Below are 222111 nucleotides of genomic sequence, written 5' to 3' on the forward strand. Positions count from 1 at the left end.
CTAACATAGTCTAAAGTACAGCCACAATTTTGCTGAAAGGTGAGACTAGATAAAGAATTTGCTAGTAATTTTTACTTTTCCTGCACTACCCTAAAGAGTTCAACAGGAGCCATAGTTGCTGGCCATGTTTATTTGTCCTTTTCTTTGAACAGGATAACTAAAGATACCGACAGTATTCAATAAAATAAAATAGATGAAACAAATTCTAAGAGACTCCAATACCACATGCTATATTTAACCTAATTTTATTCATGCTTGCCTTGGGATGGGGAACAGATCATTCAGTAAAAACATACAGTAAAAACAAAATATGTCTTATCATGTACAACTTTTAAACTACAATAATGATGTACCTTAATTACTTCCATGCACACAAGTCTAACATTACAATTTGTTTTGTTTAAAAATAAACACAGTTAAGACTTCTAGGAGCATTTTATAATAAAGTAATTCCTAATGTTTCTTTGTAGATAGATCAAGCACCTCCAAAATACAAATTCCTATACACAGTGAGCGCTTTACTTAAAATGAATACGAAAGTAAATTAAGTACGTGGACAGCCTTAGGATGAGCCGACATTATATATTCAGCTAAGTAGGCAACAAACCATAGTGCCAAATGGAAAAAGTGTATTTGCAAATAAATTTCAAAAACTAAGTCAACTTTTTATAATTAAATACAGAAAATATACTGATTTTCTAAAATAAATAAGATGTGATGTAGTAACACTTCACTATAAAGAATGCATACCAGAACATTTATAAACGGTGCGTGAATCTTATTAATAGTTTACTACAATAAACGCTGGCTAAATAGAAGTGCATGTGTGAAGCACTATGGATGGTATATGTTTTGCCACATACTTTTGTTACCTTGAGGTAGATAACACATGTGTACCAAATTCGGCATTCATTTTCAGTTGCTGCTGGTATCATGTGTTTTAAGAAATGTGTACAGTATGAAAAACTTGAAAATACTCATGAATGAAAAATGTTTTAGGAAAAAAATAGATATTTTCATGCAATTATGTACAGTCTCACTGTGTAAATTTCAAGGCAAGATTTTTGTTTCCTGTAAAACAGATCATTGTTCTATGAGAGAATGTTTTTTACTTGTCTTAGTGCATTTCTTTTGTCTCCTCCTGCATTGCATTATTTTGCTCTATTCTTTATTTTTGTGTGCAAACGACATGCCAGTTAAAATGAAAACCATCTCACATGTAGAAAAAAAGTCTGGATTTTAAAAACCAAGAACTAATAAAATCCTTTCTAAATGACACCATATGATTCAAGTAAAAAAATGACTTAAACACTAGTAATAAAAAAGACAAAACACATTTCATGAAGAATACAAAGAGAAATGTCTGCTGAGTGTTTTAGTTCAGATGTTTCAGAATGCTGCTGTATGTCTTATGAGGAATCTGAGGGGAAGATTTCATAGCAGAAGGTGTTAAGGTGGCCTGGATTGACTTCAGTGGGGACCCAACTGGACTGTGAAACTGCGGGATGCCTATGGATTCGAGCTGCTTGTTAAAGAGGAACTCCCCACTGTTGTTCAGAAATCCTTCCTCATGTCCTCTCTCCCCAAGCTTCCCATCCTCTACTGGCTCAGTTTCTAGCATTTCGGTATCTTCTTTCCTGCTAAAGAACTTGTCCAGGTAACTGGTATAAGTGTTTTCCTTCTCAATTTGTTCATCCTTCCTTACCTCACAACAAAACTGATTTATAAGAAAACAGTCCTCCCCACCACCCACAAACTGGCTATCCCAAGAAGACTGGTACAAGGCTTCTAACTGAGCCAAATTTGCCATGCCTTTTTCCTGTTTTTCTCGGCTTACTGACTTTGATATCAAACTTTTCAATTCTAGTTGGGACACTGAGCTATTCAAGTCATTCAATTTATCAACAACATCAGTAGGTTCATGTTGTGAACTAAGTTGAATAGTTCCTGCAATAAAGGAATCAAAGTCAAATCCCTGATTCTTTTCCCTTTCTTTTTCAGCCAGTTGCTGTGATGCTTCCTCTAGAGCTATCTGGGCTTTAACCAATCCATTCCTTTCACATTTGGACTTGCCTTTCTTATCAGACTTTTCTTTGCTTTGTTCTTTCCAATTGGAAAGATCTATGATAAGCTTGGGTTCATAATAATGGTTAACTTCACTCTCTCTCCAAACTAAGTTATCTAAATAAGATGATGACCTTGTTTTGTAGTTACAAGTATGGCTACACTCCAGATCACAATATTTGTTTTCATGATGATCTGGGTACTGCCAACAAGGCTCGGTAGAGTAATTCGTATCGAAAGCAGGATCCTCCAAATACTTCTCACGATCTCCATCCAAATATTTTCGAGGATCGACTTGTACTTCTTCTTCATCAGTGACATCAGACAGAGCTCTTGGGTCAAGCTGAACTTCATCAATATCAAAGTTGTTATGTATAGGCCAATCATGCTCTGAAAATTGGCAATCGTGGTACCTGAAAAAAATGAATACATTACTATTAGTGCAGGGGTATGATTTCATTTTCAAATTCACTGAGTGCCTTTTAGGGGAAAGCACTCTGCTAGGTCTATGCAGGGATAACAGGAGTGTAACTCCTAACTTTAATGGATAGGTAAGATCTATTACTACATAAAGTAATAAAAGGCAATTTTGGTAATTACCAATGAAGCCTATGATTATAACAAAATTCTGAGCCCTCCATTTTTAAATTTAAGATGAAATACCATTTTACAATTATTCCATCTTTTCTTTATTTTTCATCCACCTCAAATACAGCTATAGATAAACATCTGAGTGACTGGCATGTCTATGGTTCAAGTCCAACAGTTTCATACACAGAAAAAACACTCTGTGGCCACAAAATGAATGTCTCTAATCTTAATCAGGTCTCTTACAGATTTTCACTGTACTGGTACCAAGTCAGACTAGAAAAAAAGGAAGGCTTCCTAGCACTCATAATGAATAGAAAAAAACCTCTCCATGTATAAGCACTACCAAATACGGTATCCTCTTACTGACATATCACAGTGAGGTGACCATTCATGCCCAACTAGCAGCAGACTGGGAGACACACACAAATGGTTGGGGGATGGGGAAGAGAGACTAGGAAAGATATTAGAAGACATCTGGTTATGTACCTACTATACACAGGTAGTAGAAATGTTCATGTGGACAAAATGGTCATTGGCAGAGGTGTGTAAACATACAAATACCTGAACATTTTAGGAGGAAAATGCAATGACTTCACAAACTAATTTAATGATTTTTCTTTTAAACAAAGAAATATATGAAATTTTAAAGTTTTACGACTGTCATTAGTGACTTAACACCTAGTGGCTAAATATCAAAATTATCTGAAGATTTTAAACAACATCGATCCATTATTATATGCTACAACCTTACTGTGAAGCAAAATTATACCTAAATTTCTCCAGAAATTTAGAAATCCTAAAAGAAAGCGGAGGGAAAAAAATTTTTAACTCAAATGTATGATATTACCCATTTTGATATTTGATACTATTCAAAATAGAAAAGTCCCTTATACTGGACCTATGTTAACTGAAGTTTTTTTTTAAAATTTTTTAGTGTTTATTATTTATTTTTGAAAGAGACAGAGAAAGACAGAGTATGAGCAGGGGGAGGGGCAGAGAGAGGGAGACACAGAATCCGAAGCAGGTTCTAGGCTCTGAGCTGTCAGCACAGAGCCCAACATGGGGCTCAAACTCACAAACCGTGAGATCATGACCCAAGCTGAAGTTGGATGCTTAACCAACTGAGCCACCCAGATTTCCCCCGAAAGTTAATTTTATGTCATCAGGAAAACAGATTTGAATAGCATATACCATGAATCAAAATAATTGCTATCCTAAGATACAAGAGATTATATGTAAAGATTTGAGACATTATGCAGATACCTTACTGGATTAAGGTTGAGTCTTGTCATCCAACATCTTAAATAGTAACTATTAATATTTAAATTACATAAAGGCTATTCAAAGATATTAAGTTTAGCAGAAACCCCAAGGGACCATCACTAATTATTTTTTTTAATTTATTTATTGTGAGAGAGCGAGCAAGCAAGGGAGGGGCAGACAGAGAGAATCCCAAGCCAACTCTGTACTGTCAGCACAGAGCCCCACACGGGGCTCAAACTTTCAAACTGTGAGATCATGACCTGAGCCAAAATCAGGAGTTTGACACTGAACTGACTGAGCCACCCATCCAGGCGCCCCCCATCAGTAAATTTTTAAGAGATCTACATTGTCTTACCATAATTTAAAAATAAAACTCACATAATAAGTGGGCTGTGATCATATAGTAATTAGTACACTGTTGTGAAAATATAATAAATTGTATTTTTCTACCTTAGCATCAATTTACCTTTCCCAGTTATAAATGTGACTATGAGTTTCATCCATAAGCAAAATATCATCAACTTCATCTTCAATATGAAAAGGATGACTGGAAATTGGCTCATCCATTGGAAAAGAATATATGCTCATGTAAGGATGAGAAAGCGCTTCCTCTGCAGTCAACCGATCCATTGGGCTAAATGTCAGAATTTGTTCCAGGAAATCCAGTGCTGCAAAAGAAAGAGATAAAACACCTTAACTGTACTGGAGGTCTGCCAACCAATGTAGAGGATAAAAGGGATTATACAATTAAAAGGTAAATTAATTTATCAGTGAAATAAAACTGATTTACAGATTAAAAGGATACCTATTCAATAATCTTAATAAATATTTGAAATGTACCCCAATCTCCTATTATGCTCAGTTACAAAAAAAAAAAAGAATATATTAAGTTGAATCATCTGAAACTTCTATTTTTGTCAGTCAAAAATGGGCAAATGACAGCAATTTCATATGGTTCAACCTAATACTATAGGTCGTAATCTCAGCTCTGCAACTCACAAGCTTAACTGAATTACTCCCTAGCTGTCAAGAGCTAGACAGATTACTTAAACTTGAACTTCAGTTTCTTCATGTATAAAATGGGTATATTGACAGATATCTTATAAGGTATAAAAATTAAATGTAAAGCATAGTGTCTAGTGCTTAATAAAAAACACTTTCCCCTTTCCTTCCCTTATCTCACTGACTAGCTGCTGTACTAATTTGTTGATCTCTGTCTCACATCAATCACTGGGCCTTCCGAAGCTGCTAACTCAGCCTGAACCACACTGTCACCAGCCTGAAGGTTGCCCTTACACCACCACACACTTGTATGCCTTATGATTTATACCAATCTTCAACTTTGAGTGATTTCCCCCATCTACTTTCTCTGCTCCCTAGCCGTACAGGCCTGATGAAAGCTATATGCAAAATCACACCCACGGCTCACTACAAATTCATACTGTGGAACTGCAATTTGGCCTTTGCTATTGCTCAGCAATGTTCCACACCATCTCTTTACACTATCATTCTCAACAGATAAACCCACTTCACATTTACCTCAATCCCTAGTTCTTCACTATGGCCTGTCACACACCCTTGTATCTTTACCTCTGTCTCTAAGGAAAAGATAATTCTTCCATTTTCAATTCCCGATTTCTCATTAATGTAAACAATAGCTGATTTTTTACAGCCTTTTATATTTTACAAAGTGTTTTCATATACATTATCTCATTCAATACTCAATCACTCCAATAAAGACTATAGAAACTAAGACTCACTGCTATTCAGGCCCTGCAGTGGCCCAGTGCTGAGGCCTCTTCCTCTCCTCTCCCTTATCCTCCTCTTATCATATTACCCTAATCTAGGAAGTCATTTCACAATACATCAAGCTGTTCTTGGTTGTCTTGCAAAAGAGTCCATCTTAATTAGCCCAGGGACCATGTGTCACAAGGCAAGAGAGACGCTAAGGCACAGTTATGAAGGGCTGACCCAGCACAATCACCATTCTCAGAAGGGAAATACATATCCCAATACACAAGGGGAATATACTCAAATCCCTAGCATTTGGGAACACCTAGCAGCAGGTGGAAAGAGGAAGAGATAACAAAGAAACTAGCTAGGCTGAGCTCCCAAGTGCATGCAATATACACATACATAGACTATTTCCATAATTACAGAAAGTTCTATTGGACAGCACTGCTCTAAAGGAAATAAATCTATTTGCTATGATGGTGTTGAAGTGTGCTAAGACATAAAAAAAATTTTGATGTGAGAAAGCAAAAGGGAGGATGAGAGATAAGTATAGGGGGAAATGAAAAAAAGATTATTTCACTGAAAGATGAAGACCACTAGGGTTCTGGGGTGCCTGGGTGGCTCAGTCGGTTAAGCGTCCGACTTCGGCTCAGGTCATGATCTCGTGGTCGGTGAGTTAGAGCCCCGCGTCGGGCTCTGTGCTGATAGCTCAGAGCCTGGAGCCTGTTTCGGATTCTGTGTCTCCCTCTCTCTCTGACCCTCCCCCATTCATGCTCTGTCTCTCTCTGTCTCAAAAATAAATAAACAGTAAAAAAAAAATTAAAAAAAAAAAGACCACTAGGGTTCTTAATTGTCTTCATTATTACATGTTAATTCATATGTACTTAATCTTGTTTGGCTTTTTCCTCTGAAGATCATGAACAGAGTGGGAGAAAAGAACATGTATTTCTTATGAAGTCCCCATTGCCTCAGAATGTGCTCTGTTCCAAAAATAAAACTCCAATGTTAATCTTGATTAAGAAGAAACTGGTGTAGAGCACATCTACACAACATATCTTTAGTTTCAGGAAATTTAAAAACTCTGCACTGCACTTGTATGTAAGCATAGTTCCGCTACTTGTGAATACCAAGGATCTTTGGCTGATGGTTAATTAACCCATTATGAAAGACATACATTCAATGCATTATGAATAAATCCCAGCCATCAGGCAAATATTCAAGTTGATTTACAATCAACTAAGACATGGTCCTGACCCTAATGAGGGTAGGGGAAATACAAGATTCAAGTTTGGCTAGCCTGCAAATGCTTCAACAGCAATGTCCTACATTATTACTAGCTTGCCTCTTTGGATAAGACACAGCAATAGCGACAACGGATCAAAGCCAATCAAGGTTATTCCTGAGCAATGTCTCTCAACCTGGCTGAGTGGGGCCACACCTGTAGAGGGCTTTAAAAACAGACACCTGCTCTACTCCCCACCTTACCTCCGGATTCTGACCAAACAGTCTGCATTTTTAAGAAGCTCCCACTTGGGACACCTGGGTGGCTCAGTCAGTTGAGCATCGGACTCTTGATTTCAGCTCAGGTCATGCTCCCTGGGTCGTAGCATCAAGCTGAGTACAGAGTCTGCTTCAGATGCTCTCCCTCTCTCCTGCTGCCCCTGTCCCCATCTTGTGTTCTCATTCTCGTTCACTCTCTCTCTCAAAAAAAAATTCTCCCACAGAGGATTCTGAGGCACAGTCCAATGCTACGTGACTACTGTTCAGTTACGAAAAAGGGTGTCATGACATGGCTACAAGGTCAGGAGCAAGACAGCGCACTGGAATCTGAATGTGAAGATAAGACTTGAAGACTGGTTAGGAATGTAGAACTATTGAAAAGGAAGCCTACAAAACCTGCTGAAATTAAATACAGCTGCTTCCTCATTACTTAGGCATTTACTATATAGGTTCTAAGCACAAGTGAAGAAAACAAAATGTCATTATGATATCCCCATCCAGTGCCTATTTCTCAAAACACTTGCTACTTTAAAACACTTTGATACACACTAACCCAAACCACATATAGTGATCAGAGTGGGTAACATGAATAATGGATATGTAATTAAGAGAAACAACTATATATCCCTAACTTGATTCATGAGAGAACTATACGATACTGACATCGATGTATCTTAATATGATAATTCTTAAAAATATAAGACACAATCAACTTTTAAGAAAGATTTTCCTTATGTCCAATGCTCATCCTTAAAAAAATGTTATCCTGGGGCACCTGGCTGGCTCAGTCAATACAGCATGCAACTCTTGATCTGGGGGTTGAGTTCGAGCCCCACATTGGGTGCAGAGATTATTTAAAAATAAAATTTTAAAAAAATTATCTTACTACAGGTAACCACTACAAGAGTTAAAGACTTTTGTATATTATTTATATCAACAAATCCTGAAGACATGTAACTCTTTTTTGAAACATAAAATTATTGTGTTAATGGTCAACAAAGTTTTGATTCTAAGTTCCTACCCCTTTCAAGCTTGCACAAATTCTCATATTTAGCACCTAATATTCCTAACACGAACCTGCAAACTCTAATGTAATGTGTTTGCTCATATGGAGTTTTGCTCTTTCCTCTACTTCCTTGCCCAGAAGCCTTTGCTTTCTCCCAACTCAATTCACTTTCATATGTAAATAACATGCATATTCATACCCAACTGATCATATAACCCTCACAGAACATTTTAGCTTAATGAGGGACAGTGTTTCTAGATGCTCACCTATGCCAGAGAATCAGAGGCGCAAGCTAAAAAAGTAGATGGAGTTAGAACCAGGAGAGGGGTTCAGTTTATTCAATCTGAAAAATTATTCAGAGGAACAAAGAAAGATATCCCTCTTTAAGAGTCAGGGAAAGGGAAAGTAAGTGTTGAAATTTTAGATATATCTTAATGTCTAAAGACTTTTTGCATGCATGCATGTGCACAAGTGTCCACGCACATGCACACACATACACACACACACCCCATTACATGATGGTTACTCTTGAGTAACAATACCTTCTCGACTAATTCCTGGAAGCAGCTGAGTTAAAGGTTTGTGTGGCTCAGTCATGTCATTTCTAATGTAAACTGGAATTACGCTGAGAAGCTCCTGACGATCTTCCTCATGTACTACAGGAATAGATTCTAAAATCAGCTGCATCTGTTCAAGTTCATGTGCACCTGAAATTAGATAAACATCAAATACAATATAAACATATTCCTCAAGGCTTACTTATTTGCAAAAGACATTCTAAAGTTATAGGAAACTAACTTAAATACTGTAATGACCACTGGGAGGAAAACGGTTTTAACTGAATCCTTAATCAGCATGTTTCTTTACTTTGAATACCATCAATCTACTCAAAAAGCAGATCTATTCCAATTTCAGCTCACTGACATATTTACTTTTGGCTGCTTTGTTGCCATAAGAAACTGACACTTTATGTTTAGCCTTAAATTAAGGCATCATAAAGTAGTGAAGAAAGCAATGAACTGGGATTCAGACACATGGATTCTAGTTGTGGCTGTATCGCTAATTAACTGGCTATACCTCTGGGCATACTTAGGATGATAAAGGCTTCATTTCATCACCAGTAAAATGGATGGCTGGACCAGATCTGCACAACAAGAAGTTTTATAGTTATAGGTTACGCTCAGGTAGCCATTTCAGAACCAGTATTAAAGAAATAAAAGCGGGAAGAGGTGCCTGGGTGGCTCAGCAGGTTGGGTGCCCAACTTTGGCTCAGGTCAGATCATGATCTCACAGTTTGTGAGTTCTACCCCGTGTCCAGATCTGTGCTGACGGCTCAGAACCTGGAGCCTGGAGCGTTTCAGATTTTTTGCCTCCCTCTCTCTCTGCCCTTCCCCCACTCACACTCTGTCTCTCTCTCTCTCTCTCAAAAATAAATAAGCATTAAAAAACTAAATAAATAAAAGGGGGAACTTTAAGCTAAATGGTGACTAAAGAAAACCATTCAGTTTGCCTTTCCACGAATTTCTAGAATCCATTCAATCTCCCAAATTTTTCTTGGGGTTCCTACTATGAGCAAGGTACTTTAAAATACAGCTATGAGGGCACCTGGGTGGCTCAGTCAGTTAAGTGGCTGACTTGGGCTCAGGTCATGATATCACCGGTTTGTGAATTTGAGCCCCATGTTAGGCTCTTTGCTGCCAGTTCAGAGCCTGGAGCCTGCTTTGGATGCTGTGTCTCCCTTGCTTTCTTCCCCTCCCCAACTCACAATCTGTCTCTCTCAAAAATAAACATTAAAAAAAAAAAAGTTAAAAGAAATACACCTATGAAACAAAAAAGACCAAACCTCTGTCTTCACGGAGCTTACAATCTAGTGGAGAAAAACAGATAATAACTCTGTCAACATTTATGTCAAATGCCATGAAGAAAAATAGAGTAAGCAGGGAGGATAAATAGCAGTGTTAGGGGCAGGATTATTAATTTATGCAGGATGACCAAGGAAGGCCTCCTTCCTTGGAAATGCTGAAAATTAAAGAAGTTGGAGAACACACCATGCATTCATATGGAGGAAAGGAGTTACAGAAAGATGGGGAAAGGCCCAAAGGCCCATAAGAGACAGAGGGCTTGTCCAAGAAACAACAGTTAAGTGTAGCTGAAACAGAATGGCTGCAGGGAATAGAAGATAAAGTCAGAATGGTACCAGAACACAAAGGGTATGTTTTATCCTGAATTTGATATGGAGACATTACAGAATTTCAAGTAGAAAAATGGCATGTTTTGATTTATGTTTTCAGAGAAATACCATGGCTACTATGTGGTAATTAGGCTACAGACAGCAAATATTAAAGCAGGAAAGACAGTTAAAAATCCTGCAATAGACCAGGAGAGACACAGTGGTTGACTGAACCAAAGGGAGGTGGGAAGCTAATAGAGATAATAACAAGCAGTTAGATTCTGAATATATTTCAAAGGAAGAGTCCATAGACTCTGTACTGACCAAAGTGAAAAATGAAGCCAAGATGTTTGCCTTGGCAACTAAAAAGTGGATCTGGTTTACACAGATGAGGAAGACAGCAGAAAAAGAAAGGAGGGAGAAATACCAGTTCAGTTTTGGATAGGTTAAATATGAGATGCTATTAGACATTTCAGTGGGTGTCTTTTATTGCTCTGTTCATTTGAGGCCTCTATCTAATAAACATCTCCCTCATGCTGCTTTTGTTGAATGGCTCACAAATTTACCAATAAAGGAGAAGAGAATTAAAACTGGATCTTTCAAATTATTTTACATATAATTCTCATTAACTGTTTAAAGTTTACATGGGTGTAAGATCAAAATATTGTTATTTAAAGGTGTTGTTTAATCCAATTATTTTTATTGCTATACTTGAACAATTCTGAATATGCTGAATGAATAATCAATATAGCATTAAGTTCTGACCCCATTTCAAATGACTTAGAGCATGATATAACAATTATAAACAAGCTAGTTTTCCTGATAAAATATTCATTATTGTGGCAGCATTAAAATATGTCCACAAATTTGGGTGCCTGGCTGGCTCAATCATTAGACCATGCAACTTTTGATCTCAGGATCCTGAGTTCAAGCCCCTCATTATGTGTAGAATCCACTTTATTTTATACTGTTTTCACGTTTATTTTTGAGAGAGAAAGATACTGAATGTGAGTGGAGGAGGAGCAGAGAGACGGGTAGATGCAGAATCTGAAGCAGGATCCAGGCTCTGAGCTGTCAGCACAGAGCCCAATGCAGGGCTCGAACTCATTAACTATGAGATCAGGACCCGAGCCAAAGTCAAACACTTAACCGACTGAGCCATGCAGGTGCCCTGTAGAACCCACTTAAAAAAAAAAATGTCCACAAATTTTTTGGTACTCTTCCCTTCAAAAGGTGGAATCCAACTTCCCTCCCTTTGAGTGTGAGGTATACTTAGATGACTTATTTCTAATGCATAAAATAAAGCTGAAATGACAGTGTGTCACTTTTGAGTCTAGGTCACAAAAAGACATGCTGCATTTAGGGTCAGCTGGTTTTTGACAAGAGGGCCAAAATAATTCAATCAGAAAGAATAATGTTTTCAGCAAATGGTGCTGGAATAACTGGATATCTACATCCAAAATAATAAAGTTAAATCCTACCTCACACCATATACAAAAATGAGCCCAGAATGGATCACAGACCTAAATTCAAAAACTAAAACTATAAAATTCTTAGGGCTCAGGCAATAATTTCATATATATGACACCAAAAGCAAAAGTGACAAAAGAAAAAAAATAGATAAAATAGACCTCATCAGAACTAAAATCTTTTGTTTCCAAAGACACCATCTAGAATGTAAAAAGAGAACCTGTGGAATGGGAGAAAATATATTCAAATCATTTTTCTGATTCAATGATTTGTATCCAGAATATATAAAGAACTCTTATACCTCAAATATAAAATACAAACAACCCAATTTAAAAATATGCAATGGAGGGGCACCTGGGTGGCTCAGTCGGTTAAGTGTCCAACTTCAGCTCAGGTCATGATCTCATGGTTCATGGGTTTGAGCCCCACGTTGGGCTCTGTGCCGACAGCTCAGAGCTTGGAACCTACTTTGGATTCTGTGTCTCCCTCTCTCTCTGCCCCTTCCCCTTCTCATGCTCATGCTCTCTCTCTCTCCAAACATAAACATTAAATAATTAAAAAACAAAAATATGCAATGGATCTAGATAGTTCTCCAAAAATGACACATTGTCAATAAACACACACTCAACATTATTAGTCATTAGGTAAATGCAAATCAAAACCACAATAAGATACTACTTCATATTCAAAAAGAATATAAGACAGACTACATTTTAATTAATGTTGGTGAGAATGTGGAAAAATAGAACCCTCATACACTGCTGGTGGGAATGTAAAGTGTTACAACCACTTTGGAAAATGGTCTAGCATTTCTTCAAAAAGTTAAACATAGAGTTATCATATGACACAGTAATTCTACTCTTAAGTATATACAAATCCAACAGAATGGAAAACATAAAACTACACAAAAACTGTTCACTGATGCACATGGTAGCATCATTAACAATAACCAAGAAGGACAAATAACCCAAATTTCCATAAACTGCTGAATGTATAACCAAAGTGTGGCACATACACAGAGTGGAATTATTTAGCCACAAGAAGAGGACATACTAATACATGTTATAACATGGATGAACCTCCAAAATATTACATTAAGTGAAAGAAGTCAGTCACAAGGCCACTTGTTATATAACTTATTTACATGAAATACCCAGAACAGGCAAATCTACAGAGAAATAAAGTAGCTTAGTGTTTGCCAGGAGCTAGAAGAAGGGGGAAATGGAAAGTAACTGCTAATGGTTACAGGCTATCTTTTAGGGGGGACAAAAATGTTCCAAAATTAGACAGTTATACAATCCTGTGAATATGCTACAAAATACTGAACTGTATATCTTAAATGGGTGAAGTGTATGGCATGTGAATTACATACTGACAGGACTTTTTTTTTTTTTTTTTTTAAGATACAGAAGCTTTCTCCTTGCTCTCTTTTGGATCATTCATTCTGGGGGAAGCCAGCTTCATGAATCCAACATAATGAAGACATTCAAGCAATCCTATAGAGAAGACCATATGATGACAAACTGAGGCCTCCTAATAAGTCATGCGAGTAAGCTATCTACAAGTGGATCTTCCTGCCCCAGTCAAGCCTTCAGATGACTGCAGACCTAACCAACACCTTGACTAAACAAATCTGAATTAGAACCACCCAGTGAAGTCACCTCCCAATTCCTGACACATACAAAGTATGAGATAATAAATGTTTGTTGTTTAAGCAACTACATTTTGAGACAGTTGGTCATACAGCAACAAATAATACAGTAATTATTTTACATGTTGGAAGGTACTTGAATATCAGGAATATAACCTCCAATTACAGTATTGTTTCTAGGAAAAGATTCAATCCACTCAAGCATTTAGTTTCCAGGAATAACTGGTATTTTCTCAGTTTTCTAAATTGAAATTCAATCACTATCAGACATATCAGAAGAAATTTCAGATAAATTTAGGGGGAAAACTACAAATGATTGGTCAATGTTACGTAAGCTGAGTAGTGCAAATGTCAGCATTAAAAGAGAAAAGGGCATTTAGTCATACCATCCTTTCTTCAATAGTGTTCTCCTATGCACCCTTATCTTTCTTTTAGTAATCCTTCTTTTGTAAGCAGACCCTGCCCTTTCTTCTGCTCTTAGCATAATCTGGGAGTGGTGGGAGGGCCACTCTAAGTAAGACTGGTTAGAGAGAAAAACAATAATGTCCAAAGAGAGAAAAGACCTAAATCACCATCATGTCAGTTCTCTAACTAAAAAATCTTCAGTACCTTACTACTTCCTGGTTTTCCAAATGGAATTCTTCTGCCTACTTTCTAAGTATTCTGGCCCCATCTTAACTAGACATAGATACCTTCATTATTTGACACCTTGCTTCCATCCAACTTTTTGCACCAATTCTTGCATGTACACAATTTCTGTCATCAAACTTTTCTCACTGATTCAGGCTCATACCCTCATTTACATTACCACTTTTTTCTTTCTCTTCCTCTCACCAAAATTCTTCACTATTTCTATGTAGTGAAAAATCTCATAGCATCAAACTCAGCAAAAAATTCCTTGTTTCTGAAAGGTCAAAGGAGTCAAGCAACAGGACATGGCAGTTCAGGCAACAGGGATGATAGTGGACAAACAATTACTGGGTTTTCAACAATAGCTAAAAATTTTGACTACGAGTGACAAAAACAGACAGCATTATACAACTCAGGTATCATTTACCACAGATTACCAACAAGTATTATAAATCTAAAAATACAACATTATGTTTGGGGTGCCTGGGTGGCTCAGTTGGTTAAGCATCTAACTCTTGATTTTGGCTCAGGTTTCTCATGGTTCATGGGATGGAGTCCCACATGGGTCTCTGCACTGACAGGGTGGAGCCTGCTTGGGATTCTCTCCCAGCCCCACCTCCCGTCCCTCCCTTGCTCACACTATCTCTTTCAAAAAAACAGACATTTTACAAAAAAACACACAACATTATGTTTAAGATAAATACAAAAGAACACTAAAATTCTGACTGTATTTGCTGTGTGAACAATTCAGTGAATATATGAATAAGTTTTTTAAATTTTTTAAATATTAAAAACACCATTTTCTCTCTTAATATTCCAGACTACAATTGTTTTAAATCTTATGTAATTCTTGCTTCATAGATACATGCAAAATTATTTCTCTTTTGGATAATTTTCCATATATTTTAAAATCTCTAACCTGCAAAGAGGGTTTTACCAGTCAGCATTTCAGCAAAGATGCAGCCTGCAGCCCACATATCAATGGCTTTAGTATAATTATTAGGAGAAAGTAAAAGACGTGGAGACCTGTACCATTTAGTAACCAATCCTTCAGAAAGATGACCCTGAAAAAGAAACAAAAACATAGTTCAGTTTTTTTCTTTAGCTGAAGAACAGTACAAAACTTGAATCCCTGAACTTAAAAACGAAACAAAACAAAAAACAATAAAAACGAATTGTGAGATCCTAACAAAATACAGTTGGTTTCTGTATTTTTAAGGCGCTTATACTTTTCTGGCTAAATAGGAGCTTAAACTCCCCCTGGGATTATATAATCTATAAGATGATGTTCACATGAAGTCTGCTAACCAAAATATACTGTAAGAATTTAGTGCTGATTCTAGGTCACACTTTCAAAACATGTTTCAAAAGAGGAGCTATTTTTCACTTCAGGTCTTAATTAAGGAGCAGGCATGTTTCAAATCAATGAGGGAAAGGTAGAGAAGAACACCAAAGGTGCTACTTCTAAACTAATGCCAAGCTCCTTACTAACAACCCAGGGGACTGGCTCTACTACATATCCCACTCTTAACCAATTTTGCTACTTTACATTTATAAAGCATTTAACAAAAACAGTTATACATATATTGTGTTACTTCATCCTCAAAACAACCTTGAAAAATTATGAAGGTAGATGTTAACTAGGGGTTCTTTATAACCAAAGCAGCTCCACTTTAATATTTTAAAGATCAGGATCCCACAGATAATTTCATTTGAAAACTAAAAGACCAAAGTTCAACTCAGAAAATACTAACTTCTTCTATGAAGGCAAAAGGTTACCTAAAGTACAGTTACTATGAATCCCTTTAGCTATTCTTACTTCCCATTTTATCTTCATGCAAATTTAGATAGCAAACTAAATTAAGTGTGCCTAAATAAGGCATAACAGAATACTAGAGACTCAAAGGGACACAAGACATAAAAGTTCAAATAGCATCCCCTCTTAACTTCAGATAGAACCACAATTCTGCCCTACACACTTAAGAATATATCCCACTTTTAAATAAGGGAGAGTTTCAGTTATAATAAATAACCATACACTTTTAAGAATTTTTATGTAATTAGGATCCCACTCCACCTTCCTTTTAAACACAGATTCTGACTGAAAGATCTGTATCAGAAAAAAAAAGGTACCATGTAAAGTTTAACACAGTTAAGGAAAAACATCTGTCATAATATAAAAGAAAATACAAGACCTATTCCTGATGATACACATCAGTTTAAAGATCTGTCTCAGCTGGCTTTGCACCTACCTTATGGGAATAATGGGGATCCATGATCCGTGCAAGACCAAAGTCACCTATCTTCAGCACCAAGTCTTCAGTATTAATGAAAAGATTAGCTGGTTTGAGATCTCTGTGCAGTACGTTTGCAGAGTGAATATATTTGAGCCCACGTAGCAGCTGATACATGAAAAGTCTGGCATGCTCTTCCAGTAAAGGGCCCTGCTCCAGCACATTGGCCAAGTCTGTCTCCATATACTCCTGAACAATGTAAACACTGTTCAGTTCGGTAAGAGAGCCCACATCGTCTGTTAACTGGCTTCCACTAGGACCAAGAATTTCAAACACTTTCACAATGTTATCATGGTCAAGTCTTCTAATAATTTTGATTTCACGTAGAGCATGTTTGACACTTTGGGGATCAGTAAGGACAATTTTCTTGATGGCTACTCTTTTGTCACAGTCATTGTCTACAGCAGAAAAAACCAAGCCATTGCCTCCACAACCCAATGGTTTTAAGTCCATATACCTAGAGCCCAGATCAAAACCATGAATGTTCATGAGACTTTCAAATTTCTCTGCCATTTTGAAACCTCTACTATTGCCTTTTCCTTTCGAATTGTTGAACTTGTGTAAACAAGGAAGAAAACTGACATCAAAAGGAAAGATCTTTCAAAAAAGGAAAAGAAAAATAATTTTGCTTCCACAGCAAGATGATTTCTTGATGTTCATTGCATATGCCAACCAGGCCCGTTGAGTTCCCCTTAGATTTAAAGCTCAAAAAGCTCTACTCATATTGAGAATTAAAAAGATTGCAGTACTCATAGTTCAAGAAAGGGGCAGCAACTCTGCAGACATTTACAGAAAACACTCAAGAAACTCAAACGGAATGAAATGACATACTATGCACTCAGATTTACTGTGCTAAACGATTTAACATTTAACAAAAATGTGAATAAATATGCACACAACAGGCTTCTATGAACATTCTCCTCACAGTGCAGATACATTCAGTGTTGGACTGGTCCTGAGCAGCATCATTCTAAGGTGCTGGTAAGCACTATTTCCGTTTTGCCTCTTTTCTTCCTTTGTTGCTGTGTATTTCAACAGGAAGCCCTGGTGGCTGTTGGTTAACAGAAGATGTCTTTTGTTAGTGATCAGGTGGCTCCAGCTCACCACAATCACAATCAAAGCTACCGTCCATCTTACTCTGATACAACCTAGAGGATGAGAAAAAAGAAGGAAAGAGTCACCATTGCAGGAAATGCTCTTCTTACACCTTTGTTAAATGACACGAACTGAGCATTTAGCTATAAACAACTACTGGTACATTGAACTTATTTATTTATAGTCACCAAATGGAAAGATAACCCTCAATCAAAAATAGCTATCCATGTTGTAAGCAATTCACATGTACTAGCTCCGACTCTAGATCCCACCATACTAGATACTTTATAGTATTTAGTCATTAGGTTGTATCATTTCTTAAATGCCAATGAATGAAGGAAGGTTCATAATTGTTTTACAGAGCTCTTTAGAACTTTTTGAGGACAACATTAGTAACATTTCCCTAAAACAAACAAAAAAACATAATGAGCCTGCAATGTGTTAGTCTTTGTTAAAAAACATGTTTACTTATTAACTATGCCAATGGATATCAAATAAACAAAAATCTAATAGTACAAATAAGAAATCTGCAGAGCATGCTCTTCAGTTTACAAAAGAGTGAACCTGAACAGTGAATAAACCAATAAAGGTGTTTAACTCTACCGGTAATTAGAAAAATCAAATTATTCGAGAAGAAAACATTTCAGATTAGAAAAACATTTTTAAGAGTTTGCTAATATCAAATCTGAGGAGGAATGTGGAAAAACAAGGACTTTCATACAATATTGGTGAGTTTAAATGAGTAAAAGAATGAGAAAGAGCACTTTGGAATAAATAAATATGTATATGAATAAGTAGCATACCTAGGATTTGGTAATTTTTCTTCAAAAAACATTCCCTAGAGAAATACTTGCAAATGAAAAAATGCCCACTTTTTTTTGTAGTGGCAAAATATTAAAAACAGCCTAAACTTTCAACAATTGGAGAATAAATGAACTATATTCATATAGGGAACCACTATATAATAGTAAAAATGAATAGATGGTTGAAATCGCCATACACTCAATTTAAAAAAGCAAACTCAAGATAGAAACGGACATGCTGAAACCAGTTATTTCAGGTTCATAAACAGGCACAATGTTACTTTATATATCTATGTCTATATAGATATAAATACAGATATATGGCAAATGTATTAAAAACATGATTGGTAAGTAACAAATTCATGATAATCATTACTTTGAGCAATGAGAGAAGGGATTACCATCAGGGTGGGGTTACACAGTACGCTAAAACTACATCTTTAATTCTTTTTTAAAAAGATGTATGGAGGCATGACAAATTATTAAGAATTTAATAGAACTGGGAGGTATGTATGTGAAGAGCTCATATAGTGGGGGAAGACTGGCTGACAAATAAGCAAAACACAGATGTCAGATGGCAATAACTGATGTAAAGAAAATAAAAGAGAAAGGGCACAGGGAGAGTGGTTAGGGAATGTCTCTAGTGAGGTGATATTGACAGCAAAGCCCCAAAGCAGGTGGGCCTCAGGGGTGCTGTGTGGGAGTAACTGTTGTGGACAGAAGGGCTAGCACATCAAAGCCCCTGAGGGTGAGTATGTGTCTCCTGTCCGAGACACAACCAGGTGGCCAATGTAGTAGCTCATTTAACGCATGTAATACAGGCTAACTCTTATATGGAAAGGCTTGTTGTTGCTGCTTTTTGATCTAATAGCTGGCAAAGGTGTACGTACAGTGTTGTTTTCTGAATGGGTCTGAAGAAATTGGAAGTGGGACAAGTGCAATATTCATTTATTCAAAGGGCTAATCATTTAAAGGCAATGACAAACATGAAATAAAGCAGTCCATTCTGAACTTGAATTATGTGACAACTTTCAATCACCTTCAGCTGTGGCTTAAGAGAACTGCTAGCACTCTCAAACACAGAGCTGTTTCACAGTAGTGAAGCTTTTGTACAATAGGGAATCTGCCTTTATTTCCTGCCTTCTTCATATTGCCACATACCTCACATGTGGAAATACAAGATTCTGAAAAATATAAGGTACAGCTACTTGCCACAATCTGAGCAAACCACTTTCAAGAAATCCACAAACATTATAACTGTGTGAAAGAGAAACTGATGATACTGATAACTCAGAGTCTAGATAAAGAATCCTTATGGCAACAATTTCACAAAAATTGATGTTTACTATCACTGAGTTCTTTTAATAAATATGAGCACTTCTTGTATCTGATTAATGTTGTCAACAACATTAATAGCCTAACAGCTTTGTTTTACTCTAACAGAGATAGTTTCTTCTCTTTGCAAGCTTTTGTCTGCTTCTCAGAAATCAAGGAAAAAAACAAACAAGCAGACTCCGAACGATTCTGTACCTTACCAGTTTGTGCAAAACATTTTAAAGTCTACAAACAAACTTTTGAATTAAAGAATGTTTCAATTTTTAAAAGGCTTTAATTAATACTATCTCCCCTTCCCCTCAATTTTTTCTAGTTGTATACATCTTGGTACTTCCAATTCTCTACCAAATATCCTTTAAAAAACAGTACTTTTTAAATTTATTTTTTAGAAAAAGGGAGAAAGAGAGCACATGTGAGTGACAAAGACAAACAGAATCTTAAGCAGGCTGCTCAGCCCACAGCCTGACACAGGGCTCAATCCTACCACCCTGGGATCATGACCTGAGCCAAAATCAAGGGTTGGACCTTCAACCGACTGAGCCACCCAGGAGCCCCTAAAAAAAGTATTTTTTTAAGGCGCCAATATTTCTGAAATTTTACATTTCCAGTCTCCACCCGAAACAGAATGTTTGTTTCATACTTATCTTCTTGCCCTTGTGTAGACAATTCCTTAAAGCTCAACTTTTAAGTTTTCTATAAATGTACATTTTAAACTCAGTTCTACAGACTTGACATACAGAAAAATCTCTAAGCACTCTCTTAAGCTTCTAGTTCACTAGTAGAGCAATCATAGTCAAGCGCAAATAAGTTAGCTTTGCTAAAAGTGACACCGCTATTATTGGACAGAATAGCACTATAAGAGGAACTGCAGCCAGATGACTGGAGAGTCATGAGAACGCCAAGATCTCCACTCAAGGCCTCCACCCACATCTGCTCCCTTTAAATCGTAGTCAGACCCAGAAGCATCACAGACCAAAAACTACAAGAATGACAATGCCTTTTCAGATATCTGTGACTGGTCAGCTCTTACAGGGGTAGACAGTGGGTAAAAAATCATATTGGGGAAGGCAAGGACTTGTAACCAACCTGAGAATCACAGAGTCCTCATTACAGATTCAGCTGATGACTATACTGAAAGACTTGAACAGACTTTACAGAAATATGAGACCATTCTAGTGAAAGAAAGGAATGTTAATCACCAAAACTATAATTCTACAGTGAGGATTACACTAATAAAAAAAAATGGGGGGGGGGGGCGGGTAAAGCTATTCTTGCCCAGTGATCTACCTCACTGCTCTGTACTAGTCTTTAAAATCCTTCAATATCCATTGGACCAAAAGCTATTGGAGCAGGTTTTCATCCAGGAGCTTGGAAAGTAAGCCCACCTTAATCAGTAAGTTGGAGATAACGCTATACTTCTGCAAGATAAAGTGGATCCACTAAATGTTTCCAATTCATTCATGCTCCTTTCAGCAAGTATTTACTAATTATATGCTATGTACCTGTGAATATACTAGGTACTGGGGGTAAAATAGTAAGTAAAAACAGACTTGTGCCTTGACCTCATGGGATTTACAGTATGATTGGAAACAAACAATAAACTAATAAAAGGAAAAAAGAGAAAGGCAAAAGGGGACAAGTGGTACCAAGGAATGGTACAGGATGCTGAGAACCTGCACAATGGGGGATCTGACCTAATAAAGGAGATCTGGATATATGCCTCTGGAAGCCACAAAAAGGCAGAGTCCTCCCATGCTCACTCTTAGTGACCATGAATACAGTTTCCTCCTTATCACCCTGATACAAATCCTGATGTCTCCAACTACCTCCATCTTATAGGTCAATCATGGAGTTCTTTGGCCTGAATAAAAGCATGCAGTTACAACTTAACTGGACCAGCAGATTACTGCTCAGAGCACCCTCCATCCATATCAACAATCTCTAGAAATGTCCTATTTATTCCATTTCCTCTACCATCTTTCATGTTTAACTTCATAAAAGTAAAGTTCAAGGCCTAGACTCAGGAAAAGATACATATTCCTTCTTCATTTCCACATACTTCAAGGGAGGAAAAGGAAAACTAAGATGGGACAGTAAGTAACTTAAAATAAACTTTCCCAGCATCCTTCTAATTTCTCTACCTCCAAATGTTACCCACTCCTACCAAACCCAGTGCTGATACTGTGTTGCCTGGAGAGGGATCCTTAATTAATTTAAATTTTAATTAACATTAGCCAATGTTTTGTTTTGAACAACTAGGTAAATAAAATGAATTACAAGGAATGATTTATAAGAATAAAGATGGCTTAAAGCATAAGAGACTCTTAAAAACTGAGAACAAACTGAGGGTTGATGGGGGTGGGAGGGAGGGGAGGGTGGGTGATGGGTACTGAGGAGGGCACCTTTTGGGATGAACACTGGGTGTTGTATGGAAACCAATTTGACAATAAATTTTATATATTAAAAAAAAAAGAATAAAGATGGCTTTATGCTTTACCTTTGGTCTTCAGTGATCCACCATATAACAGAAGTAAGTCTTCTATGTAGCCTAGTTTGGGTACCAGCTTCCTACATTTATGACAGTTCCCTGAAACTGCATTGGCCACACAGATCTCCTCAAGCACTCCTTTCTTCCCTTAATCATCCTGCTTTCTGTCACTTAGCCTACCGCCAAGCAAGAGAAATACAGGCAATGTGAGTCAAGCCTAAGAATATTCAGTAAACTTATAAAATGACAAAGAAAGAAATAAAACAGTTAAATAAATAACTTCACTCTGCCCCATCTTCCCATTCTATAGAAACTGGATTTTCCTTCCCTTCCTATATTAAGAACTTGGCCCCCTATCAGAAAAGAAGTCTGGATGTGCAAAGCAAGTTTGAGGTGAGAGACTTAAACATATAAAGGTTACTTATCTGGTTTTCTCTTCCATCTTCCACTCTACTGCGTATCAGGTTAAACGTTGACATGGGTCATCTGGCCTGATCACATGCACTGACAACTCTCCACCTCCCCCTCCTCAATGCCTCTTGCCTACTTTGCTCCTCTCTAGGGTCAAGTGAGTAACTTGAGTTACCTGGAATCCAGCCAACCTCACATCTCCTCAGCCAAAACCTAGCTGCTTTTGGAGAGAAGGGAAAGGTTGAGCTCTATTTACATTCACCTAGGACTATCTCTTAACCCTGGCACAGAGAGGTGTTGTCATAGCAAATTCATCCTCCCCTAAGATCATGTCTCAAGCTCTCATCAAAGCTACTAAGTTTCTAGGGCAGAAAAGGCCAAAGGTTACAGCTTAACTGCTTGTTCATATTCATTGACAATGCCCTTGCTCCTGATGTAGGGGAGCCCTAAGAGTTACCAGGGATCCCTCTCAAGATATGGAACTCAAGGAGGCTCATTGTGCAAACTAATGTCAATGAATGATCTTAGCCTTCTGGGGTGGGACGAAGGACCTTAAAACTAAAACACCAAAGCCTAACAGGCCTTGCCTACTATCAATATCTGCTGTAGAAGCAAACTTACAAAGTCAAAGATAGAGGCTTACTTGGCTTCAAAGTATCCGATTTTTTAACAACTCTTCTACTCCCAGCTTCTGTTCTTAAATTGTCTGATCCTTTGCCTGAATATACTTTAAGAATTTGCATTTGCCTTTAACTATTTAAAAAGCCATTATAAAATAAATGCCATTATGTTTATTTAGGTGCTTATCTCTACTTGCTATTTATTCTAGGGTATCCATATTAGAATATAAAAACACAGACCAGATAACTTGGTCAAAGAATCTATCAAGACCCTTCCAACTCTAAGTCTATGATCTGTGAAAGTACATACAACAGGTCTTTTACTTACCTGGTCTTTGTTCCCAAGCACTTCTTATGGTGGTATGCCCAGAATGGGGGAAATGTGATTGAAACTGCTATATACTAAACATTAAACAAATACAATCCTTTCTACAAATTTATGGCTGGAAACTTAAAAATAATTATAATAACCCTTCATCCCCTCTCCTATCTTTCTCTTGCCTGAGACCTCATTTCTAAGACTAATGTTAAGGCAACACCAGAGCAAATATATAAGCAGGAGACAAGTGGGCAGCCTCCTCCTTCAAGTGCCTTTGGCCATATGAGGATTCCAACCAGATGAAAATTAATATAAATATCTGTAGTCAACATAGGTTAGATTACTGTACACTAACAGAAAATCCCCAACATCTCATTGACTTACAACAGAAGTTTTAAGTCATGCTCATGCAACAAGTCCAACGTAGCTGTCATCCAAGTTGCTGAAGGAACTACCAGCTCTGCCACTGCCACTCGATGGTGCCAGAAGGAAACAGAATGTGGGAATACCTCACGGGTCTAAAGCTTCCATCCAAAAATGACACATTTCACTTCTGCTCACATTTTACTGATCAAGGCAGGTCACATGGTCAAACCTGCTTCAAGGGAGTGGGGAAATGCAATCCCAACATAGTCCCAGGAGCAGATAACCAAGATGTTTTGAACAGCTTTGACTGAAATAGTTTTAATTCTACCATCCATTACATTTTTATTCAACAAAACCTTACTGCATGCTTACCATATGACAGACATTGTTTTAGGCATTAAGATATAGCAGGGATCAAAATAGTTTAAAAAAACAAACACCCTGACTTCATGGAGCACATACTCCTAGATCATTGTAGTAGACTCCTCCCTAGCCCACTAACATTTCTTCCCCCCTCTCTTTTCTAATAGTATTCTCCTTCCCTTGTCTTAGGCCATCCTTGCCCAATCTAATCTCATCTCTACTCTTCAGATCCCTCTACACTTCCAGGGCACCGTTCCCCTCCCCTTTGTTGCATGTAGCTCTTTTTTAAAATAAAAGGTTTGAGATTCAGTTGCTTTATTAATACTTTCTGAGCATAGTACCTGGTACCTGTAGGCATTTTAAAAACTATACTGAGTGAATTAAGGTAAATATCAAATTGTATTTGACAGTAAGAAGTTTTGGAGAAGATAAGCTCTATCCTCAATTTTTTCAGAATCAGATCATACTCTGACCTACCACAGGGGAACATCAGTGATGACTCCTAGATCTGGTACTTTCCTTTCCAGGCATTCCCCCCAGGAGCCTCACCCTATGGTAAACACACAGGTTTATCAACATGTGAAACAAGCTCACTCAGACTGAAAACAAAAACAAAAACCTTCAGCTTTGTTATAGTGCCTTTTTTGTTGTCGAGGTAGTAAGAAGGGGTTGTACCACAGAAATAGTGTCTTGTATTAGTAGACAAGCAGGATTCTATAGAAAGCCATTAGCCCATGTGATAGCAAGTAGGTATCATGAAGATATGGGAGACCTTGACATTATTCTGATTATTCTTCAGTTCATCCTAGCATGCTCTATGGCATTTAACATCAAAGCTTTCCAGACTGCACATCAAACATAACTGCTGTCATTTTTCAGCTAACCCTGGTGAGGGTATGAAGAAGGCCATGCAAAACACTTTTGGACTCTCATCAAATGGACAGAACCACATACTTCATTGGAGAATAATACCCAATTTTAAAAAAAAATGAATCAGAATGGCATGTAACTTTCCTGGAATATCCTTCCTGGTTTGTTTCTCATTTTCTCCAAGGCTGAACAAGCTTACAAGATTAAAAAGCACAGTGTAAGTTTCCTGTCAGATTCACACTAACGTTTGGCACTACTGAAAAATTCCTGTCTGGGTTCACTAAGCCCATATTAAAAGGGGGTAAAAAATGAATTAAAGAGATCTGACATCTAGTTCAGGATTCAAGGCTAAATTAGCTGTGTATCAAAGTAGTCCACATTTCTAGGCCTCAGTTCCTCATCAGGAAAATGATGTAGCTAAACTACATGACTACTACAGCCTCTTCCAGTTCTAAAATTTTATAATTTTTTTAAGTTTATTTATGTTTTTTGAGAGACAGTGTGAGTGGGGGAGGGGCAGAGAAAGGGAGAGAGAAAATCCCAATCAGGCTCTGTGCTGCCAGTGCAAAGCCCAATGCAGGGCGCGAACCCATGAAACCGTGATATCATTCCTTGAGCCAAAATCAAGAGCTGGATAATTAACCAACTGAGCCACCCAGGTACATCAAAAGTTTTATAATTTTAAAGAAAGGTTCAGGATTTCCACTTCTGATTAGAATGCAGAAAATTACAAGACTCTATTACTCTCACCCTATAAACCACAATAAGCTGGATAAGCTACAATATTGCAGTTTTTAAAAAAACTCAACAGGAAATCTAAAGATGCAAAGAAATCTAAATTCTAAAAAAAATTTTTTAATATTTATTTTTGACACAGAGAGAGAGAGAGAGAGAGAGAGAGAGAGAGAGAGAGCGCGCGCGCGGACGCACGCGCACGAGCGCGCGGACGCACGCACACAAGCAGGGGGAGGGGCAAAGAGAGACACAGAATCCAAAGCAAGCTCCAGACTCTGAGATGTTAGCACACAGCCTAACACAGGACTCGAACCCACGAATTGTGAGATCATGACGTGAGCTGAAGTAGGTCGCTTAACTGACTGAGCCATCCAGGTGCCCCAAAGAAATCTAAATAAATTCTAGAAAACATTAAGCCCTTCATAAAAGAAGGACCATGGCATAACTATTCTCATTCCTGGCAAAGTAAATAATTTACCACTAACAAAACTGAGAAGAAACCAACCAAATTTATAACCAACTTTAATAGCTACATGTGGTTTCAGCAAACAGATCAGAATTCAGAGGAGGCCCAGCTTCAAGTCCCACCCGCCAACTCTTCCCCACAGGTCCTCACTGAGAACAAAAATCTGAGGGTAAGGCAGGAAAGATGAGAGAGAATCTCATGAAGCATATGGGCCTCCAACACATTCAAGGCAGGTGCCCTCTGAGGGCGGTGGCAAGGGACAAGTCAGGAAGCAATGCATTCTGAGTATAAGGCAGATGTTCTTCCTAAAGCAAATAAACAGGGCAAAAACACAAAGTACAGAAAACCTGAAGTGGTACCAGAAAGCAAAGAAATGTCCAAGCAGTCCCACAAGCTAACAGCTAGGCTGAACAGATTCAGAAAGCTGACAGGGTAGAAATATATGAAGAGATAGTCAACAAAGACTTTCCAAAACTGACAAAAGACACCTACTCACAGACTCAACAACTCAATGCAAGACAAGCAGGATAAATATAAAGAAATTCATACCTAGGCAGATCATAGCCAAATTGTTGAAAATGGAGGAGGGAAAAAAAAAAAAAAGAGCTCCTCTTAAAAGCAACCAGGTAAAAAAGAGTTAAATATATTAAGAGAAGAATGAATAGGATGGCTGATTTATCACTAGAAATGATGAAAGCCAGAAGACAACCTAACGTCATCTTTCAAGTGCCAAAAAAAAAAAAAAAAAAGGAAATATTAACCCAGAATTCTGTATCTAGGGAAATACATTTCAAAAGTGAAGATGAAATACAGACATTTTCAAAGAGACAAAAGTGACAAGAATTGGTCTCCCTCAGACTTTTGCTAAAGAAATGCTAAAAGTTCTTGGGCTCAAGGAAAATGACAACAAATGGAAGCTGCAGAAAGGAACAAAATCTCCAGAAAGGGTAAATAACTGGAGAATATAAAAAATCTTAAAACAAAACAAAAAACATCTACATGTTTAAATGTCTTTAAGAGATTACTGATTATTTAAAGCAAAAATAATAATGTATCATGGGGTTTACAGCACATGTAGAAATAAATTTTAAGGGGCGCCTGGGTGGTTAAGCGTCCGACTTCAGCTCAGGTCACGATCTCGCGGTCCGTGAGTTTGAGCCCCGCGTCAGGCTCTGGGCTGATGGCTCAGAGCCTGGAGCCTGTTTCCGATTCTGTGTCTCCCTCTCTCTCTGCCCCTCCCCCGTTCATGCTCTGTCTCTCTCTGTCCCAAAAATAAATACACGTTGAAAAAAAAATTAAAAAAAAAAAGAAATAAATTTTAAGACAAGAGCACAAAGTGCTGGAAAGGGGTGAACTGAATCATGCAATTCTAAGGTTTACAGAATTGGTGAAATAATTTATAATATTTTAAAAAGACTGTGATGACTAGTAAAAGGCTCACAGGTTATCCTTAAACACCTTCTTCCTTTTTGGTCATTATGTTTACTTAATAACATGTCCATCAATGGAGAGTAAAAGGAAGGGAAAAAAGGAAAACTAAATAAATCAACAACTGCAAGTAATGACTTAGTTTGTCAAGAGGTTCTTTTATACTTTTACATCAATCATAATATAAACCAATACATTAAACATTACAGATTCATTGGTAATTCCGAAAGAAATGGAAATTAACCATGTTAATCAAGATATACATATTTTCATTGAAATAACAAACTTGATTAAGAATGTATTATGTGGCAACTATTGTCCTGGACATATACTCTTATACTAAATCCTAACAAGGCTGTAAAATGGATTTTATGATCTTTATTTCAGACAATTTAAATAATGCATTCAACATCACACATCAATGAAAGAGCCATGATTTGAATCTCAGGTTGCAAACTAAAGCCCATGACCTTCTCTCAAATAATAATGCATTTTTTTTTTTTTTATTGACCAGTAAACACTCCCCCACCTCTTACAGAGTACAATATATTTCCTACAGACAGGACACTCTTCTGTATAACCAAAAAGTAATCAAGATCAGGAAATTAACACTGGTATAATACTACTACCAAATACTCAGATCCCATTTAAGTTTCTGCAATTATACCAATAATGTACTTGAGAGCTAAAGGACCCAGGCCAGAATCACATGTTACATTGACAACACAATCTTTAATGTAGTTTTCCCTTTTAGAAGCTTAAAGGAATCAAACATTTTCTATAGTCCACAAAAATTTAATTTACTGAGTACCTGGCATGTGTCAGGCACTATTTGATGGTACAGTGCATATTAAGACAGTTAAGGTTCTTCTACTTCCAAAGAGTTTACAATCTAGTTTACAATCTAGTGAGGACAGATTAACAAAGAAATAACATAACTCCAGATTTATCTAAGTGCTATGATTGAGTGTCTGGGAAATGGCCATCTAAGAAGCTGAAATCTAAATGAGACGGTACCAGCATTGCTATGAGATGGGAGCAGAGCATTCCAAGCAGAGAAAACAGCAAATACAACCTAAAGAAGGAAAGAACGTGGTATTTTGGAGGAAAGGATGGCAGTGTAGCCACAGCATCCTGAGCAAAGAGAGGGGGTAGTGATGTGGAGTTAAAACTAGACAAGTAGAAAAATAACACATGAGGCTCTGAATTTTACAGTAAGCACAAAGGAAAGCTATGAAGGATTTAAGCAGACGACTGGCACAGTTTCATTTACATTTTAAAAAGATGAATTCTGGCCACTGGTAGGAGAATGGACTGAAGATAATAGAGTGAAAGTAGAACCAGCTAAAAGCTATTTTCAGTAGGCCAAGTGAGATGATGGTGGCTAAAACTAGGATGGTAGCAATCAAGATGTAAAATAGGAGAGAGGTTCAAACAATATTCTGGAGACTAAGAGAACCTGGTGATGGATTAGATATGGGGGATAAGGGAAAGAGGACTTAAGGACAACACCTAGGTGCCAATTACTGAGATGGGGAAGACTGGAAGAAGAATAATATGGGAAAAAGTTCTATTTTGGATATGTTAAGCCTATTTACATAGTGTCTGTTTAGGTAACTGAGTGGTAGTATCAGGTACACACTGGATAATGTCTGGAGCTCAGGTGAGAAGTCTAAATGTAAATCTGAGAATTATCCACGGTAGACAGTACTTAAATTGAATGAGTCGACCAGCTGGGGAAAGAATTTAGAAAGCGTTGGGGGAGGCCCAGAACTAAACTCTGGGATATGCCAATATGTGGACGCAGGTAGAGGACAGAAGCCTGTAAAAAATTTTAACAAGGTGTGAGGTAGCAGAAAAACAAGAATATATGTCTCATAAGCTAAGAAAAGCAGGTGAATATGCAGAAAACAGTAGTCAACTATATTGAATTCTATTACAAGATCCAGTAAGATGAATTTGGTAAATCAAAAGTCACTGGTATCTTGATTAGAGCAATTTCATGGGGTTGAGATGGTGACACAGGCCAGTCTAGAGCAGGCTGAGGAGCAAAGAGGAGAGAGCACACAAAGACAACCCTTGAAATTTTGCTTCGAAGACAATCAGAGAAATGAGAAATTAGACAGTAGCTAGAGGAGAATGTGCAATCAATCAGGAGAGGGTATGTAACATTCTATAGACATACTGTTCAATATGGTAGCCAATCAGCCACATATGGCTACTGAACAAATGAAATATGGTTAGAAGGCTGAGAAACTGATTGTTTTTCCTCAATAAATTTTTATTTAAATAGCCACATGTGGCCAGTGGCTACCACATTAAATAGTTCAGAGCACATTTATGTACTAATAAAGACGACCCAGTAGAAAGGGAAAAATTCATGATACAACCAAGAGATGAGTCCTTAAGAAGTCAAGAGAAGGAAAGCAGAGCTCAAGTGGAAGAATCTACAAGGGATATGACACGAGTGAAGCAAAGCATGAAGTTACAGCAACCAGTAGAAACCAGTAAAATCTAAAATTACAGTATGCCTTAAGCCTGGCTGAAATCTTAAGCATAAGACTAAATTACAGAAGGCCATAAAAGCTAACCAGGAGGTCTTAGGAAGGCAATTTGTATTTACTAAGTATGTATTAAGCACGAGGCATTTTCTAAGTGACAAATTATTTCTGCTACTCAGAACTAGTACCTTGCAAATCTTATTTTACAAACAAAAGTACTGATACTCTGAGAGAGAAAGCAACTTCACTGAAATCATATACATAGTAAATGTGAAGATCTGGACACTGGCCAGTCTGATTTACTTTAGGGTTAATTCTTCCCTGTGCCTAATGTGCGAAGTTAAGAATCAATCAATGTTTCTGCACCTGGAAATAACATAAAAAATGGCAGGGGTGCCTAGGTGGCTCAGTCGGTTAAGCATCTGACTCTTTATTTTGGCTCAAGGTATGATCTCGTGGCTTCTGAGTTCAAGCCCCATATTGGGCACTCAGCTGTCAGTGCATGAACCCCTTTCAGACCCTCTGTCACCCTCTCTCTCTGCCTCTCCCCCACTTTCTTGCACTCGTGCTCTCTCTCTCTCTCAAAAATAAATAAAACATTTTTTAAAAATGGCAGATCAATCTGGCAGCTATCAACAAGTGCCAACAAGGCTGGAGGTACTAGACCAGAGGCAAAAACTATCCCCTCGATACTATCTACAAGATAATTAAGGCACATTTATTTAACAACTATTTTTAATTTTTTAATGTTTATTTTATTATTTTTGAGCAAGAGAGACAGGGTGTGACCGGGAGAGGGGCAGAGAGAGAGGCACAGAATCCAAAGTAGGCTCCAGGCTCTGAGCTGTCAGCACAGAGCCCGATGCTGGGCTCAAACTCAGAACCGTAAGATCCTGACCTGAGCCGAAGTCAGACACTTAACTGACTGAGCCACCCAGACGCCCCTTTAATTTTTTTAATCTGAGTGAAAATATCTTTATTAAGACAAACAGGAAAACATACATTCTTGCAACTTACATTACTAAACACAACAGTATCAATCAGAAAACTGGCAGTACTTTATATTAACTACTAAAATCATATCTGGGTATAATGGAAAAGCAAGCAGTTAGAAACCATCTTTCCAATTTGTAAATGAAGAAGGAAATTATTTTTTAATATTTATTTATTTTGAGAGGGTGAGCGAGTGGTGTGGTGGGGGAGGCAGACAGGGAGAGAATCCCAAGCAGGCTCCATGCTGCCAGCGCACAGCGCAGGGCTCAACCTCAGGAACAGTGAGATCATGACCTGAACTGAAATCAAGAATTGGCTGCTTAACCAAGTGAGCCATCCAGGTGCCCCAAGAAGGAAATTATTAAACTGAGCCTAATCAGTTATTAAATTACACCTTAGATTATTTTAAATTTGGTACAGGCAAAAATCATCTAGATCTGCACTGTCCAATATGGTAGCCACTAGCTACACACAGCTATTTAAATATAATTAAAACAGGGGCACCTGGGTGGCTCAGTCGGTTGAGTGTCCGACTTCGGCTCAGGTCATGATCTCATAGTTCGTGAGTTCAAGCCCCGTGCTGACAGCTCAGAGCCTGGAGCCTGCTCCAGATTCTGTGTCTCCCTCTCTCTCCACCCCTCCCCTGTCTGCTTTGTCTCTCTTTCTCTCTCAAAAATAAACATTAAAAATAAATAAATAAAATTAAGTTAAACATTCAGTTCCTCAGGTGCACTAGGCATCATGAAGTGCTCAACAGTTACATGTGGCTAGTGGCTACCTCACTGGACAACAAAGAATACAACACTTCCATCATCACAGAAAGTTCTATTGAACAGTGATCAATTAGAGCTTCAATTTCCCTTTTGACTTTTTTCAGGAGACCCAATAAAAGGAGCAACTCAGAAAACCTGAATTTTCCAAATCAGTCACTAACCAGTTAAGCAACTAAATATACATCATTTAGCAGAGCTTCTAGAAATGAGTGTGCATTTGAATCACCTAAGAGTCCTGTGAAAATGTAGATTCTAATTCAGTAGGTCTTGGGATGGGGTGGAGAACTCTGCACTAACAAATTTCTGGGTGATGTTAATACTGCTGGTTCAGAAATAACACTTTGAGTACTAAGATGTTAGTTCTCTCTGGGCCTCGGGTTCCTCAGCTATCCTGTACCTCGGTAAGATAATGGCCATGACTCTTCTGTAAACGCTAATATTTTATAGTTGATACAGAATTAAATGCAGAGATTTCATTCTCAGCAGAGGAAATTTCTTCCCTGAAGTATTCTAACAAACAACTTTTGTGCTACCATTTTTTCCCATGAAATGACATACTAACTTTAAATGAAAATCAATGGAAAAATCTGATTTGCTATATAAATGTTCAATCTCTGTACACTTTTAAATCCTTAAATAGATTTAAAGGGCTGACATGTATGAAAGACAAACCTTTTAAGAACCATCAGCGGGGCACACTATTTTCTAAATACACAGCTTATGGAAGAAAAAACTTGATGCTGGACTCAGCCCATACACTGTTACCTTAAAAGCATCAGCTCCACATGAAAAGCCAACTCCCTGGGAAAAGCCATTAACTACAATAACATTATGTTGTTTTGTTTTTGTAAAGTTTCAGTCAGGTCTCTGAGCAATAATACTGACCAAAATCCCCATACCACTAGCAAGCTACAGAGTAATGTTAACAGCCCACAAAACAGGCTGAAGGAGCTGACACAGGGCAGCCAACAATGCCACAAAGAACTTATTTTGAGACATCTATTTTAACAGGAGTCCTAGAGTAACACATGGTTCAAATGGGCAATGCGAACAAGGAACTGGACCGCAGAGGTGTGACTCACCGTTTCATAAGGATCTCATGGAAAGGAGACAGGCTAAGGTATCCAGTTTGTTCATAAATTCTGAATTATGAATGACAGGTAATTACCTATACTCTTAAAAAGATAATACTGGGGGGCGGGGGGAGCGCAGTCAATTAAGCATCTTACTCTTGATCTCAGCTCAGGTCATGATCTCATGTGAGTTTGAGCCCCACATCGGGCTCTGTGCTGACAGCACAGAGCCTGCTTAGGATTCGGTCTCTCCTGCTCTCTCTGCCCTGCCCCTGCTTGTGCACCCACTTGTTCTCTCAAAATAAATAAATATACTTAAAAAAAATTTTTTTAAACCTGGAAATACATGTTCAACCTCTAGGTGATAGGATGTTTTGAAAGAAAATATATGATACTTTTACATTTGTATTTTTATACTTCCTTTAGTGGGAAATACAAAGTTTAAATTAAACTTCATTAAACTTCTGTATAAATCATGGAAGGATCTTCCAAAATCTTTCCAAAGATTTAATTCACATTAACAATACACCTTACTACCTGCAAAACTCTTCAAATAAATCACTTTGAGAAGAAAACCTAGGGGATGGGGAGTTTTTCTTATCACTTTTAAAACAAACTGCTATTCTCCTCAATCTTTTTTTCCTCCCTCAGTCTTATTTTAAGCCAACCTGCTAAATGGTGGCTTTAAAAACTCTGTCAAAATATCTCGTTACCAAATTTCAGTTTGAGTCCTAAATTTGGAACCTTACATTCTGCTGGTCTTTAAAAAAAAGACTGATGAGGGGTGCCTGGCTGGCTCAGTCAGTGGAGCATGGGACTCCTGACCTCAGGGTTGTGAATTCGAGCCCCATGTTGGGTGTAGAGACTACTTAAAAATTAAAAATAATTAAAAATAAACTTGGGGGGAAAAAGCACTGATGAAAAAGTGCCTATAACAACACCTTCTTCAAGTTGTCTTTATTAAAACAGAAAATTCATGTAGATCAGGAGAAAGCACTATGTATAATTATATCAGAGTGAAATGCTCATGTTCAGAGCTATATCCGATTAATATTTCTGCACCTTTACATTTATTTAAACTAATTTCTAGATATTAAAGATAACTTTTAAATTACCAATGAGAACATAAGGTTAATTTCTACCCATACCACAAAAGTTCTGTTTTTAAATAATCCTTAACAAATCTCTCAATAAGGGAAGAACTGCTGGTATCAAACGTTTAATCGTAGCAACTGACCAGCAATTAATTTTACCTCTCAACAAATGTTACAAAATTCCACCTGTAGGTTATATGACCTTCTTTTAAAATGCAATTTAAGAAGCCATTACTCTTAGAGAAACTGTGGCTCCTCTTGAGAGAATTATGATGTGGACAGAAACATTTTAGCCCTATCATTTAAAAAAATACAGTGTATAAAAAAAAAAAGGGCCACGTAGCAGTCCGTGGGCAGTATGAGTCATCATCCAACTCAAAACTTGCCACACTTCTAAGCTTCCTCCTACCAGACCCCATCCCCTTCAGTAATGTACCCTGAGTCAGCAAACCTTACTATTTTGTCAGTTATGAATTCTCACGATGCTTAAATGAACTTATGCAAAACACTGCAACACATTTAGTACTAACACTTGTCATGAGAACATGTGCTGTTTCTATCGCAAAATTAACTCATCTTCAAAATCAATCTTCTTCAGATTCTTTCTTAATCACAAAAAGTAGCCAAACACTACATTTAATCCTCTTTTGCAAGTAAATGAACTCCAAAATATGGTCATATATAAAGGTTTTTATAAACAATTCCCTATTTCCCAGAGTTTGTTTTTTTTTGCTTAACAGTAACATCTAAATAATAAAACATGTCCTGCTCAAATCTGGCATATTTCCTAGATGACTACAATTACTGAATTTAGAACACCAATAAGCAATTTTACAAGTTTCACCAGGCAATTCTTACTAAGTGATGTAACATATATATGTGAAAGGACTTTACACTCCTTGGCACACTGCAAGCAAACCCTTCATAAACGTGTTTGAACAACGACTTGTTAGAGAGGTTAGAAATTCTTCCACCCAGTTCAAAATTACTTTTCACACATTAAAACCTGACATTTCCAAGAAGAAACTCTAGAAGCCGTTCCTTTTCAGGGCCAGGCCCTGTTTGGACCCTACATTCTTACTGTCAGATTACTCTTTCCATCTCAGTTTCCCAACGCTTAAGAGAGAATATATCCAATCAGAACTTTAAAACAGAACAAGGCTAGAAGAAACAAGCAATCAGAAAATTACTCTGAAGCTGTCTGAGCTCCATTTTGTCCCCCGTTAATTTTTTTTCCCTTGACAAATCATCTTGCATCGTTAAAAAAGTTAATACTGACTTTTAAGAGCATTTTTAGCACTTAAGAAAACAACATGAATTGCAAACGCAATAAAGCTTCTAATTCCACCACTTTATTGGATCTTTGCCAATGAGCAAGCAAAAGATAAATAAAACAGGAAAGGAATCAAAAAGATCCTGCTTCACAGAGCTCCCACCTAACACCTGAACCAGTTGAGTCTCGCTAAGCCAAGGAACAAAGGAGGCTAGAAGACCTTTACTTTTCAACGCACCTCACTAAATCAGATAAAAACGCACAGCCAAGTGAAGAGGCCCTTTTTAGTGAACTGACAAAACAAGTTTCCATTTGGGTACTTTCACAGACCAATGCTCCAAGTCCCGAACGCAGCTAAGGAAAGGCTGCAGTAGGGCGGGGGGGGGGGGGGGGGGGGCAGAAAAGAAATTAGGAATTCCGACTCGGACAAGTTTTCTGTACCTCATTTACAGCTACAACTCAAAACTTAGGCAGAAGACTTCGGGGCTCTGAGACCAGCCGGGTGAGTGGTGCGCGCTACGCAATTCGCCGAGTCCACTGGAGACTTTGCCCGGCCGGAGTCAGCTGAGGCCGAGTCACCGGAGTGGGATGGGGGAGGAGACGCGGGAGCATTTCGAAGGCAGCGTGCCAAGAAGGCGAGACTCCGCGCCACCTCACGCTCCCCGGGCCGCCCATCCCGGCCGCCGCCCCTCGCCCGCCGCCCGGGGCGGGCTTCGAACCCGCGGAGCCCGGCGCGGGTGGCGGTGCCGCAGCGGAGCAGCGGGGCCCCGGGGCCGGCGGGCGCGGCCGGGCCCGGCAGCCGGCGAGGGGCGTGCCGGGTGGGAGGGGCGCGCCGGCCGCTCTGCCGGCCCCACGCGGGGACCCCGGCCCGCCGCCCGCCGGCTCGCGCGGGGACGCGCCGGCCAGGCCCGAGCGGGCGGGCCGGCGGGCGGGAGGGCCGGAGACGGAACAAAAGCGCCTTTGTTGAGCGGCGGCCGCCGGAGGGTCACACACAATGGAGGAAGGAGCCGGCTCCGCCGCCGCCGGCGGGCCCGCCGCGGCGCCCTCCAGAGCCGCCCCGCCGGCGCGCCCCGCACACGTACACACACACACTCACGGGACTTCTCCGGCTCATCGAGGGAGTGCGGGGCCCGCGGACAGCCCCCAGTGTCGGCTCAGGTCTCCGGCTGTGCTGGCGGCAGCGGCGTCTCCGAGGCTCTCGCTTTGCCGCAGTCGCCGCCATGTAACCCCGACCCGCGAGAGAGGGCGAGGGAGAGGGGGCGGGGTATCCATGAGCCACGCCCCCTCGCGTCACAGGCTCACTCCACGGGTTCCCCCGCCCCCGCTCGGCCCCGAGCGCCTGCACGCGCCGGAATTTCCAACGCTGGTGACTGGGTTCCGCGCGCTGCGGGGGCGGCGGGAGAGGCACGCGGTGTCATCAGCCACCTCAGGTGGACTGGGCTGGGCCGGGGGCTGGGTGGGAGGTGGGCAGACGGGCCCTCTGTGCTCTGCCCTTGCCACATCACTATAGCACAAAGTGACCAAACTCCTTGCTAATGTTTATTTGCTCACCTACTACGGGCAAGCCACTGGGCCATCCCAGAGGAGTGAGCCTAAGCCCGTGTGCTTAGGGATGGGCCGGGAAACAAGAAAGCCTGGGCCTGAAGACAGGTTGGCTAGAAGGTAGCCTGAGTACGAGGCCAACGCTGTTAGCGGCTAAAAGCTAAGAAGGTCATTAATTCTGCCTGAGGGTATGGAGGAGGGCTTCTAAGTGAGGTCGCCACGGGTGATCTTTCATCTGGACCAGAAGGAGCAGATATAACCAGAGAAGGCTCAGCTGGATCTGAAGGAGATATAACCAGAGGAGACGAGGGGGAGGGTGTTGTTGCGTTGGGAACAGCGAGAGAGCTAAAACAGGAAGGAGAGCACCTGGCTTGTTGCTGAGCTGGGACTAGGCCTGAATCAGAATTTGGGAAGGGGTGTACTGTGAGATGTAGTGGGAAATGTAGATTGGTGCCTTCTTGGGACTACTTGGATGAAAGCAAACTTAATTTTATTTACCACGACTTATTTGGTCCAAGGAGCGAGCCTTTCCAGCATTTATGGGAAATTTATGTAGTTATTTATCAATTTAGAGACACGGGTCAGCACATTTTTTCAATGACTTAATAATTCCTGGTGAGAACCAAACGTTTGGTAGCCCCTTAACCATTATTATGCCCATCTTCAAGCTTGAGGCAAATAACCACTTTAAATATCACATAGTAGATTGAAGTTAAGTGGTTGGGATAGAGCTGGTGTGTTCTATATGTTTTATATTTAAAACAGTATCATCTGAGTACCAGGTGTGAAGAGGTTGAGTAGATAAAACCAAGAGAAAGGGGGAGCCTGTTTCCAACCGCAAGATTTTGTGGATGCAGTCTCTCTGCAACAAGAGCTCCTTAGGTGTGACCATTACACATCCCTCCTGCCCCCGCAATAGGATACCCTCAGATCCCTGAGACACCCTTCCTTCCTTGTCCATCAATGTTTGATCACCAGCAGTAGATAGGAGGAAAACAAATAAATACTGCTTTTCCCTTGAGAGCTTGTAATGTAGTGTCAACTCCTGACTTCCAGCAAAGACAACCAAAAGAACCTGTTGATCAAAGCCAAGTTTATTGCTTACAACAGTAAGTGATACCACTATGTTGACAGTCTTAGCATCTCAAAAAGGGACGTCATGTGTAGAATAGTTCTAAGATTCAGGGCATCTGGTTTAAGACAAGTCTTTTCAATGAAAGCATGATTGAGACTGGACTGAATTTATAATATCATTCAGGACGATTACAGGGAGGGGAGAGTTTTGAAGGGAGCCTAGAAGAGTAAACAATTGTTTGACAAATCCAAGAGTAATCTGTTGAGGAGCAGGCTGTTTATCCTGACGAAGGCTAGGTCAGTCAATAGTCTGTTGTTCAGATAAATGGACTTTGAGGAAGTTCCTGAAACTGCAGTTAAGTTATTTGCAACTTCATCTTCTTGGGCAAGAATTTCTTGGAATTGAAGTCAAGTTTCTGTGAATGGTGGAGTTGTAAAGTCACGTTAATGTCATCGGTCTTCGTTCTCAATCCTATTGTGTGGCTGTAAATAGTTTCAGTTCTCAGTAGTTTTTAAAACTGAAGGCTATGATCCAGTAGTGAGTAGTGAAGTGATTTTGGTGGATTATGACTTGCATTTTTTCTTGTGGAAATAGAATAAAAAACTAGAGAGCATTGCCCATAATAAAGGGTAAATACTGTTTTGTGAAACTTATGTTTCCGTTATCTACTATATTTCAACAAATATGAAATGTCATTAATCATGACATGCCATTATTTTATGTACTATTAAGAAAGTGAAAACAACACAAATAAGTGAAAACTCTTATCAAAATATGATACTCTATTGCTGCATCCTGGTTTTAGAAATATTAACACAGAAGACCTATTTTCTTTTAATTGTTATTTTTGAGAGAGACAAAACACGAGCCGGGGAGGGGCAGAGAGCGAGGGAGACACAGAATCTGTAGCAGGCTCCAGGCTCTGAGCTGTCAGCACAGAGCCGACATGGGGCTAGAACCCATGAACCGTGACATCATGACCTGAGCCAAAGTCAGACACTCAACTGACTGAGCCACCCAGGCTCCCCTAGAAGACTTATTTCTTAAAATTGATGAAATAAAGTATATATAAATGAGCCAATTGGATAACAGTGTAAAATGTATTTCTACTTATCTCTCATTATTGCTATGAACTATGCTGTTGTCAAAAGAGTCTGAAAGCCACTGTTGTAGTGGAGTCATGCAGGAGAGGATCGAGTAAGTACACCATAAAGCAGCATGAGATGATTACTTCCAGAACAGAAATGCAAATTACCTGCTCTTATTGGAAAGAACAGTTAATGAGGACATCAGGAAAGCTTCAACTGGAAGAGGGAATATCTGAGCCTGGGCTTGATTCCATCAGGAAGGATCAGGGAAAACATTTCTGAATGAGAGAGCAAAATGTACAAAGGCATGAATGTGCCAGGCACACTTTGGAAGTAGAAAAAATCTGACAGGCCTAGGGGAATGAAGACAAGTTAGCACCAGACTGAGAAGGCCTTGATTGGATGCCAAAACTTTTGGATTTATGTTAAAGGCAGTAGGAGAGGCATTTAAATGATACAACTAGTACTTTAGAAAGGTAATTCTGCCATAAATGGGAAAGGTGGGTTAGATGAACAAGAAATTAGAGACAGGGAGAAGGTAGGAGAATCTATTGCTTTTTCTGCCCTGCATCCTTAATCTGGTAACAATACTCTGATGCCCTCTAAGAGCCACTCTTTACTGGGTAAGTCAGAATTCTGTCACAGTGACGGAAAACCCAATCCAAACTCTGGTTTAAACAGAGAAAAAGAAAGAGAATTTGTCTCTAGTGGGCACAGAAAGGGAATGACGATACAAGCGATAGTCTTGGGGCAGAATCAGCGGGAGTTGGTGAATGCTTAAATGAGTGAAGGGTAAGTTTCTAGTCACCCAGTTGCCCTCACTTCACCTGTTTGGATTTAAATTCCCTCATTAGACTACTTGTTTTACCTTTTTCCAACTCAATTACTATCTTCCTATTAAGATAAACTGCCAGTATCATGATTTCTAAGACGGAGGGCAAAACAGATTTTAAAAATACAGACCACTAAGCTTGATGCCAAACCCTGGAAATTTCCTAATATAAATCACAGAACACAGTGTGTTAGGGAAAATGTAACTATTAGTAGGAGTCATGGAGTCTTTTCAAGTAAATCATTACAAAGAAATACCACTTCCTTTCTTGATAGGATTATTACATTATTGAACAAATGTGTTGGTCATTTCAAAAAGTCAAGATACCTTTAGGTTGGGATGAGAGGATATGGGTTTATATTATTGCAGAGAAACGTTGATTGGAAGAATGCTGATTAATGGAGTGACACAAATCTTGAAGCCTTGCGTTCTCAAAAACAGCAATACACATTTTTCTTCCCCTTTTGCCCAGTCCTGAGTAATGTTTTTGTCAATGTTTTGAATTAAGATACTTAGCAAATTTAAGAACTCAGATCAGAATATGATAGACGACAGAATAATTATTCAAAATCATGGTTTTTACAGAAAGAGATGACATTTAACTGTAGTAAATATAAAGTATAGCTTCTTTGTTCAGAAAAGTCATTTGGAAAGGACCAAGACTTGGGAGATTCAGCTTGACTTGATAATATAGGGGTAAGTTACAGATACTCATGCGGTATGAGCAATCATAAAAAAATAATAATGACATAATGTAAATTGTGTTAAAGTGATACAGCCAGCATTCAAATCACAGGGGTATCAGACCTATGCTGTTGAGCTCAGAATTTCTGAACTTTTTGTGTTCAAATATAGATATCACATAAAAAGAACTACCATACATAACAAATTAGGATTCTTTCAGAAGAGACATCCAAGAAAAGTGTGGAAATCTTATACTCTGAAAAACAGATGAGGGAATTGGGTCTATTTAACCTGCAGAAAAGAGATCTGCTAAAGGGTTGTTATGCAGAGGAAAGAGTAGATGTGTTTCATGTTGCTTTGGAGTTCAGATCTAAACCATCAGGAGGGCTATTTCCAAGAGGAAAATTTTGGCTCAGTATAAGAAAGGACAGTTTTGGATATTGGAACTGAACCATAGTGGACAGGACTTCCTGGTGGAAGTGCGGTGCTACATTGCTGGAAGCATTCAATCAGAAAACAATGGCCACCTGTCAGGGTGCTATAAAAGGAAATGAGGAAGGAGGGGCCTGCAGAGAGGTGTAACATCCAAGGTCTTCTCTAACTTGAAGCTTCTATGTATCTATGTTTATACTCTTAATTTAAAATGATTGCTCTCTTAGACATGGTTTCTAAAAGAACACATTGTAATTTGATTTGTAAATAACTTTCCACTGAAGAAATGCATTGCCAAGTACAGTTGATTCTTTGTTCATGGTAGCTTTGTTCTATAAAGTCACCAAGAACACTGAATTAGTGACTGCTGAGCCATTGCTTCTAGGGGAAATAACAGGATTAGGATCCTGCAAAACTCTGGTCTCAACATTTTTGCCAATCAGTCATTGTATAATTTTGTTTTCTGTGTGTTTCTATTTAAAGACACCTAATTTAATATATATTGTTGATTCTTTAACATTAAACTCATGGCCAAAAGCACTATAACTCATGCTAAATGAAGATTATCTAACATATAATCTCTGAAAGGCATATTACACCTTTCTTATACTTAGGGACACTAGCCAGCACATCAGTATTATTATTAAGGACCATTTTAAACAGCTAAATCACCACCACCAACAACAACAACAAAGCAAAAAAATATGGCACTAAATAGACCACAGAAAAGACACTTGCTTATAGTATGAGAGTTGATACAAGAAGGTAGACTACTGCCTTGTTCAACCTCTATGGAAACGTAGACGTAGGGCAACAAATTTTTCACCACTCTTTGCATAACCACAAATGACTGAAAATGCTGAGTATTGATTTTGCTTTTCTTGTGTTCTTAGTGGATTGGCATCTGGTTTACAGTGTACAGTCTTTGGGACAAATAAATTGAAGCAAGTAGTCAAGTTTGCAAACAGAATCTGCGAGTAACGAGAATTGACTATAGTTAAAAATTATGAAGAAACTGTCTTCAGTCAAAATCCATTAAAACTGTATGTAAAGTTCATTAAGAGGCAGATCAGTTGAATGCTTTTATGAGGTGGGAGACACCTATAAATGAAAATCAAAGATCCTACATTTAACTTGATGGGACAACAAAGGGCTTACCCCTTGGGAGAATGGTAATAGCATCATTTGTCAAATTCCTACCAAGTAGCCTGTTTCGGGTAAACACTTTATAAACATTATATCATTCTCTTAGGCTATGATAAATGGGATTTTGTAGAAAAGCTGCAGTAAGTAAGCTACGTAAATTTTTTTAGATAAAGCCAGGCTTTCTGTGCAATAAAATTACTTTCTGAAACAAAAATTTGTACACTTCTTCAATAAGGGTTATGTAACTAAACATTTAAGTGTACTGGGAAATACCTATTGGAGTAATTTTGAGAATAATCTGAGCTTCTGCCACATAACCACTGTAAATAGAAAGAATAGACATGATTTCCTTCTGCCCATCCACAGGGACTGATAAATATTTTCAACTGTGGGGACAAAGCAGCTTTCACTGTACAAGGTCATTCCCTTCCCTTTTGCATTCCAAAATAGACAAGCTATCTGTCACTTGGGAAAGAAGGTAATTACTATCTGTAACTCTAAGTAAACTTGTGTGGAAGATTTGTTTACATTCAGCATTCTGAGTACTCAAGTTATCAACTAGTATGTAGTATGATTTAGTAGGTCTGCCTTCCACAATCCCATCTCCCACCTTCTGTTTGACAAATATTTTGCCAGCCGGCAGTTGCCACTACTCAGACACCCTCCCCTGAAAATGTTATCATCCCTATAGATCCAGACCCACCTCCGGGGTCTTGACTGAAGCCATCACCATCTCTAACAATACCCTAGGTATGGTGTCCTGAAACAAAAATAGCGAGGCCCTCAGGAGGCCTAAGATCCATCTGCCCACCCTGGGTGGCTCTATCTTTGTGAATGCCCGTGTTAGGCTGCCAGAGGCCTCTCCCCACCTCCCCCAACCTCACCCCCACGCCTCCCATACTCAGGGTGTTATACAGGACCCCACATTCAGAAAGACCATGCTTGTTTTAATACTCTACTGTTGCCATCTTGAAATTCCTAATAATTTTATCCTCCTTTTCTTAGTTTTTTATTTTTTGAGAGAGGGAGAGAGAGTACACACATGTGTGTGTGTGAGCTGGAGAGGGGCAGGGAGAGAGAGTGAGAGAGAGAATCCCAGGCAGGCTCCTTGCTGGCAGTATAGAGCAGGTCTCAGGGTTTTATCTCACAAATCAAATTGTGAGATTGTGACCTGAGCCAAAATCAAGAGTCAGATGCTTAACTGACTGGGCCACCCAGGCGCTCCAGCTAATAATCTTATCTTTGAACTTCTGTTTTATAGTGCAATTGATGGGACAATGGAGCATGCATGTGAGTAAGAGAAGCAATATGCACGTCCACTGTCCCTTGCTGCCCCATTCACAGAGAGCATTCTCCATGCCCCACAAGCACAGAATACTCATGGACCCACACTGTGCTGGAGTTCAGTGAAACAAAGCCAGTGAGTACAGGGGGTGTTATGCCCACAGCTGAGTAAGTGGAGGGGGCTGATAGCTCCAAAAGGCCATGCTTTCCATTGAAACCAGAACTTGCTTTGAAACCAGAAAGAAGGCAATGGCATTCTAAGAAACACAAAAGACCAAGGAACCCTATTGTACCCTCTCTTGTGTTTCTTCCCTGTATTAGCCAACCACTTATGCTGAAAACATTTCCTTTTCCTTTCAGTCCTTTCTTCCTCCTCATGAAGGCAAAGGTAGACAGTCCTGGCAGAATGTGTATCAAGAAGTGAAATAATAATGGTTAAGTTAGTTTTCTGCGGTGTTCCACTGCTTTGGCAAGAACAAAATATATATGCATGTACGAGCTACGAAACAAATTGTGTCATTTTGGTGACTTCACATAGGAGTTAAATGCTCTTATATTTTAAACTGGCATTGTTTGTGGCAATATAAAAATTAATTATGAAATCCATGCTAATAACAAAATATTTCCTTACTTAGCACGATATTAAACAGTTATAATAAACTGTCTATCTAAATTTAAAACACCAGGACAAGTCGAGAGAGACCAGAAGGAAGGAAAAAACCTTTATGTTTTAGTACCTTTAGCTGCATTTGTTTTTTTTCTTTTTGAACAAGGGGCCCCAGAAATTATATATCTGGCTTTGATACAAAAGAATGCTGGCAGCCCTACCCTGAAAAAGGTGGGTTGGGGAAAGACTCCCTACCTAATGCCACTCCCCTCACTGGTGGGCTTAGGGCAGGAGAGGTGAGAGACTATCTGTGCCAGGTGGATAAGACATTCCAGTCTGCCACAGAGCCCAGCCACCCACACTAGGAGCTGCACTTCCTGTAGTAAATACACTGGCTTCATTACTCATGGAGGTAGGAAGTGGGGGAGGAAGGAAGACCTTGTTCAGCTGCTGGGGCCCATTTTCCCCATGGAAACAATGCCATGGTGTCCATTCTTCTCACAGAGTGGCATATGTGCTAAGTGGGCTCCTATGAGTGGGCCTGAGAACCTAACCCAGGTTTGTCACATTGTTTCTCTGAGGAAAGTGCATTTTCAGTTTCAAACAACCAAGTTAGAAATCAACTTTGGGGAACACATCTTGGTCATACAGGAGCTGTCTGTACCTTCCTCGCTCAGAAATGCTAACCACAGACAAGGATGGTGTCTGTCAAAACCTAGGTAAGCATTAAAGAGGAGGTTTATATTAAAAGTAAGAACTTCACTTTATCCTCTTGGTGGGATGAGGAGTCCAGTCCTTCAGATGTGTAGCTTGAAGAAGTTGATTGTAGGTTCACCAGGGATGATTGGTCTCTGGCAACCAACACACGCCTACCAAACCCAAGAGACTGTGTACTGCAAACCAGATGCCAATCTACTAAGAACTCGAGAAAAACTGTGCTCAGTTGGACTAAAGATCTGTCTAGTCTGGTATTCTCTAATGATGGTTGTGAACCTCTGTTCTATTCATTGTGAACTCTAGTGTTGAGCAGAGGCCCTGAATTTAATGTTCTCTCAATAAATGTTGAAACTGAAGTAGGGTGCCTGGCTGGCTCAGTCGGTAGAGCATGTGACTCTTTTTTTTTTTTTAATTTTTTTTTTCAACGTTTTATTTATTTTTGGGACAGAGAGAGACAGAGCATGAACGGGGGAGGGGCAGAGAGAGAGGGAGACACAGAATCGGAAACAGGCTCCAGGCTCTGAGCCATCAGCCCAGAGCCCGACGCGGGGCTCGAACTCCCGGACCGCCAGATCGGGACCTGGCTGAAGTCGGACACCTAACCGACTGCGCCACCCAGGCGCCCCTAGAGCATGTGACTCTTAATGTCAGGGTCATAAGTTCAAGTCCCACATTGGCCATGGAGCCTACTTTAAAAAAAAATTGGGGTACCTGGGTGGCTCAGTCGGTTAAGCTTCCGACTCTTGATTTCAACTCAGGTCATGATCTCATGGTTCATGGGTTGGAGCCCTGTGTTGGACTCTGCACTCACAGTATGGAGCCTGCTTGGGATTCTCTGTCACTCCCTCTCTCTCTGCCCCTCCCCTGCCTCCCTCTCCCTCTCTCTCAAAATAAATAAATAAATGTCAAAAAAAAATTATAAACAACACAGATGTTTAAAAAAAAGAAAATGAAGTATTTTTTAATATTGTAATTGCTCTCTATGACATAAAATTCAGAAAGGTAAGGATTTCCTCCAAATATCCACTTATTTAATAAAATTTTTAAAGCAACTTTCTTCTCAGGGAATCTGATTATTTTAGTTCCCCTTTATTACAACCTTATATATCTACTAGGCTCTTTTTTTAAGGGTTTGGGGCAGAATTAGGTGCATGATTCCAGGTATTCATTATCATTATGTCAAATGTAGGATAAAACAATGTTTCCAGTTTTATTTTCCACATTCTTAGCAACAAGAGCTAGCATCATTCTATATGACTTTAGGAAACAGTCAACAATAACTCATGGTTCTCTTTCTTTCTTTCTTTTTTTCAGTAGGCTCCATGCCCAACATGGGCTTGAACTCCTGACCCTGAGATCAAGAGTCTCAGGCTTTACCAACTGGGCCAGCCAGGTGCCCCTGGCCTTTCTTGAAAATAAAGCATAGCTCCTTTCTTGTGGCTCCTTTCTTGAAATAAAGCATAGCTCCAAGCTCATCTTCTTTTAAGTATGCTTCAGATTAACAATCCTAAATACATTATTCAAAATTAGTACAGGATGAAACTCATTTGTCACACTTATGTCCACTCACATAGCTTTGTGCAATTTATCTTTTCTTCAGTTTAGATCCATCTGCTTGGTGTTTACTACCCCAGAGAGCTTCAGGACATCTCAGCCCAGTGACTTTTTTTTATATGAGTCTGCTTCCAAGCAGTCCCTAAAAGTCTTAAATAAGAGAAGTCTTCCAGCAGTAATTCATGGGGGTTCCACTCTGAAATCAGAAGAATCCATCTGGTATCCTGCACTGACAGTAGATAGGAGACCTAGGGACTGGTCCCAATTCTGCCACTTATTAGTTGTTAGACTACAGGCAAATCATTTAATCTTATTATTTTTTAAAGTAGGCTTTACACCCTACATGGGGTTTGAACTCATGACGCTGAGATCAAGGCCTGAGCTGAGATTAAGAGTCAGACGCTTAGCTGACTGAACCACCCAGGTGCCCCTAATCTTATTTTTTTAATGCTGTAAATAACACGTGCCTCACCTCCCTCCCAGGATTGTTCCAAGGATTACCTGAGACTGTGTCTGTGAAAGCACTCTGAAAATGCTAAACAACTGCATAAATAAGGGGTGTCATTAACATCATCATTCAGTAGCTCACCTGGTTAAAACATGGTTTCCTGAAGGTAAGCCAGCTCTCTCTCCTTTCATTCAATCCATCCCACAGAGGTTCTTCTAGTGCCTATTTTATCCAAGATAGAACTTTTCCCCCACTTTCTTGGTAACTTGGGTAGGATTTCTTTTCCAATGTTTATTGTGTAAATTGGTAGACATTTTTTAAAAAGTGCAATGTCCACTCCGTGCTTATTTCTGTCTCAAAGAGATGTGGTCAAATAGTGAAGCAGGAGACACGCTTGAGCATGCTGCTGCAAAGGTGGAAGGCCAGAGCACAATCCCTACCCGCATCTCCCCCCAGAAAGCAGTCTTCTGCTACCCTCAGGCTAGGAGAGACAGAAAGGAAAGCCTAGAGGGGGTGCAGCAAAGCGGTCAGTGAAGAGAACATGAGGAGTAACTGTATACAACCTCTCAGATCCCAACGATCAGTATTATAATAAATAGATTTACTTACATGAAAGCAGCTTAAAGCAAATCTCCTTTAATTTAGCCTGTGGTCCATTCAGCAAAGAAACATTTCTTCCATTTTTAGAAGCTTCTGATGGAGATTTATAGATACTGTTTCCAGAGGAAAAATAAAAGGCAAGTGATTCTCGGGGAAGAGAGGAAAAACACAAAATTTTTAAATGATTTAGCTGTACAGCAGGTTATGAAGGAAGGAAAAGGAAGAGATTAAAATGGTTCTTTCCCTCCTCCTTCTGTGACTCAGAGATTCATCCTAAAAATAATTTTCATTCCAGTTTGGGGAAGCTGAGCAAAGACTCACGTCTCCACATTCCAAGTTCCATGATGGCCTTGGAGAGGGAGGGAACCAAAGGAAGAGGAAAATGGGAAACAGTAACTATTAAAGGTAATCTGGAAAAGACTTTATCTACTCAGAAGAGGTGAGGTGAAATTAAAGGCCAGGCTAGCTGTAATGAAGCAAGCATTTTCTGTTCTTGCCCTAGTCTGAGGTATGTCGTGTCAGCAAGGATGAAGCCTCAACTTGCCTTTCAGCCTTATTTCCTACCAGCTCTTCTGGTGATCAGTGTTTTACTCATTCAAATGAATTTTTGTCTTCTAACATCATTCCCCTTTCTTGTTTTTTTTTAATTTTTATTTTTTAACTTTATTATTATTTTTTTTTTAGGTATAATTGGTCATTCCTCTTTCTTTGTATCAGCAGCAGAAGGTTCTTGTTTAGGTGTTTCTTTAGTCACATTTAATTGATATTAGTATGTTCATTTTAAAAAGAGATTTTTATTTTTAAGGTATTTCGCACTTACAGAAAAGTTGTTCACGTAGCACACTGAACTCTTTTTTTTTGTTTGTTTTAACCTGAACAATTGGAGAGTAACCTGACATGATACCTGTGGCAGATAGCAAGATGCATTGACCAGATGCCCTTCAAGGAAGGACTTGTTGCCCAGCCTTGGAGACTGTAGTCGGCACACAGCTGTCAACTTGCATTTCCTTCAGGGTTTGCCTCATCTGCAGAGAGCCATCTTGCCCAAGGAGATGCCCCTTTCCCAGGTGGCCCAAATCCAATGACTGATAATGGCAAGGATAGAAAGGCCTGGCTATTTTGGCCCTGTGCAAGACAACTTCAATGGCCATTTCCGCTCGAGAGCTCCCAGTGGGGTTAGCTGAGGCTATCAGCCTGCAGCTCAGATCAACTTCTACCTTTCCCCACTCCTGTTTGCTTCCCCTCCTATCCACAGATGTTGATCCCAAGAGCTCTCCCTAATAATTATCCTGAAGACTAAAGTCTGCCTCAGAGTGTGTTCCTAAAACACCCAAACTACTACTCAGCCAGGAGAGGTCTGAGAAAGCAGACAATAAAATGGAGTTTTGGATCTGCATCGCTCACCACTCACCTGGTAGGAAGACCTCGTCACTGGTGATAGATGGAGGTCAGACAGTGACTGGCACAAGGTGGCAGCCCAGTTATTAAGATTTTCACCAGCAATGAATTGGGGTGGTATGCCAGTGAAAGAGAATGTATTAGCTTTTGTACTGTGTGGAGGAGATAGTAACTACAAGGGGATTGAATGGTTATTGTGTAGCTCTACTGAAGCTCTAGGTAAAGAAATGAAAAAGCTGAGAAAGTGACTAGCAGACAGCTGAAAGCCAAGTGTGAGAACTAGAAGGTCTCTTTCATAGCAAGTAAAGAGGCTTTCATAACCTGCGTTGGAGAGAACCAGAGCGAGCTAAACCGTTATGTAACCAAGAGCCAAAGGTTAAACTACCAAGTAAACTAGGTCGCCTATGCTAGAGATGCTGCTGTGGTTGAGAAGGAGTGAGACCCTGGCACATGGAATAGGGACATCTAAGCTGATGCCCCCCAAAATCTTGAATTCCCAGATTTCTCTTGATCCTCAGAGCCTGAGGAAGTGAGCTACCCTTCCCTATTAAAAGCTGCACATTCCCTTTTATTGAGAAAATAATGCCAAGGCCTCTCTCTGCAAGACAACATGTGACTCCTCAGTATCTGCCCCCACCTCCCCTCCTGTCCACTAAATCTATAACTAGGGTCACGTGGCAGCATAACCCAGCTGGGGACATGCTAGGCCTGAGAAGCAAGCAAAGAAACTAGACCCCAAAGGAGCAAAAAGATCTAACCAGCATGGGCTGCAGGAGGTGGCGGGAATCCACATGGGACTAGATTCTGAGGATACTTGATCAAAGGGGATAGAGCATGAGATTAGATAACAATTTGTGTGTGCTCTCCCAAAGTCAAAGATTTACACTCTGATGTAAATCTTACTTGCCAGTAAAATGGCTTCTGTGAAGCATGGTAAAAGTGATGGCCCATGCTGAGTGAGATCAAAATACCATAAATGTCTTGGCAGGTGGGAGAGGAAAGAATTAAAATGCTAAGAGAAATTAAAAAATAATAAAACATCTAGGAGTGAATTTAACAAGACTTGTACACTGAAGTAAAAAGGGGGGGATAAATTTAATAAGACCTATACACTGGAGAGTACAAAACCTTGTTGAAATAAATTAAAGAAGACCTAAATAAATGGAAAGATATTCCATGTTCTTTTATTGGAAGACTTACTGTTGTTTCAATGCTAATAACCTCCAAATTGATTTATAGATTCAATGCAATCCCTATCAAAATTCTGCCTGGATTTTTTTTTCTTTCTTTTTTTTTTTTTTAAAGTAACAGATCTTAAAATTCATATAGAAATGCTAGGGACCCTGAATAGCTAAAACAGTCTTTGAAAAGATCAAAGTAGAGTACTCAACTCCTAATTTCAAAACTTACTACAAAACTATTGTAACCAAAACAGCATGGTACTGGCATAATGATAAACATAGCATAAGAGAATAGAACTCAGAGTCCACAAACAAGCCTACATGTTTATGTGCAATGGATATTCAGCAAGAGTTCCAAAACAATTATTGAGGAAAGAATAGTTTTTTAAACAAATGGTTCTAGAGCAACTAGACATCCCTATGCAAAAGAATGAGGTGGGACCGTTATCTCACACAGTGCACAAAAATTAACTCAAAATGAACTATAGATCTAAATGTATAAAGCTCTTAGAAAAAAATTAAGTAAATTTTTGTGACCTTGGATTAGGCAACAGTTTCTTAGACATGACATCAAAAACATAGCCAACCAAAGGTAATTTGGTAATTTGGGCTTCGTCAAAATTGAAAGCTTTTGTGGTTCAAAGAATACCAGCAGGAAAGTGAAAGGACAGCCCACAGAATAGGAGAAATTATTTGCAAATAATATATCTGATGAGACTCTAATATCTAGATATCTGTATCTATATGTATGTATCTATCTCTTTATTCAATAATAAGAGAAATAACCCAATTTTAAAATGAGCAAAGACTTTTAAGGGGGGCCTGGGTGGGCTCAGTCAGTTAAGCATCCGACTTCAGCTCAGGTCATGATCTCATGATTTGTGGGTTGGAACCCCATGTTGGGCTCTTTGCTGACAGCTGAGAGCCTGGAGCCTGCTTCAGATTCTGTGTCTCCCTCTCTCTCTCTCTGCCCCTCCCCTGCTCACATTCTGAGATACCATTTAGCACCAATAGAAAGACTGTAATAAAAAAAAAAAGGGAAAATAACAAATGTTGGTGAGGATGTAGGGAAATCGGAGCCCTCATATGTTGCTGGTAGAAATGTAAAATGATGCAGCAAATTGAGAAAACAGTGTGATAGCTGCTGAAATAGTTAAACATAAGGTTACCATTTGACCCAGGAATTCCATACCTAGGTATATACCGGAGAGAATTGAAACATATGTCTGCACAAAATTTGTATCCAAATATCTATAGCAGCATTATTTACAATAGCCAAAAAGTGAAAACAACTCAATCTCCATCAACTGATGAACAGATAAATAAAATATGCTATATCTGTACTATGGAATACTAGTCAGTTATAAGAAGAAGTGGGACTCTGATACATGTTACAACATGGATAAACTTTGAAAACATTATGCTAAGTGGAAGAAGGCAGACATAAAAGGCCACATATTGTATGATTCCATTCATATGGCATGTTCAGAAGAGGCAAATCCACAGTGATAAAGTAAATTAGTGGTTGCCAGGAGCTGTTGGTAGGAGAGAATAAGGAGTGATTGCTGACTGGCACAGGGTTACGTTTTGGTGTGAAAAAAATATTCTAAAATTGATTGTTGTAATGGCTGTACAGCCTTGTGAACATACTAAAAACCACTTCAAAATGGGGAATTTTATGTATAGTTTGTGTTACCTCAATTTTTTAAAAAGGGTTCAGGGAAGTAGGAGTGCTGGTGTGGCCACATTATGTAAGATCAGAAAACCCACCAGATGACTGTTCCACAGGAGGACCTGGAGAATACAGTGTCTACCAAAGCAAAGAAGAATGTGTTCATAAACAGCACTAGAATCACTGTGAAGTCTAGTGGTGGCTTGCTTTTGAAGGCTGGACTTATGGTAGGGGAAGCTGTTACAAAACTGATCTCCTCATTAGCAAGGGAGATCATATAACCCAGAAATGATTGAGCCAGGTGGCATCACGCGACTGTCAGAAATCATGTGGATGCAATTAGGATAATGAGTGGCAAGATCAAAGTGGCAACCATGAGCACCTGACCTACAGAGAGTTATGGAGATAGTTAATAAAACATGGTGTCACTTGCTAGAAAATAGATGGGCAGCCAATAAGGGTACTACTCCTTCTGTATAAGCAAAAGAAAACAGAGGGTGAAGGGAATGGAATATTTGGGAGCAAAGTTCTTATATACTGTTGAAATTAAATTCATATAAAGATGTTAATTGTAATACCCCAAGGAACCACCAAGAAAACAACTCAAAATATACATATGTACTAAATAGGAAACGATGAGAGAATTAAAATGGTACATTGGAAAACATCTTTTTAGCACAATAGAAGGCAATAATATATGAAGGAATAAAAAAGACATGGCATATAGAAAAGAACGCTAAGTGGCAGATGGGCAGATATAAATCCCTCATGTATAGAAGGACTCAGCCAGTTGATTTTGCCTCTGTTACTGACCACACTATTGCTGGCACAATGGATACGTGAATGAAGTAGCCATGGTGGCAGAGACTGAGGCTATTCTTGGCCCGATAGCATGGGTTCCCACTTCTCAGGGCTCATCTAGCTATTGCCACTGCTAAATGTCCAACTTGACAACAAGAGATCAATGCTGACTTCCTGATAGAGCACCAATCTTCAAGGAGACCAACTAAGCAATTGGTGGCAAGTTGACTACTTTGGGACCTTTCCACCTTGAAAGGGCCAGTAGTTCATCCTGCTAGGATGAAGACATATTCTGGGTAAGGGTTTAAATGTCTTATCTTCAGGCTTCGCCCTGGGCTTACACAATGTTTGATGCACCAGCAGAGGACCTCCCATAACATTGTATCAGATCTAGGAACCCAACCTACAGCACAAAAGGTGTGAGAGTGAACTCATGACAATGTTATCTACTGGTTGTTATCACTTATTTTAGCACTCCAAAGCTTCCAGCCTTGTAGAGCATCGGAAAGCCTTGCTGAAGGCACAGCTGAAGTATTAGCTTGGTTGAAATGCTATGAGTGCCATCTTCCAGGATACATTAAACCTATTGAATAAAAGATCTTTATGTGGTGCTGTAACCCCAGCAGGAAAAATACATGGGTCTATGAGACAAAATATGGAATTAGGAGTGGTCTTGCTTATCATCACTCCCAATGGCCCCGTGGGGAATTTATGCTTCCTGTTCCTGCTAGTCTGTATTCTGCAGGTTCAGAGGACCTGGTTCCTAAAAGGAGAATATTTCTACCAAATGGTACAGCAAGAGTCACTTTGATTTACTAGCTAAAACTGCTGCCTGGGTACTTTGGGTTCCTACTATTCAGGAATAATTGGGCTGTAAGTAGAGGAACAATCTTGGCAGGGGTATTAACCCTGACCATCAGAAGGAGTTAGGTAAGGTTGCTGTTATACAGTAAGGGTAGGAAAAATTATTTTAGCATTGAGACCATGTATCTGAATGCTTCCTGTTAGTCCCTTGCACAGTTACAATGGTAAATGAATAATGCAGCAAGGACATGGCAGTTAGGAACTCAGACCTCTCTGGGATGAGAATCTAGATCATGCCCCCAGGTAAGCCACTAAGACTAAGAGAAGTGCTAGCTGAGAGTGAGAGGGATTTAGAAAGGATGGTCAAGGAGGGAGGCTGTAAGTTTCAATGAGAGCCCTGAGACCAGCTACAGCAGGGCTATAGCTTGTCCTACAAACCTTCCTCTTCTAAGTCTCCCCAAGAGGAGAGGCTCATCAGAAACCTGGAGAAGCTACTCTTCAACAAAAATGAGGTGGATCCAAGAGCAGCACAGGGAATGAACATGGAGATGAGCCCCTGAGATTTCTCTTTGCAAGACTTCTTGTCCCGGCTCCCTGGAGGACTGTCAGCAGGCAGCCTTCAGTTCCCAGCTCCTGCTGCTGCAGACAGTTGCTTTATCAAAGCTCAGGCCCTTTGGGGCTAGGCCATAGCCAATTCTTGATCCAGGTCTGGGTTTAAAGCCCAGCCCTTTCAGCCTGGTTTGGGACAGTAATGAAGGGTCATTTCAGCTCCAGAGCTCCTCATGGGGTTAATTAAGGCTGCTGGGCCTTCCTTATATGCAGCTTGCTTTTTCCTTCTGTCTAAGCCTGTTTCTAAGCCTGACACCCTTCCACAGGTATCAATACCAAAGGCACTCCCTAATAAACATCCTGGACACTAAAGTCTGACTCAGAGTCTTCTTCCTGCAAAGCCTAAACTGTGAAAATGCCTTGTCATCTCAAATGTGTTTCTTACTAATGAGAACTTTCATCTAGATCGCCCAGTAGAACTATCAAAATCAGGAATTTAACATTGATATATGAACATCCGTTCAAATGTCGTCAGTGGTCCCAATAATATCCTTCTTAGAGGAAAAGGATCTTGTCCAGAAATTATGCATTGTATTTAGTTGTCTCTTTAATCTTCTTCAATCTTGAATAGCTTCCTCGTCTTTACTTTCATGACCTTGACACTCTGTAAGATTACAGGCCTTTTTTTTTTTTTTTTTTAAGAATATCCCTCAATTTGAGTTTGTCAACTGTTTTTCAAGATTACATTCAGGTTAAGCATCATTGGCAGAACTAGTAGAGGAGTGATGCCATGTTCTCGTCATTGCATCCTGTAGGTTGGCACATGACTCTACTTTGTCCCATCACTGATGATGTGGACTTGATTAAGGTGATGTCTGCCAGGCTTATCCACTGTAAAGCCACCCTTTTCCACATTATAATTTACTATTTTGCAGGGAAGTATTTTAAGGCTATAAAAACATCCCATTCTTCATTAAATTTCCTATATATTCTTTTATATATACCCATATTGGTTATGGAATCCTTATTTTATTCAATGACTTATAATCCATTATGGTTATTATTTTGACACTGAGACTGTTACATATTTGGCCAGCGGGAGCCCTTTCTGGTTTGCTTCTTTATCCTTTTGACATACCTCCATTATTCTTTTTGCACTTCCTTGCTTGCTGCACAAGATAGTCCAAGCTTATTTTGTACTTTCTCTGCCCCAGTCCTAGAATCAGCCATTTCTTCATGGAGCTCTGGTTCCCTTTGGTGAAACTAAGGGCATTTAGAAACTAAGATCTCAACATTAGGTGTGCTCATTGCTATTGAGGTATCACTGTTCTCAAGCCCTTTCAATGGACAGAACTAGGGTCTATCTGAAATACATGAATGGATGTACATAAATACACATGTATATAAACATATACACATTTCTATAAACACATTTGCATCTGTATGTATATACCTATACATATTCAAAATCATGAGTTCACAATGATACCTCCAGTTCCAATTTAACACCAACTAATTCATTCTAGTGTTTCACACTTCATATATTTAACTACTGTCTCTACCAGTAAGAAACCTCACTCTCATTATCCTGAATATGATTACTTATTTAATTAATCCCTCTGCACATAAGCAACCTCCTGTGATTGCTCCTTTCCCTAGTGTGGACATGCTCTTCACCCTGCACCGGGCTACTGCTCCACCCAGATACCCACCACATCTTGCTTGGGCTCCAATGCCCCAAGACGACCATCAGGATGAGGTCGTCTTCCTCACCCTGATCTGACTCTGACACCTGTGCCAGGTGGCCTTCCTTCATGAATGCCCTTTCACCCAGCTGGATCTCTGCACACACTAGGCCTCCTCTCTTCCACTCCCCTTCCCTTGTACTATCTTACTGCCATTGAACTCCAACATCTGGCACCAGGCTGCCCCTCTGCAGGGACTCCATTCCTACTCTGCTCATGACATACTCTGATGTCCCCCCTCCTTATGGGAATGCCCTCCTCATCCCAGCTAGGTCACTCCCTTCACAGATGCCCTTCTCACCCCTCCTGGGTTCTGACACTTATACCAGGCTGCCCTCTTACCCAGATGCCCTCCTTACACCTCTTGACTACCATGACTCCACACCCCTACCAAAGACATCCACCCTGCTTGGCCCATGTAATGACTTTTGAATTGTTTTATGGAGGAAGAAGAAGAAAAGAGAGTGGGAAAATGGAGGAAGAAGCGACAAAACATTAGTTCATCTTTTTTTTTTTAAGTTAATTTATTTATTTTGAGAGAGGGAGAGAGAATGAATCCCAAGCAGGCTCCGTGCTCAGCAGAGCCTGACTCAGGGCTCCATCTCAGGACTGTGAGATCATGACCTGAGGGGAAATAGAGTCAGAGGCTTGACCAACTGAGCCACTCCGGGGCCCCTCAGTCATCTTTTGGTTAACTTTTAATAAAATAATTTTTCTGAGATTCACTTCCATTTTAGTTTTTGGCTAGATCTATTTCTGCCATCATGTCTGTTAAATTTATATTTGTCAGGAAAGCCAAAGCTGCCTGCTTAGTGCATTCCTTATCTATGATACCTACCATCTACCAGAAATATTATGGTTCACACAGGCCAATACATAACTGAAAGTCCTCCTCTCTCACCATTCTTTTCAGTGGGGTTTTCAGGATAATATACAGTTACGGGCATTTATATTTGGGGGTAAGGGCATCTTGCTTCAATACTTTCAACTTTTCCCTGATTTCCTTTTTTCCTCTTCCTAGCAGTACTCCATTAAGCTTGCTAGGTTGATTTAAATGGAACCTCAGTTGCTTTAACTTTGTGCTATACTTTTTCTCATAGGAAGGCATTTCAAATGTCCTAAAGCTACATGTACCCCAGATCCCAGTAAGAATGGATTATTTACCTCTCTTCAAATGTGTTCCAAGCTGTCCTACCTGTGTTTTTATTCATGCTGGGGCTCCCACCTGGTCCATCATCTCATTGCTTCTCCAAAGTCAAAACCCTACATCCTGCAAGGTACACTTCACACACTACCTCCCACCAAAGCCTTTGGCACTATCCTCAGTCCGGGACCTCCACAGAGCTCTGTATGCATCTGTGATGTGTATCCTTTTCTGACATGTTCTTTTTTGAAAAATATTTATTTATTTTTGGGAAGAAAGCAAGCTGGGGGAAGGGCACAGAGAGAGGGACAGAGGATCCGAAGCCGGCTCTGTGCTGACAGGCTGACAGCAGTGATCCTGATGCAGGGCTCGAGCTCACGAACTGTGAGATCATGACCCAAGTTTAAGTTGGACACTTAACCAACTGAGCCACCCAGGCTCCCCTTTTCTGACATATTCTAATTATCATTCTTAGGAGACCAGAAGCTACCTCCTTAGATACAGGTACCATTAATTTTTTGTATCTTTACCCCATGGAGGCCTTACATGCAGTAGAAGCTCTACATATGTTTAATTGAAACCTAATAAGGGTTTGTGTATTTTATATTATTTTTTCTTTGCATAGTGCAGTCTTCAAAACAATTAAACTTCCTAGTAGCCCTTTCTGGCATGAGACCTAAATTTTCCACCTTACAGAAGAGAAAGATGTTTACTTTTATCATCCAAAGAAGAAAATGAAGCTGTTCATCTTTTTTTCCAACATGATGCAATAGGTGGCATTAGTATATCAAGAGATAAAATCTACTCTCAAAGCAAATTCATATTTGCCTACGGACACCTGTATTTTTATCCTGCCCAAATAGCACTCTAAGTTTTGAAGTTATTAAATACTGACATTGTCTCTAGAACATATGCATTTACTTTGCATAGTGAATAAAATTATATTTTCACCTGCAGAGAGATGGCCCCAATTCCTCACTCCCCATAGGAATTATGTAACTACAGTAGAAGACCGACCTGCTTCTTTTGTGTTGGTCTTAGCCTGGATTCTCATAATCTGTTCCAAAGTAGGGCATTATCAAAAATCTACTTTGTCCCATTTTTTTTCTCCATTTAACTGTTTATTGCAAGGGCAATCCTTAGATTGTAAACACTTTGACTCAGAGGTGTCTTCTAACTCTTTTGCATTCTTGTGTGTGTGTTAATGGCACAGTATATATCTGCAATGAATCATTTCACCGAATTACTCTTAGGGTGCTTTCTTCCCTAGGCTATCACTACAGATCTCACTATGTTAAATAGTCAAAATATGAACTTTCGGTGTTTTTCTCCTCATGCTTGATCCTCCTGGTTTTAGATCTCGTGTTCATCCCTACTGGTCTGATAGATATGGCACCAAGATTTTAGAGTTGGCAGCTTGAAAAATTTTAAGCTCCTCTTTCTACATCATGCCACGAAATGGCAAAAACTTGAAGAAAGAAGTGTTGGGGTCCATGAGGAGATCTCCTGTATACTAATAGAACTCTTGCTGACAGATACCTGTGGTAGGCTGAATCATGGTGCCCCAGAAAGACATCTATGCCCTAATCCCTGGATTGTGTGAATGTTACCTTATATGGCAAACAAGGACTTTGTAGCTGTGATTAAAGATTGTGAGATGAAAAGATTATTCTAGATAATCAGGGTGGACCCTACATACAATTTCATGTATCCTTTGAATAGGAAGACAGAGGGAGATTTGACATACAGAAAAGAGAAGGTAATGTGACCATGGAGGCAGAGATTGGAGTGATGGGATCACAAGTCAAGGAGTGTTGCCAGCCACTGGAAACTCAAAGAGGTAAGAAACCCATTGTCTTTATAGTCTCCAGAGGGAGCACAGTCCTGCTGTCACCTTTATTTAACCCAGTGAAATTGATGAACCTCTGGCCTCCAGAAATAGGAAAGAATAAATTTCTGTTGTTTTAAGACACCAAGTTTGTGCCCACCAGAAACTAATACTTAAAGACTTGGAGGGTGGGGAGCATAAAGAATAAACACAAACTCCATCCTTAAGTATCTATGAATTAAATAGAAGCAGTTTGTAAAATATTATGACCCAATGTGTGGTAAAATGCAAAGATAAATGCCAAAGTCAGGAAGTACTGGAGAAATTCAGAAAAGTGAGTAATCTTTAGTGAGGAGCTAGAGTAGATTAGGGGCGTTTTACTGCATAGGTAGATTGTGAAAGTAGGCCCTTGTACAAAAGGAGAAGACTTTAGATTTAATCCCCTGGACACTGGGAATTCAGTAACAAATTCTCTCCTCATTTTCTTTCTTTTTGCGTTAGGAAAGTAATCTAGGCTTCTCTTAAAACATTTCATAGACATAAAAATTTGAATGTAAGATTCCCTTGTAATTCCAGTACTCCCAGAAAAAAGCTTTGCTAACAAGTTGGTATATATTCTCCCAGATTTTTTTCTGCACATATAGTAATAGGTTTATGTAATTATTGCCAAAATGGGATCATGCTATAAATATTCTTTTGCAACCAGCCATTAAAAATTTTTGAACAAAATAAAAAGGAAAATCATATTTTAAGATGATTAACCTTTTGGCAACACTCATGTAGATCTCCCTAATCTGTCCTAATTACAGTATGTACTGTACTGAGGGGAGAAATGGAAACAAAGGAAGAGTAGCTAAAGGTTGTTAAAATAATCCGGGTAAATCAGGGTAGGGTCTTTGGCAATAACTGATAAAGTAAGGGATTGGAAATTTTTCTAGTAAGGGTCAGGAAATATATGTATGTATTTCAAGATCTTGGGCCACATAAATAAAAACTAATTTCTCCTTTTTACCTTTGAGAGAGGGAAAAAAATAAAAGATTCCACTTACCCACATTTGAAGGTAGCCATGCTCTCTGATTGTAGTAATAGCAATCCTAAAGGGAAGAAATTGCTCTCTAAGCAGTGATGGCAGGGCTAAGTATTTTATATACATTGATGTCTTTTCAGATTATGAAAGCATTACATAATTATGACAACATGGAAAAAATTGAAAAGTAAAACAAAAAATAAAATTACCCAGAATTCCATCATTCCATTATAACCACTGTGTGGTTTTTGGCTTATTTCCTTTCAGACATTTTCCTGTGTAAAGGAATATATATGTGTATGTGTATGTATATATATACATATGAATATATATGAATATGTATATAAATACATACACATACACACACACACACATATATATGAAATTGAGATAATACTAGATACTGCTTTGTGACATGCAGTTTTTACCTGACAATGTGTCATAAGCATTTTCCCATGTATTTCAATATTCTTTTAAAAACCTTTGTTTCTCAAATTGGCATTTTGGTGGTGGTGGTGGTGGTTGCAACAGTGATACAATTTCATTATGAAAACTGGAAACAAACACAGCCAAATGTGAGGTGGAATATGAACACCTTCTCATAATGTCACGTCCCAGAAGTATAGAGATCTGGTGGAACATACTCATGCTGGCTCATTGAGCTAATTGTGTGCTTCTTTCCCAAATCCATGTTCCATAACTATAGCTTGAAGTCAGTCATGGCAGGAATATTTATGCCATGGAAGTTGGCAAACATCAGTTATCAAGGCTTTTTGTCCTGGAGTGCTGGATGTTAAACTTTTACCATTACATCACTGTGTGTATCTTCCTAGACATTTAGTGTATATTTAAATATTTGTTTACATAAACATAGATGATTACCATAATAAGGTTAACTCATACATCAACTCAAATAGTTACAATTTGTGTGTGTGTGAGTGTGTGTGTGTGTGGTGAGAATACTTAACATTTATTCTCTTAGCAACTTTTAAATATACAATTCAATATATTTTTCAAAGATTTTATTTTAAGTAATCTCTGCACCCAACTTGGGGATTGAACTCACAATCCCAAGATTAAGAGTCGCATGCTCTACCAACTGAACCAGTCAGATGCCCCTACAATTCAATATTTTTAACTATAGTTACCGTGCTGTACATTACATCCCTAGGACTTACTCATCTTATAACTGGAAGTTTGTACCTTTTGACCCCCTTCACCCATTCTGTCCCTTTTACTACCCCCGCCCCCAGACCCTGGCAGCCATAAACTCGTTTTTTTTTTTCCTATGAGCTCGTTTTTTTGTTTTTTTTTAAGATTCCATATATAAGGAAGATCATACAGTATTTGTCTTTCTCTGTCTGACTTATTTCAACTTTGTATAATATTCTTAAGTTTCATCCATGTTGGGCATGGCAAAATTCCCTTCTTTTTATGGCTGAATAATATTCCACTGTGTATTTACCACACTTTCTATATCCATTCATCTGCCGAGGGACACAGGGTTTTTTCCATGTCTTGGCTATTATAAATTCTGCTGCAGTGTATATGGGGGGGCAAATATCCCTTTGAGATAGTGATTTCATTTCCTTTGGATATATACCCACAAATGGAAATGCTGGATCCTATACTAGTTCTATTTTTAATTTGGGGGGAACCCCCACACTGTAAAAAACATCCCATTTTCTAACCAGCTTTGGCAATCTAATAATATATAATGTTCCTCTCTTCAATACATGTTCATCTACCTAATCCGTGCTACTTAGTATTTCACTGTATGACTGCATTATAATTTATTTGAACAATCCTCCACTGATGGGTGTTTTGAGTGGTTACAATTTCTGACTATTATAAACAAACTTTCAGTGAACATTTTGTCCATATATATTTGCATATCTGTCAAATTATTTTCTCACGATAAATACCTAGACATGGAAATGTTGAATCAAAGAGTATACCCATTTACAATTTAAATAGACGATACCAAATTGCCCTTTCAAGAGGCTGTCTTATTTTTCTGCTACCTTCACCAGTATATGACAATGCACTGATACATATAATTTAAGTGATTGCATAGGATTTCAGTTTATGGATGTCTGATAACTTGTTTGATCCATTCCCTACTATGATGTTCCCAATATTTCTCATTTCTATGAACAATGCTATAATAAATACCCTTGTACATCTTCATGTGAATCTCTTATTTTCTCAAGATAAAGTCTTTGATATGGAATTACAGAGTCAAAGGTAAGAAATTTTTATGACATTTTATCATTTTGTCATTTTGACATTATCAGATTCAGGTCAGTATTTGGAATTTAAAGTGGTGTTTAAGAATTTACTTGATGCTAAATAGAAATGAATACTTTTTTTTAAGTTTATTTAATTATTTTGAGATAGAGAGAGAACGAGCAGGGGAGGGGCAGAAAGAAAGGGGGACAGAGGATCCAAAGCAGGCTCTGTGCGGACAGCAGAGAGCCCGACACAGGGCTCAGGCCCATGAACCATGAGATCAGGACTTGAGCCGAAGTCTGCCGCTTAACTGACTGAGCCACCCAGGTGCCCCAGAAAAGAATACTTCTTTTTTTGTTTTTTCAGTATATGAAGTTTATTGTCAAATTGGTTTCCATACAACACCCAGTGCTCATCCCAAAAGGTGCCCTCCTCAATACCTATCACCCACCCTCCCCTCCCTCCCACCCCCCATCAACCCTCAGTTTGTTCTCAGTTTTTAAGAGTCTCTTATGCTTTGGCTCTCTCCCACTCTAACCTCTTTTTTTTTTTTCCTTCCCCTCCCCCATGGGTTTCTGTTAAGTGTCTCAGGATCCACCTAAGAGTGAAACCATATGGTATCTGTCTTTCTCTGTATGGCTTATTTCACTTAGCATCACACTCTCCAGTTCCATCCATGTTGCTACAAAGGGCCATATTTCATTCTTTCTCATTGCCACATAGTACTCCATTGTGTATATAAACCACAATTTCTTTATCCATTCATCAGTTGATGGACATTTAGGCTCTTTCCATAATTTGGCTATTGTTGAGAGTGCTGCTATAAACATTGGGGTACAAGTGCTCCTATGCATCAGTACTCTTATATCCCTTGGGTAAATTCCTAGCAGTGCTATTGCTGGGTCATAGGATAGGTCTATTTTTAATTTTTTGAGGAACCTCCACATTGTTTTCCAGAGTGGCTGCACCAATTTGCATTCCCACCAACAGTGCAAGAGGGTTCCCGTTTCTCCACATCCTCTCCAGCATCTATAGTCTCCTGATGTGTTCATTTTGGCCACTCTGACTGGCGTGAGGTGATATCTGAGTGTGGTTTTGATTTGTATTTCCCTGATGAGGAGCGACGTTGAGCATCTAGAAAAGAATACTTCTAATGACTGCTATTCTTTTTGGAAACAGTATCTCGTGGCTCTTGAATAACCTTTACATTATTTTCCCTTTAGTTTCTTCTTTGGTATTTTAGACCCAGGATTCTATCCTATTTCTCCTTCTAAATTTTGTTCCTGTGTAAAATGTCAGATAGAAAGTATATACATATGTGTTTATGTACTGGAAATGAAAGGTATCCATATATCAGTATGAATCACTATTAACCTAAAATGTCACACCCATTTACAGGATTAACCCTGCCTGTCATTTCCTCAATGAGTAAGGAAATAAACTTCAGTCAAGGAGATAAAGTCTTTCCTGGACTCTAAGAAAATTTCATCTTATGGAGGCTAAGAAAAAAATTAAAATTTGCTACTTAATTCAAATGTATGACTTTAACAATAGATACATAATAATCAGGTACAAAAAAAAAAATATTTTCTTGGTGTTTACCAGTCAGTCTTAAGAGAAAACAAGAGAAACCAAATGGTTTCTTCTAAGTTTTGTTAAAGGAAGTGTTTTTATTATTATCTAAAGTTAGTGTTTTTCAAATCTCTTCTCTCCTTCACACCACCCTCACTCCCCAAGTCAATTTTTTTGCTAAGGAAAAACTGATGGGGGTGGGGGTGTGCGCGCGTGCTGCTGGTTTTGCTGATGAATGAGGTCTCTCCAGGGTATACCATCACCATCTTGTGGCCTTCTGCCATATTACCACTAAGGGTTTTAATACGGGAATGCTTTTTTTTTTTTTTTTTTTTTTTGCAATTGCAAGCGTGAAACACAGTGTAGCAATCTCTTTGTAGCAATCCCTCTGTGGATAAGATAAAATACGTTGAGCGCCAGAGCGAGGAGTTGCCACCCTTACAGGGAGATGATATCGCTGCACTTATGCTGATGATTCTAAAACAACCAACTGAATAAGGAAATCTAGTGAAGAGATTTTATTAGAGTAGCTTTACTGTAAAGTGACATTTTTCAGTTTTGCTTTGGGTTTGAGCCGAATTTGTTTTACTGCTTCCTTTGTAAAAATATTTGTAAAAATATCGGTTGGCAGGGCAGTTTGTAAATCTAATTTTTTGTCTGTCTCTTTGGTTCTAACGTTGGGAGGGCGTTCCCACTTTTGTCTCAATATTCCCCCACCTTAGTACTATTTTATTATGTTCTTTTATAAAAATGTGTTGTTTTTTCTCCTTTCCCTTTGTCTCTTTCATCTGTTTTTTCTTCTTTTTTTTCCTGCCTCATACTTCCCATTTTGTTCCTTTGGTATCCTTGCTACGTATCACTTTACTTAGCTTCCTCCATTAACACCCACAAGCACAGCGCCCCGCCTCCCCTTTCTGCGGCCTCCCCTTTCTTTGTTCCTTCTAATTCCTTCCCTGGGTGGTTGATGTTCCGGCTCTTTTAGTGTCTACTACACCGACGTCCTGTGCTGGCTGGGTAGGTCTTTTAAGGACATAGCTCCCTGGTAACCCTCAGGCTTCAGAGAGAAACCTAAATGCTACCTATTCAAGGAAGCCACTCTCTAAACCTAACCCTAGATTCAAGAGGATAAGTTTCAAAAGGACAACCTTTGCTTCAGTGCTAAGAAATGGTTCTTTACCTGACTCATTACTTCTTTTATTTTTTTTTCCTCAAGTGCAACTTTTCATAGGAAGTGTGCTGAGACATTTTCCAAGCCCATGTTTGCTGTCCAAACTCTCATTTGCATAGGGAACAATTATCAACTAGTGTTTTGCAGTTGACACTTGGATCTAAAGTAAGTTCGTTTAAAGACAGTGAGAGGAAAAACAATAAAGATGGTGAAAGGAAAGAGATTTGAGAAAAGGGTTTCCTATCATTTTGGAAAGCAGCTTAAATTTTATTATGAGATGTAGATTTCTGTCTTTTTCTTGACAGCCTGAAAACTCTCCCATGAGGTAATTAGGTTTACATTAAAAAACTTTTAGGGGCGCCTGGGTGGCTTGGTCGGTTAAGGGTCCGACTTCGGCTCAGGTCATGATCTCGCGGCCCGTGAGTTCGAGCCCCGCGTCGGGCTCTGTGCTGACCGCTCAGAGCCTGCAGCCTGTTTCGGATTCTGTGTCTCCCTCTCTCTCTGATCCTCCCCTGTTCATGCTCTGTCTCTCTCTGTCTCAAAAATAAATAAACGTTAAAAAAATTAAAAAAAAAAGAAAAAACTTTTATAAATAAATTTATTTAGTTATTTTATTTTGAGAGACAGAGAGAGAGAGAGAGAAAAAAAAACATGTGAGTGGGGGAGGGGCAGAGACAGAGGGAGAGAGAATCCCAAACAAGCTTCACACTGTCAGCACTGAACCGGATTTGGGGCTCTATCTCACTAACTGTGGTAGGGCATCTAGGGCTTGATGCAGTAAACTGTGAGATCATGATGTGAACCAAAGTTGCTCCTCAAATAACTTCTATCACTCCAACTGAGTAAACAGAGCTTCTATTAAAAAGTTACTTGAGGGGCACCTGGGTGGCTCAGTCATTTAAGCATCTGCCTTCAGCCCAGGTCATGATCTTGGGGTTCGTGGGTTCTAGTCCCTTTCCAACTCTCTTCTGTCAGCGCAGAGCCCCTTGGGATCCTCTGCCTCACTTTCTCTCTGCCCCTCCCCTGCTCATGCATGCACCTACTCTATGTCTCAAAAATAAACATTTAAAAAAAAAATTACTCCAGGCCCACTGTGGATTATGACAATAACAACTGTCATTTATTAGTCTAAGAACCCAATTGAGCCCTGGGTCGGCTCTGTGCTGATGGCTCCGAGCCTGGAGCATGCTTCGGAATCTGTGTCTCCCTCTCTCTCTTCCCCTCCCCTGCTCACACTCTGTCTCTCTCAAAAATAAATAAGCATAAAAAAAATTTATTAGTCTAAGAACCCAAGATTTACTTATTCTTCAGAATCTGAAGACTTCTATAGTCATAGGATTCTGGATGCCAACGCAGTAAAAAAAACATAGTTGAATAAAGAATGTACTCCCTAAAGAAAAATTTTCCCCAATTATTCTAAAACTAATGCATGTTTATTGTAGGAGACTTGGAAAACATAGAAAAGAATAAAATACACTAGTCCCCTTATCTGCCTCCCAGTGAATGCTATATATATATATATGCTATATATATATAAATATGCTATATATAAATATATATACACTATGTTTTTTCCTGTACATATATCTATGATAAAGTTTAACATAGAAATTAGCCACAATAAGAGATGAACAAAATAACTAATAGCTAGCATTATTAGTAACTGTAGAATTCAAATATGAAGTTTTGTTTCATGCTTTTTTATTATTTATGACAGTTTTTTCCTGCAGGATGACTATTTGTAATCTTTAGCTTGTTTACTCGTTTTGCTGTTTTGGTTTCTGATCTGTCATGTTAATTAATATAGAATTTTGTGTGTGCGTATAGATTCTAAAACAAGTCTCACTCTTCTGACAACAATAAAAAAGGTTAATACAAAAGAAATAACTAATAGAACCATTATAGCAATGTAGTGTAATAAAAGTTATGTGCGTATGGCCTCTCTCTCGAGTATCTTACTGTGCTGTACTCATTCTTCCTGTTGCAATGCTGTGAGATGACAAAATGCCTTCATGGTGAGATGAAGTGAGGTAAAGGATGTAGGCACTGTGACTTAGTGTTGGGCTACTCGTTACCTTTGGAGGACGCGTTAGGAGGGAGATCATTTACTTTTGGATGCGGTGACTTGACTGTGGGTACCTGAAACCTTGGGAAGTGAAACCAAGGAGAGGAGGGGACTGCTGTAAAATAAAAACCTGAGCATCCTGAGTTAACGAAGCAGTATTGACGTTTTGGTATCTATCTTCTTACTATTAAATTTAATTGAATTTTGAACACAGTCACTGGGTATAAAACTCAAATGTGTCAGGAAGTACACAGTGAGTGAGGTTTTTCTTCTCTTCCCTCCTCCAGTCCCCTAGCTCCTTTCCTTGGTTTCCAGCTTTTGTTGCAGTCTTCCAGAGACAGTATATCCATTTATATGGTACACACACACATTTCAAATGTGATGGTAGCTTTATATACACCATGTTCAGAATGTTTTTCCCCCGGAACTCATGTGTCTTGGAACTTTCCATATCAAATGGTAAACTATTCCTCACTAAAATTATGACTGTGTGTGACATTTTAAAAGTCAAATAGTACTACTACACTTAAAATACTCAGTGTTTACATAACTATGACCAAGCAAGTCTTATTAGCTTTGTAACCTAGGGAAAAACCACTTAGGTTCTCTGTGTTTCCTTCAGGTTCCTTATGTATAATATAGGAATATATTAGGAAAGAATAAGTTAGTTCTGGCCCAGAAGCCCTTAGCCACAATTCTGAAATCCAAAAGCTCTAAAATAAAAAGTACATAGCGTTTGGTAGCAAATGCTGCCGGGAACTGACCTAAAGCTATTTAAAGTTTTATCACTCTTAGTTTGGATTTTTGTACATTTTGCCGTAGAAATTTAATTTTGATTTGGGATATATCGTCTTCAGACCTAATTAGATGTGTTGAGGAATAAATATATATGTGCTGTATTCCCTTTCTAAAATCTGGGAAAATATCCGAATCTTGAAACATATGTGGCTCTAAGAGTTTTGGATAAAGGACAATGGATCCATATAAAAAGCACTGATAACAGCTCCTAGCAGGTGTAGGTATTATGTGTTATCTCTTATTATTACCAGCTGAGCCACATAGCATTCTGTAGCCTTTGGAGGGCTACATTTCCTATTTCCTTGGAGGTAATAATTTCCTTGGTTTTCTGTTTGCTTAGTTTTTTTTTTTTTAATTTAAGTGTTTATTTATTTTTGAGAGAGAGAGAGACAGAGTGCAAGAAGGGGAGGGCCAGAGAGAGAAGGAGACACAGAATCTGAAGCAGGCTCCGGGCTCTGAGCCGTCAGCACAGAGCCCGACACAGGGCTCAAACCCACGAACTGTGAGATCACGACCTGAGCTGAAGTCAGACGCTTAACTGACTGAGACACCCTGGCTCTCCTCTGTTTGCTTAGTTTTAATGTGTCAGGTACAAATTTTTTTATACTCTAATTACAGGAAAATACCCATTCAAAATATTCAAACACATCAGATATGAATATACAAAACTAAGTGTATATATTTATGAATTTATTAGTATATTCTTTTATTGTGTCTCATCTTCCACCAAAATGCAAGTTTCTGAGAACAGATGCTTGGTCTATTTTGTGTTCTGTTGTATCTCCCGTGCCCACAATAGTTTCTGGCTTGGAGAAGGCACTTAAATCCCTATTGGATGAGTGACTGCAGCAGGTATGCCATTAGCTGTGTGTCCTTCTCAGACTGCTCTCTCTGGGAGCCTTCTGTGCTCTTGCTCCATTCTGGACCAGCAGCCTTTTAGGATCATAGGGATTCCTTTTGCGTCTTTCCAATCTTGGGGTTCCTTTTCCTCTAAAGCTTTTCTCTTCCTTGGTTTAGTTCTTCATTTTGGTGGGTCACATTTCATAGACTGTCAAGTACTTTAGTAACTCTTCCAATTGCTATTGCTATATAACAAACTACCTCAAAACTTGTGGCATTCTGCCACAACACCCACTCATTGTTTTCTGGGTTCTGTGAGATAAGAATTTCAGAAAGTCTCAGCTGGGCATTTGTGACCTGGGGTCTCTGACTGAGCTTGTCTTCAGATGGAGCTGGAACCACAGGAGGTTTACAGCAGCTGAAGGTTGGTTAGATATTTCTCTCTCTCTCTTTTCAGATATCTCTTTTTATGTAGTTGAGGACCTCTCCATTTGGTCTGTGTGTCTAGTTTGGGCATCTTCATGGTATGGCAGCCTTAGGTCTCCTTATATAGATGCTGGCTTACACAGAATATTATTATTCTTTCCTTGTACTTAATGATAGGTTGGTTGGATACAGAATTCTAGAATGAACCATTTTCCTTAAGGATTTTGTTTTCTAACTTTCAGAATTGTTGTTGATAAATCCATTGTTAATTCCAGATCTTTTAAAGTTTTTATTTAATTTAATTTTTTTTTTTTTGAGAGAGAGAGGGAGAGAATGTGAGTGGGGGAGAGGAGGCGGGCTGAGGGGGGAGAGAGAGAATCTTAAGCAGGCTCCGCGTTCACTTCAGAACCCAATGAATGGCTCAATCCCACAACCCTGGGATCAGGACTGAGCCAAAATCAAGAGTCAGACTCTCAAATGACTGAGCCACTTAGGTGCCCCAATTCCAGATCCTTTCTACGTCAGCTGGTTTTTCTCTCTCTAGAAGCTTTTAAAATGTTCTCTTTATCCATAGTGTTCTGAAACTTCGTGTGAATCAGGGAATAGATTTAAGTAAAATAACATAAGTTTTGCTTGGTTGAATTTTACGTTCTGCTCAATTTTATGTTTCGAAAAATGCGTTCCTTCCCATTACTTCAATAGTCTAGCTTGAATCAACCTGTCTTAGTCTACTTGGACAGCTTTGATAAAATACCATAGACTAGGCAGCTCATACATAACTATATACACATATATAACTATATATACATAATTTGTTTCTTACTGTTCTGGAGGTTGGGGGGCCTAAGATCAAAGTGCCAGGATGACAGCATTCTGGTAAGGGTCCTCTTCCTTCTTCCTGGTTCACAGCCAGGACTTTCTTGCTGTGTCCTCCCATGTTGGAAACGGCTAGGGAGTTCTGTAATATCTCTTTTATAAGAATTTGAATTCTATTCGTGTGGGCTCCACCCTCATGACCTAATCACTTCCCAAACTTCCCGCCTTCTAGTATCATTACTTTGGCATTGGGATTTCAGTATGAATTTTGAGGGGACACAGACATTTAGAACATAGTACTAAGAAACCTTTCCTGGGGCGCCTGGGTGGCGCAGTCGGTTAAGCGTCTGACTTCAGCCAGGTCACAATCTTGCGGTCCGTGAGTTCGAGCCCCACATCAGGCTCTGGGCTGATGGCTCAGAGCCTGGAGCCTGTTTCCGATTCTGTGTCTCCCTCTCTCTCTGCCCCTCCCCCGTTCATGCTCTGTCTCTCTCTGTCCCAAAAATAAATAAACGTTGAAAAAAAAATTAAAAAAAAAAAAAAAAAGAAACCTTTCCTGACAGACTGCCATTCATGTTGGTCATTTTCTGGCTTTCCATTCTTCAGGACCTGTATATAGTTTATAATTTACTTCTGAAACTTAAATTCTTCAGATGTTTTACACTATTTTCCCTCAAACTTGTGTATACACACACACACACACACACACACACACACACACGTTGCATATACCATGTTTGCTATTATTTTTATATCCGTATACCACCCATTGCAGAGATCCAATTCAGCAAAGAATCTAATAAAGGCAGACTATAAGTGAGTGCTCCATAGCTTCCAAGAAATGAGCTGCCCCATTGTTGACTCATGGCTAGGGACAGAAACTGCAGGACTTCTCTCTTCCTCTCTAGTTCAGACCAAACGGTTCTTTTTATTTTATTTATTTATTTCTAATGTTTATTTATTCTTCAGAGAGAGACAGAGCATGAGTGAGAGAGGGGCAGAGAGAGAAAGGGAGACACAGAATCTGAAGCAGGCTCCAGGCTCTGAGCGCTCAGCACAGACCCTGACACCGGGCTTGAACTCACAAACTATGAGATCATGGTCTGAGCCCAAGTCGGACGCTTAATGGACTGAGCCACTCAGGTGCCCCATCAGCCTGTTCCTTTTAAAGGTTAGCTCCGGGGCACCTGGGTGGCTCAGTTGGTTAAGCTTCCAGACTCTAAGGTCAAGCCCCTCTCTGGCTGCGTGCTGGGCATGAAGACTGCTTAAGATTCTCTCTCCCCATAATGCGTCTGGGTGGCTCAGTCAGTTAAGCCTCTGACTCAGGTCATGATTTCATAGTTCATGGGATTGAGCCCATGATGGGATTTTCTGTCTCCCTCTCTCTGCCTCTCCCCTGCTTGCTCTCTCTCTCTCTCTCAAACTAACTAAATGAACATTACAAAAAGAGGGGGCACCTGGGTGGCTGTTGGTTAACTGACTTCGACTCAGGTTCATGAGTTTGAGCCCCACATTGGGCTCTCGGCTGTCGGTGCGAAGCTGGCTTGGGATCCTCTGTCTCCCTCTCTCTCTGCCTCTAGCTCTTGCTCTCTCAAAAATAATAAAACATTAAAAAAAAAAAAAAAGATTCTTTCTTCCTCTCCCTCTGCCCCTCCCTCACTGCTGCTTATGCTCCTGGGCTTCTCTCCCTCTCTTTCTCTTATACTGTTTCAACTTGATGTGAACATAGAGTTTATAAATCTTAAAGGTATTCTTGTTATTTTGTAAAAATACTTGTAATAATACAGTAACTGTGCTGTGTTATATAATCAGTCTAGTTGAACCTCTCTGGAGATATTGTGGGTGTATCAAAGGTCACAATTCTGAGGATCTATCTTCACCTTATGAAGGCAGAAAATGAGGAAAAAGAGACAACCTCTCAAAAATTTGGTAACAAGGTAAAGCTGCTCTGTAGTTGTTTTATTTAATCACACATTTGATAGATAAAATTCTCCATCCCTGTGAGCAAATCAAGAGATAATCTTAACACCCAAAATTAAATGAATCAAACACAGGGACACCTGGGTGGTTCAGTTGGTTAAGCATCTGACTCTTGATTTCGGCTCAGGTAATGATCTCATGGTTCATGGGTTTGAGCCCCATGTCAGGCTCACACTGACACTGCAGAGCCTGCTTAGGATTCTCTCTCTCCCTCTCTCTGCCCCTCCCCCACACATGTGAGCATGCTCTCTCAAAATAACTAAATAAAGTAAAAAAAAAAAAAAGTTTTGAAAACACAAACCCAATAGGACGAACTTCTCTGAAGTGAAAAGATCATCTTAAATACTCTAAACATCAATGAAAGTGACCTGGGTATAACCTCAGGCAAGCAGTACATCAATGATTGTGATTGATTTGGCTGAAATCTAGTTGAATGTATTGTATTTTGTATGAGGAAAGGCAATGAATAGAACAATGATCAGTATAAAGTAGAACAAAAACAAAAAAAGTAAAAAGCCAGAAGTTATTTGTTTTGCATTTTTATGCAAATGAAATCAACACAAAGTCTATTTATTAGTCACGAATATAGGCACTGTAATTCAAGACTGAATAAGTGCACTTTTCAAAGATAGTACTCTGAATGAAAATGAATCACAAATCGAATACTTATTTTTCCAGTATACCCAAAAGTTTTAAAGTGATTCCATCTACCTAGTCTTACACTTTCCATTTTAAACACAACAGTTCTAGAATTGATACCATATCCACTTGAACTCTGTCAGGCACTCTTATCTGTAACAAAAACATATCTCATAATCTCCAAATTAAAAATCCATATCGCTTGTCCAAGATCAAAACCCTTATGAGACAAAACCCTTATCTGAACTAAATCAGGTAATAATTTAGCACAAGATGTACATTTTTTTAAAAAACCAAAATATAAGCTTTCTAAAAAAAGACCTAGTCTGTAACATATTCAAGTCATTCTTTCTTTAAGCTTCAGTGAAGCAAGAGGGTTTACCTAGCAGTAACCTATTATGAAAATTCTTACTGTCTGATTTTATAATGTACAATTATAGCCACATTTCCTACCAAAATAAAACTTTTTGTCAGCAAAATGAACACAGTGGAACCCTCTGAATAGTGTTTTTCCAGTTGCATGCTGTAATCCACTAGTAAATCATGAAAGCAATTTAGTGGGTTCACTGCTTGCTGGCATTAAAACCAAAACAAAACAAAAGCTGAAATAGAATAAAGGAGAGTAGGAAATCTCAGGCAGCATCTTAGTGGTAAAGAAGTATTGTTTTGTGAAATATTTCATTTTATACAGTAAGTGTATAGTGGGTTAGGATGTAAAATTTGTTTGAGATACACTGCTCTGAAACTGTAGTTGTCAAAAAGCGGTCCGAAGAAAACCCTTTCAAGGGGTCTGAGAGGTCCTGTCTGTATGAGGCTAGATTTTCTTCACATGCCTTCAACCAAAACATTTCTCAGTAGACTGAATGTAGAAGCAGGTATGAGAATTAAGCTGTCTTCTAAGCCAGGCATTAAAGATCTTTTCAAACTGTAAAACAATTCCACTCTTCCAATTTTTTGGTTTTGAAAAGACTACAGTCATTTAAAATTTTAAAATACTATTTATGTTAACCTGTTATTTACACATTTTGAATTTAAATTTAATATTTGAATTGCTTTAATTGCTAATACGTTAAATAGCAACATATACAACCTACACGAAATGCTCTATGGAGTTCTCAACAATTTGGGAACCGCTCGCCAATCTGAAACAAAGGACTTCAGGCCTGATTCGTGGCAGGTTTAACTCGGTCTAGGCCCTTCCGCCCAGCGACTCAAGAACCGCCCACGCCGCGGACACCCAGACGGGAGACGCCCCACCCTCTGTGAGAGTGCTCGCAAATAGGAACGGATATCGACTAAAGGGCGGGACTTATGCTCACAGTGGACATGGGAGAGTCATTGAGCAGGCAAATACCAGGTCACAGAAGGGAAGGAGGCTTTCAGCGAATCTTTGCGACACTGTCGCGTTTCGTTGGTTCCCTGCCGTAAAGACAGCCGCGGAGGCGCCCCCAGCAGAGGCAGTGGCGGACGTGCGGGTCGATGGCGGATATGGAGGATCTCTTCGGGAGCGACGCTGATAGCGATGCTGAGCGTAAAGGTGGGATCGGTTGGGCTTCAGGGGAGCGGTGCGTGTAGGGGCTTCTGCTGCAGGAGCCCGAAGGCGGTAAGGTTCCGGGTCTGCGAACCCTGAGGTGTTACGGACCAGTAGTGGCGCTTCCTCCACGCTTGCCTCAGCGCCCCCTGCACTCCTGGCGGTACCAGCCTCCCTGGGCGGGAATCGGAGAGACGAACACGGAGTGTGAGGCTCGGGGTTCTTGGTGTCCGTGGAGCATGCGGTGCTTGGGAGCCGGTGGGGTAAAGGCGCGGGGCAGAGGTGGCGGCGCAGGAGAGCCTGCGCGGCCCGGGTAAGAACCTGGGGGTCCTGCTCCGTCCTGTTTTGCACAAGTGAGCGCAGAGTAAGATCTGTTTGTGAATGAACGGATAGTAGGTGCTCAGGAATATGGGTATGAGATGGACGAATTTGCAGAGGGGCTCAGAAAGCCCTCTTGATTGAAATCAGAGTGGCGTGATGCGGAGTTTGAGATGTCTGGGTGAGGAGGACTGGCAGGATACAGGGGTAGAGCTTTACATAGGCGTTATGCACCGGAGACGATGTGTCTTGTGAGAACCTGTGCAGAAACTGGAATTTCTTGAGTCTGTGGTATTAGATTGAGAGCATATGGGATCTGTGTTTGGAGAGGAGAAAGGACTTGTTGATTAAATGAATGATTAGTGGTGCATGGAAGTACTTCTGGCACAAGGACTGTGGATGTTTGAGTTTGAAATATGAATAAGAGTTATTTGAAGTGACAAGGGCCCCAAGACCAAGTTCAGAATTCTTGAAAGCCCCCAGGCTCAAAGTAACGTTATCTACTTTTTTTCCTTAGCAAAATGCATTATTGTTGTGGTTCTTTTTTTCTCTAACTCCAGTTTATTTATATTTTTGAGTGTAGTGAAGTGAGCACCAAGTGGAAATCTAGTGTGAGGGCTCCACTGAGATGGGTATTCAGGAGGTTCCAGTTGGGATGAGTCTGGAAATATAGAGTCCTGTATACTAACTCTTGTTCCATTACCTTTGCTGGTGTTTTCTTTTCCCCCCTTATTTTTACTTTTTTGTATCCCATTTACCTTTCAAGGCACAGTTCTATGTGAACTTTCCCATGACTCACTGTCATGAAGTTGTTCATTCATTCAATAAGTATTAATTGATCCCCTATTATGTTCTAGCTACTTTGGTGGGTGTCAGGGACAGAATGATGAAAAGGTTGTCTCCCCGACCCGTAGGCTTATGTGGATGCTTAATACATATTTGTAAGTAGTTGGATAGAAAGAAACAATAGTTTAGTAAGATGTATCCTGCATTGCTTTCCTGTTGCTAACCCAGTGTATGGAGAAGTGATGTGTGGAGATGGTTGCTTTTCTGGGCTTCATGTTTTACTTTTGTGTGAGTCTGTTGCTGCTTTCTTCCACGTTATGGTTAGATAATAGGACACTGTAGGATTGACTTACAAATCTGTCCTTGAAGATTGCTTTGGTCTTGAAGGTAGTATGGATGTGACAGGGCAATTCCTGTGAAGCCTAGCATATTTCATTAGACAGTTGTGGAAAATAACTACACCTGACAAATATCTTGCCGTAACAATGGGTAAAATCTCTACCTAGGCTCAACATTTCTTTTATGTATAATTGTGTCAGGTGTCTTATTTCTTTTAACAGTGTTTTGTAGCTTTAATTGTAAAAATCTTGCACCTCCTGAGTTCAATTTACTCCTAAGTATTTTAGTCTTTTGAATACTATCTCAGGTGAAGTTGTTATCTTAATTTCATTTTTGAATTGTTCATTGGTAGTGTATAGAAATATAACTGATTTTTGTATGTGTATCTTCTATCTTGCAACCTTGCTGACTCTACTAGCTGTAATTAGTTTTTTGTGCGTGCATTCTTTAGGATTTTCTACATAAGAGATCTTGTCATGTGCAAATATAGTTTCACCTCTTTTGCAATTTGGATGTTTTTATTTCTTTTTCTTGCCTAATTGCCGCAGCTACAACTTTCTGTACAATGTTGTATCCAAGTGGTAAGAATGGATATGCTAGTCGGGAGAAAGCATCCGTGCCATCACAATTACATATATTAGCTGTGGGTTTTTGTAGATGCCCTTTTTCAGGTTGAGAAAATTCCCTTTTATCCCTAGTTTGTTGAGTAGTTTTATCACGAAAGGGTGTTGGATTTTGTCAAATGTCTTTTCTCCATCAATTAAAATGCTCACTTTTGGGGGCACCTGGGTGGCTCAGTTGGTTAAGCATCTGACTTTGGCTTAGGTCATGATCTCATGGTGTGTTGGTTCTAGCCCCACATAGGGCTCTGTGCTCACAGCTCAGGGCCTGGAACCTGCTTTGGATTCTCCGTCTCCTTCTCTCTCTCTCTCTGCCTCTCCCTCGCCTGTGCTCTCTCTCAAAAATAAACATTTTTTAAAAATGCTCACTTTTCTTGGGGTGCCTGGGTGGCTTAGTTGGTTGAGCATCTGACTCTTGATTTCTGCTCAGGTCATGATCCCAGGGTTGTGGGATTAAGCCCCATGTTGGGCTCTGTGCTGAGCCTGCTTAAGATATTCTCTCTCTCTCTCTCTCTCTCTCTCCCCCGCTCTCTCCCCTTCTCTCCTTCTGCCGGTCTCTCCCCTGCTTGGGCTTGCTCCTTCTTTCTCTCTAAAATTAAAAAAAAAAAAAAAAAAAGCTTACTTTGCTTTATTTGGTTAATATGGTCACAATAATCTTGAACCACCATTTATTCCTAGGATAGCTCCCACTTTGTCATATCCTTTTAATATGCTGTTGGGTTCAGTTTGCTAGTATTTTGTTTAGTATTTTTGCATTTGTATTCATAAGGCTTATTGGTCTGTAGTTTTCTTTATTCATGACATCTTTGGTTTTGGTAGCAGGATAATGCTGGCCTCATAGAATGGATTAGGAACTGTTCCCTTTGCTTCAAAGAGTTTGAGAAGAATAAGCATTAATTCTTTAAACATTTGATAGGATTCATGAGTGAAGCCATCTTCTGGTCCTGGGTGTTTGTTGGTTTTTTTTTTTTTTTTTTTTTTTTTTAATTTTTCTAATATTTATTTTTGAGACAGAGATAGAGTGTGAGTGGGGAAGGGGTAGAGAGAGAGGGAGACACAGAATCCGCAGCAGGCTCCAGGTTCTGAGCTGTCAGCACAGAGCCCAACGTGGGGCTCAAACTCACAAACTGTGAGATCATGACCTGAGCCAAAGTTGGACGCTCAACTGAATGAGCCACCCAGGCGCCCCTGTTGGATTTATTTTTTATTTTTTCCCCAGTAAGCTCTATGCCCATCATGGGGCTTGAACTCACGACTTTGAGATCAAGATTCAGACACTCTACCTACTGAGCCAGCCAGGCTCCCCTGAGATTTCTCTTTTTTTTTTTTAATTTTAAAAAAAATGTTTATTTCTGAGAGAGAGAGACAGAGTATGAGCAGGGGAGGGACAGAGAGAGAGAGGGAGACACAGAATCTGAAGCAGGCTCCAAGCTCTGAGCTGTCAGCACAGAACCCAGTGTGGGGCTCAAACTCATGAACTGCGAGATCATGACCTGAGCCCAAATTGGATGTTTGACTGAGCCACGCAGATGCCCCGAGATTTCTCTTTTTTTTAATGTAGGTGTTTACAGCTACAGATTTCCCTTTCAGCACTGCTTTCTCTACATCCCTTACCTTTTGGCATCCTGTATTTTCATTTTCATTCATCGGAAAATATTTGTAATTTCCTTTGTGATTTCTTCTTTGAGCCCGTGATTGTTTGAGTGCATTGTTTAATATGCACTTGTGAATTTTCGAGATTTGCCTCTGTTACTGAATTCATTTTCATTCCATTGTTGTCAGTAAAGATACTTCACGTGTTTTCAACCTTCTTAAATGTACTGAAATTTGTTTTGGATCGTAACATATGCTCTAACCTGGAGAATGTTTAGTGTACACTTGGGAAGAATGATGGTAGTGGAGTGTTCTATTGATGTCTATATGTGTGGTTGGTTTCTAGTATTATTTAAGTTCTCTGTTTCCTCATTGATCTTCTGCCTAGTTCTGGCTGTTATTGTAAGTGGACTATTGAAGTTTCCAACTGTTGTTTTTGGACTATTTCTCCCTTCAGTTCTGTCAGTTTTTGTTTTTAGGTGCATATATGTTTACAACTATTATATCTTCATGTCAGATGGGCCCTTTTATTTCGTAATGTCCTTTTTTATCTTGTAACAATTTTGTCTTAAGATTTATTTTGTTTAATATTAGTATAACCACTATAGCTCTCTTTTCGTTTCTATTTACATGGAGTATCTTTTTCCATACTTTCACTTTCAACCTATTTGAGTATGCGGTTGCTGATGCATAGGGGCACTTGTACCCCAGTGTTTATAGCGGCACTTTCAACAATTATGGAAAGAGCCTAAATGTCTATCAACTGATGAATGGATAAAGAAGATGTGGTTTATACAATGGAATACTACTTGTCAATGAGAAAGAATGAAATACGGCCTTTTGTAGCAACGTGGATGGAACTGGAGAGTGTTATGCTAAGTGAAATAACTCATACAGGGAAAGACAGATACCATATGTTTTCACTCTTATGTGGATCCTGAAAAACTTAACAGAAGACCATGGGGGAGGCGGAGGGGGAAAAAGTTACAGAGAGGCAAGGAGGCACACCATAAGACTCTTAAAAACTGAGTATAAACTGAGGGTTGATGTGGGGGTGGGAGGGAGGGGAAAGTGGGTGATGGGCATTGAGGAGGGCACCTGTTGGGATGAGCACTGGGTGTTGTATAGAAACCAATTTGGTAATAAATTTCATATTAAAAAAATAATAAAGTGAGACTCTTACAGATAATTTGCAAAAAAGTAAAAAATTAAACAAATAGAAATTCATTTTGCCAATTCCTGCCTTTTCATTGGAGAAGTTAATCATTTCTGTTTAAAATAATTATTGATAAGGAAGCACTTTTGCCATTTTGCTATTTGTTTTCTATATGTCATATCTTTTTTGTTCCTCAATTTGTATATTGTTCTCCCCCCCTTTTTTTAAAGTTTTTATTTATTTATTTTGAGAGGGGAGGGAGGGGCAGAGAGAGGGAGACAGAGGATCCAAAGCAGGCTCCATGCCATCAGTGTAGAGCCTGATGTGGGGCTCAGTCCCAGAAACTGTGAGACCATGACCTGAGCCAAAATCAAGATTGGAGGCTTACCTGACTGAGCCGCCCAGGCGCCCAGTCTCTTTTTTTAAGACTGATTTTCTTTTAGGGTACTATTGATTTCCTTCTTGTTTATTTTTCTGTATAGTTTTTAGTTTTTTTCTTAGCGGTTATTCTGGTGATTACAGTTAACATCTTGAATTATAATAATCTAGTTTGGATTAATATCAACTTAATTTTAGCAGTACAGGCACATTTTTTTCTACATAGTTCATCCTCTCTTGCCTTTGTTGTTATTGTCACAAATTACATCGTTATACATTGACTTCCCAGTGATGTGGTTTTATAATTACTGTTTTATGTTACTGTGTTTGAAATCTAATCAAGAAAGGAGTTCCTAGAAATACATTGATGTTAACTTTTATAATTACCTATTGAGTTTCCTTATTCTTTATTTCCTCACGTGGATTCAAACTGCTGTCATTTCATTTAAGCTGGACAGGCTTCGTTTAGGAGGCAGGCCTAGTAGCAATAAACTCTGTTTTTGTTTGTCTGGGAATGTCTCAGTTTTGCCAGTTTTTTATTGATGTGAAATTCATATAAAATTAACCATTTTTTAAATTTTTTTTAAAGTTTATTTATTTTGAGAGACAGAGGGAGAGTGTAGGTGGGGGAGGGGCAGAGAGACAGAGGGGTACAGAGGATCCAAAGAGTTCGATGTGGGGCTCAAACTCATGAACTGTTAGATCATGACCCGAACCTAAGTCAGAAGCTTAACTGACTGAACCACCCAGGTGCCCCTAAAATTAATGGTTTTAAAGTGAGCAATTGGGTATTTAGCACCTTTACAATGTTTCCATCTTTTGGCTGTTTGAGTAGTGCTGCTGTGAACTGTATTTAAGTTTATTTATTTATTTTTGAGAAAGAGCGAGCAAGTGCACAAGTTGGGGAGGGATAAGGAGAGGGGGCAGAAGATCCAAAGCAGGCTCTAGGCTCAGCTGTCGTTGCAGGGCCGGATGATACCGGAACTCAAACTCACAAACCATGTGATCATGACCTGACCTGAAGTCAGGCACTTACTGACTGAGCCACCCAGGTGCCCCTGCTATGAACATTTGTGTACAAGTATTTGCCTGTTTTCAATTCTTTTGAGTATATACATAGGGGTGGAATTGCTGAGTCATATGGTAATTCTTTGTTTAACTTTTGAGGAATTACACCATTTTCCAGAGGGACCAGACCATTTTACATTACTACCAGCAATATTCGAGGGTTTCATTTTTTTTCACATCCTCAGTAACACTTACTGTACATTTTTCTTTTTTTTTAATGTATCCATCTCTGTTGGTGTCAAGTGGTATCTCATTGCGAATTCAATTTGCATTTCCTAATGGCTAATGATGTGGAATAGACTTCTCATGTGCTCATTGGCCATTGGTATGTATAACTTTGGACAAATGTCATTTCAAGTCCTTTGTCCACTTTTTAATTGTGTAGTCTTTTGTTGAGTAGTAAACATTGTTTATGTATCTGGATATCTGGGTACTAGACACTTAGCAGATACATGGTTTGCAAATATTTTGTCCTATTCTTTTTGTTGTTTTTTCAGTTTCTTGATAATGTCTTTTGTATAGAAGTTTTTCTTTTTGAAGAAGTCTGATTTCTGTATTTTTTTCTTCTGTCACTTCTATCATGCTTTCATTCTGAAGTCTAGTTTTGCTGGGAATATAATTCTTGGTTGACAGTCTTTGTTCCAGTATTTTGGATATGTTAATCCACTGCCTTCTCGTTTCCATGGTTTCTGACAAGAAATCATTGTTATCGAGAATTCCTTGTGTGGAACAAATTGCTTCTCTTGCTGCTTTCAGCATTCTTTTTTTTTGCCTTTGTCTTTAACTGTTTGATAATGCCGTGTGTAGGTGTGGATCTCTAATTTTATCCTATTTGGCATTCACTAAGTTTCTTGAATGTCTTTGATCACATTTGGGATGTGTTTGACCATTATTTCTTCAAATAATCTTTCTGCCCTTTCTTCTTCTGGGACTCCCATTATGTATATGTTGGTACACTTGATGGTATCCCACAAATCTTTTAGATTTTATTTTTCTTAATTTTTTTCTCTTCTGTTCCTCACTTAATCTTCATTGACTTCTTCTAAAGTTTACTGATTCTGCCTTCTTCCTGCTTACATCTGTTCTTTAGCTCCCTAATGAATTTTCACTTCATTTATTGTATTTTTCAACTCCAGAATTTCTTTTTGGCTCTTTTTAAATAATATGTTTAAAAAAAATCTGTCTTTTTATTGATATTCTCTATTTGGTAAAACATCATTTTCATTGTCTGGGCTTCTTCTGGGATAGTTTCTAGCCTTTTTTCATACATATGGGCCATACTTCCTTGGTTCTTTGTATTTCTTTATAGTTTTTTGTTGATAACTTGTCATTTTGAGTATTATAATGTGGTAACTCAAGAAATCAAATTCTCTCCCTTCCTCAGGATTTGTTGTTGCTGTTTGTTGCAGTAGTTATTGTTTAGTGATTCTTTTGAACTAGGTTAGTAAAGCCCACAATCTTTGTTGTGTGTGGCCACTAAAATCTCTGCCCTTTAACATAATGGTCAGCTTGTGATTAGACAGAGATATCCTTAAATGCCTAGAACCAAAAACAAAAAAACAAAATAAGACAAAACAAAAAAAAACCTCCCAGTCTTTGCAGTTGGGTCTCTGTGTTGGGCAGGCTTTCAACTCTCAACCCGGCAGTTTACAACCTGTTTTTGCCTTCATCTTTTGCTTTAACCACAGAACCTGAAGGTCAACTGGAAGTGAGAGCTTAGTACCCTCTAAATTATTTCCTGGGCATGTGCACAGCCCTGGGCAAGTATGTGGCCTTCCAGATCTCTAGGAATATATGAGAGCTTGTAAAAGCCCTTACTCCCTGAATGATGTAATTCTCCAGCCTTTCCTCTTAATTACTTGCCCCAAAGCTTCTTAATTACTTGCCACAACTACTATCCATTATCCCAGGCAGTGGCAACTAATACATTTGCCTGTAAATGTTTTTGGCAAACATTCCCAGGTAACTGCCTTTGAGAGACTTCTAAGTGAGATAAAGTCAGCCCTTTGAGCCAGTCCAGTGATCCACCAGGCAGATCAAAACTAACAACCATGATTCTTTGTGAATGAGGTCCCTTCTGCTCCCTTTAGTAGTGGTCCACGTACCAGAAATTTGGGCTATCTTTAAGGCATTATTGAGCTGGGGAGTTGGGGTTGGAGTTGGAGTGGAGCAACAGGATAAATTAAAACATAAAGTTTTATTGGAGTTCACCTGGTTTTTCTTGTTAAGCATTCCCCTGGTTGCTGCAGCTTTTGGTTAGTTTCCTGAGTAGAGAGAAAATTGATTCTGATGGTTTTTGACATGTTTTCTCATTCCTTTTATGTTGGGATTGACTTTTGGTGCTCTTTACCTTGCCTTTTTCACTGACATCATTCTGTGTTTATATGATCTCATAGATTCGGATTCTGGATCAGACTCGGATTCTGATCAAGAGAATGTTGCTTCTGGCAGTAATGCCTCTGGAAGTGAAAGTGAGCAAGATGAAAGAGGTGATTCAGGAAAGCCAAGTAATAAGGAACTGTTTGGAGATGACAGTGAGGATGAGGGAGCTTCACATCACAGTGGGAGTGATAATCACTCTGAAAGATCAGACAATAGGTCAGAAGCTTCTGAGCGTTCTGACCATGAAGACAATGACCCCTCAGATGTAGATCAGCACAGTGGATCAGAAGCTCATAATGATGATGAAGATGAAGGTCATAGATCAGATGGAGGGAGCCATCATTCAGAAGCAGAAGGTTCTGAAAAAGCACATTCAGATGATGAAAAATGGGACAGAGAAGATAAAAGCGACCAGTCAGATGATGAAAAGATACAAAATTCCGATGATGAAGAGAGGGCACAAGGATCTGATGAAGATAAGCTGCAGAATTCTGATGATGATGAGAAAATGCAAAACACAGATGATGAGGACAGGCCTCAGCTTTCAGATGATGAGAGACAACTGTCAGAAGAGGAGAAGGCTAATTCTGATGATGAACGGCCAGCAGCTTCTGATAATGATGATGAGAAACAGAATTCTGATGATGAAGAACGGCCACAGATGTCTGATGAGGAGAAAATGCAAAATTCTGATGATGAAAGGCCACAGGCCTCAGATGAAGAACACAGGCATTCAGATGATGAAGAGGAACAGGACCAGAAATCAGGTAATGCATTTATGAGAACCAAAATGGTTTAGTAGAAGCGTCCATATACAGCAGTGGTGCAGTATCCATGCCCACCTTTAGTACCTGTTTTTCTCTTCTGTTCCTCCATTTCAGCCCTTTCTAAGTATACGTTTTGCTTTAAATTTTTCCCCCTAATAATCCATTTATTTTTATCTACCATCATTTGTTAATTGATAATAGATCAAGAAAAAAAAGAGGACAGTCTTCAGGAAAGATATATGGTGCTTAAGTAGCTAGGTAATGAATGGAGTTGGTTCCATTTCTGTGGGTAACTGAGAAGCATGCCTCAGGTGAGAATAGATTTGCCTGGGGAAAAAAAGCAATGCCATTGAAAATCTCCATAGGGTAGTTGTACTGACTTGTAAATCTCATACTCCAGCTCAAGGTTTTTGAGATCCAAAATTTGATCATCCAGAGGTAATTAGGCTCCAAGGAGTTCATTCAAACTAGTCACTTATACTGATAGTATAAGAAACTAGTTTATAAACATTGAGTTGCAAAATTATTGATTTTGAGAGGATCAGTTATTTCTCTCTTGTCATTGTATACTTGCCGTTGGGGAAAATCGACATTGGATACCAAATGGTAATATCAGGAGGTTGCCTGGGGAGTATAACATCCAGAAGATGAAAACGTGGCTGGATGATCTCAGTGAGCTATGGTAGCTTGACACATGCATCCTCTAGAGAGATGTGCTTGGGTCAGAATACTTATTTCTTAAAGCTGCAGGAAACACATAGCCTAACTTTGGCTACTGACTCCCTTTTATAATAGTTATGTACACTGTTCTTCTCAAGTTAACACATTCTTCGTATAGAATATTGAAATTTGGAGATCTTGTTTCTTTGCATTGTAAAAGTCACTTTGGTTAGGTTAGAATTCTTAAGTAATACCTAGATTGTTTCATTTCCATAGGTGATTGATTATACTCACATATTGATCCTGTCATCTTAGCTTAGATATGGGGGAGAGGGCCTTTAATCCTCTAATACATACTCACAGGATAGCATTCAAGACCACATTTTGGCATTATTTAGGAGGAGGCCAAAGAATTTCGAGAGATGGATAAAGGTCTGTCTAGACTACAGGACTGCAATAAGTATTCAATAACTAGTTTTGGGTAGAGTTATTTGTACTGGTAGCAGAATCATTAAAGTTCATGCATTACTTCCCCAATAATAGCAGATTAACCTAAGGCTAGGGTTATGGTGGGGAATCTTATAGCTGGTTATTCTGCTTAACTCTTAACTAGATCGACGTGGTTTTCTTCAAGTTGACAATTAGGGAAATAGTTGTACCATCCAGAGATAGTGACATACAGTTGACTCTTGAGCAACATGGGTTTGAACTCTGTGGGTCTCCTTATATGCAAGTTTTTCATTAAATATAGTACATTATTATAAATGTATTTTATGATTTTCTTAATATTTTTTTTCTAGCTTTGTTGTAAGAATACAGAGTGTGTAACATACCAAATATGTGTTAACTGTTTATGTTGTCAGGAAGGCTTCCAGTCAACAATAGGGTATCAGTACTTGTTTTGGGGGAGTCAGACATTATTTGTGGATTTTTGACTGTGTTGTGTGTGGGGGGGGGGGGCAGTGTCCCTAACCTCCATATTGTTCAACTGTATTTGTCTCTTCCATTGATTGCAATGTTTTTACCTCTGTTTTTCTTTTTTTGTAATGAGTCCTATATAAATTTGGTCATAAGTTTCAGTACCACTTTTTTCATTCTATCAGGTTTTTCTGCTTATAGAAAATAATGTTCCTTGAATTAATTTTATTTTTAAATTAACTACAGGTTGTATGTGTATGTACAGTTCTAGTAGTGTTAACACATAAATATCTTTGTGTAACATCCCACAGTTAGGACGCAGAACAGTTCTGTTAACCTAAAAAACTCCCTCATTCTGTCCCTTTTGTAGTCACATCCTTTCTCCACCACTGTCCCCTGACAATTACTGATCTGTTTTCTCACTGCACTTTTGTCTTTGGGAGAATGTCATTAGTAAAATGGAATCAGATGTAGTATGTAGCCTTTTTTTCTTTAATTTAGACTTCTTTCACCTAGCAGGATGCATTTGAGATTTATCTAAATTGTTAACATGTATCAGTAGTTCATTCTTATTTATTACTGAGTAGTTTTCCATTGTATGGGTACACCACAGTTTGTTTATCCCCAGTGTTGCTTTTAAAGCACAGAATTCAAAGTTAAGATATGACTGTGATTATGAAGAACTTCTAATTCTACCCTTACAGAGTCTGCAAGGGGCAGTGACAGTGAAGATGAAGTTTTACGTATGAAACGCAAGAATGCAATTGCCTCTGATTCAGAAGCAGATAGTGACACTGAGGTACCAAAAGGTATTCCAGTTACTTCTTTTATATATATATATTTCTGTCTCTCTCTCTTCATTTAACTGTAGTGCGCTGTCGACTCTGGACATTTACCCCAGACTGCAAGATCCATGGAAAAGAGTGTGGATACACTTAGTGTACACAGGGAAGTTGTACAGATATGAGAAATCATTTATGCTTAATCAGTTGGAGAAGAACCTGTTGCTGCTGCTTTTTTTCTTCTTTTTTTTTTTAACCTAAGCCCTATGCCCAGTGTGGGGCTTGAACACATGACCCTGAGATCAAGCATCGCATGCTCTACTGATAGAGCCAGCCCCACCCCTCTGCTTCTTCATTTATAGTTAGATAAATCTGTTGTTAGGAGGCTGAGGCTCTGATTGAGGTGGCAACGTCCATTTCTTTAGTTTGAATACTGATAGTTTCAGGACAACTAGTTCTTAATTCCTTAGTAGGTTAATAACACAAGAAGGACTTGATTCTTTAAAGCTATGGGTTAGATGAAGAAGCCATAAAAACCCAGGATTAAGTAAGGTAGGTTTGTTAAAAGGATAAAAGATCTGCCTGTTCATCTCTATGGGTGACTGTTTCAAATGGCAGATTGCTGTACAATACAGATGTTAGTGTAAAAGTTTCCACAAACATAAATTTGATAGTTTCATTACACACAACCATTGTGCTAAATGGTAATTAGGCATTAATGTTAAATAGCTTATATAAATTATTGTAAGTAACACTATAAGTAAAGCAAATAGAGGGTCAACTAGAGAGAAAAGGAGAGAGCTGGCAGAACAGGAAGTTGTGGGATTTACTTAAAGATCTTTGGATCTGTAGCTAGTGGTTATGTGCCTGGACTTTGGAATCAGATGATCCAAGTTAGAATCTCTGTGGCTCCAGTTTCCAGCTGTATGAAGTTTGGTCAAATCAGTTATTTACTACCCTTCAGTTTTCTGATCTGTAAAAGGGAGATGATGCTAGCTGTCTTAGAGGGTTGGTATCAGAATTTGATATATTCATTCTTTTATTTAGCTCGGTTGTTTATTGAGAACCTACTGTGTACTAGTACTGTTCTGGGTGCTGGGAATGTAGCAATGATCAACATTCTGGTAGGGTCAGGGTAGGTTAGGGAGACTGATAATGACACGAAGTAAATTAAACATACACTATGTCAGATGGTGTTAAGAACTAGGAAGAAAATGAATCAGAAGGTACATGAGTTGGGTGGTATTTCATTTTGATTTTATCATACAGATGAACTTGGCAGAACCTGGACCTTCCTTGCCTCCCTTTTTTTTTTTTTTTTTTTAATTTTAATTGTTATGGCTTTATTTTTTAGAGCTGTTTGTGTTTTAGAGCAGTTTAGGGTTCCCTCTGGAATTGGGGGAAGATACAGAGATTTCCCACATACCTCCTGCCCTCACACATGCATAATCTACCTCATTATCAGCATCCCCCACCAGAGCGGTACATGTATTACAATTGATGAACCTACACTGATACGTCATTATCCAAAGCCCATAGTTTATATTACGGTTCACTCTGGTTCACTCTTGGTGTTGTACATTTTGTGTGTTTGGACAAATGTGAGTGACCTGTATCCATCATTATGGTATCATATCGAGGAGTTAGTTTCACTGTCCTAAAACCCCTCATGTTCTACCTATTCATCTCTCCTTGCACCTAACGTCTGGCAATTGCTGATCTTTTTATTGATTCCATAGTTTTGCCTTTTCCAGAATGTCATATAATTGGAGTTATATAGAACGTAGCCTTTTCTGATTGGCTTCTTTTACTTAGTAATGTGCATTTCCTCCATGTCTTTTATGGCTTGACCGCTTACTTTTTTTTTTTTTTTAGGACTGAGTAATATTCCTTTGGATGTATCAGTTTATCCATTCACCTACTGAAGGACATCTTGGTTACTTCCAAGTTTTGGCAAATATGAATAAAGCTGCTGTAAACATTTGTTTGCAGGTTTTAGTGTGGACATAAGTTTGCAACTCCTTTGGGTAAATACCAAGGAGCATGATTGTTAGAGCATATGGTGAGAGTTTATTTAGCTTTCTAAGAAACTGCCAGGCTGTCTTCTAAAGTAGCTGTCGCATTTGCATTCCTGTGAACAATGATTGAGAGTTCCTGTTGCTCCACATTTTTGCCAGCATTTAGTGTTGTCAGTGTTCTGGATTGGGGCCATTCTAGTGTGTTGCCTCTCCTTTTTTTCCAGGGCTTTTTTTCTCCCCTTTGTCTCAGTAGCTCTCTCTCATGGTTTTATTGTAGACTATATCATTGCCAATGATTGTAACTGCTCTATAATCTCAGTTTCAAGCAGTCTACTTTCTGACCACCCTCCTATCTTTCTTTCACCCCCTCCTCTACCTTTTGTTTATTGGCTTATTACAGATTATTGTTGTTGTTTTACCAAATTTAGCTGAAGTTCTGCCTCTGATGAGAGGGGCCTGGATAGACAGGGGCCTGCATTTTTAAAACTTGAGGGACTGTGTAGAGCATAGGCCTGTATTGAGGGCTTGAGCCCCAAATGTGAGTATCTAGACTGTAGGAGGACATTTGGGCTCCTGGAGAATAAAGGAAAACAGAAGAACAGGTTGCAGAAAATGAAGGGAAAATAAATGTTTCCTCTACAGCCTTGCCTTTCCCTGAATTTGCCCCCTTCCCCCTCCATAGGTACTCTGGTCACATCTTTGAGAGCCAGGTTCAGAGTTGTGTTTGTGTAGTTTTCCTGGTGCCTGGTCCAGAAACCTTGGGACTATGTGGAAGGGATAACTTTGAAGAACTTTTGTAAGGTATATTAATACTGTGAATTTTTCCTCTATATTACAGATAACAGTGGAACCATGGATCTATTTGGAGGTGCAGATGATATATCTTCAGGAAGTGATGGTGAAGATAAACCACCTACTCCAGGACAGCCTGTTGTAAGTAAAATTGCCAGGGTGAACTGTGCCCTTATTGAAGGCTAAGTAAATGTTTCAGAGATTCAGGATCTCTTTTATGCTGAGAAGAGGAAGTTGCTAACTCTTTTGCAATATAAAAGTACAATGAACAGATGACTTTCTTAGTTATGTAGGGAACACATGTTTATAAAGGGGAGTAGGAGTAACCACCCTGGTACATTCATCCGCGGGAATGCCATTCAGCAATGAAAAGGTTGAAGTATTGATACACACAAGAACTTGGATGAAAGTCCAGGGTATGCAGTGTGAGAAAAAGCCAATCCCAAAAAGTTATGCACTCTATGATTCCACTTACATAGTATTCTTGAAATGACAAACTTACAGAAATGGAGAAGAGCTTAGTGGTTGCCTGAGATTTAGAAGGGATGAGGGTAAGGACAAAGTGGATGTAGCTATAAAAAGGTGATATGAATCTTTGTAATGATGGAAATGTTCTGTATTGATTATATCAAGGTCAATCTCCTGGTTGCCATATAGTTTTTACAAAGTGTTACCACGGGGGAAACTGGATATAAACAAAAAGTAAGTGCCTGGCATGAGGTTGGTGCCATGCTGTAAGAGAGGAGACTGCAGCGATCTGTGACTGGAAAAACTGATTTAAATGTCTTTCTTGTTCATGCCAAGAAGTGTGTACTGTTGATAATCTTCTCTCATTTTAATTGAAAGAGTGACTCCTGTTGGTGAATATGTGGAAGACAGATTTATCACAAAAGAGTTTTTTGTGTTTTTTTTAAGACGTCTTTTCTTACATTGATGCTTCCGAACTGATCTTGTTTCCCTTGCAGTTTTTGGTGGGGGCTGAATGGGTAGGGATGGGGACTGAGGGCTGTTTTAGCTCCAGAGTCCCAATACCCTTCTTGTCTACCTAAGTCATTAAAGTGTGGAAGTTGAGCTAGGCTAGACCATTTCTAAGGTTCTATCAAGCTCTAAAATTCTGTTTCTTTTACTAGGATGAAAATGGATTGCCTCAGGATCAACAGGAGGAGGAGCCAATTCCTGAGACCAGAATAGAAGTAGAAATACCCAAAGTAAACACTGATTTAGGAAATGACTTGTATTTTGTTAAACTGCCCAACTTTCTCAGTGTAGAGCCCAGGTAAGGGGATCAGTTAAAAGCGTTTCTTAAAAAAAAAAAAGAAAGAAAAGAGGCATTTCTAGATGTTGGATAGAAATATGTGGAATGTTGATATTTTTCTGATTTTACATTAGTTGGCTAATCACAAAATGGAATATCGATCATGTGTCTCTGAAAAAATAAGCATATCTTGTGATAGAAAAAGTATGGACTGATGTTAAAGGAGACTTTTAATGTTTGTTTTTAGCAGTTGATATGTTCTTATGAGTTAATAGAAATTGCAAGCCTTTGGGTGTTTTTCAACTAGTACAGCCCTGAAAAAGCTGAAATTGGGAGTGGTGGAATGTGCTAGAGATACTAAACGTGTCCACTTTAGCTGCCATTGTGGATGTAGAAAAACTAATGGTTTGGGACAGTTAAACAGTGTTGATGGATATTATTCACTAAGTAACATATAAGCTTGGTTCATTTTTTTTTTCCCTAGTAAAATGATGTAGAAAGCTAGAGCAGGTATGCCCTGTTCTTTGGAAGACATATAAAAGTAAAGAACATTTTGAATATTTAGCCTTGCTTTTCAAGCAGTATGTATTAGCACCAAATTTCAAGAAGGGGCAGTAATTTGAATACTTCCTTGAAATTGAACATGAAGGTATTTATTTGACCATTATGATTTTTCATTATATTATGATTTTTAGTATAATGGAGTATGTTAATAGAGATGTTATTAGATAGCTGTAATGTTCCTTATAAAATATAATTAATAACTTTATTTTAAAAACAATTTGTAGACCTTTTGATCCTCAGTATTACGAAGATGAATTTGAAGATGAGGAAATGCTAGACGAAGAAGGTCGAACCAGGTTAAAATTAAAGGTACTTTTCCATGTTTTACTCATTTAGTTTTTCCTTTTCTAAAGTAAAACCTGGGGATATTCACTTGAGACTTGAGCTTTTCAGAATAATTTATGTTTTATGAATTTATGTTTTATGTATATATATGAAATATATAGCTTCTTCTCTGTAAAGGTGGCACTTTTCCATCATTGTTTTCACTCTTGTATGTTTTTGATGCTTAAATTAATTAGCTTCTTCCTTCAAAGTAAGTAGCATTGTGGTTTGGTGGTTAGAATGACTACCTCCATATGTACTGTGGGTTAAGTTCTAGCAACTTCCTGCAGGAGGACGTCCTTCAGGCTCTTTGATCTATGGATAAATAAATCATATACAAAAAGAATTTATTACTAATACCTTCTGGTTACTCTTGTTGACTATTAGGAGAGATTTTTATTATGCTACATTCCTATTAATGTTTCTCTTTGATATACTTTTTCTCTCCACGGAGGGCCTCTAATCTTTAATCAAGGAGGGTGTAATTTAAGCAGATCCTTTAAAGTTGAGTTGTACCAAAGAATTAGAAGCAGTTGAACTTACAGTACTGTCACTGGAGCTATCCTTTTTTAATTCATAAATCCAAAAGACTACCTATGTAAATACCTCATTTTTCAGTGGATATTGCATATGCTGTTAGAATGGTAAGTGGCAGTCCGGCATTCTTAGAATTCAGGGGCTGAATTTTTACAATAATTCCATCTCTTCAAGTGTAATAAATCTACAGGCATCTAAAGAACCTTATACAAGTTATTTCTATCCAAAATGCATGGACTTCCAGAGCTTTTCAGTGAGATTTCACCAGTCCTTTTTTTTTTTTTTTTAATTCCTTCCTCTTAATGGAAATATAAATCAAATGAGAAAGAAAATGGAAATAGACACCAATAACTTGCTCCAGGTCGCACAATTAATAGGTATAGTTTTTAGACTGTTACTTATTTACTTACTTTGCTGTCCTTTTTCTTGCCTCTTCCCTTCTCCCATTAGCTCATCTGTTAATATTTTTCCTTTGAGATTGTGTATCTATTGATACAAGGTTAGGACTATGAATTTTTCATGCTTGTTTTAGTGCCTCTAACATTATTTTACCACTTTTCATTATTTCTCATCATTTATATAAATTAATGTGGTAGTTTGTTATTAACTCCTTATTGATTTTTTGCATTTCCCCTTCTATTAGGGTACAGCAAATACCAACATATCTATTTTCAGGCCATAGAGTGTCAGACTCCAGTATAGGCATCAAAGATTATAAATGAGTATTTTACTCTAAAACTTTGAGGCTTAGAGTACAAAAGGTTGGTGTGTAACTATTTTTTAATGGTGCATGATGGAAAATAATCCTGGATGCTTTCTTTTTTGCTACATTATTTTTTCAAATATTTATTCAAATTTCAGTTAGTTAACATACAGTGCAATATTGGTTTTAGGAGTAGAATTCAGTGATTCATCATTTACAAATAACACCCAGTGCTCATCACAAGCGCCCTCCATCACCCATCTAGCTCATCCGTCACCCCCCTCCCACCATCAACCCTCAGTTTGTTTGCTGTCTTATTTATTTATTTAAATTCTCTTTAAATCCAATTTAGCATATAGTATAATAATTTCAGGAATAGAATATAGTGATTGATCATTACATATAATACCCAGTACTCATATCAACAAGTGCCAAGTGCCCTCGTTAATGCCCATCACCCATTTAGCCTGTCCCCCCACCCAGTACTCCTCCAGCAACCCTTAGTTCTATTTAAGAGTCTCTTATAGTTCACCTCCCTCCCTCTTTTTATCTTATTTTTCCTTCCCTTCCCCTGTGTTCATCTGTTTTGTTTCTTAAATTCCACATATGAGTGAAATCATATCATATTTGGGGCACCTGGGTGGCTTAGTCATTTAAGCGGCAGACTTCAGCTCAGGTCATGATCTTGTGGTTTGTGGGTTCAAACCCCACATTGGGCTCTGTGCTGACAGCTCAGAGTCTGGAGCCTGCTTCAGATTCTGTGTCTCCCTGTGTCTCTGCCCCTCCCTCTCTCGTGCTCACTCTGTCTCTCTCCCTCTCTCTCTCAAAAAAAAAAAAAAAAAAAAAAAATTAAAAAAAAAAGGGTAAGACTCATATCTAAATATTAAAAGAAATCATATTTATTTCTCTCTTATTCCACTTAGCATAATACACTCTAGTTTCATCCATGTTGCAAATGGGAAGATTTCATTCTTTTTGATTGCCAAGTAATATTCCAGTGTGTGTGTGTGTGTGTGTGTGTGTGTGGTGCGCGCGCGCACACGTGTGCACATGCACGTGTGTGTGCATGTGTGTACACCACATTTCCTGTATCCATTCATCAGTCTATGGCCATTTGGGCTCTTTCCATAATTTGGTTGTTGTTCATTGTGCTGCTGTAAACATTGGGGTGTATTTGCCCCTTCAAATCAGCATTTTTTTTTATCCTTTGGATAAATCCTTAGTAGTGCAATTGCTGGGTTGTAAAGTAGTTCTATTTTAAATTTTTTGAGGATCCTCATACTGTTTTCCAGAGTGGCTGCACCAGTTTGCGTTCCCACCAACAGTGCAAAAGTGTTCCCCTTTCTCTGCATCCTTGCCAACCTTTGTTGTTTCCCGAGTTGTTAATTTTTCCCATTCTGACAGGTATGAGGTGGTACCTCATTGTGGTTTTGATTTGTATTTCCCTGATGATGAGTGATGTTGAGCATTTTTTCATGTGTCGGTTGGCTGTCTGGCTGTCATCTTTGGAGAAGTGTCTGTTCATGTCTTTTGCCCATTTCTTCCCTGGATTAATTTGTTTTTTGGGTGTTGAGTTTGACAAGTTCTTTATAGATTTTGAATACTAAACCTTTATCTGATATGTGATTTGCAAATATCTTCTCCCATTCTGTCGGTTACCTTTTAGTTTTGGTGATTATTTTGTTCTCTTTTTAAAAGTCTCTTACCTATTTTGACTGCTGTTGAAATAAAGAGGTCATGAAACCCAGAAAAAAAAAAAAATAATCTTTTGTGGTTTTTTCCCTCTCTCTCTCTCCTCTTTCCTCTTTTTTGTTTATTAAATTTCACATGTCAGAGAAATAGGGTATTTGTCTTTGTCTGACTTCACTTAGCATAATACGCTCTAACTTCATTCACATCATTGCAAGTGGCAGTATTTCATTCTTTTTGATGGCTGAGTATATTCCATTGTAGATACATACATACACACACACACACACACACACACACACACACACACAACATCTTTATTCATCAGTTGATGGACATTTGGACTCTTTCCATAGTTTGGCTATTGTTGATAATGCTGCTATAAAGATCAGATAATGCTGCTAAAAAGATCAGGATGCATGTATCCCTTTCACTCTGTAATTTTGTATCTTTTGGGTAAATACCTAGTAGGGCAAATTGCTGGGTCATAGCGTACTTCTATTGTTAACTTTAAAAAATTTTTTTTTTCTGTTTATTTTTGAGAGATAGAGCATGTGTGAGTGGGGGATGGGCAGAGAGAGGGAGACAGAGGATCCAAAGTGGGCTCCATGCTGACAGCAGAAAGCCTAGGAAGGGGCTTGAACTCAGGAACTGTGAGATCACGACCTGAGCCAAAGTCAGATGCTTAACCAACTGAGCCACCCAGATGCCTCTATTTTTAATTTTTTGAGGAGCCTCCATACTGTTCTCCAGAGTGGCAATACCAGTTTGAATTCCTACCAACAGTGCAAAAGGGTTCCCTGTTCTCCACATCCTCGCCAATACCTGTTGTTTCTCGTGTTGTTAATTTTAGCCATTCTTACAGGTGTGAGGTGGTATCTCATTGTGGTTTTGATTTGTATTTCCCTCATGATGAGTGATGTTGAACATCTTTTCATGTGTCTGTTAGCCATCTGGATGTCGTTTTTGGAAAAATGTCTATTCATGTCTTCTGACCATTTCTTCACTGGGTTATTTGTTTCTTGGGTGTTTGATAAGTTCTTTATAGATTTTGGATACTAACCCTTTATTTGATACATTTGCAAATATCTTCTCCCATTCCATGGGTGCTTTTTTAGTTTTGTTGACTGCCTCCTTTGCTGTGCAGAAGCTTTTTATCTTGATGAAGTTCCAATAGTTCATTTTTGCTTTTGTTTCCCTTGCCTCCAGTGACTGTCTATTAATAAGAAGTTGCTACAGCTGAGATCAAAGAGGTTGTTGCCTTTCTTCTCCTCTAGGATTTCTATGGTTTCCTGTCTCACATTTAGGTGTTTCATTCATTTTGAATTTATTTTTGTGCATGGTATAAGAAAGTTGGACCCTTTGTTTCTTGAGTGATGTTCTGGAGACTAGCCTGAACATTTTTAAAGAGTTGGTTGGTGGTGTAATGCTTCAAAGAACAGGAATTGGGGTGGGGTGTCTGACTGGCTTACTCGGAAGAGTGTGCGACTCTTGATTTTGGGGTTGTGGCTTTGAGCCCTGTGTTGGGTATAGAGATTACTAAAAAAAAAATAACCTTAAAATAAAGAATAAGGAACCAGGTATGGTTTATATATTTCTATGAGGTCATCCATCTTTAAAGGTATTTTACTGTGTTTTTCATCCTGATAGGGTAGGACCTAGCAGTGTATTCTATCATAGCTTCATTCTAATTTGAATCACCTTCTATAATAGAAAACATTTTTCACAATGGCTTCTCAGTTAATAATGGCCCATATATGTGTGTATGTTTTTTTGTTTGAGAGGGAGGGTAGGAATAGGGATAGATTGTTTTGTTTTTATGTCTTTATTAAGGAAATTTTTGAACACATTACAAATATAATGAGAACTGTATAATGAACTCTGATGTAACCATCACTCGGTGGTTGGACAATTTTGTTTCATCTGTATTCCTTACCCCACCTTACCCAGACTTTTAAACAATCTCAGATATGTCATTGTATTTAATTCATGAATATTGAGTTCTTTCATCAGCCCACTTCGTAGTTGTTTTAAGTTTATTTATTTTTTAATGTTTATTTATTTTTGAAGGAGAGAGAGAGCATGAATCGGGGAGGGGCAGAGAGAGAGGGAAACACAATTTGAAGCAGGATCCGGGCTCTGGGTTATCCCATAGAGCCCGATGCAGGGCTCGAACTCACAAGCTGCAAGATCATAACCTGAGCCGAAGTCAGACGCCCAACTGATTGAGCCACCCAGGCGCCCCAGGTTTATTTTTTTAGTAATCTCTACACCAACCTGGGGCTCGAACTCATGGCCCCAAGATCAAGGGTCGCTTGCTCTTCCGATTGAGCCGGCCAGGCACCCCCATAGTTGTTTATATAGAGAAGAATAAAAAGGAAAGTGGAAAAACTGGAAGGGAACCATTAGGACCGTGTTGCAAAGACAGTCACAGCTAACAGTGGACATCCAGAAAGTCTAAGTGGGAACGGGAGCAGCTGCTTTTCAGGTTGATGGTGAGGGAATAGGCATAGGGAAGCATGGGCTTAGATCAGTTTTCAAAATACAGACTTCTTTTTGTTGCCATCTTGATTCATATTCTCTTTATCTTTGTGAGTATGTGTTTTTAAATTTTTTCACTCTCATTTCAGTGGCTTTCCAGGATGCAGCAGTGATAAACTACATGCATTTAATGTGCTATGATTTCCTGGTAGTCCCGTTGAGTTTAATTTCAATAGCAGTGGTTTTCATTTTAGGAAGCTCTTGAATATTTTCCACATCTGCCTGCCATTTCCCCTACATGCATCTAAACCTGCTCAAAAACTAGGGTTTTAATCTTTCCAGGATGCTGCTTTTTCCTTACCCATATTTAGGGAGCTTCTCTATTTCCCTAGGTTTTTGGTCCCATATTTATTTGGTTTTTTAGCTGTGTGAAAGAACCTGCTTTATACAGGGAGCTTCAGGTCTAAATTGCTACCTTCTGTGGCCTCAAGTCTTTATCTCTTGTCCCGATAGCTCTTATTGTATCTTAACACATCCAGGGTTATGACAGACTTAGCATTAGCTCAAATGCTCTGGCATTCAGTCCCCTTTGTGATTCCAGCTCTAGGAGTTGAGAAATTCACTTAAGCTAATTGTTTTTCCTGTTGATAACGTATCCAGCATCTCTAGGTGATTAAAACAAAAGGGTTTCAATGTTGTCTGTTTTTCTGTCACTATGTGTGTATGCTTATTCTACAATTCTATGTCTCTTGAGGAGAAAGGAAGCAGAAAGTACAGTACTCTAAGGCACTTGTGTTTTAAAACAGGTAGAAAATACTATAAGATGGAGGACACGCCGGGATGAGGAAGGAAATGAAATTAAAGAAAGCAATGCTCGGATAGTCAAGTGGTCAGATGGAAGGTGAGTCCGAAACACTTAGAATGCGACTAGGAGGGATCAGACTTTAGAATAAAACTTTATTTTTTGGATACCTCGTATTAAAGAATTTCCATTGCTAAGCCTTGGCATTGCACAGAAATCCTGAGAGAAATAAATAGGTAGTTGAAGGTTGAGGGGGCTAGTGAAACACATTAAAAGTAGGCCAAAGATGTGATCGTCCTTGCTGGCTATAGTATGGTTGTATGGAAATGTTAGACCAGCTCCCCTCCCCATTGCATGCTGCTCAGAATAAGATGATGTGTCAGAAAAGCTACCTTCCACTGGGAAAGTAGTAGAGGCTGAGTAAATGTCATGGTATGTTTAAAGGCTGAGTAAAAGTCATAGTATGTTTTCCTTCGGAACGTACTTCGTTGGTAAACATGAAAACAACATGTTTTGCTTCTTTGTAGGTTGTTTTTCACATCATCCTGGCTTCTTTACTCTTTCCTTCTGAAAGTAGCAGTTGTATCACATTTTAAGTAAAATAAAATCGTAGAATGAAAGCTTTATGACTTTAATATATGAAGTGTTTCTTCTTTTCAGCATGTCTCTGCATTTAGGCAACGAAGTGTTTGATGTTTACAAAGCTCCACTGCAGGGAGATCACAACCATCTTTTTATAAGACAAGGTACTGGTCTACAGGGACAAGCTGTTTTTAAAACCAAACTCACATTCAGGTAACTATTATCAACTATAATATTTATTATGGTAAAAGCAGTGAATATAGATATTGTCCAAATTACTTGACTCCTGATTGAATATAACCTTCTGTATAGTTCACCAAAGACCAAGGTCTGAGTCTCAACTCTGAAGATTCAAACGCTATTTTGTCAGGTACACTAAAAGTTGCTCTTTCACAGGGAAGCAAGTCATGCTAATCGAACTTAGAGGAGACTGTTATGTAAATCAGAATGTTAATTTATTCCAGTGGTTACTATAGCTTCCAGGGGGTCTAGAATACTTGCTGGTCAGTGTCTTTTTTTTTCCCCCCAATAAAATTGATCTGGAAGACTAACTGATAACTGGAGGTTGGTAGTGTACATGTGGTCAGAGGAAAGGCAACGAGTTGGGCATCAAGGCTGGGGTCCTCCTGTTCTTTAGGCTGCTGTGTCCAGACCACTCTGGGGGTGTGTCCTCCATGCAGCCCAGAGTACTCAGGTCAGCTGGTGAGAGCATTCCCCTTCTTTAGACTGTGTAGGCACTACGGTGAAATGTTCGCATTTTTCTTTTCTTGATTCTAAGCAGATCATCTCCTTGGGTAATGTTTATCTTTAGAGAGGACACAATAATCTTGATTGCGACTTAGCTTTTTGAAAACTGCAATGGTCAAAAGTCTAGGCTTCAGAATCAGACCTATATTTCAGTTCCATTTCCACATATGCAACCTTGTGCAATTTTCTCAACTTCTCTGCCTCAATTTCCTAATACATAAAATCATTATTTTCATAGAGTAGCTGTGACAGTGAAATCATATAACTTGTAAAACACAAAGCACTGTGCTCAGCAAATCTCATTGAGTTTATGTATTTACGGATTCTGGAGGGTGATAATGCCTTGTCAAGCCTTTTTTACTCCAGCTTTTGTTTCTTACTTTCTTTTGAGATAAGAATGTTTCAGTGAGCCACAGAATGGAGAAATTTTGGAATCCTCTCACCTGGCGTGTGCAGCTTAGTGTCCCTGCCTATTTTTCCCTAGAAGATAAGAATGGTTTCTGGTCTGTTGTTTTTGTGATGTTGATGTGACTGGCTCACAGATGTATTTGGTAAACAGGCATTTTTGTTCATTTCTTGCAGACCTCACTCTACAGACAGCGCCACACATAGGAAGATGACCCTGTCACTTGCAGATAGATGTTCAAAGACACAGAAGATTAGAATCTTACCAATGGCTGGTCGTGATCCTGAGTGCCAGCGCACTGAAATGATTAAGGTACTTTTTTGCTAAGCTCTATCCTGGGATTTTGGGTACAGGCATACCTCAGAGAGACTGCAGGTTTGGTTCCAGACCTCTGCAATAAAGCAAATCAAATCGTTTTTTTTTGTTTCCCAGTGCATGTAAAAATTATGTTTACATCATATTGTAGTCTATTTAAAAACAATTTTTTAATGTTTATTTATTTTTGGGAGAGAGAGAGAGAGACAGAGCATGAACAGGGGAGGGACAGAGATAGAGGGAGACACAGAATCCAAAGCAGGCTCCAGGCTCTGAGCTGACAGCACAGAGCCTGATGCGGGGCTTGAACTCACGAACTGTGAGATCATGACCTGAGCTGAAGTCAGATGCTTAACTGAGTCACCCAGTCGCGCCCCCCCCCCCGCCTTTTTTAAATCTTTTTATATCCTACTGTAGTCTATTAAATGTGCAATAGCATTATACCTACAAAAATATGTAGATAACTTAAACATATTTTTTGCTAAAATATGCAAACCATCATCTAAACTTTTTAGCAAGTCATAACCACTCATCAGAGATCACCATAACAAATATAATAATGAAAAAGTTTGAAATGTTGCAAGAATTACCAAAATGTGACACAGAAACACAAGGTGAGCAAATAAATGCCGTAAGAAAAATTATGCCTATAGACTTGTTCAGCACAGGGTTGCCGTAAACCTTCAAAGTGCAATAAAATGAGGTATAGCTATATATTAAGAATAGTATTTCCCAAAACTTTGTTTCTCATCTCTTCTTTGAGTACCTTTTTTTCTTTCCAGCTGACATGAACAGGAAGCTGGATCAATTTCCTAAGCATTTGGCAAACAAGAGTGATGTGGTGATGGTCATAAAACAGACACAAGGGTTTGGGTTTTCTCTGACCAGGTCCTCAGGGTTTAGTAACAAACTGATCACTGAAAGGATCTGAACTTTTGCATATAATTTCAAAGATGATTTAGTGAATCGATGTCAAAAGTTAGAGGAAATGCCAGAGATGTAGTCTAAAATAGAATAATAATAGAGCAGAAGTTTAAGTGGGAATATGCCTCAAGGAGAATCAAGCAGAGTAGCTGGTGGTTTTTAAGGTCCGTTTATAATGTTCTACCTACTAGGTTTTCAAATCCAGTTAGCTACAAAGTCAATTCTGGGGCATTGTTTGTAAACGATGGGAGTATAATGCTTGTATTAACCCCTGTGGCCTTTTGTGCAGCGCTTGCTTTAAGAAGCCGAATGCAGCAGTATAGTTTCATGCTTTCTCTTCTCTATCTTCTCTGATATCTGCTAGATCTCTCCCATTGCCCTTCCTGCTTCGTGTGGTTTTGTTCCTTGGTGCACCAGGGCACAGTGAGGCTAAGACACTCTGGTTGCCTCAGGGCCTTTCTTACCGATCTCATTATCAGACTCCTGTCAGACTCTGCTGATGATCTGGCCCTGGGCCCCTTATATTTTGTTCAAGGAGGCAGGTTAACTAAACCAGATTCATAGCAGTGCCTAACCTAATGGGGTGTAGGTACACTGGCTTTGGGGCCTGACTTCTTGCTCCACTACCCCACCTTTTCTGCTCAAGCCAACGCAGCTGGAGGAACCTTCAGACTCTAGTCTCAGCATGATTAGAAGAGCCCTCTGGATTACCTTACAAGATCCCCCCTAACCGTCTTCCACTTCCCCAGTTTCCATGAAAATGCACAAGGAATGAACTGGTTGGTTCTTAATCCCTGTTATACTGAATACAATAGTACAACCTTAATGAAAAATTTGCTGCATAGAATGTTTACCAACATATAGTTGTATGCAGTAATATAGAGCAATTAAATTAGAAATTCAAAGAAATGCCATAATCTCTCATATTGTGTCTCTGTCTTGTGAACACCAGTGTGTGGATCGCCAGGCAGAGAAGGGTGTGAAGGGTGTGAAAGTTCTACTTTGGGGCTCAGGGACCCTCCCCTGCCAGCACCTCCCCATCCTGTCATCAGGAGCGACGGGGAGCTCTCTGGGGTGAGGGGCCCTGACAGGAATATCTGAGCACCGTTGTAGTTTGATGGAGCCTGAGCAAGTTGGGTTGTCTGTCTCAGGGATTAACAGAAACGGCCGCCCTCAGGCGTCCACTGGGCAAGGATGAGGTTCTTCAGGCTGGTTGCTGCTCTCCAGACTCTGACTGACGGGCAGCACAAGGGGACGCTGCAGCTCCCAGGGCCGTGCCTGTGCCAGTTCTGATTGGCCGCTGGTGCGAGAGAGCCCTCGGCCTCTTCACCCTGTGTTACCTTCACGCCTTAGAACTAAAGAGAGTGATCGCTGTGTGGTAACAGGTATAGAATGGAGACAACTAGGTGTTATCCTGGGCTGGGCATTCACATTCTTTAGAGTAAAAGTAGTTTCAGGTGGGCAGTAAACTAGTTCATTTTTCAAAGTTCACTATTTTATTTGCTTCTTTACAGAAAGAAGAAGAACGTTTGAGGGCTTCTATTCGTAGGGAGTCTCAGCAGCGCCGAATGAGAGAGAAGCAGCACCAGCGGGGACTGAGTGCTAGTTACCTAGAACCTGATCGATATGACGAGGAGGAGGAAGGCGAGGAGTCCATCAGCTTGGCTGCCATTAAAAACCGATATAAAGGGGGCATTCGAGGTGAGTGTGCAGAAGTTAAATTTCATAATTTCAGGGTTCAGGAACTTATCTTTGCATTTGGCCTACTCTGAATGCCCAGTCACTGGACATTTCATCTTTAAGGAATCCGTGGAATGAGTGATACATTTCAAGAGTTACTAAACCAGACATTGCAGAATTCTTCCAGGTGAACCTGAAGGGGTGGGAACTGCTGCCTTGTTCTTACTGAAGGAACAGAGACTTTGAGAGGTCGAGTAACTTGCCCAAAGATGCATAGTTAGTAAGTGGACGGTTCTTGAACCAGGCTCATCTGACTTCTGGGGCATCTGTCTCAGTCCCAGTACTGCATCCAGAGATTTCCCCACAGCCCACGGCAAGGCAAGCTGCTGGAAAGCAGACTGAACCCGAGGTAGAAGACTTGGCCTGGGTTCCCGACCTGCGCCGGCTCTAGTCTCGCTTCTGCCACTCTTCTGTTGGATTGATGACTTCTCAAAAGTTACAATACCTACCTTCTATTAACCTCGTTAGGAAAAAGCCAACCTATTAATAATAGTATTTACAATAGGAGGTTTTGAGAATTGAATGATGTAATACATACACAGTACTTTGCCCAGCACCTGGCACATTCAAGTACTAAAGAGATGAAACCTAAAACCATTGTTGTTATTCTTACTAGTCGTCAGCTTTAGGCAAATGACTTCATATCTCTGAATATCGTGTTCCCTTTCTGTAAAATGAGACTCTAATCCCCCCCTAGGTTAGCCCGAGAGAGCTTTGGGAACCACTGTACAATGTAAGATACACCGTGGGTGACCATACATCCTAGTTTTGTCCTTATTGAGTGACAGATTTTAAGAGCACTAAAATTTCCCCTCTGTCATCCTATAAAACACCTTTTTCCTTTCCTTGCAGTGATTGCATTTGTTCTGGTGAGCTATTTCATCCTTCTTTCCTACCTATTAATTATTTTGGGACTAGAGTACAGAGGCGATTTTTTTGTTAGTGCTAATTTCCCACAAAAAAGATTAGTTACAGAAATAAACCACATGAATACTAAATAAAAACAAAAAAATTGAGGATGCTTTCGGTTCACCAGAGATTGAAAACCTACCTGACAAGTTCATTAGCATTCAGTTCAGTTCCAGGGTAGGCTCTGGGTTCTCAGACAAGGGGATTGGTCTAAAGTCAGCTGCTCTTGATTCCATCCTGAGGTTCACCTGGGCTGGGGCATTAGCGCAGACTGTTACTCCTCTCCATCTCCCTTTGAAATGGCCATCTGGCAACAAATGGTCTTCTCAGGACCAGGACTCCATCCCTTGATTTGATTTTCAAAGCTTATTTTGGAATTTAGTTATCTCCCAGGAAAGAATGACTCAGGTGTCCATAGGTTATTCTGGAAGAATAATAGTGTTTGTGTCTTTAGTGATCTTGCACACAGCTTTTTTAATACTTAATAGTGGTCAGATGAACCATTCTTGTATTATGAGAGGATAAGTGCTTCATTTCAACATATTAAATCTTACATTTATTTTTAAATCCAAAAAATTTTAATGATTTGTTTCTTGCAAAAATATACAAAAGGAATGAAAGATATTCTTCAGAAGAACTCAGAAATGAACAAATCACTGTCTGAAAATCACTCACAAATCATTCCTTTGCTTTCAGAGGAACGAGCCAGAATCTATTCATCAGACAGTGATGAGGGATCAGAAGAAGACAAGGCTCAAAGATTACTCAAAGCAAAAAAACTGACCAGTGATGAGGTAAAACCAAATTTGTTCAATTGTAGGGCGTTACCCTGTATGCTTGAGTCCACTACTGGAATGAAGAAGAACTCACAGCCCAGAAACACAGATGTGTCTGTACACTTCACTGAGAAATAAATGTAGTGACAGGACCAGGAGTGACCCAGAGGGTCTGAGCCCTGTGATCAGGTGCATGTTGGAAGGTGGCTCAGAGAGGAAGACCCCTCGCTGATGTTGAAGAAAGTGTTAGCTTGTGGGGCACATCAGCCAGGCGGGCATTCTAGGTGGATGAAAAGGCCTGTGAGAAAGTGTGCGGGGCCCTGAGATGGCAAGGCTTGACTAGAAACTAGATATCATTCAGTGTGGGTAGATCAGAAGGTTTATTTATCTCTTCTTTCTTTTGTCTATTTTCAGTATATTTTTAAAAATTTTAATTTTTTAATTTACATCCAAGTTAGTTAGCATATAGTGCAACAATGATTTCAGGAGTAGATTCCTTAATTCCTCTTACCCATTTAGCCCATCCCCCCTCCCACAACCCCTCCAGTAACCCTCTGTTTGTTCTCCATATTTAAGAGTCTCATGTTTTGTCCCTTCCCTGTTTTTATATTATTTTTCCTTCCCTTCCCTTATGTTCATCTGTTTTGTATCTTAAAGTCCTCATATGAGTGAAGTCATATGATGTTTGTTTTTCTCTAATTTCACTTAGCATAATACCTTCTAGTTCCATCCATGTAGCTGCAGATAGCAAGATTTCATTCTTTGTGATTGCCGAGTAATACTCCATATCTTCTCCATATATATACCACATCTTCTTTATCCATTCATCCATCGATGGGCATTTGGGCTCTTTCCATACTTTGGCTATTGTTGATAGTGCTGCTATAAACATGGGGGTGCATGTGTCCCTTCGAAACAGCACATCTGTATCCCTTTGTATGTGTATCTGTATCCATACAGATGGATACAGCACATCTGTATCCATCAGTATCCCTTGGATAAATACCTAGTAGTGCAGTTGTTGGGTCATAAAGTAGTTCTATGTTTAATTTTTTGAGGAACCTCCATACTGTTTTCCAGAGTGGCTGCACCAGCTTGCATTCCCACCAGCAGTGCAAAAGAGATGCTCTTTCTCCGCATCCTCGCCAACATCTGTTGTTGCCTGAGTTGTTAATGTTAGCCATTCAGACAGGTGTGAGGTGGTATCTCCTTGTGGTTTTGTTTTGTATTTCCCTGATGATGAGTGATGTTGAGCATTTTTTCATGTGTTGGTTGGCCATCTGGCTATCATCTTTGGAGAAGTGTCTATTCATGTCTTTTGCCCATTTCTTCACTGGATTATTTGTGCTTTGGGTGTTGAGTTTGACAAGTTCTTTATCAGTTTTGGATATTAACCCTTTATCTGATATGTCATTTGCGAATATCTTCTCCCATTCTGTCAGTTACCTTTTTGTTTTGCTGAGTGTTTCCTTTGCTGTGCAGAAGCTTTTTATTTTGATGAGGTCTCAATAGTTCACTTTTGGTTTTGTTTCTCTTGCGTCTGAAGACGTGTTGAGTAAGAAGTTGCTGTGGCCAAGGTCAAAGAGGTTTTTGCCTGCTTTCTTCTCAAGGATTTGATGGCTTCCTGTCCTACATTTAGGTCTTTCACCCATTTTGAGTTTACTTTTGTGTATGGTGTAAGAAAGTAGTTTAGGTAGGGGCACCTGGGTGGCTCAGTCAGTTGAGCATCCAATTTCGGCTCAGGTCATGATCTCGCGGCCTGTGAGTTGAATGAAGCCCCACATCGGGCTCTGTGCTGACAGCTCGGAGCCTGGAGCCTGCTTCAGATTCTGTGTCTCCATCTCTCTCCCTCCCCCGCTCATGCTCTGTCTCTCTCTGTCTCTCTCTGTCAAAAATAAATAAATATTTTTAAAAATTAAAAAAAAAAAAGAAAGTGGTTTAGGTTTATTTTTCTGCATGTCGCTGTCCAGTTTTCTCAGCACCACACGCTGAAGAGACTGTCTTTATTCCATTGGGTATTCTCTTTTGCTTTGTCAAAGATTAGTTGGCTATACATTTTTTTTAATTAATGGAAACAGTTCTTATGGCAGGAAACCCTCTTTTCTTTTTCTTTAGATGAAGTACTATTTGAATAGTATTGAATAGTTCAATAAATTAAATTTCTATTGAAATAATAATTATTGCAAAGTAATTTTAAAATATCTTAATTCATACTTTTAACAGTAACCTTTTCAAATTGTAAGAGTACAGGTGCTGAAAATTTTAAGTCTTTTTTTGAGATATAAGTGACAGGTAACATTAGTTTTAGGTATTGTACAATACAGTGATTCAATCAGTACACGTATGTATTGCAAAATGTTCACTATAGTAAGTTTAGTTAACATTTATTACCACACATAGTTAACAAATTTTTGTTCTTGTGATGAGAACTTTTAAGGTCTGTGCTTTAGCAACTCTCAAATATATAATACTGCATTGTTAAGTAGAGTCACCATGCTGTACATTCCATCCCCAGGACTTCTTTTAGCTGAGCCTTTTTAGATCTTTATCATTGGTGTTTTTGAATTGTACTGAGGTATCTATTTGGTTTTTACTTTTTCTTTATCCTTTTTTTTTTAAGTGTATTTATTTTGAGAGAGAGAGAGAAGGGCAGAGGCAGAGAGAGAGAGCAGGCTCTGTTGACAGCATGGACCCAACTGCTGGTTCAACTTCACTAACTGTGAGATCATGACCTGAGCCAAAATCGAGAGTCGGATGCTCAATTGACTGGACCACCCAGTGGCCCCTCCTTTTATTTTTCTGATTGGGATTTGTTCTGAATGTGAATTCATCATCAGTACTGAAAATTTCTCAGTCATCAATTCTTCTGTACTTTTCTTGCTGTCCTTTCTTTCTGAAGCCCTGATTAAATGCATTGTTTAAATTAAATTAAATGCATTTAAATTAAATTAAATGCATGTTACTCCTGTGTCCTCCACAACCCTCAAACCATCTTTCATGTTTCCCGTGTCTTCGTCTCTGCACTCTGGGGCATCTCTTCAGAGCTGCCTTCTAGTTCACTACATCTCAAGTTGTTAATCTCTGTCACTCAGGTTTTAACTTAGTTGTTTTAGTTTTCATCTGTAGAAGTTTAGTGTCTTTCTCAAATTGACTGTTGTAAAAACTCCTTCCCCAACTTGTATTTCCAATTTCTCCTTTTTATGTCTTAAAATGTTTTAAAGCTGTATATAGTCTTTTATGTCTGATAATTCCAGTGTCTGAAATCTTTTGTGTGTAATTTTATTGCCTATTTTCTGGCTCTATTTCTTGATGACTGACTTCTCTCATGTATTCTGTGATTAAATGATTGATTTACTTAGCTCAGCTCGATGGGAATTTTGAGGCCTAGATTGATGGGTTCCTACAAAGATGATTTAGATTTGCCTCTTCCAGGTGCATTGAGTATCAGCTACCTGGGATCCCTTTAACCTATACTCTTGGAACTAGGTCTTTTTAGATTACCTGAAAGTATGAATTCTGACTTCATGTTATGAATTTTCTTAGAATCAGTTAATTAATTTTTCTGTTTATTTTTTAATAATGACAGATATTATGTGATGGGATCATTCTGTGAAAGCAGCTTTCTCATACTACTTGGGTCTAGGTTATTTTTTTTCCTCCAAAATCCTGTTCATTCTTCAAAGAATTCAATTACATATAACCTTGTGAAAATTGAGAATGCCAGGTTTTTCTTTTATTTTTTTATGTTATTACTTTTTTAATGTTTGTTTATTTTTGAGAGACAGCACAAGGTGGGGGAGGAGCACAGAGAGAGGGAGACACAGAATCCGAAGCAGGCTCCAGACTCCTAGCTGTCAGCACATAGCCTGAAGCAGGGCTCGAACTCATGAGCCGTGAGATCATGACCTGAGCCAAAGTTGGATGCTTAACTGACTGAGCTACCCAGGCACCTCTAGATAGAGGATCTCAATGATGCTTTTCCAGTGTGTTGCATTGTTGGCAAACGGGAATCCTCATCTAAGCAGATGCTGTTTTATTTCCTGGCAAGCAGAAACTGTGAATGAAAATTGAGAATTGCCATGGAACTTCTGTTTATTTCTAGTATTCTCAGAAATGAGATTATTAAATGTGATCCATGAAATAGCCTTCTTTTAGGCTGGGAAAACCTGTAACTGCCTGACTTAAAAATGCCTCTTGTGAATGCCTCCTGGCTGTCTGTTACAGGAACTGCCCTCTACCTCCCTTGTCCACATACTCTCTGTTAGGTGTCTTCCTATATCCCTCCCTTCCCCTTTTGTGACAACAAATTATTTCCTCTGCCTGGACCTCCCATCCCCTGGCCACTTTGTCCTCACTACCCCAGCTCAAGTTCTGGCTGTGGATTACAGTCAGGGGGAGGAGTAAGGCTCACACGTGCTCTAGGTCCCTCTCCCTGTTTGCGCACCAAACCCCATGCCGATGCCATGAGCCTGGGTGTGTCTTTGAAATGCAGGGGGATCTGCAGATTCTAAGTTCCCAGGGAATTGCCATTATCAGCAGAGGATATGGGGGAGAGGGCACGAGTCTGGATTGGAATGAACTGGACTGTAGAATCTTGGCCACTTCCACGGCCTTGAACAAGTCATCTCACGTTTCTGCATCTGTTCCCTCATCTCTGCAACGGGATTTATGTTTGCTGCTTGCATGGTTGTTGTAAGACCATAACATACGAAAGTGGATAGCACAGTGACATGTAGTATTTGAATAGGAAACATTAGTTTCCTTCCCCAACAGGGTCAGAGTTACAAAAAAAGAGAAAAATAGCTTTTTCCCCTCCCTTATTTTTGGAAGTGGTTACAACTTGAGAAACCCTAAATAACTTGAAAGGTAGAAAAATGGGTAAGAGGAGAACCTGTGGAAAAGGGACAAACCCAAGTGGAAAGAAACACAAAGACAGTGGAAGAGAAAGGATTACAGCCTGTTCTTAGCCTTCTCTTCAGATGGAGCAGGTGACCTGCTGAGAAGGATTAGAGTATGGTACCCAGTGGTCTGGTTCCTCTCCCTGCTTCTCTCATGGAACCTTCATTCTCCACATTGGCATCCCTGCCTCACCTGTTAGAGGCCCTTGCCCTCTGTCTATGGGACCCTAGGTGACTTGGAACAGCATAGCTCCAGCTGCCTCTCTTTTGTAGGATTTCCTGTGATTGGGATTAGGAGTATATTTTCCCAGAAGCCTTTGACATTCTTGGTGTTGGTCTCATACTTTCAGACACTTTTTTTTTTAATTTTTATTTAATTTATTTTTTTAATTTACATCCAAGTTAGCATATAGTGCAACAATGATTTCAGGAGTAGATTCCTTAATGCCTCTTACCCATTTAGCCCATCCCCCCTCCCAATAACCCTCTGTTTGTTCTCCATATTTAAGAGTCTCTTATGTTTTTGTCCCCCTCCCTGTTTTTATATTATTTTTGCTTCCCTTCCTTTATGTTTATCTGTTTTGTATCTTAAAGTCCTCATATGAGTGAAGTCATATGATATTTGTCTTTCTCTGACTAATTTCACTTAGCATAATCCCCTCTAGTTCCATCCACATAGTTGCAAATGGCAAGATTTCATTCTTTTTGATTGCCAGGTAATACTCCATTGTGTATGTATGTATGTATATATATGTGTGTATATGTGTATATATGTATATATATATGTATATATGTGTATATATACACACACACACACCACATCTTCTTTATCCATTCATCCATCTATGGACATTTGGGCTCTTTCCATACTTTGGCTATTGTTGATAGTGTTGCTATAAACATTGGGGTGCATGTGTCTCTTCAAAACAGCACACCTGTGTCCCTTCGATGAATACCTAGTAGTGCAGTTGCTGGGTCATAGAGTAGTTCTATTTTTAATTTTTTGAGGAACCTCCATACTATTTTCCAGAGTGGCTGCACCAGCTTGCATTGCCACCAACAATGCAAAAGAGATCCTCTTTCTCTGCATCTTCGCCAACATCTGTTGTTGCCTGAGTTGTTAATGTTAGCCATTCAGACAGGTGTGAGGTGGTATCTCGTTGTGGTTTTGATTTATATTTCCTGGATGATGAGTGATATTGAGCATTTTTTTGTGTGTGTGTCAGTTGGCCATCTGGATGTCTTCCTTGGAGAAGTATCTATTCATGTCTTTTGCCCATTTCTTCCCTGGATTATTTGTTTTTTGGGTGTTGAGTTTGATAAGTTCTTTATCGATTTTGGATATTAACCCTTTATCTGATATGTCATTTGCGAATATCTTCTCCCATTCTGTCGGTTGCCTTTTTGTTTTGCTGTTTCCTTTGCTGTGCAGAAGCTTTTTATTTTGATGAGGTCTCAATAGTTCATTTTTGCTTTTGTTTCTCTTGCGTCTGAAGACGTGTTGAGTAAGAAGTTGCTGTGGCCAAGGTCAAAGAGGTTTTTGCCTGCTTTCTTCTCAAGGATTTTGATGGCTTCCTATCTTACATGTAGGACTTTCATCCATTTTGAGTTTATTTTTGTGTATGGTGTAAGAAAGTGGTCCAGGTTGATTCTTCTGCATGTCGCTGTCCAGTGTTCCCAGCACCACTTGCTGAAGAGACTGTCTTTATTCCGTTGAATAGTCTTTCCTACTTTGTCAAAGATGAGTTGGCCCTATGTTTGTGGGTCCACTTCTGGGTTCTGTATTCTGTTCCATTGATCTGAGTGTCTGTTCTTGTGCCAGTACCATACTGCCTTGATGATTACAGCTTAGTAATACAGTTGAAGTCTGTAAGACACTCTTACTTATGTATATTCTTAGATATGTTTTTGGTTAAATAAACTCTGAGAGCTGGTTTATTAGTGTGAAAAAAATTAGCCTTAAAAACACTTAGTAATTATAATTAGTCTTGAAGATAAATTGTTGGAAGACAGCTTCTTCAAAACGATGGGCAGCCTGTTGTTGTGTCTGTATGGACTTGCACTTATAGCTGTGGCAGCAAACCTCGTTTCAGTGTGACGAGTAGTTTTGTCATTTGCGTGTATACATGGCGCAGGGGTTTTCTGTAGCTTGGGTCAGTGTGGCAGAGTCCCACGTGTTTACCATTCACTGGCCTTTTGCAACCTCAGCCTCAGAATATTCACTCTGTTTCATCTTTGAGGAAGCTAGTTAAGCAATTCTGGAGTGTCATATTCTGGATAACTTAGCTATTGATATATTTGAATTCTATCTGTAAAAATTGTTTTTAGATAACTTCCTGAATTGTTTCTATTAGAACATCATACATAATTTTTAATATTTTTTTTAATTTACTTTTTTTAAGTTTATTTATTTTGAGAGAGAGAGCACATGCAAGCAGGGTAGGGGCAGAAAGAGGGAGAGAGAGAGTGTGCACTCGAGGGAGGGACAGAGAGGGAGAGAGAGAATCCCAAGCAGGCTCTTCACTGTCAGCACAGAGCCCATCACAAGGCTCGATCCCACAAACCGTGAGATCCTGACCTGAGCCGAAATCCAGAGTCAAACACTTAACCTACTGAGCCACCCAGGTGTCCCAGCATTGTAAATGATTTTAAGTAATGCAAACTTGTGTAATAAGCTTTTAATTCAAATATTTTTAAAAATACCTTTATGATGTGAGTTTTTAGTATATCCAAAACAAATCATTAGTTTACAAAATTGATGGTCATTAAAATACTGAATTTTAGGTAATGAAGAGGTGAACTGCTGAGGAAGCAGAGAAAAGTTTAATCACCAGATCATTGTAAAAATATACAACAGGACAAGTGGCTATACAGGCAGACTTCTTTGGGAGAGCCTTGATCCTTTCCAGGGCAAACCTAGTTTCCAGTTTTCTGCATGCCCTTCTCCATGTACAAGGCCTTCCTTCCAAGAGATTGGTGATAATTGCTTAGCTCTTCCTTACAGCCCTGAAGTTGGGTTATTTTATAGTTAGTTTGCAGTTAACGCCGGTTAGTTGTCATTTTTGAATGCTTCTAGTACTTAGTAGATTTGAAAACTGGCCATGACCTTCACCACTGGCTTTATGCATCTGGCGAATGTTCTTATTCTAAAAATTGTTTTGTGTTTTCAGAGGATCATTCAGTTCAGAGCTACTTTTGATAAACCTTCTTGTAAATACTCTCTATTGACTACTAGATTTTTAAAAATTTTCTTTGTGTAGGAAGGGGAACCTTCTGGAAAGAGAAAAGCAGAAGATGATGATAAAGCAAATAAAAAGCATAAGAAGTACGTGATCAGTGATGAAGAGGAAGAAGATGATGATTGAAGAAAAATGTGAAAACATTTTATGTATTTTTTGTACAGTTTATTAAATATGTAAACATGAGTTATTTTGATTGAAATGAATTGATTTTCTTTTGTGTAATTTTAATTGTAATAAAAAAAAATTTTTTAAGCCAGTCTCTGCTCAGGAAATCTACTTTTCTGAAAGTGAGTTGATTTTTGTATAAGCTTCACATGAGGCCTGAGGTTTCAGTGAACTCCTGCTGCTCTTTCCCTCCCCACCCCCTCATGAACAAGCGTCCTGGTCAGGGCCGGGTGAGGCAAGTGAGGCATGCTTCTGGGGTGCAGAGTTTTAAAGGCACGGAAAGAGCCTCTGTGATTGTTCGAGTTTGTGGGCTTCTCTAACAGAGTACCACAAACTGGGTAGCTTAAAACTGCAAAAATGTGTTCTTTTACAGTTCTGGAGCCTAGAAATCCTAAGTCAAAATATTGACAGGGCCAGCCTCCATCTAAAGGCTCTAGGGAAGAATCTTCCTTCCTTTGTCCCAGCTTCTGGGGGCTCCTGGCAGTCCCTGGCATTTGGCAGTGTAACTGCAGTCTTTCCTTGGTCTTCACATGGCACATTTCCCCTTGTGTTTGTTCTGTGTCTCTGTATGTGTCCAGGTCTTCCTCTCCTTATAAGGATACCAGTCAGTGGGTTTAGGACCAACCCCAAGTCAGTGGACTTCATCCTAACTAACTATATCTGCAAAGACCCTATTGCCACATAAACTCACATTGGGAAGTTCTGGGTAGATATGAACTTTGTGGGGATTGGGGGGGGATCCCTGTTCAGCCCACTATAGTAATCAAGGTAAATAATATCGTGATACAACATTTAAAAAAATTGGAACTAATGCAAAAATCCATGATGAACAAGATATCATTTTTGTAAACAGCATCTGATGACTGGAATTAGGGTAAGGCAAGTGAAACAAGTCGCACAAGTACAGAGCTGGATGGATCCTCGCTTTACTTAAAATTTTAATATTTTCATGGGTTTTTCACACGGAGTTTTAAAAATATTGTGCTGCAGTTTAACTTGATGACTGAGATTCTGGCACCCTTATTTCACCCACGGTGAATGTGTCACTTGTTGCATCCCTGTCCTGGCCCTCGTTTGTCACAGCATGATGCTTGGGATCCAAAGACAAGCACCCAAGAGAGGGAACCAGGGACAAGCTGTATTACCTTTTTTAGATTTTGTGGCTAGCATGGAAAGTCACATTGAAGTCCAACACATTCTGTTCATTACAAGTGAGTCACTAATCGGAGGGAAATTTGAGTCGATGGAATGGCAAGGAATTTGCAGGTATGTTTTAAATTTAGCACGCACATATGTCTTTTCTGTGGTGTTCTACATACACTGATCTTTCACTTATGAATGGATTCCACCCTACTTCTCGTGCTGTTGGTACAATCTGGGCGTGGTGGCTGTGGGAGACTTATCCCGAAATCAGACCATAGAAAAGTGACATTGAAAGAGAAGGTCCTAAATCACCATTGTGCCACTTTCCTAACACCAAAACCTTCAGTCTCGTGCTGTTTCTTGTCTTATCAAGTTGAAACTCGTATGCCTGTTTTTTTTTTTTTTTTAAGTTACTTATTTGAGAGAACAAGTGAGCAGGGGAGGGGCAGAAAGAGGGGAAGAGAATCCCAGGCAGGATCCAAGCTGTCAGCACAGAGCCCAACATGGGGCTTAATCGCATGAACCGCAAGATCACAGCCTGAGCCAAAACCAAGTGTCAGACGCTAAATGGACTGAGCCCCTCAGGCGCCCCTACTTTTTTTTATTTTAAACTAGTAGGCATGTGTGTCCATTATTATGCTCTTATCTTGCAAGCTCAGTGATGCTGGGGCCAAGTTTCTGTAATCACATTTCATCTTTGCCAGTTGCCCCCTGTTAGGGGGCGCTGGAGGGAGACTGGAAGACTGGATAACAAATAAGAGATTGCTCCTTCCTGTTTGTTTATGGAATTTTCTAGAGGCTTCCTGTCAAGTTGCAGCTTTCCTAAGAGGCCCACAAACACTTCAGTCTCAGCAGAGGCAGTTCCTTCCCACAGCAGCTCTGTCCAATTTGCAGCTTTACCAACACTTGGAGAGCCAGCTTTATTGTATCTGCCCCTCCCAGAGGCATTAGTGCCAGCTGGACACTTTTCTTCCTCAGGTATGAGTTTCAGCTCCATACTGTTTAAGTTTTTAAGTTTAATAATTTCACCTCTTCTCTGTTCCCTCATTTCCAAAAGTGCTAACCTAAGTACAATTTAAAAAAAATTTTTTAATGTTTATTTTTGAGGAAGACAGCAAGCAGGGGAGAGGCAGAGAGAGATGAGGGCACAATCTGAAGCAGTCTTCGGCTCTGAGCTGTTAGCACAGAGCCCGATGCGGGGCCCGAACTCATGAACTATGAGATCATGACCTGAGCTGAAGTTGGACGCTCAACCGACTGAACCACCCAGACGCCTCAGTACAATTTTTAAAAAATTCTGTATGGATAACTGGTGTGTTTTCTCTTGCCCCACTTGGACCTGACCGGGTAGTCCAGGAAACAAATCCTCAAAGAGGCGATTGGTAGGTTAGTTTGGGTTTAAATGCAGGTCTGAGCTTCTCACCGACAGGCAATGGGATTGCTGGTAATCCATGGTGTGGTGGCATGATGAATCAGATTATCTCCTCTATGTTTGAGGGCTTTAATGGCTGCTACACTTTGTTAGGCAGTAGTGATGATTATTTGGACTGTGGTGTGGCATGGATGCTTCTGAGTGCTCTGGAGGACTTACAGAAGAAAATTACAAGCTTAGGTCTTTAAATATTCAGCTCAGGTCATGGTCAGAGAACCAGTGAGTTCATTACAGCCCTAAAAGAATCTTCTATCTCATAATCAGAAGGCCGAGGTAGCAGGATGTTCGACAACATTTAATTGTGCAATTGCAGAATTAAAACATTAATTGAATCCACAGCTTCTTGATATCTCTCATGTGAAAGGACATTGGATAGAGAAAGAAACTAGGAGCGGGGTGGTTTGGATGAAGCTGAAAAGCTCGATTTCCTAGTCACTCTGAGACTCCCTTGCTTGTGAGAAGTTTGCTTCCCTAGGTCTGAAGAAACTGATCTTTCCTTGCTTGAAAATGTTGTAATAATGTCACCTGGGGCAGTTTGTATTCTCCTCAAGGCTCACCCTTTGCATGCTGTCTGACCCACTTGTTACCAGCAGACCCAGCACTACGACCTCCTGAGACTCTGACGAACAAAGCACGAACTCCCAAATGAGGAAGAACTAGCTTCCCAAAAGAACGGCAAGATTTTGCTGATACAGGGAGAAGCCTAGGGAATATGTGTGGAAGTGTATTCTAAGAATGTGAGATGAAGGACAGACTATAACACTAGCATGGGCCAAACTGGTTTGGGTACACTTAGGTACTCTGGATTTGATGTGTTAGCGCATATAGCATATAGCGAGACACGGCTCTGTAGCTGGTTGGTTAACTAAAACAAACTCACTGGTGACCTACTTGCAATAAAGCTTCCCTGGCGTTATGTGGAGGGAATCCAAAGGCTTAGGGAGATGAGTGTTGGATTAGACATACCTTGTGTTACCTGCATACCATTCCTCACCTTCTCCAACTCCATCCCCTGGGAAGGCCAGATTAAAATAATGAACATTTAATATTTCACCATTTCTGAGGGTCACGATTGGTTTAGCAGGGTCGTTGTGGCTCAGGGTCTGTGATGAGGTTGCAATCAAGACATTGGCTGAGAACACACTATCTAAAGGCTTGCCTGGAACTGAAGGATCTGTTTCCAACATGGTTCATTCTTGTGCTGTTGGCAGGAGGCCTCAATTTGTTGCCACGTGAGCCTCTCTGTAGCAGCTTGAGTGTCTTCATGGCAGCTGGCTTCCCCTAGAGCGGGTGACCTAGAGCAGGAGAGAAAGAGCAAGGCAGAAAAGCCACAATGTTGTGCCCTAGCCTTGGAAGTGAGGTTGTATTCTATCGATCGGATAGACCAGCCATGATACGTGTTGGAGGAGACTATGCAAGGGCAGGAATACCAGAGGCAGGAACCACCAGAAAGTATCTTGAAAGCTGGCTGTCACAGCAGCTTTGCCTTCCACCAACCAACTTGGCCACCCTCCCTATCCAGAGACACTTGACGGGCTCCTGAGGGCTAGGCTCAGGGAGCCAGTCTGAGGTTGGTTGAGTGGAGAGGAGATTTGGTTTATGAATCTTGGGAAAACGTCAAAGTGATGGGCTAAGAGCTGTGTGAAAAACTTCAGTCAGAGAAATTAATGCTGTACATTTTCTCCCAACACTGAAGGTTATAGTAGGACCATGGATCTGTTTGGAGACATAGGTGACATTTCTTCAGACAGCGATGGGGACAATGAAAATTCCATTCCAGGGCAGCCTCATGTAAGTACACTCAGTAACCTCAACAGGTTCCAGTGTTGAAAGTTAAACAAGATTCAAAGCCTGACGGGTCTGACTCCTATGGGGAGAGGACATTGATAATTGAGTAGCAGTCTGAAACATCTGATAAATGGGTGACTTTCTCAGCTGTGTTGGGAATTTGTGGATATTAGAAGGCACCGAAGGAACTGCTCAGAAGAGGTTGATGCTAAACTTTAGGGGCTAAACTCTGAAAACTCATAATTTGAAAACCTTTGGCTTAAGTTTTTCTGAACCCAAATCTGTGCCAAAAAGCATGTGCTATTTGACTTCTCTGATTTTCTTTCTTTCTTTCTTTCTTTCTTTCTTTCTTTCTTTCTTTCTTTCTTTCTTTCTTTCTTTCGAGAGAAGGAGAGAGAGAGAATCCCATGAGGGGCAGAGAGAGGAAGAGAGAAACAGGGTACGAACTCACCTGTAGTGGGACTTGAACTCACAAACCGTGAGGTCATGACTTGAGCCAAAGTCAGATGCTTATAAGCCACCCAGGTGCCCTCTTCTCTGATTTTAATAGTTACATAGTACTGAGGGGTTGTACAATTTCACAGTTCTTTTGTTTAATGTCTTATGCAAACTAGATATGCCAACAAAATAAGTATTTTTTTCTGGTAATGCAGCTTACAGGTCTTGTTTCTGATGGTGGTATTGTTGGCGGAGAGGGTGAAATTTTAGGGAGAGACCTGGAGGGGTTACTGACTACTTTATTCCTAAAGTGGTGCCTGAATTTACTTCCTGTCACACCTGTGTCTGCCTAGTATGGGAGAGCCGGAGCATTTCTTTCTATTTTTTTTATAAAATTCTTTTAACATTTATTTTTGAGAGAGACAGAGAGAGAGAGAGAGAGCACGCACGCACACGCGCAAGAGGGGGAGGGGCAGAGAGAGAGAGGGAGACAGAATCCAAGCAGGCTTCAGGCTCTGAGCTGTCAGCACAGAACCCAACACGGGGCTTGAACTCACACACCATGAGATCATGACCTGAGCTGAAATTGGATGCTTAACCAACTGAGCCATCCAGGTGCCCTCAGCTAGAGCATTTCTGATTTCACTTCAGGCTCTCACATTCTGATTCTCCTCTTAGGAAGAACGTGGAGTGCCTCAGGACCAACAGGAGGAAGAGCCGATTTCTGAAGGCAGAATAGAAATAGAAATCCCCAATGTCAACTCTGATTTGGGAAATGAATTGTACTTTGTTAAACTACCCAGATTTCTCAGCATAGAATCCAAGTAAGAGGACTGATTAAAGTTTTTTTTCAAGATATTAATTAAAAATAAGTGGAATATAAATGTTTTTTCTTATGAGTTGGCTAATCATAAAAATTAGAGATTCCTCATCTGAAAGGATGATGCAGGTGTTTTTCACTAGTGTAAAGCTGAAAAATGAGGTTGAGAAAGTTTGCTAGAGAAATCATAAATGTTCAGTGCGAAAGCCACTGTGATTAGAAAAGACCATGATCTTGGACAACAACATAGTATTGGGTATTTTTCATGAAGCATCGTGAGTGTAAGCTCTTATGCAATTAAACATGATACTTTCCTTTAAAAATGGTGAAAGATGGACCATATGTTATTTATATTTCAGAAAATGTAATTCTTCAAATAAGACTTCGAATTGTTAGTCACATTTGGATTTTATTTCAGATGTGTTAAAATCAAATTTCAAGAAAGTACACTAATTTGCATACTTGCTTGAAGTTTTACATGAAGTGACTTGTCTACTGTGACTTTTTAAAAACACCTTGGTGCATGTTGTAAAGATTATTATTATTTTACAGCATTAACAATATTCATTACTAGATATGGCTAACCTGAGATTAAAAAACCATTTTTAGACCTTTTGATCCTCAGTATTATGAAGACGAATTTGAAGGTGTGAAAGTGCTTGATGAGGAAGATAGAACCATGTTAAAATTGAAGGTACCATTCTGTACTTGTTTCCTTTTTTTTTTTTTTAAGTTTTTCATAAAACAGAGATAATGATTTGAGACTTGAGATTATGAAATGATGTTTTATGTTTACTCTTCAGTCAACAAACAACCGTTCAGACCAAGGTCTGAAATGTCTCTTCAGAATGTTTCTAGGGGAGAAGTTACATAGCCTCATAGTCCCTGTAATTGTCACTTTTCTAACCTTTTTTTTTTTTTTTTTGCAGTTGTAATTTTTCAATGGAAGTAAAGATAAAAATACTTGAAAATTGTTAGTTCATTTTTTAAAAATGTTTATTTATTTTTGAGAGAGACAGAGACAGAATGCAAGTGGGTTGGGGCAGAGAGAGAGGGGGAGGTACAGAATCCGAAGCAGGCTCCAGGCTCTGAGCTGTCAGCACAGAGCCCGATGCGGGGCTTGAACTCACGAGCTGTGAGATCATGACCTGAGCTGAAGTCGGATGCTCAACTGACTGAGCCACCCAGGCGCCCCTAGTTACTTCATTTCGTATAAACATAGGTATATGGAACTGCCTCTACATGTTACAGTAGACTTCCCACAATAGAAATCTCTCAGGCTCTTTCTGGAAATTCAGACTATGTACAAAGAGATGCCTTGTCTTGAGATGTTTCCTCTTGAGAAGGCCTGGGATGGCTGTACACTCTACTGCTCACATAGGGCGTCATGAGCTATTGCCAGAGGCAGAACCAATTTTTATGCTACCTTCATGATTTGGGGTTCCCTACTATATGGGTAGGACAAATTTGAACTAAAAAAAACCCAAAAAACAAAAAACAAACAGGGCAAAGCACAAGTCTCCAGTTTTAATTGTTAAGAGTATCTTAAGTGTATATTCTTTTATTTACTTTTTTTTTTTTTTTTTTTAACATAATGCCCAGAGCTTCCTTGTCTTACTAGGCCAGGCTTACTAGTCCTCCCTTCACTGGGTTCATAGCCCTTCAAGTGGACTTAACAGTAGGCAGAGATCTCTATGTTAACTGCCCATCTCATGTAGACTCAAAGCCTCATCCTTTCTTTGAACTTTTGGTGTGTCTGGTAATACCTCCGTCCTGCATTGTCCTTGGCTTTTACCTCCACTGTTATAAACTAGAGCTTAGGAAAGATTAAAAAAATTTTTTATTTTTATTTTCGAGAGAGAGAGAGAGAGAGCACAAGCAGGGGAGGGCAGAGAGAGAGGGAGACACAGAATCTGAAGCCGGCTCCAGGCTCTGAGCTTGTCTGCACAGAGCCCAACATGGGGCTTGAACCCACAAACCACAAGATCATGACCTGAGCTGAAGTCTGACTCTTAACCAACTGAGCCACCTGGGAGCCCCAAGCTTAGGAAAGATTTAAACAAAATGGTTAGTTTAACCAGTATCCCTAGGTATTTGTAGTAGGAGTGTTTCAGTGTTTCTTCATCAGCTATTTTGGAAGCTTCTTCTATCACTACATACGAATTCTTGGCACATGATTATAAGTCACTTGAGGAAATGAAGAACATGCAGTTTAGTTACACTCGTTTTGTAATGCCCTTGTATTTTGAACCAGGTGGAAAATACTATAAGATGGAGGAAACGCCGGGATGAGGAAGGAAATGAAATTAAAGAAAGCAATACTCGGATAGTCAAGTGGTCAGATGGAAGGTGAGCCCATAACGCCTGAAGAGCATTGACAGACCCGGAGGGAGGCCTGGGAGGCGTGGAGTTCTCCATGTGGGACCTTACTTTGGGGTCCTCTTTCACTAAAGAATTAACAAAATCTAGGCCTCTGGGAGGACACTTTAGAAATGGGCCCAAAATGTGATCAGATTCATGGTATCTGCCTTATCCGAGTAAGCGCCCAATGCTCGCTCCCATGCGCCAGGTGCTACTGGACAGTATAAATTGGTATTTTGGGAAAAATGTTTCTGTTTCACTAATGAAATGGTAGAGATTGGGAAAGTGACAAAACTATTATGTCTCAAATGGGAAGGAGAAGGAGTTTTACCACCTTTTGCTTTAAAAAGGCATAAGTTGGGGCGCCTGGGTGGCTCAGTCGGTTATGCATCCGGCTTTGTCTCAGGTCATGATCTCATAGTCCGTGAGTTCGAGCCCCACGTTGGGCTCTGTGCTGACAGCTCAGAGCCTGGAGCCTGCTTCAGATTCTGTGTCTCCCTCTCTCTCTGCCCCTCCCCTGCTCATGCTCTGATTCTCTATGTCTCAAAAATAAATAAAAACATTAAAAAAAAATAAAAAAAAATAAAAGGGCATGAGTTATTTACGGCATCTCTGTTTTTCTCAGGAGCTCAGTGCACAGTTGCACAGCATTTTAAGTAAAGCCTATGGGGAGAATGGGAATTGTAGGATTCGTTAACATGTCCACCCCAGCACTGACCGGTGTCTCCTTTCCAGCCTTTCCCTGCATCTGGGCAATGAAGTGTTTGATGTCTACAAGGCCCCCCTGCAGGGCAATTACAACCACCTGTTCGTTCGAGAAGACACAGGTCTACAGGGACAAGCCGTCTTCAAAGCCAAGCTCACCTTCAGGTAACCTTCATACTGATGTGTTGGTACTGGCTGTTAAAGAGCAGCCAGGCCGAGAGGCCGTGCAGAAGGCCTGACTCAGCCCTGACTGACATAATTTCGGGGTGCAGCTCACCAGGGGACGTGTTCGGTTCCCATGCTGTTTTTCACTTTTGCTACAAGTTGCTGTTTCTCAGGGAGCCAGTTCATGCTATCGAAACCACCACGAGACCAGTATGTAAGCCGGGAGACCAGTGAATGAATTCACCTTGGTCAGTGCACCCGGTAGGAGGCCTAGAGGACTGGTCTACGCAGCTCCGCCGGTCAGTGCCCTTTCCCGTGAGAGGAACACAGCTGGGAGGCGGGCCGATTGTGAGCGTGTCGTTGGCGTATGCACGCGGCAGAGGCGGGGGAGGGGCTGGACAGGCTGCGGCCTGATCCCAAGCGGATAGGCGCTACACCCCTGTGCTGCGGCTGCCTTGTTGGGCGCTTTTCCTCCTCCGCTCCTTCGCGCACCTTGCCTCTGAAGGTCATAGTGCTGTTGTCTGTCTTGCAGCTCTCCTTGAAGTGGGGCACTTAACAGATGAACAGTGCTCACAGGATTTCTTTCTTGGGGTCACGGAAATGTCCTAAAATCGGATTGTTGTAATGGTTACACCAGTTGTAATTTATTTTTAAAAAAAATTTTTTTTTAACGTTTATTTATTTTTGAGACAGAGAGAGACAGAGCATGAACAGGGGAGGGTCAGAGAGAGAGGGAGACACAGAATCTGAAACAGGCTCCAGGCTCTGAGCTGTCAGCACAGAGCCTGACGCGGGGCTCGAACTCACGGAGTACGAAATCACGACCTGAGCCGAAGTCGGCCGCTTAACCGACTGAGCCACCCAGGCGCCCCTCTACCATTTGTAATTTAAAAAGTCGTTTACGCGGTGCCTGGGTGCCTCAGTTGGTTAAGCACCGACTTCGGCTCAGGTCATGATCTCGGGGTTCGGGGTTCGGGGTTCATGGCTTCCAGCGCCCCGCCCCGTCCCCCATTGGGCTCAGCTTAGAGGCTGGAGCCTGCTTCAGATTGTGTGTCTCCCTCTCTCTCTGCCCCTCCCCCGCTTGCTCGCGCTGTCTCTGTCTCTGTCTCTCTTTCTCTCTGTCTCTGTCTCGCGCGCGCGCACGCTTCCGCTCTCTCTAAAAAACAAACAATTTTTTTCTAAAAAGTTATTTACTTGTGTATTAAAATGAGTGAATTTTATGATATGTAAATTATACTCAAATCTTTTGCTCTGTTTTAAAGATTAACAGCACTGAGGTTTAGACATTAACAGTGTCTGACTTCTGTGCAAGCTTGAAGAAGAGTCTCGATCTCACTAATTTTTAGTGTCCTTATCTGTAAATTGGAGATAATATCTACTTCACAGAATGGTGTGTCAGTTAAGTCAAATGATACATTAGATGGCATGCAGTGTGGAGACCCGGCATAATAAACGTTGTTCGGATCCAACCTCTTAATGAGCTTTTCTCCAGTGGTGTAAAAGACAAACAATTCTACAGCGTGCTTTTTTCCCCGTTGTGCCCCGTGTTCCACACTCCTTATGTCCCATCTCTCGACAGCCTCAGAGACTCTCCTAAGTTAGGATCATTCTTTCTTTCTGATGTACCACCAATCTGCCTCCCTTGAGCCAGGAATGTTTTCTGCACCAGCTGTTCCTGTCCTCTGGGCTATCGTGAGGCCTCCTTGCCTTGCCCTTCCTTCTAATTGTATTTCAGATAAAGGGACTTTTAGTTCTTGAGTCAGGACTTGTGGCCTCTGCACCACCCTCACAGACCTGAGATTTCATATCCCTTCTCTTTCTGCTTGTCCTCAGGGATTTCTTTGTAAAAGCCCTTGACCCTGCTGCCTGCTCTCCTTTTTTCTCCACTTGGTGCTTCAGCCCCTCGGCATCCCCCCGGGGAGAAGGGACAGAGGGAGGAACAAGAGAAGGAGGAAGCCTCAGAGCGCCAGGACCCGAGGCCCAGTGTCCTTCATCTGCTAAAGGGGAAGGGGTCATCGTCACAGCTGTTTGTGCTCTCGGTTTGATCACCTGCGATGTTCTTAGTCAACAGTGGGGCATTCTTGTCCATCTCCCAGCAGACCTCACTCTACAGACAGTGTCACACATAGAAAGATGACCCTGCTGCTTGCTAATAGATGCTCAAGGACGCAGAAGATTAGAATCTTACCAATGGCTGGTTGTGATCCTGAGTGCCAGCGCACTGAAATGATTAAGGTACGTTTGCTAAGCTCTATGCTGGGATTTTTTTGGGGGGTATTACAGGCTTACTCTCCAGAATATTAATTCACAATTTTGTATTGCCACAACCATTTTATTTCTTATAGTTATCAGGGAGGCAACTTAAACCTAAGTGTGTGGTTAACCCTAGTAATATCAGTGGCTTCTGGTGAGATGTAGCAAATCAGACACTCAGGTGTTCTCTCTCCAGTTCATGAGATTTCAGGGAGAAATCTGACAGGTTTTATGACAGGTTGTCATAAAACTTTGTGAGATATGAAGTGCTGGGAAGGTCAAAAGGACATTCCTGACTCACTCAACTAGGCTCTGTCTTGTGAACACCAGTGTGTGGCTCGCCAGGCAGAGAAGGGTGCGAAGGGTGTGAAAGTTCTACTTTGGGGCTCAGGGACCCTCCCCTGCCAGCACTTCCCCATCCTGTCATCAGGAGCGACGGGGAGCTCTCTGGGGTGAGGGGCCCTGACAGGAATATCTGAGCACCGTTGTAGTTTGATGGAGCCTGAGCAAGTTGGGTTGTCTGTCTCAGGGATTAACAGAAACGGCCGCCCTCAGGCGTCCACTGGGCAAGGATGAGGTTCTTCAGGCTGGTTGCTGCTCTCCAGACTCTGACTGACGGGCAGCACAACGGGACGCTGCAGCTTCCAGGGCCGTGCCTGTGCCAGTTCTGATCGGCCGCTGGTGTGAGAGAGCCCTCGGCCTCTTCACCCTGTGTTACCTTCATGCCTTAGAACTAAAGAGAGTGATCGCTGTGTGGTAACAGGTGTGGAATGGAGACAACTATATTCTAAAGACAAGAATTGTAGTAAATGTAGGTTCAAGTGAGCACAGAGGTAGTTCATATTTTTAAGTTAAATGGTTGATTTGCTTCTTTACAGAAAAAGGAACGTTTGAGGGCTTCTACTCAGCAGACAGTCCATCTGTGGGAGGGGCAGAACCAGCAGGGGCTGGGTGTCCCCTACCAGGACCCCAATAGTGTCCATGAGGAAGAGGAAGGCATCAAAGCTGTGAAAAACCATAACCAAGGGGACCTTTGAGGTAAGCTGGGCATGGAGGTAACATTTCCTCATCTGAGGGCCACAGAGACTGATGGCCTTTTACTCTCTCTCCTGCTGTTACTTACTTAGGACAACGGTACAAAGGCCTTTTGTTTTTATTTTGTGTTTGTTAGGGTCACTTTCCCACAGAAAAGCTTAGCTGGGAAGGTAAGGCACCCCCAAAATAAAAAAAATCAATTAAATAATTCTTGTTCTTATGGAGGGAAAATGTGTAATAAAGAGTTTGCTGCTTGTATAATTGACCCATTATTTAAACATTGTAGTTTCTTAATGTGATCATAAAACCTCTTGGGTGTTTAAAAGTGATGAATCTGAAAACAAAACTTCTCATATCTGTCATTTCAGCATGTCTGCAAGTTATATACACTTTTTCTCATCAAAACTTTAAAAATGTTGTTGGCTCTTCAAGGGAAAATGTAAGTGGGAAGCAACAATATTCAGAAGAAAAGCTCAGGAATAAACAGGTCTTCATCTTTGAAGTTCATTCCCACGTCTGGAGTTCGAGTTCCTTTACTTTCAGAGGAATGAGCTAGAATCTGTTTTTCAGACAGTGATGGGGATCAGAAGAAGAAAAGGCTCAAAGATTACTGAGAGCAAGGAAGGTCACCAGTGATGAGATAGAACCAAATTTGTTCAATTCTAAGGGGGTTTGTCCTGAACCCAGGAGCCAACTCCTGGACTAAAAATTTGCTCACAGCCCTAGGGCACAGACAGATGTTTGTATACTTCACTGAGACTCTGGGAGATTAATGTAGTGACAGGACCAGGAGTGACCCAGAGGAGGGTCTGACCCCTGTGATCAGGTGCATGTTGGAAGACTGCTCAGAGAAGAAGATCCCTCACTGGTGGTGAAGAAAGTGTTAGCTTATGGGACACACTGACCAGGCGGGCGTTCTAGGTAGGTAGAAAGGCCTGTGAGGAAATGTGTGGGGCCCTGAGTCGCCACCACACTCAGTGGGAGAGGGACCGATAGCTCTGTGTGGTGGAGCAAGACGTCCATCATGTTCATCGTGGTAACTGGGCGTTCTTATTGTTTGGGTGTATGAGTAGTTGAGGGTTATTCCATTTCCATGTTATTAAAATATTTTCCCTTTAATTATTTCCTTTTCTAAGTGCAAATAAAATTTCAGTCTTAAATATACAAGGGAATCATATTTACCAAGTAAATATATAAGGGCAAAATGGGAATTATTGCCCATATGCCATATTAAAAAAAATTTTTTTTTAATGTTTATTTTTGAAGGAGAGACAGAACGTGAGTGGGGGAGGGGCAGAAAGCGAGGGAGACACAGAATCTGAAGCAGGCTCCAGGCTCTGAGCTGTCAGCACAAAGCCCAATATGGGCCTTAAACTCATGAACGGTGAGATCATGACCTGAGCTGAAGTCGGACGCTTAAACGACTGAGCCAGTCAGGTGCCCCTGCCCATATGTCATATTAATTAATTCACTGTTTTCTGAACACTTAACATGCTTCACTCCGGGTCTGGAGTCACAGGTGGGAGTAAACATTTCAGTAACACAAATGTTGAGCATGTCAGTTAAGCGCTGGTCACCTGTCCAAGGGAAGCATTCGTTTTTCATGTAAAAAATAGATTTAAAACTTTAAAAGCATACTGAGAAAGCACATAAAATGCAAGCAGTCATTTTTAAAAATCCATAGGCTTTAAAATACTTTTAGATAGGGAAAGTGAAATATTGAGGAAGCAGGAAAACATATTTCAAGTAGTGTGATTGGAATGTCAGTACAGAGTGAGGAGGGAGTGTCCCTCCTGCCCTGACCACTGCCCGGGGGCAGCCCGGGGTTCGTATGGCCTGACCAGCTGGAGACAGTGTCTGTGGAGATGGGTCGCTGCTGGGCGGTCACCTTCTAATATGAAGGACTGGCTCCCCCATCAGCTCAAGACTACTTTTTTGGGAAATTTTTATCTTAATTCCAGTTAGTTAACATACAGTGTTACGTTAGTTTCAGATGTACAATACAGTGATTCAACACTTCCGTGTGATATCCAGGGCTCATCACAGTGAGTGCCCTCCTTAATCCCCATCACCCACCTCCCCACCTCCCCTCAGTTTGTTCTCCAGAGTTAAGAATCTGTTTCTTGGTTTCTTTCCCCCCCTCCACCCCCTTTGTTCATTTGTTTCTTAAGTTTTACACGAGTGAAATACGGTGTTTATCTCTCTCTGATTTGTTTCACTTAGCATTATACTCTCTAGCTCCGTCCATGACATTGCAAATGGCAAGATTTCATTCATTTTTATGCTGAATAATATTCCATTGTATATACCACATCTTCTTTATCCATTCTTCTAGCGATGAACACTTGGGGGGCTGCTTCACTATCTTGGCTATTGTATGTAATACTGCTATAAACATCAGGATGCATGTATCCCTTTGAATTACTGTTTTTGTATTCTTGGGGTAAATACCCAGTAGTGCAATTGCTGGATCATAGGGTAATTCTGTTCTTAACTTTTTGAGGAACCTCTGTATTGTTTTCCACAGTGGCTGCACCAGTTTGCAATCCCATCCACAGTGCAAGAGGGTTCCTTTTTGTCCACATCCTTGCCAGAACTTGTTTTTTATGTTTCTGATTTTAGTCATTCTACAGGTATGAGGTGATATCTCATAGTCCTTTTGATTTGCATTTCCCTGATGATTAATGATGATGAGTATCTTTTCATGTCTGTTGGCCATCTGTAGGTCTCCTTTGGAGAAAAGTCTGTTCATGTCCTCTGCCCATTTTTAATTGGATTTTTTGGGTTTTTTGGTATTCAATTTTATAAATTCTTTATATATTTTGGATACTCTTTATCAGATGTGTTATTTGCAAATATCATCTCCCATTCTGTAGTTTGCCTTTTTGTTTTGTTGTTTCCTTCATTGTGAAGCTTTTTTTATTTTGATGTAGACCCAATAGTTTATTTTGCTGTTGTTTCTCTGGCCTCAGAGGACCTATCTAGAAAAAAGTTGCTGTGGTGGATGTCAGAGAAATTACTGCCTGTGCTGTCTTCCAGGATTTTTATGGTTTCAGGTCTCATATTTAGGTCTTTAATCCGTTTTGAATTCACTTTTGTGTATGGTGTGAGAAGGTGGTCCAATTTCATTCTTTTGCATGTGGCTATTCAGTTTTCCCAACACCATTTTTTGAAGAGACTTTTTTCCACTGGGCATTTTTTCCTGCCTTATTGAAGATTAAGTGACCGTATACTTAGGGGTTTATCTCTGGGTTTTCTATTCTGTTCTTTTGATCTGTGTGTCTATTTTTGTGCCAGTACATACTGTTTTGATTACTACAGCTATATAACTTGAAGTCTGGAATTATGATACCTCCAGATTTGTTTTTCTTTTTCAAGATTGCTTTGGCTTCTGGGTCCTTTGTGGCTCCATACACTTTTACGATTGTTCTGGTTCTGTGAAAAATGCTGTTGGTATTTTGATAGAGATTGCATTAAATATTTAGATTGCTTTGGGTGGTATAGACATTTTAACAGTATTTCTTCTTCCAGTATAGGAGCATGAAATGTCTTTCCCTTTGTGTTCTCTTTCTTTCATCCTTGTTTTATAGTTTTTAGAGTATAGGTCATTCACCTGTTTGGTCAGGTTTATTCTTAGGTATCCCATTATTTTGAGTACAATTGTAAATGGGGTTGTTTTAATCTTTCTCCGGCTTCATTATTGCGTTTAGAAACGCAACAGATTTCTGTACATTGATTTTGTATCCTGTGACATTGCTGAACTCATGTATCAGTTCTAGTAGTTTTTTGGTGGAGTCTTTCAGGTTTTGTAATGTTTATTTAGTTTTGAGAGAGAGTGTACATTGGGGAGGGGCAGCAAAAGAGGGGGACAGAGGATCCAAAGCGGGCTCTGCGCTGACAGCAGTGAGCCCGTTGCGGGGCTCAGACTCACAATCTGTGAGATCATGACCTGAGACGAAGTTGGACAATCAAACGACAAAGCCACCCAGACGTCCCTTGGGTTTTCTATATACAATTTCGTGTCATCTGCAAATAGTGAAACATTCACCTCTTCCTGATTTGGTTGCCTTTTATTTCTTTATGTTGTCTAATTACTATGGCTAGGACTTAGAGTACTGTGTTAAATAAAAGTGGTGAGAGTGGACATCTTTGTCTTGTTCCTGACCTTAGAGGAAAGGCGCTCAGTTTTTCCCCATTAAGGATGATGTTAGCTGTAGGTTTTTCATAGATGGCCTTTATTATATTGAGGTATGTTCCCTCTAAACCCATTTTATTGAAGGCTTTTACCATGAATGGATGTTGTACTTTGTCAGATGCTTTTTCTGCATCTATTGAAATGATCATATGATTCTTATCCTTTCTCTTATTGACGTGCTATATTAAATTGCAAATACTGCAGCATACCACCCTTGCAACCCAGGAATAAATCCCACTTGGTCATGGTTTAGTGAATGATTTTATTTTTTATTTTTATTAAAATTTTTTAAAATATTTATTTTAATCTTTATTTTTGAGAGAGAGAGAGAGACAGAGTGTGAGCAGGGGAGGAACAGAGAGAGAGGGAGACACAGAATGTGAAGCAGGCTCTAGGCTCTGAGCTATTAGCACAGAGCCTGATTTGGGGACCTGAGCTGAAGTCAGGCATTTAACCGACTGAGCCACCCAGGCGCTCCAATGTTTGTTTATTTTTGAGAGACAGAATGTGAGCTGGGGAAGGACAGAGAGGGAGACACAGAATCCAAAGCAAGCTCTGGACTCTGAGCTGTCAGCACACAGCCCAACGTGGGCTCTAACTCACAGACTGCGAGATCATGATCTGAGCTGAAGTCAGATGCTTAACCGACCGAGCCACCCAGGTGTCCCTATTTTTTAAATGTATTTTTGGATTCAGTTTGCTGAATCCAGTTTGCTAGTATTTTGTTGATGATAGCTGAGAACTACTTTGGACAAAATTTCTAGAAATAGTTGATACTGAATTTTACATCTTATCTCGTATCTGTTTAGGAGGTGAGCCCTCCAGAAAAAGAAGAGCAGAGGTTAAAGAGGAAGAACATGACTCAAGTATGAAGTGTGTGCTCATTGTGTACAGTTGACCCTTGAACACAGATCTGAACTGCGCTGGTCCATTTACACACGGTTTTTTGATATAATGTATTTTCTCTTCCTTGTAGCTTTCTTAATAGCATTTTCTTTAGCTTACTTTATAATGAGCGTAGTATATAATACATTAAACATGCAAGATATGTATTAACTGTTATCAATAAGGCTTCTGGTAAAGAGTAGGCTATTAGTAGTTAAGTTTCTGTGGGTAAAAAGTTGTATTTGGATTTTCGACTGTGCAGGGTTTGGGCACCCCTAACCCCAACATTGTCAGCTGCATATTATTTTCCACAGTTTATTTTTTTAATAATTTTTTTAATGTTTATTTTTGGGAGAGACAGAGCATGAGCAAGGGAGGGGCAGAGAGAGAGGGAGACACAGACTCCGAAGCAGGAAGCAGGCTCCAGGCTCCAAGCTGTCCGCACAGAGCCTAACGGGGAGCTCAAACTCATGAACCACAAAATCACAACAAGCTGAGGTCGGACGCTTCACTGAGCCACCTAGGTGCCCCATCAACAGTTTGTTTTAAAGCAATGATTAAATGACTTGTTTTGATTGAAATGATAAATCGAGTTGCTTTTGCATAATCCTAGTTGTGAATAAAAAATGTTCAAAAGCAAGCCTGTGACTTTAGAAGATCCATTTTTCCCAAGGAAGAAACTTGTTTTGGTAACTGTTTGCTCTGGGTCTTAGGTTTTTGTGCATTTCGGCTGCTCTGCCTCACCTCATCCTCCTGGCTGGGCCCAGAGGTGGGCTTAGGTTCGGGTCAGGTATCGGATCTTCCCATATGTCCTCCTGTCCTGCCTAGCTGTGTTCAGGCCTCTTCTGTGCTTTGTCATCTCCACCGGCATGGCACCACCACTGACCACCTCGCCCTGGATCTTGGCAGAGCAGGTACAGCATCGGATGGCTCATTGGACACTGGGTGCTTTGCCTAGTGCTGAACTGGTCCTACCAGTTCTAGTCCTCAGAACAACGTGAAAGGTGGGTACTCTTATTTCCATTTGGACCTGAAAGGTGGGGTTGAAAGAACTTTGAGACCTCTATCCAAAGCTTTTTCCTCCCAAGTAAAAAAATAAGCATTTTTGAGAGAAGGGTCATGAGCTTTTATATGGAACAATCACAAGGTTAAGCAGATACATTAGTGGCCTTCTGGAGAAAGACACCCAAAATACCTGAGATAAACAGTCACCATAAAATTTAGAGAAAAGAGCAGTGGGAAACAAAATACTAGATTTGACTCCTGGCTTTGTGACTGGCACACCAGCTGGAATATAATGGGTACCTGATAAGTATTTACTGAATGAACAAGCCAAAGGTCTTATCTTGGGCAAGTTACTTGACTTTCTGAAGTCCGTCTCCTCAACTCAGTGGGATTTGGACTTGACCATGTAAATCCTTCATGATTTACATAGTTTTTATTTCTCTACCTCCGCAAGTTGATACTAATTGGATGTATTTTAAAAAACGTATTAGAGACTCATTCAGAACACTAAGCACCAGCACGGTTTAATCCTAAGGCCAGCTACTTCTCGCAAGGGTTGGCCCCGAGGCTCTGCTAAGTCTGCAAACAGGCCCAGGGCTGGGATCTCTAGGCCCTCAACCCTTGCAGATATAAAGGAAAGCTTCACATTTGAAGGACAAAAGATGTTTGGTGATTTTGGACCCACGAGTGGTCGGCCGCCCTCACTATTTGGTCCCTAAAAGAGCAGAGGCCACTGCGCTAGGCCTAAGGGCACCGTCTCTCCATGGCCACTCAGACTCACGGGAGCTGAGTCACCTGCCAGGGCAAGTGCCCGAGCCTCCTTACCTGGCCAAGAGGACAGGCAGCAAGACCTCCTGCAGGAGAAAATGAGCCCAAAGGCCATTCTCCCAAGGCCAGCCAATATTAAAGATGTAAGGGAACGGTGCTCATTCGCAAAGGTTCCAGAGCTCTGAAAATGTTAATTTGCCACTTACCCCTAAAAGATTCCTCAAACCCTTTACCACACATTTCACTGATTTCCTCTTTTGCTTGGTAGATTTGGGTGACTGGTAATTAAGGTCTTTGCTGTAAAAATAATTTGTAGTTTATTAGAATTGGCTCCCATCAGGTCCAAAATGTGATGTATCATAGGACCCTGTTTCTTCACATTTGTCAACTCAATTCACTTTTATGGACAGACCAGACTGAGAACTGATGGTATTTCAAGCACATGAAATTACTATTTTTATGGGTAGAAATGGTCAAGTATTGACAGTTTATGGTTTAATAGAGTGGGATAGAATAACTGGGAAAATAATAAGCTTGTTTCTGAAAAGGCATGTAAGAAATGAACTTTAGAACATAGGAACTGAAGGGATTTTTTTCACACAGTCCAAGTGTATAGAATATTTGATAAACTTTATTGAAATTATTTCAGTATGAAGTCTAAGTTCTAAATGCCTACAGTTTTCAAAAGAAACTTGACTATTAACCAAGTTTAATATTTTGTAATATTTATCAGTATATTTACTGATAAATATTTACTGAGTCACCCAGGTGCCCCATCAACAGTTTGTTTTAAAGCAATGATTAAATGACTTGTTTTGATTGAAATGATAAATCGAGTTGCTTTTGTATAATCCTAGTTGTGAATAAAAAATGTTCAAAAGCAAGCCTGTGACTTTAGAAGATCCATTTTTCCCAAGGAAGAAACTTGTTTTGGTAACTGTTTGCTCTGGGTCTTAGGTTTTTGTGCATTTCGGCTGCTCTGCCCCACCTCATCCTCCTGGCTGGGCCCAGAGGTGGGTAAATTGGAGTATCAGACTTAAGTGGAATTATGCAGAAGAATATAAGACCAAATTAAAAAGGTATAAGAATATAAAAATCATTGCTTATCAATACATTTTCTCAATTTAAAAATAATGAAGTTTCTTTGGTAAGTCTGTCTTGTGGTGAGAATGACCGAAAAACATGAATGCTCAGTGAGAGCTGATAGAAGGCGCTTCTAAAGATGGTTAGACCCAAGAGCTCACAGCTTTGAGAGCAACAGTTGTTCCGGTAGGTCCACATGTTTGGTTCTCGCGGGTGCCAGGTCTTTAGTTGCAGCCACTTTGCTTTTGAATAGTATTAAGGGCATTATGCTAACTAAGGCAGAGAAAATACCGTATGATCTCATTTATAGGACTATCTAAAAAAACTGAACTCAGAGAAACAATCGCCTGGTGGTTGCCAGGGCGTGGGGGTAGGGGGTGGAGGATGGGTGAAGGTGGTGAAAGCTACAAACTCCCAGTTATAAGATGAGTAGGTCTGGAGGATGGAATGTGCAGCATGGTGCCTGCAGGTGACAGTACTGTACTGCGTATCTGAAAGTTGCTAAGAGACTAGATCTTAATAGTTCACATCACAAGGAAAAATAATTTCTTTAAAACGATATGAGGTGATGGATGTTAACTAAATTTGGGGTACATATTTTGCAATATATACATAAATCATGTTGTGTATCTTAAAGTAATACAAAGTTATATGTTAATCATATCTCAATAATACTAGAAAAAAAATTTTTTAAGTGAAGTGGCACTGTCATGGAGGAGCACGAGCACAGGACTAAACCTGCAGAGGGTGGAAGCTACTGTGATTCCAGAGAAAGCACAGTCCTCAGACGTGTGGGAGGTGCTGTGGCTCCTGACTCCAAGGGGAAAGTGAGACCTGCATACCCTGGGAACACAGAGCCAAAAATAGAGAAGATTTTACGAAACCTTGTGAATCTTTTCATCTTATTTATTTTTTTTAGTGTTTTTATTTTTGAGAGAGAGAGAGCGAGCGACAGCGAGCAAGAGAGGGGCAGAGAGAGAAGGAGACAAAGAATCCGAAGCAGGCTCCAGGCTCTGAGCTGTCAGCACAGAGCTGACACGGGGCTTGAACTCACGCACCGTGAGACCATGACCTGAGCTGAAGTCGGATGCTTAACTGACTAAGCCACCCAGGTGCCCCTCTTTTCATCTTATTTTAATGGCAAGGATTAAATATAATGTACAACAGAACATGACTAACATTTTATGAAAACATTTTTTCTTTTATAATTTTTATTATACCGTGGAATCCCCTTTTTAAATGAAGATACATCAGATACTGTCACTGGAAAAACCATTTACAAAGTTCTATTTACATGTAACTTTTCCAGAGTGCATCTATTACACAAAGCGAGTATGTGGGTTACTTCATTCAAATAACAAGAATTTGCAATTTAATGACCAAGATAATTCTCCTTGAAATCTCTAACAATCGGTGGGTTTTTTAAAACACAAAATGTATATTTGGTCTTTTAAATGATAGGCACCTTTAGGAATGTATTTCACCTATACTTAAGACTTCTACTAGATTTTAGCTACAAGTTTATAGCACCAAAATCCACTTTAATAATATCAGCATTAGTTATTAATATTGATGTTTTTCAATACAATTTCATGTAGACATACTTGAAAAATGAGATCTTCAGACAAATATAAAATTTTTCAAAATGGGCAATTAAAAGCCTTTAAACAGCAATTTAAAAATGCAAAGAATATTCTTTGATTAGATAACCTGGTAAGTTTAAATTGGTTAGCCTACAGAATGTATGGTCTTAGAAAAATCTTTGGTTTAAAAATCAAGACTATGTGAGAACCCTAATCTGTTACAACGTTTTAGAGCTACATATAGAAATACTGAATGTTACTAAATGGTTAAGAGGTGCTGGAGTTTTAAAGATCAAAGTAAACACCAGTTTTCTCCCTTGTAGTTACAACTCTTGAAAAGATTTTCTGTATTCAGTTGGATGAATGTTCAGCTTTAAAGATATTGATGAAATCTTTTCTTCAATTATATAATGCACTGTCACAGCTGAGAACTGGAATGGTATAAGCTAAACACTTAACTTCTTCATACTTAGGTAAATAATCAGTGAAAAAGAGATTACCCGTAAGTACCATACACACACTATGTAGGGTCTCGCTTATGTTTATTAAAAAAACCCTGATGATAGAAGGGGTAACATACTTATCAGTTCATTGACTTATAGACAAAGCAAGCAAGGAAGCCCTGGGTGCCTGCTCCGTGCTGACTCCCCATCCTGCTGGAAGGGTGCAGTCTCTAAAGTCAAGTACATTTCCAAAGTTGCATATGAAAAGGGGACACACACACACACACACACACACACAGAAACCCTTGCTAACTTGGAAAAAAAAAATCAGTGGTCTCTAACTCAAAGGGAATAGTGCAAAGTCGATCTTTGGCCCCTTTAAAACACTGGATATTGATTCAGAAAAACAAAGACACCCACTTCTTCTGAGGGAAGCTTTTGCCTGTTGAGAAGGGTTAATACCAGATCACACACAAGAAGCTGCCTAGCTCAATAAGTAAACTGTCCAGCCCAAGCCAATTGAGTGACGTTTTATAATTCAATTTCAAAAATTCTTTTTAAAAGAATCAACACATCTATCCCTACTTTTAACTGGGATTCTTCCCTTTACTCCGTGTAAGTGATAGAGGACAGTCAGGCCTCAATTTCGGGGGTCAGTATTACTCAGATTTTTTCCTGCCTGCCCTCTGTAGCTGGGCCAACTCTGCCATCGTCTGCTCCAGGCGCTGCCCTGAACAGGTCCACATCCCACCACGGTACACTGTGCAAGTGCTCGTTTGAATACCGTGAGCAGTACGAAGAAACTTCTCTTGTGAGAGATTCCTTTTACACAATATGGACAAAAAAGCCAGATGATGAAAGGGAATATAAAAGTAGATGGATGAGGGGCGCTTGGGTGGCGCAGTCGGTTAAGCATACGACTTCAGCCAGGTCACGATCTCACGGTCCGTGAGTTCGAGCCCCGCGTCGGGCTCTGGGCTGATGGCTCAGAGCCTGGAGCCTGTTTCTGATTCTGTGTCTCCCTCTCTCTCTGCCCCTCCCCCGTTCATGCTCTGTCTCTCTCTGTCCCAAAAATAAATAAACGTTGAAAAAAAAAAATTTTTAAAAAAGTAGATGGATGAAGAACAGTTTTCCCTACTGGTTGGAAAATTCATGGAATGCCAATTCAGTATTGATGTTGTAATTCTGCAGTGCACACACAAACTTTCACGATACTGTGCCACAATTTATACACATGCCAGTTTCTAATTTACAGTAAGCATCAGTTTAAGTGACTATTTGGCATGTGCCTCAGACTTAAATTCCATCATGTTTGTTATCTTCGATGTCATGTGTTTAATAACCGCCTTCTTTTTTATTATCCTAAATAACCAAGAGTTGACTATATGTATGCCTTTTACAGGGAAGAAAACAGCTTGTCTACTTCGATGCTTTTTACTATGAGCTTTCACAAAAATTTAGTAATGCCCACATTATTGAAATAAAAAACTATAGTGAATTTAGCCATAACTGTCCTTTTAAACAAAGTACTAACCTGGCCAAGCTGATGACTTTGTTGAAACAAGTCCAGGTGCTGGTGACACAGTGGACAAGTGCGGTGACCAGGAATGTGCAGAAGGCCCCTTTCTCTCCCCAACAGACCGGCTTTTATTTCTCAGCCGATGACCAGATTTGGAGTCGTTTTAAAACTCTGGTATCTTGCTTTCTTGATAGAAGCAAAAAGCACACTCTTGCCAAGTTCATGTATTCTAAAACAGGAAAGGGCTCCATGTGATGGAGTAAGGAAAGCTGTGAATGTCTTGTACCTAACAGGTACAATAGCAATTCTAATGGCAGTAATGTCCCTTTTTGATTTAAAAAAGATCGGTCCTTAAAATGTTCATACTATCTACGTAAATGATTTCCTAAACTTTTTTTACAATTGCATTTTTAAACTCATGACTCCTTACAAACCATTTAAGCTAAATTAAAACTGATTTTAGCAGAAAGAAATAATGTTATAAAATACAAAATATCACCTACTATTGATTTTGCAATTTGAAACTGATAACAATGTAAACTAGAAAAAAGATACATATAGTTAAAAAAAAAAAAGATTTCCAGTCTTTTCCCTTCTATCCAGGAAAATTTTACATCTGACATCACCAACATGAACCCTTGGTGACCTTTTAAAGTCTCCCAAAGATGTTATCTCGGTGGATTTACTGGTGGTCTCCTTCAACTCGTCTTTTGCGAACTGTGAGGAAAAAAGAGAGGATGTTAGAAATCCCTGTTACTTTGTACAGGGTTAACTTGCTTGTAACAAACAAGTTGCTGCAGAATCCAGTTATAGTTGTACTGACATGTAACGTCCATTTACTTGTTAAGCATTGAGGGGCTTCAAAATGAGAACAAAGACGTGTCCTCAGCTCCCCTGTGCTTACACAGTAGCATCAGAAATCTAAAATCATGGTCATCAATCACCTTTAAGTCATTGCACCCATTTGTTATTTAAAAAAATTGACACCTCTGTTAAAACAATGAATTATAAATTACTGTGTTGAATTTTGAAATGACATTCAGGAAGCTGGGATTAGAAAGTATTAAAAGCAACAAATATTTGCATGCTTTCCTGATTAGGCATTACAATGTATCTCCTTAGTTTGTGAAAGAATATACCAAAAACATTTTTTTTAAGTTGTTTGTTTATTTAGAGAGAGAGCACAAGCAGAGGAAGGGCAGAGAGAAGGAGAGACAGAATCCCAAGCAGGCTCCGCACCATTAGCACAGAGCCCAATGAGGGGCTCGAACTCACAAACCATGAGATCATGACCTGAGTTGAGATCAAGAGTTGGATGCCTTAACCAACTAGCCATCAAGGTGCCCCAAACATTTTTGTCATTTTAAAGGTAAATGACTTGCTACTATTTCCCAAATTTTCTTTCTAGGGTCTCCTACAAAATGAACCAGGCTCTGACAAAACAACAAATACAAAGTAATGAAAGTCTCAGATCCTGGTAATGTGGTATAAGGTCACATGAGGGTACCATAATAAACTTTGGCCACCAAAGTGGTCAACTAATTCAGTGGATGGTGTACAGAAAGGCGCATATACCTCAGGAGTTCCCAGCCTCTTCACAGACTGATGACCCCAAACCATTAGGCTGTACTCAGTAACAGTAGGATAGAGTCCTCAGGCAGACATGCAAGTGATGTGCATAAAAGCTTGTCTAGCTACTGGCTGGGTGCTAGCTAGAAAGTAAAAACCAGGAGATAAAAAGTATCAAGTTCCCATGAACATTTTTATACTTAAATAATTAAGTACACCCCGGGCTCTAATTTTAGTTCATGTTAATGAAAAGCAGGTTTCCTGTGTTTACTGAAATACTAAGGGAAAAAATCAAATAGAGACTTGAGTCCTCAAATACAAACCTAATTCATATGTATAGATCTCTGAAAAACAGAAATATCGAAAGGTAAATCAGATTAACTCTTTAGGGTAGAACATTTCCAAGAAAAATTTGAATTGCAGCAGGGTTTGGATGTTATTGGCAGACCATTTATGATGTTAAAATGCATGTTATAGGGGCTCTTGGGTTATCCAGTTGGTTGAGCATCTGACTCTTGAATTTGACTCAGGTCATGATCCCAGGATCATGGGATCAAGCCCTGTATGTGGCTCCTTGATGAGTGTGGAGCCTGCTTCAGATTCTCTCTCTCTGCCCCTCCCCCCACCCACTCACATGCTTGCTCTCTCTCAAAATAATGTAAAATAAAATAAAATGCATGTTATTAAAAAATACATGTTGTAAACAAGATCTGAGACAAAGTGGAGCAAACAAGAAAGGAAGAAAATTAATTATGTGGTTAGCTAGTGTAAGGACAGTAATAGGAGACTCAAAGTTCAATCAAATATTGCAACATATACCATATAATCTCTTTGCTGCTACAGCTAGGACACTTCTTAGCCGGAGAGATGGGAGTAGGTAAGAGTATTTGGATGAACAGAAAATAATGAGAAGAAAAGATTATCAAAATCAACACTAAAGATCTGATACAGCCCGATTTGCAAGATGAAGAAAAACAATATGCCCAAGAGATTGTGTGTATGTTTCAAGTTTTGTTCTTTGGCATCTCTTTCTGGTGGCTACATAATTAGATTGCATATCAGAGCACATGTCTTTATGCTGGCAGCCTTGATCTGTGGGCAGCAATCAACGCAGGGCTCTAAAAAAAAGCTGCGGGTGCTAGGAGCACATAGAGTGCAAGATGGGCCCAAGAGCCATCTCCAACTCTTCCTTGGCGCCTACTTGTTACAAGCAGATCCTCGGCTCAGCCTCTAGACAAGAGGCTTATAAATTTGGCCCTATTAACAATTCTTTGGCAATTTCTTTCCAAAACCTACTCCACTAATACAGGTTCTCAGTACTCTATGATCCATCAATTGCAAATAAGTTCTAACCTCATATCCTATCTCTGGAAGAGTAAATAGTTATTTTTTGAAGTATCATTTTAATCATGTATTTGGTGGCCTATAATGGCTCTCAAATGCCTCCCACAAAAAATCCAAAGAAATGAAGTTTCTTCCCATGTAATTTTAGTGCCTTCTACTAGCATTCCCTCTTAATCTGCTGACATCACTTTTTTATTCTGTTAGCTTTAAGCAGCAAGTACTTATTGAAGAATTATTCTCAAGGCAGCATCCTGCAACGAGTCAGTTTTCAAACTCTACAAGCTGTCCTCAGTATATAAATAACTCGCTTGATCCCAAATCTGGGTTTTTATCCGTGCAATTCCCCCACTCCAGGAATGTCCTTATTCTCATTTCATGTCTAAAAATCTGGCTTGGATCAGAATGCAACAGCATGAGGTGGGGGTCTAGAGAGCTACCAACACAAAGCTGTCTGCTTTCTCTCAGTTCTGCTTCACGTCAGACCACACCTTCAACATGACCTCCTCATCTCTATTACACGTGGCCCCCGGCACCTATTCACCTGCACAATGTCAACTGAAAGCAGCCTAGGAAATAGTTTTTATGTGTTCTCTCATCTTTTGGTATATTGTTGATTCTTGATGTAATTAGTGTGACTTTGCAAATTACACTGAGAATCAACAGTATGCCAAACACACCAATTTCCTAAAATGCAAGAGGCTAAAATCTTCTATGGGAAACTAAGTCACTGAAGGACAGAAAGGGTTTGGACTAATACTCTTCAAAGTAATTTGGGTTGAGGGAAGGAGGCTGTAACATTTTCTGCATTTAAAGAATGCAAACTCAAATATGGTTGAAGCTTAAAAGAACTGCCTCACTTTGAAGTGCTATTCGGTTTAGGAAATGTTATTTTATCTCTTGTCTAAGTACCTCTTTAAAAAAATCTTTCAGTGACAAACACAAAAGGTTCAATTTTTGGAAACATGTAGAAACAAAATTATAAGCATCATATTCTTTAATTCAGCCTTGGCCAGAACACTTGCATCAAACAGAAGCACAAACCTCAGCAGTATTTCAGTGGGAACCAGGAAAAAAAAAAAGGCAATGTCTGACGTTGACTGACGTGCACTGCGAGAGGACAACCTGCCTGGTAATGGCTGTGTCAGGGAGACTGGTAAGGACAGCCAACACTTGTGTGCCACACACTATAAAACTTGTATCAAAACTAGAATTACTCCATATTTTATCATGTAAAACTGGATTTCTGTCTAGGCCTGTTTGATAAAAAGGGCAAAAAACTTTCCTGTCATGTTGAAATCTTTAATCAGGAGGTGGCTTGTAACAGAGAACAAAATATTTGTTACAGGTAGCATTTATTATGTTTCTCATAGAAAACCGTTCACTTAAAGCTGTGAAATATTTGTAAGCAGACCCACTAACCCAATGATCACTACAAGTGCACTTAAACTGAACTCTACTTCAATCAATATAAAAAGGCTTGTGCAGATTTAAAAAACAAAGGCCAAGTAATTTGTGCAGATTTAAAAAACAAAGGCGAAGTAATCTGTTAACATTTTTTTTTTTTAAGTAAAAAAATGTTCCTCTAATACAGTAGCTTAATGATATAATTCAGAAATTTGATTTGAAATGCTATGTCTTACCTAAGTCATTGTTTTTTGTTATAGCATTAGCTGCCCTGGTTCGGGGTCCCTGCTGTGTAAACTGATAACCAAATTTAAGGATATTTGTATTTTCCTCAAGCATGTTGGCGATTTCCAATTCCACAGCTGTCCCCAACTGCTGCCTCTGGAATAATTAAAAATAAAGAACAGTATTAATAAACTAATTCAAAATATTTTTCGAGGTAAATCAAGACTAAGATATTCAAGTACATGCTGATTCTGTTGGTCTTTTTAAGTTTTCTCAATTCTTACAATATACATAAATAAGATAAACAAATCTTAAAGTTCAGTATATGATCATACATCAAAAAATGAAGATTACCAAAACAAGACACCACTTCATACCCATTATTACAGGATGACTATAATCAAAAAGACAATAACAAGTGTTGGCAAGAATGTGGAAAAACTGGGAACCTCACACATGCTGGCACAAATGTAAAATGGTGCAGTCGCTGTGGAAAACAACATGGCCATTCCTCAGAAAGTTAAACACAGCGTTACCACTTGACCTCGCGATTCCACTCCTAGGTATATGTCCATGAGAAATGAAAACCTATGTTCATATAAAAACCTGTATACGAATGTTCATATCAGTATTCCTAACGTTCAAAAGGTAGAAATAATCCAAATAGATTATTCAGCCATAAAGATTAACTACTGATACATATTACAACATGGATGAACCTGCAGAATATTTTGCTAAGTGAAAGACAGTAGACACAAAAGACCATATACTATATAATTCCATTTATATGAATTGTCCAAAATAGGTAAATGTGTAGAGACAGAAAGTGAATCAGTGATTGCCAGGGGCCGGTGGGAGGGGTGATGAAAATGTTCTGGAATTAGTGGTGATGGCTGCACAACCCTATAAATATGCTCAAAACCCATACTAAAAATACTAAGTTAACATTCTGGATGCTTCAAATGTCTTCATCTCCTTTCAGGCCACCACCTTCCCACAAGACTGTCCCAAAGCCTTCCTCCCACCTGCCTCCTAAACCCCCAGCCCCTACACAGCAGAGTGGGCTGGAGCTCCCACAGTTATCGCTGTAGAACACTGACCTGATTGTCAATCTTGAGCTCTGCCAGGGTTTCATTATCTCTCAAAGCATCAATCAGTGCTAGAATCCCAGCTCCTGTAATAAAGTTGGACTCCATATTTAAGCTCTTCAAATTTTTGTTCACTCTCAGCATATCTGCAAAAGCCTAGAAATTAAAGAAAGTATTTGAAGATAAAAATTGACAGCGTCTATCACATATTATATCTACTATAAACAAATACACTAATTAACAGAACAGCTTTGATGTTTCTCATTAGGTTGTTTTATCTTGACACACTACCTCACAGGCTTCACATGTATCTACTTTTCACAAGTACCCTGTCACAATATTTAGATTTGTCACTGTTGGTAATATTCTCTGCTGCTGTTCACACTGTTATGTTCATTCACACCCTACTCCTTGCTTCTTTCCCCTGTGTCTCTCAGTTTTTCTCAGTTTCTGGGTAGGACTAACTTCATCGAGGTCTCTTTGGAACAACTTTTCTTACTTAGGTCCTACTGCAGTTAGGTTACTGTGTCACCAAAGGAGGATAAATTGTGGATTGCTTTTCAGGGCAGAGACCAGAAGGGATGCCTAAGGCAGAAGGCCAGAAAAGCTCACAGATAAGCAGAACTTAAAGTCAAGTTAAAACAACAGGCAAGAGGGGGCAGACAGAACTTGGGACAGGTATCTATTTCACTTTTGACACTACACAAAAAAGCTGGCTTTGAGATGGGAAAGATGGATGTGGGCAGCTCAGTGAGGAGACTATTGCAACAATCCAGGTAAGAGAAGATGGTGGCTAAGACTGACCAAGGTGGTAGTTGAGAAAGGGGTGAGAAGTAGTTGGATTCTGGAATATTTTGAAGACAAGGCTGGATATACATTTAAGGTGGTGAGAAAGGGAAGTCAAGGATGACTCCATTTCTTTCTGTCTTAAGCAAATGAAAGAGTGAAGTTGTCATTTAGTGAGACAGGAATGAGTGGGAAAGGAGCATTTTTGGGAGGGAAGTCAGGAGTTCAGTTTGGGACTATTTGGGATGTCTGTTAGACATCCAAGCAAGCTGTTAAGTAAGTAGGTGGACATGAGTATGGAGTTCAGGACAGAGGCACCAACAGGGGATAATAACACTGGAAGTCAGCAGCATATACAGAAAATACACAGCAAAGAAACAGAGTGACATCAACTAGAAAGTTGAGTGTAGACAGAGAAAAGAAAAGGGCCCAGGACTGAGCCCTGGGTCATTCCAATCCTTAGAGGTTGGGGAGATAAGGAGCAACCAGCATAGGGACCAGAGAAGGGATGTTCAATGAGGAGGGAGGAGAATCAAAGGGAGTGATGGCCTCAAAGCCAAGTGAAGAAAAAGGTTCATACCTTAACCCAGGAATGCAAGGTTGATTTAATATGCAAAAGTTCATCAATATAATATACCAGATTAACAGAGTAAAGGACAAAAACCACATGATCATCTCAATAGACACATTGAAAGCAATTGATGAAATCCAACACTGTAGATCCATGAATGAAATCCTCTGCAGATGTCAAAAGAAAGGTCTAGAACTTTATGCAGTGATATGAAAAGATCTCTAAGATATACTGTTGAGTGAAAAATTAAGTTGCAAAACAGCATATATTGCATGACTTCATTTATGTTTTTAAAAATTATAGAAAATTGGGGCGGCTGGGTGACTTAGTTAGTTGAGCATCTGACTCTTGATTTCAGCTCAGGTCATGATCCCAGGGTCGTGGGATGGAGCACCATGTTGGGCTCTGTACTGAGCATGGAGCCTGCTTAAGATTCTCTCTCTTTCTCTCTTTCTCCCTGCCACTTGCCTGTTTGCACTCTAAGAATAAAAAATAAAATAAAATTGAAAAATTATAGAAAAGAAATACAGGTGGGAATGCAAGCTGGTGCAGCCACTCTGGAAAACAGTATGGAGGTTCCTCAAAAAACTAAAAATACAACTACCCTACGACCCAGCAATTGCACTACTAGGCATTTATCCACGGGATACAGGTGTGCTGTTTCAAAGGGACACATGCACTCCCATGTTTATAGCAGCACTATCAACAATAGCCAAAGTATGGAAAGAGCCCAAATGTCCATCGATGGATGAATGGATAAAGAAGATACCACATTTTCTTTGGAGTGTTACTCGGCAATCAATAAGAATGAAATCTTGCCATTTGCAACTACGTGGATGGAACTGGAGGGTACTATGCTAAGTGAAATTAGAGAATGACAAAAATCATATGACTTCACTCATATGAGGACTTTAAGAGACAAAACAGAGGAACATAAGGGAAGGGAAACAAAAATAATATAAAAACAGGGAGGGGGACAAAAAAGAGACTCATAAATATGGAGAACAAACTGAGGGTCACTGGAGGAGCTGTGAGACGGGGGGATGGGCTAAATGGATAAGGGGCACTAAGGAGTCTATTCCTGAAATCATTGTTGCACCATATGCTAACTAATTTGGATGTAAACTTTAAAAAATAAAAAATGAAATTAAGTAAATCAAATTATTTAAAAAAAAAAGAAAAGAAATACAGGAACAAACCCATAAAATAGATTATGTACTGCTTAATAGCTAAATATCAACTGAAAAAAGAGTAAGTCATGTTCATAAAATCAGTTTAGCCATCTCTGTAACACGCTTGTATATAGCCATCATTTCAATATTATCAATAGTAGCTTACTTACAGCAGCAACAGGGTCATTGCTCCGGGTGGCTGCAAGACTGAAATATTTCACATGTGTGTTGGTTTCCAAAGCTTTTGCAAAATCTTTTAGAGTTGGAATTGGGATATTCTTGAAAGACAATATGTGAAATATTACATTTTAGTTTTCAAGAAATTCAGTCTATTAATCAAATATATTTGTACTTTTTTTTTAAGTTAAATGTACTCAAATTACATACACATAGCATTTAGTCTACAAATGAAAACAAACAGCCTCCTTCATATCTACGTGATTTCCCTCTTATGGTACATCTGCACAAACTGTTAATCTAGAGCAGAGTATATATCATTATTTCTCTAGCATTTAAAGAAATTTCCATTATTCTACACTTAACTATTTGGATTATAGGAAGTCAACATTAGTATTCAAAATGGATCCACTTTTCTACAGAGAGAGAGAGAGGTCACTTAGTTTAAGCTACAAGGCATTAAGTGAGATTAATCTTACACTACCTGAAATGTGGAAAGATAGACTTCTAGAAGGCACTAATTTCTCCCTTTAGTACCAAGACTACAATTCCCTGTAGCCTGGTTATTTTTTGACCATTACTGTTGATTTAGAATGTGAGGATTTTTTTTTTTAATTAAAATTAGTGATCAACCAGAAATGTTAGCTTTTTCCAAGGCTTTCCTTTTTTTGCTCAGAGGAAGGAACAGCTGCTAAAAGAACAGAAAGGTCTTATTCTCTAGCTTCTTATAATTACCAGATGCTCCCACAGCCCTCAAAAGACATAAAATGAGGAATTAAAAAAATAATAAAATAAAAAGGAATTCTTAATGTAGCTCTTATACAATGACCATTACTCTAGAGATAATTTGAATTTACTCTTCATAAATTTAATTTAATTATCCCTAGGCCCTCCTACCTCATTTCTCCTTTACTCCAAGGAAGAGCTACATTTTTAATAACTCAGTAAGATCCCAGAAAGCCTACTTCTAGGTGTCTACTCAAAAGAAATGAAAACATGTTCGCATGTTCATTATGTGTTTAATGGCTTTATTATAATCATCCCAAACCAGAGAGAATCCACAGGTCTATCAACTGGTGAATGGATAAACAAACTACAGCACATCCACACAACAGAATACTGCTCAACAAACTGATACATCCAACCACAGAGATGAATCTCAAATGCATTATGCTAAGTGAAAGAAGCCAGACTCAAAAGACTACATACTATATGATTTCATTTGTAATGCATTCTGGAGAAGGCAAAATGATAGGGAAAGAAAACATATCAGTTGCTGTCAGGGGCTAGAGCTGGAGGCAGAAAATGATGACAAAGGGGAGTAACATGTTCTACATCTGTGGTGGTGGTGATCTTACAACTTATGCATTTGTCAAACTCACTGGACCTGTACACGAAATAGCGAGAGTTTCACTATATATCAATTATACCTCAAGAAACCTGATTAAAAAAAAAAAAAAAAAAAAAAGAACCCAAAAGACTAAAAAACTCTTTTTACTTTGAGAGCCAGAGAGATTTATGCTGACAGTCTGTAGGGTTTACAGGTTTACATGCTACTCTTTAAAAAGCAAGTCAGAAAAATATTACACCTTAAGCTCTAGGAATCTAAGCATACTGTTAGGACCAAAAACTTTACCTTTAAGTAGAAAGAATTACACTATATCAAAACTGCCCAAACTCTCATCCTACAGCTGACTCAAAGCAATTAAAAACTTTATTAGTTGCTTAGCATACCTACCTTTATATTATTCAAATTGACTTCAACAAGACGAACATCATTTTCTTTAATTCTCTTTAAAGTCTCTTCAACATTGGTTGGATTTGGTGGCTCATCAAATACTGGAAGAATCTTTTCACCTTTCACCACATCTGTAGTAACAAATGAAAAAAGTGTCTTATTGGCTGATACTATTACAGTGAATTCATATATGAACTTGATCATACACACATACATGCACATTCAATAGAACTAACCAGAAAGTTCCCCCCACAATTTCTAAAAGATCCGTTATGTGTTGACACATATTTAAAGCACTCAAATAAAATGTTATCCTCTTGTATTGTTTTCTCTGAGATTTAATTAGTAATTACTGTAAAAGCAGTAAGAATCACAGACTTGAAGAAACATAGCCTCGGTGAAAAGAGTAAAGTGAAGGAAGGATACATGACCTCTTTCTCTTATGGGGACTACTACACCTGGGGAAAGGGGGAGGACGAGCAGGAACAGGGAATGGGGAGACAGAGAAGCAACGGTATATAGAAGAGCTACTGAGACAGAAATCCCCCAAATTACTGCCCTCCTTCACTTCTATCCCCCAATCCTTCATCATGTATACTATACCCACACACATAGCCAAAATACAACTATGCAAAGTTGAAAGAGGACATAAAAGCCTTGAATCTTCTAATGAGATCTAAGTGCACTTTGATGTGTGTGTAAAGGTCTATGAACACGTGTAACAGGCAAACTTTTATGGATAAATTTTCTGGGGAGAAAACCTACAGCATCAGATTCACAAAGAGTCAAATGACATAGAAAGATTGACAAGGTCACTGTCTGGCTTAGTTCTTCCTTTCTGCCTTCCTCTAGCTTTTTGTAGCAAAACTCATCTTAAGACAAAGTATACTGAATAAATTCCCTTCTTCTTTCAAAATACCACACACATATACACATAACATCCTGAGGAGATCAACTTAGATGATGGTCTGAAAATTATTTTCCTGAGGAGAGTTGAAACATCTGGGTGTATCTACACTGGACATATATATTAAAAGGAAGTATGCACATTGTTTTCAGATTTATCCTGTAGAAGGAGAAGAGAGAATTTCAAGTTGTTCTGAAAGGCTGGGTTAGAACAGGTGTAGGTTGCCAGGAGGCAGAATATGGTTCAATACAAGGACCAGCTTCCTATCAGAGCTCTGCTAAAAGGACAGAATGGGCTCCCTCTCACATAAGTTCAGCAAGGTAATCTTCTCCAAGACTATAGATCAAGGGGGCTGGAGAAAAAAGATTTCTTACCATAAAGAAAATTAAGTTCTATCTCAATTCTAAACTTTATAAAACCAAAATATTTCTTTCTTAATTCCACAGAATATATGTATTTAAAAAGCTTTACTTCTGAATAAAGTAATGGATCCAATAAATGGAATGCTGAAACTATTAAGAAAGGCTCATGGGAGACTTTAAAATGGATGGATCAGGAGGCACCTGAGTGGCTCAGTCGGTTAAGCATCCGACCTTGATCTCAACTCAGGTCCTGATCTCAGGGTTGTGAATTCAAGCCCCATGCTGGGTTCCACACTGGGTGTGGAGCCTACTTGAAAAATTTTTAAAAAGGGATGGATCAGGCTGCTAACATGTGAACACAATGATGACTTTTGGCACATTCCCCAAAGAGGAATGACCAGACTTGATATACGATTCAATTACCACTTAGGAAGCATTCTTGCCCCAAAAAACAAAAACCAAAAAGCTGCACATACGCCTCTAGAAAATAATAGTTTTCAGAAACATAGAAGACAGAGAAATATGTAAAATGATACCACAAGGGGAAGATGGTGATGGAGTAGGAGGACCCTAGGTTCGCCTCATCCAATAAGTACAATTGGGTAAATCTCAGATCATCCTAAATACCCCAGAAATCAACCTGAAGACTAGCAGAACAAATCACAAGTAAAGGTAGAAAAGAGGCAGACTGAAGAAGGTAGGAAGGGTGAAGAATCAGTTGGGGAGAGAAATGGATTTGTGGCCTCTGTGGTAGGGAGGGAGCTGTAATCAGGGAGAAGGATGAGAGGCAGACTAGCACTCAGGAAGGAGCACAGGATAAATGGGTCCCACAAGCAACTGGCTTGGAAGGTGAGTGGGCCCGAATTTCATGAGTTCTTGCAACCAGTGGGGCTTAAGGCCTGGAGTTTTAAAGGTCAGTGTGCTTGGCTGTGGGAGACCTCGGAGGATATGGAGGCTGCTGGAGAGAAGACAGGCGAACAGCCTGTGGACATACAGTGTGGAAACAACAATCTGAAGAGCGCCTGGGACATACAGTGGGGAGGTTAGTTGCCTCATCTCAGATTGTGTCCCAGAGAAGCAGCATTCATGGACCTCTTCATAAAACCATTACCCTTAAGAAAAGGACACACAGCTGACTTTCCTAATACAGAGAAACAGGCAGAGAGACTTAGACAAAATGAGAAGACAGAGGAATCTGTCCCAAATGAAAGAACAGGGCAAGAACATGGCCAGAGATCTAACCAAAACAGATATAAGTAACATGTCTGATGGAGAATTTAAAGTAATGACCATAATACTCACTGGGTTTGAGAAAACAGTGGAGGACATCAGTGAGACCATTACCACAGAGAAAGGGAATAACACACCAGAGATAAAGGGCTCAAAAAAAGAAATGAAAGACAGGCCTGAAGGAAAGAACAGGATGGAAGAAGCAGAGGAATGAATTAATGACCTAGAAGACAAAGTAATGGAGAGTAATCAAACTGAACAAAAGAAAAAATAATTATGCTTATGCAAAATGAAAATAGATGTAGGGAATGCAGTGACTCCATCAAACATAGTAATATTCATATTATAGGAGTCCCAGAAGTAGAAGAGAGAAAAAGGGGCAGAGAATTTATCTGAAGAAATGATAGCTGAGAACTTCCCTAATCTGGAGAAGGAAACACATATCCACATCAGGAGGAACTGAGATCCCTCAACAAAATCACCAAAGAATTTCCACACCAAGACACATTGTAATTAAAATGGAAAAAAATAGTGATAAAGAAAAACCATTAAAAACAGCAAGACAAAAGAAGACAGTTACAATACAAAAGAAACCCGATAAGGCTATCAGAATTTTTCAGCAGAAACTATCCAAGCCAGAAGGGAGTGCCATGATATATTCAAAGTGCTGAATGGGAAAAACCTGTAGCCAAGAATACTCAATCCAGCAAGGCTATCATTCAGAATACAAGGAGAGGGGTGCCTGGGTGGCTTAGGTGGTTAAGCGTCCAACTGTTATTTCGGCGCAGGTGGTGATCTCGTGGTTCGTGAGTTGAAGCCCCACATTATGATCTGTGCTGACAGTGTGGAGCCCATGTCAGATCCTCTGTCTCCCTCTCTCTCTGCCCCTTCCCAGCTTGTGTGCGCTCTCTCTCTCTCAAAAATAAATATATTAAAAAATGTTAAGAATAGGAGAAATAAAGTTTCCCAGACAAACACTTAAAGGAGTTCATGACCACTAAACCTTCCCAGCAAGATATATTAAAGGGGACTCTTTGAGTGGAAAAGAAAGACCAAAAGTGACAATATGAAGGTAGGAAACACAGAAGCAGTAAAAATGAAGATTTCTGTAAAAAATGAGTCAAGGAATTCACAAAGTAAAAGGATATAAAATACGATACCATATACATAAAACATGGGGAAGACAGAAGAATGGGTTCAAACTTCACTACCAGCTTAATATAAACTGCTATATGCATAAGACATTATATACAAACCTAATGATAACCAGAAATCAGAAACTACAAACTGGGGTGTCTGGGTGGCACAGTTTGTTAAGTGTCCAATTCTTGATTTCAGCTCAGGTCATAATCTCATGGTTTGTGGGTTGAGTTCTGCATCAGGCTCCACATTGATAGCATGGAGCCTGCTTGGAATTTTCTCTCCCTCTGTCTTGCAAAGTAAATAAACTAAAAAAAAAAAACCAAACTAATAGATATGCAAAGAGTAAAGACAAAGAAATCCAAATATATCACTAAAGAAAGCCAACAAACCATGAAAGAAAAGATCAGAGAAAATCTGCAGAAACAACCACAAAACAAGTAAGAAAATGGTAATAAATATGTACCTATAATTACTTTGAGTGTAAATGTACTAAATGCTCCAATCAAAAGACACAGGATAACAGCATGGATTAAAAAAACAAGACCCATCTATATGCTGCTTATACGAGAATAATTCTAGATTTAATGACACCTGCAGATTCAAAGTGAGGGGATGGAGAACCATCTATCATGCAAATGGATGATAAAAGAAAGCTGGAGTAGCAGTGCTAATATTGGACAAAATAGACCTTAAAACAAAGACTGTAACAAGAGACAAAGAAGGACACTATATAATAATAAAGGGAATAATCCAACAAGATAGGACAACTGTAAATATTTATGCACCCAAAATAGAAGCACCCATATACATAAAATAGTTATTAACAAACATAAGGGAACTAATCAGTAATCATGCAACCATAGGAGGGGACTTTAACACCCCACTTACATCAATGGACAGATCATCTAAACAGACAATCATCAAGAAAACAATTGATTTGATTGTCTGGACCAGACAGATTATTCAGAACATTCTATCCTAAAACACTAGAATACACGTTCTTTTCAAGTGCACATAGAACATTCTGCAGAACAGATCATATAGTAGTCCACAAAACAAGCCTCAACAAATTAAAAAAGACTGAAGTCATACCATGCATCTTTTCTGACCACAACACTAGGAAACTAGTAATCAACCACAAGACAAAATCTGGAAAGACCACAGACACATGGAGGTAAATAACATGCTACCAAACAATGAATGGGTCAACCAGGAAATAAAATATGAAATTAAAAAGTGCATGGAAACAAATGAAAATGAAAATACAAGGGTTCAAAGCCTTTGCAATGCAGCAAAATTGGTTCTAAGAGGGAAGTTTCTAGCAATACAGGCCTACTGCAAGAAATAAGAAAAATCTCAAACAACCTAACCTTACACCTAAAGAAGCTAGAAAAAGAACAAACAAAACCTAAAACCAGCAGAAGGAAGGAAATCATAATGTTAAGAGCAAGAATAAATGATATAAAAACAAACAAACAAAAAACCCCCACAATACAACAGATCAATAAAACCAGGAACTGCTTCCTTGGGGAAAAAAAACCAAAAAACAAACAAAAAAAACAAACAAAAAAACACACAAAAAAACCCTGATAAACTTCTAGCCAGAATTATCAAGAAAAAAAAAGAGAAAAGACCCAAATAAAATCACAAATGAGAGAGAAGAAATAAGAAACACTACAGAAATACAAACAGCTATAACAGATTATTATGAAAAACTATTTAAGCCAACTATTTAAGCCAACAAACTGGACAACCTAGAAGAAATGGATAAACTCGTCAACATATATAAATTACCAAAACTGAAACTGTTAAAAATGGAAATATTTGAACACAGTGATTATCAGCAAAGAAATTAAGTCAGTAATCAAAAAACTCCAAGAAATAAAAGTCCAGGACCAGATGGCCTCACATATCAATTTTACCAAACATTTGAAGAATTAATACCTATTCTTTTCAAACCATTCCAAAATATAGAAAAGGAACACTTCCACATTTGTTCTGAGGCCAGCATTACCCAGATACCCAAGTCAGATAAAGACACCACAAAAAAAGAGAACTATAGTTCAAATCTCTGATGAACATAGATGCAAAAATCCTCAGCAAAATACTAGCAAACTGAATCCTACAATACACTAAAAAAATCATTCACCATGATCAAGTGAACTTATTCCTGGGTTGTTGGGTGGTTCAATATTCACAAATCAATGTGATACAATGTGATGTATCAATAAGAGAAAGGATAAGAAGCATATGTTCATTTCAACAGACACAGAAAAAGCATTTGACAAAGTACAACATCCATTCATGATAAAAACCCTCAACAAAGTTTACAGGGAATATACCTCAACATAACAAAGGCCATTGATGAAAAACCCACAGCTAACATCTTTAATGAGGAAAAACTGAGAGCTCTTCCACTAAGGTCAGGAACAAGACAAGGATGTCCATTCTCATCATTTTACCTTTCTTTTTTTTTAAGTTCATTCGTTTTTGAGAGAGAGAGAATGCGAGCAGGGAAGGGACAGTGAGAAGGAGACAGAGCATGCCAGGCAGGCTCTGTGCTGCCAGCACAGAGACAGATGCAGGGATTGAACTCATGAACCGTGAGATCATGACCTGAGCCAAAACCAAGAGTTGAAAGCTTAACCAAGTGAGCCACCCAGGCACCCCTCACTCTCACTACTTTTATTCAACAGAGTGCTGCAGGTCCTAACCACAGCAATCAGACAACAAAAAGAAATAAAAGGCAACCAAATCACAAGGAAGAAGTATAACTTTCACTATTTTCAGATGACAGGACACTTTATATAGAAAACCCAAAAGACTCCACCAAAAAATTGCTAGAACTGATAAACAAATTCAGTAAAGTCACAGGATACATAATGAACGTATTGGTTGTATTTCTACACACCAATAAGGAAACAGCAGAGAGATAAAGATGACAATCCCATTTACAATTGTACCCAAAATAATAAGATACCTAGGAATAAACCTAACCAGAGAGGTAAAAGATCTGTACTCTGAAAACTATAAAACACTGATGAAAGAAAGTGAAGACAACACAAAGAAAGGCAAAGACATTCCAGGTTCATGGATTGGAAGAACAAATATTGCTAAAACGTCTATACTACCCAAAGCAATCTACACCTTTAATACAATCTCAAAATACCAAGAGCATTTTTCACAGAACTAGAACAAACAATTCTAAAATATGAATGGAACCATAAAAGACCCAGGATAACCAAAGCAATCTTGAAAAAGAAAACCAAAGCTGGAGGAATCACAATTCCAGACTTCAAGGTATATTACAAAGCTTTAGTAATCAAAACAGTATGTATTGGCATAAAAATAGACACATAAATCAACAAACACAGTAGAAAACCCAGAAATAAACCCTTAAGTTTATGGTCAATTAATCTTCAACAAAGCAAGAAAGAATATCCAACAGGAAAAAGTCTCTTCAACAAACGGTGCTGGGAAAATTGAACAGCAAACACACAAAAGAATGAAATTGGACCACCTTTTTACAACATAGCAAAAATAAATTCAAAACAGATTAAAGATCTAGATGTGAGAACTGAAACCATAAAAATCCTAGAATGAGCACTGGCAGTAATTTCTCTGACACTGGCTACACCAACCTTTTTCTAGATAGGTCCCCAGACGCAAAGGAAACAAAAGCAAAAATAAACTATTGAGCTATATCAAAACAAAAAGCTCCTGCACAGAGAAGGAAACAATCAACAAAACTAAAAAGGCAACCTATAGAATGGGAAAAGATATTTGCAAATGACATATCTGATGAGGGGTTAGTATCCAAAATATATAAAGAACTCATAGAGCTCAATACCCTAAACCCAAACAATCCAATCAAAAAATGGGCAGAAGACATGAAAAGAAATTTCTCCAAAGAAAACATAGAGATGGCCAACAGACACATGAAAAGATGCTCATCATCACTAATCATCAGGGAAATGCAAATCAAAACTACTATGAGATATCACCTCACACCTGTGAGAATGGCTAATACCAAAAACATGAGAAACAACAAGTGTTGGTGAGGATATGGAGAAAAAGGAATCCTCTTGCTTTGTTGGTGGGAATGCAGACTGGTGCAGCAACAGTGGAAAACAGTATGGAGTTTCCTCAAAAAAGTTAAAAATAGAGCTACTCTACGGCCCAGCAATCGCACTACTGGGTATTTACTCAAAGAATACAAAAACACTAATTCAAAGGGATACATGTACCTCAATATTTATAGCAGCATTATTCATAATAGGCAAGATACAGAGGCAGCTCAAATATCCATCAAGTGATGAATGGATAAAAAGATGTGGTATGTGTATGTATATATATACATATATATATGTATATACACACACACACACACACACATCTTTTTATATACATATATATGTACATATGTATGTGTGTGTATATATATATACACATACATACACACACATCTTTTTATATACATATATATGTACATATGTATGTGTGTGTATGTGTATATATATATAATGGAATATTATTCAGCCATAAAAATGAATGAAATCTTGCCATTTGCAATGACTTGGGTGGAGCTAGAGAGTATAATGCTAAGTGAAGTAAGTCAATAAGACAAAGACAAATACTACATGATTACACTCCTCCGTGGAATTTAAAAAACAAAACAAACAAGCTAAGGGAAAGAGAGAGAGAGAAACTAAGAAACAGACTCAACTATACAGAACTGAAGGGTACCAGAGAAGAGGTGGGGGGGGGGGATGGGTGAAATAGGTGATGGGGATTAAGAACTGCACTTGTGATGAGCACCAGGTGATTAAAATTAAAAAAAAAAGTGATACTACAAGGTTGCAATCAGTCAAACTGAGAATGTGGAAAATTTGACATGACAACCCAGTTTCTTAAAGAAATGGATACCATGAAGAGAGGGGAAGAAAGGGGAAGAGAGGTTGAGGAGGGGAACTGTTAAGTTAAGAGGGGGGCGCCTGGATGGCTCAGTCGGTTAAGCGTCTGACTTCGGCTCAGGTTGTGATCTCATGGTTCATGGGTTCAAGCCCCATGTCAGGCTCTGTGTTGACAGGTCAGAGCCTGCAGCTTGCTTCAGATTCTGTCTCCGCTCTCTCTGCCCCTCCCCCACTCATGCTCTGTCTCTCCAAAATGAATAAATATTAAAAAAAATAATAAATTAAAAAAAATAATAAAAATAAACTTAAAGAAAAATCAAGTTCCAAGAAATATCTACAGTATGATCCCATTTTTGTAAAAAACAAGACTATGTAAACCGTGTGTGTGTGTGTGTGTGTGTGTGTGTGTGTGTGTGTGTGTGTATGTCTTTGTATGAACATAGAAGTCTAGAAAGACATATACCAAACTGTTAACAATTAAGGTTAGGGGTGGGGAGAGTGGAAGGCATGATGGCTATGAACAAAGACACTTTTTTTTTTTTAATGTTTATTTATTTTTGAGAGAGCAAGAGTGAGAGCGAGAGCGAGACAGAGTGTGAGTGGGGGAGGGCAGAGACAGAGGGAGACACAGAATCTGAAGGAGACTCCAGGCTCTGAGCTGTCAACACACAGTCTGATATGGGGCTCGAACTCATGAATTGTGAGATCATGTCTTGAGCCAAAGTCGGATGCCTAATGGACTGACCCAGGAGCCCCTGAACAGTGACACTTTTACTTATGTCATACACTTAGGTATTGCTCAAATGTGGTACAAAGATATGTATTACTTTGGTCATTTTAAAGCATCCTATAAACTATTTTTTAAAAAGCCTTGCTTTTGGCTATTTAATACTGTAACAGATTAAAAGGTTCAGATTCGGGGGCCTGGGTGGCTCAGTCGATTAAGCATCTGACTTTGGCTCAGGTCATGATCTCACAGCTTGTTGAGTTTGAGCCCTGCATTGGGCTCTGTGCTGACAGCTCAGAGCCTAGAGCCTGCTATGGATTCTGTGACTCCTGTCGCTCTCTGCCCCTCCCCTGCTCACACTCTCTCAAAAATAAACATTAAAAAAAATAATAAAAAATAAAAAAATAAAAGTTTCAGATTCAGATGGTTTCTCCTGAATCTGATTTTTATAACATAGTTTCTGTGTTAACATTGTTGTGGTTTTCTTGAAAATCAGTAACACTGAAAATAAAATCTCAACAAAAGCCAAAGTGTGATTAGCTTTCATAGTGTTTACCACTAGTATTATTTATATATTTATTTTTAATTTTTTTTTCTAGTGTTTATTATTTTAAGAGAGAGAGATAGAGTGGGAGAGAGGCAAAGAGCGAGGGAGACACAGAATCCAAAGCATTCTCCAGGCTCTAAGCTGTCAGCATGAAGTCTGACGCAGGGCTTGAATCACGAACCGTGAGATCGTGATCTGAGCCGAAGTCTGATGTTTAACCGACTGAACCACCCAGGCACGTCCCATTAGTATTATTTAGTGAGGTGAGAGTAGTTCCTATTACATTTGCTGACACATTAAGAATATTTAATACTCTATTTTCAATAGTCTTCTATGTCAATACCATCTAACTGGAATCTTACTTAGGTTTCAAGTACTTATGTGTAACATTTGGTATGTATATACTGAAGTTGATACATGAAGATAACAAAATACAGTACATTTAACAAAGGGTTCAAATTCACAACACAGTACAAGTACTTACTTGAGAAATGTTCTTGGTCGACACCATTACTACTTCCCACTATATTACATAACTGTGCATTCGTTATCAAATTGTGCATCCCAAGGATAGCTATAAATACAGAAAAAGAAAGTTATTTTTATTTCCATCAGTTTTAACCATAAAGAATTGGTTTTTCAACCAAAAATTTGATTTTAACGTTTTCTGAACATTTTTCTACTCAATTAAAATACAGATTTTGCAGCCCCCAAAAAAGGAGACAATGTGATTAAAAAATCACCTACAATCCCTTTCTCATTAATACTCTTTTATTTTCCTCTTCATTTTGGAATTTAGATCTCCCACATTTCCGAATTCAGACCTACAACTGGAGCCAGACTAATCTTAAATGTTAATCTATGCTTAGCTCCATTTGGTAACTAAGAGAGAATATTGAAATGATCTGTGTTTGCTGTTAATACTTCGCACAAGGTTTTAGGAACAGTGCAAAAGAGATTTTCAACCTAACCGTTATTTTTACATTTGTTAACTTTCATGTTCATTTACATTCATATTTTAGTTAAGGGTAAAATACCAAAAGTATAGTTGAACTCTCATCTGTGATATTAACTAGCATCCCTCAAAAATGACAGGAGAGATAAATTTGGTTTTTGGTTTTGATACCCTTTTTGCACAAACATGGCAGAAGCTACAGTATGCCCCCAGCCCACTCCACCCTGATGAAAGCACCATTTACAAACACCTCAGTCCTGAGCACCCCAAGGAATAAGACACCTGCTCTGGCTGTAGACTACACTTCGATTGTCCCTGTCCTGGGTCATTCCATAAGAACCATCACTCTTCTTTCACACATGTTAGCTCTTGGGGTTAGTTGGTGCTAAGATATCCCCATATGTCATATTTTTCTACCAAGGAAAATGGGTGTGTGCTAAGGCTGGTGGGGGAGATACTTGTCCAGATAAGAAACTGGCAATGATGAAAACAACAGGGCGGTTTGGAGTGTTCCGTATATACTTCAGAAAAGATGGGAAAGTGGTGAGTATAAATGCTTTCCAGTTATTCATCTTGGGGTCCTCTTTTTCTTCAAAGTTTATTATTTATTTTTAGTAATCTCTACACTCCATGTGAGGTTCAAACTCACAATCCCAAGATCAAGAGTCGCATGCTCTACCGACTCAGCCAGCCAGACGCCCCTCATCTCAAGGTCTTCTGATAAAATGGGACAGCAGTTGATGCTGGAGACTCTTTTTCAATGCTTAGATAGGACAGCTTCTAGCTGAGCACCAGCTGATGAAAGATTTTTATAAAGACTTTCAAATATGGTAACATGGGAAAAGATGTCAAATAATACAATACATTCCATTAACATAAAAAGTTCACCACTGACAGTATTTTAAAAACTGAAATCCTTTATGTCACATTTATAGTGTACAAAACAAAGCCAAATATGTGGTCACTGATTCAACAGCACTTTGCTAGGCAAAGGAAGCATCTGTATGACGTATACAGGGATGTGCTGGTACTCCCCTCCCCTCCACACTCATTCACAAATGTGTTTTAGGAGATACCTGCAAGGTCACACAATTCTGTATCAGAAGCACTTGTCAAAGCTTCTTCTAATTCTGGGTCAAGAGATACTTTTTCTTCTGTGAAAGTCTGTACAGGCTTCTGTTTAGGGATAAATATTTTCCCTGTAAAATAAAGCAGTTTGTTAATTCCAATACTACTGCTATGAACTAACTTATTAAAAATTTACTCTTCTAACAAAAATTATGAAAAGTACAATTGAAGCTGAAGGAAAAAGTCAACAAGATAAACAATTACAATAACATTTCATCTTCAATATGTATTATAAGTTTCCAGGGCAATATTTGGCTGTACAAGTTGAAATGAAGGAAAAAAAAAACACACCTGAGGAATTCTATTTGTGAAATTAAAAATAGGATCTTTTTGGAGTAATTATGAATTACTAAACAAATAGCGAATTAAAAGATGAATATAGGAATAAATTTTAAGAATCTATAAAACTTTAGAGAGATTTAAAAGACCCTGCAAAATCCACTTTTTTTAATTATTATTTTTTTAAGTTCTTATTTATTTAAGAGAGACAGAACAAGCAGAGGATGGTCAGAGACAGGGGGACAGAAGATCCAAAGCAGGTTCTGTGCTGACAGCAGAGAGCCTGGCGTGGGGCTCAAACTCAAAAACTGTGAGATCATGACCTGAGCTAAAACCAAGAGTCAGACGCTTAACTGACTAAGCCATCCAGGCGCCCCTCCACTTTTTTATTCTTAAGCAACAAGCTGTTACAGTCACTTAGGGGATGGCAGAGGCAATTTTGATTCCAGAAATTCAAGATCTAATTGCAAAGAAATTCCTGTATGTTCTAAGTGGTTTCGTGAAACTTTAGGTCACTGTTCATCTAAGCCTCGATGGAAACTAACAAGGGTTACCTGATAAGAAACTATTATGTGAAAATCAGTATTTTATTACCATATGTCCAACGCAAGATTGAAAACATGAAGAGAATGAGAAGTGATAATGACCCAACTGCTGATCAAATAAGATGTACTCACATGGCAGAGCCTGAGTTACTAAGATTGCCTCCAGTTTCTCTCCCAGGACAAGTGAAAAGTCTTACTAAGTGATCTGGAAAAGGCCTATGCATAGATTCACAGATGTGCCAAAGAAACTACCAGAGAAATATGAAAGAATATGTGGCCTGATGGATCTATGCAGTGCTCTATCAAAAGAATGTGGGTTTAGAATCAGTGAGTGTTGTGTACTTCTTCAAAGTACACATCAATTAGTGTACCCATAAGGAATCCCACCACAATAGACTGCTCCCAGGACTCTGGCCAAAACTGTTCAGCTATTTTCTGCTAAGCCCATCTAAAGGATCTTAATTTCTGATATTGTATGTTTTTTATGTTTAGCATTTCCATTTAGTTCTTTTTAAAAAAATAGTTTCCACGTGTCTGCTGAAATTCCTCATTTGTTCATGCGTGCTACCTTGTCCCTTAGATTTTTTGGCATTTGTTACAGTTATTTTTAAAGTCCCTAGCTGATAACACCAGTATCTGGATCATGTCTGAGTCTTCTATTGACTGTTATTTTCTTGAGTATGGGGCTATGTGTCTTATGATCTTTGACTCCAAGCTAAGCATTTTTGTGTAAAAGTATGGCAGAAACTGAAGGAAAATCTGGCCTTTGTTGCAACTTTAGTTTGATTCAATTCCTCATTGGCCTCAAACATTTTGAATATAGGATCAGGACTTTCTCTTCAGCAAGACCTTGTATTATAACCATGGTGAGGTTCTGGAGATGTCCTGAGCATCTTCCCTTTTTGAATGGTGAACTTTGAGAGATTTCTCTTGATATGTGGCCTAGGCCATCAGCTTTCTGGATGACTACGGAGCTCTCTTTGTTTTCCAGTCCCATCCCCTAATTTTGGGGCCTTGGCAAATCTCTCAGGCCCTCTCGTCTTATCTGCTTTATACTCTGTGAAGTTGGGGTTGGCTTTAAAGGGATTTGTCCCACCCCTCCTGCCTCTCCCTCAGTCTCTCCCAGCTGAAAACCTATGCCTCAGGAATTTTCTCTCTGCTCTACTTTATTGCGTCTGTTCTTGTAGTGTCCCTGGCACTAAATGAAGACCTGCAGGAAAGAACTGGGGGTGCTGCACTATCCAATACGGTAGCCACTAGCCACATGTGACTATTTAAATTTAAATTAATTAAAATTAGAAATTCAGTTCCACAGTCACAGTTCAAATACTTGATAGCTGCATTTAGTTAGATGGAGCTACACACTGGTTAACATAGACACTGAACATTTCCATCATGGCAGAAAGTTCTAGTGGACAGCACTGCTCTAAGGCTTCTCTGGATTCTAATCTATCATCCAATCCATACACAGTCATTAAAAGTTTGTTAAAAGTTAGGCTGATTTCTCCTTACTCCTTTCTATGGTAGTTTTCTGTTTTTCCCTACATTTCATTCAGAAAAGAGAGAAGTGGGTCATCAATCTCAAGAAGGGTTTGTCACTTTCTAGAATCATTTATGTTTTGTGTCCTCAAGCTCTCTGATAGCTTTTTAAAAACTATAATAAATGCACTTAGGGGCACCTGGGTGGCTCAGTCAGTTGTGCCTGACTTTTGATTTCAGCTAAGGTCAGGATCTCACAGTTCGTGAGACTGAGCTGAGCCCCGAGTTGGGCTCTGTGCTGATAGCATGGAGCCTGCCTGGGATATTCTCTCTCTCTCTCTCGCTCTCTCTCTCTCTCTCTACCTCTCTCTGCCCCTCCCCTGCTCACATACATGCATGTGCTCTTTTCTCTCAAAATAAATAAATAAACATTAAAAAAAAAACTGTAACAATGCGCTTAGACTGCTTGTTTGGGTTGGTATGTAAGAATAATAGTCTCTTGCAACTTTATACATCTTAGAAGTCTTTCTGGTCAAGTATTTTCTTATTTAAAAAATTGTATTTGGCCAATTTATAGTGTATTTGTATCAGTAAGGATGTTTTTTTGTTTGCTTTTTAAAGTTTATTTGTTTATTTTGAGAGAGAGAGAGAGAGAGAGAGAGAACAGGGGAGGGGCAGAGAAGGAGGTAAAGACAGAATCCCAGGCAGGCTCCACACCATCAGTGCAGAGCCCAACTCGGGGCTTGAATTCATGAACCGTGAGATCTTGATTTGAGCTGAGATCAAGAGTCAGATGCTTAACCAAGTGAGCCACCCAGGCACCCCAGTAAAGATGTTTTTAACTGCATATAACAGAATACCCAATTAAAAGGGGTTTAAACTGGTGCTTCTCAAGCTTTAATGTGCACCTCACTCACATGGTGATCTTTAAAGTACAGATTCTGACCCACAAGTCTGATATGGGATGAGAGTTAACTCCCAGGTGATGCCGATACTGAACTACAGACCACTTTAAACAGCAAGAGTTCCAACAATAAGTATTTTTATCATCTCAGTAACTCCACATGTAGGTGGCTATAGGGATGGTTCAGCAACTCAGTACTGACATCAAGGATCTAGGCTCTTTCCATTTTTCTCTTTGGCTTTAATCAACATAGAAGCCTTTGTTCTCAGGCCATCAGTCTCAAGACAACCTTTGTAACACTAAGTATCAAGCCCTCAAGCAACAAGGTCGGGACAGGAAGGAAGGGCACAATTGTCAATTTTTATAAAGAAAACTTTTTATAACGTTTATAAGGCAAATTGTCCAGATTTCTCCTCTGGTGTCACGGACCAGCAATGGTCGTATGTCCAGTTGCAAAGGTGGCATTTTCAGTCTATTTCAGAGACAGGTTGTGCCAGTAAGAATGAAGGGGTTTTTGCATTGTTACTTAATAGGCAACTACAGACTGTATTCCAATATTGGACCAGCTGAAGTACACCTCTGTGCTCCCTGGATTCCCTGAACATTTCGCTATAGCTACACAGACACATTCTGCATATTTGTCTGCCTTCTGTGAGCTTTTCAGGGGCATGGTTTATGTTCTCTGTTTATCCCTGTATCCTTGCCTGGCACAAAGTGGGCAAGACAATCTATCGAATAAATAATTTGGTGACCACCTCCAGTTCAATCACCTCATTTTATAAAGTCTAACTTAAATAACTTACACAGCAGAGTTAATACTAGAACACAGGAGTGTTTCTTCCAATAAACTGGTGGCTTTCACTTAAAAAAAATTTTTTTTAACGTTTATTTTTGAGAGAGAGCTAGAGACAGAGTGTAAGCAGACAAAGGGCAGAGAGAGGGAGACACAGAATACGAAACAGGCTCCAGGCTCTGAGCGGTCAGCACAGAGCCCGATGCGGGCTCAAACTCACGAACCACAAGATCGTGATCTGAGCTGAAGTCAGACACTTAACTGACTGAGCCATCCAGGCGCCCCTAAACTGGTAGCTTTCAAATTAACTTTTTAACAGTAGACTTTTCCCCTCAAACAAATACCTCAAATATATAATGGCATCCATAACTGATCATGTTAGTACCAAATTTTGGAATTCTGATTAGACAATCTTTTATTATTGGTTCACAGACAAAGGCAAATCCAAATCATTACATCCTGATAATTCCATAGCACTTTTCTCAGTGGTTGATAGTATAATTAAAGTAGCATACCATTCATGCCTTTAATTGCCATTTCAGGATAATTACATTTTCCTGAGCTTAGTCTCACTACATTTTCAACTGTCTATGGGAGGGGCTTCTAAAGATTGGCTGCACACTGGATTCACCTGTGGAACTTTAAAAAATTGTGATGTCCAAGTCCCAGAGATTCTGGTTTAATTGGTCTGGTGTGTGAGACATCTGGATTTTTATAAACTCTCTAGGGACCTTAATGCATAGCAGTCAAGGTTGAGAACCACTAGATTATGGTATTCACTTATGAAACAAAACTATACAAACTATCAAATAGCTGCCCATGTCTTATTCTAGGGACCAATGGAATTTAAAGCATTATGAAAATCTAAAATGTTTATTTTTGTAATCCTCATCTACATTCCATAGAGGCATTATTCATATCTAATTTTCCCATAAACTTTTGCCAAACTTATAAATACAAAATTAATCTCATCATTAAAAAAACAACAAAGCTAAACAACAAAATTTTGAGGGCTTATGGAAATTTTCCTGTGATATACAATTTTTCTATTTTATACAGCTCTGAAACAGTTTGGTACCTCAGCTGGTGCTCCTCTTTATAATAAATTCTCTGTATATAGAGATTTTTGTTGTAGAGGTATTTAGTCTATACGATATTGTTTTTAACAGTATAAAAATTAAGTACTTCATATTCCTTCATGGTTAGCTTAACATTAACCCTGTAAGACTTGTATTTTAATGCATTTTTACAAAATCTCATTATAGAAAAGTAACAGTAAGGAAATTTAACTTCATAAGAAAATAAGCTAGGCAGAAATGAAGTTTAATATTATGAGTACAAAACCTAAGGAGATCCCCCCAAATTAATTTATAGACTTAAACACTCCCTTTCAAAATCTCAGCTGACTTTTTTGCAGAAAATGACAAGGTGATGCTAAAATTCATATGGAAATCCAAGAGACCTAGGACTGCCAAGTAACCTTGAAAGAGAAGAACAAAACTGAAGGACTTACACATCCCAATTTCAAAACTTAATATAAAACTACTGTAATCAACAGTGTTATGGTGCATAAGGAAAGACATCTGGATCAATGGAATAGAAGTTGAGTGTCCAGAAATAAACCCTTTTTGTTAATGGTCAATTGAAGTCTGTAAGGGTACCAAGGCAATTCAATGGAGAAAGAACTGTAAATGATGCTGGGAGAACTGGATAACTACTTGCAAAATAATGAAGTCAATCCCCTATGTCATACTTACCATACGTTAATTACCATATTAATTCAAAGTGGATTACAGACCTAGATGTAATACCTAAAACTCTAACAATCATAGAAACAGTGATAAGAAGGGTACCTGGGTGGCTCAGTCAGTTAAACATGTGACTCTTGATTTCAGCTCAGATCATGATCTCAGAGTCATGAGATCGAGTCCCGTGTTGGGCTCTGCACTGAGCATCATGCTTGCTTAAGATTCTCTCCCTCCCTCCCGCCCCCTCCCCCACTTGTGTGGGTTCATTCTCTCTCTCTCCCTCTCTCTTTCCAAAAAAAAAAAAAAAGCAGTAAGACTAAATCTCCATGACCTCGAGTTAGGCAAAGGATTTTTAGATATGGTAGTATAAGCACCAGAGAAATTAAGTAGATAAGTGGTTTCCCAGGGCTGGGAATAGAGTGAGGAATGAAGACTACTCATGGATACATACATGGTTTCTTTTTGGGTGATGAAAATGTCCTAACCTGAAGACTGTGGTGATAGTTGCACAACTCTGCAAATACACCAGAAGTCATTAAACTGTATACTCCAAATGGGAAATTTTATGATGCATACTTAATAAAGACATTCAAAAAATGTATTAAATATAGGTTTTGTCTGCCTGAGTAAACTTATATTCACCCCCTAAAACGTAAAGGAAAAAAGATAATTTTCTGAGACGTACTGAGTCATACAGCAGGTTTGTACTTCTTAATCAAAATCAGCTGTTTTCTGAGAAATACATTAGCACACTGCTTCGATCCCATAAAACAGGAAATGCCTTTCTTAACATGTGTCCTAATTTAGTCTTTCATCAGTTAGACTTAAGTTAAAAATCTTAATGACCATGAGATGCTGACAAATATAATAGATCTTTATAATGGTTAGTTTGGTTTGTGCCCCAAAATCGTGCAAGATGAGTGAAATGATAGGTATTTTGTATGGTGGTGTTTTTTGCAGAGTAAGGAAATGCACAACAAATTTGATACTGCTTTTAAAAAAAATTTTAAACTTATTAGTATTCCACTTTATTATGGTTATCTTGATTCCTTTGTGTTTTTTCAAATCATGGATTATTTCTTTAAAGAATTCTCCATCTTATTCTGATAAAATGATTTAATATATATAAAGGAACTGGTATATAATAAACATAATAGACACGTTAATTCTTTTTTAATTTTTTTTAATGTTTATTTATTTTTGAGAGAGAGATAGAGCATGAGTGGGGGAGGAGCAAAGAGAGGGAAACACAGAATCTGAAGCAGGCTCCAGATTCTGAGCTGCCAGCACAGAGCCCGATGCGGGGCTCGAACCCACGAACCATGAGACCATGACCTGAGCTGAAGTTGGACGCTCAACCAACTGAGCCACCCAGGCGCCCCAACACATTAATTCTTTATTCTTATTTCCCCTGGAATTTCTTGCATGTGTGTGCATGTATGTGTGTGTGTGTGTGTGTGTGTGTGAGAGAGAGAGAGAGAGAGAGAGAGAGAGACAGAGAGACAGAGAGAGATAGAGACAGTTTTCCAAGACAAACTAACAACCCAATAAGATTAAAAAACATAAAGCTCCAAGTATCTTTATCAGTGGTTCTTAAACTTCAGGGAATGGAAACTGGTTATGCATGGTATTTCTGAGAAAGTTCCCTAAGCGATTCTGATAATTACTTATTCAAATTGATAACCACTAATCTGGATGATTATAGTTCTGAAAAGATTAGTATGAGTTACCCTGGACTAATCTAATTGTTTTTCCTCTCCTTGAAATATGGTCAAAAAAGCCCTAACTTATAACTCTTATCTATCTAAGTGACTTTAATTTCTTTATTTAACGTAACAAAGTCTAAAACTGCAATTTTTAAAAAACTGAAATGACAATTCTTTATACTGAGGCAAAATAAGACAATAAACAATGACTAGGTCAGAAAACATCTCTCAGACAAGTATGAAATGACATGCCCCCCCTCCAACCCCCAAATGAAACAAAACAAAAACAGAGCTATGACTCTTGGTTGCTAATGTTAGAACAGTTCAGTAATGTTTATGTAACTACAAATGACAGCTAAGGAAATAGAAGAAACCAAGATAAGAATTCATGTAATAGTGATTTAAATGCATGGCACTTACCCAAACTCATGTTTGTGCCAAGAGGGAAAAAAAAAAGGAACGATCTTGCCAAGACCCTTGTTTTTGTCACCAATCAGTAAGAGATACTGTTAACCATGTTAACAATTTTATTGCCGGGACCTTTCTTCACTAGTCCTCATCTCTTCTCTTTTGCTGTGATAGCAAGTTACAGCTACCACAAATGTAAAGAAATTATCTTAGTCATAGCTCCCAGCCTTGCTGAGTATATATAAGGTATAATAAAAAGAAACAGAGATGGCTCCTATTTATTTCATTTCTACAGAGGTGAAAGGCCCCTAGCTAATTTTAGTGTTTGTTTAAAAGCTACCAGTTCCAGAACAGATTCCAGGCAATTAGGCCACCTTTTGATCAGATGCACATAAACTTCAAATCAACCAAACTCAAGAATGAAGGGCAGATCCTGGAAGGGCATTTTTATTTTCACCCAAAGACAAATGAACTTACTCAATACTGCAATAAATGCTCATTTATTCAACAAATGTTTAGTGAGTTTGTATACACTAGATAATGAGCTAGAAAGACACTGTATGGAAAGTAAGAGATCTTTATTTTGGGGAGATAGAATTCTAGAGACTTCCATCTGTGGCCAAAATGAAATAATAAAGACAGGATTTACCCACATGCCTGAAACCCCAAAATGGACAAGATATGTGAAAGAAGTTTTCAAGATACTAATAATCATCACACAACCAAGGGCAGCGATCCCAGAGAGATGAGAAACAAAGGAAGCCCTGTGAGTGCTCAGCTTCCTGCCTGGAGAAAGTGTCTAGCTGCAGCACAGGGAGCGGGAACCCAGGCAGGGCTGGGAGAACGTTCTGAACCGAGGAGACAGAGCTGAGGTCCAGAAAGACCAAAGTGGCTGTGCATGTGCAAGAAAGAATCCCGGAGAGGAGAGAGTTGCACAGAACTGGAGCTCTGGAGCTCTGCAGAGGGCTGCCTTTTCATACCCAGCAGAGCAGTACTCAGCACATGTGTGTGATGGAACTACTTGGGGCCAAGGAAAAAACACCTGGAAAAATTACAGATAATAGTGCCTGTTCTCATGCAGGGCTGAGAGTAAGATGTGTTCCCAGCAACCAGACTATAAAACCTCATCATTCATAGAGCATTGGGTTAGCAGCTCAGAAGTTCCTGCAGTGGAGAAAAATTTAGCCCTAGACTGAATGAATACTGCTCCAGTCTCATCCAACAAATCTTAAAAACAAGTCCCTAAAAATCAAACTGTTTCCAAGTGACTTAATCATGTCCCAGAAAGAAATTCAGGAATATTTACAGGGAAACCAAAATATCCAGCACCCAACAAGTTAAAATTCATAATGTCTAAATCCAATTAAAAAAATAACCAGAATGTAAGAAGCAGGAAAATTCCATCCATAAGCTAGGAAAAATAATCCAATATAACTGACTTAATAATGACAGATGTAAAATTAGCAAGTAAGGATATTAAAACTGTTATTATAATTATATTCCATATATTCAAAAAGTTAAGCAGAGACATGGAAGATATGGGGGGGAAAGGAGGAAAAAGGGAACAAAGAACTGATGAGACAACAGAAAAGATATTCCATACTAGCACTAACGAAAAGAAAGTAAGATTGCCTGTATTAATATAAGACAATGTAGATTTCAGAGTAAAGAATACTTTACCAGGGGTAAAAGAATACCAGAGTAAAGAATACTTTACCAGGGCTAAGGAAGATCACGTCATAGTGACAAAATGGTCATTTCATCAGGAGGACTTACCAATCCCTAAATGAACAAAAACTAATAACAGAGCTGCATAGTATATGATTCTGGAACAATTAATTACAGTATTCTATATAGTATGTAAATTATACACTAAATGTTGGAGGGAAAGGAATATGCATTCCCTGGGTATGGTTACCCAGAGGAAAGTTTCCATAAAACGAGGTCTTAATATGAGCGATGAACGATCCATCTGGCTAACTCCTGACCCCAAAGGAATAATGAGTAAATCATTCAAAAAGACAGAGTGATCGGTCTGAAAAGGAGACACCAGTCTGTGTTACTAAACTTAAGCAGCCCATTTCAAAAACCAGCTTCATTGGTGGGGAAGAGCACTTTATACAGTGTCGGTGACGACCATTTTATATACGTGCATATAAGGGAAGTTTAGATTTATAAGACATGCATACAAAAGTAAGAGCCCATCTTTATCTTCAAATTAGTGGCAACGAATTACCCACTGGCAGTTACATAAGCCTGTTGATTCAGGCAGGTTATAATCATGATCTTTTTGGTTTATAAAGGGATGAGGTCTGCCTTTTCTCCAAAGAAATCATGTACGCAGCAAGGTGAGGGAAGCCTCTTTTAGTGTAAGAGTAACTACAATAAGTTTCCCGGAAAGCTGATATAATTATGAATAAAGAACTTGGAAAGCGTATGAGAAGTTTTTAGTTTAAAACAATAAGGTTAAATTCACCTTTAGTAACAAGCAGGGAAAGGTAGGGCCAGTGGGATTTGTGACACTAAAACCCAAGGGCATTCCTTTCTCAGGGAGGGGAAGGAAAAACAACAAAAAGCGTAGATGGCTCTTCCCTAAGAGCCAACAGGGAGAACAGGAGGCTCTGTGAGGAATGGAGGAGCCTCATCTGGGTGAGTCAGTGGCTCAAACGCAATTCTCTGGTGCACCTGAATGTAGTATACAAGGTGCAGCATTGGCTCTGGTTCATCTGTAAAATAAGGGACACTTGGGGGACAAAACTCAGGCTAGGTAAGGGTGAAGGGTGATACTAGAAATGCAGAGGAAGACTCCTGGCAAAGAAAAGCAAAATGAGAGTCGGTAAGAAATATTAAAGAGTAGGGCAAATTAGTTCTCCAGAAGCCAAATTCATGGCGAAGATCTATGCCTTATCTATCCTGGAGACGAAATATTCAAGATACGTAAAAATATAATGGGAAATGCTAATCAGCTATATAGCCAGCACTCTGCATTTTCACTGTTCTCAGGAATGAGAAAGAATAGGATGAACACTCTCCTTCACCCTTGTCTTGGTCTCTACCACAGTTACGTGTTTTGTAGAATTTCAAGGAAAAAGAGGTAAAAAGCTTCCAAACATTTTAATATTATGTTTTTAAGTAAAAGGAATGAATATTGGAATGTTGTTTAAATTTTCTTAGGTGCTTAGTTTCTCAACATTTTGAACACAGTAGACTCGTAAGAAAGGCATTTTCTTTAATACTTGCCAAGATTACTTGTTACCATATCATACCTAGCACGAGCTTATTAGATTTAGATGAATTTAACAGATGCATATATGCATACTGTGAATTCTACTGTAATGATGCACTTAAAAACAATCCTTAATACATCTTTTGTCAGCTATCCCTTACTAGCTGCTTAATACCTTCGTTTTGCTATTAATAAAACTACACTATTGGGGCTCCGGGTGGCTCAGTCGGTAAGCATCGGACTTCAGCTCACGTCATGATCTCACGGTTCCTGAGTTTGAGCCTCGCATCGGGCTCTGTGCTGACAGCTCAGAGCCTGGAGCCTGCTTCAGATTCTGTGTCTCCCTCTCTTTCTGCTCCTCCCCCACTCACACTCTCTCTCTCTCTCAAAAATAAACAAACATTAAAAAAAAAAAAACTACACTATTAAAAGCAGAACATTTACTAGTGTAGGACACAAAATGTTCCCCAAAATGCATCTAGGATTAATTTCTTCTTCTCAGACGTTGGCATACACTTTCAATTTGTAAAATGTACAATTTTAAGCATGTCCCAGATCACAAAATAAAATTACTCATTTATCTATATATAACCACTCTCAAGAATCCTTTTTAGTCTGTGATGTCTTTTTAAAACATTTTGAGGGGTGCCTGGGTGGCTCAGTTGGTTAAGTCTCAGACTCTCGATTTTGGCTCGGGTCATTATTTCACAGTTTGTGAATTCAAGCCCTGCAGTGAGCTCTGCACTGACAGTATGGAGCCTGCTTGGGATTATCCCTCTCTCCCTCTCTCTCTGCCCCTATCCCACCTGTGCTTGCTCTCTCTCTCAAAACACACACACACACACACACACACACACACAAAACACAAAACAAAAACAAACAAAAACCAAAAAACAAACCATTTTGAGATGATCTAGAAAAACAAAATTCGGCATGAGTGTACAGTTTCTGTCCAAAGAAAAAATCCTGAAATGTCCAATTTTCAGTTTTACATTGATTCCCTTTGGTCACACCAATTCTGTGTAATTTTACCTCCACAAAGAGGGCGTCTTTCAGTGAACAAGTATAATTAATCATTTAATTAGTCTCAGAATAGGAGAAGCAGTCAACTTTAATGATTGGATAATCCTTTTAGTGGTTCCCAATTTTTTGCTTAAAATAATGAGTGGTCATCTTTTTCAATCTTTGACAGTAATTACAATGTGAGATCACTGTGTGATTTTGGCACATAACTTGGAACTAAGGGACATTGCTATAACATGCACTGGCAAAGACAGCTAATACTGTCATTGGGCACTGAATTCTGCAACATAGCATCTCAGTGTAAAAAAAATTTTTTTTTTAAGTTTAGAGATTAATGGCAGATTTTACATGTTCTAACTAGTCCAAGTACACAAAAAAGTAAAATGCTTGCCTTAACAGGTTTGCAAACTTTTTTAAAATAAAGAACCAGGAGAACCTCTACTGCCTAAAAGCATCCTCAATCTGAAAATCTATCTCCTATGAAATAAGCTATTAAGAAATTTGGGACTCAATCTAGGTATTTAGGATAAAAAGTCATAGGAGAGGCATCTTAAAAATCTTAAAAAAACATACACCTTAAAAAGAAAGAAAAGCTTTGGGATGTTCAGAGCTAAGAAGGCGATTCACATTTAGCTCAGTTGGAAGGTATGCTAATAAGATGTAGATGAATTATTCTCAGGATCTTCTAGAATGTGATCAAGATCTTGAGGATGAGACCCAAAGAAAGGAAGGCATATTAGTGACTAAGGATAACTAAAGCTAACTGATTTAAGGATGAGAGCCTAGGGTAGATTAGAGAACATGAGCTGGCTTTTAGCTCTACAGTATTTCAAAGTAGAGCTCTACAACGAAAGTCTCCCAGTTGTTGAAGACTAATTTGTGCTTCTCCAGGTCTACGACACTGTAACATGGCTTCTAAGACTTGACCCACCCAGTCTAGGGTGGTAGTATTTGCTTCCATCACATGGATTCCTGAAATTCAAACCTCATTTCTGTGGTTCTGGACCACTCCTCCATGACAGAAATTAAAGTCCCTTGTTTGGTAATAACATCACACTTACGATCCTTTAAAATGACTACACCACCACAGAGGCACCTGGGTGGCTCAGCTGGTTAAGCATCCAACTCTTGATTTCAGCTCAGTTTATGATCTCACTGTTATGAGTTGCAGTCCCACATTGGGCTCCATGCTAACAACATGGTGCCTGCTTGGGATTCATATTCTTTCTCTCTCTCTCTCTCTCTCTCTCTCTCTCTGCCCCTCCCCCCACTCACAGTCTTAAAAAAAAAAATAAAATGACTACACCATAAAGGATTTTTATGGTGATTTCACTATACCCATTAACAAATCTGGTCCACACAAAAACTGTATGAATGAGGCAAAGCAGATATTCAGCCTGTATGATGCCTTTTATATAAATTTCAAAACAGGCATAACTAATTTATTGTATTAGAAGCTAGGATGGTTGGGGCACCTGGGTGGCTCAGTCGGTTAAGTGTCCAACTCTTGATTTCAGCTCAGGTCATGATCTCACAGTTGTGAGACTGAGTCCTATGGTGGGCTCCATGCTGAGTATGGAGCCTCCTTTGGATTCTGTCCCTCCCTCTCCCTCCTCCCCCACCTTACTTGCACATGTGCAGAAACAAAGATAGAAAGAAGCTAGGATGGTGGTTACCTCCGAAAACAAAGAGAAAAGTGGGAAGAAGCCGGGTAGCGACTACATGGCAGTGCTCACTATATAATCAACCAAGCTATATCCTTCTGATTTGTGCATTTTCTGTAAGCATGTTACGCTTCAGGAAAAAGTTCATTATTTTAAAAAATGCTAGTCTTAGTCATTGCGTCATAGCTGCCCATAAATAGTATTCAACAAAGCTACAAGAAGCAGTAAAAATAGTGAATGTATTATAAAAACTGACTATGAATGCAAAATTACCTGCTTTTTAACTCAACTACTTCTGTTTACTTCATACCCATCCAAAGTGTAAGAAATGAGATAAAAATTTTTAGAAGTTAGAAAACGGGGTGCCTGGGTGGCTCAGTTGGGTGAGCATCCGACTTCAGCTCAGGTCATGATCTCACGGTTTGTGAGTTAAAGCCCCACACAGGGCTCTGCACTGTAAGCTTTGGCTGCTCAGTCTCCCTCTCTCTGCCCCTCCTTTGCTCAATCTCTCAAATAAATAAACATTAAAAAAATAATAATAAAATCTTAAAAAATATATACAATTTTAGGGGCACCTGGGTGGCTCAGTCAGGTAAGCATCCAACTCTTCTTGATTTCTGCTCAGGTCATGATCTCATGGTTTATAATTTCAAGTCACACATCCGGCTCTGTGCTGACAGCACAAAGCCTGTTTGGGACAATCTCTCTCTCTCTCAAAATAAAATAAACTTAAAAAAATAAAATAGGGGCGCCTAGGTGGCTCAGTCAGTTAAGCATCCGCCTCAGTTCAGGTCATGATCTCGCAGTCTGTGGTTGGAGCCTGTGTCTGGCTCTGTGCTGACACCTCAGAGCCTGGAGCCTGCTTCGGATTCTGGGTGTGTGTCTCTCTCTCTACCCCTCCCCCACTCATGCTCTGTCTCTCTCTCTCTCTCAAAAGCAAACATAAAAAAAACCCAAAAATAAATAAATAAGTTATAAAAAGAAACAAAATTATTACACACTCCAGCTGAAGGAAGATACATCATTTTTTTTTCCTTGCCACCCATATTCCTAGCCTCTATCATTTCTCCCCTCTGATATTTTCTTGTTTTCCACAATTCTTCTCTACCTTCTTTCCTACTCCCTCTAATCCTCCAAGATCTTTCCCTAGGCAACTGGAGATTATGAAACAAGAGCATACTGGGAAGCTTCCTGGGTCAATTTAGGACAAACACGGCTCTTTCACATCTCTTATTTTCTCTTTTTGTCCTCAAATTCCTTATTTTTTTCTGCCATCTCTCTTCCCATATCTCTTCCTCCATTTCTACCTCCATTTGAGTCCATCTAAAACACACATAACAGTAAAATGTGATCAACCAATGTTTATTCTCATAGACTCATACTCTCCTGTATAAATAGGATTGAAGCTATAAACACTGTGACGTTATAGGTATGGCTGTCTGGATGAAAGCATAACCAGTAGTCTTTTCTGTTATAAACACAAAGGAACTGACATTTTTGTTCATCTCTGTGATTCTCCATACTTTAAAACTATATATTGGTTTTCAATCCTTTTTCTGGCCCTGAACATTTGAGGACAAGACATTCCCATCTCTAACAGTAGTGTGATGGTTAACGTTATGAGCCAATTTGGCTGGGCATGGTGCCCAGATAATTGGTCAAATATTATCCTGGGTGTTTCTGTGAAGGTGTTTTTGAATGAGACTGACATTTAAATCAGTGGACTTTGAGTAAAGCCATATGTGGTGAGCCTCATCCAATCAGCTGAAGGGCTTAATAGAACAAAGACTGATCGTCTCTGAGCAAGAAGGAATTCTGCTGGCAGACTGCCCTTGGACTTGAACTGCAACTCTTCCCTAGGTCTCTAGGCTGTCGGCCTATCCTGCAGATTTCAAACTTAATAAGCCTCCATAACCACACGTGCCAATACCTTAAAATAAATCTCACCCCCTCCCCAACACAGAGCCTTTTGGTTCTGTTTCTGTTTCTCTAGAGAACTCTAATACAAGTAGCTAAGATAATGATGCTGAACTAGAGATAAAGGGCTGAACTAGATAAACTAGTGAAAGAGCAAATGAGTTGGGGATGACAGATAATTTTAAAAAGGTTTAATGAAGACCTCATGAATTACCCACTCAAAAATCATTCACTAGCCTTCCTCTGTTACAGAGGCTAGAATGCTAAAATGAATTTTCAAGTTTCCCTTGCCACTAAGGGGTAGCCACGTGACAGAGCTGTGGCCAAATTCCTGAGAAGGGCTTCCTTCCCAAGTAAAAAGCTAAAGCCTATCTAGAAGAAAGCACTATGCTCTAACCTTCTTCCTGTCTGGATTACTAAGGATTCAGGTGTAAAAACAGTGCCTGGAAGAGGTAATCTGCAGATCCTGCAACCGCTGCCACCATTCGCCAGTATTCCACACATGATCTCCTCAACAAGGGTGCAAGCAGACTCTGGCTCTGCAGGCCAACACGCACTGAAAGCTGAGTAGCTTAATGTACTTCATGTTGTGTTATATATAGAACTTTAAAATATATGGCTATACTCAGTCTCCACTGAGGCTACCTAAGGTCAAACTCTGCAGTGGGAGGGGCCTGGACTAGAAAACTCTCCTGAAAGTAATGGCTATGAAGCATTGACAATTATAACTATGAATTACTAAGGAAGGCTGTAGGAATTATAACTATGGATTACTAAGGAAGACTCCTTTAAAAAGAGTCTTTGAAAATATGGCCTGAATTATTTTATGACAGTTCTCCTTAAAGACAGGAGTTAGAACAGAGCACTGCTTTGACATCATTTCCATTCTGAAATATACTAGTGCATTAAAATTTTTACCTCAGCACACTAGAGTGTCATATAAAATCACTGTATAATAAAATCTCAGAAATCATTCAGAAGGAACTTACTGGCCAAGTTGATGAAAAATGCAAATGAAGTGCCAGATTACCTGACAAGTTTCTAAGTCAACAGTGTCAGATGCATCTCTAAAAACATTATTTCTCCAGACCTACCTTACCTATAAAAAGAAAAATCAAATGCTATCGAATAATGACTTCAAAGTTTACCTTTTTTTTCTCCAGTGTAGGGCACATAGTCTTCCCTGTCCTTATGCTCCAATGCCTCCTTCTCCAGGTATGAAAGGAGGTGTTCTCTATCAAACGGCCCTGTGGCGGACTTTGACGTCTGGTTCTTCTGCCGGAACCCTGCAGGCAGAAGGGCATTCTGCCAAAGAGAATGAATCAGCCATTATGACCACCAAGAATGCCAACATTATATGCTTCCACAGATCACCCATTTAAGAAAGACTTATAGACCAGAATGTGATACTGGCATTAAATGTTTCATTTTAGGGCAGCAACGTAAAAGTGTTCTACACAAAGTTTTATTAGGTAGAATTCACTTCCATTATTAAAATAAGCACATAAACATTTTCTTCAGAAAGTTCTACTAGAAGGAAACACTCCTTACTTTTTAAATGTCCTGCATGGTAATAAAAAATAGTTTTCTTAATGATTAATAACTGCTCAGCATATAAGCATATACAGAAAATAATTCTATTACAAAAGAATTCTAAATGATATATACATCATATTCCTTCATAACGACTTCTATTTCGTGGTAAAGGCTTTTTCATATAAACACATGCATTCCATACAGTAGGATATCAGAACATTAATGTGAAAGGTTCAATGTATGGATAGATGTACATCAGCACTAGGATGTACTGCAGCAACCACTGTCATTGCTACTCACGCACCAAGGCACATGGATGTCCTCCTAACAAGAGCTATATCTCTGGGGTTCCATGTGGGTACAATCTTTTTGAGAGCATGGAGGGACTGAGAGTGGGGAAGGGGTGCAAGGTCATGGGTTAAAGTTGTCTCTTGTAGTTCCTACTCTGAATTTTCACTAAGTCCAGGAATAGCAAGTGGTGATTAGACAATGTGAGCTCCATCCTTTTGCTCATCGAAAGGCAAGAGGTGGGGCACCCGGGTAGCTCAGTCAGTTAAGCCTCTGACTTCAGCTCAGGTCATGATCTTGCAGTTTGTGAGTTCGAGCCCCGCTTCGGGCTTTGTGCTGACAGCTCAGAGCCTGAAGACTACTTCAGATTCTGTGTCTCCCTCTCACTCTCTGCCCCCCCACCCTGCTTGTGCTGTCTCAAAAATAAATAAACATTTAAAAAATTCTGATAAAAAAAAAAGGGGGGTGCCTACGTGGCTCAGTCAGTTAAGTGTCTGACTTCAACCCAGGATATGATCATGATCTCTTGGTCTGTGAGTTCCAGCCCCACGTTGGGCTCTGTGCTGACAGCTGAGAGCCTGGAGGAAGCTTCTGTTTCTGTGTCTCCCTCTCTCTCTACCCCTCCCCTGTTCATGCTCTCTCTTGCCCTCAAAAAAAAAAAAAAACAATAATAATAATAAAAAAGAAGAAAGAAAGGCAAAGAGGTGATACTGCCTTGTCTCACTGTTCCTAGATATTCTTTGCTTTAGAAATGGAAGGCAGCCCGGTAAGTCACATAAAAGGGCCAGCCTTCTTTTGCCAACACCTTCCAAAATGCTGAATCTCATGGATGTTATAAGATAATTTTCATTATAAAGGGAAATCTTATATAGATAATAATAGGGAATATACATTTTATAACTAGAAAATACAGCACTTCAACTGTGGCCATTTGCTGAGATCCATAATAATTTTCATAAAATTCACCTTCGTGCTCTCCTCATGTAATGGTATGCATTATACAGAAAGGTCATCTATAAATATGAAATACAAAGGAGGTCTGTTCCTAACCCTGCACTAAGAATGTGTTTTGTAATGCAAAACTGTCTACAGGAAGATAATAAAGAAACAAGACTTCTACCCACCAACTCGGAAATTGAGAACTATGCATGAAGAATCCTACCCATTTTTACTTCCTAAAAAACTCATTTGTCTATTTACTTCTCTCCGTCCCCAACACCATTACTTTGGTCCAAGCTATGATCAAGCTGGCAGGGAATATTATACTAACTTCCCAACTGGTTTCCCTGGATCACATCATCCCTCATTCCCATTCCATTATCTCTTACCTTAGCCTCACCTCACATACCCTCCTCATTCTAGCCACACTAGCCCTAGTTCCTCCCCTGTGCCTGCCACACACTTCATTCTACCAAACACCTTCTCTCGAATGCTCTGTCCACCATTTTTTGCTAGTCATTTTTAAGACTGCAGCTCCATTCCCCCAAAGAGGCTTTTCTTAACCTCCCATTATATGCTCTTAAACTAATATGGTATGATTATTTGATTAATGCCTACCTCCCCCACTCCTACCAATCTGCATCATGAGGGCAAAGACCACATTTGTTTTGCTTACTCTTATAACCTTAAGCCTAGCATAGTACCGGAATCTATTGGTTGCTCCCCAAATATTTACTGAATAAAGATTTGAGAACACTTTTAAAGAAAAATGCTCATTAAGGCAAATTAATCAAAGTTACTTCCCATCACCATCAATAAAACCTACTGCTCTTTCATGGGGGTAGTAATGGAGTTGCACTATTCCACCTGCCAGGTCAAAATCATGTGAAACATAGGTTGTTTGGGTTTTTTTTTTTTTGTAATTTTTTAATGTTTATTTTTTAGAGAGAGAAAGACAGACAGACAGACAGACAGACAAACAGCACAAGTGGAAGAGGGGCAGAGAGAAAGAGGGAGACAGATTCCGAAGCAGGCTCCAGGCTCTGAGCTGTCTGCACAAAGCCAACGCAGGGCTCGAACTCACAGTGAGATCGTGACCTGAGCCAACCTCGGATGCTCAACCAATTGACCCACCCAGGTGCCCCGAAACATAGGTTTTAAATGATACATTAGCTGGAATCCTGGCTCCTTAAATACATTTTTGAACACAAAATAAGTCACAGGTAACTGGCTTTGGAGGCTATAAACTCATCAACCATGCTTTCTTTATTAGGAGTATACTTTACTCAAGTTACTAGATCATAATTATTTTATAACAGGTAAAGATCTCATTAAAATGACTGCCACTAAAAAGTATGTTTCTTCCTCACAGTACAATTTTGTTGTAATGATATATACTCCAAGCCTTGGAAATAATTTTTAAAAAAATTAGCTTTTGCCTAGGCTGGCTGGCTGTCTTGTAGAGATAGATGTTTTGAGAAAATGCAGTAGGTTGGCAAATAAATATACTGAATGCAGCATATGGAAAGTAAAACAGCCCTCCAAAATGTAACAAGGAACCATATACAACCTCTATCTGCCCTTCTCTTATCTTCTGAGATTTATAAGTTACAGCGGCTTTTCTCTGCCAGAAGTGGACACTACTACCCTTGCACTCTTTTCATACCTCATCTTTCACTGGCACTCTTGCCCAAAACTTTACCCACAAGCGGCATGCTGTCAATAAACATCGTTCTTCCAGTCTCAACTAACAGTATCTGAGGTTGGGGGAGTTGCAACTGGGGTTGAGGAACCGGCAAAATACACCCAGAGGTTTGAACTCAAACCTCCCCATAAACGAAGCAGGCCTCATGGTTTTGCAAGTAAGAAAATAGAAACCATCAGTTTTCACATGTATAGCATAGTGCAAGTATTAATAGGGTACTCACTGCAGTTTAGCAGAAAGGTCACTAGACTCTGCCAGGGAGCCATCAGGCAGTGAGGGATCTAGTCTCAGTTCTTTCCTTAATTGTAGTAACTGAATCAAGTCACCTAACTTTTGTTTTCTATCTATAAAACACAGGGCAAGTGCTAGATCAATGTTTCTCAACCAAGGTGCTCCCACAGGGGACAAGTGGCAATGTCTGCAAACATTTTTGGTTGTCATGACTAAGGGGAGGACGCATTAATCATGTTTTCTATTTTCTGTATTTTATGATGCTTTGCCATCTTGGGGGCTGGCTAATTCCTAAGGATAGCAAACAACTTCCTCGGCCCTCCACCCAGCAGTGGGCTTGCCAAATGAAAACCAACCAATCCGGAGCCCATATCCCAACCACCTCCTTTATCTCTCACCCAGCAAACCATTATTGCTCCTGCCCTAAATCACCCAGGACCAGGTAACTGGACAACTGGAGACTACTCCTGTGGCCCAGAGACCACTGAAATTACTCAAATTATCCAATCCTAAATTTGCTCAAACTTGCCAATCCTGTCTCACCCATTTCTTCCTCCGAAACCACAAGAATGGTTCTGGGCCATACTTGCTCCTTGCTGCTTCTGCTTCCTGACGAAACCACGTGTTTTCTCATGTTCCCTCTTGGGGACTATAAGAAATACACTCTTTTTTCCTCCATGTCTGTAATCTTACCAGAGCTAATTAAAAAAAAAAAAAAAAATCCCAGGTACATTTGTAAACAGGGGGATGTGCTATTGGCATGTAGTGAGTAGAGGCCAGGATGCTGAACAACTTAACAATGCACAGGACAGCCCCCCTAGCAAAGAATTATCCAGCTTCAAATGTCAGTAGTGTCAAGGTTAAGGAACTCTGGACTAGATGAGCTCTTAGGCTCCTGCCACTTCTACAACCACTTGATTGAAACAGGTCTAAATAGGTTGAACTGTTTGTAGAAGAGACTGCTGTGACAGGATCAAAACAGCACTGTTATCCTCAGTTACCCCCAGACTTATGAGTACCACAAACTTTTCCTTGTGATAACAATTATAGTTAAGGGTTTTGATCTACGGTATAGACACATTAATGAAGTGCTGAAGTAATGCTGAAAACAGGAGAATTTTCAATAAAAATTCAAAAACATTCCAGCAGGAAATAAATGTGTTGTAGTAACAAGAATAATTTTATAAAACAAACTCTATCTCAATTCTTAAAAGACACTAAAAATCAATGTCTCAGCATAAAGAAGCATGTAGTAAAGAGAAGAAACCTAGCAAATGACCCTTACCTTCAGGGTAAGTAGCCATAACCTTAGGGGTCTCCCCTCAAGGACTCCCCGCCCACCCCCCACCCTGTACATACCAGAGAATAACAATTCAGGTGTTAAGGGACTCTACCTTAGCCTTGTGTAATTTATAAGACAAATAACACCCACTTTGCAAATTTTTTTTTTAATTTTTTTTTTTTTTTAACGTTTATTTATTTTTGAGACAGAGACAGAGCATGAACAGGGGAGGGGCAGAGAGAGGGAGACACAGAATCTGAAGCAGGCTCCAGGCTCTGAGCTGTCAGCACAGAGCCCGATGCGGGGCTCAAACTCACGGACTGTGAGATCATGACCTGAGCCGAAGTCAGACGCTTAACCGACCAAGCCACCCAGGCGCCCCCCACTTTGCAAATTAAAACGTATATACATATATTCAGGTCTGTTCCATATGGACTACAGTACTGCTGAGAATCTACTTAGGTCTACTCTACTAATGACTAGAAACTTACTCAATTTGGTCAGCAGCTTTTAGAATGGTAACAATTAGATTTAAGGTCATGGGGCGCCTGGGTGGCTCAGTTGGTTAAGCGTCTGACTTTGGCTCAGGTCATGATCTCTCCATTCCCAAGTTCAAGCCCCACATCGGGCTCTGTGCTGACAGCTCAGAGCCTGGAGCCTGTTTCAGATTCTGTGTCTCCTTCTCTGCCCATCCCCCATTCACACTCTGTCTCTCTCTCAAAAAAAAAAAAAGATTTAAAGTCACAAAGAACCTTCTAGAGACACTCTACACAAGGGCCATCATAGTATAGAAGCTCTGAAGAGGCACAGAGGTTGACATAAATCAAAGACCTAATTATCTGCTTCATTTTACCAAAAACACTGCTCCCTGCCCAAAGAGAAAAGATTTTGTACAGGACAGGAAATTTCAGATGTTTGAAAATAAGGGTGTTGGTGAAAATGGTTTAGGATATATTGGCATGTGAGTGGAGAGGTGGGGGCAGAAGTGAGGGAACTAAGAAGAGGCAAAAAATTCATTTGGATAAAGAGAAAATGTAGGGGTATGTGAGAAAAGTCATGAAAAAGCTAACTGCTCAAATAAGTTACTTAGTTTCAAAGGGTTTGAAAAGTTATTTCATTAGCACCTACCTCAGGGTCAAGATCATCGAGAACAGTTTCTAGTTGTTTCAGTTCTACTTCTGATAGATTTCCAAGGAGCTCATCTTCATCCAGGTCCTTGTACTTTTCTAAGTCCTTCCGGAATGGTAGTGCCATGATTTGCAGTACAGGAAAAGTCACTTAATTTTTGCTATTCAGTACAGTCAGGAGTGATTTCTACTTTTTCTTAAAGCTATGGAGAGAAGAAACAAACACATTTAAAATATTAAGTCATCTCCACCTACTTAGATCTATTATTAAGTGAAATGTAATTTCTATGTGTCATATAGTCTCTATCCATCACACATTACCCTGGTCTATGAATCATTCAGTGTCCTTACCTCTTATTCAAATGTATTAAAAGAACCATTTGATAGAATTTAGAATTTCTGATAACTTAGTTTTAGGAGGAAATAACTCATTATGTGTGCCAAAATAAAAATTTTCTCATCAGTGACTTTCAAATTATTGCTACCAGAGAACTTTGCTTAAGCACAATATGTTTAAGACACATTTGTTTTACTGTAAATTGTGTAGGAGAACATTATCTTCTGACTCACTATTAATAAAGGGGGATATTAATACACTCCCCATTGAGGGGTAGCCACTTGCCACTGGAAAAAAATAGGTTTTGAAAAGGCACAAAAATTTTTTTTGAAAAAGTGTTTTTACAGGAAAAATTACAGCTTTCTGAAAATGTTTCTTTAAAACCATGCTGGGATACGTCACCCACTGACTGGCAAAGGTGGTCAGCAAAGTCTCATTATAGGAAAGGACCTTTGTCATTTCCTCATCATGTGAATCTTTCCCAAATGAGGTAAAACTCAACAAGCAGCCTCTTTCCAGATACAGAACTGTTCCATAGGAAAAGATACTTTGTTTTTTTTTTTCAATATATGAAATTTATTGTCAAATTGGTTTCCATACAACACCCAGTGCTCATCCCAAAAGGTGCCCTCCTCAATACCCATGACCCACCCTCCCCTCCCTCCCACCCCCCACCAACCCTCAGTTTGTTCTCAGTTTTTAAGAGTCTCTTATGCTTTGGCTCTCTTCCACTCTAACCTCTTTTTTTTTTTTTTTTTTTTTTTTAGGAAAAGATACTCTGAATAAATTCCACAAAACATGCAAAGTAGAAATAAAGTATTTATTAAGTTCTAGCCATAAATGTGGATCATTTGTTTCATAAAATGTTCCTATGTGAACAAGAAATAATCCTTAGTCTTAGATATTTTGCTCGATTTTACTCGGCTGCAAAACACTCAGTACTTCAAAGTGTGGATGTATTCCCTTTACTACTCCTCTCTCCCAAGGTTTTCCAACTTAATATTTAAACTAATATATTTTCCTTCTCAAACCAGTAACAATTTATGGATCCTTTTACGTGTTTTCATCTCTTAAGAAGAAAGGAACATTCACCACAGGGGTCTGTCAGCTAGTGCCCTGACTAGCAGCCACCTGGGTCCAATAACAAGCAAATTAACAGAACTGTGCTTATGCAGATGTTAAACTGCAGGCATTTTGTGTAACTGCCCAAGACAGGTTTGGCTTATACCTGTTCTACTTGGCATCTCATCTGTCTTGGCTTAGCAATTATTCCGGATTTTTTCAGTGTTTTTTTTTTTTTTTTTTTTGAACATATTATCATCATTGTTGTCATTACTAAGTTTGGTAAACCTCCACTGTATACTTCCAACTTTAAGATACTAAGCTCACAAAGTATCTTGAGAATATATCTTCTCAATTAAAAGTAATACACTCTGGGGTGGCTGGGTGGCTCAACTGGTTGAACATTTGACTCAGGTCATGATCTCAGGGCTGTGGGATTGAGCCCCAAGTTGGGCTCCACGCTCAGCATGGAACCTGCTTAAGACACACACACACGCACGCACGCACGCACGTGCGCACTCTCAAAAAAAAAGAAAAAAACACTCTGCAGAGAGGATTCAATAGAAGGTATAAGCATTTTCAAATATATTAACCAACAAATACAACCTTGAAGGTGGCAGGCAATTTTAGGGGGAAAAATTAAAAAATAAGAACATTTTGAAAAAATATTCCCTTCATAGGAGTGCCTGGGTAATTCAGTTGGTTAGCGTCCCAACTTTGCCTCAGGTTATGATCTCATGGTTTGTGAGTCAGAGCCCTGCATCGGGCTCTGTGCTGACAGCTCAGAGCTTGGAGCCTGCTTCATATTCTGTGTTTCCTGCTCTCTCTGCCCCTCCCCTGCTCATGCTGTGTCTCTCTCTCTCTCAAAAATAAATAAACATTAAAAAAATATTCACTTCATAAAAATACCAATGACATGGTATTTGAGACAGATAAATGTTAAGAAACTGATAAAAGTATATGAACACATACCAAGAGTAATTATTTAGCTTATGCTATTTTTTTAATGTCCAGACAATCATTATAAAAAAGTTTTTAATGTGGTTGAATATATTTATTTTGGGGGTTACAAATTTCTTAGTAAATATTTCCAAAGAAATATTATTTTAATTATTTTGAGCATCCCCTCCCTTTACTCTCAAAGGTGTTCCAGTAGGGGCCATAAGTTTAACAGTCATCCTACTAGTAAGGCACTAGTGGACACTGTGGACAATATGACAGGATGAATACCCATGAATGCACTATCCAGCTTCAGAAAGAGAACATTACAAGGACTTGCATATTCCCCTTTCCAATTGCATCTCCTTCTCCCAAAAAAGTAGCGACTGGATTGAATTTTGAATTAACCATTCTTTTAACCATTATTAACCAAAGAATTAACCATTCTTTTGCTTTCCTCTTTGGTTTTACCTTACATGACATGTCCTTAACGGTTTTAGATCTGTTCTTTTTTTGCATTTTATACAAATGGACTCATACAGCATGTATTTTTTGGTGACTTGCTTGTTTCACTGAATACTGTTTTAGAGCTGCACTTCCATTTTCATTTTTGTAGAGTGTTTCATTGTATAAATGAATGTTTGACTGAACTTGTAGTTGTCCCCTTCTATTTTTCTGCTATAAACAATCTTGTTACCTATTTCCTGGTATACATGTGCAAGAGTTTCTCCAAGTTATTAAAACCTAGGAATGGAATTGCTAGGGAAAGGGTATGGTAATACTCAACTTTTCTAGGTAATGTTAAACTGTTTTCAAAGTGGTTGTATCAATTTATATTCCTAGAAGATTCAGTGCATGACAATTCAAGTTGTTCATCCTTGCTAACTGTTGGTATTAATGGTTTCCTTATTTATGTTGCCACTATCCTTGTATATACCTCCATTATAACCACAGATTATGCCTAAGTATCTTCAAAACTTAAGGGTATAGCTGATAACATCAACATACAATGGTAAGAGATTGTTTCCCAAAGAAGCAGATAGAATAAATTACTACAGAATGGCAGTAACATAACTAAAGAAGGCAGTAAGCATGCAGATTTAAGAAAATGCAGTTCATCAAACAATTGTGACCATGTTCATTAATCACAAGGGAGGCATGGTGTCCTGACCAGCAAAGTGACTAGCTCCCACTGCAGGTACAGTCCTGGTATGGAGAAGCATCAGACAACCAAAGCTTGATGTCACTTGACATTTACATCACCCCATTACTTCCCTTTATTCTTCTCCATGCTAAGTAATCTTCTAATTAAAACTTGGCTGTTCACATAGCTTTCCTCACTATAAATTAATAAACTGATATTTTGGCTTATGCACCACTCTTGTATGTTCATGGTTAGCATGGGTCACTTTTTTTTTTAAATTTTTTTTAATGTTTATTTATTTTTGAGACAGAGGGAGACAGAACATGAGTTGGGGAGGGGCATAGAGAGAGGGAGACACAGAATCTGAAACAGGCTCCAGGCTCTGAGCTGTCAGCACAGAGCCTGATGTGGGGCTTGAACCCACGAACCGTGAAATCATGACCCGAGCCAAAGTCGGACGCTTAACCGATTGAGCCACCCAGGCGCCCCAGCATGGGTCACTTTTTAAGATATTAGGCACCTACTGGAATCCAGTTTCTACAAAAGCAAAGCTGAGGATCACCATGTGAAATCTTACACATGGACTGGCTGGCCAGTAACTCCTAAAGATATCCATCTCATGTCAAACCAGCAATGACCCCATATTATAAGTCATCATTTGTCGGTCTCCCTTGCTAGACACAATAAGACCCTTAAAAAGCAGACATTCTCTCCTATATCTCCCTCCTTACTGGTTTGCCATCACCAGGGACAGTACCTGGTGCATGTAGTTAAGTCAAATTTGACTGAATTGGATCATACATCAGGCTCTCTTTCCCGATTTTGGTAGTTCCCCCTTCCGCCCCCCAGATATCTAGTGTCCTTCTTTCTCCCTAACTCTATTCCCCTTATTGCAATTAAAAAAGCACTGATAGGGGCGCCTGGGTGGCTCAGTCGGTTAAGCGGCCGACTTCGGCTCAGGTCATGATCTCGCGGTCCGTGAGTTCGAGCCCCGCGTCAGGCTCTGTGCTGACAGCTCAGAGCCTGGAGCCTGTTTCAGATTCTGTGTCTCTCTCTCTCTGACCCTCCCCCATTCATGTTCTGTCTCTCTCTGTCTCAAAAATAAATAAACGTTAAAAAAAAATATTAAAAAAAAAAAAGCACTGATAATTAGTCTTTGATACTTCTGCTAATCCTATGGAGCCTCTGTATTATTCACCTTCTCTTTCCTCATGTCAACCCATTTTGGCTTGTTATTCAAAGTTCTCCACAGTCTAATGACCCCAGTTAAAACAAAACAAAACACATCTGATTGTCAGTCATCAGAGCTCTGAAAATTTGATTTTCTTGGGGTGCCTGGCTGGCTCAGTTGGTAGAGCATGTGACTCTTGATCTCAGGGTCATGAGTTCAAGCCCCACGTTGGGCATGGAGCCTACTTTAAAAAATAATAATAATTAATTAAATATTTTTTAAAAATTGGGGAGGGGGCACCTGGGTGGCTCAGTCAGTTAGGCTTCCAACTCTTGATTTTGGCTCAGGTCATAATCTCACAGTTTGTGGGTTTGAGCCCTGCATCGGACTCTAAGCTGATGGTGCAGAGCCTGATTCGGATTCTCTCTCCTTCTCTCTTTGCCCCTCTCCTGCTCATGCTCTCAAAATAAACAAACTAAAAAAAATAAATAAATTAGAAGTAAAATTTTTAAAATTTCCTTTTGGGTAAAGAAACGAGTTTCCTCCTCAGGAGGCACCAAGCCTCACTCTTCAGATGTACCAGGCTCAAGACTGTGCATTTTTTCCTCAGTGGCTTCTTCTAGGACCCCTGGATACTGAACTAGGTTACCTACCAGATCAGAAATTTTTCTCTCAAGATCCCATATGAGTATTTGTTTTCCAATGCATTTACTGTTCATTCAACAAATACTTTTGAGCATCCCCTGTACCTGGAATTGACTTGTTCCAAACGACAGGCATTCACAATATACAAGACAGATAAGTTCCTTGCTCTAATTTACTTGGAAGGTGGCACACAGACAAAAAATGACAAAGGAACAACATAATATCAGATACAGTAGATACTACAAGTTAAAAACCAAGGACAATGCTATGGGTGAGACGAGAGTCAGGAAGGTTACTTTCAAATGGTTCAGAAAGACTGTTCTAGGGATGCTTGGGTGGCTCAGCTGGCTAAGTGTGACTCGATTTTGGCTCAGGTCATGATCCCAGGGTCGTGGAATCGAGTCCTGCATCAGGCTCAGCGTGGAGTGTGAAGTCTGCTTGTGATTCTCCCTCTCTCTCTCTCTCTCTCCCCGCCCCCCCCCCCCCATTTCTCTGGCCCTCTCCTGCTTGTGCTCTTTCTCTCTCTCTCTCAAAAATGAATGAACTTAAAAAAAAAACGACCATTCTGAAAGGTGACTTTTGAGTCAGGACCAAAAGGTCCCTAGCAGCTCTCCCACTCTAGGCCTCTACTATTTAGGTGAGAAGCAATGGTTGTAGGGTTGTAGCTGTGGAGATGGAGAGAAGTGGATAAATGTGTGACATATTTTGTAAGCAAACTAAAAGGACTTTTCACAGATTCGTTATCAGAGGTAAGGACAAGATATACAAAGGGAGGAGCACCTGGGTGGCTCAGTTGTTTAAACATCCGACTTGATTTCAGCTCAGGTCATGATCACTCTCACAGTTCATGAGATGGAGCCCTGCATCAGGCTCTGCACTGACAGTGTGGAGCCTGCTTGGGATTCTCTCTCTCCCTCCTTCCCTGCTCCTCCCCAACTTGTGCGTGTGCTCTCAAAATAAATAAATGAACATTAAAAAAAAAAGTATTCTTTAATGTTTATTTACTTTTGAGAGACAGAGAGAGACAAAGCATGAGTGGGTAAGGAGCAGCGAGAGAGGGAGACACAGAATCCGAAGCAGGCTCTAGGCTCCAAGCTGTCAGCACAGAACCCAACGCAGGACTCAAACTCACGAACCTTGAGATCATGACCTGAGCCAAAGTCGGTGCTTAACTGACGGAGCCACCGAGGCACCCTAAAGTAGATATTCTTTAAAAAAAAAAAAAAGAGAGAGATGTACTCAGGAACGACTCACATGTTATTTTCAGTTAATACTTAGTATTAATTTTTTGTTCCATACCTGTTTTTTTCTGAAGAGTTTAATATGGCTCTATGTCACCTCTATTTCTCAGTCTGGTTTTAAAACAAAGTTTCTTGGCTAGTATTTTCAGGATGGTTTTGAGATCCACATTGTGAACTGCTCTAATATGACAACTGTTGAATAATTTTTGGACAAATTTTTGAATATCCACCAATGAACTGAACAAATAACATAAATAAGCCAACTACAAATTACTAAATAAAACAACTGTTGGCTACAGTCTTTAACATATTTGTATGCTAAACCAAAGCACATGTTTTGGTTAATACCATTTCTGGTATCATCTTCTGCAAAGAGCTAAATCTAAAAAACGAAAGAAGCCAATAATTTGTCATGATTCTTAAAAAAACATTATACAATTACTCTAAATTATTTCCTTTCCAATATTTTCCATGCTTAGAGTCAAACTGCTAAAGAAGAGATGGTCATGAATTTGGCACCCAGCAACCAGCGATTTTAAGATCTACACAGCTGACCCTTCCAACACCTCGACTCTGAGTTCCTCGACCTTCTCTCTTCTGATGGTCCAGTCTTCGCCCTGCCTCAGTCTGACATCCTCATGGTTGTAACCTAGTCCTTCTCATTACCAATAATTATACCCCTCCACAACTTTTAACAACCTTGAGCCTACCTGTCTCTGAACTCCTCTGGCAAAACCCCAAACCTGGGTAAAACTCTCTTCCTACTCCTCCCCTGCACCCGGGTGGCAGAGCAAGTGGGAGAAAAACATACATACTGACTGGTCATATTTAAAATTTATCACCACTAACATGCCTAGCAATCCTTGGCATGTCCCTAGTCCAGTCACTCTCCTGCTCTCTTACATGACTATTTGCCTCTTTTCCCTCAAACCTTTAATATTTATCACTCACTCTCAAAGACTCAATCTTAATATTTCACTGAGATTTATAGAAACAATCGTAAGAGGGCAGACATCTAAGCTTCCACTGCTACATCTACCACCCTACCTACATCTATATCCATATACTGTACCTTCCCTTTTGCTTCTACAGATGAACTGTCCATACTCTTATCTAAAGTCAATCTCACCTCTTGTGACCACATCCCATCCCTGCTTCTCTACAGATGACTGCTCCAGTAACTGTGACCTTTCTTTCCTGGATCATGCCCATGAGCATACAGGCTGTAATATATCCCCCAAAGTGACTTCATAACCCCTTCCAGACACTACCCTATTTCTTGGTTCCTCTTTACAGAAAACTTCTTGAAAGAAAATTTCAGTGTCCCTAGCCCTCTCCCTCGTATTCTCTCAAACCTTCTCCAATCTAGTTTTTGTCCCCAGCATTCACCCCACCCAAACTGATCTGGTTAGCAGTAACCTGCACGATGTTAAATCCAATTGTAAATGCTTACCCTGCATCTTATGGGACCTGTTGGCATTTGTCAATAGATCACTCCTTTGTCTTAAAACACTTTCCTCAGTTGGCCCTGGGGACATTATTTTCTCTTGGTCCTCCTTTATTTCTTTACTTCTTTGGCTATGCCATCTCATTCTCCTCTGATGGTTCTTCCTCATTTTTCCTATCTTTAAGTGTTGGAGTATCCCCAGGACTTAGTTCTTTGGACAGCCTCTCTTTATACTCAATCCCCAGGTGATTTCACACATTGACAATTCTTGGATTTATATTCTCAATCTGGACCTCCTGATTGAATCCTGAATGCCAGACAGGCTATATAACAGCTCTACTTGGATGACTACCAGGTATCTCAAACATAAATGTACAAAACAGACTCCTAATTTTCTTCCCTGTACTTGCTCTTACTGTATTTTTCACCATTTAATAAACAACAACTCCATTCTTCCAGTTGGTTGGGCCAAAAATCTTGGGTGTTTACTGTGACTACTCTTACATTCCACATCTGATCCATCAAGCAAATCCTCTTGGTTCTAACTTTAAAGTATTATGTCATACTATCTTCACTGCCTCCATTCTGGTTCAAGTCATCACTTCTTACCTGGCCTACTGCAACAGCCTAACTGGGAACCATGCTCCCACTCTAATGGCCATACAGCCTATAGTCTATCTTCTGCAAAGGTGCCAGAACGATCTTGTCCTTTTTAACTGAAGTTTTTTATTGAGATAATTATAGATTCACAGGTGAGCTGTAAGAAATAGTAAAATAGTATAGAGATCTCTTGTACACTTTTTCCAGTTGCCCTCAGTGATAACATTTTGCCCAACTAATGTATACAACAATGAGCACATTGACATTTATATAGTCTGCTGATCTTATTCTGATTTCCCCAGTTTTACTGGTACTCGTGTGTGTGTGGGGGGGGGGGGGTCCATATAATTTTATCACCTTGTAGGTTTGTATATCCACCACCACAGTCAAGATACTTAAAAGTTTCAAAACAAGCATTCCTCCTGTTGCCCTTCTGTGACCAAACCCACCTTCTTCTCTAACTCCTGGCAAACTCCTGATCTGCCCTCTATTTCTAAAATGTTTTCATTTCAAAAATGTTATATACATAGAATCATATAAAATTCAATCTTTAGGAATTGGTTTATCATTAAACATAAATCTCTAGAGATTCATCCAAGTTTCTGTATCAGTAGTTCATTCCTTTCATTGTATTCCATGGTATATACATACCTCAGTGTAACCATTAGGATGTTGAAAAACTTCGAGAATGATTCCAACTTTTTACTATTACAAATAAAGTGTTGATGAACATTCGTGTACAGGTTTTTGTGTGAACATAACTAGTGGGATCAGATTAATTCTACTGCTCCCAATCTTTTAATGGTATCTCATCTCAGAATAAAAGCCAAGTGGCCCACAAGGCCCTACATGATCTCCCTGCAAGCCCCAACTCATCTCCAACCATTCTATCCCTTGCTCACAGCACTTGATGTTCTTGTTCTTCGCCCAACAAACTGGGCACATGCCTACCTCAGGGCCTTTGCACTTAATGCTCCTTCTGCTTACAACAGTCTTCCTTGATACAGCTAAATAACCTGCTCAGTCAGTTAAGCGTCCAATTTCAGCTCAAGTCATGATTTCATGGCTTGTGAGTTCAAGCCCCACATCAGGCTCTGTGCTGACAGCTGAGCCTGGAGCCTGCTTCAGATTCTGTGTCTCTCCCTCTCTCTCTGCCCCTCCTCTGCTCCAACCCCACAGGCTCCCATAATGCTGCACTAGGCAATCTCTTCTTGCCCCATATTTCCCTCTATATCATTACCTGACATTACATATTTATTGATTCATTGTCTGTACTGTCACTAAAATCTAAATTCTATTCAAGCAAGGACTTTTTGTTCACTACTGCATCATCAACAGAGAACAGGTTGTGGCACATGCTAAGTACTAAAAAATACTCAACATAATTATTTTCAAGGCTAACAGTAAAAAAGTTATTTACATTAACCTGGAGTCATCCAAGATTATTGAAACTAACTTCGTAACTCTATACGATAGTAACTTTGTTTTAGGATGATTCTTCCTAGATCAGATTTTTCTAAATTAGGAAGCTATTTAAGAAATTAAAAAAAATCAAGAATGTTTATTTCTTCTTTACACTAAGAATTACTAGGAAGCTTAAACCTCGATTAACATGGGTAACTCCATATTCTTAAGTTTCTCATGTTAAATTGCTAAGCCTAGGTTTGTTTTCTTCAAAATTTGCCTTTTTTTTTTTTTAAGTTTTATTTACTTAAGTAATCTCTACACCCAACGTGGGGCTCAAACTCATGATCCTGAGATCAAGAGTTGCATTTTCCTCCAACTGAGCTAGCCGGGTGCCCCCAGAATTTGTCTTTTTAAAAATAAATATAGGAGCGCCTGGGTGGCTCAGTCAGTTAAGCGTCTGACTGCAGCTCAGGTCATGATCTCATGGTCCATGAGTTCAAGCCCCTTGGTGGGCTCTGTGCTGACAGCTCAGAGCCCAGAGCCTGCTTCAGATTTCTGTGTCTCCCTCTCTCTGGCCTTCCCCACTCACACTCTGTCTCTCTGTCTCTGAAAAATGAATAAACATTAAAAAAAAATTTTAGATAAATAAACACACACACACACACACACACACACACACACACACACCCCTCCAGCATGGCTAAAATAAAAATGATGACAATACCAAGTGTTGACAAGGACATGAAGCAACTGAAACTCTCATAAATTGCTAGTGGAATGCAAATCAATTCAACCACTTCAGAAAACAATTTGACAGTATCTACTAGAAGAACTAAACATACTCAAATCATAATGATATAGCAATTTCATATGCCCAAGAGACATTAGTGTTTGTTAATAAAATAAGATGTACAAATATGTTCAGTGCAGCTTTATTCATAATATTCCCAAACTGGAAATGATGCAAATGTCCATTACTATTTGTGTATACAAATGAATTGTGGTACAGTCACAAACAGAACACTACACAGTAATAAAGTACTGGACATGTGCAAACACATGAATGACTCTCACATGCAATATGTCAAAAGGAATATAAAAAACTGGACATGAAATAATATATACTGTGTGCTTTTATGTATATGAAATTCAAGAACAGGCAAAACTAATCAATGGGGATGGAAATCAGAATAGCTACTGGGGGATATAGGTTAGGTAGGGACACTGGAAAACATTCTGAGGTGATGAAAATGCTATATCTTAAACTGGGTGATATATATGCAAGTATATATACATGAATAAAATTTATTAAGCTGTCCACTTAAAATTTTCTTCCTTTACTCTAAGTTATACCTCAAAATATTTCAATATACACCTGCTTTGTGCAAGTAACTATGTATCTGATGTTGAGAATTAAAGTCCCCACATAGAACAGATTGATTTTTCTTTAGCCATGGTAACAAGTAGTCATAAAAAACAAAACCAAAAAACAATTTGCCTTTGTAAGCCAATCAATCACCATCAGTCTCTCACTTCTGAACGTCAGCCAATCAGAAAGAGACTCACTCTAGGAAACACTCCTGAATGCCAACCAAATCATGCCTCTACAGATGATGTCATTATGGCCTGGGAAAAGTTTGCCAGGCCTGAAATTCCACACTTCCCAAAAACCCTATATAAATAAAAGATTGGTCTCATCTGCTCAGATAGACTATACCTAGCCAACAAAGTTTTCCCTCATCATAGTAAGTATTGTTTAGCTTTGTCTTCTCAGTTCAGATATTGACTACTGACTGATAGTCTCATTATCCTTTCATGCTAAAGAAAACTTCTAGTCCTTACATGTGTTTATTTTTAAATAACAGTATTTCAATGTTGATACATAGCAGATAATAGTAGTTAGGATCAAAATACTCCCTCTAGATAAATACCCATGTAATCATTGGAACTGGATATGGCTCATCATCCAATAATTCATAAGTATCTACTTCAACTTGCTTTGGTTAAAAAAATAGTCAAATTAGAGTGCCTGGGTGGCTCAGTCGGTTAAGCATCCGACTCTTGATCTCAGGTCAGGTCTTGATCTCAGGGTCATGAGTTCAAGCTTCATGTTGGGTTCCATGCTGGGTGTGAAGCCTACTTAAAAAAAAATAAAATAAAATCAACATTGCATTTTCTTTTTTGTTTGAACCTGGCTTCAGAATAAATTCGGAAACAATTTTAAAGTAACTTAATTCCACCTGGAGATTTTAACATTTAAGGCATCTAAAATGCTCTCTCATTTAATATTAGACTTGAGTTTCATCTCTGCTGTTTTGAGGAACAGTCTCTTTGATGGAGAAGACTGGAGTAAAGAAAGTCATCTATTTTTCTTGGCATTATTAAAGCAGAGGCTAAGTATGAATATTTGTCAGGGACAGTGTGCAGCAGACTCTTCAACTGCAAGAGAGTTTAAGAGTCTCTCTCATAAGATCATTTCCTTTTTATGAGCTTATGAACTCTAGATAACACTAATTATAACCCAAACATGTACTTCCTGTCCACTGCATCCAAAGCACTATGCACACAGTATTTACCTTCTAAAAAGTAAAAACCATTTTATTTTAGTTGTATATAATATGTATTACTTTTATAGCAAATAAGGCTTTTTTTTAAAGGGAAAAATGGATGCTAAATTCAACCTTCTGTTCACTATATCTTCTATACAATGAAGCCTAAAAGACAGTACATTTAAATAATTTTGTAGCGTTCTTGGGATGCTACTGTTGACCTAGATGAACCCACCTTGGAGAGAGGCAGTTGCTTTGCACACAGAAACTTAAGAAAATGGTGGTTGATTATTCTGTGTAAAAATTCCACGGAAATGAACCAACCCACATATGAGATTAGCTAAGTAGCCCCATATTTCCTGCCACTGCTACTGATGCCACCTCAAAATTTTTAAAATGAGATCTATAGATCCCAAAAGCACAAAGAAAGAAAATAAAATCTGAAGTCTGGAGGCATCCCAGATATACTTGTTAGGGCCAGAAAAAAGAAGAGATTTAATTGGAAGGTCACTGAGGGCATCCTCAAAGTAGAAAGCAGCCAGATAATTTGTGACTATTACAAGAAAATACTTCACAGGTTACTCACAACACTTCAAAAACAATCTTTCAATAAGATTACTGAGAGACTCTGTGGCTCCCATGTACCCTACTTCCTTCTCTGGCTCAAAGCAGCCAAACCAGCTCCCAGTCCTAGCCTACCTCCTCTCTTTTCATTCTTCTTGGTGGTGTTGTGGCATCAGGGATAAAAGGCCAAGTCAGGGAGGAACCCACTCTGTGTGCACCACTGATGAATGCCAAAACAGCCACACCCTTAGCATACTCAGTTTCTCAGGACCAAATATTTTTCAGTCTTCTCCTTTTCCTTGGTTTGTTTATTTAATAAACTGGATAGGCTAGGAAATGCTGGAGCTTTTCTAAAAATTGTTGTAAAGTCAAAAATCTTAAAATAGAAATGACATCATATGAACAAGTCTCTTAGGGTAATAAGGTTACAGAGCTCTTTATCTTTGCTGGTTAACCCAGAGTCTTCTACCAGTCATACTGTGGACAGAACCAAATATGATATGAGGTAGCTAGGGGAAGCTTAACAGTGCTCAGCCATCAATCAAAATGCTGAATCCATTCCAAGTATATAATGGAGAGACCAATCTGAGGGCTTTCTTTCTCTTTCTCTCCCAAAGGGAAGTATCACTATGACTCATTGTTCCTCTTTCAAGAATTTTCTTAATCGACAGAGTTAGTAAGCATTGAACTATATACAAAACCCTAAAATAAACGAGGCTAGGTCTAAAAGGAATCATGCTGAGAGCAATCTGAATTTCATGCAGTGAACAAAAGGTGAATGGTAACATCTTTCTTCAGTTTCATCCCTTCTGAATTTCCTGAGCTTCAGATCAGATTCTTTTTTTCCCTTCATTCTGAAAAGCTCTCCTTTTTCAACCTTACCAATTTCCACATTTTTAAATAAATATATATTTGTGTGCATTTATTAAGTGCCTATTACATACTTGTTTTTCTCCCCGCTTTATAAATGCTTCTCAAATGGCAATTTAAGACATCACAAGAATCAAAGATGGCACAAACAGGGCACAGAAACTGTAATACTCAATTGTAGATTTAATGTCAAATGTAGGTACATACTTAATACTTTTAATTTTCTTTTGTTACACTGTTATTCTCTCTCAATTTTCAAAAGTAGTGACCAGCAAAGTTGGACATACAGCAAAAGTAAATCTGATTCTCCCTCGGCCTCTCCTGCCACCTTCCATCAGAGTATTGCCTGAGTGGCATACCGAAAAGAACCCATCACTGGGACGTCTCTTTCTTCACTCCCTTTTTCCAACCACGGGTACGCAGAACTCTATCCTCTAGCAGTGCTATATATCAACAATTGTGCCACAATAAAGATTAAGAAGCAAACTGCTGTTAAATTGAAAACATGTTTATATGGAAAAATATACTTCCAAATGAGGAAACTATCCTGGGAGAAATCAACTATTTTCAACAAAATGTGCCTACATGAAGATGTACGTGATGGTTGCTGGCAATACTTGCACATCTGCTGATTAACAGTTAATAAGGCATCAAAATATTTTGTATGAATGCTATCCCAGCATTTTAGAGACTGTAAAAATGTAAGACTTTGGTAAAATATGGGAGAAAGTGCTCGAAGGGATTACAAGAACTAATCTAGATCACCAAAATAAACCCACAAGATGTGGAAAATATTTTTTATATCCAAATCAATGACCATTAAAAAAGTACTAATGTATATACAGTATATAGCTACTATTGTTATTTGTGTTGTTTACTGTTATTTGTATTTGTAACTGCAAAATAACGCACTACCTTGGTCAAAATGGCAAGCAATTCAGTAGACAAATGTCTAAACTAAAAAGTTCTTAAAGTATCTCCCTATTCTGTCTCATTCTACTAGTGTTTTAATCCTTCCTGACCAGATTTTGTTTTGAACCAACAACTGATCTTCAAATAAAATGCATTCTTTCGAAATAAAATTCTACTTTTCTCCCTTTTGGGAGAAGGTGGGTCTGGTTGGATTAGAATGGGGATAATACAGTAGCAAGTTTTAAAATTTTAATGGGAAAGCCTTCAGTCTTAAAAACAAATGAAAAGAAAATTCTCAATTTTAGGTCGACTAGGTAAGTCAAGTCCCTTTTCTCTGCTAGCATAAGGAAAATCCTACCTTTAGACTGTCTGATGAATATTTCTCAATCTTTCCTGAAGATATAACAAACTAGAACAAACTTAAGTAGCGGATAGAATTCAATTATTACTCAAGGAAGAAAAACGACAACAAAGAATCCAGAATACCAGAATTCTTAAGGAGAAAACACCTAGCACTTAGCTCCTAGCACTGAACTGGAAGTCTGTAGATCTATGGACTTAAGAGCTCTGTGACTATGAGCAAGTCTCAATTTGCTTGGGTACATGAAGAATAACTAAAATACGGTCCCAGTTCTGACAATGGACCCATCCACAACGGACACAGCAAATCAAATAGCCTTTTCCCCAGGGAACGCAGACTCGGCCTCAGTCCTTGGGCAGCCATTACCAACAGAGGACAAGTGGCAAGAGGATGAAGCCTGTTCAGTTTAACCATAGGCCTCAATAGTCTCTGGTCTCTCCTAGCTCTAATAATCTATTACCTTAAGGAAACCCTATTGAACTCAACCTTGGAAAAAAACAGCAACGTGCTCTCATCACTGCCAAGATGAACAATGTTACAAGTAGGAAGGAAATATATGAAAGCTGAATCATGCCAGATAAGCACAAAAACAAAGTAAAATATTTCAGGAAAGGGACTTGAAAAACCAGAACAGATAGATTAAACAATGAAAAAAGTAAATAATGAAGTCAAACATGGGCCAGTGTTGTTGTGTAACAGAGAAAAAGTTAAAGTGGAATGACCATATTAATAAATGTTTTCCTGAAAAGTCACCAAATAAAGCAAATTTTTATTTGCTATTTTCTTGTAATAAAATAGAAATGTTTCATAAAAACATGTATTCCCAAAACATCATAAATCACAGGAATAGATGCAAAAATATTTTAGTTGCAAATTATAAATTTTATTAATACACTAAAAACACTAGAGTAGTATTCATTTCTGCCTTGTTCTTTATTTCATTTTCTCTTTTTAAATTTATTTTTTTTAATTTTTCAAGTTTATTTATTTATTTAGAGAGAGAGAGAGAGACAGAGAGAGAGAGCAAGCATGGGAGGGGCAAAGAGAGGGAGAGAATCCCAAGCAGGCTCTGTTTGGCCAGCATGGATCCTGACGCAGGGCTCAAACTCACGCATTATGAGATCATGACCTGAGCCGAAATCAAGAGTCGGATGCTTAATGGACTGAGCCATCCAGGCACCCCCTTCTCCCACTTTTTAAAATTCAAAAGTATCTAACTATTGTCACTATTTTAATTAAATTTTAAAACCAAGATACTCAAGAGCAGACAGTACTGGAAGATATTACCAAAAAGACTTTAGAGTAAGGAAAATAGGTTAGGAAAGTATATTTGGAATTTAGGAAAGAGATGTGTGGGAAGCAGTCTTCATATAGGCTTTAGTTGCAGATGGTGATATCCTAAGGAATTTTAGACAGGTCAACCAACCCCATTATTCATGTACATCCATTCCTCAAATATGATCCACTTTTCTTTCACAATGAGTGACTGTAAGGGTTAACAAATGACTCTTAAAATCCTTCCAGATCTAAGAGTTTAAGATCATTCAACTTTTAAAAATAAGTGCAGCGGTGCCTGGGTGGTTCAGTCAGTTATGCATCTGACTGTGGCTCAGGTCATGATCTCATGGTTCCTGAGTTGGAGCCCTGCATCTGGCTCTGTACTGGCAGCTCAGAGCCTGTGGAGCCTGCTTCTGATTCTGTGTCTCCCTCTTTCCCTGCCCCTCCCCTGCTTGCGCTCTCTCCCTCAAAAATAAACAAACATTAAAAAAATAATAGAAATAATTTTAAAAAATAAAAATAAATGCAAAGTTCCACTTCGGTGTAAAAGCAAAACAACAAGAAGCATTAGCCATCAAAGTCCTACTAAAAGAATTTCAGAATGTTACTTAAGAAAAAACCTAACAATCTATGAGACCAATATTCCCCCCAAGTTTCACAGCTTGGGACCAAAGGCCCTCTAATTGAAAACTCTGAAACTGGGATTGAGGCCAGTTTTAGGATGTTTTTTCCTTTTCCCTAAAGAAACATCAAGAGAAATAACTTCAACTTTTCTGAAGTTATGCGCAGGTCTTCAAAGCCTTGTGTTTCTGAACCCTGCCCCTTCCCAGGAACGATTCCAGTACCTAGTGAAATTTCTGGAGCCTCATAATGAAAGGAAGTAAAAACAATGCTTTACCAAGCCTTCTCTCCCAGGGACAAGCAAACTCCCTGCCTAACTCTAAGCTCTTGTTTTCCTGCTCTAATGAGCTTGCTTACAGTCACCTGACTAGGCTTCCTGTAATAGTGCTTTTACATTTCATTCCTTTGCTTAGAATCTTTGATTTGTTAGGTGTTTGTATTTTGACAGTTTCTCAGGTGATTTTGATAAAACTCTACCTTCCTACTTTCACTAAGAATTACTAGGAATCCTTGGGGAGCCTGGGTGGCTCACTCGGTTGAACATCCGACTTCGGCTCAGGTCATGATCTCACAGTTTGTGGGTTCGAGCCCTGAGTCGGGCTCTATGCTGACAGCTCAGAGCCTGGAGCCTGCTTCAGATTCTGTGTCTGCCTCTCTCTCTGCCACCCCTTTGTTCCCACTCTCTCTCTCTCAAAAATAAATAAACATTAAAAAAAAAAAAAGAATTACTAGGAATCCTCTGCTCTAATCTGGCTGGCTTCCTTAGAGTCTCACAAGTCTCCTAAGTTCACTACACCCCTTTGCCTCATTTGCTTCCCACAACGGTCTGTACTTCTCTTCAACAATCCTCCCTACCCCATCCTCAAATTTCACTTTTACATTCTATCCAAACTCTGCACACCCTTCCAAGACTAGCTCAAGTCCACCCTCTCTAAATCACTTCCTAGCTCTTCCAACCCTACTTGGTCTCTTTTCTGAAGGTCAACAATGCTCAGGATGCACGGCATTTAGCCTCAATGTTTGCCAATATTTGCACCAGGTGTCTGGTGCCCTGACTGGTATGAATGCACACTCCTCTAGACTACGTCTCACGCCTATAATGGTGAAGACATTTCATACACCTTCACAGAAACAGCACACTTGTGACTCTTAAAGATACTACCAGTTTTACTCTAATTTCAGGAGACTAGGGTCATACTAAGCTCTGCTACAGCAATTAAATTAATTTTCAGACTAACATGGAAAGCAGTTACAATGGTTTAAAAGGCACATGCCTACAATATGCATAATGTGTCTTGATGTCTCAAGGGGAAGATGGAGCCTACAGAACCATTCAAGGGGATTGTAGGCCCTGGAGTGAGGGTATAATTATCTTCAGGTGAAGAACATTGAGAGTAACTTACACCAGTCAATAGGCAAAAAGGAAACATTCTTCAAGAAAATGGCACTACCCCCTCAACCTTGACCTTGAGTCCCAAGTGTAGATAACCTCGATCTTAACAAGTTACTATATTATTCAGAATGAATAATCGAAGCAATAACCAACAGATGGATACTTGTAAGTAACCACATGGCAACCAGGAACAACAGCCACACATCCTACATAAGTGATCTTGGGAACAAATCGGGAAAAGGGCAACTATCATCTTCTAGACCAAAGATAGCACTGAAGAGTTTTTGATAGGAAAAGTCATTTGGTATTACTGAATTGTACACTTAAAATGGATGAATTTTATGGCATATTAATTAAGCCTCAATAAAATTGTTTAAAACAAATTTGGTGACTTGACCTGGAGTATTTGTATGTGGTGAAGCATCCACATAATATTACAGGTTTTTACTGGGGTTTCAAGACAGAAGGCAAAAAAACCTCTGGTACAAAAAACTGAAATTTTTCATGATATTAAGATAAGAGAGTTCCCTATACATAATTAAAACTACAAAAAGACAACCTCTGAAAAATACATATAATAAAAACTAAACCACATAAAACTACTGAAATAATGAGGACCATGCAACTAGTGGGAACAGTTGCTGGGAAAGGAGAAATGGAAGAGAGTGGGGATGAAATGAAAAACTAATATTTTAAGACTGATGATAGCTGAAAAAAGCAGAACTGATGAAAGAAGGGAAGTTTTAGAAATTATTGCTATTGGCCAAGAAGCTTGGTTTACTGCCCTCAGGGTCATAAGGTTTGCCCTGGAACAGGTTCTTTTAAAAGGGGCTGATGGAAAGTTTTCCTTTAAGAGCAAACAAGGGAAATTGAGAGAGTCACATAGAAGTAAAGGCAATTTAATGCAGGGAAGAAGAGGATGTTGCTGAGAGGACCCAAAACGAAAGTTGAGAATAATTTTTCTCAAATTAACACTTATCATACCAACTGAAAAAATAATATTTTTAAGTGAGAGAATAAGACTGTCTTTATCTTACATCTTAACACATTTCTTTCATTTACCTGAGTTTCTCATATTAACGAGGAGGCCATATGCCATATTCCAATATAATGGGGGTAGTGGGAGGGGGGGGAAAGAATCAACTTCATTAGCATACCTATTATATGCCAGGTACTTTACCACATACATATCCTCATAAAAACTCTGCAAACTATCACTATCCCCATTTCATAAATGAAGAAACGGAGGCTGAGACAATAAAGAGCCTGCCCCAGGATGTATAACTTCTTTCTCAACAGTGGATGTGAGATTTAAACATGACCCTGACACCCATGCTTTTTACACTGTATCACACTGCCTCTATAAAACACTTTCTACCATGGTTTTACTTTTATGTTACAACACACTACACATTAACAGAAGCAAATTACTGAAGTGACAGTAATTGGCAACAAGAAGCCACAGGTGGACGCAAAAGGGAAGACCAAACTATAAAACACAAAAGTGTGAAACTATTTAATGCAATTACCAACAGCCTATAAAAGTCAACAACCTCAGAAGGCAAGTCAATAGAACAGAATAATACCAAATGCATACAGTGAATTCTAACTTCCACGGGGCGCCTGGGTGGCTCAGTAGGTTAAGCCCCAGACTTCGGCTCAAGGCATGATCTCACAGTTCATGAGTTCGAGCCCCCTGTCCAGCTCTGTGCTGACAGCTGGGAGCATGGAGCCTGCCTCAGATCTTGTGTCTCCCTCTCTTTCTGCCCCTCCCCTGCTTGTGCTCACTCTCTCTCTCCCTCTCAAACATAAATAAACATTAAAAAAATTTTTAAAAATAAATTCTATATCCTCCAAATGATTTTGGTTAAATTAAATTTGAAGGACTCCATTTAAGATAGTCATCAACAAATGGTGCTGGGAAAACTGGACAGCTACATGCAAAAGAATGAAAGTGGACTTTCTTTCACATACACAAAAATAAACTCAAAATGGACTAAAGACCTAAATGTGAGACCTGAAACCATAAAAGTCCTTGGGGAGAGCACAGTCAGTAATTTCTCTGACACTGGCCATAGCAACATTTTTCTAGATATGTCTCCAGAGGCAAGGGAAATAAAAGTAAAAATAAACCATTGAGACTCTATCAAAATAAAAAGCTCCTGCACAGCAAAGGAAACAATCAACAAAACTAAAAGGCAACCTACAGAGTGAAAGAAGAGATTTGCAAAACATATATATGATAAAGGGTTAGTATCCAAAATATAAAAAGAATTCATACAACACTCAAAAAACAAATAATCCAAATAAAAATGGGCAGAAGATATGAACAAACATTTCTTCAAAGAGGACACACAGATGGCCAACAGACACATGAAAAGATGCTCAACATCACTCCTCATCAGGGAAATGCAAATCAAAACTACAATGAGGTATCACCTCACCCCTGTCAGAATGGCTAGAATCAAAAAGACAAGAAACAACTGTTGGAGAGGATGTGAAGAAAAAGGATTCCTCGTGCAATGTTGGTAGGAATGCAAACTGGTACAGCCACGGTGGAAAACAGTACAGAGGTCCTTCAAAAAGTTACAAATAGAACTACCTTATGATCCAGGAATTTGGGTATTTACCCAAAGAATACAAACATACTAAGTCAAAGGGATACATGCACCTCTATGTTTATTGCGGCATTATTTACAATAGCCAAACTATGGAAGCAGCCCAAGTATCCATCAATAGATGAAGGGTTAAAGATGTGGTATATATACACAATGGAATATTATTCAACCATAAAAAAGAATGAAATCTTGCCATTTGCAGCAATGAAATCTCCCAGGTGGAGAATACAAATTCTAGGATGTTGGTGGGAACAGATGGTTACCAGAGGGGTGGTGGGTGGGGGGATGGCTGAAATGGATGGTGGGGATTAAACAGTACACTTACCATGATAAGAAGGAAGGGGAAGGGGAAGGGGAAGGGGAAGGGGAAGGGGAAGGGGAAGGGGAAGGGGAAGGGGAGGAAAGGAAAGGAAAGGAAAGGAAAGGAAAGGAAAGGAAAGGAAAGGAAAGGAAAGGAAAGGAAGGAAGGAAGGAAGGAAGGAAGGAAGAAAGAAACGAGGGAGAGAGGTAGGGAGGGGGAGAGAGAAAGAGAGAGAGAGAAAGAAAGAAAAAGAAAGAAAGAAAGAAAGAAAGAAAGAAAGAAAGAAAGAAAGAAAGAGGAAGGAAGGAAGGAAGGAAGGAAGGAAGGAAGGAAGGAAGGAAGGAAGGAAGGAAGGAAAAACTTTATAATACTTTTTACAAAAAATGACACTTAGGGGTACCTGGGTGGCCTAGTCAGTTAAGCTTCCGAATCTTGATCTTGGCTAAGGGCATGATCTCAGGGTTCATGGGACAGAGGTCTGCATTAGGCTCCATGTTGACAGTAGGGGGCCTGCTTGGGATTCTCTCTCTCCCTCCCCTGATCACACTCACTCTCTCTCAAGATAAATAAACTTTTAAACAATGACATTTAAAATAGATTTAATGGGTGTGTGGGTGGTTCAGTGGGTTAAGCCTCCAACTTCAGCTCAGGTCATAATCTTGTGGTTCCTGGGTTCAAGCCCCTCATCAGGCTCTGTGGTGACAGCTCAGAGCCTGGAGCCTGCTTCAGATTCTGTGTCTCCCTCTCTCTCTGCCTTTCCCCCACTTGCATGCACACATGTGCATGTGTGCTCTCTCTCTCTCCCTTTCTCTCTCTACATTACAAATTTTTAAAAAATAAATTAAAAAAATATTTCAACCTTCCTACAAAGATGTCAGTTTATAACCTTGGACAACAGAGTCAACTATCTTTTGTCCCTCTGTTTTCTCATATGCAAAACAAAAATAATAACAGTACCTATCTCATGAGGCTGATATATTGATTCATTAAATGGATACATATAAATCACTTAGAACAGTTCTTGACATAGAGCAAGGGTTTGCTGTTAGCTAATAAAGTCATTATTAATTATTCTCAAAGTTCATTTTTAAGAAATACTTCATAGCTCGTACTAGGTATATGAGATATTACTATGCTGTGATCCATACAATACAGTTGATTGCAGAGACTGGATGAGAGAGATAAAGACTAAAAAAGAGAATATAAAAAAGTGAGAGATGGGGGCGCCTGGGTGGCTTAGTCGGGTAAGCATCCAACTCTTGATTTCTGCTCAGGTCATTCATTAACTCAGCTCAGGTCATGATCTCATCATTGTGAGATCAAGCCTGCTCATGAGATTGATCGGGCCAGGGCTCTGAGCTGAGCATGTAGCCTGCTTGGGATTCTCTCTGTCCCTCTCTCTCTGCCCCTCCCCTGCTCAAGCATGCATGCTCTCTCTCAAAATCAATACATAAACTAAAAAAAAAAAAATGTGAAAGATAGATATACACAAAGACAACAGTAGAACGGAGGTGCTAAGTCACCACCTTGCCCCACTTCTACCAAAATTTATCTCACCATACTATAATCAGCTATGTCATATCTGTTTCCTTTACAGGCTATGAGGACTTTGAAGACAGGCACTTATTTTTATATTATCAGACCATCATTGGGCCTGCAACATAATAGATAATAAATGTATAATAAAATAAGGGGGGGGGGGATCAGTAAGCTTTGAAATCGATGATGAGAGTAACTGATTTAACCATACCCTATTTGGACCAGTGGTCAGTCAACAAAGGCTGATTATCACTTTTTGCTCAATTGATTATCAACATTCTATTTTCCCTTTCTTTCTGAACCAGAAAATAAGTTTCAAAAATGTTTAAAAAATAGTTAATTTGTTCTAAAATTAGAAATCATCCAAGTGATGATAAAACGCATTTCAGTAATTTATTTTAAACACTAAAAATATTGTTCTGATTAGTCTGTTATGCCCAAAGTTAATCCTAATGGTCAAATGGTCAGAGATTCATAGCAATAAACGGGTACTAAATAAGAGACACAGGCACCTTTCAGCTGTTAATCTGCTAGATGCAGTGCAGGTACAAAAAAGTTAAGGCATACTCACTTCCCTCTGATCTCAGGTACCAAAGCAAGCACATTCGAGGATGTCCAAACCTAAGCCCCCTTGTGTGGGACAACCTTTACCCTAGGCCCTGTTTAGTATACAGCCTAAGCAACCAACAATTCCTCCTCCCTCCCAGATATTTGGTACAGGGGGGGATCCCTAGCCCAAGTAGGAAAGATCAAATCCAATTCTTCACCAGGAATATGGAAAGCTAAGAAACAAAATCTAAACTGAGAGATCACATGTCATCAGTCTAGGAGCAGCATCATAGTGAGTTTAAGCCACATTTAAGCTGAAGCTAAGGGGTAAGCACAAGCCTCGAAAGCAAAGAAAGCCAGCCCATAAAGGACAGGATGCAACAGACTGGGGCTAGGGAGACAGAGAAGGGCACTTGCCTCAGGTGCAAGATTTAAGAGTGCCAAAAAACTCAGTAATCAAGAGAGGTAATATGGAGCCCTACGTTGGGTGTAGAGATTGCTTACAAAAAAAAAAAAAAAAAAAAAAAGATAGGTAATATTATAACGCAAAGTATTCATAAAAATCCAAATCAACGTCCTATAATGGAGCACAGGCACAGAACGAGGCTGAGGAGAATCCATGTACACTGTAGACAGAGGAGGGAGCACAGGGGCTTTCCAAGGGCCTGCTCTGGGTTCCAGCTGAGAACCCAGCTACCTATAAGGGAGCTCAGTTGTCTTACAATAACAATCCACTACAACTCCCAGCCCTGCCACCATACCTTGTGAAAGGCTAGCTTTAAGTGGATTGTGTTCCCTGAGACCTAAGAATCTTGACTAACACACTCTATCTGAAAATGAGACATGCACACAAAGCTTTTTTTTTTTTTTAAATCAGAGCAATATAAAATTAACTGACAAAAGAATGGGGCTGGTAATTAGTACTAGAGAAGTTCAGAGATCACTGTGGGTGGTCAGGGAAGGATAGATTTAGCTAGATAGAAGAGAAGTATATACTAAGCAAAGAGATCAAAGTACATGCTGGGGGTGGGGGAGGAATGAGAAGGGAGCCAGGGAAAGGAGTGGAAGAAAAATAAAGGGGAAGGAGTGATCTTCACACACCCTGTTTTCTGGTGAAAGAAGTACAGTTCCATGCTTTTCTGCCTCCAACCCTCAGATCACAATGTTCGTTACACCTGAAATACCTTTCTCCCCTTTTCTCGTGTTCAAATCCTTTCGCATCTTTCAGGGACCAGTTCAAACATTTCTTTGAAGAGCCTTCCCTGGTATCCTACTCAAAAGGAAATATACACCAGAGCTAAGGTTTTGGCAGTTGGGGGGGGGGGGGGGGAGGGGGAAGAAGAGGATATGGCAGGGGGAAGGCTAAGGGGCTGAATGCAGGGATAAGTACTACACTCTGGAGAGCAAACTATACCCAGGAGTTCACCCGGGAACGCAGTCTGATGTCTTAGGAAAGTTAGAGATGGTTTGATAAGTAATAATGGGGGCTCAAACAAAATGGCAAAGGAAAGGCAGGTGTAAAGGGTGTGCTGATAACTAACAAGGCCTTGCTGAGGTGAAAATGGGTGCCTGCCTGTCAAATAATCACATATTTATTGACATTTCCTAATCTAATTAAGCATTCTGCCCCACTGCCATCCCACCCCCACCTACTCCCACTCTCCCACTAAGCAGGTATAATACCCCAGTGGCTATATTAAAGAGGAAACAAACAAGGAAACAAAAGAATTCTTTAAGAATACTAACTTGGGTTAATAATTACCCACCAAGACCAAAAATAAATCTTGGGGTTATTATTTCAAATTGTGCCATGCCTGCTCCAGGGAAAGAGCTGCCTGAATAGATGACAGACTTATAATGTATACATTTGAGGGGACTCATCTCTTTTCACTGTATGCATATCAAAGAAATATTCCTTAACGACTCATTAAAATGGTAACACCACACCCAGAGAACCAAAATATTCTGTTCGTTATAGTTTTCCATATGGAAATCCTTTACCTTATAATTACAATTAATAACATCCTGCTCAAAGGGACTGCTATGCAATAGACTAAGGAGCTCCAAGACTCTTACTTGTATGCCTATATACATATTAAATAAATGTCAGACTGTTGCTTCTGTACACGTTAAATAAATTCAACTTGCCATCACATTCTAATGTCTCTTGTCTTGTGTGAGCCCTCATTTTCTCCCAGCTTGCCACGTTTTCAACCGTCTTCTCTTACACACTTCAGGAACTGTGTTCACCTAGATGTACTTGTAGTGGTATTAGTGCTTAGATATGTTCTGATATGAAACTGTTTATTTGGAAAGGGTTATCTCTATCAGCTACCTTAGTCTGTATGTTTGTCTTGGTGTGTTTGTGTTTTTTAATGAGTAGATGTAGGTGTTTGAGCATATGTACCTGAGGGAGTGTATACCTTTACAGGTCAAAAAGCATGCACATCTGTGAAGGAAACTTGCTTGTCTGTATTTCAATATTCTCAAATTATTAAGAGTATAAAGGCAAAAGAAATCAGTCACAAAAGACTATACTGTATGATTTCATTGTTATGAAATATCCAGAATAGGCAAATCCATACAGACAGAAACAGATTAATGGTTGCCTAGGTTGGTGGGGACTGGGGAAAGCGGGTAGCAACTGCTAATGGGTAGGGGGTTTCTTTTTGGTGTGATGAAAATGTTCTAAAATGGATTGTGGCGATGATTGCTCAACTCTGTGAATATACTAAAATTCACTGACCGGTACTCTTGCAATGAGTGACTTATATGGGATGTGAATTTCAATAAAGCTGTTACATATTAAAGAGAGAAAATAAGGAAACCAGAGTTGTCCTATATTTCCATAGAGGGGTAACATGTCTTTGAAAATCTTAACTTTGCTTCTATTTTACTTAAGCTTGGGTTCAAGATTCCCCACTGCTAAGTTCTCCAACTGGTATAGTCTCTGTCTCCAGCTGTGTCTTTACTAACAAGGATGACACACATGTGGCAAAGTGTTTACTGATTATCACTCAATGTCTGAACAGAAAAGAACAGATACACTATGATTACAACCATATAAAAATATGTAAATGGATGAACAAAACCTGGAAGGAAATGAGGAAAAATTAAAACAGTTACACTGGAGTAATATAGTTGAGGTGATGTCTTTAAAAAATAATACTTCTTTCAAAAATAAAAAATAAGAAAAATAATAATAATACTGCTTTCGGGGCACCTGGGTGTCTCAGTCGGTTAACCGTCCGACTTCGGCTCAGGTCATTATCACACCACTGGTGAGTTTTGAGCCCCACATGGGGCTCGGTGCTGACAGCTCAGAGCCTGTGTCTCCACCTCTCTCTGCTCCTCCCCTACTCGCACTCTGTCTCTCTCTCTCTCAAAAATAAGCATTAAAGAATAAAAAAAAAATACTGCTTTGTGTTATCAGTCAATAAAATCTGGTAGAAACAATAACCAACCTGTCTCCTTAGAAATTATTCCAGGACACATTCAGGAACTGTTTGTCATGAAGGACTGGACTGGAGTAGTGTAGTAGAAAGATGGAAACCAAAACAGGTGGATTATATATATTTACATCTATTTTGACCAATCAATAAACAAGAAAATATTAAGGTCTCTACAGCTTGCTCTAATAGAGTACTAGATGATCTCTCGGAGCTTGAATCTCCTTCCTTCCCCGCCCCCCTCTCCGCCCCCCCCCCCCCCCAGTATCAGCCTGGCTTATGGATAGGGTACAAGCAATACTGAAACTAACATTGCATCCATTACTTCAACTGCAGGAAAGCCATTTCAAATTCAAATTCATTATTAACGTTCCTCCATCAGAAAATAAATACATGGTAACCAGCCCTGGATCAATCTCAATGTAGCTACAGTCTCAAAGAGGTGCATAGAAGTCTTTTTTTGTATTTTCCTTTTGTGTTTAAAGATACAGGGCCCATGCTTAAGAAACTAAAAATAAAAGCACAACCAAAATACAAAGTAGCTCTATTAATTTTCGGTTAAAATACCAAGTTGATCTAATGGAGAAAGGAAAAAAAAATTTTAAACCTACATTGCTAGAACAACTAGATACCTGTACGGGGGGAAAATGAACCTAAACCCCTACCTCCCATCTTGACACAAAAATTAATCTGCGACAGATCACAGACCTAGATGTAAAATCTAGAACAAGAATGCTTTTAGAATAAAACTAAGAATATCTCTGCAACCCTGGAGCTAGGCACAAAAACACTAACCATAAAATTAAAAACTGATAAAATGGTAAAAATTTTATAAAAAGTAAAAATTTCTGCTTATCACATCATCATCAAGAAAATAAACAGAAAAGGCACAGACTGGGTAAAAAATACATATCTAACAAAGGGCTTATACTCAGAATGTATAAAGAACTCCTATGGGGGCGCCTGGGTGGCTCAGTTGGTTAAGCATCCGACTTCAGCTCAGGTCATGATCTCATGGTCCATGAGTTCAAGCCCCTCATCAGGCTCTGTGCTGACAGCTCGGAACCTGAAGCCTGCTTCAGATTCTGTGTCTCCTTCTCTCTGACCCTCCCCTGTTCATGCTCTGTCTCTCTCTCAAAAGTAAATAAACATTAAAAAAATTTTTAGAATATATAAATAACTCCTACAAACAGCAATAAAAAAGATGAACCATCCATTGGAAAAAAAATAGGCAAAAACTTTAACTGATACTTCACAAGAGAAGTAAAACCAATTGCTACACAGTAAAGCATTCAATATTTTTAATCAAAAAAAATACAAATTAAAACCATACTGAGGTGCCATTTTACAGCTTCTAGTGTGGTAAAACAAAAAAGGCTGACAGCATTAAAATTAGGCAACATAAAAAATGTGAAGAAACTGGAAGTCATATACAAACCACCTTGGACAACTGTGTGGTGGTTTTTTAATAAAGTTCAACATACAGCTACCCTATGACTCAGTAATTCCACTCTTAGGTGTTTATCAAAAGAAATGGAAACATCTATCCATAAGAGACTTATAAAGGAAATATTCACAACAACTTTATTTCTAATAACCCAATCCTGGAAAAAAACCCAACCATCCATCAAGAACAGAACAGATAAAGAAATTAGGGTGTATTCATACAATGGAATACTAGTCTTCAATAAAAAAGAACCAAGCACTGCTATACACAACAAAGATGAATCTCAAAAACATTATATTACAGGGGCGCCTGGGTGGTTCAGTTGGTTGAGCTTGATCTTGGCTCAGGTCACGGTCTTACGGTTCATGAGATGGAGCCCCATGTCTGGCTCTGGCTCTGTGCAGCCAGTGCGGAGCCTGCTTGAGATTCTCTGTATCCCTCCCTCTCTCTCCCCCTCCCCTGTCCCCTATTCACTTGCTCTCTCCCAAGTCCCCTCTCAAAAAAACAAAAAAACATTGTATTACATTAAAGAAGCCAGACACACACAAAAAGCATATACTGTATGACCATTTATGTCAAGTCCAAGACTAAGCAAAACAAATCTATGGCATCAGAAATACAGTCAAAAGTGGTTGCGTCCACTGGAGGAGGGTAGGTGAGGGAAACTGGAAAGGATCATGAGGAAACTTTCTATAGTGATGAAAATGTTTTCTATCTTATTTTGGCTGAAGTTACAGTGTATAAAACTTTAGAACTCCTTGAACTGGACACGTAACATACGAATGTCCAGCATTTTACTGAATGTTAATTATACCTCAATAAAAATACAAAGTAGCACTCTGCTTCAAGATAAAAGCTAATGATTTTGTTTCAAATAAAATTCTAGAATACGACAGAATAGACACATACATTTTCAATTATTTGCCACTCTGAATTATTCATATCTCTATTACTGCCAATAACAACGGATTACAGACACATACAGGCAGATACATATAGTATACATGTTCATGTTTCATTTTTCATAAATAGCAAATCTAGTTTGGTTCTTCACAATTTCAATATGTACCTAATGGACTGTTAGAGGTCAAGCAGACTTTTCTGTTTTCTATAGCATTTTCCTCTCAATAAGATCTTATAGTTGTGTGAATCTGAGATAAAAATGAGAATAAATGGGGTAGCTGGCTGGCAGTGGAGCCTGCGACTCTTGATCTCAGGGGTTGTGGGTTCAGGACCCACGTTGGGTGTGGAGATTACTTAAAAGAATAAAATACTTTTATATATATATATATATTTTTTTTTAATTTTAATATTTTTATTTATTTTTGAGAGAGAGACAAAGCATGAACAGGGGAGGGGCAGAGAGAGAGGCAGACACAGAATCCGAAGCAGGCTCCAGGCTCTGAAATGTCAGCACACAGCCTGATGCGGGGCTTGAACCCATGAACCATGAGATCATGACTCAGATGCTCAACCAACTCAGCCACCCAGACACCCCTAAAATTTTTTTTAAATGAGTATAAGTGTGACATGTAAATCAAATGTCTTCAAGGAAAGTCACTGACAGAACAGTGCTTTAGCCACTATGACAGCCTCAACTATTGCCCTCAACTATTTTAATCAAGACAGAGTCCACACATATTTAAATTTAAGAGCAATTGAAAAGCTTGATGAATAGTTTCCCAGCTAATTTGATCTTTAAAAGATAACAGAGCCTAAATAACAAGAGCTATTACATTAGTACATCGGACTGACACTTGAAAAGCCACAGAACCATTTTCTCCTATTGTTTTACTAGGTCCTCCTTGGTCTCTTTTTCTTCATCTTTTCCCCTCCCTCTTTTGGTCTCTTTCCAGGTGTATTTTTATCCCTTATTGCCTCTCACTCCCCTGCTATTGCTCTAAATGATTTTCATATAGCCAACTCACCCCAGAATCCAAATAAATAAATTTACAAAATCTTACTGTATTCTATGTACATTTGTCACACAACCAAATAGTACAGAGACTATAGCCTAGGGACAGTGATGGGAAGTGAGTTGAAAAAAAGGTGATTTCATTTGTTCCCCACCCCCACAACTGTAAAAGATCTCTCCTTAACACCCACTGCAGGCTTTTATTCGCTACACAGGGCTCATACAGTGCTCTGAACTATAAACAAGTACACGTGCCCAGTATCAGAGAGAGTAAGCTCCCAGACAAAACCCAGGTCTTGTATGTCTGTATTCACCAGAAGCCTATGACAGCGCCCTGTACAGGATGGAGCAAAACACGTATTTGTTGAATTAGTGAAATACTGAATTAATGGGAATGAAAACAGCTGAGGATGGACGAGGATGAGAGGGGGAAAAAAGCTCAAAGTACACAGCAAAGAGAAAAGAAGAAGAGAGGAGGAAAAAAGAAGAATAGAAAAAACTTGTGAAGGCAATTATTTTTGTGAGAATGAAGAGGATTATTTTTAAAAATTTTGAGAACTGAGAAAAGCCACTGCTATGTATCTAGTATCACAGTAATCAGCACCAGTCATAAAACGTCCCATCCTTGATATTTAAAGTGAGAGAGGGGCACCTGGGTAGCTCAGTCGGTTGAGTGTCCAACTCTGGCTCCGTTCACAATCTCAGAGTTTGTGAGTTCAAGCCCCCACATCGGGCTTGCTGCTGTCGGCACAGAGCCCGCTTTCAGTCCTCTGTTCGTTCTCTCTCTCTCTCTCTCTCTCTCTCTCTGCCCCTCCCCCACTCACGCCCCCTCTTTCAAGAATAAAACATTAATAAATAAATATATACAGTGTGAGAGACTACAGCATTCCTTATGTGACATGCAGGGACCCTCTTTAAACCTACAAGATCCCGGGTCATTTATGCATATTAAAGTCTGAGAGCACCACCCTACACCCTTCAAGTCCTTTCTGTTGTAGGGAACCTACGCTTTATTTAAATGGACCAGTAGCTGAGACTTGAAAAGTCTCTGAATAGAGCGAAAACCAATCATTGTAATGGGATGTGACCTGCACGTATTTAAATTTATGTATGTATTTAACTTTAGGTGAAGTTTTTAATTGCAAAATAATTTGGCCTGGAGGGTATACCACAAAACTTTTAAATTAGTCAAAAAATATGATTAAAAGAAACTGAGGGGCGCCTGGCTGGATCAGTTGGAAGATTATGCAACTCTTTATCTTGGGGTTGTAAGTTTGGGCCCATGTTGGGTGTAGAGATTACATTAAAAAATCTTAAAAAAAAAAAAAAAAAGAGGGCATCTGGATGGCTCAGTAGGTTAGGCATCAGACTCCAGATCAGGTCATGATCTTATGGTTTGTGACTCAGAGCTGCATCAGGCTCTCTGCTGTCAGCACAGAGCCGGCTTCCAATCCTCTGTCCCCCTCTCTTTGCCCCTCCCCAGCTCACACTCTCTCTCTCAAAAATAAATAAATTTAAAATAAAAATAATAAAAAAGAAAAAAGAAATTGAGCACTGGGACAGTAACATCCTAAGGAAATCACTTTTGTTCCTTCAGGCCTACCACAGGGCTTGGAATGACAAATGTGGCCAATACTTCCTGAAAGAAGAGAATAAATGAATTCTAAAAATCAGAGACATTTAGGGCTAGAATAATCTTGGGGTCACCTGGTCCGATAACCTCATTTTAAAGTTGAGCAAACTCCAGACACCTGGCTGGCTCAGTAGGTACAGCATGCAATTCTTGACCTTTGGGTAGTGAGTTTGAGCCCCAAGTGAGGTGCAGAGATTACTTAAAAAAGTAAAATAAAGAGCAAATTAGGAATCCTGAGTGGTTGGAGAGCAAGCAGGCTAAAAGATTTAGAATATACGGGATCTTACATTTTAATTATCTTTTTGTTTCTTCGCTAGAAATGAGTTGGAAAGGGGATTTTAAATATTATAATAAAAGCACTGTGGACTCTGAAAGAAGTGGTAAGGTAAAATGTGTCAAAGACTAGGAGGAAGAGACTAGCAAAAGTAAATGAGGCTAGACAAAACTATTTTTCGAAGCCCGATATATTTTTTTGACAGGCCAATTAATTAATCAACCTAATCTGCCAAAAAATTAATCTGAAGGATTCTCAGAGAAAGAAACATGAGCTGCATGAAAATGTTACAACCCAAAGGAGACTGCACATAACTAACTTAAATCCCCACAGGCTTATTTCCTGTTCAAGTATGACCTCCTGGGATAAATTTTACTGCTGTGTTCATTACCAGACGACTTTTGGTTTTAAGAGAAGCCAACGGCAAGTTGGAAATGAAATTCTTAACTAAAACATTTATAAAAAAAAGTGGCTGTTTCCCATTTGTTTGTAATTAGATTGAAGGCTTGCAGAGGAAAGACACCAACCTCATAAGCAAAAATACAACGACCCAGTCACGTCCTCAAAACACATCAACACACAAACTTCACAGCCGGATCCAGCTGTGCTGCGCAGGAGCCAGGAATTTATTTCAAGGCAAAGGAGATAGATCAAAACCGATGAATGCAAGACCAGCCAGATTTTAGTGCCCCCCCACCCCCCAAGGGTGTGACCTAAGGTTTTTTTCTTTTCTTTCTTTCTAACTTTCAACTAGCAGAAGCCTTTGCAGGAGTCTGGGTGAGAACACCCTTTTACGAGGATCGTCCCCCCAGCTACGCCTGGGTGGAGTGGAAGGGGCGAGTAGGCACGGCGAGCTCGCACAGCTTCGACAGGCGCGGGCTCCGGCGGGAGGGGAAGGGGCCGGTCCCGAACCCGAGAAGGCTGGGCCCCCGAGTGATTCATCAGCAGCCGGGATTAACGCGCCTCCGGGCGACGCCCAGCGTGCCCCACGGCCCCGGACCGGGCCCGTTCGCCCCCCAAAACAGCACCCAACGCTTCCCCGCTCCCGGAGAGACCAGGAGGTAAGGAGGCCAGGGCTGGCGTCTGGAAGACAGAAACCTCTCCCTCCTCAGCCACCATGGCCGGTGCGACTCCCTGTCTGCGCCTGCAGACGGACTTCCTGGAAAGCACCGGGCCGAGCGTACCTGACTGGCACCCGCTGGAGCTGCTGACCTTCACAGACCCGCGGAGAAAGCCTGGCCTTCGTTTTCCAGCACCCGGCACCCGCCGGTCCGCCTGCGTCTGATTCTTGGGAGTTGCCGGATCCACTCGCCGGCTGCTGCCCCAATCCGACGGCTCTGTCCGTGCAGCCAGTTTCCCCCTCCGCTACGGACGCGCGTGCGCACTCCCCGGTCGCGGGGCATCCTGGGAGCTGTAGTTCGAGCGAGGAGAGCGACGCTCAGCGCTGATCCTGTTTTTACAATCTGCAAGACGTTGCAAGTGGCTGCGGATAGCAAGTCTTCGTCCAGCCGGGGACAACAATCTTCACTAGTGGAAATATCTCCCCTTGACCCTCTGGGAGCTATAAACAGCAACTAGAGTCTCCTTGGTATAGAGTTCCACTTTGCTTTGACTAAAGAGGCACATGAGGCAGGGCTTATATTTTGCCCTTGCTTGCTAATGCCAGCACGCGACATGGAGCCCTATAAACTCATCATGAAAAACTGATAGAAAAGTAAACAAAGGCGAAGGAAGAGAGGGGCATAAACCAAGCACATGTCATCTCAAGGGCGTTGTGACCCTAGTAATTTCCTTAAGCATACAACCAGGGATGCTGTCTCAGCTATAGCCCCAATATTCCCAAGCAGTTTTGGCTCCAACCTACCTTCCCATATCAGCCTCAAGCTCTACACCAGATGGTGAAGCTCAGCTAATAGAAGTGGGAGAAAAAAGCAAGTGCTGTTCAAAGGAGGGTGCTGGGGCGGATGGGTAGCCTGGAGGGGAAGACGAAGAGAGTAGCAATACCTCAGAGGACAGTTCTGTGTGTTAGGAAATGACTGTCTTTTATGCAGGGCTCTGTGGAGAGAGAACGGCAATGGCCTTCCATTCATTCCCTTAGTCACTCATTGGTAGTTTTTCTGGCCTGCTCTTCATGACTAAACCATTCCCAGGAGTAATGCTTAGTTTTGATACGCCTTCTTTCAAGAATGCAGCCAGGGGTACCTGCTCAGTCGGTTAAGCGTCTGACTTGGTTTCTGCTCAGGTCATGATCTCATGGTTTGTGAGTTTGAGCCCGCATCAGGCTCTGCACTGATAGTGTGGAGCCTGCTTGGGATTCTGTCTCCCTCTCTCTACTCCTCCCTGCTTGCTCTCTATCTCTCTCTCAAAACAAAAATAAACGTAAAAAAAAAAAAAAAAAAAAAAAGTAGCCAGGAAGAGGATGAAGTGCCTGCTTGAGGTACATTCCAGCCAAACCTATTGTGGAAACCAACTAATGGTTAAACCTTTCCTGTCATTTACTTCTGCCCTTGAGAGCAGGAAGCACCCTAGGTAAACACCCTGGAATTTTGTACAATAGTACACATTAATCCCTGAAATGAAGATCACTGATGATTTGGAGTTTTTAAGAAAAAGAAAACCTCCTAAATTGCGAATATTCTTAGAGGACCATCAACATTACACCTTGTGGCCATTGCATCGTATTCTCTATAGCATCTTAGTGTTTATCGACTTCTCAAATATTCTTGGAGATAACAGCTTTCTGAGAGCAACTTCCTACAGAATTCAGATTCAACTAATACTTTCTTGTGTACTTAATCCACACCAAGCACTGTAGCAGCACTAATATTTCATCCAATTCTCAAGATAACTCTACAAAGAATATATGAGTATACTCCATGTCTACAGATGAGAAAACGAAGACTCAGAAGAGTTAAGTAATTTTCACAAGAGCACACAACCAACAATTGGAGAGCCAGAAATAAAGCACACATATCAATAATAGCCAAATTATGGAAAGAGCCCAGATGTCCATCAAGTGATGAATGGATAAAGAAGATGTAGTATGCATATATACAATGGAATACTACCCAGCAGTGAAAAAGAATGAAATCTTGCCATTTGCAACAACATGGATGGAACTGGAGGGTATTATGCTAAGTGAAATATGTCAGAGAAAGACAGATATCGTATGTTTTCACTCTTGTGGAATTTAAGAAACTTAACATAAGACCATGGGGGAAGGGAAAGAGAAAAAAATAGTCACAAACATAGAGGAAGGCAAATCATAAGAGGCTCTTAGAATCAGAGAACAAACTGAGGGTTGATGGGGTGGGGGAAGGGGGGAGGGGAAAATAGGTGATGGGCATTAAGGAGGGCACTTGTTGGGATGAGCACTGGGTGTTGTATGTAAATGATGAATCACAGGAATCTACTCCTGAAGCCAAGAGCACACTGTATACACTGTATGTTAGCTAACTTGACAATAAATTATAAAAGAAAAAAAAAAGAAATGAAGCACAGATATTCTGACTCAAATTCTAGCATGCTTTCCATTGTTGATCAGACTGATGTGTCTCCTAAATCTCATCAAATTCTTTACGCTTCATCTTAGCCAAAAGGCCAAGAGTGATTCTCATCAACTTCTTTAAAGTAAGGTGATCTGTGACCATGTCCATGGTATATGAATAAAATTCTCTAACAGTCCAAGGAGATTGTACTCTAACTGGATGAGGTAACTTATTTGATCTGGATCCATTTGATAGTTCTATATGTCATTATAAACTAACATATAGGTATTTCGACTTACAATCAAGTCTGTTGAGAATTCCTGCAACACCTCTGGGGCATTGCTCCTGGGGAAAGTGACAAAAGGGAATTCCTGAACAAGCAAAACAGAGGGCCACAGCCATCCAGATATGGTTTGTTTTAAGAAGGCTTTTCCTCATGGGACGCCTAGGCGGATCAGTCGGGTAAACATCCGACTCTTGATCTTGGCTCAGGTCATGATCTCACGGTTCATGATTTCGGCCCAAGCTGGGCCCCACGTTGGGCTCTGCACTGATGGTGTGGGGCCTGCTTGAAATTCTGTCTCTCCTTCTCTCTGTCCCTCCCCTGCTTGTGCTCTCTGGCACTCTCTCTCAAAGTAAATAAACTTAAAACAAAAAAGAGTTTCGCCTGCAATACGGCTTCTTTTACTTTTTTTTTTCCTTTTTTTAAGGCAGAAAGGGCTTTTAATTTGGTGTCTGACTGACTTAATCTACGACACATTCTCTTACTGATCTTCCAATATGGGGTGTCAATGTATTCAATGTATTTTCTCTTTTAACTAGCTATTCATTCCATTTAATTATTTATTTTTGAGAGACAGAAAGCATGTGCATGAGTGGGGAGCAGGGAGGGATGGAGAGAGAATGAATCTTTTTTTTTAATGTTATTTTTTAGAGAAGGAGACAGAATGCGAGCAAGGAAGGGGCACACACACACACACACACACACACACACACACACACACACAGAATACGAAGCAGTCTCCTGGCTTAGAACTGTCAGCACAGCCGGACGCAGGGCTTGAACTCACAGACTGTGATGAGATCAGGACCTGAGCAGAAGTCAGATGCTTAAGTGACTTAGTCATCCAGGTGCCCCAAGAGAGAAGGAGTCATAAGCAGATTCCACGCTCAGCCCAGAGCCCAATAAGGGGCTCAAGCTCATGACTGTAAGATCATGACCTGAGCTGAAATCAAGAGTCGAGGCTCAACCAAGCCACCCAGGTGCCCTGCTAGCTATTCATTTTAAAGTTTTCCTAACAAATATCTAAATACTATTTTAGTTGCTTTTTCTAAAATAATGTGATTTGGTGCTGGGGTTTGCTCCATTCTTCAGACAAATATTAATGTATTATAACCACAAGGTTTACAGACATGAATCTCCTAAACCCATGTGTACTAAATACTACATGTGGGACCAAAGGTGTTAAGAACAATACCCTAATATTGAATAAAACTGTGAAAAATTGAACCTTCCTAGCTGCTTCCACTTTTGCTACAATCCATTCCCTGAGGTTTGTCCGTCCTGCCAAGTATATTCCCACCTCAGTGTCTTTCTTTGCACTACACAGGAGGATACTTTTCCTCCCAAATACCCATGGCTCATGCCCTCATTTTTATGAAGGTTGTACTCAAGGTTCACCTCTGAAAGGCCTCCTCTGATCACCTTACCTTGCCTTTCTCCCCTTTCCTTACTGTCTTCATAGCACTTCTCACTCCCTGATATCATCTTGCTTGTATACTTTGTATGAGCTCCTGGAGGACTTTGTGCTGTTTACTCCTGTATCCTTAACATCTCCAACAGTGTATGACACGGCACATTCAATAGACATTCAACAAATATTTGTAAGAAAAAAAAAAGAATATTGAATCCTTCCCTCCCCCTCCTCTTCTCATTTTGGGACACAGAACAAGAGGGTTTGCCTCTAAGTGCCGGCCAGTGACGTGATGCAGGTATAAACACCAGCTTTGAGAGAGTTGGCTCCATAGGACAAGACATAGTAAAGTTCATCCTGAAATGGAGGCAGAGCTAAGACTATACTTTATGGGTTGCCATTAGTAGCTTACAAGTTAGAAAGACACAATTCTTAAAGAGGAAAAAAAAAAGGAAAAACCTGAAAATTAGATTGACATAAGTAAGTGAAAAGATAAATCCACTGAAGGTCTGTGGTGGATTGAAATATTGTTGCCAAATATTTGCTCTCCTCTAAAGGACAGAACAGCTGTACCCACTGCTATGTGACATGCAGTGCCTCCCTGTAGACATTGTCAGGCTTGGCTATGATCTAGTAACGTGTTTTTCCGTCTTTCTTCATACAGATGTTGTCATATTGTAATCCCAAAGTTTACAAACATGGATGGACCTTGTTTTGGCCAATGAAATGTGAATGGAAGAGACAACAGGACAGCTCTGAGTGGAATTCAAGAGTCACTGGTGTTTCCCATTAGCATGCTTCCTCTTTCTCTCCACCAAGAAAATGACATGTCCCAAACAGAGGCTGATCCTTCTGCCGGGGTTGTAGAATGAGAAGTTACATAGATCAGTGTCTCGGCCAAACACAGGTACTGACATGTAATGTGACAAGAAGTAAATTGACATTTAGGTTTGCTTGCCACTGGAGACTGACCTAGCCAGAGTGGACTGCTACAGGGTCCATTCAGTGCAAGGCAATAGAAATGGAAGTAGTATGGCACCCCTCCCCCACACAGTTAATCCAACTCTGCATAATGGAAAACAGTAAGGTCAGCATACTGCAGAGAACAAATCTGAGACTGTTAGGTAAAATATCTGAATAAAGGACAGAATATGGTTCCTATTAGTTTTCAGGGTTTGGTCAGAGTAAACATGATTGATAAAATGACACTGTAAGTCTTCTTAATGTAGTATAAGCCCTAATTACTGTTTTCTTTAAACTTCCAGCCAGAATAACTCATAAAGCATGTCACGCTGAATCAGCATATGCAAATCAATGTCAGCAGCAATTCTCTTGTTATCAAAGAGCTCCTTTAGGAAATAGTTTCCTTGATACACTTAAGTATTTTTTTTAAATATGTATTTTATAGGAGAGATGAGAAATCTTAAGCTAAAGACGTAAATATTCATACGTTTACAAATAAACTTGAAAGTAAAAGGTAAGGATTTCATTCTGGGAGCTTGGAGTTGGTTAAAGTGGGAGGTAGGAATCAGAGAAGACAAACACCATGGTTGGGACATACAATTTCATAGAAAGGATTCAAGCAAACTCTTCAGCTTGAAATGTCCTTAACTATCACCCACCTCTGTTAGAAGCCTCCTCATGTTTCATTGTCCTCTCAAATGCCTCTTTATCACTCAAACTTCCCTAATGCCATCTGGAATTAATATTGCTGTTTCTCCTATTTTCATACCCTATTATGCCTTCACTGGGATGCACTGAATACATACTTCAGCCAAATACCAAAGAACTGAGAACTAAAATTTTCAGTTGAAGCCAAGGTTGCTGACAAATATCAGTATCAAAGAATAAACTTCTAGAATACACAAATAAATCTCAAATTTTATGCCAAAAGTTAAATTATTATTTTAATATTATTACCTAAAATGTAAAGTTTAACATTGTAGTATAGGAACAATTTTTTCCCCGTACTGTCAGCTGTTAGACTCCTACAGACACTGTAGAGTCAAATTCAGCTGATTTAAGAGGATAAAGAAGATCCAGGCCCCAAAAGGAATTAAATAAGAATTAAATTCTGGTTTTAAATTATAAATGCAAGTTATACCAAACACTTCTACAAAGAACAGTTATGATATGATGTAACTTCTACTTATTCTTATATTATTTTTTAAAAAGTTCTTTTAATGTTTATTTTTGAGAGAGAGAGAGCATGAGCAGAGAAGGGGCAGAGAGAGAGGGAGACATAGAATCTGAAGCAGCCTCCAGGCTCTGAGTTGTCAGGACAGAGCCTGATGCAGGGCTCCAATCCATGAACCATGAGATCATGACCTGAGCTGAAGTTGGACACTTAACTGACTGAGCCACCCACATGCCCCTGTATTATTTAAATTTTTATAAACATTTGTTGACTAAAAAAAATATGCTGTTCTTCCTAAGGTATCTAGCTAATGCATTCTCTCTTTATATTTGTAGTTATTGTCAACTAATTTCTGTTTATTTACCTACTTGAAATTTCTTTAAAAAAATTTTTTTAATAATATTTATTTATTTTGGGAGAGCACAAGCAGGGGAGGGGCAGAGACAGGGGGACAGAGGATCCAAAGCAGGCTCTGTGCTGACAGGCTGACAGCAGAGAGCCGGATGTGGGGCTGGAACTCAGGAACCATGAGATTATGAGTTGAGCGGAAGTTGGACACTCAACCGAGTCACCCAGGTGCCCCTACTCTACCTACGTGAAAGTTCTTAATAAATTTTTAATAATTTTGAATTGATTTTTAACTTAGTTTTGAACATAAAATAAACCTTTCACAATCAGCAATTATTATACATTTTATTTATACAGGAATTAGTATACATTTATACTTTGATAGAATTTCAGCAAATAAATAATATAGAGATTTTTCACCTATATTATATCTAGAACACCTGTATGTTTCTGGAAATGAATATTCATATAATAATAGCAAATATAAATTACATATTTTGTTTATATCAGTGACACTGTTGACTGATTAGATATAAGAGCAATCCTTATAAACACATAAACACTTACCATGCTAAAGTTCAAGGAGGATGGAAATAATATTGAAGTAGACATTCCAAAGGTTGAGGCACAAAGCCCAGGACAAATAGGAGATTTGGGACCAAATACCAAGATTCTTTGTTTAATGTGACTTAAGATAGACTTAGCTTTTTAGGCAGGACATTCTACTTCTTATTCACAGTTAAGCTTTTAGTCAACCCCCAAATCTTTATCCACACAGATGGCAGTTGAGTCATATTTTTCCCATTCTATCTTTTGCAGTTTATGTTTTCTGTCTTAAAGGTAGACAACTATACTGGTACTTGTATTATATTTTACTTGATTTCATACAGGCTTATACTGGCTTGTCAGATATTTCTGAACCTCTCAAAGTATTCCTTGTCCCTCCCAGTGCCCCATTGGTTGAAGACTCGGTTGGTATTCTATCAGTATTATATCCAAATTACTGTTAAACTGCTGATCAAAACATGTCAAGGAAAGAGCCCTGTGGTGCCTACTAAGCCCTTCTGGCTGCAATTCTTCCACTCATCAGCATTTATCATCAAGAGTCAAAAAAGATTGTTTAAACCAGTCATTTAACTATTTAATTGCACTGTTATGCAACCCACATTTCTCAAGAATGCTGTGAGACTTTGTCAAATGTCTTGCTGAAAAATATAGTGTGTTCTTTTCCCTGGACTCTCATGATTTCCTATCATTTACTCTAAATGAATCTGTGCTTCATTTTATAGACCACTGTTTCACTTCTAAGTGCTCAAAAACCACTAAAGCAGATGACATATTTTTCTAAAATTTTGGTAAGTTCAGTGGTCTACAATTTGGAGAACTCCACCCTCACACACATGTATTTCGAGTCATGAAACTGCCTAATTTTCCTATATCATCTCCTTATGTTGGTTGGGATCCACACAGAGCCCAATCTCGTTCAAACACACATATATCTAATTCCTACTGAGGTCCTGTGACATTTGGGACACTTGCTGGAGGCTGTGGGCATCTGGTCATGTTCCCTGGCTGGTGGGACTAGGGTATGGGTAAATACTGGGGTAGAGGAGGCATGAGGCACTATTTCTCATAGCCTTGGGGGGCTGGGGGCGGGTAAGGCTGAATAATCAAACCGAGAGAGGGAGGTCTATAACAGAGTCAAGTCCAGCACAAAACAGACCCAAAAGTCAAGGAGTTGCTTCAGAAGCCAGACTGCCAAATGCAAAGGAAGGCACCCAAAAAGCAGAGCAGGTACAAACAAGTTGAAACATCAAGGAAATCACAAAGAGCAGAGCTAAATGAGAGGGCATACCAGGAGTAACTTCTGAGTCAGCTCTATCTTGTTTATATTCAATTACTGGAGTGCTGAGGGAGCGCCTGTTTGCCAGAAGGAATGGACAGTAGAAACACACAAAAAAGTAAGATGTATTCCTGCTTAAATTCCTGACATTGTCAGCATAAAATAGACCACTTTGTTGGCATTAATATCCGTGGGTATTTATTTAAGTTACAATTTAGCATAGTAATACCTACGTGCCTTCTATATGTCAGGCACTATCCCAAGTGTTTTACACATTAATCCTACAACAGTACCACTGTTACTACTGTCAAGTATGATTATGATTCCTATTTTACAGGTGAAGAAACTGAGGTAGGAGATTTGCAGAAATTCACACAACTCACAGAAGTGAGATTTGAACTAGTCAAGTCTGACTTCAAAGTGCATACTTGTAACTCCTATTCATTACAGCCCCACAGCATGAAGGAATCCTTTATACAAAATAATTACTATACTTCCTTGTGCATGAGAAGGTGTGGAACAGCAAATACAGAAATTAGACATAGGTCTTCTGTGCTTCTCCTTGGACTTTTCCTCTATGCGTCAAAGAGGGTAGAGTTCAGAAGGAGGGCAGGAAAAGGGTTTTCTTGTTTTTCCAGGGCAAACCTTTGCAGTATAACTTTGTTATTTTTAGTGTTTTGTGTTATC

At 39.4% G+C, this 222111-nt stretch overlaps 5 protein-coding genes, 1 long non-coding RNA gene and 1 other non-coding gene across 15 annotated transcripts; 4 read left to right on the plus strand and 3 right to left on the minus strand.

Annotated features, from left to right (window-relative positions):
* Nucleotides 1-229: 229 nt before the first annotated feature.
* MAPK6 (mitogen-activated protein kinase 6) lies at nucleotides 230-36614 on the minus strand. Of its 3 annotated transcripts, none has more exons than XM_053224006.1 (6): nucleotides 36476-36614; nucleotides 16332-17521; nucleotides 14999-15143; nucleotides 8701-8865; nucleotides 4385-4586; nucleotides 230-2477 (listed from the first exon to the last, which is right to left on the minus strand). In XM_053224006.1, exons 2-6 carry the CDS (start codon nucleotides 16884-16886, stop codon nucleotides 1376-1378), a joined length of 2169 nt encoding a protein of 722 aa, XP_053079981.1. In that variant the 5' UTR covers nucleotides 16887-17521; nucleotides 36476-36614; the 3' UTR covers nucleotides 230-1375. The 3 variants fall into 3 exon arrangements, with proteins under 3 accessions (XP_053079981.1, XP_014918968.1, XP_053079982.1); XM_015063482.3 differs by lacking the exon at nucleotides 36476-36614 and adding an exon at nucleotides 35821-35964; XM_053224007.1 differs by lacking the exon at nucleotides 36476-36614 and adding an exon at nucleotides 22104-22249.
* Nucleotides 35788-58522, plus strand: LOC128315941 (translation initiation factor IF-2-like). 6 transcript variants are annotated; one of them, XM_053224009.1, is made up of 5 exons: nucleotides 35788-36809; nucleotides 43440-43598; nucleotides 46824-46954; nucleotides 47684-47793; nucleotides 48275-54165. In XM_053224009.1, the coding sequence occupies exons 1-2, from the start codon at nucleotides 35968-35970 to the stop codon at nucleotides 43474-43476; spliced, it is 879 nt and encodes a 292-aa protein (XP_053079984.1). In that variant the 5' UTR covers nucleotides 35788-35967; the 3' UTR covers nucleotides 43477-43598; nucleotides 46824-46954; nucleotides 47684-47793; nucleotides 48275-54165. The 6 variants fall into 6 exon arrangements, with proteins under 6 accessions (XP_053079984.1, XP_053079988.1, XP_053079989.1 ...); XM_053224013.1 differs by lacking the exon at nucleotides 43440-43598 and having other exon boundaries at nucleotides 48302-54165; XM_053224014.1 differs by lacking the exons at nucleotides 43440-43598; nucleotides 47684-47793; nucleotides 48275-54165 and adding an exon at nucleotides 58405-58522.
* Nucleotides 58523-73214: 14692 nt separating this feature from the next.
* On the plus strand, nucleotides 73215-111350 carry LEO1 (LEO1 homolog, Paf1/RNA polymerase II complex component). 2 transcript variants are annotated; one of them, XM_015063481.3, is made up of 12 exons: nucleotides 73215-73611; nucleotides 82260-83012; nucleotides 85295-85399; nucleotides 88229-88323; nucleotides 89313-89458; nucleotides 90226-90310; nucleotides 96542-96636; nucleotides 97198-97332; nucleotides 98449-98584; nucleotides 101026-101212; nucleotides 102857-102954; nucleotides 111095-111350. In XM_015063481.3, exons 1-12 carry the CDS (start codon nucleotides 73554-73556, stop codon nucleotides 111197-111199), a joined length of 1998 nt encoding a protein of 665 aa, XP_014918967.1. In that variant the 5' UTR covers nucleotides 73215-73553; the 3' UTR covers nucleotides 111200-111350. The 2 variants fall into 2 exon arrangements, with proteins under 2 accessions (XP_014918967.1, XP_026923056.1); XM_027067255.2 differs by lacking the exon at nucleotides 73215-73611 and adding an exon at nucleotides 80068-80188.
* On the minus strand, nucleotides 80622-82707 carry LOC128315942 (uncharacterized). Its single transcript, XR_008299176.1, has 2 exons — nucleotides 82075-82707; nucleotides 80622-81402 (listed from the first exon to the last, which is right to left on the minus strand). It is a non-coding gene; the product is annotated as an uncharacterized LOC128315942 (long non-coding RNA).
* Nucleotides 111351-111551: 201 nt separating the features above from the next.
* LOC113601814 (RNA polymerase-associated protein LEO1-like) lies at nucleotides 111552-130924 on the plus strand. The gene is made up of 9 exons (XM_053224008.1): nucleotides 111552-113362; nucleotides 115513-115607; nucleotides 116721-116866; nucleotides 117472-117556; nucleotides 119117-119211; nucleotides 119959-120093; nucleotides 122193-122328; nucleotides 123225-123384; nucleotides 128386-130924. The coding sequence occupies exons 1-8, from the start codon at nucleotides 113167-113169 to the stop codon at nucleotides 123381-123383; spliced, it is 1047 nt and encodes a 348-aa protein (XP_053079983.1). The 5' UTR covers nucleotides 111552-113166; the 3' UTR covers nucleotide 123384; nucleotides 128386-130924.
* Nucleotides 130925-134441: 3517 nt separating this feature from the next.
* On the minus strand, nucleotides 134442-213294 carry TMOD3 (tropomodulin 3). Its single transcript, XM_015063480.3, has 10 exons — nucleotides 213099-213294; nucleotides 179650-179851; nucleotides 173689-173845; nucleotides 156797-156919; nucleotides 155250-155339; nucleotides 144937-145067; nucleotides 143192-143299; nucleotides 140505-140648; nucleotides 139416-139560; nucleotides 134442-135579 (listed from the first exon to the last, which is right to left on the minus strand). The coding sequence occupies exons 2-10, from the start codon at nucleotides 179773-179775 to the stop codon at nucleotides 135545-135547; spliced, it is 1059 nt and encodes a 352-aa protein (XP_014918966.1). The 5' UTR covers nucleotides 179776-179851; nucleotides 213099-213294; the 3' UTR covers nucleotides 134442-135544.
* On the plus strand, nucleotides 184464-184536 carry TRNAK-CUU (transfer RNA lysine (anticodon CUU)). The gene has a single exon. It is a non-coding gene; the product is annotated as a tRNA-Lys (tRNA).
* Nucleotides 213295-222111: the final 8817 nt, after the last annotated feature.

Source organism: Acinonyx jubatus, chromosome B3, assembly GCF_027475565.1.
Source record: "Acinonyx jubatus isolate Ajub_Pintada_27869175 chromosome B3, VMU_Ajub_asm_v1.0, whole genome shotgun sequence".
NCBI lineage: Eukaryota > Metazoa > Chordata > Mammalia > Carnivora > Felidae > Acinonyx > Acinonyx jubatus.

Coding starts and splice junctions, on each gene's coding strand:
- MAPK6 (XM_053224006.1), bottom strand. CDS start 16,886: ATGGCAGAGAAATTTGAAAGTCTCATGAACATTCATGGTTTTGATCTG. Junction 15,144..16,331: donor ATCCCCATTATTCCCATAAG/GTAGGTGCAAAG, acceptor TTTCTTTTTCAG/GGTCATCTTTCTGAAGGATT. Junction 2,478..4,384: donor CACATTTATAACTGGGAAAG/GTAAATTGATGC, acceptor CATTTTTTTCAG/GTACCACGATTGCCAATTTT.
- LOC128315941 (XM_053224009.1), top strand. CDS start 35,968: ATGGGGGAGGAGACGCGGGAGCATTTCGAAGGCAGCGTGCCAAGAAGG. Junction 36,810..43,439: donor GGTGTCATCAGCCACCTCAG/GTGGACTGGGCT, acceptor TCTGTTTTATAG/TGCAATTGATGGGACAATGG.
- LEO1 (XM_015063481.3), top strand. CDS start 73,554: ATGGCGGATATGGAGGATCTCTTCGGGAGCGACGCTGATAGCGATGCT. Junction 85,400..88,228: donor TGACACTGAGGTACCAAAAG/GTATTCCAGTTA, acceptor TCTATATTACAG/ATAACAGTGGAACCATGGAT. Junction 88,324..89,312: donor CTACTCCAGGACAGCCTGTT/GTAAGTAAAATT, acceptor TTCTTTTACTAG/GATGAAAATGGATTGCCTCA.
- LOC113601814 (XM_053224008.1), top strand. CDS start 113,167: ATGGAATTTTCTAGAGGCTTCCTGTCAAGTTGCAGCTTTCCTAAGAGG. Junction 113,363..115,512: donor TGGACACTTTTCTTCCTCAG/GTATGAGTTTCA, acceptor CCAACACTGAAG/GTTATAGTAGGACCATGGAT. Junction 122,329..123,224: donor AGCGCACTGAAATGATTAAG/GTACGTTTGCTA, acceptor GCTTCTTTACAG/AAAAAGGAACGTTTGAGGGC.
- TMOD3 (XM_015063480.3), bottom strand. CDS start 179,775: ATGGCACTACCATTCCGGAAGGACTTAGAAAAGTACAAGGACCTGGAT. Junction 156,920..173,688: donor CTACACTGGAGAAAAAAAAG/GTAAACTTTGAA, acceptor TTTATTTTACAG/GGAAAATATTTATCCCTAAA. Junction 139,561..140,504: donor AGCTCAAGATTGACAATCAG/GTCAGTGTTCTA, acceptor TAATTATTCCAG/AGGCAGCAGTTGGGGACAGC.